At 43.7% G+C, this 270003-nt stretch overlaps 2 protein-coding genes, 2 long non-coding RNA genes and 1 other non-coding gene across 19 annotated transcripts; 1 reads left to right on the top strand and 4 right to left on the bottom strand.

The window, feature by feature from the left end:
• Positions 1 to 15015: 15015 nt before the first annotated feature.
• Positions 15016 to 85678, bottom strand: Shld1 (shieldin complex subunit 1). 6 transcript variants are annotated; one of them, XM_039106576.2, is made up of 4 exons: positions 85539 to 85678; positions 82138 to 82322; positions 59856 to 59927; positions 15016 to 16123 (listed from the first exon to the last, which is right to left on the bottom strand). In XM_039106576.2, exons 2-4 carry the CDS (start codon positions 82316 to 82318, stop codon positions 15681 to 15683), a joined length of 696 nt encoding a protein of 231 aa, XP_038962504.1. In that variant the 5' UTR covers positions 82319 to 82322; positions 85539 to 85678; the 3' UTR covers positions 15016 to 15680. The 6 variants fall into 6 exon arrangements, with proteins under 6 accessions (XP_038962504.1, XP_063140620.1, NP_001386481.1 ...); XM_063284550.1 differs by lacking the exon at positions 85539 to 85678 and adding an exon at positions 83969 to 85528; NM_001399552.1 differs by lacking the exon at positions 59856 to 59927 and having other exon boundaries at positions 85539 to 85570.
• Positions 52504 to 52611, bottom strand: LOC120101966 (U6 spliceosomal RNA). The gene has a single exon (XR_005503017.1). It is a non-coding gene; the product is annotated as a U6 spliceosomal RNA (small nuclear RNA).
• Positions 85679 to 114284: 28606 nt separating the features above from the next.
• On the bottom strand, positions 114285 to 175529 carry LOC102552951 (uncharacterized). Of its 3 annotated transcripts, XR_005502479.2 has the most exons (5): positions 175380 to 175529; positions 131433 to 131532; positions 131155 to 131316; positions 118635 to 118963; positions 114285 to 115686 (listed from the first exon to the last, which is right to left on the bottom strand). It is a non-coding gene; the product is annotated as an uncharacterized LOC102552951 (long non-coding RNA). The 3 variants fall into 3 exon arrangements; XR_005502478.2 differs by lacking the exons at positions 114285 to 115686; positions 118635 to 118963; positions 131155 to 131316; positions 131433 to 131532 and adding exons at positions 132945 to 133691; positions 142466 to 142676; XR_005502477.2 differs by lacking the exons at positions 114285 to 115686; positions 118635 to 118963; positions 131155 to 131316; positions 131433 to 131532 and adding an exon at positions 136279 to 142676.
• Positions 175530 to 178687: 3158 nt separating this feature from the next.
• On the bottom strand, positions 178688 to 269647 carry LOC120101670 (uncharacterized). Of its 4 annotated transcripts, none has more exons than XR_010064907.1 (6): positions 267591 to 268965; positions 262290 to 262362; positions 261465 to 261578; positions 217290 to 217493; positions 180686 to 180799; positions 178688 to 179027 (listed from the first exon to the last, which is right to left on the bottom strand). It is a non-coding gene; the product is annotated as an uncharacterized LOC120101670 (long non-coding RNA). The 4 variants fall into 4 exon arrangements; XR_010064906.1 differs by having other exon boundaries at positions 217290 to 226183; positions 267591 to 268930; XR_005502476.2 differs by lacking the exons at positions 178688 to 179027; positions 180686 to 180799; positions 217290 to 217493 and adding an exon at positions 240371 to 246612 and having other exon boundaries at positions 267591 to 267908.
• On the top strand, positions 191820 to 236715 carry Gpcpd1 (glycerophosphocholine phosphodiesterase 1). Of its 5 annotated transcripts, none has more exons than XM_039105465.2 (21): positions 191833 to 192018; positions 197806 to 197877; positions 201709 to 201802; positions 204601 to 204682; positions 210475 to 210550; positions 212175 to 212216; positions 214533 to 214656; positions 217821 to 218058; positions 219195 to 219357; positions 219652 to 219784; positions 221129 to 221183; positions 223138 to 223230; positions 224412 to 224432; positions 225147 to 225224; positions 225648 to 225687; positions 227114 to 227175; positions 228103 to 228168; positions 230407 to 230543; positions 230950 to 231085; positions 231602 to 231762; positions 235117 to 236715. In XM_039105465.2, exons 2-21 carry the CDS (start codon positions 197829 to 197831, stop codon positions 235304 to 235306), a joined length of 2040 nt encoding a protein of 679 aa, XP_038961393.1. In that variant the 5' UTR covers positions 191833 to 192018; positions 197806 to 197828; the 3' UTR covers positions 235307 to 236715. The 5 variants fall into 5 exon arrangements, with proteins under 5 accessions (XP_063140236.1, XP_038961393.1, XP_063140237.1 ...); XM_039105466.2 differs by having other exon boundaries at positions 191861 to 192018; positions 197803 to 197877; XM_063284166.1 differs by lacking the exon at positions 224412 to 224432 and having other exon boundaries at positions 191820 to 192018; positions 197803 to 197877.
• Positions 269648 to 270003: the final 356 nt, after the last annotated feature.

The following is a 270003-nucleotide window of genomic DNA, read 5'->3' as shown; positions in this document are numbered from 1 at the left end:
CATGTGCATGTGTGTGTGTGTGTGTTTGTCTGTGTCTGTATGTATGCATGTGCATGTGTGTGTGTGTGTTTGTCTGTGTCTGTATGTATGCATGTGCATGTGTGTGTGTGTGTGTGTTTGTGTCTGTGTGTATGCATGTGCATGTGGGTATCTGTGTAGGCCAGAAAAGGTGGAGATTCCTGAGAGTTGGATTTACAGGTGGTTGTGAGTCACCAGAAAGGGTACTGGGAACTGAACCATGGTCCTCTGCCAATCCTCTTAACCACTGAGCCACCTTTCCAGTCCTCAGTACAATTTTGAGAAGGGAAGACTACTACAGTTTGAAAGATGCATCTTGAGTAATTCAACCACATGTACCCACGAATCTTAGTTTGGATCATTATTCCGATAGTGAGAAAACTGAGGAAAATTCAACATGGACCAATGATGTCAAGGAATTGACTATTTTCTTAGGAATATTAGTCACTGGTGCTGTGGTTGAACAAGGGAAAGAAACTGGGTGTGGTGGTACACCCATGGAATCAGAGCACTCCAGGTAGGGTGATCAGAAGCTCAAGGATGTCTTCAGCTACATACCAAGTCTGGGCTAGCCTGGGCTAGCATATCCCTATCCCCCATCCTCAAAAGCTTTATCCATAGGGTCCATCTGCTGAACTTGCTTATGCAATAGAGCAATGCTGAGATTTATCACAAGCACCCTAGTGCAGGGCTGCATTGTATCCTGGTTGCTGGAGTATCTGCTTCCAGCCCCACATGAACCAGGTACTAGGTAGGCCTGTGATCCCAGCATTTGCGAAGCAGAGGTAGGCGAATCACCTTGAAATTTTGGGGCCAGCCTGGGCTTCATAGTAAGTTCCAGATCAGCTGTGGCTACATAGGGAGAGTGTTTCAAAAAACAAAACAAACAAGCAAACCAGCTGGGGAGGTCCCCAACTTGTCAATTAAGATATCAAAACACAGGGTATACACACACACACACACACACACACACACACACACACACACACATGTATACACACATATGAATGTTTCAAGTAAAATAGCATACAGGTGCTACACAGAGCCCCCATCTCACATATTCAGTGTGTAATGATTCAAGCCAAGCCTTTTGGTTTCACAAAAGAAGTTTTAGGTAAACAAGCTGTAATTTGCTGGAGTCTGAGTTTGAGAAGTTTGTATTATGTAACAAGCTCTGGTTATATAATAAAACTTTAGGGCATGGATCCTGTGAGATGCCTGCCCCTTCTGTCTCCATAGCACTCAACCCAGGGCTGCAGAGTAAATGATGTTTAATAAACGTGGGCTGATGGACTAAACTCAGGAAATGAATTGTTATGAAGAGCAGTTTAATTCTCCAAGCACTCAATCAATTTGGAAACCAGGCTCCCGGAACCACCCTCTTTGGAGAATTGTCACAGCATTTGGGCTTGAGGGGGATTTGGAAATGTGCTAATGTCCTCACTTGGTGGAGGCAGAGATGGGGGCCCGAGGGATTCGGGACATCCTGCTTGCTATTGGTATGTTAGCTGGCACCTGCAGTTGGACAGTTCTTAGTGACTTTCAAAGGACACAAACCTATCTCCTGCTTGCTCTTAGCTTTGAATGTCTGTGGTTTCAGCTAAGGATAGGAAGTTGTTGGCATGCTATGCCATGATGCTGAACAGGAGACATGAATATCAAACTCATGCCCTGACTAACTTTTGCTATGTCTGACAGGACTGGCCATCAGCAGCTTTCTTCTGGGGAAGCAATGTGCCTGGGCGAAGAGCAGAAAGCTGCCCTGCCTTGTAGGACCACTGTAGCTAAGTAGTTCAGTAGAGCCCTAATGATGGAGGAGGAACAGAACGGCTTTGGAGGTTCAGGTCCAGAAGACATAGAAAAGCAGAGAAAGAGGCTTGGATCCAGCATGGCCTTAGGGTCATGCTTTGTCTTGTTGACATTCAGGAACTTGGGAGGCCTCTGTGGGGCATGTTTTGGAAAGATCCTGTGTGTGCATTTGGTGGCATCAGGGAAGGAGGGAGGATGAGAGAGCTATGCCAGGGAGAACTGAAGGGGTCTTAAGCAGATAAAGATTCCAAACAGGTGGTGGCCATTGGAAGGAAAAGGCAAATGCAAGAGTTTGTGGGTTTTGTTTTGTTTTGTAAAGTCCTTCCTATCCTTTATAGAAGGTTCTTTCAAAAGTGACCTCCAATGAATCATGTCTCTGTATTCATTCTCTTACATAGTCCTTTGTCACAATGCCTCTGAACTTGACCCTGTACTCTACTTAGACCCATCAGGCATTGGTAAATATGATGTGAGTCATTAAAAAATGCTTTGTGTCATGGGAGTGGAGTATGCCCTTTCCACATGATTGTCAACAGCTGGCCCCAGTAGGTAGACTTGTGTGTAAGGTCATCTCCAAGTGTCCAGCACTAATGGATCTGCCAGATGAACAAAACTACAAGAGTATCCACCAAATAGCTGCTTAGTCAATCCTGACAGAATTTGGGGCCCTCCTCCACTCCCTTTGAGACAGGGTCTATGTAGCCCAGGTTGGTCTTGAACTCTCTACCTTCCTGCTTCAGACTCCTGAGCACTGCAATTGCTGGCAAGTAGTACCTAATGCCTGGCTCTTCACTTATTTAATGTTATTATTACTTTGTGTGTACTAATGTGGGTACACACCTGGTATGCCATGCGTAGGGATCCAATGATCACTTTGAGGAGTGGGTTCTCTCCTCTCACCTTTATGTGGACTCCAGGGCTCGAACTTAGATCGTCAACTTGCATGGCAAGTGCTTTACCTACTGAGCCACCTCCCTGGCCGTCTTCAGTTTTTTAACCTGGAATTTAAGTTTTGTTCTAAGTGCATATCATCTTCAACTGAGAGAAACAATAGATATCCTGCATAGTCTTTACACCATTTCCCTCCTCAGCTTCGTCATGCCAAGCTACAGTAGAATATCACAACTGGGATATTGCTATTCGTATATGATGTTGGTCATAGTTTTCCAATTTATTTGTGCTTATTTTTGTACCTTCAGTCGTGTGCAATTTTCTCACATGTAGGTTCTACATCTTGGGTAGAAGAGACTATGGAAGTTTTCAGGGTAAAACAAAGGAGTCACCCATACTTTCATGGAACCCTATAGTTTTTTAAAGAGTTTGGGCACTATTTGCATGCATATACACTGAACATTCATTGATCTGTAGACATCTTGTGAAACCTGGGACATAGCATTGGCCCACTAATGTAAAGACTGGAAAACTTAGGCCCATGGATGCCTGTGCTCATGCCTGATCAATTCTCAAACCTGGGCTTTCTTGTCTTCACATTGCAATCCTTATTAGGTCATACCTACTTTCTGGGTTTAGACAATGGAAGTAGAAGGAAGAAGTGGTTAGAGAAAACTATGATTAAATGAAGGGTTTGGTGGAGGACATTTATCTTAGTGGGTTAGCTGTGTACACAGGTATTTACTTGTTTGCTTATTTGAAGATACAGACATGTAACTCCATGACAGAAAATGAAATATAGTATAGGGAAAGATAGTAGGTTGGAGATGTTAGATGGGAGGGAGGGGCAAGCACTTTAGCATCCTTGTAGTCAGGAATAACAGCACACTTTACACCAAAATGTTCCCACAGCTCCCTTTGAGCATTGCAGCAGGCATTGGAGGTCTCATGGGAAGGGGGGGGGGGACTAGCGGAGGCAACTGGAAGATTCTCACACTTTAATATGCAAGAATTACAGTGTCATGAGCTAACCCAGGGAGTTCCAGGCATCTGACAGTAGGCTCCAAGGCTGAAGAAAAGCAGGGAGTGGGCAGGGATGCTAAGTCTTGTGTCTTCTTCGAATGCACCACCCACGCCCCCGGAGACAGCAGGGAGAAAGATTTGCTTGGAATGCTTCTTGGTTTCTTGGTGAAGTCCTGTCTGTGATGCACAGCCCCCAGGAATTTAAGGATACAGAGAAAATGAGGCCAACAACACCCTTCATGCTAGCAGATGGGCCTGCCCTGGTCCTGGGAGAATGTCTTATGCCAATGTGACCTTACTCACAAGGTTGAGTTCTCCCAGGAATAGGGAAGGTAATTTCCCTCCAGGAGAAAGCAGAGTCTGAGAGAGCAGGATGCTGTAAGCGACTGAGGGAAATGGAAAGCAATAAATAAACAGGTTGAGCCCAGATGTGGCAGAAGAGACGGTTTGATGTTTGTTGAGGTTTACACAAACCTTCAACATGCTAATGAGGTTGGTCTGACCTGCTTCATTACACTTCTGCTGAAGTATTTTTTAAAGATGTATTTGTTTAATTTTGTAAGTGCACTGTTGCTCTCTTCAGTTGTTGTTTTGTGAACTGGACTGAATAGGTTAGGCATGGCGATCAAAACAGGCAGCTCCCAGTCTTTGTTCTTTTGGTGAAGTGTGGAAATGTTGAAAGCACACGTTGCCTTATGTGTCTCTGGTGCGATTAGGTTCATGATGCTGAGGTAGCATATAAAGTAAATGTCCCTAATGGTTCAGGGAGGGCAAGAGAGCTATAGAAGGGATGATCTGGAAAGGTCTCTCTGAGAGAAAGAGGGACCCTCCAAGGGGAAGTAGTTGCACATAAGAAGGCTATTAGGCACAAAGTGCAGCATCCCAGACCAAGGAGTTAAGTATGGGCCGTCTTACCCCTGTTAGCGCCATGCTTCACTTTCCCTGTCTTTGAAACAGATGTGTTGAGAACACAACCAGGCTATCTTAAACCATGCTGGCTAAGTGGGTGACATGTGACAGAGGCCACCACCAACTGCCTCTGTTTTTCACCCATTTGTTTAAGTACAAAGGGGATGTATACTTTCCTATTAGAGTTTCTTCCCCTCATTCTTTCCCTTTCACTGAAAATAGGTGTTTTTTTCTCACATAATATATATCTTGATTATGGTTTCCCCTCCCTTTACTTCTCCTAGCTCCTCCCCACATCCCCTCCCATCCAGACCAAATGGGTTTCTAATGGATAAAAATAAAATAAAACAAGATAAAACAAAAACTAACATATCAGAATTAGACAAACAATCAGAAGGAGAAGAGCCCAAGAGAAGGCTCGAGAAATAGAGACCACTCATTCACATGCTCAGGAATCCCATAAAAACACTAAACTCGGAGCCATCATAAACATGCAAAGGGCCTGGAGTGGGGAAAAGAGGAGAAAGTTAATATATAAATAAAATAACAATAAAAACAATAAAATTTAAAAGCCCTGACACAACATTATGAAACAAGAAGCCTCCAAAGATACTGTTGAGTTTGTTTTCTGACGGCCGGCCATCTACTTGCCGGCCATCTACTTGCTGGCCATGTAGTTTGGCCTTAAGAGTAGTTTGCTTCCCCAGTGAGGTTCCCTTGGAAGAAATTAAATTTTCAATGGTAAGTGGTTATCAGTTGGAGATTACTTCCGGGTTAGGAATGGAGCCACATGTCTCTTCAGCTCTAGGACCACTACTGGAGCAGATTCCTGTGGGCGCTCTGCCTGAGCCTCTGAATTCAAAGGTCCATCGATCATGTAGTTTTGAGGGCCTGGGTTTTTGGTGCCCCCCATGCCCTCTGGCCCTTACACTCTTTCTGCTTCCTCTTTCACTATGTCCCTCAATTTTTATGTGTGTGACTATGACCTCATTTTGGCTGTCTTCATAACAAAATCAGCTTAGAACTGGGTCACTTCCGGAAGTCCCACACCCGCGGATCCCGGCCCGCAGCAGCTCTCTGCTCCCAGACCCGGTGAGAGAGAGACCCAACCGCCTGGTCAGGTGGGCACTCCTGAGGCTGCAGAGCAGAAGAGACCACCAACACTGCTCACCCCTGCCCACATCCCTGGCCCAAGAGGAAACTGTATAAGGCCTCTGGGCTCCCGTGGGGGAGGGCCCAGGAGCAGCAGGACCCCTGCCAGAGACACCACCGGAACCTGAAGGAAACAGACCGGATAAACAGTTCTCTGCACCCAAATCCCGTGGGAGGGAGAGCTGAACCTTCAGAGAGGCGGACACGCCTGGGAAACCAGAAGAGACTGCACTCTGTGCACATCCAGACGCCAGAGGAAAACACCAAACGCCATCTGGAACCCTGGTGCACGGAGGCTCCCGGAAAGAGCCGCACAGATCTTCCCGGTTGCTGCCGCCACGGAGAGGACTTAGGCAGTACCCCACGAGCAAACTTGAGCCTTGGAACCACAGGTAGAACCAACATTTCCCCTGCAAGAAACCTGCCTGGTGAACTCAAGACACAGGCCCACAGGAACAGCTGAAGACCTGTAGAGAGGAAAAACTACACGCCCGAAAGCAGAACACTCTGTCCCCATAACTGGCTGAAAGAAAACAGGAAAACAGGTCTACAGCACTCCTGACACACAGGCTTATAGGACAGTCTAGCCACTGTCAGAAATAGCAGAACAAAGTAACACTAGAGATAATCTGATGGCGAGAGGCAAGCGCAGGAACCCAAGCAACAGAAACCAAAACTACATGGCATCATCGGAGCCCAATTCTCCCACCAAAATAAACATGGAATATCCAAACACACCAGAAAAGCAAGATCTAGTTTCAAAATCGTATTTGATCATGATGCTGGAGGACTTCAAGAAAGACGTGGAGAACTCCCTTAGAGAACAAGTAGAAGCCTACAGAGAGGAATCGCAAAAAATGCCTGAAAGAATTCCAGGAAAACATAAATAAACAAGTAGAAACCCATAGAGAGGAGACACAAAAATCCCTGAAAGAATTCCAGGAAAACACAATCAAACAGTTGAAGGAATTAAAAATGGAAATAGAAGCAATCAAGAAAGAACACATGGAAACAACCCTGGACATAGAAAATCAAAAGAAAAGACAAGGAGCTGTAGATACAAGCTTCACCAACAGAATACAAGAGATGGAAGAGAGAATCTCAGGAGCAGAAGATTCCATAGAAATCATTGACTCAACTGTCAAACATAATGTAAAGCAGAAAAAGCTACTGGTCCAAAACATACAGGAAATCCAGGACTCAATGAGAAGATCAAACCTAAGGATAATAGGTATAGAAGAGAGTGAAGACTCCCAGCTCAAAGGACCAGTAAATATCTTCAACAAAATCATAGAAGAAAACTTCCCTAACCTAAAAAAAGAGATACCCATAGGCATACAAAAAGCCTACAGAACTCCAAATAGATTGGACCCGAAAAGAAACACCTCCTGTCACATAATAGTCAAAACACCAAACGCACAAAATAAAGAAAGAATATTAAAAGCAGTAAGGGAAAAAGGTCAAATAACATATAAAGGCAGACCTATCAGAATCACACCAGACTTTTCGCCAGAAACTATGAAGGCCAGAAGATCCTGGACAGATGTCATACAGACCCTAAGAGAACACAAATGCCAGCCCAGGTTACTGTATCCTGCAAAACTCTCAATTAACATAGATGGAGAAACCAAGATATTCCATGACAAAAACAAATTTACACAATATCTTTCTACAAATCCAGCACTACAAAGGATAATAAAGGGTAAAACCCAACATAAGGAGGCAAGCTATACCCTAGAAGAAGCAAGAAACGAATCGTCTTGGCAACAAAACAAAGAGAAGAAAAGCACACAAACATAACCTCACATCCAAATATGAATATAACAGGAAGCAATAATCACTATTCCTTAAAATCTCTCAACATCAATGGCCTCAACTCCCCAATAAAAAGACATAGATTAACAAACTGGATACGCAATGAGGACCCTGCATTCTGCTGCCTACAGGAAACACACCTCAGAGACAAAGACAGACACTACCTCAGAGTGAAAGGCTGGAAAACAACTTTCCAAGCAAATGGTCAGAAGAAGCAAGCTGGAGTAGCCATTCTAATATCAAATAAAATCAATTTTCAATTAAAAGTCATCAAAAAAGATAAGGAAGGACACTTCATATTCATCAAAGGAAAAATCCACCAAGATGAACTCTCAATCCTCATCTTAGGTTGGTTTATATACAAGTGTGCAATTTCTAGGCTTGAAAGTAAAATGATGCTATCTGGTGCTGGATAGAGGAGCCTTATTTTTTATTATGGCAGCTTGCTATTTTTGTAACATGGTGATTTGGTTGAACACAATAAAGTACAGTAGTAACTGATCTCCCCTTCTTCCTGGATGAGTGAGGAGATGATTAAATGTTGATGTCAGCATCCTTGAGCATATTCAGATGAACTTCTGCTTCTGTTGAAAAGGATGCTGTGTTTGATTGTGGTCCGAAGCTTTGAAGCACTACTTGGCATCTCCTTCCTTGGAGGTCTCACTGTTTAAACATAACAGATTTGATAGCTTGTTGGTAAGGTGAGGTCCAGCTTGTCTCCACTAGGTCATCTTCATGTGAATCCGGTGGTTATACGGTTTTGTTTTAGGGATATTTCATTTTTTTAATAACGGTTTTAGCTGACATTCATGGAGAGAATGAATCCTTAGAACTGTGCCACTAGTGAAAGGAAATCCTGTCTAGAGTATGTTTCTTTACAAAGCTGTGTCACACCATCCTTTGGGCCCTCTGCTGGAAAAGTAGAATCAAGTCTCAAATAATGCCTTTTAAATTGTATCCTCTAGTATTATAGATGTAGGACAGTACTGTATCATACCTCTGTGGATGTAAAATAGCTTGTACCTGCTTTATGATACGTAGTAGTGACCGTGCTTTATCAGAGCTGTTTTTAATGATGTTGCTCAGAATGTTTTCTTTCCAGATGATGATTGAGAAGCTAATTTAAAAAAAAATGGTGCCAGGTACCACAAGAGTAACAGAACTGTGCTGTTTTCTCGGGTTTTGTTTTTTTACTTTTTTTTTTTTTTAATGGAGTGTGCTGGATGTCTCTACAGTTTTGTTCAGATGACTGCAGAACCTGGAAAAGCTGTTGCTGCTGTTGATGCATAACACACTGCTATTATGGGTCTTTTTATATAAATATAAATATATATAGATATAGATATATAATTTGAATTTTTGGAAACTTTAGCTGTGCTGTCAACTTTGGAAAAAAGTATCCCCGTTTACTGTGTTGAGTTGGCACTGTACAGAAATTAACAGCCATATTGGTCTAGAAATGTTGAACTTAAGTTTTTTCCATTTGTACAGGGGTAACGCACTGTATTAAATATGTAAGGTCTTAAAAAAAAAAAAAGAACTGGGTCACTTGACCTTTCGCCATCAGCCAATTCAGAATGCTCTCTTAGAGGGCAGCTGGAACCAACCCACTCCAGCCTCATGCTATCTACTTTGTGGCTTTAGCCTTTTTTGCAGAAACAGGGAGCCACTCTGCCTCCCGTCCTAGTGCCATTTTCCCTGGCAGACGGAAACCTTGTCTTTCTCGTACTGCGCATGTCTTGTGGTTCTGCTGCCTGCCATACTCCTTGAAGAAAGCCTTATGGGTTTTAGGAGTGTTCACTGCGTTTGTAGGAGTGCTACTGACACAGAAAGAGAAAAGAGAGGAGGCTGGAAGTGGAAAGCTGTGCCTCAGCTTTTATGATGTCAGGACTGTTGAGCTTTTCTTCTCTGGACTGCCCTCTGTTTCAGGACGAGCTTCTCATGCCAGTTACAAAACCCTAACCTATAGCACCGTCCATAATTTTCACAGTGCTGTTTTCCCATTTAGGTTAATCCATAAGGAATTTATTTTTGCATGAAATTTGAGGTGCAGATCTTACCACTTATAAGATATTTAGAGAATTCATTTTAATTTTTTTTTAGATTTTTTATTGTATTTTACATGTACGAGTATTTGTCGGCATATATCGATATAGATATATAAATATGCACCACATGTATGCCTGGTGCATGTGGAGGTCAGAAGACAGTATGAGAGTCCCTGGCAGTATCTGCAGTCACTAGCAATTGTGATCCACAGTGTGGATGCTGGGAACCAAACCCAGGTCCTCTGCAACAGTAACAAGTGTTCATAATCAATGAGCCAGCTCTCCAGATCCTAGATAATTCATTCTCAACCAGTATCAGGAAATGTTATCTTTTGTTTGTTTGTTTGTTTGAGACAGGGTTTCTCTGCATAGCCTTGGCTGTCCTGGAACTCACTCAGTAGACCAGGCTGGCCTCAAACTCAAAGATCTGCCTGCCTCTGCTTCCCTAGTGTGTATGCCATCATTGCCTGAAGAAATGCTATCTTCAAAAAATTCTCAGTCCAAAAGTATTGCAACCTATCTCTTTCCTCACTTGTTAAATCCTCAAATCATTCCCCATTGTCCTGGACTACAAAGCTACAGCTTGCTTATGAAACTCATCTATAATCTGTCATTAGGGCCACCCAGGACTTCCTCTGTCTGGATGCTTCAAGTCCATTCCAGGGTGGTTTCACACTAATTCTGCATACACTGTTCCCTATGCTGGATGTTTGGTCTCTCTGCCATGCTTTTAAAATGTCATATTACCATCTATTAGTTACACATGACAATGGGTTTCATTATGACACTTCATACAGGTACATCCTGTATTTCGGTCATGTCCAACCTTTCCCGTTACTGCCTCTTGTGCCTGTCCATCTTCCACTGATCCTGTCCCCTTCTCTATTAGCTTGCCTACGCTCTCTCTTTGCAGTCCAGGGAAGGCCATTGGGGTTATTTACAGGGCTGTGGCTAGAAACACATCAAAGAAGACACATGCATCATTTTCCTAACTTCATATTTTTGCTATTTTTCCATCTTGGTTGTATTTCTAATGACTTGCCAGGACTCTAAAAACCCCTCTATTTACATATTGTATTTTTCTTTATTTTGATCTTGTTATAACTTTAAAACTTTTCCAATCTTGTTGGAATATAGTCAAAAGAATGACCCATGGTGAACAATACTTTAGGGAACTGTAAGTGAAGCTCCAAGAAAAAAGGCAGAGGGCCTTTTATCTCAGGTGCATTTTGCTCCCTGTTCTTAGACGTGATTTCATGCCTCCTGTGACAAACATTTACATTCAGTTTATAGGACATTTATTCTTGTTGGATGTCAGAACATAGCTACAGAACCCAACCTGGTGAAAGGGCATACCAAGTGCTGTCCTCAGTGTGCTCTGATTATGGCCTCTGTCTTGCTTTCATGTTTTCCCAGATATAATCTATAACATGTGCCAAGCAATTGTGTTTTAAACTGGTCTGTCTTGAGAAGGTTCTGGGAAACGGCTACTCTGTCAATATTTAGTAGGTGCCAAATAACATTTATTTACACGTGTTTCTGCACTCAAACAACCTTCCTTGGATCGCTGCTTTCTTTGTTACATTTGTGTATAAAAGTACACTGAAACTGAAGTAAGGTGGTCTGTAGTATTAGACGATGATAGTCTGCCCCATTCTTTCAGGTCCTCAGATCACAGGTCCAGCAGACAAGATCAGCATAGTTTGGGAAAAGTTGACACCACCTGCGGTTTTATGGTTTTTTTTTTTAATTTTGTGTGTGTGTGAGAGAGAGGGGGGGGGGGAGAGAGAGAGAGAGAGAGAGAGAGAGAGAGAGAGAGAGAGAGACCATGTATATACACCAGTACAATTTCATAGGTCAGAGAACAACTTGCTGGAGTCAGTTCTCTCCTCCTGCTATGAAGCCATAGGCATCAAACCCAGGCAGATCATCACACTCGATAGCAAGAACCTGTTGAGTCATTCTTGCCAGACCAGAATAAAGATGTATGTTTTTAGACAAGTTCATGAAAACTTTTTTCAATGTTTAGGGTTTTACTTTTTTAGAGCAATTCTTAGAAAGATTTCTCCATTCTAAGACATCCTTCTCTCCCCATATGTGTGTGTGTATACTCTTTCTATATATACTATATACAGATTGCATATCTCTCTCACATTTTTATGATTTAAATTTTCACCGTAAAACCCATCTAGAATATATTTTGATATAAGAAGTGAGATGGGGAACTCAGCCTTCTACTTTGACTCTCCCTCTCCCAAAGCAGGGAGTCCATCATTCTGAAACCATTGCTGACAGTTCTGTCTTTGCCTTATGTCTTTTTTTTTTCTTCCTGTGTTGATCAAACCAGGACTGTGTGCATGCCCGGTAAGTGGCCTACACCAAGCTACATCCCCAGCCATGCCTAATTTGAAATGCTACCTTTATCACAGATTCATTTGCATAGCTGTTTATACATATTTATGAGCTCAACTTTTTCCTTTGATGCATCTATTTTTACATTGGAACTGCTTCAAATACTAGACAGAAAACGTTCTCCTATTTAATAAGGCTACTCTTATATATTGTCTGGCCATTCGTGTATGCTTTTCTTTTTAAAATAACTTTCACTGTAGCAAAGAGAGGCAAAGGTAGCTTGAAACATGGACTATTCTGTACTTTCTTGTCCACCCTATGATTGCCCACAACCACTCTCCTACTATAGTCTGCTATCGTCTATTCTATTGTATCTTGAACTTCAACAGTTGGGGGAGGGGAGGCCTCATCCCATATGTCTAACTTTTAATGCATATGGTGTCACCTACTCTATTATTAACTTCTACATTTAAGTACTTATATTAAGCTAACCCAACACAGCTATGTAAAAGCATGGATTAGGTGTAGCATTTGGTTTCCCTAGCATACTGAATCGAATAGATTAGCAGTGAAAGAAATACTGTCCATGTGTTTATCCAGTTTGTGTGCTATCAGCACTTTGAGAAAACTGGTCAGTGCCAACTACTATCCTCAGCTCGCTGGACGGAACCCTCTACTTAGAAGGAACCACCAGGCTGTTGGTGACTCTTACAGCTCAAGATTTCACATGTGGGCTCAGACTGTGAGAAGTATTAAGACATTCACATATAGGATATATGTAACTTTGCGTGCAACTATGATCCAATATAACATTCATGTAGCGTGTAATTATTAAAAAAACACATTCATTGGGTTGGGGATTTAGCTCAGTGGCCCTGGGTTCGGTCCCCAGCTCCGGGAAAAAAAAACAACATTCAAAAAACTTTTACAAGCTTGAAAAGAATAAATGTTTCTGTACTGTTTTGAAACTGCTGGTCAGTCCCATGTACCCTAAAAGAAATCATACAAGCTTGGGTGTAACTGAGTGCAGGCTGAGCAAAGGCGAGGTCTGGATCCACTCCTGAGCTTGGGTCATCTGGAGAAACAGACCTGAGTGCAGGACAGGAACCTCGGATTCTGCTCAAAGTGCTCATCTTCAGGATTTGATGTTTCTGGAACAATGTGGCCCTCACAAAGGCTCTGCAGATCTGGAAAATGTCACTGAGGATATTGTAAGTCCCCTCCCAATGTTCATGAGATGATAAGATGTTGCCGTGACGATACCCTCCGTGCTGAAACAGGCGATCCTGCCAGAGGCCTGGGCTGCACTATCCTTATCGCTTAGTCTTTATTAAAGGTTCACAGAGATAAATGGAAAATGCCACCCTATCCCCACAGAGATCAAATTAAGAAGCAGAATCACAGAGAATCAAATATCTTGTACTGCCCTGTCACAAACACTTACTCCGATTTAAGTAAACACATGCCATGTTCTGTGCAGCCCCGAGGCAAGCCTGTGTTTTACTCTCCCACATCCGAAACCGTTGGCTTTCCTCTTGGTGAGCTCCTTCAGCATCGATACTGGGAAGCTTAGACGTTCTGTGATACGAAAATCTCTCTTCAAAATCAGACCCACAACTTCCCAACATGAAGACTTGAATAGTCTTCTTGTCTGTTTGTTTGAAAATAAGCAGAGACTCACTCTTTTGATAGCCATGGAAACGAACTGTACTTCTGTGGCGGAATAATTTCCAGGGACTCCTCAAGGGTTAAAATAATAAAACCTGGAGCCTCCGCATTTAACCTGCAGGTTTGGGTTTGCCACGGCACCAGTCTTGTGATTATTGCATGCATGGTTGAACAGGAGAGAGAGGAAAAACTGGAGTCCCATTGGTGAGCATCTCTCAAGGTCCTATTCACATTTGATTTCCTGCCACGTGGGACCCGTTCCACAGGTGCTTTGACCTTTCTATGAGGGATCTCTTACCTGTGACCTTCCCTGAGTTGGAAGCCTGCACACACCCCTGCTTCTTTCTCTTTAGGCTTCTTTCCATTCAAGAATGGTCCCCAGGAGACTCCCCAGTGCACCAGCTCTTAGTGTGCACTTGCTGGCTGCCCCATTTGCATAATCCACTTTCTGAAAAGCTTTGGAGCCTTATGCCAATTAAACTTCACCCTGAGTTTCTCAAAACTTAACTGCACAGCATTGCCAGCTTTTGCTATTCCTCCAAATGAGGGGAATAAGCCTTTCTCCTGATGTAATTTACTTGAAGAACTCTAGGAGCCTTCCAATTACTGTTTCGAGCTCCTGGTGCCAATTGACGTAATTCTCAAACTGAGGTACAGGCTATAACCCGCAGAGTGGAGCATCTGCCAGTGCAAGCCTGAACTAGCTATTTAAAGAGCTCCCTGTCAGGCTAAGCACCTGCCTGGAGGGCAGGCACAGGTGACAGCAAAGCCCTGCTCCAGGCAAGCATTGGCACTGGGGCTCAGGGTACTGGGGACAAGAGCAGGGGAGGGATGAGGGGTAACCCTTCAGAGCAGGGTGGGGAGGAGGGGCAACCCTTCAGAGGTGCTGCAGTGGACAGAGGGCAAAAGTAACAAGGACAAGGAAAAGACGCCTGAACAAGGGATTCCTTATTCCCACTAAGCACAAATAAGAAAGGTCACATGGCCACCCTTACATTAGGATTGTGCTCGTGCATCCTGGGGAGCTCAGCACCGTCTCCTTCCCTTCCATGCTGCAATCTAGTAGAGATGAAGAACCCTTTGTGTGTGAATTTTAGCTTTGTAGATGGAATTCTAGCTTTGAAGAGGAGCCAAAGGTATGATTAAGATGTGACACACTGTTGGAAGTGTATTTAAATCTTTACATTGCTTTAGGCCAATCAACTGGTACTCACCTACAACTGGGTAAAATTGTTACTCTTGATTCAGCACAGAAATGTCTATCCTCAAAACACTCATCCCCCAGAATCCTGTTCTCTGAGGTTTGTTCTCCCAGGAAGACAGTCAAGGATGCAGATACAAGAAGTTTATTTAAAAAAGGCCCTAGAACTAAACCAACAACCAACAAGTACACATGAACGGACCCATGACTCTAGCCACATATGTAGCAGAGGATGGCATTATCCAGCATCAATAGGAGGGAAAGCCGTTGGTCCTGTGAAGGCTATTTCCCCAATGTAGGGGAATGCCAGGGTGTTGAGGTTGGAGTGGGTGGATGGGAGCAGTCTCATAGAAGCAGGAGGAGGGGGATGAGGTATGGGAGAGGGGAAAAGAGATAACATTTGAAATGTGAATACATAAAATATTCAAGAAAAATAAATTAAAAAAAAAACGAAGAAAAGAAAAGGCCCTAGAGATACCAGTAGGTGAGTGGGGGAAGGGATGAACTCAATCAGGGAAGTGATTTCCTGCCAAAGTCCCAGCTCTGGCCAGGTCACCAGGACAGCACTCAGGAGCACTGACTAAGGCAAGAAGCTCGGCTAGGACTCGACCCTAGTTGAATCAGTAGCAGCCTTGGCCAAGGTGAGTAGGAGGTAGCACACCAAGGTGCTTACTGGCTCCATCAAAGCTTCTCCCTGCAAAGCTTACGGCTAATGGTGGAAACAGAAAGATGTGCTACACACATCCATGGACTCTGGGGAGCAGGTGACAGCACTTTCACAACATCAGCACCAGCTATGAGTCTTTCATTATGGTCTGTTCCAAGAGAAAACGAATGACCTCTCTTGACAGTCCTGGGGTGGGCTCTTCATCATCCACAGAGCTGCCTTCTTGCTCTAGTGGGTAGAAGCGGGTTTCCCTGGAATGCCGCTGTAAGGTAGAGCAGCCATCCCGGCTGAAGATGACCCGGGCCATCTGGAAACTGCGGAGAGCATACTTTTGGCTCTCCTGGCCCTCGAGCTCAGAGATGGTCTGAGACAGGCACTGACACACAGGTGCAGAGAGCGGATCCCCAGAGCCTGGCAGTGGTTGGGCAAATGCTTCATAGAATCTATCCAGGGATTTCCGAAGTCCATCCTCCTCTTCGTTGGTCTCCACCTGGCCTTTTGAAGAAGGATCAAGCCAGAAGTTCTCAGAGTCCCAGGAGCCTTTTTGCTCAGTAGTTAGAGAATTGCTATCTGCAAGACAAAACACATTCCAATACTCAACATGGTCAGTCAAAAGTGTCAGAAAGTGGGCTGGTGAGGTGGCTCAGTGGGTAAAGGTATTTGCTACACAAACCCAATGTCCTGAGGTGAATTCCATAACCAAAGACGAGGTGGAAGGAGAGAAATGACTCCTGCAAGCTGTCCTCTTACCTCCACATGCACATGTAGCATGTATTCCCTATGATACCATGCGCACATGCAGGTAAATTTTTAAGACCAGAAATCAAACCAACAGTACAAATGCCTCTCTTCATCTCAATACACTTACTACTCCCAAGATACTGACTGTAAGCAGAATCAACTGATTTCAGAAGCATTTCCCATTGGGTTATGCCACATGCTTGCTCTTATGGAGAAGACTGTCTTAGTTAGAGTTTCACTGCTGTGAAGAAACACCACGACCATGGGAACTTTTATAAAGGAAAACATTTAATTGGGGGTAGCTCACAGCTTCAGAGGTTTAGGCCATTATCATCATGGCAGAAAACAAGGCTGCATGTAGGCAGACATGGTGCTAGAGAAGGAGCTGAGCGTTCTATATCCTGATCCACAGGCAGCAGAAGGAGACTGTTAAGTCACACTGGGTATAGCTTGTGCATATCAAACCTAAAAGCCTGCCCCCATAATGACTCACTTCCTCCAACAAGGCCACACATACTAATAGTGCCATTCCCTATTGGCCAAGCTTCGAAGACGTGAGTCTATAGGGGCCACTCCTATTCAAACCACCACAAATATCTAGCTTGCATGGATCAAGAAATCTTTTTATTTTATTTATGTGTATGGATGTTTTGCCTGCATGTATGTCTGTGCACTATGTATGTAGTATGCAGTGCCTAATGCGACCAGAGAAGGGTGTCAGATCCCCGGGACTGGAGTGTGGTGGTGTGAATGAAAATGTCCCCATAGGCTCATAGGGAGTGTACTATTAGGAGGTGTGGTCTTGTTGGAAGAAATGTGTCACTAGGGGTGGGCTTTGGGGTTTCAAGTGCCCAAGCCAGGCCCAGCCTCTCTTTGCTGCTACCAGCCAATCCAGATATAGAACTCTCAGCTACCTCACTCCATGTCTGCCTGTGGCCTATGATGTTTCCCACCATGGTGATGATGGATTGAATCTCGGAACCTATGAGCCAGCCCCAGTTAAGTGTTTTCCTTCATAAGTCATGGAATCTCTTCAAAGCAATAAGAACCCTAACTAGGACATGGAGTTACAGATGGCCATAAGCTGCCACATGGGTACTGAAAACTGGACCCGAGTCCCTTGGAAAAGCAGCTCATGCTCTTAACATGGACAAAGATGGCTGAGCTATTGTTTCTTTTCAGCTTGGATCAGGAGTTCCTAGCCTGGGGTTCCTATACATAAACTCATGGAGGCTGAAAACAAGATCCTATCATTTCTACCTTCCACTGGAAATTTAGCATTTCCTTCTATGATGAGTGTCATTCATGAAGAACAGCGTTGGCTGTAGTCTCTTTGGACAAGAGAGCTGCCGAAGATGGTGGACTCTCGGCCTCCAGTATGACTGGTTAATTCACCTACTTATGGCATTTTATATCAACCTGAACATAGCAAAGCACACTGCTTCGACACCACCAGTTACTAGCCTGATGCTAGATAATGTTCGTGCATTTATTTAAAAGCATATTTCATCACACCACTCATTTGTTCACTTAAGAGGCTTCTAGGTGGTTAGATATGGAGCATGGCAGATGCCAGTCTTTCTAGTCCAGATGTCAGAGAAACACATGGGGAGGATTTTCTAACTTGTATTTTCATAAGTAACAAGTCCATGCAGACCAAGAAAAGACTGACAACTGCAGGAGACAAGCCAACCCTGAGCAATGGGAGATTTAGAACTGGATCTCTGGGACATAAAGTACATTACTGGGACAATTGGAACACTATGAACAAGGGCCACGGGCTAGACAGTCGTAAGGCATGGCTGCCGACTTTCCAATGTGACAGGTTGATTGTAAGAGAATGTCTCAGTTTGTAGGATAATCAGGAGGGATGGGCATCAGGCTGCTAGAATTTACCCTCAAACAATTCAGAGGGCTAGGGATGTCCCATCGTTGGTAGAATGCTTGCCTAGCATGCAAAAGCCCTACATTCCGTCCTCCGCTACCCTAGTCAGGTGGTACACCCCTGTAATCCCAGCATTCAGAGGTAGAGGCAAGAATACCAGAAACTCAAGTCATCCTCAGCTTCATAGTGAGTTCAAAGTCAGCCTAGAATATGGGAAATGTTGTCTTAGAAAAATCAAAACAACAAAAAACTTAAACCAACAACCCCTCCCAACATGAATAATTCACAACAAAAAGTTCTTTGTATTGTATTTGCATGCATTGAGCTTGAGACTGTGACAAAAAAAAACTTTTAAAGCAAAACTCTAGAGAGAACTGCAAATACTTCCTACTTTAAACAGCTAACCAAATAAAAGCCCAGATATTAGCAAGCAAATGCCTTGTAAGTGGTGTTGATATTAAAAACCAGACAAGGGGGGATGGGAGCCCACAGTGGCGGAATGAGGTGTCCCTTGTTGCTGTCCCCTAGACTGGGAAGGCAGGAAGATGCAGAGGCCGGTTGTTGGGAAGGAGCAAGGAGATTCCCAGAAGACACTTCCTGTCACCCCCTGCCTGAGGTTTCTTTCCCATGGAATGTCCTGTCAATTACTGCCAATATGCCCAGACACACAGGGTCCCCGTTCCGTGTGCACTTCGTTTTATTATTAGTTACATGCATGGATTAGTTACATGGGTGTTTTGTCTGCATGTCCTGTCTGTGTATTCGGGTGTGCTTGGAGCCTGATGAGGGCAGAATGGGATCCCTGGGTCTGGAGTTACAGAGTCATGAACTAGTAGGTTCTATTACCAGACAACAGACAATTCACAATGTCCATCTCTCACCAGATTCTACTATCCACTGGGCCAGAGCCCTTATGAGCTAACTGTCTCTGGAAATGTTCTCATAGACACAGCCGGAGGCGTCTCTTATTACAGAGGTGTGCTTTATGACTGTGGTGGTTTGAATGAGAAATGTCTCCATAGGCTCATATGTTTAAACACTTGATCCCCGTGGTGGCACTGTTTGGGGGAGGTTATAGAACTTTTAGGGAAGTTGGTATGAGAAATATCATTGTTTAATCAAAGGTAGTTAGTCTGGCAAGGACTCAAGTTTACTGACCCCGAATCCCACCCCCTGACTTCCACCACCTGCCGTGTATCTACTAGCCAATCAAAACAGATTGTAAAGTCAAGCTCCTGCCAATGAGATGAGGGGCATTCTCCACCTATGTTGTGAGTGTCCCTGTGACCACCACACTCAGCACAGTAACTATCCGTGGAAGGCCAGAAGGCAGTTCTGTTAAACACTACTCCGTCTACTCAGTAGCCAGTGTTGGTCCAAATTTCAAGAGGCTGACCTCAATTAGGTTGTTTCAGGCATATTTAAGCACAGCATAATTTGGAAAAACATTTCCTGATGATAAGTAATGCAATCCCATGTGCACAACAAAGCTTAAGACATGGCTACATTGAAAGTCTTTGTAAAGTTCAAGTGACATTGTCCACAAAGATGGGTTCCGTAAAATGAGAAAAAAGGCTCAAGATAAGGTCTGGGGAAGATCCAGTGTAATCCAGTGCCACACACATGACACAATGGCCACCAGGCTGCTAACCAGACCCGCTCCAGACGCTGGCCCAGAAATCAGGTTGTATATCTTCCCTTTGAAGACGCAACCCCATGTTTTTAACATTCCTGGTTCCCTTTGTGCTTCTCTGTGAGCACAAGGACCTGCAGCTTCCTGCACTGTCGGGGATAAAGGGTGAGCCACGCTGCCCAGGGTGCTGCTCTGTTTGGATACCCGTTTTCAAGGTGAGTCACCTTGCTCAGACACTTTCCCTGGGAATGTTTCTCTGTGCGGTATGGAGATTGTTTATTCTTTGTTTCTAACAATGGGCTTTGAGTTTATAGTCTCTCCCTTCTTCCGACTCACTTTCTCAGCTTCCTGCTCAGCTACTCTTCCTGCGATCAAGTGTCCCACCATGATGGACTCATTCCTCTGGAACCATAGACCAAAATAAGTGCTCTGGTCTCTAAGTTACTTTTGGTCATGGTGTTTGATCACAGCAACCAAAGAGTACCTGACGCAGGTGCTCTCTTCCCTAAGCTTCTTCTAGGTGTCAAGATTTACTATTCTAGAACACATGATTTCTTCACATGTATGCATGCTTGGTTCCTACAGCAGTTTTTCTGTGTCTCTTTTCAGATATGAATTTCTCACCTAGTTTTCAGTATCAGCCAGAATGGGTTATGTTTTGCAACATAACAAGTGTTACTAGACTTAGGGATCATAGCCTGCACTCTAACAAGCCATGTTTAGTCACTCATCCTCAATAAGCCAGTTAAAGGAGTCGAATTAATAGTGAAAAGCAGAAAGGAGATTCAGTCAATGTGGCTACCCCACTCTCAAGTCTAGCTCTATGGCCCTGACAAGGGGGTAGAGTTTAAATAAAAGCAAGAAGTATTCATAACTGAGAAGTCCTGTCACTGCCTATGTTCTGAGCTGTGTACAAGGTCAGTCTTGTTAATTTCTTCAGGAGACAAATTCCTCTTCTGGATGATCCCCCAGATGTCAGCCATTTCTCAGCAGGAGGTTCCTAGGTAAATTTCTGGGGTTCATTATTTCAACAGTCAGGCAAAGAAGGGGTTAAAGTGTCCTCTAAAATATATTCATTCCTGCTAGACAGGCTGTCACATAAGCAAGCACCAAAGTTCAGGGGTGTAAAACAGCAAAAACGTTAGCTCTCGGGTCTGTGGGATGTGTCACATGAAGAGTATACACACATATAAGCAGATCTGCTCGTCTGACCCTTACTCCAGAACCCAGTCTGACAGACCAGTTACCTTAATGTAACTGACTATGATGCCGGTAAGAACATGATGAAGCACTGTGCCCAGGAAGCCTGTTACTTCAGTTTGTATTTCATTGACCAAGCCTGATTTCAGATGGATGTGTGGGAAACTATTGTGTAGGGTCAGGCAGAGAATCCTAGTGAACGGCGACTCAGCAGACACCATCCCACAGCATATTATTTAAAACCACATTTCCCAATTTATCAAGAGCCAAAATGAATGCAAAAGTGTCAACTGTTCCAGGAACATTGACCACTGAGGAACCAAGCAGGCACCTAGAGCATGACTTAGCTTGATTTGCAGAGGCTTGGATCCGAACTAATGCTTTGTAAAAGCCCAGTTCCAGCCAAGACCTGCTTACAGCTTTTATAGGTTGGATAAGTGTTGAAACTCTATGGGACTATCTGAAGATGGAAATTTCCATCACCATCTAGACATGACTGCAAGAACAAATATTGCAGGAAACAGTTCAAACATCCCTTCTTAGCAAACAGGATCTGTGGGTTGACCAGATAGAGGTAGTAATCATTTCTTACGGCCATTTCTTGCAAGCATTTTGCTTTAGTTACTATTAAATTATTGTGAAAAGACACCACCATGACCAAGGCAACTCTTAAAGCATTGAATTGGGAGCTTGCTAATAACATTATTAGAGTTATTCCATAATCATCAGGCAGGGAAGACAGATATGGTGCTGAAGCAATAGATGAGAGCTTTACATCCTCATCTGCAGGAAGCAGGCACAGAAAAAGATATTGGGCCTGACATGACATGGACTTTTGAAACCTCAAAGTCACTCCCCACCCCACCCCCAACCCCCGGCCATGATACACTTCCTTCCATAAGGCCATACCTTCTCCAACAAGGCCACACCTCTTAATCCTTCCCAAACAGTTCAGCCAACTGGGGACTGAGCATTTAAATATATGTGCCTGCGGGTGCCATTCTCATTTAATCCACCACACATTAACCTTCCCAAGATAAGAGGTAGGGGTTAGAGGAAGCTAGCAGAACTCAGCATATTTAACTCTTTCAGAAGTAAAACTTTAAATCCTTCTATTTCTATACAGTCCTGTAGTTTCTAGGCAAGGAATGTTAATAGGCTGTCATAATACAGTGTAGGAATGTGATTTTGTTGTACAAACATAAGGTTTACTAACATGTATGTATGTATGTATGTGTGCATGTATGGTGCCCACAGACAGCTTTCTGCAGAAATTTGTTAGGTTGGGGTCTCTCTCACTGAACTCCAGACAGGCATCCTTCTTTCCCCTTTTTACAGTGGGCAGCTCTTCTGCTCCCATGCTGTTCTTCTGGAAAATGCTGGAGGGGATGACCCCTTGTCATCCTGTGAGCATCGTGAGTCCTCTTTCTATTTGTTCCTTTCTTCCCCTGTATAACACCACCGCCTGCACTGGAATTCTAAAGCAACTTATATCCTATTAATGTTATTCAAATGAATCATAAAACGTGAATAAGTCTGAGCCTCCTTCATGCCTAGCAACCCTGCCACCCACAGTCTATGTTCCTTAAAAATCAAAATCACAAAGAGGGTGTGTGGATGCCAAGCTATGAATTCAAATGAACAAGGAGAATGGCTGCCTCTGGGTCAGGAGCTTTTGAAGCTAGGCAGTCTCTGTGGGACTGGTTTACATCGGAAAGCCAAAGCTGGATGAATCATGCAGAGGGAAGTGGCACCTGCTGCTGCCACCCTTCATCTTGATGAGCAGATACACCCGGTGACAGAGCCGCTGCTGAGGAGGAAAGTGGGAGCCAGAAAAGGCCAAAGACATGGAGACAAAGCCCCGCATGAGGGCCAAGGCAACCGAATCCCACCAGTGTTCTGAATCCTAAATTATCTTACAAAACCGTATGTTAATCTTAAGGAATTAAAATGTTCCAGGGCGGGGTTGGGGATTTAGCTCAGTGGTAGAGCCCTTGCCTAGCAAGCGCAAGGCCCTGCGTTCGGTCCTCAGCTCCAAAAAAAAAAAAAAGAGAGAAAGAAAGAAAATGTCTCAGTGTCTAGAAGTGTGTGCTGTATAAACCTGATGGCCTGATTTTGATCCCTGGATCCTATGGTGGAAGGAGATACACTGCTCCTGAAAAGTATCCATTCAACTCCACACACATGTACATATGTGTATCCATGTACACACACATGCATGTTTGTACCTGTGTAAAATGAGTTTTGTTTGTTTTTGCAAATATAGTTGGCTCAGCAAGGAGTCCCTGAAAAATGCAATCTTAGCCGAATGTGGTAGAGCACTGAAACCCCGTCTCAAAAAAAAAAAAAAAAAAAAAAAAAAAAACTCTCGCAAATAGTTCATAAACGTTCACTTCAGGGCAGAAGGGATGGCTCAGCAGTTAACAACACTGGCTCTTCTACGGGGTTCTAGTTCAGCTTCCAGCACCCACAGGGTGACTCACAAGCGTCTGTAGCTCAGTTCTAGAAAATCTGAAGCCTTCTTCTGGTCTCTGTCAGTACTGCAAGGACATGCTATAGACATTACATACACGCACGCAGAACAACCAGACACTGCAAACACATGCTATAGACATTACATACACACAGGCAGAACAACCAGACACTGCAAGCACATGCTATAGACATTACATACATGCATGCAGAACAACCAGACACATACAATAAAATCTTCAAACTTTCAATTCAGCATGTTGCTCAAATCCCACAGTAAGGAGCCCTTGTGAGAAGGAAAGAAAAGCAAGTTATTGGGATCCTAGGTTTCTTGTGTGAGACACATTCTCATGGTGCCTAGCATGTACCACTGTTCGTGGTTTATCCTGTGCTGGGGTTTAATCCAAGGCTTCTTGCATGCAAGGTAAGCTCTCTGCCAAATGAACTTCCTCCGACACTGCTACTCTGACTGTGAGTTTTCCTCAGCAGAGTGGGTTAAATGTGAGCTGCCAATTAAGTTGATGCCTGAGCTTTAACCTTAATTATAAAACGAATATAAGCAGCTCAAAAGGATTGTTTTACTTTTACTCATGTGTATATATGTGTGTCTGTGCAGGTATATGCGTATGAGCTGTGGAAGCCGGACAGACGGCTTTAGATTCCCTAGAACTGGAGTTATAGGCCGTTATGAACCACCTAGTATGGGTGCTGGGAATTGAATTTGGGTTCTCTGCAAAGGCACTATGGGCTCTTAGCTACTACTTGAGAGCCAGCAAGATTGCTCAGTGGGTGAAGGCACTGAGTTTGATCTCCAGGGTCCACATAGTGGAAAGAGAGAACAAATCCCCACGAGTCCTGACCTTCATAAATGCCATGGCATGCACGTGTGTACACAGCCACAATAAGTAGATTAAAACTTTACACCAGAAACAGCCTGCTCGTAGGCTCCTCTGAGATCTTCAGAAGAAGCATGTCCCACTTTGCTTCCCAGGTCTGACTTTTCTTAGAGCCTTCACCATGCCGATTGTAGTGCCGAGACCAAAATCCTCAGACTAAAATCCATGCTGTCTGCCCAGTCTGACTGCTCATGGCTTTAATAAGTCTTCTAATAAACTGCTTACCCCCAAAGACAATCTATCTCAGTGGAACCCCTGGAGCCTGCACCCAAGACCTTTCCCTCTCCACCTGAGATTGCTATTTTATACAGATGCAAGACAGACTAAAAGCACGGGTATGGCTTCTCAGAGAAGAGCTGTGACCGTAAGTCACATCCAAGTATGAGATGGGTTCTTCAAGGGAGAGCGTCAGATCGTCTTTGTCTAACAGTTATTTTTACAATCGTCATATATTGTGGGTTTTGTGGGGTTTAAAGCTACTATCTTTGAAGAATTGCTAAGAAACATAAATAGGCTCACAGAATGATTCCTTAGGGCCCTAGACCAGAGATCACAGTTGATGAACTGCCCAGTATTCAGGGAGGTAGGACTTCTCTAATATAAACAAAGTCAATAGTCTTGGCATTTCCAGGAAATGCCTGAGAAAGGAATAAGGCCGTGTGCATCATCATATACACTCAGGCCACCGGCCTGGGTCATCGATACTTGAACATCCAATACAAAAGGCATTATCATCTCTGTGTCAGCAGCCTTACAGCACATGGTAACTGTGCTGGAATTCTTGTTTCTCAGCTGTAAGAGGCTCACCAGACTCCCAGAGTGAGGGGCTCCTTGCCTTTCCCATGTCCCCATAATTTCTCTCTTTCCATATTGCTTCAGATCTGCAGGCACAGATTCAACTGTGAACAAATGGGCTCTAATGCATGTACAAAAGAGCCCAGGGCCCTCCTCAAAGTCAGTGCCCAGCCACCCATGCTCTTATTTCTAAGACTCTGACACTGCTCCGAATTGTCAAAAATTGTCTTCAGTCCTAGAATCTTTCGGGTGTCCTTACTAGTCACAAACCACAGACCCAGGGGATGGCACTGCCCTTTTAGAAGTGGTCATGAGGCATCAGTGTTGAGATCTGGTAAATACTATAGATGACCAGGAAGACAGCATGGCCCGTGGTGAGAAGCAAGGAGTTGACACAGAAAGGAAAGGGCAGTTTAATGCTTCAAAAGCTAATTTAAAAAGCAGTCCTCACAATATCGGTTGTGTGCAATGCCAGGCAGCAATGTGGACAGGCTTCTAAATGGTTACCTTGTAAGGTGGATTTCAGTTCTGGCCTTGTAAAAGTTAGTTCATGGTCAAAGATCTGAAACCGGAATGTCTTTGTCTTGACAGAAGAAATGCTGGTAAATCTAGGAGAGGAGCCATGTGACCTTGGGCAAATTACTCAACACCTATGAATCTCAAGTTTCCACCTATAATGGCAGCCTATAATCTAGACAGCAGGGCTGCTCTAAGCACTGAGTGAGCTATTAACACAAAGCCTAATACATATCAAGTGCTCAAGGAGTAAACAATACTTCATAATTATTGATACAGTAACAAGAGCAGAAGCCACAGTAGATTTGTTACATGTGAAAGTCAGGGAGTTTGTCACTTAACATCTAGGACTTGAAAAGATAACTTGCACATGCTCCTGAGTGTCTCCTAGGCTGACAGAGGCTATGGTAAGGAAACATTTCCTTGTAGCTGCTGGCCCATGCTGGGAAGGGATGAGTCACAGGGAACATTACCCAGCTCCAGGCAGAGGTCCCCAGAGCACCCACTGCAAAACAATCGTGATCCCAGTGTGGGTGGAAACAGCAGGTGCCTTAGTGTGTGGGAGAGTCACACACTGAAGCTTGAGATGGCAGAGCCCTCCCGTTGTCCCCAAGCCACTTCCCCCACAAGACCCCTGGAAGACAGCACCTGGGTAGGTGAGATTGAAATGGTTATGGGGAGGTTTCCTCTGTTTCAACCCCAGCAGTGAGCTCTGAACCCTGAATTTGTTCCCCCAAGAATTCGTATGGGGTATAGTCCAGGCAGAGAGGAGTTAATTAGAGCCGGTGAGGAAGCTCCTTAGAAAGGGAGTGGGCTCAGTGGATAAGAGTTCAGAGGAGCTGAGTTCTGTTCCCTGCAACTATTTGAGCAGATCACAGCAGCCTGTAACTTCAGTTCCAGAGGATCTGGTGCCCCCTCTGGCCTCAGAGGGCAGACAGGCAGACACACAGTCAGGACATACATACATACATACATACATACATACATACATACATACATACATACATACACACACTTACATACCATACATATATACATACATACCATACATAAATACATAAAAACATAAACAGGAGAAGAGTGGGTTGAGTCGAGAGACAACTGTCGTATTGGCAAGTGTAATAGTTAATACTGACCACTTGACAGGACCAAGAGGCAAACCTCGGGACATGCCGGGAGGTTAATTTTTAAGTGTATGAATGTTTGCCTGTATATATATATATATATATATGAACCATGGGTGTGCCTCCTGGTGCCTACAGAGGTCAGAAGGGAGCATCAAAATCCCTGAAACTGGATTAGAGATGGTTGTGAGCCAAGTGTGGGTGCTGGGAACTGAACCTGAGGTCTGTGGAGCCATCCTGCCAGCCCTGTGAAGGATTATGTTGATTGGGTAGCAGCATTTCCTGGGCCAGGGTCCGATACTTTGTTAAAAAGGAGGGAGCTGCCCTCTTCACACATGGGAGCAGCTGTTTAAAGCTCCTGCTTCCTTGACTCGGGTTGTGCCCCAGACACTTTCCTTCCTGCAGATGTTTTTGTAGGAGTATCTTGTCACAGCAACAGTTAAGTAACCAGGGCAGCAGGCACAGGGCTTGTTCCAGCTCCCTGTGGCCCCTTCCCCTCCCCCATGAAGGGGAAAAAAAAAACCCTCCAGCATTGACAGAAGGCCTGCTGATGAGTCAGAACAGTGGAGAGTTAAATTTAAAGTTGCTCTAAAGGCAGACTCTCCTCAGCCCCCTCCCCTCAGCCCCCCCCCCCCACTCACCTGCAAAACTGAGGAAGCTTTGAGCCCTCCTTTCTGCACCACAGAAGCTTTGGGAAAGCCCCAAACAGAATTAAAACTTACTTAATTCAACCTAGGAGGAAAGCATCGTGGGTAGCAAAAGTAGAGAAGTACTAAGCTGAGGCTGACTAAATGACAGGACACAGGCAAGCCACAAGGGGACCTATGTGGAACTGGGATGAACGTGTGTTAAAAATGTTTCTGACACTTTTTTTTAATGTTGTAGTTTGTTTTAAAGAGGTCTTCTGCATTGCAAAAGCTGGTCTCACACTCACTGGCTGGAGTTCTTGTCCTGCCTCAGCCTAAAACAACAGATAAGAGCCACTTTAACTTTACATTGATATGATGTGTGTACACACACACACACACACACGGCTGATGTAAAGTGTCTTACTCTATCACTCTACACCTTATTTTTTGAGGCAAAGTAGCTCACTGACTATGGAATTCATTGATTTTGCTAGGCTTGTGGGACAATGATCTCAAAGGAGCCACTTGTCTATTCTCCCCACACTAAGTAGGGGGTGACAGCCATCATAGTACACAGCTTTTTACACGGCTGCTGTGGATCATGCATGCCTGGAAGGAGAGAATCAACTCATTTTTAACGTTGTCCTCTACATATGCATTGTGGCACATGTGTGTGTGTATGTGCTTGTACTCACAAAATAAACAAGAAACGTTAAAAATGAGTAGGTAAGTGAGAAAAGAGCAACGAATGTGTCTAATTATAGAAAAATTACAACAAATACTTCAGTAAATAGATAAAGCAGGCGACTAGTCGGAACTCGAAGGAGAATTTGAAAATAGAAATCCAGATTGAGGGGTTGGGGATTTAGCTCAGTGGTAGAGCGCTTGCCTAGGAAGCGCAAGGCCCTGGGTTCAGTCCCCAGCTCCGGGAAAAAAAAGAACCAAAAAAAAAAAAAAAAAAAAAAAAAGAAAAAGAAAAGAAAAGAAATCCAGGTTGAAGATGTTACCTACCTCCTCTTGGCTCCACGTCTAAAGGATGTCTGCTCCCGACCCACTCTATCTCTCCCTCTCTGGTCACTGAATCAGTGTAACAGAGAGTCAAACGTCTCTTGAGTGTGGATAATATTTGAATATTGTCACATGCTATTCTACTTTATTAAAACAGCCTGCCCTCTCTAGACCCAAGCATGCTTGTTTAAAAGTTCCCTCTAAGATCTCTGTCCTGGGACAATGGGCCACTCAGCTCTGAGACAGGAAGAGAAGACAACAGCCCAGGGAAGGAGCAAAGGATCCCTGGTGGAGTTGCTGCTGCTTGTCTGTTCCTCCTCCTCCTCCTCCTCCTCCTCCTCCTCCTCCTCCTCCTCCTCCTCCTCCTCTTCCTCCTCCTCCTCCTCCTCCTCCTCCTCCTCCCACTTCCTGATTTTATTCAACTCTCTAAAACTTTCCTTCCCTTGTATCTCTAGGACTTTGCTAGGGTATGAGCTTTGTCTCAAGATCTGTGAGACTATCACGTAAATTTTCTGTGCCTCAGGATTTGTAAGTTCATTGGGTAAAGTTAAAATTTTTATAAAATCTGTAAAAAGAAAGTTAACAAAACTTTAAATGAAGGGTCGATAGTTAAATATCTACAACATGCTTATAGGTAGCTTGGATTCAACCCTTGTTTGGGGAAACAAATTTTTTTTTAATTTTATTTTTCTTGGATTACATTTCAAACTGTATCCCCTTTCCCCCTCTCCCATACCCCCTTCCCTGTCCCCCTGCTTCTATGAAGATGCTCTCACTGCCACCCTCCCACTCCCACCTCAACGCCCTGGCATTCCCCTACACTGGGGAAACGAGCCTTCACAGGACCAAGGGCTTTTCCTCCTATTGACGCTGGACAATGCCACCCTCTGCTACATATGTGGCTGGAGTCATGGGTCCCTTCATGTGTACTCATTGGTTGGTGGTTTAGTCCCTGGGAGCTCTGGTTGGGGGGCTTGGCTGGTTGATACTGAAAACAGATTTTTTTAGAAGGGGGTGTACATACCCGATAGACTCACTTCGAAGTAAATGGCAATAAAGTGGCTTGACACTGTCTTGGCTGATGACCTCATCAGGATGGAGGCAACCATGTGGCTGCTGGCCATCTTTACTATGGTTATAAAGAGGACTTGACATGTGACTCACCATCATCATAATATGACCACGTGGCATAACCAAATAAAGCGACATCCATATAGAGCCTTAGTCCTTCCGAGCTCTCTTGATTCTATATCCTTTTTAGACTAAGGAGGCAACAGCAGACATGCGGGATATTTTGGATTAGGATGGATTTTTGTATGATGATTTTTGTCCTGAGAGTAAAAATAACAGATGAGGATAAAACCACAAACAAGGTTTTTGAGAAAGAGGACATTAAAACACTATATGTGGATGAATAAGTTATTAAAGCGGCATCCACATGCAAGGATTTAAAAAACAAAAATGCAAAGCTTTGAGGTGGGGGAATGTTGGCAACTCTCTCTTTTACCTTTGTAACGGTCTTGGATATAATGCCTGAGCAACCAGGAAAATTTGGGGGCCAACCCTGAAGAGACTGTGGCAATTAAAGATGTAAATAACAATGTTTAGTGACTTTTATTGTCAATCAAGGCAACATAAATGAAGCTTTGTTTATGGTGTTCACTAACTTTTTTGCTCTTTTTGAAAAAGGCTGAGTTACTGAAAGAAGCACAGAAATAAAAAGTATATATGTCTTTTAAGGCAGCCAAGGAAATAGTTATGCAAATATTTATGTAATTACAGAAATATTTAGTCAATCTATCTAGGTCAATGAATGGTTTCCCAGCAGGAAAAATCATTATTGTTCTTATGAGATGCCAGTGTGCATAACAGGTCTTCTGGAGGTCAGCTTTATCTCAGAATAGTGTCATGAACTGAACCAGAATATTGTCCTTGAATGCCCTCAAAATGCAGAGTCTGCAAATGTCACTGGTTTGATATATGCCAAGATTCTTCAAATAATTTTGCCAATTCTAGTTTTCAATATAAGTAGAGGACTGTGGCCAGATATATCTCTGAGCTAACAGAATGCACCAGCTCAAGACCCAGAGGACTAGGCCTGAGGAATCTATTTAAAAGATCGGGGGAGGTAATCCCAGTTCTTGGGAGTCAGAAGCAGGCAGATCTCTGAGTTCCAGGACAGCCAGGTCTACTGAGTGAGTTCCAAGAATAGCCAGGGCTACACAGAGGAGCCCTGTCTCAAAAAAACAAAAAACAAACAAACAAACAAACAAACAAAAAACCCCAACCAAACAACCAACAACAAAAACAAACGGTCAAGGCAGGAAGAGCTACCAAAGCAAAACCATGAGAGAAATTCTCACAGGTCACCTCCAGGAAAGCAGGGACAGACTGGCTAATCACATAATTAGAAAGTCAAAGGGGTCAGGCTGGGCTTCTCTGTATTTCCTGGGGCATGGAAGGAGCCCACAAAGAGCCTGGGGTTGATGGTTTGGAGTTGTGTCCGGGATTCTTGTGACGGAGGTGGCCACCTCCACACTGTGTTTAAAACAGAAACGCATTTAACCACATGGATTCCTGGCCATTCACAGGTGCCTCTGTGCTGGTTAGGAGAACAGAGAAGAGCAGGAAATAGAGATCCTTTAATTTAACAGCTTCACTTTTAAAAAAAGAATCCCTCCTCCTTCCTTCCCCCATGTGTGTTTCTTCTTTCTTCTTTTGTGCATCAGACAAGAAGGCCTTTCTGGTGGGGACAGGGCGGACCTCAGATGAGCCAATTCTGCCTCCTGGCTGCTTGCCTCAGCCAGGTTTTGATGCCAAGCTGTCAGTTACTAGCAGGGACTGGCACCCTTAGTTGGGTCTTCTGATTAAAAACAAGCCTTAGGGAAGACCAGCAGAGGTTTAATTCATGAACTGGGATCTGGTCAGGGTTTCAGACAGACTGAGATGGCAGAGAGTAGTAGAATTCTCCATGAAGGATAGCAGAGGCTCAAAGAGCCGGTGAATGGTCCAGGATAAGGAGGGATAAAGAATTGTTAGGAATACAGGGAGGGAGGAGAAAGGCTAGGGAGTTAGGGCCACAGCTGTGAACATCAGAAACTTACTGTTTCAGCCCAGGAGACACTGTGACTGGAAACACTGAAGTGTTCCTAGCTTGTAGTGCAGCGAGACAGTAGCTCAAGCAGTCTGGCAGGAGGCTACAGACCAGTGGTTCTCTTCCTTTCACATAGTTCCTCATGCTGTGGCCACTCTCAACCATAAAATTTTTCATTGTTACTTCAGAACTGTAAGTGTGCTACTGCAATGAATTGTAATGGGAATATCTGATACACCACACCTGGGAAACGGTCATTCAGCCCCCAAAAGGGTCAAAATCCAGAGGCCGAGAACCACTGCTGTGGATGGTCTCTCCTTATCTAAGGTCTACTCAAGTTAGAAATTGACTTGAAGATGCATGTCTAACCACTTATGTTAAGGTTTCAAAAGCTCAGAGTCTTAACATACTAATCAACGGAATCCTGATAATGTATCAATCTAGCCTTGGAAAAGCACTGGCTACAGTTATCATGGTCACAGGCTCCAAATTTTAAAATTCCTTTGGTCATTTTCTAAATGTAGATTTTAAAGGTGCTTCTCATTGTGCTGAAAACATTTGTATCATATATATGTATAAATATGGATATAGATAGAAATATAGATGTATTTCTAGGCTTCTGAACAGAGAAAGGTGTTCATACCTTTAACCCTTTAGGGTCTTCAAGCTTTTGTGATGGCTCAAAGATATGACTCTATTCCAGCTGTTTACAGACACTTGTTAACAGCTTTTTCTACACTGAGAATTTCAGCCCAGATTACATATCATACGCTACAGATCTAAAACTTTTATCTCCTTTAAACTCCTGTAGACTTTTAAAAAAAAATTATGTGAGCCTTAGGAGTCATGACTTAGATCTACTTGTCACAGGTCAAATGGACTCCACATAAGTACACCTGTCAGTCAACAGCTTAAGTTTTCCTCCCTACTGTCCCTAAGAGGGTGGACTCTTTCCTTCCCTTAAACTCCTTAGCTTTACCTTCTGTCCCTAGTCTATATCTGTCCCAGCAGATTTCTAATCAGCTGACAGACGCCACCCAGGAATCAACTATGGCATGCAAACTGCTCACACACTGTAACACAGCAGCCCCCAAGTGGCTTTGAGGAACCAGAGGGCCCTGGACTAAAAGCAGATAGAAACCAGTCCAGCCAATGTGACGGCGCTGTCTCTTCAGGCTGTCACTAGACCACACACACCCCACCCCTATTGCCTGAATCCCTTCCTTTCCACCTCTGACAGGCAGTCTAGCCTTCCTGGGCCAGACAATGACGTCCTAATTTCAGCTGAGAAGCAGTTACAGAAGAGACTATATCACCCCTTATCATCAACAAAAAGCTGAAATATTAGGTCCAAAGGAAACTGTTCCCCTTCACTGAAAGGAGTCACTTCCCTTATCTCTGGCAGAAGGGACAAATGGATACCTGTGGTGCCTATTAGCAAACCAAAGCTCATGCTGACTTCTAGGCTCTTTCAGAATCACAAGTGCTTGTTAAAAATCAGAGTTACAAAAACTTGCAGAAAGGGCTACTCAAGATGAAAGCTGGGATGTGATTGAATAGCTTACTTCATGGTGACTGGATTTTACCTGGGAAGATCGAAATCAGCGTTTACTTTTCTGTCTTGTTATTTGATGCATCCTAATGCTCATTTCTGGATGTCAATGTTCTATTCTTTTGTAGACACCAAGGGCCCTAAAATTAACTCCCTAGAATATGAGTCAATGGTTTGACCCATTCTCCTAGATCTCCTACTGAACTATAGATATGCTATCTTGTGAAAGTATTTGTAAGAATAGTTTAAATACTAAACCTATTGTGGGTAAACTGGTCTCTAGTCACTTAAACCAACCATAAATTTCCATAAATTCCTAGAGGAAACCAGTCTCTAGACCAGCCATAAACTCCTATGTAGTGTCCCTAACCTAACAGTTATGAGGACTGCTTGGCCACTTAACTGCTATCTTTCCACTTCTGTAAACAATGCTTGCTTGCTGCAGAAGCCCAGGGCTACCTTTCTATACACGTCACAATTGCATTTTTTTTTCTTTTAAAAATTCGAACAGATTGAAGGTTGAGGCTAATTCCTGCTACCCTCCCTGGAACAGCCCCATTGGAGATAGAGTCCTTATTCAGACATCTTAGGGATTTTTCTTTTCAGATACTCCATAACAGGTCAAGAGTTGAGCTCTCAACTGTTCCTGCATATCTTTGCTCTGTCATCATGGACTCTAAGCCTCTAAAACCATAAGCTCAATTAAATACTTTCTTTTATAAGTTGCTTTGGACACAACACTTTGTCATTGCAATAGAAAAGTAGCTAATAGAAGTTGATACCAGGGACTGGGCTATAGCTGTGAAAGACCCGACCATGTGGTTTTGTGAAGGACTGTGAAGGACTTTATGACTTTAAACTAGAAAAGCATCTAAATGCTATAAGCAGAGATTAAGGGGCCATCCTAGTCAGATCTTAGAAGAGAGTAGTGCTGAGAGCCATATGGACCATAGAGGCCTAGCTCAAGAGGTTTCAGAAAGGAACAACACTAACAACTGAGCTAGAGACCATTTGACAAAATATATGGCTGCCTTCTGCCATTTTCTTAAGAATTTTGCTGAGGCTAAATTGAAAAGTAATGGATTAATTTCTTTGGCAGAGGAGATTTCAAGACCAACTATCCCAGGAAGGCAGCAGAACTTGGCCGTGTAGTCCATGTGGGACAGGCTTTAGGATTATGAAGGATACACTAGTAAAGGGGTTGTAGAATCTTCCTCTAGTTAAGGAGAACCACTGAGAGTAGGTGTGTGGCAGGGGAGTCCCTGCACAGAAGCCCAAAGAGGTCATCAAATGAAGCTGTGAAACCTGAATTGCAGTGGGGTCCTGGAGATGCTGCAGATGCCAGAGCCATGGGATATCTGCCAAGAAGAGCTGCACACAGGATGTGGAACCACCCCAAAAGAGAGGAGTGTGTTGTAGGTAGAAAAGCTGGAAGGGGAGAGCCATCTGAACCCTCTGATGTCAGGCATGGAGCTACAGGATTTAGAGTTTGCCCTGACAAATTCCCATCTTGTTTTGATCCAATATTGCCTCACTACGCCCCTCATTCTTCCCTTCTGAAATAGTCATGTATATATCTGCAGCTTGCTTCTTTATTTTACTGGGGATTACAATTAAGAGATTGTCTTGAGTCTCAGAAGATACTTAGACTTTTAAGTCAGTGTTGAGCTGGAAAGACTATGGGAACTTCTGAAGTTGGACTAAATGCATTTTGCCACATGATATGGCCACAAGCCTATTGGGGCCAGGGAGTGGAATGTAGTGGTTTGAATGAGAGTGGTCCCTAAAGCCCCTTTTGCTAGAACTCTTTGGGAAGGATTAGGAGATGTGGCCTTGTTAGAGGAAGGTGTCACTGGTGGCAGGCTTGAGATTTCAAAAGACTAATGACATTCCCAGTATATTCTCAGTGTATTTCCTCTCTGCCTCCTTCTTGTGGACCAAGATGTAAGCTATCAGCTATTCCATGCCTTTGGCCTGTCATCATGAATACTATTCCTCTGAAATTGTAAGCCCAATTAAACACACTATTTTATAAGTTGTTGGGTCATGTTTTTTGCTACATCAACAGAGATATAACAAATGCATATGTAGACAGTACAAATTTGACTAGATGGGTTATGAAAAAAATGAAATTGGGAGGAAATTAGGGGAGGAGTATATCTATGAGGAGACATGGGAAAGAGGAAGTAAGACCCAAATGCATGATATGAAAGTCTCGACTAATAAAAATATTATATTGTTAAAAATAAATACATTTATTTAGTTGCTAGAGAGTACAGTTGGTTTGAATGAAAATGGTCTTCAAGTCTCATAGGGAGTGGCACTTTTGGGAGGTGTGACCTTGTTGAAGGAAGTGTGTCACTGGGTGTGGGCTTTGAGGTTTCAAATGCTCAAGCCAGGCCCAGTGTCTCTGTCTTCTTGCTGCCTGCTGATCAGGATGGAGAACTCTCAGGTGTCTCTCTAGCACCATGGCTGCCTCTGTGTTACCATGGTTCTCATAATGATAATGGACTAAACCTCTGAACTGTAAGCCAGCCCCAATTAAATGTTTTCCTTTATAAGAGCTGCTATGGTCATGCTGTCTTTTCACAGCAATAGAAACCCTACAATAGCTACTTAGTGGATCACTTGTTTGCAAGCATAATGTCTTGGGTTCAACGCCCAATACCACAAACAAACAAACAAACAAACAAACACTTGTTTGAAGACATGAGGGTTGTAAGCCTTACAGCTAGGGTTTAAACAGAAAAGACCAAAGAGAACAATATTAGAGAGCATAGGTAAGTTCACAGGTTCCAGCACAGCACACAAAGTTCTGCTCAAAGACATCAAGTATCTTCATGGTACTCAATACTGATATCACCGCTAGGAATTCAGACTTGCACTCTCTAAACTTCAAAGTTCAAAAGTAATTATTTACTTAATGATTTGTGGTTTTGGTCTAAAAGTGGTTTCAGATGTCTTGGAGGCAGCAGATAGGGGAGTGGGAGGAAGTGCTAAAACTCCATTATATCACACCAAGGCTGTGCTCAGTACAAATTATAATTACCACAGGTTCTTCTTTTCTTTCTTTCTTTTTTTGAAGGGGGGGGTGTTACAGGGCAGGAAAGTGGGGCTAGCGATTGAACTCTGGGCCTTCAAAATGCTAAGAGGGTACTTTACCAAGCTATATCCCATCCCGTTATTGTAGGTCATTCTAATGGAGCTCCTTACTGATCCTACATTTATCAGTTAGTTTGGTAAACTATGCTGGACTCAAGAGAAAGACCATTATTTAGAATCTGCTCGGAAAGATAACCACAATGTAGATCTCAGGGATGGAGAAACCTTGAGAGACTAATGCCTGCCATGTATTCTGTTATCTGAAACACAACCCTATTGTCATTTGCTCTCCAGCATTCTCTCTGTCTCTCTCCATCTCTCTATCTATCTGCCTACCTGTATTCATCCATCAATACCATCCATGTCTTTATGACAAAACTATCAGACTAAAACAAACGGGTTTAAATAAACTCGTTGACTATAGACTAAGGTTGTGTCCTGGTTTGAATGAGAAACATCTCTCATGGTCTTAAGCATTTGAACACTTAGGGGAGGTTTAGGCAGTGTGCAGTCTTGCTACAGGAAATGTCTCACTGGCTTTGAGATTGAAAGTCTTGGACTCTGCTTCCTGCTTGCTGCAGAAGGTTGAGACCCTCAGCTTACTATTCCCACTGCCATGTCTCGCTTGCCTGCCATGGCCGACATGGCCTCCCTGTGGAACCACAAGCCAAAGTGGACCCTTCTATAGGTTGCCTTTGGTCATGGTGTTTTTATCACAGCAACAGAAAAATAGCCAAGCAATGGCGAGGAATAGTAAGGCTGAGTTTGTATGTAGAGGATGCAAATGTTGGGCGCTCCACACACGGTGGAGCACAGCAACTATTTTAAAAGACAGTTTGGGACAGAGATCCTTACAGAGGCACAGAAAAAGAAAATGTTTGATTAGACATGAAAAGTTATAAATTATAAATCTGCCAGTTGGGGAAAGTAAATGTTTGCTGAAGATTAGATATGTGGAAAAGACACGTCATCAAATCTAAAGTAATTAAAAAAACCCAATTTAATATAATACAGCTTTACTCAATTTTAATAAACCTCTCCGCGGTGCAGAAGGAAATGAGTTTGTGTCTTTGGTATGACTCCAGTGAGGTGAAGCTGAGTTAATTATCCCCACGGTAAACATAGACTTGGCTCAGTCAATGAGCCTACCTGGCCGACAAGTTCATTTCCACCTGCTGGAGAAACTGCCTAGTAACCAGACATGCATCACACTGTTACAGCGACATGTGTCCGTAAGGAGGGCGTCCAAAGGTGTACTTTAATTCATGACTGATGTTTACTTTTATTGACATAGTAATTGCTTATAACTTATAAGTTTGAAAGAAGAGACCGATGAGTCTTATTCTGAAACGCAATGGCTCCCCATCCCTTCTGCATCCCCACAGTCCACCACTTCAACTTACTGCTTTCATTTTTCAGATCTTTGGGTCTGTCTAACCCATGTTTTCAAGGCAGTGCACCAGTTTTCTACACCACATGCTCGTCCCCTACCCAGCAGGGGAGAATTTAAGCCTCTGGCAGAAGGGAGCCTTCCCTTCCCCGTCCCTCAGTATGGTTTATGGGTCACAGTGAAGCAGTATTCAGTGCTTACATTATTACAACTACACAAAACCTCATCACTTGTATATACTTGTTTCTTTTCTGTGTCTGTTTGCTGTGATTTTAGACAGGGTCTCACTCTGTAGTCCCAGCTAACCTGGAACTCACTGTGTAGACCAGGCTGGCCTAGAACACTCATAGATCTATGTCCCTCTGCCTCCAAGTGCTGGGATTAAGGGTATTTGTGCCAGGTTTATATGCTGTGTTTATAGCTAACTAAATTTTACCCCAATCCTGTAATAGTGTCTTAATACAATTTTCCTATGTTAGGCACCTGGGACAAATCCTCGCTTTCTCAGCCCTTACCACACTCCAGGATCTTCCACCCGTGGCTGGATTTTCTGCCCCATTCTGGTTTTGGTGTTTTGTTTTTCAGATTTTTCTGTCTTCTTAGTTGTCTCTGCTTCTCCCAAGTTCCTATTTCTCACTACTGTTGAAATTTCTAGAACCTATTTCTCTCTCTGTTCTCTAAGAATCCTTACAGAGGATTTCCTTGAATGGTCGAGTCAGTATTTTGGGGGAAGGGTTATCAAAATGCTAATTGGAAAGTCCCATATGAACAGAACTCACAGATAGACCCCCCCCCTCACCTGGGCAGCCAGATGGGAAGGTTCAGGGTCCTCTTTCTGGAGAGAGCACTTAGCCAGAGACACTACGGAGAGGCTGGGCAAAGGCGTTGTGTTCTCAAGAAGCATCAGAGGCCTCAGGTAGGAGAGATAAGGGAGGGAGCAATGCAAAGGACAGGGTACAGACAGGGGGACAGCAAAGGACAGGGTACAGACAGGGGGACAGCAAAGGACAGGGTACAGACAGGGGGACAGCAAAGGACAGGGTACAGACAGGGGGACAGCAAAGGACAGGGTACAGACAGGGGGACAGCAAAGGACAGGGTACAGACAGGGGGACAGCAAAGAACTGTTCCTGAGGTGGGAACCAGTGGGCGAAGAGGGAAAGCAGGCTCTATAACCAGAGCCATGGGGACAAGGTGGGGACAAGGATGAGCAGGAGGGGGGGGAGACACATCTAGATTATGCAAAGAAGTTTTTACAGACCTTGTCAGAGACATTTACAGAGTCAAACATTAAAATCTTTTGTAACATTTTATCAAATGGATCCAAATTATCTTTACAATATCTTCATCACACATAGAAAAATCACCTCTGATTTCCTTCTGGTGAATCACAGGGTAACATTTTCTACAGTGTTCATTTAACCTTATGAAGAGCCTGGGGGAAAATGGAGCTTTATAAACACACTGGAAACTCCCTGAATGAGCTGTAAGTCTCCACAAGCAGGCTTCAGCTACACACCAGGGAAGCAGTCCACACCGCTGAGAGAAACACAAACAAACAGACAGGAAGAGGCAGGCCCAGCAATACGAGTTTGAGGCCAGCCTGGTCTACACAACAAGCTCTAGACTAGCCAAGGCTACATAAGACTGTCTCAAAACCAAACCAAACCAAACCAAACCACAAACCCCCTAAACCAGCTCGTTGCTGGAATGAGGAGGGGGCTTGAGAATGAGTCAAGTTTTCAGCCCTATCAGGCCCCAAAGGTGGTCCATTTAACCCTCACCTTCACTTTAGCATATGGGATAAATGCAGAACCACACTATAGGGCTGGGCCTCTGCTTGTCCTAAAAGGCCACAGAAGAGAAGAAAAGTGAATCCTTTGGTTTACAAGCTATGGTGTGGGAACTACTTTATTCAGATAAGATTCACAGCTTTCCCTGCTCAACACTGAATGGTTATAAGGGACAAGAGGGGCTCCAGAGCCACCTCCCTGGATGTCTGTAATTTCAAGTGACTCGGAATTGGCTCTAAGAGACATCTGTGCCCCTCCTCCACTGGCCACCCTGATGAAAGTCCAGTACGTGTACACTGCCAGCCATGTTCCCTACTTAGCCTTTCCTTCTCGGTGCTACTTGGGAACACAGGCCTGTGCACAGCCTCTGGGCAGCCATCCTCAGTTCAGCAGGGCTAGCTTGTCTCCTCCAGCCCCCTGTAGTCAGTGCTTCAATTCAGATTCATCGAGGTTATTTTGTTTGTATTTCTCTGGTTGACATTTCCTGGAAGCAGAGACCCTGTCCTGCTTTTAGGGAGTATTTTAGGGAGTGAGGAAGAATGGATGAGGGCCCTGGTTTTCAATGCTAAAGGGTAACCCCAAATAACCATCACACAAGCTGGTAGTGGGGTGAGAAGCGAAGGCCTGGTTCCACCTCAGTCCCTAGTTAGTGCTCTGGCTTCGGATCCTGCCTCCCTTCACAAAGGAACACGCCTGCGTTCTCTTGCACACACAGGAAGGGGGATTTGGGTTTCTAAGTTTGACAATAAAAATCAGGATGCTTGGGTCTCAGATGTGTGTCTCCTCAAGCCCATATGTTGAAATCCTACCCCAAGGGGAGGATGCTACAAGTGGGGCCTTTGGGAAGGGATTAAGTCATAGGGGAGGAGTCTTTATGAGTGACATATTAGTGACTTTATAAAGGAGAGCTTAGACAGCCCTCTCCACTGCTTAAGGACACAGCTAGTAGGTACCATCTATGAGCCAGGTACCAAGTCCTCATCACACACCAAATCTGCTGGCCCCTGACCTTGGACTTGCCAGCCCACAGAACTGTAAGCAACAGACTTCTTTTATTTACAAGCTATTTAGTCTATAGTGTTTTGTTATAACCTTCCAAAAAGACTACAGCATGCTGGGGAGCACATTCAACTGATTTAGAGCAGATTTCTGCCCACAGGGTTAGAAGAGGATGGGCTGGAGTGAGGAAAAGAAAGCTACTGAGGACTGGCTAACTGTGAACTCTAGGGACTTTGTTTTTTGGTTGTGTTTCAACAGTTTCATGTAGTTCAGATTGGTCTTGAGCAGGCTATGTAGCCAAGACTAGCCTTGAAGTCTTGACCTTTCTTCTGGGATTACAGGCATGTGTCACTCTAGCTCTGATCTGTGGTTTTGCTTTGTTTTGTTTTCATCATCATCATCACCCTCATCCTCATCATCATCATCACCACCATCATCCTCCTCCCTACCATATTCCATAGATTTTTTTTTCATAAATTTTTTAAAGAGAGAAAGCTAGTTCATTCAAAAATCCTAAGCAAATTAGAAGGCAATCCGTCCCGGTGAGCTTGGGATACCTTGTGCCTGTATCAGTAGACACTAGGTCTCTTTCCTAGTTCTCTGATCAAAGTTCCAAATTGTTAATTAAAAAAATACTAATGGCTGGGAGGGCGAAGGCTCTTCCTATGCAAGCATAAGGACCTGAGTTTGAGTCCCAGCATCATGTAAGAAACTATATAAAAAAAATCAGTTGGTGTGGCTTTCACGACTGTGACCTGAGTGTTGGTAGGCAGTTAGGGAGTCAGCGAGCCTCAGGTAGAGAGCCAGTCTCAAGATAATATGGTGGAGAGTGGTAGAGGCTCTGCATTTTCTGAGAAACTCCTTCTCCCTCATGCAGGTCAGGCACACACCATCATACCACCTGACGTTTAGAGGACTCTGTTCAGGACGCACAGTAGCATATACAGTTAAGCAGGGGCTCTGAAACAGTGACAATATCACACTGCCCTAAACCAGAACAGAACAGACAACACAATGCACCCATTAAGGTTCAAGAGGGACACTCCATCAATGCTGAGGGCTCCTTAGGGAGCCTAAAGAGTAAGGTAAATCTCAGAGGGGTCTGGTAAGAAAAACCTGAAGTAGTCAAGGAAAGAACCCTAAGAGCCTGAATTAGAACTGGTTTAGGAGCCCATTTTTAGGAGGCAAAACCAAGAGTTCAAATATAGTAGGTTGTGTGTGTCCGAGAACACACAGGTTGGAAACACCACGACAGCAGGGTGAGGCCACATTAGTCAAACTATGGCAGCAGCTACTGTGATTCCAAAAACATGACGGTCACCACAACTACCCAGAAATTCAGGCAGAATCTGAAAGGGCAAATCTTAAGATCCAAGGTCAAGAAAACAAGAAGCATGAGGTTTTAAAAGGTGAAAGTTGTTGAGATGTACACACAGACACAAAGACACACAAACACACAGACACACATACACAGACACAGACACACACAGACACACACACACAGACACATAAGACACACAGACACAGAAACACACACTCACACAGACACACACACAATCACACACAGACAAACACACACAGAGAGACACACAGACACATAGACACAGAGATACACAGACACACACACATACACACACACTCACTCACACAGACACACACAAACACATACACACACACTCACACTCACTCACACAGACACACACAAACACAGACACACAGACAGACAGACACACACACACACACAGACACATAAGACACACAGACACACAAACACACACTCACACAGACACACACAAACACACACTCACACAGACACACACACAATCACACACAGACACACACAGAGAGACACACAGACACATAGACACAGAGATACACAGACACACATACACACACACTCACACAGACACACACAAACACACATACACACAGACAGACAGACACACACACACAGAGACAGACAGACAGACAGACAGACAGACACACACACACACACACACACACGAGTATACAGTATATATGCTTCCACTAAGGTGAAGTAAAGGAAGCAGCTACTGAGGGTAGAAGAAAGGTCTAAATCATGATGGCAGAAGGAATATTTGGGGGAGGTAGTAGTCTAACAAGAAGAAGAAAGGAGGACAGATGGGGGAAGGGACATACAAGCAAGCTATGATGACATACATGTATGAAAATGTCACAGTGAAACTCCTATTCTGTACACTAAAAATATTTAAAAAACAAGACACCAATATGGGACCAGGGATGGATGTAGAGCTCGGTGGTTTGCCTGGCACGCACAAGGTATGTGATGATATCTAGCACTGACTGAGGGAAAAGCTACTGGCTCCATGGCTGCTTCCGAGAAGACAAGAGATGAGATTTAGGATGGAAACAGTAGCAGGCAGTTCTGTTCAGAGGAATTAGTCCTTTTGTTTTCCACACTTATTTACTTATTTATTTAGACATGTGTGCATATTTCATGACCCTCATGTGGATGCATAGTACAGCTTGTGGGTGTCAGTTCTCTCCTTCTCCCACACGGGTTCCTGAGTCTGAACCCAGGTGCTCAGGATTGACAACAAGGACCACTGAGATATCCTGCCAGTCCCCTGTCTTTTTCTTTTTTTAATTTGGAGAATGTAGTAGACACTAGCCAAGATAATCTCAAGAATGTAAGCAGCCAGGCAGTGGTGGCTCACACCTTTAGTCCCAGCACTTGGAAGGCAGAGGCAGGCAGATCTCTGAGTTCGAGGCTAGACTGGCCTATGGAGTGAGTTCCAGGATAGCCAGGGCTATACAGAGAAACCCTGTCTCAACATCCCCCACCAAAGAAAACCTCAAACAAACAAGCAAATAAAAGAAGAGGAGGAAGAGGAAAAGAAAGAAGAAAAAAAGTCGGGCATATGTAGCATAGGCCTGTAATTCCAGAAGCCAGGAGGCAACAGTGAGAAGATTCTGAGTTTAAAGCTAGCCTGAGCTACTTTGGAAACACACACACACACACACACACACACACACACACACACACAAGTGGACAGAGGAACTATAGCAATGGTATAATAGGAGCTGAAAAAGAAGAAAACACAACACAACACAGCAAAAATTCCCCACTGTGTAGAAAGATTGTTTTTTTTTAAAAAAGATTCATTCATTATATATAAGTACACTGCAGCTGTCTTCAGACACACCAGAAGAGGGCATTGAAACCCATTACAGATGGTTGTGAGCCACCATGTGGTTGCTGGGAACTGAACTCAGGACCTCTGGAAGAGCAGTCAGAGCTCTTAACCGCTGAGCCATCTCTCCAGCCCAAGGGTGTTTTTTTTCCTCTTTGAGCTTTTGTATATTTCCTGATCTTTTACAATGAGCATGCAAACCAGAAAACTTGGAAGGAGAGCGTGTGATTGACTGACTCACACAGAGAAGTTTCGAGGGGATTATTCAAATGCAGACTGAGCAAGGGCAGCAACAGAACCTCAAAGTCCACAGTCAATCACTTGTCAGAAGCTCAGACACCCACAATACCCGACCTTAGGTGGAGAATGACACAGAGTTGGATGCATTCGCAGGGCTCTCAAAGAGTCACATGGTCTCTTACTTTAAGCAAAAAGTTCCATTTGGAGACACTGTAAGCTTTAAATGGCCACTGAGACACTGCGACTGGCTTTACCTGGTGAAGCAGCACAAAGGACCTGGAGTCAAGCAACCACTCTCCTTTAAATGACCGCAATGTCACATTTTCACATTGATTTTTAAAATTTTCCATTAAATTACAAAATACAAATATACAAAGTCATCACACTCTTTATTGGTTCCCATGAACAGAACACATCTAGAACAATTAGCTTGGAGGCCAGGAACTCCAGAACCCCAGGCCTTCGTCCTGTACCCTCCATTTATGATGTGTTAGCAGTTACAGCCATTCTGATACCCATCACCTACATCGCTGTGTCTTTTTCAAAAGTATTTCTATTTTCCTTTACTTGTGTATTTGTATGCCTCATGGAATGGGCGGTTGGGAGGCAGGCATGGGGAGGTGCCCACAGAGACCAGAAGAGGTCATCACAGTCCCTGGAGCTGGAGTTACAGGTGGCTGTGAGCCTCTGGATGTGGGTGCTTGGGCGGGAACTTGGTCCTCTGTCAGAGTAGCAGGCTGCTGTCTTTGTGACTTATAAACAGAAAGTCGCACAGGATGTGCTCTTTGGGGTCTGGGTTCTTTCACCTGTCACTGGGTTGTGACAGTCATTCATGTGTACTGTGACAACCTGTATATTTTCAGGGATGAACCTACACTGTGAAGAACCACTATTGACCGTCCATTCCAGTAGTGGCAGCTTACGGGTGGTTTCTCGTTATCGTTAGCATTGGTGCTGCCGATAGTCAATGGATGTGGGCGTGTTCCTTTTGGGATGTACCTGGAAGTACACGTGCTATGCTCCAGGGCACACACATGCTCAGCTTTGAGACATTGCACACAGGAGGCAGCTTCTCTGTGAACCGAGGCCTGGCTGTTCTGCTTGCATCCTAGTGATGGCATCTTATGCCAGGGCTTGAGCAAAGCTGACCTTTTCATTGCAGAGGACTGAAAGCACCCAGAACATTTACCTTAAGAGTGTGACCTGGAAGGCCTGAGAGACCTGGCTTCATTCTTTGGAGCCCATGTGAAAGCAGGACTCTGACCTCCACAAGCATGTCACGTGTCACGTGTGTGTTCCCCCATGCTCCACGCCCCCACACACACCTCAGCCCTACACACTAAAGTTAAGCTGAGGTACAGAGACCACCAAGAGTCCAGGACCAGCTTGGGCTACTGAGTTGCAAGTCAACCTGGGCTACAGCAAGATGTTGCCTCAGAACAATCCACAAAAATTACCTTCACAGATATTCCTTAAGCTTTTTTTTTTTTAAACTCCTGAAAAAGAAGCTATTTATCAAGAAGGGCAGAAGAAATGCTACAGTTAAAAGCAAATTATATCGCTGAGGATACGCTGCTGAGTAAAGCAGAGCACAATTAAACACGATTAAAACAAAACACAATTAAATCAAAATCAATCAAACAGTCCACATAAACCCAAGCACTAACTGGTGAGCTAATGAAGGAAATTGGACAGGATCGTGCTTTTAATAGCGTCTGCTCCAAACACCACAGCTCAGGCTTAGGTGACCAGGCAGACAAGAGGCAATTAGTTCTCACAGACGGGCAGAGTTACTCTTCCCGGTTCATTAGGACCATCTGCTCGCTTACTCTCCCAGACTTTCCCTTTACATAATCTCCCTTCCTCCCTTCAAGCTAACTGCCTGCCGCTTTTATATTTGATCAGTATCTTTTCCTAATATGCTTGGTTTATGAGCCTCATCGGGCTCTGTTATCTTAAAGTGCATGTTCAATTTCCTTCCCAGAAGCTTTTTTCAGAATATTAGGCCTGGGGAGGAAATGACAGATGAAAAGATTATTGGGCCATGCAGGTCTTACATAAATTGAGGTTTCAAGGCTATGTTGTAGCTTCCTGTTTCCAAAGGCGATTTTTTTTTCAGGTTATTAAACATTATTTGTGACCTTTAAAAAGAATTGCCAGTCATTAGTAATAAAATCTGTCACAATGGTAAGTAACATAAAATGTCAATTCTCAATAAGACTTAAAGCCTATTTGCATATATTCAAAATTCTACACAGGCTCTCTCTCCATATATATATATATATATATATATATGTGTGTGTGTGTGTGTGTGTGTGTGTGTGTGTGTGTGTGTGTGTGTGATTATAACGGAATATATTTTACTTAGCACCACATATTAAGAAACTATAAATAAAGCTAGGCATGGTGGCACAAAACTTTAATCCCAGCACTTGGGAGGCAGAGACAGTTGAATCTCTGAGTTCAAGGCCAGCCCCATCTACAGAGGTAGACGGACAGCCAGAGCTACCCAGAGAAACTGTCTCAAAAAAGAAATTAATTACAATAGACAATGATCACTGTTGAGATGGCTCAGTGAGTACAGGTGCTTCTTGGGAAAGCCTAGTGACCTGAGTTCAAACCCTGGAACCCACAGAAAGGTAAAAACAGAAAGGTGAAAAGAGAGGACCAACTCCAAACGTTGTCCTTTGATCTTTACACGTGTCACAGAACACACACACACACACACACACACACACACACACTAAAGAAAATACTTTTGTAAAAGAGAAGAAATATCAATGAAAATACCTATGAATGAATAACATGGTTATGTTCCATATGCTGTTCTAAGACCTGGAGATTCCATGACAAGAAATGAGAAAATGGCCTCTGCTCCATGCCGTCTGGAAAGATCTAGAGGGGACATTTAGAAATTAAGTGTGGGTGTTAGGGAGGGAAACAAAGAATAGCCTGTCTACACAGGACACATGATAAAAAGTGACAGAATGATAAGAAGTGATAAGAAAAAGGCCGGGACTCTACTGTTCATAGTGAGCGTTCTTAGCAGTAAAGAGTGCCTGCTATGTGTGAACCTTCTTGAAGTTTGGAAAGACACAGGTAACTTTAGGGGATTGTCAGAGAATGTAGAGAAGCATGGTTGTCTGTCCATAAGTGGATGATCTAAGGTAGCAATTCCCAGAAGGAGCAGCAAGGTCGACACACGAACCACACCTAGTAAGGTAATAAAAAGCCATTCAGCTCTCTTGGTGCCTGACTAGAGGCAGGGGAGAACGCAGACTAGGTGAGTTCGTTATTTCCAGCATTTCTCCAGGTAAGGAATTCTGGGAAAGGAAACAGCAGGAAAGGTGAAGGGATACCAAGGTCATGGTGTGGTGGGTGAGCAGCCATAGAACAGCAGAGTTGTAGGAGAGGTGCAGGTTCCCTAAAACAATCTGGCTGCTTGCTACCTGTGTGGACTGTTAAAGTGAAGTCACCTGGGAGGATCTTGCTCTCCTATACAAACCCCACCTCAGAGACAAGAAATAACTGTACAGAGACAGCTGAATAGCAGTCATGCTCAACTAATGACCATATCCAAGTAAGCTGCTGGAGGCAGGAGGATGGAGGGTTCTAAGTCATCCTTGGCTACAAAGAGAGTTCAAGGCCAGCCTCAGCTTCGTAAAACCTCTGTCCAAACAGACGGATAAGCAAATGATGATTAGTTCTGGTGTAAACCCATGGTTATGTTCCTAAGGAACCCACGACACTAAGAAACATTAAAAAATAGCTAGTCAACATAGAAAAGGAGAGCTGAGGCTACAGATCATGCTGGGTGATTCTTCCTGTAGTAGTCCAACAATGAAGAGTTGAATTTTGTCACTAGCCACAAATGATAAAGGGCTGGACCACAGACCAACAAGAGACTCGGAAGAAATAACCTAGACAGCAGGAAAAAGTAACCTGTAGCCAGTTCACAGCCACAAACAGCACAGAAAATCCTCCTTGCTGCCAGGGGGGTCTCTGGCCTCCTCCTTCACCCTCCCAGGTGTGCCCAGGCCATGAGTAGCCTTCTTTCTTCTAGTCCTGGGCTCGCTCCCCATGCCCCTTCAAGTCCTGAGGGTGCAGAAAGCCTCCGCTCAGTCAGTTCATAACAGCCAGTACTTTCCATGCAAATTTCTGAAAGGCTAATTAGCAATTTGTTTAAGGTCTCCTGCAGCAGATAAGATCATGAAAACAGCACTCTGTTAAATGAGGACTGCTTCTGATGTAATGGCCCCGTGGCACATCCTGCTACTTGTTTTAAATGGCACTGTGCCATCTTAATCCAGGCAGTCTTTGAGCCCAGCCAGAATGCCTATTAATATCAGAAATAACTTCCCCAGCAAGCACTTCCTCCCCTGAAGGAGAAAGACAGGAAGGGAAAATGCTCCCTGGTCAGACCTATCTCTTTCCCATTTGCACCATGGGCTGCCAAATGTGCCAGCTCAGCCAAGACTGTAATGAGGAATCCAGTGATGAGCTTATAGAAGCATCGTCAGGGGCCTTTGCTTCCGAGAGGGTGTGAGAGCAGTGCTGGATGTACTGACAGGCTGACCTAATGGCACTCTCTCCTAGAATGCCCTGTGTCCCAGCACAGCAGACAGGAGTGGAGAGAATGGTCCACTTCTGCCTTGTTCACTCACTATGGAAGGCAGGTTACCATGACTACAGGACTGCTCGGCTTTTCTGGGTAAGAGGGCAGCTGGCAGGTTACACTCACTTGTCAGTCAGTGGTAACCCACACGTGCACTTTAACAGGAGCCAAGGAAAACGGGTGCACACTTTTCGTTTGTTTCAAAGGAATATGCCTTCTTTAGGTGCAAGGCAAGGAGGGAACCAATGTGGTATTGTTGAAGGCAGTGATTTAGGCAACCATTTTGTGATCTGCAAGGCTAAGGTCTCTGGTGATTACAGAGTAATCTACACAATCTACAAGAAAAAAATCATTGCAGATATGAAAAAAAGAATATCAATGCAAGGGCCCAGAAAGGCCAGCAAAATTTTAGCATCCCAAAATAGGCCAGAGAAAGCAAACGTTAATGGCTATGGTTGAAAGCTGGGCGTTTGCAGGTCGGAAAAGGGGCTCAGCAGTTAAGAGTCGTTCCTGCTCAACTCCGAAGGCTGGAGCTCAGGTCCAGCACCATGGGCAGCTCACAGAAAACTAGATGACCTGGGCTAGGGTGGTGGCTCATGCTTTAATCCTGGCATTCGGCATTCCAGCAGCAGAGACAGGCTGGTCTCCGTGGGTTCTGAGCCAGCCTGATCTACATAGTGAGTACAGGATAGCCAAGCTACATAGTGACCCTGCCTAAAAAAATAAATAAATAAATGAACAAACAAACAAATAAATAAAACAAACAAGAGCTTTGTCTTCTGATGGCAAGATGGACACCCAGGAAGTCTGCTTGGCGGTCTGCTGCTCCTTACTGACTATACCAGGCAGCTCAGTCTGGTGGGCCTTCTGAAGTCTCCCATTATGGTTGGTGGAGAAGACAGGAGACATTTGTATCTTGCTCTATCTACCACAACAAGCGCTAGTTCTGAGATAGTTTCCCTAGACACATTCCACTATGTGTCCTTTTTTTTTTTTTAAGATTTATTTTATTTATATGAGTACACTGTAGCTGTCTTCAGACACACCAGAAGAGGGCATCAGATCCCATTACAGATGGTTGTGAGCCACCATGTGGTTGCTGGGAATTGAACTCAGGACCTGTGGAAGAGCAGTCAGCGCTCCTAACCACTGAGCCATCTCTCCAGCCCCACTATGTGTCCTTTAACAAACAGCTAGACAGTATTTCCAGTCAAGGGTGCCCCTCCCCACCATGTCTTCTCCTCTGACATGTGCTCCTGAAAGCCCTGGTCCATGGAAAATAGCTTGCCCACTTCTCCATGTTCTTTGTTGTTTTGATTTCTTGGATAATGACAAGGCCCAGGAGTTATGGAAGGAACCTGGGTCCCCCAAGGGGCTGCTTGGAGGAAAGCCCCACTTGTTGACCTGACCACCTGCCTAGAAAGGTTTACACAGACAAGGAAAATATTTCTATTCTCTGCTTTTAAAAACAAAGCAAAACAAACAAACAAACAAACAAACAAAAAACTTGGATAGTGTGTGCTGGAGAGATGGTTCAGTGGTTAAGAACATTTGTTGCTCTTCAGAGGGCCAGAGACCAGAGATTCGTTCCAAGCACCCATATTGGGCAACTCAAAATTGCTTGTAACTCTAGTTCCAGGGGAGCTGACACCCTCTTCTGGTCTCTGTGAATACTTTCATATACATCACATTGATTCAAGGGCAAGCGTGTGTGCGTGTGTACGCACTGAAGTATGATATTTAAATTCTATTCCTAGAAAATGTATTGTCTTAGTTACTGTTCTATTGCTGTGAAAAGGCACCATGACCAAGGTAGTGTATAGAGGAAAGTATTCCACTGGGAGCTTGGGCACACAGTTTCAGAGGGTTTGCCCATGATCAAAATGGCAGGAGCGTGGGCAATCATGACACTGAAGCAGTAGCCGAGAGCTCACATCTGACCTACAAGTTGCAGACAGTGTGAGACCAGACCTACTTGGCATGCCTCAAAATCCACCCCTCCTCTTCCAATAAAGACAAACCTCCCAATCCTTTCCAACAGTTGCACTAACTGGAGACCAAGCATTCAAACGGATGAGCCTATGGGGGCCGTTCTCATTCAAACCACAGATTTACCAAGGAGCAATAAAACATGTCATCTAAAACAGCTGGCAAATGACAGCTCAGAATCTACTAACAGGGCTGGGGAGACAGTTCAGTCAGCACTGGTTGCCTTGCGGTCACGAGGACCTGATTAGAATCCCCTGAACTCATTCAAAAATGCTGGGCACAAGCACACACTTGTACTCCCGTGCTTTGGAAACGGAGACAGGAGTGCTGGGCCTCACTGGCCGGCCAATCTAAATAGTGAGCTCCAGGCCCATGAGAGACCCTGCCTCAAAGGGCTTCGACAACATTTCTAAGAAGCTTATCCAAGGCTGTCTAGTGTGGCCACATGCATGTGCACACTCATGTATATATACTCATCCACATACATGAACATACACATTCAAGTTTTTAATCTACTATTTCTCTGAACGTACATTCTAGAAAAAGACAAACTGTAGGAACAGTAAAAAAAAAAAAAACCATGTTAAAAAAAAAAACCTTCAGCTTGAGACTGAACTTGAGGGAAAGGACAGAAGGGTGAGTAGGCAAAGGAGAGGTTTTGAGGTGATAAAGCTATTCTGTGTGGCCTGGCTGTGCTCTGATGTGAGGTTCCTCCTACAGGCCCTCTTATCAAATGCCTGGTCCTCCACTGGTAGGTAGCAAGGGCTGTCCTAGATGCTTGTGGGTACTTAGGGTGTGACTCAGTTGGGAGAAACAGTTCCTGGGGGAGTCACTGGCCTTGGAAGGTTGTCCTTGGCCCCTGGCTCTCCTCTCTCTGCCCCACCCTATTCTCTGGAGGAACAGCCTTCCCCACAGTGTCCTGCTTTCTGAGAATCTAATCAAGCCCACGGGTCCAAGAAACCACGACAGAAACCTTGTAAATCATGAGCCACAATAAATTCTTTAAGTTTTTTTAAAAAATGAATATTTGGTCACGGTAATAAGAAAGCTAACCAACATAATAACACAGTGGTCAATAGAAACAACTTTACATGTGTCCAAGTCCAGAGGTCGTACCACACCTAGTGAACACACCTGTGACCTATGTACTTTGCTGACAGCAATAAGCATATCACTGTGGTGGGGAGAACTGTGCATATGTGAGAGAGGATGTATATGGGAAATCCCTGTGCTTCCAATTGTGTTATGAACTTAGAAATGCTCTGAAAAGGAACTGCTTTTATTTTTACATTTTATATTCATTAAATAGAAGGAGAAGAGCTGAATAAGTCTTATAAAAGCTGTTAGGCTGTTAGAAAAGTTCGTTTCTGATTCCTTTATTAAAACAGGCCTTTCCATGATGGGAATGTTCTTCACGAGTCACCTAACATGGACGTCACTCTTAGAGCACTTGAAATAGGACCACCATGACTTAGGGCCATGGGTTTTAGAGGTACATGGCCTTATATAACTGCTGGTACCATATTGGAAAGACTGCTCCAGAACCTCATGGTTCTCCAGCTCAGAATGGAAACTGGTTGACCCAAATTCTATTTCTGAGAGCTGGCACACAGCATATCATCTGCATTTCCAATCTCTAAAATTCAGGAAAGAGGCACCATTTGGTACTTCAGCATCTTCTGTCCCAAATAACCCAGCCTCCGGTGAACCCCAGTGGAAGAGTTCCTACTTGCACATGACTAGAAATCTCCCGGTGTAGACTGATGTGGAGTAAAATAAAATAACTATGCATATGGCTATTTAGGTGTGCATGCATTTCAGAGAAAATTTCTTAAATGCCACCCAAATAGCTTTACCATTTAGTGGCACCACGGTGTGTGAGGATGCCAAAGTCACTTTAACTCCCAGTGGGTCGTGGCAGGCAGTGGCAATACTGTGCTTGACAAAGGTCCCCTGTGCTGACATCTGTACTGCACAATGCTTATATCTTACCAGATGAGATATTTTTGAAACAAAAACTGTCAAGGGGTAAAAAAAAAAAAAATTAATGCAGCCGTAAAGCGAAGCACTAACTTTCATATTTAAAATGTGGACTGTTTCATTACTTTCCATGTCATTCATGACATTTGCGCATCATCCTGGTGCAGGGGCCATCCTAATCCTCTCAGGATCACTCCAATTTTAGTATATGTGCTGCCGACGCGAACACTAACTTAGCTAGTGAGCTGGCTAAGCAGGTTGAGGAACCTGCAGACACCCTGATGACCTGGGATCGATACCCGAAACCCACACGGTGGGAGGCAAGAAGTGACTTTCCTAAGCTGTCTTTGGAACACACACACACACACACACACACACACACACACACACACACACATCATGATAATTTCTAAAATGATAATTTCAAAAAATTAGATTGCAGGGTTTTGGTAAGAAGTCAAACTATGGTAATGCATATAAATGAGAAAACTCGGTGCTGGAGGGATGGCTCAGCAGTCAGGAGCACAGGCTGCTCTTCCAGAGAACCTGTGTTCACAAAACCTGTACTGGGTGGCTTACAACCGTCTATAACTCCAGTCATGGGGGATCCAATGCCTCTTCTGGTCTCTGTGGGCACAGAGATACAAGCAGGAAAACATCCATATACATCTAAGTAAATATTAAAAGGAAGGAGAACTCAAGGCCAGCCAGGGATATTTGAGACTCAAAAACCTAACAACAACAACAACAAAACAAAAACAAAAACAAAACAAAACAAAAAAACAAAACAATCACAAGCCTTGAGTCAACCAGTAGGGGCTGAGGAGGGAACTGAGGTGCGATGTTGGTGACAAGGAGGCTGGGAAGAGGACTGTGTGACAGGAACAAAGACCCACTCACTGTGAGGGCTGGAGGCAGACAGGCCAGGTGGCAGGGGAGGAGAAAGCTGCTTCTTTTTTCTCAGTAGACTGAGGAGGAAGCAGAATCCTAGGAAGCAGATAACATCACTTCCTAAACTGACAACAGCCAGCCTCAGATTTGGACAGGAGGGGGCGCCAAAGCCCAGCGGGCAGCCCAGCCCACAGCCTGAGACCTGGTCAGGTCACAGCCTGAGGGAGACAGAGAGGCCTCATCTACAGAGACTGGTAGCAGTGGGTCAGTCACCTCCACTTGCATGCTTGCCAGGCTGCAGGACTCTGAGGATGGGAACTGCAGCTTCCCCATAACAACTAATGATCCCCATGTCTGCTGTTGCTGTGCGTGTCCTGGGAACTTCTCTTCCATGGTGCACTACCAGTGTTGGTCTCCAGCTCGCACAATATGGCAGAAGTGATGCCCAGGTCCTCACATTCATTCATATTCTCTCTCTCTCTCTCTCTCTCTCTCTCTCTCTCTCTCTCTCTCTCTCTCTCTGCCCCTCCTCCCCTCCCCTGTCATATTTTAAGGACATTCTGATGCCCAAAAAGGGGGTTTCTGGAGAAGAACAGAGATTTGAGCTTCTCAGAAGCAGGCTCTCCACCACTGCCTAGGCTTCAACTTCACCACCGAGGCAGGAGCACCTGGCTAAGCTAAGCCCTCCTGGGTTTCTGGCCTCCAAAACTGGGAAACTTTCATCCGTTCAGTTTGGGGTACTCCCCGCAGGTGGCCAAACCCCCTAGCCCTCCGTACACACTTTACTTCTTACACTGCAATAACCTTTACCAAACTGTACCTTACAGGCTGAATAACAATGTCAGTCATAGGTCTCCATACAGTTTTTAAGCCCTTGTAATTAGTATACAATGGGCATTATACACCTGTGATCAATTTTCTCAGGGGATGTAACTCAGACGGTGAAAGATTTTTCAAAAGACCATAAAGAGCTATGACATCATCGTGTATCTCAGCAGTACTCCAGGCTGGCTTTTCCCTCGCTAGGCTCTTTGCCCAAGTTACCCCTGGAGATGAAAGGAAGGGGAGTAAAAGCTTCTGCTGTGAGAAGGTGGAGCCTGTAGGCTAAGCCATCAGAGTGAAGGTGACAGAAGTAAAAGCTTGTGCTAAGGCACAGCCAGCAGGTTATCATCATGTAAAGTTCTCCACGCTTTATAAACAGGCTCACATTTTTCATTTTGCTTTTAAAATTCTTTTCAAGTAAACACAGCTTCTATTATGAATATTTTATACTCTGTTTTCCTGGTTATTCATCTCCCAAATGGGGAAGGCTGCCTTTAACTCATACTTCATCCCCAGGAGACAGCATGGTGCCAGCATAAGTGCTCTCTGACATCTACTAAATGAGGAACAGAGCCTGTCCAGTGGGCCGGTCAAAGAACGCCTGTTGAGTGCCCATGCATAGCAAAAGCTGCCAAGTCTGTAAAACTTAACACGATCTACGCTTACATGGACTCACCCCAACACCTCTGGTTTGTGGCTTTCCTGTGTTTTATTAAATTTGAGTTTAAAAAAATATTTTAAGATAGGGTTTCTCTATGTAGACGGGGCTGGCCTTGAATTTATAGAGACCCACCTGCCTCTGCCTCTGCCTCCTGAGTACTGGGACTAAAGGCATATACCACCAAATCCAGCCTAGATTCTGAATTTTAAAAGTCACAGTACCTTTGCAAACACTTTACAAAGAGCGCAGCTACACAAACACTCACAAGCCCTCATCTCCTATTCTCTCCTTTGTCATTTTTCGGGCATAACCACAAAGGTTTAAACAGAGCTTGTAGTTTCTAATTCATCTGAAGTCAAGAAGGCTTCACTGGATGCTTACCATACTCCACAAGGTCAAAGCGATGACCAAGATGGACACTGTGGTTAAGCAAAAATGAGTTTGGAAAGAATTATCTTCAATATTGTCAAATTCTTCTATCATCAGAATAGGTTTGCTTTCAAATGGTGTGTACAGATTTTAAAATTGGAAGAAAATAATAGAGTTCCTATCGGGGAGGAGTGCCGCTCTTATAAGGAAGGAAAGCCTGGGCTGATCCAGTCGGGAACAATGAGTGCAGAGGCGCGCAGGCCACAGTGCGCAGGCGCACAGCTATGCTCTGCAGCCGGATTCAGAAGGATGCTCTGCTGCGCTCTGTCTGGGTCTCTGCACAAAAAGCTTTGCCTCTGAACCCTGTTTCCTGATCTGAAAAATATTGACACGGTCTGGAGGCGGGGGGGGTGTCCTCTTTTGGAAGAGGAGGAAGATTATATGAGATACATTGTCCTTGGCTATAGAGCAAGTTCAAGGTCAAGCTTTGCTACATGAAAGCTTGTCTTAAAAAAGATTCCCAGAGCTGGAGGGTGGCTCCGTGGTTTTGAGCACTTGCTGCACCAGCTGCGGACCTGGGTTCAGTTTCCAGTGCCCACAGCACAACCTGGAACTGCTTAACTCCAGTTCCAAGAGATCAGTGTCCGCGTGCACTTTCTCCTTATGCACAGAAAACTGGCATTTTAGTCACAGAGCTCACTTGATAAGCAAAAGAAAATATACTAGTTTACTTTTTTTTTCTTTTTTTCGGAGCTGGGACCGAACCCAGGGCCTTGCGCTTGCTAGGCAAGCGCTCTACCACTGAGCTAAATCCCCAACCCCACTTTCTTGTTTTCTTAACATTTATTTATTTTGTGTGTGAGGTCAGAGGACAATGCTGTGCCAATTTTGGGCACTGAACTCCAATTGTCAGGCTTAGTGACAAGCACCTTTCCCTGCTTGGGCCATCTCCCTGATCCTGTAATACCAGACAGCCTGTCCAGATTGTACAAGCATATCACATTATCAGAGGCCTTTGCTGGTCATCTTATATGAATTGACTGCCCCCCCTTCTCAAATGCTGCTTATGAATTGGCCCCAGCCCATCTCTAATGCTGTTTATGAATTGGCCCCCTCCCCATCTCTAATACTGTTCATGGATTGGTCCCCCATCTCTAATACTGTTCATGGATTGGTCCCTCCCCATCTCTAATGCTGTTTATGAATTGGCCCCCTCCCCATCTCTAATGCTGTTCATGGATTGGTCCCCCATCTCTAATACTGTTCATGGATTGGTCCCTCCCCATCTCTAATGCTGTTTATGAATTGGCCCCCTCCCCATCTCTAATTCTGCTTTTCTTTTCCTCATAACACATCTGATATACATGTCTTTGTTTAATTGTCGACCTCCCTCTTCCATGTAGAATCTGAAAGCCTCCTGGAATGGTTTGAATTCCTATTTTATCCACTGTCTCCCCAGTGCCATGTACAGGGCCTGGAGTCTCACTGATGCCCTATAGCCATTTCTTAACAACCAGATGAACACCGTCTACTACACTGTAAGAAATCCAGTCAGCAGGGGTCAGGTAATGCCCCAATATAACATGAAAATAACTCTGTACGTTTGTAGTTGATGTCTATATGCAGGCGAGGGCAGGCACAAGATAAGGCAAGGCCTGTGATTGGGCAGTGAAAAGGGAAGATGGGCACAGAGTTTTAGAGAGAGGAGAAAGGGACAGAAGAACCAAGATGGAGGCAGGGAAGGATGACCCAGATCCGTGTGGCCTTAAAGGGCCACCGGTAGTAATGAATATTTCTTAAAGGGATGGATTGTCATAGGACAATTTGACTTATCTAGGTGGGCAGATTATATCATTATCAATTCGCTGTGAGCTTATTGTGCGGACGTTCTGTGGAATGAGAATTTAACATATAAATCTGGATGCTAAATTACAAGCTTATTGAGCTTTGATCTTAACAGGTTACTGAGATTGTGACTATAACCACAGGGGGCGGATGCTGAGAATGTGAACAGAGTCTGCAGTAAGAGAGCCACAAGATAGGCGGTTTCCGTATGGAACTGGCGTGGCAGTGGCCCACCTTGGGGACTAGATAGACGGTGAGATCACTGCAGGGCCCAGAGAGTAGCCGGCAGCAGCGTGAGATGGAGATTGGGAGCTCAGCGGTTGAGACACTTTGCTGATTAAGATGAAAATACCCCGGGGCTGGGGATTTAGCTCAGTGGTAGAGCGCTTACCTAGGAAGCGCAAGGCCCTGGGTTCGGTCCCCAGCTCCGAAAAAAAAAAAAAAAAAAAGAACCAAAAAAAAAAAAAAAAAAAAGATGAAAATACCCCGTAGATGCCATGTGGCCCTATTGGTAGATTCCTTTTTTTATTATTTACTGCTGCATACACTAGCAATAAATAATATCCAGTGATAATAATTCACACAGCAAAACCAAAGCTCACTATCCCGCTGGCCAGTTTTATAAAAAGCAGGGAGACCATGTTACTGAGTATTTCAGATCCAACAAACATGACCCATAAAACTTTATAGAAACCCCCTCAGGGGTGGGAGGGAGGGACAGTCTTGGTTGTTCTCCAGAGTCCACTCAACACTGACAGTTCAAAGACTTCTAGACTCTAAGCAACAGTTATCCATTTTCCTTATATCCTCCATCTTTGTTGATAAGCGCCCAGCACAAGAAGCAGCTCACTATGCTAGCTTCCTCAGAATCCCTCCAGACGCTGGCCTGGAGACAGGTGCTCACCAGCTAGCACCAAGTGAGAAAAGCAGGGACTACAGAAGGCTGATTTTTATTTTGGGATTTTTCATTTTAGATATGCAAATATCAATTCTTCCAGAAATAGTGATAGGCTTGCAAAGAGAGTGATATTTTAAAGCTCTTTCCTTTAGAAAATAAAAATAGTACAGCAATCTATTCAGATCTTTAAATTAAAAAAAAAAAAGGTTAGATGTGCATTGTCTCAACCCTCATAGCAACTAAGTATCAGTATCATTCTACTGATGAGAAAAGTATGGGTGTGAACTATCTACCATGGGTCACAGGCAAAGAGAGGCAAGAGAATTTAATGCAAGCTCCCAGACATAATCCATTTATCAGTTATTCTATTGCTAGTGAGGTCTCAGCTCAGCATCAATACAGTCATGTCAGAGATACCAGCTCAGCATCAGTACCCCCAAAATCAGAGGTAACAACTCAGCATCAGTACCCCCAATATCAGAGATAACAACTCAGCATCAGTACCCCAATATCAGAGATACCAGCTCAGCATCAGTACCCCAATATCAGAGATAACAACTCAGCATCAGTACCCTAATATCAGAGATACCAGCTCAGCATCAGTACCCCAATATCAGAGATACTAGCTCAGCATCAGTACCCTGTGTCAGAGATACCAGCTCAGCATCAGTACCCTGTGTGTCAGAGATAACAACTCAGCATCAGTAGTACCCTCAGCATCATTACCCCAAATTCAGAGATATCAGTACCCGGTGTGTCAGAGATACCAGCTCAGCATCAGTACCCTGTGTCAGAGATACCAGCTCAGCATCAGTACCCTGTGTCAGAGATATCAGCTCAGCATCAGTATCCTGTGTCAGAGATATCAGCTCAGCATCAGTATCCTGTGTCAGAGATATCAGCTCAGCATCAGTACCCCAATATCAGAGATTACAACTCAGCATCATTACCCCAAATTCAGAGATATCAGTACCCGGTGTGTCAGAGATACCAGCTCAGCATCAGTACCCTGTGTCAGAGATACCAGCTCAGCATCAGTACCCTGTGTCAGAGATACCAGCTCAGCATCAGTATCCTCTGTGTCAGAGATACCAGCTCAGCATCAGTACCCTGTGTCAGAGATACCAGCTCAGCATCAGTATCCTGTGTCAGAGATATCAGCTCAGCATCAGTATCCTGTGTCAGAGATATCAGCTCAGCATCAGTACCCCAATATCAGAGATTACAACTCAGCATCATTACCCCAAATTCAGAGATATCAGTACCCGGTGTGTCAGAGATACCAGCTCAGCATCAGTACCCTGTGTCAGAGATACCAGCTCAGCATCAGTAGTACCCTCAGTGTCAGAGATCCAGCTCAGCATCAGTATCCTGTGTCAGAGATATCAGCTCAGCATCAGTATCCTGTGTCAGAGATATCAGCTCAGCATCAGTACCCCAATATCAGAGATTACAACTCAGCATCATTACCCCAAATTCAGAGATATCAGTACCCGGTGTGTCAGAGATACCAGCTCAGCATCAGTACCCTGTGTCAGAGATACCAGCTCAGCATCAGTACCCTGTGTCAGAGATACCAGCTCAGCATCAGTACCCTCTGTGTCAGAGATACCAGCTCAGCATCAGTACCTGTGTCAGATACCAGCTCAGCATCAGTACCCTGTGTGTCAGAGATAACAACTCAGCATCAGTACCCTCAGTGTCAGAGATCCAGCTCAGCATCAGTATCCTGTGTCAGAGATATCAGCTCAGCATCAGTATCCTGTGTCAGAGATATCAGCTCAGCATCAGTACCCCAATATCAGAGATTACAACTCAGCATCATTACCCCAAATTCAGAGATATCAGTACCCGGTGTGTCAGAGATACCAGCTCAGCATCAGTACCCCGATGTCAGAGATACCAGCTCAGCATCAGTACCCTGTGTCAGAGATACCAGCTCAGCATCAGTACCCCGATGTCAGAGATACCAGCTCAGCATCAGTACCTGTGTCAGAGAAGATTGCTTGCAGGAGGAGTTTACAATGGCTGGGTTTTCGTCCAGTTTGAGGCAAGAAGCCTTTAAAGAAAAAGCATTCTAGTTAGTTCATGTCAGCTGGACACATGCCAAGGTCATCTGGGAAGAGATAAGTTCAGTGAGAAAATGCCTCCATCAGACTGGCCTATAGGCAAACCCGTGAGACATTTTCTTGACTTATGAGTATGTGGTATTTCTTGTTTAATGACTGATGTGGGATGGTCTCGAACACTGTGCAGTGACACACACCCCTTGGCAAGTAATCCTGGAGGATATAAGAAAGCAGGCTGAGTAAGCCATGAGGAGCAAGCCACTAAGCAGCACTCCTTCATGGCCTCTGCTTCTGTTGTTGCCTTTAGTTCCTGCCCTGACTCCCCTCAGAGGTGCAGTGTGACCTAGAAGTTGTAATAAACCCAGATGAAACAATCCCTTTCCCCTACAGGCTATTTTTAGCCATGGTGTTTATCACAGCAACATGATTTCTATGTGGTTAGCTCAGACCTCCACTCCCTTATCCAGTGACCTGCTGATACCACAGGAGGAACGTACTCTGAGAGTAAGGGGAACTATGAAGACCTCATAGAGGTCATAGAGACCATGGTCTGGAGCATTTCTCTAAGCTGTGATCTCCATATCTTTAATTAGAGAAGAAGAGGCCCTGTATCTCTTCCTGCTGTGAGTGGACCAGAGCTCAGTAAGTGATTATCTGAGCTATATGTGCAAATGAAGGGATGCTGACTGGCTACTGCTGAAGTGACAGTGGTGGCTGGGGCAATCTTATCATTAAGTTGGAGCTTGGAGCTGGATGTCCAGATTCAAAGTATAAGATGGTCCTAAATGCCAGGGCATCTGCAGAGCTGGCCAAGTATTTGACGATTGATAGATAGATGAAGGATATGTGTCTGGTGCTCCAAAAACACGAGTTGAACAGAACATCTGTATGTGCCTACTGCCAACCTCTCCTGACCCCCAGAGCACATCTGCAGTGGCAGTGATGCAATAGCTTAAGACTTACAGTCACCACAGAATGCGGGCAAATGCCCTCATTCACATGCTCACACAAAATAACGCAAAATTACACATGCATATGTATGTAACAATAACTAGTGAAAAAAGAGACCATGAATTTGAAAGGGAGCAAGGATGGGTATATGGGAGCATTTGGAGAGAGGAAAAGGAAGGAAGAAATGACATAATTATATTATCATCACAAGAAATAAAATACTTCAAAAACTGTAGTACAGATAAAGTTTATGGAGTTACCCTGCTGTAAAAATATACTAGTCTTCATAAACAGATAATTTTAAGGATTGAACCACAAGGCTAGAAGGCAGATTTTTGATGACAGAGGGCAGTGTTGCAAGCCTCAGAAAATTATGCCCGGTCTTTGGATATTTAATAAAATTTGACTTGCTGGATTTATATAAAAAAAAGCAAAATAATTATGTAACTCCCCAGAAGTCCTGCAGCTACTCAGAACAGCTATCTGCTAATTGCCATCCAGCTCAGTGTCAGCCTCCTCCACCATAGCATCTGTTCCCTTGGTTACTCTGCATCTAGGGCAGCCTCTTACTGAATAATACATCTTTGACAAAAGCACAATACAGACAAAAATAGGCAATAAACAAACAACAAAACAAAGAAACAAAACCAAAACCAGAGTGTCAGTGAGGCCTCAGTGTGAACAGCCAGTGGGAAAGCCACCCCGAACACTGAAGAACCTCCACCCACCAGATGCCAGTCGGACACTCAGGTTCTAACAGTCCTAAGAATTGAATCCTGCTGTGCCTTCTGGGAGGCGAGACTGCCCCTAGGTGAGTTACTTTCATAGCCCACAAGCTTGTTGTAAAATGTAGGGTCACAGGGAAACCCTCCCCCTGCAGCTGCTGAGGGTCGGGTGAACTGGACCATTCCCAGTGGTAGAAGAGAAGTGCAGTAAGGAGCAAGTTGGACTACCATGACCTTGTGACCTTGTGACCACGATACTTTACCTGATGCTGTTACTTGGCTATCTAACAGTAAAACGGTGATATAAAGGAATGTGGGGAACCTAGCTGTGAGCTCAGGGTAAGTCGATGCTAAAGATTTCCTTAATGACACCATGTAGACGGGATGCTCTCAGGAAGGACTCTAAATTGTGGTTCTCAGGTTTCCTAATGCCGTGACCTTTAATACAATTCCTCATGGTTTAGCAACCCTCAAGTACAACACTATTTAGCCGCTAATTCCTAACTAATTTTGTTACTTTATAAATTATAATGTAGATATGATAGGCAGGACATCTGATATGTGACCCCCCCCAGGGCTGAAGAACCACAGGTTGAGAGCCACTGCTCTAAACTGTGGTCCTATTCATCTCATGGAACTGCGTGCGTTTCCGGCTTGGTACAAAAACAATACATGTACAACCGACCTGTCTACTTAGCTGCATCGTTCAGTAACTTTTAAAAGCTGTCATCACTTATAAATACGATTTTGGAAAGAGACGACCGCCCAGCACTTCTCACCTCCTCCTAGGAGTGGCTCTTGCACCTCCACCTCTGCAAGTGTCACCGAGTGTGTCACAGCTCTGTCCCCATATCACAGCAACTCAAAAACAAAAAAACCAAAAAGCCACCCCTAAGTTCCTGGCTGGGGTGTTAATTGGATGTTTTAAAACAAAATTTCCACCAAGATGAGCTCCTAGCAAAACTGAATTCTAAATACACACACATGTGGGATATGCACGTGTTCATGCGGGTGTACACGAATGTGCATGTGGGTACATGTACACATGTGCATGCGTGTAAAAGCCAGAGGCCAGCACTGGATGTTTTCTTCCATTGTTCCCCAGCCTACTTCAACTTTATTATTTTCAGTTATGTGTATGTGTTTAGGTGTGTAGAGGCGCCCATGGCCAGAACGGGCATCCTGTTTGGAGCTGCAGGTCCAGGTTCTGACTGACCAACATGGGGGTCTTGGGAACTGACTCCAGTTCTCTGCAAGAGCAGCGAGTGTTACACTTAAATGCTAAGCCATCCCTCCTGCTGCATACCTCATGCTTTCCTACCACATTTCTAGCCAAATGTGGAGCTCAACAATTCTGCTACACTTGCTGGCTAATGAGCTCCTGGGATTCACCTGTGACCCCCACCTCAGCACTGGGAGGATGACCGTGTTCTACCGAAGCCGGCTTTTATCTGGGTATTAGGGATCAGAACTTGGGCTCTCCCATCTTTCTTAGCAAGAACTTTATAGAGTGAGCCATCTCCCTAGTGCTACCCCTTCCTTGTTTCAAGATAACTCATTCTAAAGTTCAGGCAGACCTAGAACTCATGGCAATCCTCCTGCTTCAGCCTTTCTTTTCTTTTTTTTTTAAGAATTATTTGTTTGTTTCATGTATGTGAGTACACTGTAGCTGTCTTCAGACACACCAGAAGAGGGCATCAGATCCCATTACAGATGGTTGTGAGCCACCATGTGGTTGCTGGGAATTGAACTCAGGACCTCTGGAAGAGCCGTCGGTGCTCTTAACCGCTGAGCCATCTCTCCAGGCCCTGCTTCAGCCTTTCAAGTGCTTTTACCCCCCCCCTCAAAGTATGTTTATGGCACAGTTTTGAGAAGATCTTTTGTTAGTTATTGGACTTCATATTTTTGGATAAAATCTGCTAAACTGGTAATATTTGGCATATTTGACATAGAGCTTCCAGATTTGAGTCTATCAATGAAAACATTCATTCACCGAATGCACTGAGATACATGTATAAAGAGATCCGAGACTGTCAGTGACAGTGAAGAGCTGGGCAACTAAACATTCATCCTGTATCATTCACCACATCAGATAAATTGTGATCAAACATACACTGAAATGCTGTGCAGCCATGAAAACAGGAGCACTGTACACGCACTAGTGTGACGAGATGCCCTGTCTCGGTAAATGAGAAGGACGCGGTACAGTGGTATCATGGGAACCCGTTCTTCCTGGCAGTACTCAAACTCAGGACCTCCTACATGCTGGACAAGTGCTCTCCCACTGAGCCTCATCCCAGAGCTACGCCCTATGCTTTTAAAACCTGATGTGCTCTTCGTGCATCTGAGCCCTCAGGTACCTGCGTATCCGTTTGTATGAAGACACTTACAGATGCAGGGAAGCAGCTGAGAGGACTTACAAAGTTGTTTACGGAGACGCTTCGTAGGTGACTGTGTAAATCATAATTATTTCATACATTTCACACAGAACTTGCTCTGTATATATAGACCAGCTGGCTTTGAACTTATGCAATCCCTGTGGCTACTAGTGCTGCAATTATATCCTGCCTTATGTTTGATTTTATATTTTGATGTAGTATTTACTTTTTTATTTCTGTTTTTTTTTTTTTTTTTGGTTCTTTTTTTTTTGGAGCTGGGGATCGAACCCAGGGCCTTGCCCTTCCTAGGCAAGCGCTCTACCACTGAGCTAAATCCCCAGCCCTCTGTTTTTTTTAAAAGATTGAAGTAAAACTTTATTACTAGAAGCTGCTGTGGGACTAGAGCTGGCTCAGTGGCTAAGAGCGCTGGCTGCTCTTGCAGAAGCCTGGTTTGGTTTCCAAGACTCACAGAGTGGCTGATAATTATCTCTAACTCCAGTTATAGGGAATCCAATGCCCTCTCTGTCCTCTGAGGATACTAGGTGTACACACAGTGAATATGCATACATGCAGAAAAACATTCATATATATGCAGATATACATATACATACATACTTACATTCAATATTTATATAACCAAACCTAAAACACATGCACACACAAAGCTGCCAGGCTGGGCAGGGCTGAGGCAGGGAGATTGCTGTGAATTTAAGGCCAGCTTGACTATCTAGTGAGATCCCATCTAAACACAAACAGGGCTGTTGAGATAGCCCGGTAGGTAAATAAAGCCTAATGACCTGTTTTTGATCACTGGGATCTACATGTTGGAAAGAGAGAAACGACTCCTATAACTTGCCTCTGATGCCCACCTCACCCCACACATTAAACAAACAATTAATCAAATGTACTTTAAAAGCAAACAAAATAAACTAACTTGGGCTGGCAATATAGTTCAGTGGCACAGTGCTTGCCTAGCGTACATAACACAGACAGACAGACAGACAGACAGACAGACAGACAGACAGACACACACACACACACACACACACACACACACACCAAATGAAACCAGACTAACTTTATCCTAAGTAAAGGCCTCTCTCCCAAATCTAGCAGAAGTAGTTCTACAAGAAGACTTTGGATATGCTCTTACACAGCTTACTGTCTGAACTCATTTCTACCTTTTAAGAAGCACAAGTCTTTCTTCTCTCTCTCCTTCCAAGCACGAGTTGTTGTTGTTGTTCTTCTTCTTCCTCCTCTTCCTCCTCCTCTTCTTCCTCCTCCTCCTCCTCTTCTTCTTCCTGTCTGTTGTTTTTGTGGTGCTGGGGAAATCAAAGCCAGCGACCCAACACACATGATAGGCAAGCACTGTACTGCTGAGTTGCACCCTGCAGCTGTGGAAGCACGTGGTCTAAGGCTTGAGCTATATTCCCCTAGAGGAACTTGAAGGGGCGTCCTTCCAACACTGTTAAAATAATCCTCGGAACCACAACTTGGGACAATCAGGAGCATCCCACAGAAATAGCACAGAAGAACTGGAGTACAGAGTATTTTCAGAACTCAGGAATGTGTATTACACTTCCAAATTTAATTTCATTGTTTTTCCAGATAGTGTCTCACTATGTAGGTTTCGTTGTCCTGAACCAAATTTAATTAAAAAACAAAACAAAGCAACATCACTGTGCCCACTTTAAATCATAATTAGATATAACAATGTGGCCAGGAGTTGTCCGCAGCCTTTGCACAAGGCAAAGGCCAGGAAGAGGCTTGGCCCTGCAGAGCTGCAGCTGAACGTGGCGAGTGCTGTGCTGGCACAAGACCACCAGCCAATGCTGGCACAAGACCACCAGTCAACGCTGGCACAAGACCACCAGCCAATGCTGGCACAAGACCACCAACCAACTAACCCTCTGGATGATGTAATCGTGACTGAAACAATTCAGGGAAGAAAAAGGTAAAGGTCTGCAGATCAGTCATTTACTATTAAATACAAAACTCAAGTCTTTAACGACACCATGTTGTTTTACTGGAGACAGAAGGTTGGCAGCCACTGCGACCACCACCCTGTACTTTCCCTCGGCCTGGATTTCCCAGTTCATACCCACTGGACACACAGAAACAAAAACTCATACATAAGAAGGAAATATTGGTGTCGTAGCTGACAATAATCAGCTATAATCAGGCACGATGGCTGAAGTCCATTTCCCCGTCACTCTGCAATGACACAGTAATGCTGTGCCCATGACTAGAAGCAGGGGAGAGTACTGGGAGCCAGCATGGTGAATCGTGCCTATAATCCTAGTCCTCAGCAGGCATAGGCAGGAGGATTACAGCAAATTCAAGGCCAGCCTCCACTACAAAGTGAGTTACGGCTCAGCTGGTGCTACAGAAATGAGATCTTGGGGGTTGGGGATTTAGCTCAGTGGTAGAGCCCTGAGCAAGGCCCTGGGTTCGGTCCCCAGCTCCAAAAAAAAAAAAAGAAAAAGAAAAAAAGAAAGAAAAAAAAGAGATCTTGTCTCCAAAACCAGGAGAAAATGAAAGTCTCTGGGCCCACACTGTTATTCTATCACAATTCCACTGTTGCGGCTGGAGAGGGGGCTCATGGTTAAAAGCACTGGCTCCTCTCCAAGGACCCAATCAATCCCCAATAACCAGACACTCACAAACAAGTCTCAGGGTATACAACACCCTCTTCTGGCCTTCCCAGACATTGCATTCATACATCACAATGACATTCGTTCTAGAAACACACACACATATCATTCACTCGCTCTCTTTCCATATATATACTTTATACAATTATATATAGAATAAAATATACCTTTATATATGGAATAATTTAGCTTCAAAGACAAAACAGTAGAAATATATATTCTTTCTCTACATAATTACATGTATGTAGAGAGAGAATGTACATCTATATGTATTGGTTTCTTTGAAGCTAAATTTAATTCCTTCATACACTGGAAGGTAGTTTGTCAAAACTGATAGCTGACTCAAGGTTGGAATGGACTCCGAGTCATCCTCTTCGATGCCTTCAGACATCTCTTCTCTCAGAAACCCCTCTCCATGCTGAGGGTGGTCCTTAGCACCCGTCCTAGACAGTACAGACCATCTTGGTGGGTAAGACTTGGTGAGGTAGGTCAGTCAGTGGTTGAGCCTGCAGAGGCAGCTCCTGACACTGCAATCAGGAAGCAGGGCGGGCTCCGGCTGAGGTGGGGTTAGGCTGTAAGTCTTTCAGTCTTCTAAGGTAGGCCTTATATCCCAAAGATTCCAAACCTCCCCAAAGTGGCCCCCGATAGGAAGGACCGAGTGTTAAAACATACGAACCTGTGGGTGACCTTTCACACGGAAACAGTAACAAGTGATTGTTACACGAGAGGCTAGCGGTGTGGGAGGTGAGTGTTCTCTTTCACCCACTGTGCCCAACTTTATCAGGTAGTGTTATTGGAGAATGCACACACAGAGAGGAGACGCACACACAGAGACGCACACACAGAGATGAGACACACACACAGAGATGAGACACGCACACAGAGACACACACACAGAGATGAGACGCACACAGAGATGAGACACACACACAGAGACGCACACACAGAGATGAGACACACACACAGAGATGAGACATGCACACAGAGACACACACACACAGAGGAGACGCACACACAGAGATGCACACACAGAGACGCACACACAGAGACGCACACAGAGATGAGACGCACACACAGAGATGAGACGCACACAGAGATGAGACGCACACAGAGATGAGACACACACACAGAGATGAGACGCACACAGAGATGAGACACGCACACAGAGACACACACACAGAGATGAGACGCACACACAGAGAGGAGACGCACACACAGAGACGCACACACAGAGATGAGACACACACACAGAGACGCACACACAGAGACGCACACACAGAGACACACACACAGAGATGAGACGCACACACAGAGACGCACACACAGAGACGCACAAACAGAGATGAGACGCACACACAGAGACGCACACACAGAGACGCACACACAGAGACGAACACAGAGATGAGACGCACACACAGAGATGAGACGCACACACAGAGATGAGACGCACACACAGAGATGAGACGCACACACAGAGACGCACACAGAGATGAGACGCACACACAGAGATGAGACGCACACAGAGATGAGACGCACACAGAGATGAGACGCACACAGAGATGAGGCTTAAAGGTGTTAAGGACTTGCCTAAGAACACCAGGTTAAAAAGTAAGAAAGCCCTTAGAACAGTGGTTCTCAACTTTTCTAAGGCTGCGACCCTTTAAAACAGCTAATCATGTTGTGGTGACCCTCGACCATATTTATTTTCGTTGCTTCTTCATAACTAATTTTGCTACCATTATGAATCACAATGCAAATATCCGATGCAGTATATGATGAGACCCCTATGAAAGGTTGTTTGACCTTGCAAAGGGATCTTAATTCACAACTAAAGAACTACTCTTAAAACCTCCAAGGCCATACTTCCTTCCACTCAGAGAGAAATGAAGGTCACCAGGCCCAGATTACAAATTTTACAGAAAGTTCAAACGTTTACATTCCTATTTTGTCTGCCCCAGTTTTCTTTTACTCTTCCAAAACAATCAACAGCTATACATGGTGATGGATGCGATCTATACACAGGAGAAGGCTGAGGCAAGGGAATCGAGTCTGAAGTCAGCCACATAGAGTGAGTTCCAGGCCAGCCCGGGTGAGACCTACCTTAAGAAAAAGATCCCCACACTAGGAAGTGGTGGAACTGTTCAAGACCAGCTGGGCGTGTGGCAAAAGCAGATGGATCTCTATAAATTTGAGGCTACCTGATCACCCTAACAAATTTTAGGATAGCAGAGCTACAAAATGGAGAAATCCTGTCTAAAAGAAGGTGCAAGTTCAAAGCCATCCTTATCTACTTAGTGAATTCAAGGCTAGCCTGGGCTTCCTGAGATGTAGTGTAGGATGATAGAAACAAACATAAGAGTTCTAGAGACCTAATTTCTTTCTTTTCTTTCTTTGTGCGTGTGTGCGTGGTGTGTGCCTGTGTGTGTGCGGTGTGTGTGTGTGTGTGTGTGTGTGGTGTGTGGTGTGTGTGTGGTGTGGGGGGGGTGTGTGTATGTGTGTGTGTGTGTGTGTGTGGTGTGGTGTGTATGTGTGTATGTGTGTGTGTGGTGTGTGGTGTGTGTGGTGTGGTGTGTGTGTGTGTGGTGTGTGGTGTGTGTGTGGGGGTGTGTGTGTGTGTGCGGTGTGTGTGTGTGGTGTGTGTGTGGGGTGTGTGTGTATGTCTGTGTGTGTGTGTGGTGTGGTATGTATGTGTGTATGTGTGTGTGTGTGGGGGGTGTGTGCCTGTGTGTGGTGTGTGTGTGTGTGTGTGTGTGTGGTGTGTGTGTGTGGTATGTGTGTGTGTGTGTGTGCGGTGTGTGTGTGTGGTGTGTGGTGTGTGTGTGGGGTGTGTGTGGGGTGTGTGTGTATGTGTGTGTGTGGTGTGTGTGTGTGGTGTGTGTGGGGTGTGTGCATGTGTGTGTGTGTGGTGTGTGTGTGTGGTGTATGTGTGTGGTGTGTGGTGTGTGGTGTGTGTGTGTGATGTGTGTGTGTGGTGTGTGTGTGTGGTGTGTGTGTGTGTGGTGTGTGTGGGGTGTGTGTGTGTGTGGTGTGTGGTGTGTGTGTATGTGTGTGTGTGTGGTGTGTGTGGGGTGTGTGTGTGTGTGGTGTGGTGTATGTGTGTGGTGTGTGTGTGTGGGGGTGTGGGGTGTGTGTGGTGTGTGGTGTGTGGTGTGTGTGTGGTGTGTGTGTGTGGTGTGAGTGGGGTGTGTGTGTGTGGTGTGGTGTATGGTGTGTGTGTGTGTGGTGTGTGTGTGTGGTGTGTGTGTATGTGTGTGGTGTGTGTGTGTGTGGTGTGTGTGGGGTGTGTGGTGTGTGGTGTGTGTGTGTGGTGTGTGTGGGGTGTGTGGTGTGTGGTGTGTGGTGTGTGTGTGTGGTGTGTGTGTGTGGTGTGTGTGTGTGTGGTGTGAGTGGTGTGTGTGTGTGTGGTGTGGTGTGTGTGGTGTGTGTGGTGTGTGTGTATGTGTGTGGTGTGTGTGTGGTGTGTGTGGGGTTGTGGTGTGTGGTGTGTGGTTTGTGTGTGTGGTGTGTGTGGGGTGTGTGGTGTGTGGTGTGTGGTGTGTGTGTGGGGTGTGTGTGTATGTCTGTGTGTGTGTGTGGTGTGGTATGTATGTGTGTATGTGTGTGTGTGTGGGGGGTGTGTGCCTGTGTGTGGTGTGTGTGTGTGTGTGTGTGTGTGGGGTGTGTGTGTATGTCTGTGTGTGTGTGTGGTGTGGTATGTATGTGTGTATGTGTGTGTGTGTGGGGGGTGTGTGCCTGTGTGTGGTGTGTGTGTGTGTGTGTGTGTGTGGTGTGTGTGTGTGGTATGTGTGTGTGTGTGTGCGGTGTGTGTGTGTGGTGTGTGGTGTGTGTGTGGGGTGTGTGTGGGGTGTGTGTGTATGTGTGTGTGTGGTGTGTGTGTGTGGTGTGTGTGGGGTGTGTGCATGTGTGTGTGTGTGGTGTGTGTGTGTGGTGTATGTGTGTGGTGTGTGGTGTGTGGTGTGTGTGTGTGATGTGTGTGTGTGGTGTGTGTGTGTGGTGTGTGTGTGTGTGGTGTGTGTGGGGTGTGTGTGTGTGTGGTGTGTGGTGTGTGTGTATGTGTGTGTGTGTGGTGTGTGTGGGGTGTGTGTGTGTGTGGTGTGGTGTATGTGTGTGGTGTGTGTGTGTGGGGGTGTGGGGTGTGTGTGGTGTGTGGTGTGTGGTGTGTGTGTGGTGTGTGTGTGTGGTGTGAGTGGGGTGTGTGTGTGTGGTGTGGTGTATGGTGTGTGTGTGTGTGGTGTGTGTGTGTGGTGTGTGTGTATGTGTGTGGTGTGTGTGTGTGTGGTGTGTGTGGGGTGTGTGGTGTGTGGTGTGTGTGTGTGGTGTGTGTGGGGTGTGTGGTGTGTGGTGTGTGGTGTGTGTGTGTGGTGTGTGTGTGTGGTGTGTGTGTGTGTGGTGTGAGTGGTGTGTGTGTGTGTGGTGTGGTGTGTGTGGTGTGTGTGGTGTGTGTGTATGTGTGTGGTGTGTGTGTGGTGTGTGTGGGGTTGTGGTGTGTGGTGTGTGGTTTGTGTGTGTGGTGTGTGTGTGGTGTGTGGTGTGTGGTGTGTGGTGTGTGTGTGGTGTGGTGTGTGTGGTGTGTGTGTATGTGTGTGGTGTGTGTGTGGTGTGTGTGGGGTGTGTGGTGTGTGGTGTGTGGTGTGTGTGTGGGGTGTGTGGGGTGTGTGGTGTGTGGTGTGTGTGGTGTGTGTGTGTGTGGTGTGTGTGTGTGTGGTGTGAGTGGGGTGTGTGTGTGTGTGGTGTGGTGTGTGTGGTGTGAGTGGGGTGTGTGTGTGTGTGGTGTGGTGTGTGTGTGTGGTGTGGTGTGTGGTGTGTGTGTGGTGTGTGTGTGTGATATGTGTGTGTGTGTGAGTATGTGTGTGCGCGTGTGTGTGTCTGTGCGGTGCGGACATGCAACTGAAGAGGCTGGAGGATACTGGATGTCCTGTTCTGTCACTCTGACGAATGCCCTTGACACAGAACCAGGAGCTTGATGTTCTCTTCAGTGACAGGGCTAGCAAGCCCCAGCCTCCTCCCACAACTCAGGCCACGCCTAAATATGGCCGCTCTGCCTTTTGCGTGGTTCCTGGGGTCAAACTCTGCTCTCCACAGAGCTTTTCCTCAGCCCGTCCTTTGTTCTTTGCTTTAGTGTGATAGGATGGTCTTGCTGTGCAGCCCAGGCTGGCCTTGAATTAAAAAAGAAATGACGTCGTGGCTTTAAGACATGTTAGACTGGGGCTGGAGAGATGGCTGAGTGGTTAAGAATGTGTGCTACTCGTGCAGAGGACCTGAGTTTGTTTCCCAGCACCCACATCAGGCAGTTTACATCAGCCTGTAATTCCAGCTCCAGGGATCCGATGCCCTCTTTTTTTTTTTTTTTTAAGATTTATTTAATGTTTATGAGTACACTGTAGCAGTCCTCAGACACACCAGAAGAGGGCACCAGATCCCATTACAGATGGTTGTGAGCCACCATGTGGTCACTGGGAATTGAACTCAGGACTTCTGGAAGAGCAGTCAGTGCTCTTAACCATTGAGCCATCTCTCCAGCTCTGATGCCCCCTTCTGAACTGCATATGTATACATAATTTGAAAATAAAAATGTCTCCAAAAAAAAAAGAACCCTTAGATTTAGAAGGGCCTGGTGCATATACTTGTAATCTCAGTACTTCAAACATGGAGGCAGGAGGATCAGGACCATAAAGTTACACGCAGATGCTTAATGAGTTTGGAGTTAGCAAAGGCTACTTAGCGAGTCCCTCCCTGTCAGGAAGGAGAGGAAGAAATACAGGCTGGAAGTGCTTAATGAGAGAAACCTGCTATGTGTAAGACCTTACGTTCAACCACCAGCACTGAGGGAGGGCATCTGGATATCAGGCCTGTCATCCCAGGTATCTGAAAGAACGAATCAGGAAGAACCCCAGATCAAGGCCTGCCTGGGCGCTAGAACAGGTCCGTGCCAGTCTGGGCAAGCTAATGAGGCTTTGTCTTGAAATTAAACTGAAGGGTGAAGGTGGGCAGAGGATAATACCCTGAGAGGTGCTCACCCAACATGCACTAGGCCTTCGAGTCAACCCCATTATTGGAAAGGGAGAGGAGGGCAGGGAAGTTTTAATGCCATATTGCTCTTTAATATGACCATAATTTTATCAACAGAGGAAAGTGTACATCCTTTGGTCTTTCTCAAAGAAAAAGCCTAATCCTTACTGATAAATGCATGGACAACACCATTGCATATAAACAAACATACTCTTAGACCGCATCACACATGCGTAGTGAACACACCTGACATCGGGGACAGTGACAAATTAACTTCTCAGGTTTCAGTCTAAGACCCCCACTTCAAAAAAGGAGTCTCTAAAAATGTTTAATACTACCCCTAGTAGACAGCTTCTACAAAGAAAACATGAGAGGGGCTGGGTGTGGAGCTTAATAGAGCTGTTGCTTCACATATACCCGAGTCTTGAGTTCAATCTCAACTGTGCTTGTGTGCGTGCATGCGTCTGTCTGTTTGTCTGTCTGTCTGTGTGATGGGGGGAGGGGGTCAGCTTAATCAGAGCAGAGAATGAACAACAAAAGGTTTAACCCACTTAAATTTCAGCACCCCATCCACCCTCAGAAATATGTGGACAGTAGCCACAAGAGGGCAGTAGAGGCAAATGTGGCACTTGATATCACTGCATAAAAACCGGGGAGCAATTGTAGCCAATTCCACCCCCACCCCCAAACTAGCTTTCTAAAACAGCAATGGCGTTGCTCATACACGACTTCATATTCTACATCATGCTTAACTTAAATTCTCCATCCTCACTTTCCGAATAATCTCCGTGAAAGCCAGACTTGGTGGCTCACATTTGTAATCCCCAGAGACAGGGGGGATCGTGAGTTTGAAGCTTGCTTGAGCTATGCAGAAAGATTATATCTCAAAAAAACATAAAATTTTAGAAAAAGATGAGAAAGTAAGTTCTTGGAAACACCAACTTATATAACGTGATGGAAAGAAAATTCCTGCCAGTCAATTTTATCATTTTATTAGTAGGAAAAGACCCAAAGTGCTGGTATGTGATAGAAATATTAGGGAAAATATCTGCAGGCAAATGAGATTGACCAGCAGGGCAAATGCTGGTCATGAAAAGCCGGCCAATTGCCACTGATCCTTGGATCTCACACAGAGGCGAGGACTTAGTTATTTATGAGGCAGAGCCTAGCGATTTATACCAGGCTGGCCTTGAAATCAGAGCTCTATCTGCCTTTGATTCCCAGGTGCTCACATATGGCTACCCCAAGGCTTTTCAGCAGACCAAAGGCTGGAGAGCACAGCTGTGGGGGCAGGAGTTGGGAAGGAAGGCAGGTAGGTGTCCACTCTGTAGTGGGACAGCAAGTGAATCAAGAGCTTGTCCATATTTGCACACCTGACTGACAAAATGGTAGGGTGATCAAACTCCCTAGGAAGAACGAGATGCCTGATGCTGAAAGAGACACTATATCCAGGCCTTGAAGGAGAAGGCATGTTTGCACATGTGTTTGTGTGCCTGTCTGGTGTGTGTGCACTTACGCATGCCAGGGGATAACCTTGGCTGTTGCTCTTGAGAACCATTTGTCTCAGAGTTTCTACTGCTGTGAGGAGGCACCACACCCACAGACACCCCACCCCACCTCTTTCTTTTTTTGTCTTTTTTCAAGACAGGGTTGCTCTGTTTAACAGCCCTGTCTGTCCTGGAACTTGCTTTTGTTGACCAGGCTGGCCTAAAACTTACAAGAGATCTATCTAGCTGCCTCTACCTCCTGAGTGCTGAGACCAAAAGTGTGCACCACCACAACTGGCACGCACAGCAATTCTTTTTTTTTTTTTTTTTTTTTTTTTTCCGGAGCTGAGGACCGAACCCAGGGCCTTGCACTTGCTAGGCATGCGCTCTACCACTGAGCTAAATCCCCAACCCCTCGCACAACAATTCTTAATTAGGAAAACACTTAATTAGGGCTGGCTTACAGTTTCAGAAGTTTAGGCAGACGTAGCACTTAGAGCCAGAGGCAGGCAGATCTTCCTGAGTTCAAGGTCAGCCTGGTCTATACTGTGAGTTTCAGGACAGCCAAAGCTACATAGTAAGATCTTGTCTTTAAAAAAAAAAAAAAACAACTTTAAAGACAATCTTTAGGGATATCCTAAGTCTATAATTTTATGTACTCTTATTTTTTTTTTATGTACTCTTATTAAGAAATATTTGTTGAACTAAGAAATAATTCCTGGGGTGGAAAGATGGTTCAGTGGTTAGAGTTCCTTGCAGAGGCCCCACACCAGGGAGCTCACAATCACCTGTAACTTCAGATCCAAGGAGTCGGATACCCCTGGCCTCTGCGGGTACCCACACTCACATATACACACGCTTAGACATAATGACTGAAACAATTCCCCCAGGGCATGGTGGCACAAACCTATAATCACAGCACAGATTCTGAACTCAGGCCCAAGAGAAGAAACAAAGCGAGATGCTGCTATCTCAAAGAAGCAGCCCAGGAGGGTAAGAGTCTTTAACCAAAGCACTAAGAAGAGGACAGATCTCTGTATGTTCAAGGCCAGCCCTGTTTACATAGTGAGTTCCCAGCCAGCCAGGGATATACAATGAGACCGTAGCTCTCAAAGTAAATAAAATAAGTAAATTCTCTTTTAGGATCTGTATATTCTACTCGGTAACATGATACATCTTTAAAGCTGCACCATTTCCTGCCCTCTCTTTCTGTTTTGATATTTCCTTCTGTTTATATATTAACTACATTTATTTTTGAAGTTGGTTCTCTTTCCACTGTGTGGGCTCCTGGGATCGGACCAAACTGCAGGAACCTTGACCTTGAAGGCTTCTCACGATGTAGCCCACACTGGCCTTGAACTCACTATGCAGTTCAGGCTAGCCTCAGACCCTCCTCCTCCTCCTCCCCCTCCTCCTTCCCTTCCTCTTCTCCCTTCTCTTCCTCTTCTTCCCCCTCCTGCCTCAGCTTCCTGGGGTACACTCAGTAGTACACCGTCACCCCAACCTCAAGTGTTCCCATTTCAAGGATGCATAGACAGAAGTGTGGACTAATCACTTTCTAAATAAGATTTAAATAAATCTGAAGGGCCTGTGTAAACGTGCACACTTTTACCTGTGGATTTTGTCATCCACCCTTACAGGTAAGATCAAATATACCTTGAATGTGCCAAAAAATTCACAAATTTATGAGCAAGACATTTATGACCAATACTTTGTATCCTGAAATCTTTTTAAATTTTTTTGAATTTATTTATTTTATTATATGAGTACAATGTAGCTGTGTTCAGACACACCAGAAGAGGACATCAAATCCCATTACAGATGGTTGTGAGACACCAGGGATTTACTGGAAATTAAACTTAGGACCTCTGGAAAAGCAGTAGGTGATCTTAACTGCTGAGCCATCTCTCCAGCTCCCTTAAATCTTAAAAAATACAAGAAAATAAACTCTCATTTTATATGTATGTGTGTTTTGCCCACACACATCGAAGAGCCAAGTACATGCAGAACCCACAGAGGACAGAAGAGGATATTGGATCCCCTGGGCCTGGAGTTATATACAGCTGCAAGCTGCCATGTGGATGCGGGGAATCAAACCTAACTCCTCAGAAAAGCAGCCAGTGTTCCTAACCACTGACCATCTCTCCAGCCCCTCTGCCTTTTAAATTTTAACACGTTTCATTTATTCAGTTTATCAGCCTTAACTGACCACCTACTATATACCAGGTGCTGCCCTGATCTGCTCACTGTTCAAGGCCTACGTTAGCAGACAGCAGCTGTGGGGCACTGGCCGGTCAAGCATAGGGAAGCCAGAAGTGAATACTGAAGCATTTACCCTTAAAGGTTACGCTCCAGGAAGCTGGACTGTGTACCATGTCAGCAGCAGCTTTCAAAGACTCCAGGGAGGGCATTGTCTGCACAGTTCAGTGGTGACATGTGTCTAAAACACAAAGGCCTGGGCTGGAACCCAAGCTCCACTTCAAAGGGCAAAGCCAACACACCATCCTAGAGGCAGGTGAGAAAATGTCTTCTGGGTAAAATAAGGGTTTCATTCTTTCCAGCAAACAGCTAGAATCCAAGTTTCTGTTTCTCTCCTGGTCTCTACCTAAGGTGGAGTCTCTGATATCTTCTCTGCAGCTGTTCTGCAGGTAGCTGACGGGTGCTTCTTCCACAGCGCAGGGTTAGGAAGGGTAGTGAAGAGAGAGCGAGAGCGCGAGAGCGCGTCGTGTCTCAAGTGAGCCAAAGGCATGGTTGGCCCCTGGGAAGTATTGATACTGGAGGGCAGTTAGCAGGAAGGAGCTGGAAGGGGTAAGTGCGAGTGCTTAGGTTAGCACTTTATAGTCCTTACAGACCTCATGTTTATGTGTCTTTAAAGTCCTGCCTTTGAGGTCAACCTGACCCAGAGTTGAGTCTCAGCTTTCTAGCACTCTTTAGACCAAATCTGAACACTACATTTACTTCTTTGGGGGTGGCTCTAAGAATCAAAAGATACAACATGCTGGGCTGCACAGTCCTAGAGCACTTGCCTAGCACACTGGAAGCCCTGGGCTTGCTGTCTGGTAGCAACATCAACACAGAGACACACACACACACACACACACACTCACACATAAACACACACACACAGAGACACACACATACATAGACACACAAGACACACCTAGACACACACAGACACACACAGAGAGACACACACAGTCACACATATACATAGACACACAAGACACACACACAGAGACACACATAGTCACACACATACATAGACACACAAGACACACACAGACGCACACAGAGAGACACACACATACATAGACACACAAGACACACACAGACGCACACAGAGAGACACACACATACATAGACACACAAGACACACATAGACACACACAGACACACACAGACACACACAGACACACACAGTCACACACAGACACACACAGTCACACACATTCATAGACACACAAGACACACACAGACGCACACACACAAGACACACACAGACACACACACACATAGACAGACACACACACATAGACACAGACACACACACACACAGACACACACACACACACACACACACACGAACGAATGTGTTTAAATGCCTATGGCACAGCACCTACAGAGCAGGTGGATGACAACTCCTCCTCCCTTACTGCCTCTTGTGAGTTAGGGACGGGCGTCTGCTACACCACACCAGTCAAGGCTTTCCCATGCACTGTAGGGAGACACAGCTGAACGAGTCCCGAATGTCAGCTCACTCACAGGAAACTGTGAGGACAGCTGTTACAGACACTGGCCACCATGCCCAGTTTTCACATGGGTGCCATAGACCTGAGATCCCAGGTCTCCCCATGCTTGCTCTCAAGTACTTTACCCACTGAGCCACCTCTCCGGCCTCAAACCTGGATTTCCACAATTACTATGTAACTTCCAGTCTGAAGTACTGACTGTACGAGTTTATAATTGTTTCATTATGAGAACACAGTTTTATAGAATTACAAAGAAATGTCATGTGAATTATAAACAGGATAAAGCATATTTACCTATTCTTAAATATTACATTATCTGGTTACCTTTGAAGACTGGGATGTTGACAGACTCCAAAAAGAAAAAAAAAAAAAAACCAAAACAAAAAAACCCACAAGGGACATTAAAGCACTGTTAAAGTTTACAGCCACCTGCCAGCAGGAGCCTTTAATCATCAAAGAGTTATTGTATACTTAATTCTCATGTCTGCTGTCTACATTCCAGTTCCCAGCACTGTTCTCAGACAAAAATTCTAGTCTGAGGAAAGCGCCAAGATTTTCTCCACCCATATTGCCATGTCTGAACAACTGCAGAGAAACCGTGTGTTCTGGGTTAGAATGCTCTGTGAGTGTGTGCAGGACAAAGGTTCTGTGAGCCCGGGACACTAGGCTACAGGGCCTACCTTATCAAACTACAACAGACCACAGAAGAACATGCCCTATGGAACCTGTGACCTGGCCTTTGCGATAGTGAATGGAGACCATTGCTATATATGGCTCTTTGCCTCTGCCTATCTGTGCTTCTCTGTGGTCCTGCATCTAGGCCAGTGAGTATCTAATGGGCAAGAAGTTCAAGTCCATTGCCAAGTCTGAAGCTGGCTGGGAAGGATGGATAGACAGCCCATGCAGTGAACTGGAGTTGATCAGGGAGGGAGAGCGTCCAAAGAGGGAATCAAGCGTCTCAAACACTAAGAGTTGGCTCAGCCTAAATCAGGAGTCCAGGTTTATATAATGGGTGGTCTCAGGGTCTGTGTCAGCGGCCATGCCCCTGTGGAGCCTTGCACTGCTGATACATTGGTTGTTTTGAACAAATAACATGGCTACCAGATTACTGAGTCCTGAAAGTGAGGAAGCACAGTCTCAGAGAGGCTCACACACTGGGATGGAAATGTTGCCCCAGGAAGACCTCTTGGCAGCAGTGAGTCTTCACCCTTATCTACCAGGACAGGCGCGGGGAGGAGGCTCATGAGTCTGCCTGTGAGGCAATGGTTGTTTGTTTCAACTTCCTGAGAAGGGCCTGTCTGGTAACCTCAGGGCACACACAGCTATCAAGGCAGTCGAGAGCCCAGCCTCTCCTGCCTTTGTCATACCAGACTGAAATGAAAGAAACTTTCAAGGTCTTCCTAACGTATTCCTGGGATCCTTATGACTCTTTGATTTCTTAGAAAGTAATCTAAAAACGCATCCCTCTTGCCTCCAATAGCCTCCTCCTGGGCATGGCGAGTGGTAATGGGTCAGACACATCCAGTGAGGGTAGGAAGTGTCCATCAGTTTGCTTCCTGAACATGAGCATAGGCGTCTGTGCCAGAGCAGGCTTCGTCCTGTGGGGAGGTGGGGTGGTGCTATGTGCCTGGGGAAAAACAATCAAGGGATGCAGAAGTAAAAGGGCCACCATCTTGGCTCTGTGGGTCCCTGTGTCAGGTGGGTTTGGAGAGGCCGCAGCTTGGGATCTCAGACTCAGTGTATACAAGAACTGTGGTCCAGGATCAAGGATGTGTACCTGGCCTTACTTTATTTATGGACCATGGCAACCCCCATCATCCACCATTTTTGCAAACTGTGGTGCAAACAGAGAAAGGGTGGAAGGAAACTGGGACTTCAACTGCAGCAGAAATGCTGTTTCCAGTCTCTGAAATCCACGACACTTCAGTCCTCCACTTGAGCTGATTGTACGTTTTCATGAAATTAATTCATGTTAGCGGAAGGTACAGACTTCCCGGGACTGCACACAAACCCACCCAAACAGTGGTTTTACACATAGATGGTTCTGGTGATAAGTCTCAGAGACCTTTATATAAGGAGGCTTTGCTTAAAGCTTAAAATGTTACTAGCTTTACTCTTCCAGTGGCTGTTCAAAGATGCAGTATCAACCATCTAGTTTTGAAAGCAGCAAACGTCACCATCAACCAAGGTCATGATGGCTCGTCCGGTTGTGAAATGTGAAGTTGAGGAGAGGTCCCCATTCTAAGTCGATCCTGTAGACTTCCAGGTTAGCTTGTGCTATGCCTGAGACCGCGTCTCAAGTGAACAAGCAAACAAAAGAGAACAGAACCCTGAAGCCAGCCTTCTCCCCCTGCCATTCTCTCAGGGGTCAGTACAGTGACCCTGCCTCAGAGAAGCCACCTGCGCGCTGCACATCCTGTCCGGGCGTTGGTGGCTGCCGCTGGCTTACCTGCTGCAGTCGTACACCACTGTCTGGAGGCTGCCCCACTCCGTTACTATACACTTCACTCTTTGCCACCTCATGCCTGGATTTCATGGACATTGTGACAAAGGGATAATTTGATTGAATTCTAATATATCTTTCTTATTTTTCTGGTGTTGGGATTGAACTCACGGCCTTGAGCATGCCAGGTAAGCTGTACAATTGAGCCCTCAGCCCATGACTGGATTCTCACAGTCAGTACCTGGCTTTTGTCTAACTTAATAGCTAGGGAGGCTATTATCAGGCCTCCATCCCAAGGCCCCCAGCATGCTCTGCTGGCTCACCATAGCTGACTATATTTGGAACCAAGCACAAGCCACATGAACACTGCCAAGGGCTCCTGAGTGCATACTGAAGTTACAGAACACTGCAGAGCTACCCCAAGTGACCTCCAGTTGGAAGACTCCTCAGAAGTTCCTTACAATACAGAACAGAAGCCACAAAAACTAACATCCAGTTGGCTTAGGAACTGGAGGTGCTAAGAGTCTGGGCCTGAACAGCAGTTGTGGGGACCCCTGGGGATCAAAGTAAAGGCAAGCCTGGGTCTGAACACACGGCTGGTCCAGAACTGTCAGAACAAGGGCACGCTGTTGACAGGAATCTGCAGACAGGCTACAGCTCCAACTACTTACAAACATGCAGTGATAGGGGGTAAATGGACTCAACATGGAAATAAAAAAACAAAAACAAAACAATGACAACAAACGGGCTCTTACACGGACACGACAGGTGGTTAGGTGTGGGAGCACGTGCCTGTATTGCCAGCACTGGGAAGGCAGAGTGAGGGGGACCAGGAGTTCAAGCCTAGCCTCATCCCCATAGCAAGACGCCAAGCGAGTCTCTGTGGAGCCAGGGGTGGTGGCTCAACACTTAATCCCAATACTCTGACGGATAAGGCCGGTAGATGTGTCAGTGTGAGTTCAAGGTTAGTCTAGGCCAGCCTGGGCTACACAGAGAGGTACAGGCCAGCAAGCGGCACCTTTAAATTTGAATCCAGGTTTGTGGATTATGGATTGAATAATTAATGGGAAAGAGACAGGCTTCCCAGCTTGCTAGTGATCATTAGCCTTAAATTAGCAACTTCTGCAATGCAGTTAGGACATTTTACAGAAAGGTTCTTATTTAAATCCAGAACGCAGGGACTAGGATGGTGGCTCAAACCTGATGAGCCCTGGGACCCACACAGTGGAGGACGAGAGCTACTGATTCCTGCAAGCTATTCTTACACACACACACACACACACACACACACACACATACACACACACACAAACACACACAACACAGCATGCACACACTCATACCCTGTATCTGCCCAGAGTATCCTTCCCAAGAGAAGCACTGACGCCTCTATCCTCCTCACTCCTCTGCACACAGTAGGACACACTGCTATTTTCTGCAGTCTTAAAAGAACAAAAAGTACAGTTCCACTTCCTTTATCAAACTGAGTGTCCTCCTAAACTGAGCGCATCTGGACAGACATCAGACCTGCCACCCTTCCTTCTCCCCTTTGTCTAGACACAGTGTTTGGATCACCCCAAGCTCTGAGCTCCATGAGGAAAGGACCTGGGCGTTCACCTCCACATCACCAGTTCCTGAGCACCATCCTGTTGCTCGGGGAGGCTTTGAAGTCCTTCCCCACAGCTTTGCTGGGTAAAGTGCTTTCCTATGTAAGGTAACTTACACAGTAAGAACGACCATGTGCCTGTGTCTCTGCTGTGTCACTGTTTTCTTAAAGCTGGTTGATGCAAACCGTGAATGTTACCTGAATCGGCAGTTGAAGAAGAAGGGAAAGGATGGGGTTCCAGAGAACTCAGAGAGGTGCTGTCGCTTCCCTGGCTGGCTCCCTGGGATGCTTCATAACCCATGGAGTCACACACCATAGGTAGATCCAAGGTACAGCTCTCTTCGGACAGGCTGCTGGGCGTGGCTGCCTGGGAGTCCATAGGCCTGTGAGGGAGGTAAAACAGCTCCATGTCGCAGGCTCCATGCAGTAGGAGTTTCACAAAGCACAGCCCGAGGAGGCCAGAAGAGCAGCTACTCTCTTCCCCTAAGTCATAGTTTTTCTTCCCCTCTCCTTTGATCCAGTGTTTGGGTACCAAGTTCCCTTAATGTGAGACTCCCACTTGAGAAAAAAAAATCAATCCTAATTTCAGCTGGGGGCCAGGCATAATGGCAAATATCTATAATCCCAACACTCAAGAGGCTGACCCAGGAGGCTCTAGGGACACAGAGGTGAACAGTCACCACACGTCCTTCAGAGTCTGGGGAGACCCAAACAGAAACCAGCTGTGTTGACTCTGAATTTAGACAAGGAAGACTAGAAATGGAGGTGGGCTCTAGGAAGACATTACCCCCACCCCAGGGCTGCTGGGAAGGCATGACCATGGCTAAAGGAAAGCCAGTTTAATGGGAGAGGAGGGAGCAACGAGAACACAGTGCATGTATGAAGAGGCAAGGATGAAACATGTTACTCCCTGTGCTAATGCAAAAAAATAAGGAAAGGAATAATAACCAGCTTAAGCCAGGCCTGGTGTTACAGGCACAGAATTGAAAGTACTTAGGAGACGGAAGCAGGAGAGCCAGCCTGGACCCTTAGAGGAGTCCCTGCCTCAGAATTAAAAAATAAAATAAAACCAAAGGCTGAGGGGCAAGAGCCATGTGAGACCCACATCATCACGGGGCACTGGGAGTTTAAAATGAGCATCAAAGACCTCTTATGTTAGGTGTGGTTGCTCATGTCTGTAACCCCAGCACTCAGGCATCACCTATGCTAGGTGCAGATGGGGATCTACAGGACTGAGGGCACTACATGAACATGGTACGCAGACACACATGAAACACACATAAAGACAAATTCAAACACCCATGTACATAAAAAGAAATCAAATTGAAAAAACAAAGACAAATCAACCAACCAATAAACAAACCAACAATGAACCCCAAGAAAATCCCAGTGTTTCCCTTCCAGGGTCTTGAATCTGGATTCTACAGGAGAAGTCCCTTGCAGTACACCCGCTCCTGCCCACATCTCTCATGAGTTGCAGACAGCAATCAGCTTTTTTATGATAGTACCCAATGCTAGGGTTGCCGCCTTGCACCATCCAGACGTGTAGATGCACAGTTGTGCTTACACACTTCATAGCTGGAAAGCAGATGGGCTGACAGGACTGGAGCTGGCTCAATACTGGCAGCAGGCAATCCCATGAGCGACAGACACCCATACCCTACAGTAGTCTAGGTAACAGAGCTTCTATGAACTATGCCAAAGTCCTATGAGTTAAGACTAAAGGGAAGATTAAGAACACAGATAAGAACTAAAAGGAGGCCAGAACTTAACAATGGAATAAACAGGGAAATTGGTTAAGGAGGAAGCGAACTAGAAGAGACAGTTTGGATGCCACTGCTGTCAATGGACTTAGAGAAGATGAGGAATGGGTTTGGAATTTCTTCAAGTCAAGGAATACTATACAGCTGTTAAAATGGTAGAACACAACAGAGAATAAATTAAAAGAACTTGAAAGATCTCAAAGACATATGTTTAATGAAGGAGGCAATTTCAGAATAATACGAGCGGTGTAATAAGGCGAACTCACATTTGTCAACAGTATAGTAGATTCGACCCCTACACCAAGTGCTTCACCGGCAACAGCCCCATTCCTGCTGCAGATAATCCTATCTTTACACTTTAAAAAGCTGCTCCCAAATGAAAGAGCCCAGCTCGAAGGCCTTCAGTCGCTCATGTCTGAGCAGCCTCAGTGCTATAACCTTGATCAGGCAAAGCCAGCAAGTATAGAAAACAAATCAACACTGACGCCTGGCCAGGTCCTTGTTTGAGGACATCCAGTCACATGCTGCAGACACTTGCTCAGGCAGAGGATCAGCCAAGGTATCAGCTGAGCACTTCTAAAAGGAGTGGAAAGATAAGGTTTCCAAAAAACAGAACATCCCGTCTCTCTGCGGGCGCTCTAACAGCTAAGCAAGTTTGGAGCTTCAGCAGGACCTCTGCAAGGCACCTCTGGCTTCCGCTTCCGTTATGTAACCCTGCACTGGAGGCCTGTGGAAGGGAGCGAAGAGGTCATGGATGAGCCCAGTATATTCTGCTTGCCTTCAAAGGAGGCTTGAAAGAACATCAAACTGAAGGTCACTGATGAAAAGAATCCCTGAGGTGATAATCTTGCTTTGCATTTTGGATCACTTAAATGCCCAAAACCCCAGACTGGGCACTGGACCAAAAGGAAACAAAAAAAATTGTGCTGAAAAGCAGAATCCTTTGCACCATAAAATAAGCAGCTGCACATGTTCTTCTAAACATACTGTCTGAGAGTCGGCGAATGGGTCAGGAGAAAACGATGAGACAGGGGGAACTGGGGGATCGAACCCAGGTCCTCAAGCACACAAACCAAGGGCTTGCCTTACCACTAAACTATTCACATAGTTTCTATTCTGAAAGAAAAAGAAAGAAGGACAAGGGGAAAGGCAGCACAACAATATCCACTGTCACATCACAAGAAACACACAGTCCTGAGTCACAGACACAAACGGAACATCTAGCAGTGTACACGATGGAGCCAGCTCCAGAGACAGACTGGGGTAGGGGCAGGTGGTGGGCGGAGCGATGCTCGGGACTGTGTTCCTCAGAACAGTTAGTTTTCTTTGGGGTGGGGAGAACAGTCCAAGTTGCACAGCTCCGCTAATGTACAAAACAGACTGTAGTTTACACTTTAGATTTTAAGGAAACATCAAGGTTACTAAGACTGCTGTTTAAAATTATAATAGACCCCTGGTAGCCCACGCCTTTAATCCCAGCAGAGGCAGGAGAATCTATCTGTAAATTCGAGGCCAGCCTGATCTACGTAGTGAGTGAATTCCAGGAAAACCAGGGATATGTCGAGAGACCTTGTCTCAAACAAAACAAAAACTTAAAACACCGAAATAGATAATTAAATAGAAGTTATCCTGATCTCGACTACTAATTCCAGAGCCAGGTAGAAGAACGCAGTGGGCGGAGCTTGGAGCGGAGGGGCGGGGCGGGGCGCGTGCCGGGGAAACCCGTGGAATAAACTCTGCGCTCCTCCCTTCCCTCCTCGCTTCCTTGCTCCCTTCTCACGCCCTCCAGGACTGAACTAAAACCCGCAACCATTCCTCAGAACCCGGGTCACTCACCGGCCTGACCGCAAGAGCCCGGAACCGGAAGCGTCGGCTCCATCTTTGTTATGGAAAAAGCGAGGTTTCAAAGGAAGTCGTTGAACCGGTATTTGCTAGGGCCAGAAAAGAGCAAAGCAAGGCAGCTGCGGCCATATTAACTGAGGGCATTTGCCTGCCCCACCCTACCCCTCCCTACAACACACAAGTCATCTGGGATATCTAGTTGCTCTAAGTGCTGTTGTTAGACACCAAAGAAACTGGGAAACTGTTAACATGCAAAGTCTCTTAAAAAGGACTAAGACGAAAGGACTAAGAGTGTACTTGCTTTGGAAGTACACTCTAAACCCGAGGCCTGGTGGGCAGGACGATCAGGAGCTTCAGGCTAGCAAAATTCTCTCAAAGCATTAAAAAATATTTTAATCATTTCATGGGTTCTATTCGGGCTAAAATTTCAGGACCACACAAAAGGAGGACTGACTGTTGAGAGATAAAATTTGAAGGGCTGGGGATACAGCGTAGCATGGTGTCTGGATAGGTGAAGTCCAAAATTCCACTCCTCGCAAGAAAGGACACAATCAGAACAAACTCAGCCTAGAGCTAGAGGAGAGTTCTAGAGCAGCATGGGTCTGCTTATGGGGAGATGTGACTGAGAGAAATGGAAACAGAATGAAAAGCCCAAGTTCTAGAGTATTGTCTTTATAGGTTTAAAAGGAGGAGATTGTCTTAACCAGAACTATGGAAGAAGCAAACTTGTTTCTAAGTTCATTTAAGTGACAGTTAGCACAAATGATTCCACTCCAGTTTGATGCTGTCCACTGTGCCTACTACTGTAAAAAGCTAGTCTAAACCAATTCTGTTTAACTAGGCTGAGGACTGTTTTCTCCCCACCATATTCTTGAAGGGGTCCTATATATTCAGTCTCCTCTAGATACCTTTGGATGAGACCCCACACATCAGGAGTCCTGCAAGATAGAGGAATGTCTTTAAAAATAGTACTTGAGGGGCTAGAGAGATGGCTTAGCAGTGAAGAGCATGGGCTGCTCGTCCCAAGGACCTAGGTTTAGTTCCCAGCATTTACATGACATTTAACAACCTTTTCTAAACCCAGTTCCGGAGAAGGCAGTGAATGTCCTTTTGTAGCCTCCGAAGGCACCAGGCACACACATGGTGCAAAACACCCATAAAGCTTAAAAAGTAATTAAAAAAAATTTAAACATAGTGTTTGAGCCAGTGATAGTGATAAATGTCTTTATAATTTATTGCTCAAGTGGCTGAAACAGGCTGTTCTCTGTGAGTTCAAGACCATTTTAGTCTAATTATCTATTCCAGGTCAGCCAGAGATAGATAGATAGATAGATATTGAAAAAGGCAAATAGGGCTTAAGGTTTGGCCGTTTCAAATACTGTGGAAATGTGTGCACACGTGTCTTAGTTTGGGTTTCCACTGCTGTGAAGAGTGAAGAGACACCATGACCAAGGCAACTCTTATACGGGACAACATTTGGGGCTGGCTTACTCTGTCAGAGGTTCAGTCATGGTAGTGTGTAGGCAGTCATGGTGCTGGAGAAGGAGCTGAGAGTTCTACATCTTGATCTTGAGGCTGCCTGAAGAGACTAGTTTCCAGGCAGCAAAGAGGAGGGTCTAAAAGCCCACTCCAACAATGACACACATCCTCCAACAAGGCCACACCCACTCCAACAAGGCCACACCCACTCCAACAAGGCCACATCTAAGGCCACTCCCTGGGCTAAGCATATTCAAACCACCACATATAAATCTCTCATCATTCCGCAGGGCTCCACCTACACACTGATTATATGTTTCTTTTAAATTCCCCATGCTTGTTCCTTCTCACCCTGAGTTTTTCTTCATCACAGCTTCACTCCTTTGGAACATTCTTTTCTACTTTCTGGTTCTTGTAATATATTCAGATCTCAGCTTTGCAGAGTTCTCCCTTCAGGAACCTCCCCCGACTTGTCAAATAGGAGTTGCCTGTTCCTCCCAGGAGACCTCACTTTCTACTTATCTCTTTAAATCCTTTTGCTCTTCCTTCTCTTCCCACAAAAAAAAAAAAAATGGTAGCTGTCTCAAGGGCAAGGACCAGGTCTGTGTTTTGCATATTTCCATCCGGATCCCAGTTCAATGACCCAGGTTAAAGTGCTGCTCTGGTCACATTCCCCACCCACACCTAACTCAACAATCACACCCAAACATGGCTTTACTCCCTGTAATCAGTGAAGCAAAACTCAGAGTCCTTGCCTTTTGCCGTTATCTCATTCGTTTGGTAAACAGTTCATGAGTCTACTTACGAGTTTTGGTGTCGTTTTTTTCCATGATGAAGGTTGTTTTTCCAATGGAGCTTCCTGGAGCAAAGTTCTGAGATCTCAATAACTTTGTTTAGCCTGTAGCCTGCTCCTGACCATCCTCTTTTATCACTTTCTGGGCACAAGAAGTTAAAAACTGACTGAAGCAGCCACCAAAGCAGCATCTTAAGTTGGATACAGTTCATGTCCCAGCACTCAAAAGGCTAAAGTGGGAGAAGGACTTGAGTCTGCCCTAGAGCATCCCATCTCCAAACAGAAAAGGGAAAACAACAAATCTTTTTTTTTTCTCTTTTTTCTTTTTTTCGGAGCTGGGGACTGAACCCAGGGCCTTGTGCTTGCTAGGCAAGCGCTCTACCACTGAGCTAAATCCCCAACCCCGAAAACAACAAATCTTAATCAGCAAAATACAGCACGTTAGTAAGTGTGGTGGTGTGCGCCTATAATCCACATTTAGAAGGCTGAAGCAAGAGGATTGTGAGCTCCAGGCCAGCCTGGGCCACACCGTGAGAGTGGTGTAGTTGTGAGACACCATGTGGGTGCTGGGAATCAAATTTAGGTCCTCAGCAAGAGCAGCCAGTGCTCTTAACAACTGAACCACTTCTCCAGGCCTGACTCTCTGTTCTCTTACCATTGATGATGTACAGGCTTCATAGCTGACTCGCATCACAATTTTGTATTCGTGTGGTTTATAATTTTATTTTTAACTATTTTAATTTATTATGTGTATGTGAGGATGGCTCTGTACACTTGAGTACAGCGCCTGAGAAGGTCAGCAGACAGCATCAGGTGCTCCGGAACTGGAGTGAGCTGCCCGATGCAGGCTCTGGGAAGTGGACTTAGATCCTCCCACAGAGCAGTACATGGTCTTGACAACTGAGTCATCTCTCCAGCTCCTATATTTATGTTTTATGATTAAATCTATGCTGTCAGGTAAGCCACCTACCTCACCCAAATGTCCTTCAGCAGGAGGGAAAGAATCATTTAGTGAAAGAACAAAATAGCGATTTTCAAAACAGGTTGAGGCCCTTTGAAATTACTTTATCTCTGTGTCATGTTGAACTTTGACCTACCGATCACTGTCATTTGGGAAATTATCCTTCTGAAAGGGGAAAGAAAACATCACTAAAGTTCAAGGGTTAAGTAATAATGAATCTGAAAACATACCATTGCTGTTGCAACGGTACTCTAAAGATACAATTAGATAATTAGTTGGCGCTTAAACGTCTATCAAAGAGACTACAAAGTTCCCAAGTAAACGCATTTATATGCAAGTGTAATTCAAGTTTCATTTCCCAGTAACTTCTCAGTACCTAGTGTCAGAGCCACTCTGTCAGCTGCACTTAAGTATTTACAAATAACAGACGGTTGGGCTGTAAGAATGAGGAGCATTACTGACAACCTGCTCTGAAAACATTCTGCAATGGCTGAAGCTACAGTTCATTTCCTGGCACCCGGGTTGTGAGAACACAGTAAATAGAAAGATAGTTGCAGATTCTGACAGTCAAGAACTGATTATCAACTTGACAGGATGTGGAATCATCAAGGAGACAAGCCCCTCGGTGTGTCTGGGAGGGAGTTTCTATTCTGATTAGTGGGGGTGGGAAGACCCACCTTAGCTGTGTGGCGTTCCGTGGGCTGAAGTCATAAGCTGAACATAAACAAGAAGTTGAGCGAGCATCCCTCACTCTCTGCTTCCTGCATCCTGTACCCACTACCGTGCTTTCCCAACTGTGCTGAACTGGAAACTGGGGACTGTCAGTCAAAATAAATCTGTCCTCCCTTAATTTGTGTCTTATCAAATTTTGTCACAGAAACAAAAAATAATGAATACAATGATGCTAGAGGCAGACATATCTAATCCATGGACCGGAGCCACCTTCAGCTGTTGACATTGAAGAGAAAAGCAAGAAGTGCCTTGGACATGGAGTTGAGGCATCCAGCAAGAACTCTGGCTCTCTTACTGACAACTGTGTGACTGTAGTGACTGAACCTCTCCGAGCCTTACGTTTACCATCTGAAAGAAAAGTACGATTAAATTCTGGGACTACAGGTTGGGGATTTAGCTCAGTGGTAGAGCGCTTGCCTAGCAAGCGCAAGGCCCTGGGTTCGGTCCTCAGCTCCGAAAAAAAGAAAAAAAAATCTGGGACTATATCTTCTACACACATAACCCTTGCTGGTACCGAATTCAGACCTACATAGATTTAGTATTGTGGAATTACCAGAGGTCGTAAGCCTCTCTAAATTGCACGAGTTCATTGCTGACCTGGAATATTTTCATTGTGTCTTGTATTTGTTGTAGAATTGCTACTCGGGCTGCCATTTGATCAAGCTAGAGTTCTAAAAATTCCAAGGACTGGGGACACAGTTCAGTGGCAGAACACTTGGCTAAAATGTATGAGGCCCTGGTAAGACCCAAGGCACCAAAACAAGCAAACCAGAAGCTAGCAGGCACCACTATGAAGCTCTTTCCTCTGGACTGAAACATTTCCTCATGAAGTGAGAATGGAGGCTCAGAAAGTTCATGAACCCCCAAGAAACTTACAAGACTCTCAATGGACTCTCCCCACTGGTGGGGTCAGGACACTCTTCTGTAATGCAGCCAGCTGCCTGCTGGTGGGGAGTGTGGGGGGTGTGGCTTATCAGTGTCATATTCAAGTCATGCATGCTCCTATGAGTAACACAGCCCCTATGAAATCATTGGTCTTCCAATCTGGCCTTCAATATAATCGTTCCCTTGGTCCTCTCTAGCTGGAGTAAAAAAAAAAAAAAAAAAAAAATATATATATATATATATATATATATATATATATATATATATATATATATATATCAGGCTAGAGATATGGTTCAGTGGTTAAGAGTACTGACTGCTCTTCCAGAGGTCCTGAGTTCAATTCCCAGCAACCACATGGTGGCTCGCAACCATCTGTAATGGGATCTGGTGCCCTCCTCTAGTGTGTCTGAAGATGGTTACAATGTACTCATATAAACAAAAATTAATAAAGAACATTTGAAAAGACCATGTTAGACAATAGATATTAACAAGGAAAAACTGGAAGCCTTGCACGGCACAGCACAGCATTGGTGGGCATATACATTAGTCCAACCCCTACAGAAAACTATGCTGAGGGTCCATAAATTCCACAGCAAACATATGATCCAGTAGTTGTACCAGATATTTATGCAAAGGAAATGAAATCAATACCTATCTCAAAAAGAAATCTCTACTCCCGTGTTTAACCTAGCACTCTTCACAACAGCCAAGAAATGGGAAGAACCTAATGTCCATCGGTGGATTAACGGGTTTTTTTTAAAGGTACATATATACAGTGTAATAGTATTAGCCATTAAAAAATGAAGTTCTATCATTTGCAACCACATAGATGTAGCTGGAAGACATTACCTTAAGACAAACACGTCAAGTATACAAAGATAAATACCATATGATCTCATATGAGCAACCCAGGCAGTTATCACAGAGAAGACGACAGTACGGTGGTTAGCAGGGGTTGCAAGAGGTGGTGGCAATAAAAGTCGGAGTGAAAATTTCCAGTTAGATAGGAAGAATTGGACAAGGGAGGGGTTTGCCATTCAGCACACTGACTGCAGTTAGCAATGGGCGGTATCCTCAGGAGATGCTGAGGTAGGTATAAAATGTCCTCACCACACATGGCATCTGTGTGAGGGAGTACACACATAACCTAGCAGAGTGAGTCAGCCTACTGTGTGTGTATACTTAGAAACATCGTGGTATGCATATCATTTTGTCGATTGAAATGATACATATAGTACATATAGTATGGAAATACTTCTTAGTCAAAACATAATGTGATCTGTAGAAACAGGGTCTCTCTAGTGCAGAGTGGTCACAGGTTGGAACTCACTGTGTGTCCCAGGCTGACCTCAAACTCACAGCCGACCTTTGGTCTCAGGCTCCCAAGTGCTATGCTTTCAGGTATGGCTCACGACCTCTGATTCTTGTTTTCCGATAATCGCTTGCCTTATAAGCAAAGACTTTCTTTTTCTTCTGGTGGTGCTGGGGCTCTTGGACATGCTATGTGGACTCTCTGCTACTGAGCCATATCTCCAGCCCTTAAAAAGTATTGGGGGCAGAGTGTAGATGTCTATGCACACATATATATGATTTTTACATTGAGAAGGGGTCAGGACTTGTCCTGGAATCCACTGTAAAGTCCAAGCTGCCATGTAACTTACAGAGATCCACCTGCCTCTGTGTCCTGAGAGTTTGGATTAAAGAATTGTACCACCAAGCCTGGATCACATGTACAAGTTTAATCTTGGTTCTGAATAGAAGAGAAAATATGTGAGGCTGGGCACAGTGGCATATGTCTTTAATCCCAGTCAGGGATATTTGCCTTTCTGAATCTTATTATTTGGTTTAATATGACTTCCAGTTCTATTTCTTTATAGTATCAGGATTTCATATTTCTACCCCCACCTCCTAAAAGCTCTTGCTCCCCCTTCATACACACACACACACACACACACACACACACACACACACACACACACACACCTGGCTGTCTTGGAACTCACTAAGATGTCTAGACTAAGCTGCCCTCAAACTCATAGAGATCTGCCTGCCACTGTAACCTGAGTGCTGGGATTAAAGCTATGTACCACCACACTCAGCACACTTCTTATGTCTGTACATAATCTCGTTCTGTGCATATGCAGCATTTGCCTTATCTGTTCTGCTGGTGGAGATCTAGTCTGCCTCTTTAAAGCAGGGTCTTTCAGTGTAGCTACTGTGTTCGGGAAATTCCTGTGCAACCTGGGACCCTTTGAAGCTTGGATCCTGCTCCCTTGTCCTCCAGAGTCCTGGGATCAAAGGCTCTTGGCACCTGTAACAGATGTACTCGAGGTAGACCTCACTGTATAGACTAAGCGAGTACACAAGGAACCTGAGGGACCTTGCCAAGAATGACTGGCTTCGCCTGCTTTTATCAGTAGTGTTTGAGCCCTAACTGATTTTACTGTCATTGCCTTTAACCATGATCTCAGAGACAAGAAAAGACAGCACTCCATGATGGTCAATGCCCAGGCTCATCTACTCCAAAATGACCGGCAGCAAATGATTAACTCTCCTCCCTACTCCTCCTGCACCTCCTCCTCCTCCTCCTCTTCCTCCTCCTCCTCCTCCTCTTCCTCCTCCTTTCTCCTCTCCTCCTTCCCTCCTCCTCTGTCCTTTTATTCTCCTCCCCTCCTACAGCTTCCCCGCCGGTGCTGTGACGGTATCTGTGCAGGGTGCACAATGGCCTTACTGTGCCCTGCTTGTCCTTAGCTAAGGGAACCCTTCTAACCCTACTCCCTCTTCCTCAGGATGGAGTAATGAGTTACAAAATGTATTTTGTTTTCTAGTCCTGGTACCCAGGGTCTCCTTGAAATTACTGCATAAACCCAGCGGGTAGAGAGGGGGATGAAAAGTTGCTGACGTAAGCCTTGAACTTGCAGTCCTTCCACTTCAGCCTCCTAAGCAGCTGGGATTCTAGGCCAATGCCACCAGGCTCCGCTCTCAATTGTTTTCTTTAATTAAAAGTTCCTTGTAATTTATTTTTGAGTCAGACATGGTGATTTGTACCTATAATTTCAGTACTTAGGAGGTGGGGCCAGGACAAAGAGTTCAGTGCAGTCTCCAGCTACATAATGAGTGGGATTGAGGCCTGCCTGGACTACATAAGACACTGACTCAAAAAACTAAATCTAAAAGCTTGGGATAGACAGTAACTGAATCACCTTTCTGTGCGTGAGACAAAACAGATCGTCAGCTTAAAGGAAGAAAGGTTCATTTTAGCTGTTGATTTCAGAGTCTCCAGTTTACAGCTACTTGGCTCTGTGGCTTCTGGGCCACCTAGTCATGACACAGCTAAAGAGGTTTGCTCACTTGGTGGGAGAAGGGGCAGGGCTAGCTTCCTCTCAGTGCAAACCGACCATGACTGAACTTCCTTCTTCTAGGCACCACCTTCTGAAGGCTCCACCATCTTCTAACAGTGCCCAAGTCGTTAGCACTCAGGTTGTTAGTGACAGTCAAGAGCTAAACTACAAATGAGATGTAGTAATGCACCATGCCTGCAACCAACGCTCATGAGAATGAGACAGGGAGATCTCGACTTCAAGGCCAGCCTGGGCTACATAGCAAGATTCTGTCCCAGGAATAAAATAAGCAGTCAAGCAAAGCAAGAGATCTAAACTGTAGCACTTTGGCTCTTCAAAGGATAACAACATTCTTTGAAGTTTATGTATTTTATCTGTTTAAGTTGAGCCTGCTGTATATATCAGGATGGCCTTCAGTTTTCTCTGTGGCCAAGATCAATCCTGAGTTTCTGATTCTCCTATTTCTACTTCCCAAGTACTGGGATTAAAGGCTTGTATTCCTGTACCTAGGCAACTTTTTTTTTTTGCAAGCAATATACATTATTTCATTACAAGTTAAAAAAATTTTTTACTAGTAATACAAATTCCTATAAAGATTGTTTTGCTACCATTAGAATTAAAGAGAGCATTAAGTATTTAGAAACATTTGACACCAAAAGCTTTAAATCTAACTGTACATTGTATCCCCTGAGAAAGCCACAAAGTCTTTTTAAAAAGTATTTTCTCTACAAAGAATGTCATCAGCTATACAAAAAAATCTATAGTTTTTATACAAGAGCTAATGTTGAGCTGCACTTGAATTTCACATTCTTAGCAAAGTAGTTGCCTAAGCACATACACTCCACACATTTTAGGACAGCAATTTATTCTCCATCCTCCTCTTCCTCCTCTTCCTCCCCTTTCTCCTCTTCCTTTTCCTCCTCTTCATCTTCCTCCCCCCTCCTCTTCCTCCTTCTCTTCCTCCTCTTCCTCCTCTTCATCTTCCTCCCCTCCTCTTCCTCCTTCTCTTCCTCCTCTTCCTCCTCTTCATCTTCCTCCCCTCCTCCTCCTCTTCTTCCTCTTCTTCTTCCTCCTCCTCCTCTTCCTCCTCTTCCTCCTCTTCATCTTCCTCCCCTCCTCCTCTTCCTCCTCTTCCTCCTTCTCTTCCTCCTCTTCTTCCTCTTCATCTTCCTCCCCTCCTCCTCTTCTTTGAACCTATTGACCTATCAGGACACTTCTTTCCTGCTTCACCTTTGCCCTTGGCACGGTACACAGCAATATCCTTCCACACTCCTCCTTTCGTTTAGCTGCTTTCTGCTCATATGGTTGTTTATCTTTGACAGATTGTTCAGACCACATCTCGCCCACTTTCTTTGCAGTTCTCTCCAATAGACAGGCCTGGGTGTTTACTTTTGATCTTCGGGCAATGCTAAGAGCAAATGAGTAAGAAAGCAGATGGTGGTGGTTTTGGAGCTGTGGGATTTTTTTTTCTTTCCTTAACACCTTTGGGAGGAGCATAGTTCTTCACTCCCTTGTCATAATGAGCTTTGTCGTTCTTGGCCAAATCTTTTTTTTTTAAGATTTATTTATTATGTATATAGCATACTGCCTACATGTACACCTGTGTGCCAGAAGAGGGTACCACATCTCATTACAGATGGTTGTGAGCCATCATGTGGTTGCTGGGAATTGAACTCAGACCTCTGGAAGAGCAGTCTGTGCTCTTAACCTCTGAGCCAACTCTCCAGCCCATTGGCCAGATCTTCAAACTTCAACTTTTCCATTGCACACGTGGTCTTCCATCTCTCGGAGCATTTCTTCAAGAATTCAGCCAAGTTGACTGAGGGGTCAGTGTGCCTCTTCTTGTGCTCCTCCCAGCAGGTCTGCACAAAGAAGAAGACATACGAGACCATTTTGCCTGGCATCTTGTTGGGATCTCCCTTGCCCATGTAGACCAAAATGCATCGACCTGGCCTGAGCTCTTCCCTCAGGGCTCAACAGAAATACCTCTTTCCCCAAGCTCCACTGAGAACTGTGTTATCACTAAATCAACCCCTAGCCTCTTGTTTTGCTGTATCTAGGCAAATTAATGAAGAATTCTCATAAAATAAAGTGCTGGAGAGATGACTCAGAGGGTATAGGCACAGAAAGGCCCAATGACTTGCATTCAATCTCTGGGACCCACACAGTAGAGTGTATCAGTCAGTATTTCATTGCTGTGAAAAGCCACCAAGGCAACTCTTAGAATAAAGGAAGCATTTAATTGAGGCTGGCTTACAGTTGCAGTGGTTTAGTCCATTGTCATCTTGGCAGGGAGCGTGGTGGCAGGTAGGCAGACATGACCCTGGAGAAGTAGCTGAGAATTCAACGTTCAGATCAGCAGGCAGTAAGAACAGAGAGCCTCTGGGTTTGGAATGGGGTTTCTGAAACCTCACGGCCTACCCCAAAGGCCACGCCTCCTCCAATAAAAGGTCACACCTCTTAATCCTTTTTAAACAGTGCCATTCTCTGATGCTAAGCTTTCAAATAAATGAGCATATGATAGTACTTCTTATCCAAACCACCACACAGAGAGAGGAAATCAACCTCCCCAAGTTGTTTTCTGACTTCTATATGCACACTGTAGTATATATGTGTTTATATACACAAAGGAGACTGGGGACATGGCTGGATGGTGATGTGCTTTCATGTGCACCCCCAACATTGCCAAGCCGGGGCATATTAATTTAATGGATTATTTTGTATATATATTTATAGTTGCTAAAGTAGATAAAGTAGGCAGCCCTCACTTGGAGGCCTATGACACAAGTCCTTCATGCATTTTATTATTTTGTTTTATTTTTCCTACTTGCCTGTCTGCATTTTAGAAGCACAATCTGTGTGTGCCGTGCTAACCTCAGTGTCAGAGTGTCACACTGTGCTACGGCACTACAGTGGTTTGCTTAAAGGGCAACGAAGGGAAAAATCACCAATAAAATCATAAACGAAGAGAAATAGGTAATTAAGACACTCATTCGCATGCCCCTTAGCCCATTGATGTAGAAAATAAACAAGCCCTGGAATCATTATCTAGAATTGGCTCTCTCTGTTGTGGACGACCGCACAGACTCAGGAGAGAGCCAGGGGCTAAGGTTGCCAGGTAACTGTTGGGCAGAGCGTAGAAGGAATGCTAACACAGCCTGTGCACGCTTACTGTTCTTCAGGTCTTGTTATCATTCACAGGGAGGGAATTAGTTTTCACTTGGTGCTGAGGATGGAAAGGTCTCAAGCGTGCTAAGCACAAGCTCTACTAAACCATCTCCCAGTCCTAAATATGCACTAACAGTGTTTGTCTGTAAATCAGGGCGGCGAGCACATTCCTGTAATCCTAGCACTCAGCAGGCCAAGGCAGGAGGATCATGACTTTGAGGCCAGCCTGGGATATATACCCTATTCTCAAATAACAAAAACAGTTTTCTTTTATGAAAATCCCTTTGAGTTCAAGGTTGGCAGGGAGGGGTGAACCTTAGAGAGTGGTATATTACATGGTGGGAAAGAATGAGGACATTCTTAGCTCTCTCAGAGGAAAAAAAAGTCATCACATCAGGGCTGTTTGGTTTCAGATCCCAGGACGAGGCTCTTTGTTATATAACCCAGACATTTTGATCTCTCCTCTCTCTCTCTCTCTCTCTCTCTCTCTCTCTCTCTCTCTCTCTCTTCCTACCCATCTTTCCTTCTCTCTGCACTTGAGATTTCTCTATTTCTCTTCCTCCTCCTCATCTCCCTTCCCATGGTGACTTCCTTAGCTTCCTTCCTTGGGGCCAGTGAACTGGTCTGCATAAACCTGTGTTTGTAGATATTTTAATCTGACTTGAGTTGGGCTCGTTTTACAGACAGAGAAATAACTTATCAAAGACTTCTTGTCTTTTGTCAGAGCCAAATACTCTCTTGTTCTCTATGAAAAAGATATAATTCAAAGGAAAACAACAAGCAGGGCTATGGATGTACCTCGGTGCAGAGTGTCGGCCTAGAATGCATAAGGCCTTGGGTTTGAACCGTAGCCACCCCACAGTACACACCTACAATCTTAGCTTTGGGGAGATAACTGAGACAGGTTTAGGAATTGCAGAGGAGTCTGGGCTTCTGGTTTGCGTGTGGTGTGTGTGTGTGTGTGTGTGTGTGTGTGTGTGTGTGTGTGTGTGTGTGTTTGTCTTTACACAATACCCATCTATGGCTGGTACTTCAGGGGGAAGAGATTCTTCAGCATGGGTCCGCCAAGGCACACCCTCCCACCAAGCATACCACACACTATCAAACATATCCTGCCCACTGTGCAGATGCAGAGGGTAATAGAATAGGGCTCTGCTCTGAGCAAGAGTTTGGTCACTCCAGGATGTTATCACATGAAGAGAACACATCTACTAGGGTTGGAGATGTAACACTGGAGAGAGCGCTTGCCTGACACGCATGAAATCCTGCATTTGATTCCCCTAGTACCTCATAAGCCAGGTGTGATGGTATTCACTTGTAATCTTAGCACTTGGGAGGCTGAGGCAGGAGGATTAGAAGTTCAAGGTCATTCTCAGCCACTTGGCCATGTTTCAGAAAAGAAGTGGGGGGGGGAAGGAGGGAGGAGGGGGAAGAAAGAAGGGAGAAGGGGGAAGAAAGAAGGGAGAGGGAGAGAAGGAAGGAAGGACGGAAGGATATTTGCTAATTCCATGTGGCAAGACAAGTTTATTCTTCTGTCAGTCCCTCCCTGGCTTTCCTCAGAATCACTGGGCTTCTCCACCTCTGTGTCTGGCCATTGCTGACCTCTTTTACTCGATAACTTTGATAAATTAAATAAATACTTTCCTTACTGGCCACCCCTTTAGTTCCTCACACCTCCCAGGTCTATAGGAAAAAAAGGTCAAGAGATGGCTGAACAGAATATCCTTTTCTAAGAAGATGGTAAAATGTCAAAGCCAAACAATGCAGGGCTTGAAAACTGCCAAGAAAAAGCCACTCGTGGAGTAAATGTCTTCTTTATGAATGTGTCCTCTCCAGTTGCTCACACTCAACAGAGTTCCGTCATGTCCCAGGTCGTGTTCATACCCCTCATATCAAATGTACAGAAAAAATAATCATAAACATACAGTAAACGCGAATGAGCTGTGGGCTCCCAGGCCGCTTTCCCTGGCCGTGCAGAATCCACGCTGCAAAGGAGTGGCTGTGTCCACAACCAAGGCTGCTTTGAACCCACTGGGGCTTTTTAGTGAGCTCTATGGCTAACCTTTGCCATGTCATCTTTGACCACTTCCTGGTCTCCTTGGGATTGCTTCAGGGCAACCTTACCTTTTTTTCCCCCCAGAGTATCCAATTTCCCTTATTTGCTAATAACTCACTGATCTCCACCAGTAGATCAAAGACTTGAGTGGATCTCACAGGCATGACTACTGTGGCGGCAGTCACCTGCTGGGTCACCTGGGGTTCAATGTCTATATTTGCTTTCCTGTTTATCTTTGTTTTTCTCTTTTTAAGACAGGGTTTCACTATGTAGGCCTGGCTGGCCTTGAGCTCACAGATCCACCCTAAGTTGGTAAAATTCCTTTCTATGGGGAGAGACATAAACAATGTCTCCTCCTCCTCCCCCCTCCTCCTCCTCTTCCTCCTCCTCCTCCTCTTCCTCCTCCTCTTCCTCCTCTTCCTCCTCTTCTTCCTCCTCTTCCTCCTCCTCTTCCTCCTCCTCCTCCTCCTCGTCCTCCTCCTCCTCCTCGTCCTCCGCCTCTTCCTTGTCCTCCTAAGGTCCCAGTGGCAAACTAAGATACGATTCCACCAAAGTTCACCCAGGGATCACTGAATTATTAGGTTTCTCACAGAGCAATGGTGAGTGGTTATGCTCAGGAGCACAGGTAATCTTACAGTAGGAATGATGCCTTCCCCGTGGGTTCACAGTTAGCATATCTTCTCCTTCTTCCCCACCCATATACTCTAACCTCTCCCAGAGCCCCTGGGGCCACATGCAAGTAGGGCAGAATTGTATCGAACTGCTTAGGAGGAAGACATGATATTCGATGAGCAGGCCTAGATGAGTTCCTGTCGATGATAGCAGTTTGGGTGAGAAAACATTCCTCCTGGGTGCTGAGGTTAAAGCTATGCCTGGCTATCATTGTTTTAGAGACAGGGTCTTGGGTAGCCCCAAGGTCTTGAACTCACTCTGTAGCTGAAGCTACACTGAGCTACTCCTTAGCCTTCCCAGAATGCAAGAGTCCTGAAGGCACTGACTGCTTCCCATCTTCTCTCTGTAGCAGCACAATTGTGCTCTGGTCACTATGCTTTGTTTTCTATAAATAATACACTATCATCCCAAGCTCTCGGGTTACAAGTTTAAGAACATGGAGGGAGAGGTAAGCTATATGCATGTGAGAATGGGTGCCTGGAGGTCAGAGGCAATGGATCTCCTGGAGCTGAAGTTACAAAGAATTATGAGATGCCTGATGTGGATGCTAGGAACTGAATTTAGGTACACTGGAAGACCACTACATACTATAAGCCATTTCTCCAAACCCCTAGAAACTTCTGGAGGCTACTGATTATTGGCAAATTACTTTTAAGAACCATTTTTAAGAACTTTTTAAAACCAATTTAGTTTATGTGCATCTGTGTTTCGTGTGCCTCTGTCAGGGTTTCATATTCCCCTGGAGCTGGAGTTACAGACAGCCATGAGCTGCCATGTGGGTGCTGGGAATTGAACCTGGGGCACCTGGTAGAGCAAGTGGTACTCTAAACCACTGAGCCATCTCCCCAGCCCCCCATTTTAAGAACTTTTAAGTACGGGGTTTTCTAAGTATTATTCTTAGCTTATTTTAATTTACTTTTATTTATTTATTTATTTATTTCTGTTTTCTGAGACAGGGTTTCTCTGCAGGCCTGGCTGTCCCGGAACTGTCCATGTAGACACTATCTTTCTTAGTTTATGATGACAGGTGCCTTTCCTTCCTTAATTAAGTGGCTTTTAAACACTAGCATATGAGCCCCTGGAGAGCCTGTTAGGTCATCGATCTGTAGCCAAGGATAGAGTCCAAAACCTGTGTCTCCACTGTTGGGAGACGGAAACAGGGCAGTCAGTAGTTCAAGTTCAAGGCCAGCCTGCTGCTCTGTTTGGTGTTTTGTCAACTTAACCCAAACTCAGGTCCTCTGGGAGGAGAAAAGCTCAGAGTGAAAAAATGCCTCCATCATCGCTGGTCTTTAGACAAATCTGCTGAGCATTTCCTTGATTGATGACTGATGTGAGAGGGCCCAGCCCACTAAGGGTACCACTCCTGGGATGGTGGTCCTGGGTTATTGTTCTTTTTAAAAGGCCAACTAAGAGGCCCGAGGAGCCAGCAAGCAGCACTCCTCCATGGCCTCACTTCAGACCTTGGCCAGGTTCCTGCCTTGAGTTCCTTCAGTGATGGAGTATGACCTGAGAGCTGGAAGCTAAAACGAACCCTTTCCTCCCCAACTTGCCTTCAGTCATGGTGCTTATCACAGCAGCAGAGAGCAAACTAGAACACTGAGGAGCACTGAGCTGTGTGAGAGCCTATCTCTAATCAAGACACCACCAACAAAACCGCACCCAGACATGAAGTAACTTCCACCTCCTTATCTCTGTCTCTCATCCCCAGAGGCTCCGATTCCACGGTTTAATGCAGGGTTTGAGGATTTGTAACAGACTCCCAGGAGCACTGATGTCACCTGATCGCCCCCACTTTGTGAGTCACCTCCTTAGCCCAGGCTCATGTGGCCTTAACACTGCTGATATTAAGCCACTGTTCATCATGGAGCAAGTCTGGGAGCTATAGGAGGGGCAATGGCATCTCTTCCTCTCCTAGATGACAGCAAGGACAAAAACCTTTCAGATCCTCCCACGTGTCTTCCGGGAAGTGAAACTCCCTATTTTAGGGCCATTTCTGTGAGACAAGATATAATGCTAATCATCTTTAACCTCCCCATTCCATCAAAGCAAGACCCTGTTTCCATATCCCAAGTGTATAGGCCTACCAGATACCTGCTTGGGGAATGAGAGGTGTAACTGAGTTGAAGTCCTTTGATGGTTTTCCCCGACCCCTTTCTTATGGTTTTTGTCTCACCATAATAAAACATGAGAGGGACTCTTCCTGCTGTAACCTACCACAACCAGGAAAGACAGTTTCCCAGCCTTCTCTGGCCAGGAACACTTAACATTATCAGCCTCCCTCTGTGTTCAACAGGGCTGGTTTCCGGTTCCCGTGGGGAATTACATCAATGATACCACACGGCACACAGGGAAAAGAAATACGTCTTACTTTTCCAGGAGTGCGGAGTGATATTGGATTCCCCACCTAAACCACACCCATACCACCCTACCCAGGAGAAAAAGAGCAGATGTGTCTAGCATCTGTTTCTGCTGGTGCCCTTGGCATGACCACTCCTGGGACAGTCTGTAGAGACCAAGTGGCAGTGAGGGTCTCAGTGAACTAGTGTGAGTCACTGAGCTTATGGCCCACACAGACTACAGAACCATGTGGACCGGGTACCTCTACCTCCAGGCTTCTCTGAGCCTCTGTGATGGCACAGCTATGCCTTTGTCCACAATATTCCATAGACGACACCAGCAAAGCACTGCAAGGTGTCAATGTCAGCACCTGGGAATCTGTGGAAAGATGATGTTTTTGGCCAAGGTGCTGATGCTTCCCCTTCACTGGCATCATGCTGACAGTTGGCTCCCTCCAGCCATGCATACCAGAGGCCCGATGGCAAAGGGCAGGAGCTAAGGATTTGAGGACTGCTGCAAATAGAAAGTCAGAGAGTTCGCAGAATCCATTATCCCTGCTCTCATTCATTTGATAGCCACATATCTCTAAATCTAGGGCAGCTTGGTGAGGCTTCACTGTCCCATTTAAGATAATTGAAGAATAAACTGCTCCCTTTTAGATTGTCCTGAACCAATCATAAGCACCTTACAATTTGTACCAAGCAGGTCCTCAGGCCAGGTTTTATGAATGCTGGCGGGTAGGTGACGTCTTGCTCACTGACCTGTGGTGGAGATTACTAGTCATTATACTCTCAAGGCTGTGAGAAGGAAAGTCTTAGGACTTTCCATCTCACTGACAGTGTGGGTGTGTTTTTTATGATGTTTTCCTGGATTCTTTGAAAGGACGAGATAAAATCTGACAGACCTAGCCAAGCAGGTATAACCTTCTGAGCATTTTGCGGCAAGAGTACAAGTTTGTGTTCAGTGGAGCTGGGTCGGGAGACCTCGATGGGACCACATCAGTCAGCTGTTAGAACCCCATCCCTGACAGAGCTCAGAGAAGTGCAGAAAGTCCAACTAAACAGTCTATCTTCATACCATACATTAGGCGTACAAGGAGGAGAGGATACTGAATTTTGGACCCACCTGGTGGCAATAAGGTCTTCCCTAAAGAGGAGGTTCTTACCGACCTGCCAGTCACCATCTAGGCCTGAGGGGAATCCCTATGCCAGAGGTCTGTTCAGCATGAAGCTCCTACTAGGCAAGGATTTCTCTCCCTCCTCACCCAAGGCCTATTCCCTGGCTAAGATCTTCCACCCAGATGTGGGTGCCAATGGTGAGATCTGTGCCAACCTGTTCAAGAGGGACTGGACAGTTGAGCTGGACATCTGACATATACTGCTGACCAAGCACCCACTGATGCGCCCTAACCCAGAGCCTGCACTCAAGGGTGAGGGCCCCTGCTTTTGGAGCACTATGAAGAGAATACTGCCAGCGACCTATCTCTTACAGATCCATTCAGTGCCCAAGTAGCACCAGCAATTGGAGGGCTGAGGCTACCTGGGACCATGGTGCTAGAGCTCCCTACACTGAGCCTACAGCTCCTAGGAGGAGCTGAAAATGCCAAGATGACAAAGCATTCAGGATAGCAAGGTAAGTCAGCAACCAAGAAAATGTTGGACAGGACGCCAGCACTGAGGTGATTGTAGTGGGCTCTTCTTTTTTCTTCTTCCTTTCTCCCTTCTTTCCTTCCTTCCTCCCTTCCTTCCTTCCTTCTGTCCCCCATTCCGCACCGACACACACTGTGTCTAAGTTTTTTAATTTATGGCTGGGCTGGGAGCAGAGATGCACTTAAACCTGGATTTGTTTTTCTAAGTAAAGCTGAAAAGGTAAATAAACCAAAGGCTGGCAGAGCTAGCTTGTAAGACAGACAGACGAAAGCAGTGATGGGAAAGCTTCGGGCCAGGAGGCAGCTGAGAACAGGTCTCTGATTGGTTTGTCTCTCCTGCTGGATAGCTCTTGCTCACGTGGTACTTATGACCCCGCCCCTCCTGCAGATACTACCCAGCGTCTCATCTCTCTGATACAAGACTTCAGGCTGAAAGAAACTGAAAAGCTCAGCTTGGGTCAGCCAGCTCTGAGGACAGGCCTGTGCATCCTGAAGAGGAGGAAAGAAGGAAACACTACAATGTCTACTTTAGTTCCCCCCAGAGGCAGATTAAAATCAGGGATTTGAGTGTTTGATAGAATTTAGAATCAATATGGAAACAAGTCTCTGAGCATGTCTGGGGAGACCATCTAAATCAGGGTGCCTGAGGCGAGAAGACTGCTTCTGTGGGCTGGCGTCTCAGACTGAATAAAATGGAGAAGGTGCGCTAAGCACAAGCCTGGATCCTTTTCTGCCTGGATACAATGTGACCTGTATCTCTTTCTGCCTGGACACAATGTGACCGGCTCCCTGCCCTGCTTTTGTCAGGTGCTTTACAAAAAGCTAAGACAGCACAGGATCCAGACTTACCTTCTTCATTCACTTTGATTACTGGTCCAGACTCTGTATGCCAAGTCTCACACAAAAGGCAAAGAAGCCCAAATGGATCTGTCTGTCCGTGCTGGCCAGCCTCCAAATCGAAAATCCATCGAAGAGCAAATGGAAGGCATTTCTTGAATCTTGAATGGAAGGAAGCAGCAAAGTGACTAAGGAACCAGTCACTAGTGGATGCAAATGCAAGGAAATGGGCTCTCGGGACCTCCAGAGGAAGGTAGCTTCGCTGACACATTGGCTTCAGCCCAGCAGGAATGATGTTGAACGTCATGTCTCTGAGTGTATTAAAATAAAAGGCAAGCAGTCCCTGGCCTGAAACACTCCAGCGAAAGTGTCTGACTGGCAGCATGTTATAGTTGCTACTGGCGGGAGGGAAACTTCCCAACTGTGAAACATCCAGAGTGGGATGCTCTAAGAGATACGGATATATTTTACCTTCCTCTTACATCTGTGTTTTGGCTCACTCGATGTTTCTTTTTGGGTCTGGAGTATAAAATGTGCATGTATCTGTCAGAACCAGAAATTCACATTCTTGCAACCTAGGTGTTAGGACAGGCAAGCATAACATCAAAGAGCTGAGGAAAAACAGCCGGTATCCAGAAGCACCAGCGAACTTACTCAGCATCTATCATCTTGCATGCACACAGGCGCAGTAAATAAGGAACCTTGGAAAGCTATTTTGTACTTGTCTCTTCCTAGTCCACATGAAAGGAAAATGCCCATATCCATACAGATAAACACTTGTCCCAGGAAGAAGCTACTTAGCGCAAGTTAGACCTTTATTGGGTTTTCGAGCATAAGTCGTTATCTCACGATAACTTCCTAGCTGAATTTCTAATTCTGCTTGGCTGCCTTTGGTGGAAAGATGATATTCAACCACAGTCACGAGATTCTTCAAAAACATACCATGTGAAACATTACACATTATATGGCTTATAATAGCAACTACAGGGGCTGGAGAGATGACTCGGGCTACTCTTCCAAAGGACCTGGGTTCTAGTCCCAGTACCACCGTGATGGTTCACGATTGTCTGTAATTCTAGTCCAGGGAATCCATTGGCCTCTCTGTACTTCCTGGACAATGCAGGCATATGGTACACAGACATACATGCAAGTAAACAACCATACAGGTAGAAATAATAGTAACTATGTAACTAGTGATTTGGCTTAATTTTCTAGATGATGTTGATGGCCAGTTGCACTTTTATGTACAACGTGTTATTGGAAATTATTTCTCAACAATCTAGAAGTAAATCTTATTTTAAATATTCCACAAGAATGGTGTTATTAGGGCTGAAGATATAGCTTAGCAGTTAAAAGTATGAACTGCTCTTCCAGAGGACTCAGGTTCAGTTCCCAGCACACACGTGGCAGCTTGCAACTGTCTGTAACTGCAGAATCTAACATCCTCACACAGTGTAGGCAAAACACAATGCACATAAGATGAAAATAAGATAAAAAATGTCATTTTTAGAAATCTTGTAATAAGCTGGGCATGGTGGTGTGCACCTTTAGCCCTCACATTCAGAAGGCAGGAGCAGGGGGATATTTGTGAGTAGAAGGCCAGCCTGGTCTACACAGTGAGTTCCAGAACAGCTAGAGCTATGTAGAGACCATGTCTCAAAACCAAACCAAACCAAACAAAAAAAGAGTTGTAATAAATATATTTTACGTGAAATAAAAGGGGATCTTATTTACATTCTTCACAGCAGTTTGAAAAATTAATTCATTCCATTAAATATTTTATTAATTATTTGAGAAATTTATACAATGTACTTTGAAATATATAGACATAAGAAGGAGTTTTTAAAAACCTCTAAACATTAAGAAAACAAATATCCCAATTTAAATAGGTCAGCAACTTAAACAGAAGCTTCTTAAAATGTGAATTGCGAATGGCTGAGAAACGTGTTTTGATATGTCTGACACATTTAGCAATTAGGGAAATGTAAAGTAAAACTACCGTGGGATTTCCCCAGTCGGAGTGGATAAGATAACAACAGAACAGAACAAAACAAAAGATGACGAGCGCAGGTGAGAACGTGGGGAAAGAAGGACTGGGGGTGGAAACTGGTGCAGCCACTACGGGGTTCCTCGGAAAGCTGCAAATGGATTCGCGCATGACCCAGCCAAACCCCTCTTGGGTTCACACCCAAAGGGCTCTGTTTTCTACTACAGAGAAACTTGCTCATTCGTGTTTAAGGCTGCTCTGTTCACAACAGCCAGGAAATGGAAACGACCTAGATACCCCTCAACCGATGAATGGAAACTGAAAATGTGCAGCATTTACACAATGCAATATTATTTCGCTGTTAAGAAAATAGAGAGATGGCTCAGAGGCTAAGAGCACTGACTGCTCTTCCAGAGATCCTGAGTACAATTCCCAGCGACCACATGGTGGCTCACAACCATCTATAATGTGGTCTGATGCCCTCATCTGGTGTGTCAGAAGAGAGCAACAGTATACTCACATAAATAAAATATAAATAAATAAAATCTTTAAAAAAGAAAGAAAATAGAGATTATGAAATTTGTAAGTATACAGAGGGAGCTGGAAACAATCCTGCTGTCTGTAGTTCCGGTTCCTAGAGATCCATCCAATACCCTCTTCTGACCTCTGTGGACACACATACAGAGAGACAAAGAGAAAGAGAGAGAGAGAGAGAGAGAGAGAGAGAGAGAGAGAGAGACTCACAATCAATCAACCAATCAATTAAAACAAAAGCACATCCCCCTCTTTCAGTCAGATTTCCAGAAAACTTCAAAGCACCATCAAGCTTCTCCCAGGCAAGGGGCCAGGGGCTTCTTTAAACATTGGACAGGGCCTTTAAAAAATAAACACCAGGCACCTTGTAACATATATATGTCTAACCTATAAATAAATAGGTAGCAGCAGGTATCAAATTATTAGAAGTAAAAAATGTCAGGTCTCCCCTCTAATCCAAAGGTAGAGTCCAGAGGCCCAAGTGTATGGCCTCACCTGTCTATCAGGAAGTTGGTTTGTTTGGAGTCAAGTCAGCCCATCCTTGTCTGGGCTTTCTCACCTTCTCACGCTTGGAGGGTTCAAGGGTAACCGACTGCACAAAGCTGCCATCTTTGCATTTGCAACTTTTGGTTTTGTTATTCTCTTTTGAGACAGAATCTCACACTGTAGCCTAGGAGGGCCTTGAATTCACTATATAACAGCTCAGGCTAGCTTTGAACTTGTAGCAACTCTCCTTCCCTCGCTCCCAATGAGTGAGATTGTATGCAGGAGCCATGAAGATAGGCTCTACTTCCCTCTCACGCTGTCCTGTGTGACACTGCTTTGATTGCACTAAGAGAATCTAGATTCGTCTGTGCGTCTTTCACTCACTCATCACCGCTGCAAGTCTCTTCTGTCACACAGAGGATTCCAGAGGTGTGGCTGTGGTATGTTTGTGAGGGCAGACTTCTGCCTGACATATCATTGTTAGGATCATTTTTCTTGACTCATTCTCAGGTGGAGTAAAGGAACACCTCACATCATCCGAGGGAGGTTCGGAGTTCTCTGATTGTTTTGCAAGAGGTCCAGTGCAGGGAAAGGGTGTTTGAGCAATTTACCAGCAGTGCTTGGTCTTCTGAAGTCTGAACTTGGATATAGACAGAGTTGGGTGCTGCCAAAGGCAGAAGAAAGAGGAGAACGATAGAGTGATGGAAAATGTCTTTAGGCTAGGTGCGAAACTCGTTAAAGTAACCCCTTCAAACAGAAAGGTGCTGTGCATAGTACAGTAACAGCCCGGCTGAGGCAGCCCAGAGACACTACCACCAGGATGCTTAGATGAGGCTTGTTAATAGATGCTGTTTGAGGCTTCTCAGATGAAAGCCAGGCACCATGCAGAAGGGGTAAATGGTCCTTCTGTGTTCTTTCCAACCCTCTGGCCCAGGGAATGCAGAATCGCAATAAAAATGCTGATTGTTTTAGCAGTTGTTTTTGGTGTAACAATAGTAGCTAGCATTCTAGTATACATAAGTACTAAAAGATAGAAAGCTTTTACGTTTCATTTATTTATAATTTTGGACAGAGCCTCATGCAATAGCCCAGGGTAGCCCTAAACTTGCAATCCCGCTTCCAACTCCTGAGTGCTGGGATTATAGGCCTATGCCGCCATGTCCTGCTTGGCAGACATGTTTACCAGAAACCACAACAACCATAACAAGATGCCTGAATCATACCAGTTTTTCTAATCTTTTTCTTTTTTATTATTGTTGTCGTTATTGTTATTATTAATTACATTTGTTCTTTGACAATTTCATACATGTATAAAATTCATTGTCTGCATCAGTCTACTTTCTTCCCACCTCTGCCACCCTTCTCCCTTCCAAATCCCATTTCTAAGTTCATGTCACTTTGTGTTGTCTTGTGACTTGTTGTCTGTGTGACTGTGGATGGGGAACTGCCCATTGGAGTTCAGCAGTCTCTCCAGTGTGTACAGAGCTGAGTACAGTGACTCCTCCTCTCCCAGAATTTACAGTGGCTAAGAGTTCACTGATAACTGGTGAGGGACCAGAGCGCTACTCCTGGGACTGACAGCCGTCAGGGTCAGCCCTGCGCAGGCCCAGTGTAGAGTCCATGTTTTCAATGGCTTTGTCATGCCCAGGGAACTATACTTTGCTGGCACTGACATTCTTCCCCCTCCCTCTTTCTTTATGCTCACTGAACCTTATGAGGAGTGGTAGATGTGCATTACTTAGAGCTGAGCCCTCAGTCATCACTTGCCATGCTGGGGAGCCACAATTTTTTCATTTACCTCTGTTTACTGGAAAGAGAGAGTTTTTTTTTCCCCGATTAAGGCCAAGAGTAGTATTTGTCAGGCTTATATTTATATTTCTTTAATTTCAGTATGATATCTGTGAGCATGGGTGAGCTGTCGTATGCATGGGAGGTCAGAAGACAACTTGTTGGACTCAGTTTTTCTTCTACCATGAGTCCGGGTCCTCAGGCTTGGTGGCAAGTGCCTTTTCCCACAGAGCCATCTCGTCTCTCCTCAACCAATTTTCTTTAGGGACCAGAAGAGAGCATCAGACCCCCAGAACTAGAGTTACATATAGTTGTAAGCTTCCAAGTGGGTGCTGGGAACTGAGCTATGATTCTATTCTTTTGAGTTTCATTCTGATCTGAAGTGAATTAGGACATATTGTTTGGGGAAAGCCATCCTTGGAATATATCTATGACTAGGATCCAGGTCCCATTAGACCTGGTATGCACAACTGTCTTGTGAAGGATCTGGCTTTCAAAAGTTGTCACAACTTCTAAAATGAACTCTGATACAATACTCACACCAAGAATGAGTGATAAGTAGATGATTTTTATGAATGTCTGGAGTGAAGAGAGAGGTTTCAGTCATGACCATCCACCACTCCATCGCTCCATATCATTATTTCTCACACTGCAGGTTGTCATCTTTAGTGGCTATGTGTTTACTGCTAAATCTAAGTGAGAGCTCTCAGACAATTACACGATAAATTCTGTCCACTCGTATTTATTGTCAACCCTAGTTGGCGTGTCGATCGCATTTGCCTGAGCATCTCCACCGTTCCTTCACATCATCCTCCCTCCTAGAAGTGGAGTTCAGCTTTCAATTTGGGCAGAGTAATGCAAAAGGCTTTGTCTAATGGAACAAATAGGATGTAAACAAAGGCTTGAAAAAATACTTATGTATTTGATTCACCTGTTGGAATATTTCTGCCATCATGGGAGCAAGTCCATATTCTATTATCCTCTATCTCCTTCGGGGGTTCTCCCTGTCCTAGAATCAAACTAATTATCCTGAATTGATACAGGTGATGAATTGGATTTTCTTTTCTTTCTTTTTCTCTCTCTCTCTTCTTTCTTCCTGTTCCTCCTCCTCTTTTTCTTCCCCCTCTCTTGTGTTTGCTTGTTTGTTTGTTTGTCTTTGAGCCATAGTCTTACTCTATAGTCCAGGTAAGCCTTGAACCAACTTCTAGACTTACAGATGTGAGCCAACACATTTGGGATTCTTCCAGTTATCTTAAATTTATCCTTCCAAATCCAACCTTTTCCTTTCTCCATTCTATTTTGGGTCCTAGATACTGAGCTCTGTGGTCTGCCTTCATGGGCCTTATTTTCTGGCTTCCATATTAGATTCAGTCAAAAATGGTTCTGGCTGAGAGCTTAGTCTCCTGAGGTTCTCCCTCTGATTCCTATAGCTTGGCTGTGTCCTGCTGGAAGTGGTACAACACAGAGGTCACTACTTTCTTTACCTGTAACTGTGGTTACCCATCATGCCTTCAGGCTTAAGGATAGATATATTTATCCCTGAACTTGTTAACCACTTCATTTTTGTGTGACACTTGCATTATTTAAAGGGATCCCTACCATTTCTAAAAGATATGCAGCTTTGTGACAACCATGGGTTTAGATCATCCAGAATTTCAACAACTTTAGTCATCAGAGCATACCACGCGCCTTTTGATAAGGGGTCATCTACGTGCTATTCAATTTGAATGGACCATATAATCCCAATTCCCTCCCAAACTAGCAACTTCCACCTCTCAAGAGGTCAAATGTCAAAAACACTTGATTCTCTCTTCTTCCAAGCACATCATGTTATCAAGGCCGACCAACTCCAGGAGCCCTGCTGAATTGCCACATGATGGACTTAGATGACCCATCCGTTCCTGACCTTTCTCCCAGATCTGCACTCTGGGTACTTGCCTCTTGGGCATGAAATCTGCTGTGGCTTGGCCAGGGGAGACTATCTGGTCTCTGCCCCTTGACTCTTTTCTGTGGCATTTAGATAACATAATACTTAACTCCTTTAGATTTCTCCCTCTGGACCCCTAGTGTTACCACATACTTCCCTGGCATCTGGAGGCACTTGGGACTCTTGAAGAAAGAAAAAAGACAAGAGAACTAACTTTAACATCTATGTGTTGGACCTTTCATGTGAATTATTTCAGTTACTACTGTTGCATTAAAAGCTTCCATCAAAGTATAATAACTTTAGTTATCACTTAATTCTACTGGAATATATTGTGCATCAAGGTTTCAGACAGGAAGGAGATTGACTTGTCTCTGCTACATGGTGTCTGGCCCTCAGCTAGGAAGACTTTGAAACTTGAAGGAACTTGACAGGTGGTGGCTGGAATCATCTGCAGTTTGTTTACTTTGGTTGCAAGACATAGTAAACTCAAGCTGGAAGTGACCTGAAAACTTCCTCCCTGCTGATTAGCTTTTATAGTGCCAGGAAGTGCTATGGAAGCCATCTGTCGTAGAAAAGACATCGATGTTACAGCGACAGCCAACTCTGAGGGCTAAATTGCTGACCTACCAGGCAAAATGTGTTCACAGATGCAATAATGGCATGAAGGTTACAGGTATAACCAAATAGTTTGCGAATGGATTCGAGGCCTGCTCCACAGGAAGGAATTCAGGCCTGATACTATAACTGGGTCAAAAGCCCATGAGTTAAGAGTTTATAAGCCTGTCCCAAGGAGGAACCTTCCATTATTGATTTGCTAAGTGACACATTGTCAAACTTTTTCCTAAATATGTCTGCTTATACCTGTAGATTAGTGCTGCTTTCAACCTTGACCTGAAAAACTTCTCTCTGCAATTGTCAACAACTAATTAGGACTCATAACTGGTCAAAGTGCAGAGAAATAAATAGTTGTTGAGTTTTCAACCCCAAGTGGAGCATCTGTATTAATACTTTCCGCCCAAAGCTCAGGGAACATCTCAGAAGAGGAATAGAATGAACATAATAACTGGAGTCCAAGAAGGGCTGTGAAGTGCTGTTTGGGGGGACATGACATGGCCTGTGCACACATGAGCTCCTAAGGCTTTGACATCCTTCTCAAGATCAAGTCAACAAGAGCAGTCAACCTTTCAGTGGACAGCACTGAGCTCAGTGGATCACTAACAACAGAAAGGGATGTAAACAGAGAAGGAGATTTATTCTAGGTGCCTGAGAGAGTGGGATGGAGAGTCTAGATGGCTAGCAAGAGTGGTATGGGGGGGGGGGGGTTGGGGATTTAGCTCAGTGGTAGAGCGCTTGTCTAGCAAGTGCAAGGCCTGGGTTCAGTCCCCAGCTCTGAAAAAAAGAAAAGAAAAAAAAAAGAGTGGAATGGGGAGTTAGGGTCCATATGACCAAGATGCACTATTTACATGAAGAAAATTGTCAAGGAATAAGTAAAAACGTATTCTATTAAAAAGAGGGGGAGGAGCGGAGAGGTTGTGGTGCACCTCTTTAATCTCTGCACATGGGAGGTAGAGGCAGGCAGATCTCTGAGTTAGAGGCCAATCTACTCTACAGAGTGAGTTCGTGCACAACCAGAGTTATACAGAGAAACAAAAACAAAAAAAGACATGGGTCAGTGGCTAAAAGTATTTACTGCTCTTGTAGAGGACCCAAGTTCAGTTCCCAGAACCCACTTGCTGACTCAAAACCATTTGAACTTCAGTTCCAGGAGATTCTGATCTTCTTCTGACCTCTGCGGGCACTAGGCATGCATACAAACCACTCATATACATATAAAAAATAATCTGAAAAATGGGCGTGGCGGCATCTAACCTATAATCCAGCACACAGGAGGTAGAGTCAGGGGGATCAGAGGTTCAAGGTCATTTTCAGTTACATAGTGAGTTCAAAGTCAGTCTGAGATTCACAAGTCACTGACTCTATCCATAAGAAAGAAAAGGGGAGGGCTGGAGAGATGGCTCAGCAGTTAGGGGCACTGACTGCTCTTCCAGAGGTCCTGAGTTCAAATCCCAGCAACCACATGGTGGCTCACAACCATCTGTAATGGGATCTGATTCCCTCTTCTGGTGTGGTTGAAGACAGTGACAATGTACTCACATACATAAACTAGGAAGGAAGGAAGGAAGGAAGGAAGGAAGGAAGGAAGGAAGGAAGGAAGGAAGAAAAAAGGGTATTTTCATTTAACAGATGAAGAAACAAGAAAAAAAGTGGACAAATACGTTTTTGCGGCTGGAGAGGTGTTCAGCAGTTGAGAGTGTGTTCAGCTCTTTGAAAGGACCTGAGTTCAGTTCCTAGCACCCACATCAGATACTCATAGCCACCCATAACTCCAGCTTTTTTTTTTTTTTTTGGAGCTGGGGACCGAACCCAGGGCCTTGCGCTTCCTAGGTAAGAGCTCTACCACTGAGCTAAATCCCCAGCCCCCATAACTCCAGCTAATAGCCTCTGATGCCTCTGGTCTCTGCAGACGTCTGTCTACACACACGCACGCACACACGCACGCACGCACGCACGCACGCACGCACGCACGCACGCAAATAATCTTTTTTTTTTTCTTTTTTCTTTTTTTCAGGGCTGGGGACCGAACCCAGGACCTTGCGCTTCCTAGGCAAACGCTCTACCACTGAGCCAAATCCCCAACCCCGCAAATAATCTTTTTAAAAAAAGATAAGGTCTGTGTCCCCTCTCCATGAAGTATTGGGCTTCTAGTCACAGCTACGAAAAGAGTACAGAGAAAGGATGCTCCGGGGTTTCCAAAGTTAGCTCCTGAAAACCCACCATCAGCTTTTAGTCAGCTAGCTGGAGTGCTCTTGCCCTGCCCAGATGAGAATGATGGGAAGGTGAAGGGCAACATTGCCAGTGCTGGCCGTCCTGGGCCCTTGAGAGCCCAGGGCCTAGGAGAAGTTCAGGCAGACCCTATATAGCATATAGCTCTAATCTAAAAGTTAGGGACTATTGCTCCAGGCTTTAGAAACTTGGCCTCCCAGCACTCAGGTTAGAGGTTTATTGCTCTTGGTTTTAACCAGCGATAGATCTGGCACCTGGCAACTCTTACAATCCTCAGCTTTCAGGAGCAGTGAGATACAGCATCAGACAAAAGTAGAAACAGATACTAATATCTGTGTGTGTCTGTCTGCCTGTCGGTGTAGTTCTCTCCTTCTTCTATTCCTCCTCCTCCTTTGTTTTTAAATTCAGAGTCTCACTGTGTAAGCTTGGCTGGCCTGGAACTTTCTCTACAGACCAGGCTGGCCCCAAACTCACAGACATCTACATCCCTCTGTTTCCCGAGTGCTTGGATCAAAGGTGTGTGTGCCCCCACATTCAGAAAGGCAGTGTCCTCAGTGTCGCTTTCGGTATTTGCTTCAGGTCTTTGAACTCCCAGCTTTCCCGTGACACATGTTTTAGGTTTAAAATGGGATCCTCATCCCTTCACAACCAAGCCTTAGAATTCCTGGGCCTGGCATATTTGAAAATTTGAACTTTAAGGCCTGGAAGTTCCCTGGAAGTCCCAAGGCAAAGAGTTCCTTGTCTTTAAAGCACTTTACCCTGCTCCTCCTCATTTCTGGGATGGCCTATCAATCTCTCGTCACTATGGCTGCCGTTGCCACTGCGTTTGCTAATGTGTTGCTGTTCTCTGTGTCGACTACCCTCCCTCTAGTCACTATTGCTACTATTGTCATTGCTGTACTCTGGGCTAGGTACTCTCTCATCACATTAAAAGGGTTATCTACAATAAAGGTTTATTGTTTACATTAACAGTTTTAATAATGCTCTAACAGCAGTAAATTCCTGCCCACCCTGGCAAAACCTGAGTCTCTCTAATCAATTTTACATAGTTTGGGGAACTGTACTGTGAAGAGGCCCAACTAACCTATGCAGAGAGAACAAACCAAGAAGCACACGTGGGAGAAACCTAGTTCTGGAAGCTATGACGCCCAAACTCAAGGCACTGGACGATTTGGAGTCTAATGAGGGCTTGCCCTCTGGCTTATTGACAACACCCACTATCAGGATCTTCTCTTGCGAGAAGACTCATACTAGCTCTCTGAGGCCTCTTTGATAAGAAAACTAATTCCACCCACGAGGGTGAAGTCCTCCATCACCTCCCCAAAGCCTCCTTTAACAATGTCATCACATCAGTCAGGTTTCTACACAGGAACTGGAGGCAGCCGGGCACGAATATATGCATAAGCCTAATTTTAAATTCAAATTATTTAAAACATTGTTTCAGTTTAAGTTCTCTCAAAAGCAGATCCTGAAAGTTTTGGGTGTAGGTGTTTGCATAGGTGGTGATTCCTGAGTGCTTGGTCAGGGATAAAGCAAGTTTGTCGGCAACTGGCTCTCTCCATTCCTGGGAGACAGATGAAAAGAGGAAAGATTTATGTTGGTTTCTATCAGTACCTGGATGTTCCGTTGTGGGCAGGTAGTGAGGCACATCTGGGAGGGGGAACCTGTAGCAGAGGAGACAAAATGGCCTATGTCAAACAAGAGATAGGGAGACCTGGGGGAGGACAGAAGACAAAGCGTCCCTTTCCAGAGCGAGCCTCCAGTGGCCTACTTCTTCCAATAGATCCTGCTCCCTCCACTTCCTCCAGTAGGTCCCGCCCCCCACTTTCCCGCTGAATAATCACACTTCATCATGAGTCCTTCAAGGATCCAATCACTCCCCAAAGCTCATCAGCTGTCAACAAAGCCTTTAGGACTGGGCATTCAGGGGACACTGCAGATTCAAACCATAAGATAAGTCACAGCTAAAGGTGGCCTGGGTTCATTTCCTCTAGGGACCCCCTGAACAACTGGGTGGAGCGTGACACAAAACCACCGTACTGAGGAGAAGGAAAGATGGGGTGTTCATACACTGTATGGATTGGATTCAATGCCTACGAACTCCTAATCCCCGATGTGACTATGTTTGGAGTGACCCTTAGAGGCAGTAACTAGGTCAAGTTAGATCATAGGGTGGAGGGTAGGATTAGTGTTCTTGTGGAGAGCTCTTGGTGCTGCCTTCTAGGAATTTGGCAGGAATTTGACTTTGGGCTAGGACGAGGAAGTAGGCTCCAGATGAGTCCAGCTGAGGACTGTGCTCTTTGTATCTTAGTGGGTCTGGTTAAGACTCTGAGTACAGGGTTGGGGATTTAGCTCAGTGGTAGAGCGCTTGCCTAGCAAGCACAAGGCCCTGGGTTCGGTCCCCAGCTCCAAAAAAAGAAAAAAGAAAAAAAAAAAAAAAAGACTCTGAGTACAGTGATCACGGGACCTTTGTTTAAGCCTTGTTTGTTCCTTAACTACTCTGTTTATGCCTTGGGAATGACCATATTCTTTGTATGTATCTAGAGTGATAAAAAAGCAGACTGGAAAAAAAGAACAAACCCTGATCAGCTTCAGAACTGGCTGGGGTCAGGCTGTCTAATTGTCTTTTTCTTTTCGATCCTCACTCCCTCTCTTGACACCCTTTTGACTGACCTAACTGGCTTGGTCATGTTTTTATAAGACACAATAGAGCTTATTCTCTTTCCCTATTGGTCTCCCTCCACCTCCTTCCTTCCCCCCCCCTCCTCTCTATCCATATCCATGCACTGAAGAAAGGCCATGTGTGGACACAGCCAGAAAGCAGTCATCAGTGCAAGCCAAGAGAGAAAGCTCCATCACCAGACACCACGGCAATCAGGATGTTGACCTTGGACCTCTACATTTCAGAAATTTGAGAAAGTAAGCTTTTTACCTAACAGTCTATGGCGCTTTGCCAGAGCAGCCCAGGGAGCCTAACACAGGCATCCCTCTGGAACTGAGGGAAAACTTTTAAATCCAGTGAAATACTAACATATCTCTAAGTCATTAGTGAGTTACCAGCAGACTAAGGAAGTAACTCCCAAAATTCTAGACCGAGGCAGCCCCTCAAGGTGAGCACGTGCTTAGGTCTGTTTCCTCTTTGGAGCTGTCATTAGTTGGGAAGTAACAACTGTAGAACTGAGCTGTTGGGTTTTGTTAGTCTCAAAGAGTGAGGAAAACAATATCAGCTATAAAAAAAGGAAAAGAGAAAGAAAGGGAGAAAGGAAAAAAAGAAAGAAAGAGAGAGAGAGGGGGAGGGGGGAAGAAAGAAAGAAAGAAAGAAAGAAAGGAAGGAAGGAAGGAAGGAAGGAAGGAAGGAAGGAAGGAAGAGTCAGTTATCAAAGCCTGCCTCAGGTGATGATTCTGAACGTCCTCCATTTGGCTGGGACCAAGCTACCTTTTCAGAGTGAACAGAGAGTGAAACCAAGTTCCTGAAGGATTAAAGCTAATCAAAGGAAATGCATAATTTTTTTTTTTTTTGGTTCTTTTTTTCGGAGCTGGGGACCGAACCCAGGGCCTTGCGCTTCCTAGGCAAGCTCTCTACCACTGAGCTAAATCCCCAACCCGGAAATGCATAATTTTTAAAATGTAAAGTTTATATAAGGTCTCATTATGTTCCCCTAGTTGTTTCTAACAATCCTGTTTTGGCCCCACACGTGCTGGCATGTGTAGCCACACAGTCTAAGGAAGCTAGGTTTAATTTGGACAAGAATTAAAGTGCTTTGTGTGGCCTTCAGATGACAAGTGGAAGGAAACAGAAACCTCCTGTGGGGAAAGATGGCTTCATCCGGGTCTCAAATGATTCCCACATAGGAATTCCATGTCAGCACACACAGGTAATGCCACACAGAGGAACAAGAATGTATGAACAAGAAGCCCCTTGGACAGAACCAAACCTACAAATATTTGAGATATAAATTACCAATCATAAGAAGTAAGATAATTTGTTTTCTATGTTTAAAGATACACACGCGCACCATGAAAATATCACTACAAAAACCTAGCATGGTGCCATGTACTTTTAATCCCAGCTCTTAGGAAGCAGAGTCAGGGGGCTTTGTAGGAGGTTGAAGCCAGCCTGATCCATACACAGAGTTCTGCACCGGCCAGGGATACACAGTGAGATCCTAGCTTAGGGGTATATACCATGATGCAAACTTTAAAACCCTGATAGCACATGTGGGAAAGAAGTAAATGAAGTCTTAAATGGAGAATATATTTTTCTGCTTGATCCACCATAACAAAACACCACACATCATATGCCCTAAAGAATGTAGATTTAGGGCTGAGAATGTAGCTCGGTTTGTAGAGAACTAGCTATGGTGCACAAAGCCCTGGCTTGGTGTCTAGTACCACGTAAAACTGGCCCATGCTTGTGATCTGAACACTTTGGAGTTGAAAGTGGGAAAGCCTGACGTTCAAGTCACCTTCAGCTAGGTAAGTAGCTTGAGGCCAGCCTGGCGCTCTGGTCAAGGGTTCTCTAGTGGAGCAGAATGAATAGATGTCACAAAGAGATTTACTACATTGGCTTATACAATATAACCAGAGTACTCCAGCAATGGTTGTCTCTTACCAGAGAGTTCAGTGGTTGCCAGCCTAATCTATAGGCTGGATCTTCCAGCAGCTGTCGTGATGTGGAAGGCCCTGCCCCTCTATAGCCACAGGAACAGGATAGACTTGACAAGCAGCTTCTCTCTTAGTTGACTCTAATCCAATCAGGTTGACAGCCAAGATAAACTGTGCAGAGGAAGTAAGTTGCTGGGGGTGGGCTTTGAGGGTCTATAGCTTTGTCCCAAGTCCTGGTTCTTCTGTCTGCTTCTTGTATGTAGATAAAAATGTGATCTGTCAGCTCCCCAATTCTCCCACCATGCTTTACCTTCCTGGACATTTTGGACTTTCCCTCTAGAATGGTAAGCCAAAAATCAATCTTCCATAAGTTGCTCTTAGTCAAGGTATTTTATCACAGCAATAGAGAAGTGACTAATACCACATACACACACAACCACACCACACACACACAACCATACACATTCATACAACCACACACACTCACACATACCACATACATACACAACCACACCACACACATACAACCATTCACACTCATACAACCACACACTCACACAACCACACCACACACACATACAACCCCCCCACACACAACCACACACACACACACATACAACCCCCCCACACACAACCACATACACTCACACACACCATCCACTTCCATACAAATTAGGTTCCATGATGAGGTAAAATGTGATATTTGCCTTTCTGGTTCTAGCTCACTTACAATCATCTCCTGTCCACCTATTTTCCTGGAAATGATGTAACTCATTTTTCTTTGTGGTCAAATAAAACTCCATTGTGCTCCCAGGAGTAGTATAGGGAATTTTAGCTTTTGTTGTTTTGTTTTTTAATGTGTGGGAGTGTGACTTTTTTGCCTGTATGTATGTGTGTGTGTGTGTGTGTGTGTGTGTGTGTGTGTGTGCTGCTGGTGCCTGAGGAGGTCAGAAGAAGGTGTCAGATCTTCTGGAACTGGAGTTACAGACAGCTGCAAGCTACCATGTGGGCGCTGGGAATTGAATGCAGGTCTTGAGTGCTTAGCTATTCACCAGCCCTAGGAATTTTTTTAGTGTTTTGAGGAACTTTCATACTAGTTTTCATGGTGGCTGTAGCACTTTACTTGCCTTTCAGGACTGTAAGATCTATCCCCCCCCCCCCCCCCATCATATCTTTGTCAGAATTTGCTATTGTTTGTTTGGTTGGTTGGTTTGGTTTTTGTGAGATCAGGTCTCACGCTGTGGCCTAGGCTGGCCTCAAACTCTCAGCCATGTTTCGGCCTCAGAGTAATAAACATTATATTGATAAATTTTCATGTGTTGTTTGCTGAGAGCAGACTCTGGCAACAAGAGATGGACCACCTTCCAGATTTGAACATGTTCTTGAATGTCCTCCAAATTTCTTTGTCCCTGGGGCAGGCTGGCCTCTTACCCCTGGGGCAGGAAGAGGACAACACCCAGAGGCTAGGGATATTTATTGCAACCTTGCAAATGGCTGGAAGGTAAACTATTTCCTATGGAAGTTGTGTTCTTTCCCACATGCTTAAGATGCCAGCAGTGGGAACAGGAGTAGAAGTTCACCTATGGAGAAACTGCTCTGCGTAGCCAGGACTCTTCTAGTCATTTCTGCCAGACGTTGCGAGGGCCAGATTTGATGATCTTCCTTCTGCCTGTTCTCCTAGCCAGCTTACTGCAGTTGTTCCTGCTGGATGTTGGACGTTCCCAACTTTATGGTGCTATTACCTCTGTCTGCCGCTACCACCTATCTACTGTGTATTCTTCTGCTTGCTCCACGTTTACTACGCTGACTCATCTAAGACTCCAAGCATAACTACTGGCGATCGGTCTCCATATGGAATTCAGGTGTGAGTCACCACACCCAGCTTGTTCTCGTGCATGTGTGTAAAATGTATGAGTTGCGGTGTGAGCACTCACCTGCCGCAGCACACACGTGAAGGGCAGCACTCAACCTTTGGGGTCAGTTCTCTAAGTACTGGATTATAAGGGACTCCTTTCACAAACAAGCAAACAAAAACTGACAATAATAACAACCAAGATTTACTTTTTTTTTTAATCGAAACAACATTTTATTTTTAAATTCAATCAGAATTTTTACTAATTTTAGTAGTTATTAAAATTCTATATTTGTATAAATTATCTTCTGAACTTTAATGACATACTATTTAACAGATCATTTATTAACTCTTTTTTTTTTGTTTTTGCCTCATATTGGTTTTTTTTTATTTATTTATTTATTTTTTTTTATTATCTTGAGTATTTCTTATATACATTTCAAGTGTTATTCCCTTTCCCGGTTTCCGGACAGACATCACCCTCCCCCCTCCCCTTCCTTGTGGGTGTTCCCCTCCCAAACCTCCCCCCATTGCCACCCTCCCCGCATAGTCTAGTTCACTGGGGGTTCAGTCTTAGCAGGACCCAGGGCTTCCCCTTCCACTGGTGCTCTTACTAGGATATTCATTGCTACCTATGGGGACAGAGGCCAGGGTCAGTCCATGTATAGTCTTTAGGTAGTGGCTTAGTCCCTGGAAGCTCTGGTTGCTTGACATTGTTGTACTTTTGGGGTCTCGAGCACCTTCAAGCTCTTCCAGTTCTTTCTCTGATTCCTTCAACGGGGGACCTATTCTCAGTTCAGTGGTTTGCTGCTGGCATTCGCCTCTGTATTTGCTGTATTCTGGCTGTGTCTCTCAGGAGCGATCTACATCCGGCTCCTGTCGGTCTGCACTTCTTTGCTTCATCCATCTTGTCTAATTGGGTGGCTGTATATGTATGGGCCACCTGTGGGGCAGGCTCTGAATGGGTGTTCCTTCAGTCTCTGTTTTAATCTTTGCCTCTCCCTTCCCTGCCAAGGGTATTCTTTTTCCTCATTTAAAGAAGGAGTGAAGCATTCACATTTTGATCATCCGTCTTGAGTTTCCTTTGTTCTAGGGATCTAGGGTAATTCAAGCATTTGGGCTAATAGCCACTTATCAATGAGTGCATACCATGTATGTCTTTCTGTGAGTGGGTTAGCTCACTCAGGATGATATTTTCCAGTTCCAACCATTTGCCTACGAATTTCATAAACTCGTTGTTTTTGATAGCTGAGTAATATTCCATTGTGTAGATGTACCACATTTTCTGTATCCATTCCTCTGTTGAAGGGCATCTGGGTTCTTTCCAGTTTCTGGCTATTATAAATAAGGCTGCGATGAACATAGTGGAGCACGTGTCTCTTTTATATGTTGAGGCATCTTTTGGGTATATGCCCAAGAGAGGTATGGCTGGATCCTCAGGCAGTTTAATGTCCAATTTTCTGAGGAACCTCCAGACTGATTTCCAGAATGGTTTTACCAGTCTGCAATCCCACCAACAATGGAGGAGTGTTCCTCTTTCTCCACATCCTCGCCAGCATCTGCTGTCACCTGAGTTTTTGATCTTAGCCAATCGCACTGGTGTGAGGTGAAATCTCAGGGTTGTTTTGATTTGCATTTCCCTTATGACTAAAGATGTTGAACATTTCTTTAGGTGTTTCTCAGCCATTCAGCATTCCTCAGCTGTGAATTCTTTGTTCAGCTCTGAACCCCATTTTTTAATAGGGTTATTTGTTTCCCTGTGGTCTAACTTCTTGAGTTCTTTGTATATTTTGGATATAAGGCCTCTATCTGTTATAGGATTGGTAAAGATCTTTTCCCAATCTGTTGGTTGTCGTTTTGTCCTAACCACAGTGTCCTTTGCCTTACAGAAGCTTTGCAGTTTTATGAGATCCCATTTGTCGATTCTTGATCTTAGAGCATAAGCCATTGGTGTTTTGTTCAGGAAATTTTTTCCAGTGCCCATGTGTTCCAGATGCTTCCCTAGTTTTTCTTCTATTAGTTTGAGTGTGTCTGGTTTGATGTGGAGGTCCTTGATCCACTTGGACTTAAGCTTTGTACAGGGTGATAGGCATGGATCGATCTGCATTCTTCTACATGTTGCCCTCCAGTTGAACCAGCACCATTTGCTGAAAATGCTATCTTTTTTCCATTGGATGGTTTTGGCTCCTTTGTCAAAAATCAAGTGACCATAGGTGTGTGGGTTCATTTCTGGGTCTTCAATTCTATTCCATTGGTCTATCTGTCTGTCTCTGTACCAATACCATGCAGTTTTTATCACTATTGCTCTGTAATACTGCTTGAGTTCAGGGATAGTGATTCCCCCTGAAGTCCTCTTATTGTTGAGGATAGCTTTAGCTATCCTGGGTTTTTTGTTATTCCAGATGAATTTGCAAATTGTTCTGTCTAACTCTTTGAAGAATTGGATTGGTATTTTGATGGGGATTGCATTGAATCTGTAGATTGCTTTTGGTAAAATGGCCATTTTTACTATATTAATCCTGCCAATCCATGAGCATGGGAGATCTTTCCATCTTCTGAGGTCTTCTTCAATTTCTTTCCTCAGTGTCTTGAAGTTCTTATTGTACAGATCTTTTACTTGCTTGGTTAAAGTCACACCGAGGTACTTTATATTATTTGGGTCTATCAAGATTTACTTTTTAACAAGGTAGAAGTATTCCTGTAGCTGTGAGGTTTGCTATGTCTGAAAATCAAGATGCAGATTCAATGTTTGATTACACACGGAGACCAGGTCTCACTATGCAGCCCTGGCTGGCCTTGAAGTCACAGAGATTCTCTGGCTTCTGCCCCCTGAGTTCTGGGATTAAAGGTTGGGTACCACCATGTCTTTACCTTCTTTTGGTGTGTGTGGAATTGTAAACTCGAGTGTGGCACTCATGGAGGCCAGAAGAGGGCATCATATCCCCTGTTGCTGGAGTTACAGATGGTTGTGCACTCTCTGACATGGGTGCTGGGACCCTAACCTGGATCCTCTGGAAGAGCAAACAAACGCCCTTTACCAACAGCCACCTCTCTAGCCTCAGGTTTCTTCTTTTCCAGAAATGAGGACAGTGTCCTTATGACAGAGATTTATTGACTGGACATGGTGGTGCACACCTTTAATCCCAGAACTCAGGAGGCAAAGGCAGGTGAGTATCTGTGAATTTGAGGTCCTCTGCGTGACCCTTTCTCAAAACAAAAAGAAAAAGAAAAGAAATACACACACACACACACACACACACACACACACACACACACACACACACACACACTTTTCAATTTTAACATCTGGTGCTAATAAAATAGATAAAACATATGTAATATGTTTGAGAAAAATCCGGATCAGACTAAATTACATCTCTGTGCATACCAATGACAAACAAAACAGCAAAACAACAATTTTAAGGGCTGGAGAGATGGCTTAGCAGTTAAGAGTGGTGCCACTTGCTAACCCTCCAGAGGACCTGGGTTTAGTTCCTGGAATCCATGCAGTTGCTCACAACCATCTGTAACTCCAGGTCCACAGGATCTTATGCCTTCTTCTGACCTTCATGGGCACAAGGACATGTATGATGTACGTACATACATGTAGGTCAAACACTCATACAGTACAATAAAATAGACAAATGTCGTTAAGAAGGCAAACAGGTAAGGAAGCAGCCCTCCCTAACAGGATGCTATCACCCAAGACAGGATTATTGCATTTGCTTGTCTTGATTTCAATTTTTAAAATATAAATTATTTTTATTTTTATGGGTATGAGACTTGTTTGTGGGCCTGTATGTATACCATGAGTGTGCCTAGCATCTAAGGAAGCCAGAAGAGGGCATGGGATCCTCTGGAACTGGTTAGAGATGATTTTGACTCATCATGTGGGTTCTGGGAACTAAACCTAGGTCCTTTGAAGGAACTGAACCTGGGTCCTCTGAGGGAACTGAACCTGGGTCCTCTGAAGATCAGCCAAAACTCCTAACTGCTCAGCCATTTCTCCAGCTCCTAGATTCCACTTCTTCATTAAGTTCATATTCTATAGATTAAAATCCATGTCTTCTAGCCAATTAGATTATATACTAAATTTTCAGTCAGAAACGTGTACTATATAAGGGTTAGGTTTTGGTGACACAAGAAAGTCGTTCAGAAGCAGGCAACTGAGGAGAGCTGATACAGCACTACCTGCTCATTCCTGGAAGGTTCCACAGGGTAGAGGGCCAACAGTATCACTTTCTGTCCGTTCCCTCTCTGAGAAGGAGTTCTTATTCTGTACTGATCAAATTACTGAAGTGTTCTATTTTAGACTAACCTTAAACAACTTGGTAGATTGAAAAGAAAATAACTTTAAAAGCAGGGTCACGTGCAGCACAGGCACTATGTGGCCTGAGCTGGCCCTGTACCTATGAATTTCCTGTGTTCTGGGATAACATGGGCATCACGACATCTAGCTCCTTGTGTTTTCCTTGTTTTTACAGTTTCCGTGTGTAAATCCAAGGCCTCAAGCTAGGCAAATGCCTTTCTGTGAACCGTGCCCTTAGCCCAACTTGGATCCTAAGTAAGTAGCTGGTTTGCTTTTTGCAAGCCTGCACACTTATCTGTCCCACCAAGTGGCTGGACTATCAACAGGACTCTGTGTATAAGATGGGACAGCCATAAACCTATCTGTCCCTGGGTAAGGGGAAATGTCAGAGCCAGTACACAGTGAATCTCTGTACCCTTCACAAGCACAGTCAAGAACACTCGGCAGTTTGTTTTTCCTCATTTGGCAGTGGGTAGCTGCATGAAGGAGCAGAAGGCTCCCAGCTCAATCCCTTCTTAAACTTTTCCCACAAGCCTCTTTTTGCCTGAGAAGTTTTTACAGGACCCCAGGCATATAAGCATATAATAAAATAAATATATAAATCAAACATTTACAGATACAAATCTTAAAAAATATTTCAAAGCAATTCTTTGGGAATTGAATGGTCTTTTATCCCAGCACCTGGAAGTCTGAGACAAATGATTGTTACCATTTATTAAAGAATAGAGGGGCTGGGGATTTAGCTCAGTGGTAGAGCGCTTATCTAGGAAGCGCAAGGCCCTGGGTTCGGTCCCCAGCTCCGAAAAAAAGAACCAAAAAAAAAAAAAAAAAAAAGAATAGAGCAAATGTGCACAGAAAGGAGCTAGATGTTACATAAAGAGTGAAATTGTGGCAAATATTTGCTGCTACAAGACACAGGGTCTTCAATGTTTTTCAAAGTTGATCAATTCTTTGTTTTTATAATTCTGAACAGAGAGTACTTCAAATAAACACATAGAGAAAAATGGCAGAGGTATGTTTAGAACCCTTTCAGAGATTGTTGGAAATTCCTTTTAAAATTTTAGTTATTTTTAGTTTTTAGGACTCCTGGGAGATGGCTCAGGAGTTGAGAGCACTTGCTGCCATTCAGAGGACTTGAGTTCCAAACACCCATGTCAGGCAGTGACAACTGCCTATAACTACAGCTCTAGGAAGGCTCACATAGAGTTCTGGACTCCTGTGGTACCCACATACAGTGGCACATGTTCTCTCTCTCTCTCTCTCTCTCTCTCTCTCTCTCTCTCTCTCTCACACACACACACACACACACACACACACACATACACGAGAGAGAGAATCTTTAAAACAAAGCTTTTAAAAAATTATTTTAAATTTTATCATTAGTGTGTACATGTGTATGTGACACACATGTATATAGCATGTGCATAGCATGTTTGTGGAGGTCAGAGGGTTTATCCTCTCCTGTCAAATGGTCTCTGAGGATTGAGCTTAGGCCCTAAGGCTTACACAGCAAATGCTTTCATTGAGAACCATCTCACCAGCCTAGAAATTCTGTCCTAAAACCAAACTAAAATTCTTTTAGTGATCCTGTTTTTCCAGTTTTTTGAAGACAGGGTCTCACTAGTTAGCCCTCAACTGGACTTGAACTCATAAAGATCATACTGCCTCTGCCTACCACGTGCTGAAATTAAAGTCATGCGCCACCACGCCAGGTGTTGCTTTGTGAGTATTTTTTAATGACACTTGAGTCAGTAACTCAAACAGCAATTTTTAAAATCAAGCACTTGACCCAATATAATCCAAACGTATACTAGTTTAATGCTAAAGAATATCAGTAGGATATTAGGAATATTAGGTGTCTTTGCTTTCTGTAATTAAACCGCCGTGTTTCTATTAACAGTAAAAACCAAAACCACACAGTGGCCTGGAGTCTGAGCGGGCGTGTTTTGGGCGGTTCCGGTTGGCTATGCGTTGCAGGGTAGCGGAGCTCACACATTGTGTTCAGACCCAAGGTTAGGATAAAAACTGCATGGTGCGGTGTGGCATAAGCGAGCGCTGGCAGAAACGTCTTAGATTTATGATGCATTTGATTTTGAGTTAATTTTTAATTCTAGGGGCTCAGTTACCTTTTACTGCTTCCAGATTTTCTGTGACCCCATTCAGTGGCATAACCCGACATGGGGCGGTGAGCGACAGTTTAAGAAGCTGAGTTCTAGACAGCGCAAGGGCAGTTGCCCCCGCCCCGCCATCCATCCCTTTGGGGCTGATCTGATACCGTGCACTGCCTACAGTCTCCGAACATCACCTGCCACCCGTTTCTCTTTTACTAAGTTTTAGGAGCCCCAGAGAAACTACAGCCTGCAAGGAGGCCAGAAGGCCTTTTGTTCAGCAAAAGTCCCACGTCAGCCCCTTTTCTCTCTACCTCCCTTCCTTCCTCTTTCTCTTAACACTCAAGCATTCGACCACTGATCGAGAGTTTGGTTCCCTTTCCTATATAAATTCTTTAAATATTTTTATTTTTTATACTGAAAAAAAAAAACCTAATCTAAACTCTTGGTCAAGGTTAAGTCAATTCTTTTTCAGTTAACTTACAGTTAACCTACCAGCCTCTGCCTCCTGAGTGCTGGAATTAAAGTCCTGTAGCACCACACAAAATGCAAAACGATTTTTTAAGTTTGAAAGAAAATTTAGTTGCAATAAATTTATTTTTACTCATTTTTTTAAACATCAAGGAGGTTAGAAGTTAGAAGGTTGTCAAATATTTCTAAGTCATTAGTTGTAGCAGTAGTTGGGCTATGTTCTTAGATTTTTAAAATTTTTTATTTATTCTCTCATATATTACATCCCGACAGTAGTTTTTCCTGCTTCCTCTCCTGTCAGTCCCCCTCATCCCATCCTCCTCTGTTTCCCTTCAGAAAAAGGGCTGGAGTCCAGACCTCCCGTGGATATCAATCAAACTGGTGTGTCAATTCCAGTAAGACTAGGCACCTCCCCTCGCCTTAATGCTGGATGAGGCAACCCAGTAGGAGGAAAGGGGTCCCAAAAGCAGGTGAAATGGTCAGACACAGCCCCTACTCCCACTGTTAGGAGTCTCTCAAGAAGACCAAGCTACACAACCATAACAAATATGCAAAGGGCCTAGATTACACCCACACAGGCTCCCTGATTGTTTTCAGTCTTTGTGAGCCCCTGTGAACCCAGGTTAGTTGATTCTGTCAGTTTCCCTGTGGTGGCCTTGACACTCCTGTCTTCTACAATTTTTACTCCTGCAGGACTTACCTAGCTCCCCCTAATGTTTGGCTGTGAGTCCCTGCATCTGTTTCCATCAGTTGCTCTCTGAAGACAATTGTGTTAGGTTCCTATCTATGAATATGACAGAATATTATTAGGAGTCCTTCCTTCCTTCACTCCTTCCTTCCTTCCTTCCTTCCTTCCTTCCTTCCTTCCTTCCTTCCTCCCTTCCTTCCTTCCATTCTTGCCAGAGGTGTTTGGTTTCACCCTCGGTCTCTGGGCCTTCCAGCCTCTGCTTCCTGGCCCTCCAGACTCCAGGTGGTGTCAGGGTAGGGCTCCGTCTCCTGGCTCTCATGCAGGACCAGTCTTTGGTTGGCCGCTCCCATAATTTCTGTGCTACCTTTATCCCAGCACATCTTGCAGGCAGGACCAATTGTAGGGCAAAGGTTTTGTGGCTGCGTTATGTCATAATCCCTTCTTTGGAAGTCTGGCCTGGCTACAGATGGCTGGTTCAGACTTGTATTCCTCCCCTTCCTAAGAGTCACCACACCAAGCTCAGAACTTTTTTTTTAAGTTAAAAAACAAATTTTTTTAAATTTAACTTAGGGGAAAATTGGATTTGTTCTCTCTCTCTCTTTTTTTTCTTTTGGAAAACAATTTTTTTTTTTTGGATGTAATAAGCAAAGGCGAGGTTTATTACGGAGACCTATTACAGAGATCTCCGGGCTGACACGTATCCCACGCAGGAGACAGAGGAGTCGACCTCTTTTGGAAAACAAATGTATTGATTTAATTACAGCACGCAAAGCACCTTGCGATTAAAACTTAAGGCGTTGGTTTGTCTGCACCATTGATTTCTTTGTTTGAAAGACTTATTTTTCTTACTTGTAATTATGTGTAGGTGTGTCTGTCTGCATTGGAGTGTGTGCATGTGAGTGCAGGGACCTTCAGAGGCCTCAGGTCCCCAGAGCTGGAATTGCAGATGGTTGCGTGCCCACCTGACATGTGTGTTGAGTCATCTCCCCAGCTCTGCTTGGTTTTGAGACAGGACCTCCTATAGCCTTGGCCGGCCTAAACTCACTATGTATTGAAGGTTGGCCTGGACTCCTGATCCTTCTGCCTCCACCTCCCCTTATTGCTTTTTTTTTTTTTTTTCTTTAAATCTCTGTTGCTACTGATTAGGTCTGGAATAACCAACTCATCCAAGACTATTCAATCCTAGTCTGAACAAAACTTTCTAAAGTCAAAATTCTGTAAAGACACCTGAACAAGCATATGTGGTTTTGGTTCTTCGAAAAGCTATTGAAATAGCTAGTACATAATTTAATTTCAGACACTGTGGCAGATTGCAAGCCCACAAACTGTAAAAGCCCGATTTAGGGATGACAAGAAGCCAGGGGATGAAGGGCCCACAGTTCAGCAGGCAAGCTGGGCCTCAAAGCTTCGGGTATCTAGGCAAACGCAGCCTTTACAAGCTCAACTTCCTGGGATGCTTCACTGTTGTAAGTAGACTGGCCCACCCAGAAGTCCCCAGCATGGAGCAGCTTTCCAGCAGAGCTGCAGCCAGCACCTGTAATTTCATCTGATTTAAGATAAGGTAACAGATAGAGAAGGGTAATGAGATCACCCAAGTCTTCATCCCACGAACACCCAAGGCTTCACACCATGACCGAGTCAGTATCGGAACCAGGATTTGTAGCAAGTGGCACCCAAGGCTCAGAGGGAAGTGGCAGGTGTGCCTTCTGTGATTGGCAGCCCTGCTACTGCCTGGACAGGACCTTTCTCTTCTCTGAATGCTAATGCTAATGGGACACTTTGTTTTTCTGTACATAGGTGTGTGCCTGTCTGAGGCACTGAAGCAAGCTGACATGGGGCTGCTGAAAACTGAACCCAGGCCCTCCGGAAGAGAAGCCAGTGCTCTAAACCACTGAACCATCTCTCCACTCCCAAAACTGAAGGGTTTTAATTCAGAATTAAATACATAAATTCCACAAGGCAAGGGCTTGCTGAAGACCTCTTAAAGGTAGAAAGGCCAGAGAAACCTTTTCCATGAGATTTTGTCCTGGGGAAACTGATATAAACTTATGTTCCTGTCATTCCTGAAGAGTAAAAAGGTTTATAAACAAAAACAAACTGAAAAAAAAACTATTTTGGGATAGTTCAACTATTTTTTTTCCAATGGTGTAGACAATTCATGGTTGAAAACTCACCTTGTAGAAGAACTGCATACTGATAAAAATATATTCTTCAGACACTGCTTTCTGTAACCTAGATTTTGGGCCTTTGTCTTACTTGTAGTACCCTATACATACAAGCACATATATGTATTGAGAAAGGCAGTATATATATATATATATATATCTTTGTCACTGTTCTACTGTTGTGAAGAGACATCGTGACCAAGGCAACCCTTATAAAAGAAAGCATTTACTTAGGGGCTGGCTTACAGTTTCAGAGGTTTGGTCCATTGTCATTGCTGGGAGCATGTTGGCACTTAAGATGCTGGTAAAGTGGGCTGGAGAGATGGCTCAGCGGTTAAGAGCACCCGACTGCTCTTCCAGAGGTCATGAGTTCAATTCCCAGCAACCACATGGTGGCTCACAGCCATCTGTAAGGAGATCCGATGCCCTCTTCTGGTGTATCTGAAGACAGCTACAGTGTACTTATATATAATAAATAAATAAATCTTAAAAAAAAAAAAAAAAAAAGATGCTGGTAAAGTAGCTGACACTACATCCTGATGTGCAACCAAAAGGAGTGAGACTGGGCCTGGTGTGGGCTTTTGAAACCTCAAAGGTGAACTCCAGTGACACACATCCTCCAATAAGGCCACACCTCCCAGTCCTTCTAATCCTTTCACATAGTGCCACTCCCTGGTGACTAAACATTCAAATATGTGAGCCTATGGGGGCCATTTTTATTCAAACCACCATAATAGACATACTGTGAGCCAGTTTTTTTGTTACCTTGCCCTGATGCTGAATTTGAAGTCAGTAAGGTAATGACCCAGATCCTCTGGTCATGGTATCACGTGTCTGCAATGCCTTCACTCATTCCACAGGACACACACACACACACACACACACACACACACACACACACCACCCCACTGACAGATAAATCTGTGTGTTGTACCTCAAGGTGCTTAAGGAGCTCCCACAGGCTGCTGTAACCTGAGCATCATAGCATCCGCGTCCTGTCACATCAGGTTCTCAGATGGCTGAACTGCAGACTCCTTCACCCTCTGGGACTCCTCTCATCTTTCAAGTCAGATACTCAGACAGAAGCACCTACCGGCTTAATTACATCCCGAGTCAATGGTATCCTTCAGGGACAATAAGTAATATGCCAGCCAAGAGAAGCGACTGGGGATGGTTAGAGACACATAATTTGCCAGCAGACCTGTCACTCACCAGCCATGTAGTCGTGGGCAACTGAGTTGACTGCTCCAGTATCCTGCATTGAACTCGTCTGGAAGCAGGTTCTTGGAAGACATAAGTACAAGCAATTTACCTGGTGAATGATCCAAAAAAGATATTACTAGGGGAGTTAAGAGAAACAAGGCCAGAAGGAGAAGACAGATAAAAGAGAAGACGTTTTCCAAGCAGGACACACTTTAGACAAATGGAGCTTAATTCCATTAGGAATTCTGGAAAACTGTGTATTATGGGCAATTAAAGAATGTTCCCAGCCACAGGCCAAGGGAGTTAGGCCTATTGGTCATTGACAAGGGAGGCTGGGGAACACAAGGCTTCTGTCTTCACAGCAGGCTCTGGCAGCCAGAGAGAACCCTTAGACAAATAACTGTACAAGTAGGAGCTGGCAACGTAGTCGTGATTCCCAGAAAGTTAAAGTGTGACGCCACACAGAATGCACCTGGTACAGCCTGCTGCTTCTGGGTCAGAACTTAGACTCCTGTGCCTGCACAGGAGTCACTCAGTCCGCTGAGGCTGCCATTCTTACAGTCAGAGCAGAGCGGGAGCATCAGGAGAAGGTAATGTGAATGAAGAGGCCGCCACAGATGACCGTGCCCCACTCCATACAAGGACCAAGCCGATTTGCTGACGTGATTAACATAAGGCTTTGAGGTGGAAAAGCATTTTCTAGGTTATCCAAGTGACTTCGGAGACATACAATGGTCCTCTGACAGGGAAACAAGAGGGTCACATTCAGCACAAAAGATTGGACGGCCGGTAGAGACAGTGATGGGATGGGAGTGTGGGTGAGGTGGGAGAGTGGGGATGCGTGAGCTGAGGGATACAGATTGCTTCAGGCACTAGAGTCTCCAGGCAGAATGCAATCCTGATGACCCACTTTAAACTTCTGAACCCCAGAATCGTCGGGCAATCATTCAGTTGTTTGGGGCCACCAAGCCTATGGCCGATTGTCTGCTGAGTCGCAGGAAACTAATTGGAGGGCACACTGAAGGAGGGACAGTTAGCACAACAGTCCTCCCGGCAAGTGTCAGCACTACGTCCTGCCAGGAGCCTTGCTCCATCAGCCCGCAGCCCAGCTGCTGCTGTATTGGCCCTTTACTTCATTTGCCAGAGGTCCACAAGGATGACCTTTTATTGGCTTATTAATTTTATCATTACAGCCCGTCTATGCAGACAGCCAGTTGCCTTTTGGAAAATAATGTTTGATGGTCAAAGCTTCCACTCCCTGCCAATGAAAGACTGAAGGCTGGTGCAATTCACTTCAAGCAGGTTGCATGAAATTTAGCTTTGTCCCCTTTAAGTCTCTCTGCATACAAATAGATTTTTTTTTTAAAAAATCATGCCTGTTCTAGATTATGAAAGTCATTTAATGGGGCTGGGGATTTAGCTCAGTGGTAGAGCGCTGATCTAGGAAGCGCAAGGCCCTGGGTTCGGTCCCCAGCTCCGAAAAAAAGAACCAAAAAAAAAAAAAAAAAAAAAAAAGAAAGTCATTTAATTATTCCAAGAAAGGGAAGGGTCCGTAAGATTTCCACTGTAGAAAATGTAGCTGAAATCTTAATCCATGTATTCCAGAGATGACATTTGCAGAGACGATGTTAGAATGCCCGTGCCATGACATTCTGGAATCTTCTCCAGCTCTTGGGGAGGGGGTAGAACTGGGGTTGGGTTGTTAAAGCATGGAGTTCTCTCAGCAGCCACACCAGCAGAAAAGCAAGACTCTAGGCCAGGAGCAATATTAGAATGAATATAAACACCACGAATACATAAAGAGGTCTTTGTGTACTGGGAAAATTCTTGAAATTTTGACTAAGAATCTCAACTTGTAGGTCAGTGTGGTATTATACTAGCTCTCTGTCTCTGTCTGTCTGTCCTTCCGTCTCTCTGTCTCTCTGTCTCTCTGTCTCTCTGTCTCTCTCTCTCTGTGTGTGTGTGTGTGTGTGTGTGTGTGTGTTAGTTTGGATTTTATTACTATGAAGAAGCACCACGACCAAGGAAAGTCTTATAAAGACAAACATTTTAATTGAGGTTGGCTTACAGTTTCAGTCAATTATCATGATGGTGGGAAGCATGGCAGTGTCCAGGTTGACATGGTACTAGAAAAGAAGCAGAGGGTTCTCCATCTTGATCCAAAGGCAGCAGAAGGAGACTGCGAGTCATTCTGGGCGTAGCTTGAGCATATGTAAGACTTCAAAGCCTGCTTCCACAGTAACACACTTCCTCCAATAAGGCTACTCCCTATAGGCCAAACATTCAAACACATGAGTCTATCAGGGCTGTACCTATTCAAACCACCACAGTGAGTGTGTGTGTGTGTGTGTGTGTGTGTGTGTGTGTGTGTGTACACCAGCACTAATTCTAATAATAAATAAATAAAGTTCTTAAAAGATCAAGACACCCAAGCATAATGGCTCATGCCTGTAATGTGACCTGTTGGGAAGCTGAAGCAGGAGAATTTCAGGGAGTTCAAGGGTAGTCTGAGCTACATGGTGGAAGTCTTTCTAAGAAAACAAATAGATTAAATAAATAAAGTTTTGTTGTTAAGGCCAAGGCAGATGACTAGGCACAGTGGTGGATGTCTTTAATCCCAGCATTCGGGAGACAATGGCAGGCAGATCTCTGTGAGTTCAAGGCCACCCTGGTCTACTTAGTGAGTACTCAGCCACTTAACTAGAGTCACAACCTAGAGTGTTTTACCTGTCCTGAGATCATTGACCCATGAACACAGGAGTTCCAGGAGGTACTCTAGCAGATGTTGTAAGGCCAGTTGGTTTCTGAGTGGAGCCATCCTGCAGGTGAGCCTCTGTGTGCCACCTCTGTGCTAGCTAGTTTTATGTCAACTTGACATGAGCTAAAGGTATCTGAGAGGCGGGAACCTCCACTGAGAAAATGTCCCCATAAGATCCATCTGTAAGGCATTTTCTTAATTTGTGATTGATGGGGGATAGCCCAGCCCCCTGAGGGCTGGTGGTTCTGGGTTCTATAAGAAAGCAGCCCAAGGAAGCCATGAGGAGCAAGCCACTGTCTCCTCTATGGCCTCTGCATCAGCTCCTGCCCTGGCTTCCTCCACTGATAGGCTGCAGTGTGGAAGTGTCAGCCCAACGAACCCTTTCCTCCCAAGCTTGCTCTTTGGTCACAGCGTTTTGTCACTGCAGTAGAAACCCTCACTAAGATAATCTCTATCTAGCGTGTTTAAGGATACGTGACTGTCACAGAAGTAATTGAACACGTGACATTGAAGCTAGCTATGCAAGAGCACTGTCTGTACTTTCGAAAAATCGAAAGCAAATAAGGGCGGGGTTTGCCTTAGACTCTGACAGTCCACAAAGAAAGAAAAAGAGGCAGGAAGTGGGTGCAGTAATTCAGGAGCATCAACAGGCTGAGTGAGGGGGCTGGAGAGATGGGTCAGCCTGCTCTTCCGGAGGTGCAACACCCAGCATCCACAGGGCGGCTTACAAATGTTTATAACAAATTATAAGTATATATCCCTGGTTGACCTGAAGCTCACTACGAGAACCAGGCAGGCCTCAAACCCATGTTTATTTGCATTTATGTATGTGTGTATATACTTGTCTGACTGAGTTTTTTTGATGGCCCGTCAGAGCAGGTATGGTAACCCAACACTCAAGTGATGCGTCCTCAGTTCATAGAATTATACCGATTGGTAGCACACTCATGGCAGGAGGAAGCGGCAATTTTGAAATGAGCTTTCAGCCACAGTTTCAAGCTAATTTATTGAGATCTTCCATAAACTCCACGTGACCGTCAATGAAGATCTCTGGCTTGAGGCAGCTAGCCGGCTGTTTTGGTTTTGGTTTGCTTTGGCTTTGGCTTTCTTTTCTTAAAGTTTAACATGATTGCTTTTCTCCACTCTGAGATGTTTAAATAGGTCTAGAGAAACTTAGCACAGGTCTGTGTATTGTTGAGCATTTTTTTCTTGCCACATTGAGACCCATTTGGAAGGATTGGAATCGAGGCCATTTTGTTTAGTGCTGTGGGGGACATGAGGACAGTTTGCAGCCAGAAAGTAATGGTTCCATTTGCAACATAGCTCTGATTTTACTAAGTGTTTGCTTGCTGCCTCCATTTTTTTCTGAGATTTTAATTTAATTAATACCCTTTCTCCCTTCCCTTTCCACCCTTCAAACCCTACTATTTATCCCTCCCCACTCCCCTTCAGATTCATGACATCATTTTTTACTAATTGGTATATGTATATGTGTATGTGTATGTGTATTGTATGTATATGTGTATTGTATGTGTATGTGTATGTGTATTGTGTGTATATGTGTATTGTATGCGTATGTGTATGTGTATTGTATGTTTATTGTATGTGTATGTGTATGTGTATTGTATGTGTATGTGTATTGTATGTATATGTGTATTACATGTGTATGTGTATATGTATATGTATAAGTATACACACACACACACTCACACACACACACACACACACACACACACACATACACACCTAAATGTAACCTGTTGAGTCTGTATAACGCTACAATGCTACCCATTTGGCACTGGACAACCAGTTGGTGTGCTCTTCCCCGAGAAAGGGCCCCTCTCCTGCTCTCAGCTTTCCTCAGTTGCCACAGTTCTTTGTGAAGGGTTGAGACCTTGTGGGCTTTTCTCTGTCCGGTTGGCACATTCCTTGGTGTTACCTCTTGCTCAGCTCATATCTGGGTGGTCATGTTGGTGAGACTCTATGATCTGGGTGGTCATGTTGGTGAGACTCTATGAGTGTTTGCTGCCTCCGTTTTGAAGGCTGAGCATCAGACACCCACTGTTGAATTTTTAGAGACTAATGTTATTCCTTGCATTTCTGTGAATTCTGGTTTTTTTTTTAATGTAATCTTTTAAAAAAAAATAAACCTTCATATCCTGAAAGGAAAAAAAAAACAGTCCAGAGAGCAGAAGACTGAAACGTGTAGGGATACCCAACAAGTAGATACTTGGCCTTCAGTGGGTGGTGCTGCAGGCTGGGTGGACGGCCATCCCTGCCCTTCCTTGCTGTCAGAGGGAGAAGAATGTATGTTAAAGAGGTGGCTGGCCTTTCTTTTCCTTCCTAAAGGGTTTGGTGTTTTCTCTTGCTGTTGTTTGTGGGACTAGGGGTTAAACTAACTGAGACTTTTAAATGTTAACACCCAGCTCTTTATCGTTTCCTTCTTTCTCTCTCCCCACTTCTGTCTCCGTCGTCCTCAATAAACCTCTTCCACGTGGGACTGTAAAAAAAAGTTAACACTCAGGTTGTGAGTGGGCTGGACAGATAATTCAGAGCTAAAAGCTGCTCTCCCTGAAAGCCTAGATTTGGTTCCCAGAACCCTCATGGTAGCTCACCACTGCTGTAACTGTAGTTCCAGGGGATCTGAGGCCCTCGTCTGACCTCCTCAGGAACTGGGCACATACATGGTATACAGACACATGCAGACAAAACACGCATACACAAAGAACTAAACTGAAAACCTCTCAGGTTCTGAGGATGAAGAAGGACCATGTGACTGAATGTGTCTTGAAGACTAAAATACTCTACTTTTGAAACAAAATTATTCGTTGAAATACAAATTTGGTTTTATTTTTCATGTGTTAGTTTGCTTTCTGCTGTAGCTGATCTCCAGCAGTGGTAAGATGGAAACCGCTTTCCTATTGCCAGGGGAGTCTGAAGATCACTGAAGGTGAGCATAGGGCAGAGCCTTCCTGGGAGATCAGCACAGACCTCCCTGCAGGAAGAGAGAAGGGTTACAGTGGAGGCAGGGAACCTTCCTCTGGGTCTTAGAAACGAGACACTCAACTCCAGCTTCTAGGAGGTTCAAACCTAAGGCTTTCTTAACATGGGAGCTGTGTGCCTTTCCTGGAGCAGCCATATCTAAGGACTTCGTACCTCAGCTTAGGACAGCTCTGATCTCCTGATAGTACTGGAGGCTGTATTATGAAGGCACCATAGCCCCGCTTCCTCGAATGGCCTGTTCTCCAAGATACTGTTCTCAGGAACACTCCTCAGCTCCCTGTGGGCATTTCTTCATCTCAGGGCAGCTTCATCAACACCTGGAAAGGGGCCGCCCAGGATGCTCCGAGGTCTGGGTCTCATTCCAGCTCTCTCCAGCCCCAGTAGAGGAGACTTCATAAGAAAATGGGCACGTGTTACCCTGCAAGAGGATCTCTGTGCTGGCTAACCTCGTGTCAACCTGACACATGAACCAGAGTTATCTGAAAGGAGGGAACCTCAATTGAGAAGATGACTCTGGAAGATCCAGCAGTAAGAAACTTTTTTTACTGGAGAGATGGCTCAGAGGTTAAGAGCACTGACTGCTCTTCCAGAGGTCCTGAGTTCAATTCCCAGCAACCACATGGTGGCTCACAACCATCCGTAATAGAATCCAATGCCCTCTTCTGATGTGTCTTAAGACAATGACTGTGTATTTACACAAAACAAACAAATAAATATTTTTTTACATTTTTTTTTTTGGTTCTTTTTTTTTTCCCGGAGGTGGGGACCGAACCCAGGGCCTTGCACTTCCTAGGTAAGCGCTCTACCACTGAGCTAAATCCCCAGCCAAATATTTTTTTTAAAAAGAAATTTTCTTTATTAGTGTTTGGTAGGGAGGGCCCATCCCATTGTGGGTGGTGCCATCCCTGGGCTGCTGGTTCTGGGTTCTATCAAAAAATAGGCTGAGCAAGCCAGGGAAAAGCAGGCCAGTAGGCCGCACTGCTCTGTGTCCTCTGTATCAGCTCCTGCCTTCAGGTTTCTTCCCTGTTTGAGTCCCTGCCCTGACTTCTGTGGATGATGAGCAGTGATATAGAAGTGTAAGCAGAATAAATCCTTTCCTCCCCAACACTGTGTTTTTGGTCATGGTAATAGAAACTCTAACTAGAAGAAGCTCTGTACCATCCTAGAGAGATATTAAAATTCTTCCCAAACGCTACACCATTGCTTTTGCCTCTCTTTAGAACACAGGTAAAATAATATTCCCATTAGCCAATAGAGAATATGTAACCTCTCCCCCAGAATCATCAGGCATTGGTTGGGTGTACAGGAGGGTCCCAGGGTCTTCCTCTGGGTGTGCGCATGATGTCTGCTGGGGCTTATAGCAAAGTGTTTTCAGAGTATACTGACCTCATGTTTCCCTTGGCACCTAAATAAAGTCCCAGGGTTATTTCCAGAACTCGAATAAACAACCAGGACCTCAGCCTGAACCAGAAGAAAGATAACCTCAGACAACCTTTCCTGCCCTTAGGTAAATAGATAGACCTTTCAGCACGTGCCTCAGAACGGTGGTTCCGAAGGTGTTTATACTCGTTAAACAGATCCTGATGTATTGCCTCACAGCCACTCAAGAGTACTGTGCAGAAGCAGCCTTCATGTCATTGTCTCAGAAGACACGATTAATCGGAGGCAGTTTTTGCTGCAGGTCACCAACCAACCCAAAGGACCCTCGCAGGTCAGAAGAGACGCGTACAGATGAACTGTTCTGGTTTGCTGTTGAGGTTCCGCCTTGCATGCTGGGATTGCTAGCTCCACAGGATGTGAGCAGTAAGCACGATAGGATTTCATTTCCCTCTAAGGCAACCCCAAGGGAAGGCTGTGGATGCAGGTAGATTATTGGATAGGTAATCCCAGGAAGTTGAAATAATAGGCAGGGAGAACAAAGCAGAGAAAGGAGAAAAGCTAAGACAATGCATGGTGGTTTGAATAGGAATGGCCCCTTAGACTCATGCTCGAATGCTTGGCCCATAGAGAGTGGCACTCTTAAGAGGCGTGGCCTTGTTGGAAGAAGTGTATCACTGGGGCATAGGCTTTAAGGTCTCCTATGTTCACGCTGTGCCCAGTGTGTCACAGCCTCCTTCTGCTGCCTTCAGATCAAGATGTAGAACTCGCAGCCTCCTCCCCAGCACCATGTCTGCCTGCACGCTGCCATGCTCCCCACCATTATGATAATGGACTAAACCTTTGAAACTGCAAGCCAGTCCCAGTTGAATGTTTTCCTGTGTAAGAATTGCTAGGGTCATGGTGTCTCTTCACAGCAATGAGACACAAGGTATAGTCCTAAACCTGTTACCACTGAGGGCAACTGAGACTTAGTGCTGCTAGGATCTCATATGAAACCCTGGAGAACCATTACTACAGGCTAGGGGCTGCCATGCCTAACCCTGGGTCTCACTCTCTGTTAGGTGAGCATTGCTCCTGGGCATGTTAACATCCATGTTTTTTCATGTTGTACCTGAATCTGGCACAGTGGCCTTTTCCTGTCTTAGAGAAAGCAGAGGTGTTCCCATGTTAGCTTGAAAACAGAGGTTGGGGGGCTGGGGATTTAGCTCAGTGGTAGAGCGCTTACCTAGGAAGCGCAAGGCCCTGGGTTCGGTCCCCACCTCCGGAAAAAAAAAAAAAAAAGAACCAAAAAAAGAAAGAAAACAGAGGTTGGCTAAATTCGTGGAGCTGTCTATCTGAAGTGCCCTGAAGCAGGTGGATGACACTATATGCCAAAATGCCCCACAGACATCTGCTACTGGTGCATAATAAAAATACAAGTGAACGCTGGGTATGTTGCACATATGTAATCCTCGAACTCAGGAAGCAGGGTGGGAGGATAACTGAGAGCAGAGGCCCGTGTGATCTATGTAAGGAGCTCCAGGCCAACCAAGCTATAGGGAGATACTCTGTGCAAAACCCTCACAAAACAAAAGTATAAACAAAATGCATCAAGATGGAGACGTGTGGGTTACAGAGCAGGGCACTCGCATCTCCTGTGCCAGCTGGAGAACTGGCAAACTCTGCTTTTCTCTCTGTCTTTCACAGCCTCTAAGAACAGCCCCTCAGAGATATCCTTGTCACAATCCCTGGGCCCCGGTAGGTCATAAGATTACATGGCAGAGGGGAATCACACTGCTAGTCAGCTGGCTTGGAGACTGGGGATTATCCTAGATGATCCAGCATGCCTAAAGAAATCACGAGGGGAGAGGGAGACTTGAGTAACGCACCAGAAAACAGTCCCAACGCTCCGCTAACTGTAGGAGGCAGGGAAATGTAGCCTGCCAACTTCCCTCTGCCACCTTCAGGAAAAGAAAGAGGTTCTACGAACAAGGAAACAGACCAGGTCTCATGTATTTGGCCACAAAGCCCTTCCCTTTGTTTACAACCATGCCAGCAGATTTTCTGTAGACCCCATCACTTCTTTAAAACAAATCTGCTCAAATTCTGCTTTCCAAAAAGAGCCCACCATGACCACATTCCTGAGAACTCTTAGACCTAGACCATTTTTAGAGGGTGACAACAGCACATACAGAGAGCCCCAGGAACAACTTGGGTGTGGCATCGAGCTTGTAATCCCCAAATTAGAGAGCTGAATGTGAGATCAGGAGTTCAAGGCCAGCCTTAGTTATGTAGAGAGTGTGTGTTAAATGAGACCCCATCACAAAAAAAAAAAGCAAGAATTTAAAAATAAACAAACCAGGGACCAGTGAGATCACTTGGGGGTAAATTCTGGCATTCGTTGCCAAGGCTGACCACCTGAGTTCAATCCTCAGAACCCCCACAGTGGAAGGAGAGATGAGTGTCACAAATTGTCCTCTGACCTCCATGTGTGCGCTTCATTCCCCCCCCTGCACACACACACACACACACACACACACCACACACACACACACACACACACACACCACACACACACACACACACACACACACACACACACAAATAAATTTTTAAAAAAGGGGAGAAAGAGAGGAACTGATGGCCCACCCAGGGAAAATTTTCCATTCATAAATATTCCTTCACAGACAACAAAAACACTGTCCTGAGGGAAGCCCTGACTTGTGCATATTAGACCAGGACCAGTTTGAACTATAGCTGTTAACGGGGTGGACAGTGTGGAGGAAGGACTAAGGACCATTGGTGTACTTCACCCCAGCACGCAAGTCTGGTCATGTGACTGCTCTTCTCAGAGCCCATGTGCTTGGGACTTATTATTAGATAAATGGGTGGATACTGCTGGTGGGGTCGTGAGCTCTAGAATTAGCCACATCAGCAAAGCCAGGGGACATGAGGTTGTGCTGAGTATCTTTTTGCTTCCTCAGGGAGGCTTCTGGACACTTTATTTTATTTTTACTTTTAAGATTTTAATATATATATTAAATATACATATTTAATATATATATATATTAATATTGAGTACACTGTAGCTGTCTTCAGACACACCAGAAGAGGGCATCAGATCCCATTACAGATGGTTGTGAGCCACCAATGTGGCTGCTGGGAATTGAACTCAGGACCTCTGGAAGAGCAGTCAGTGCTCTTAACCACTGAGCCATCTCTCCAGCCCCTCTGCACACTTTCTTAAAAAAAAATGTGTTTTTAATGCATAAGCCAAAACACCTAGAAATTCAAAGAGAGTCATTTACATTGAAGTACATTTAAATGTTTAAAAACAAATGTCCAATATAGCTGTAAATATGCTTTTTTATTAAGGCACTAAATATAAAATCTGGGGGACTTGGGGAGATGGCTCGGATGTTAAGAATCTGGCTGTTCTTGAAGGGGACCAGGGTTTAGTTCTCAGCTCTTACACCTCTGGTTCCAGGGAATCAGATCCCCCCTTCTGACCTCTGAGGACACCAAGCATAGACATGCTACACAGGCATACATGCACAGGACACCCACACGTAAAGTAGAATGAATAAGTATAATTTAAAGTTTTAAATCTAAATGTAAATGCCATGATTTTGAATTAGTAATGAATATAAATTATAATATGTCTGGGGCTGGCTAGTTGGCTCAGTGGCTAAAGAAAGGTTCTTGCTGGATGACATGAGTTTCAATGCCTGGGACTCATGTGGTGGAAGGAGAGAGGTGACATGTACAGGTTTTCCTCTGGCCTTTCATTTGTGTGCTCTGCCATGTCTGCCATGTACACGTACACACACAAACACACAGAGACAGACAGACAGATAGACAAACAGACAGACAGGTGGAAGGCACAATGCCAAAGTATCTCGGGCATTGTTGACTTGTTTACTTTTTCACCAGTGACAAAACCACAGGTTTTGCCACTGTCACTGCGGCTTCCTCCATTCATCGCTGAAGGAAAAGGCCACTTCATCAGGAGGTGGAGAGAGGAATGGTTCTTTTCCTAGCCAAGCTTCTAGACCACCTGACCTCTACTTGCAGAACTCTTGACATCTACCGATGTTCCGGGTCAGAAGTCCTGGATTACAGCGCCTCGCTTCCTAAAACAAAGCTTGAATTAATTTTAAAAACTCAAATTACACTTCGAAAAAATCCTGTGCTGCTGCTTGGACATGTTAAGAATGTTAATTTTACATGCCAAGCATGTGTTCTGCTACTGAAGATATACCCCTGTCCCAAGTCCACATTATAAAATACATTATGTATATAATTGTATGTATATCTAAAGTACATATGTATATATATATATATATTATATTATAAATAAAACAGCTAAGACCTGCTGCTGCCCACTGTTCTAGCCCCAACGCCCCTCCCCAGACCACTTCTCCTGATTCTGCCTGTATGTGTAGTTAGATAATAATCACAAACCCATAGAGGATATAACCTTGCCAGTTAGATATCTTTGTTTACTGAGGGCTGACATTGCCAATTTCAGATTCTTTAAAACCATTATCTAGGGGCTGGGGATTTAGCTCAGTGGTAGAGCGCTTACCTAGGAAGCTCAAGGCCCTGGGTTCGGTCCCCAGCACAAAAAAAAAAAAAAAAAAAAGAAAAGAAAAAAAACCATTATCTAATCTAATCCAAGGAGGCTGCAATTATCTGTCACTTGAATCATAGATAATACAGTAAGAGATAGTATTGAGAGCCAATAAAATAATTTGCCCCAAGGCATCCAGTGAGGGGTGTTGGAGTAAGTCACTCTGACCCCAGGTGGATCCCTGAGCTTTTCTCAACACTCCTCTGGACGTTTTAGTGCCTCTGTGAGATAATAAGCACCTTTATTATCCCAAATGCTACAATGTCTTGCCTATTTTCTGGCCTCGTCAGTTCAGCCACACAATGCCACACTTCCAACAGACAGCACCTCCTACTCCCTCCCACCCTATGCCCCTGCCTCCAGAGCTGTCCTAAATTGTTGGTGTCTACTCTTTAAACATGCAGGGTGTCATGAGGTTAATACCCCCAAGAGAGCCTTTAACCCATAATGATGGCAGTGATGTATAAATCCCCCATGCCCATATCCCCTGAGTAAGGTGACACCAAGGCACAGCCTGCACTGTTTCCTAGCATCCTGAGGAGGACTGCGCTCCGGGTGCCTGTGGTGATGAGTATCACTGAGAAGAGCTGCATTCTGGGTGCCTGAGATGTCTTGCTTTGTAGTTCATGTTTCTGGGGTTTCATCATTTCCCTGTCTCACTCTTCCTGGGATCATCAGGACAACTGCCTTCACTGGCACTTACCTCAGGGGTTGCTTCTGTGCTGGGTGTGGGGGTGAGAGTGGGGATTGGGGGTGGATCTGGAATGCCTCCTACAGGACACCAGAGCAGGGCTGTCTTTTCCTTGGTGGCCTCAGATCTGCCCTTCTTGGCTTGGGGCACACCCCTTGAAGGAAGGCTGCTCAAATTGCCTTCAGTGATTAGCTTTCAGTTGTTGCTGTAATAACTTAACATATACTGGCTTAAAACAGCAACATCTTCTGCCCCCCAGTTCCACGGGTTGAAATTCAACAAGGTGGCGAGGCTGTGTTGTCTGTCTTGGATCCAGAAAGGGCCATCAGAGTGTTGGCAGGGCTTAGTCCCTTCAGGGAGCTCTGGAGATGCATTCTCTTCTAAGTTCCTGAGACTGGTGGACAAATTCGAATCTTCCTTTCCAGTCAGTCTCCTTGCTCATTCTGAAGCAAGGCCAATCTTGGCTGTCAGAGGCTTTCCTTGGGCCTCTTAACACTTTCCACGCGGCCTCTGCAAAGCGCGTCACACCTTTTCAAATCTCTGCCTTTGGCTTCTGCCAGCTGGAGAAATGTTTCTGCTTATAAGGGATCATATGATGTAACTGGAACAGCCCAGGTAACAGGGCGTGAGCTCTCATTAAACGGCTCTGATGCCTGGTGCTGTGGATCATGTCTATTTTCCTAGCGCTCGAGAGGTGGAACCAGGTGGCTGAAAACCTTGAGTCCTGGCTACATAGCAGCCAGGGTGACACTGACAAAGCCCCAGAGCTGGAAGTGTAGCCCAATGGTAGAGCACCTGCCCAGCATCCCTGAGGCTCTGGGCTTGTTCTCTAGCTCTGCAAAAAACAGCCTACTTTCTTCCCTTTTGTCATGAAACATATTTATAAACCAGGAGTGGTCTGGGGTGGGTGGGGTGGGTGGGGTGGGGTGAGTGGGGTGAGTGGGGTGGGGTAGGTGGGATGGGGTGAGTGGGGTGGGTGGGGTGGGGTAGGTGGGATGGGGTGGGTGGGGTGGGGTGGGTGGGATGGGGTGGGTGGGATGGGGTGAGTGGGGTGGGTGGGGTGGGGTGGGTGGGGTGGGGTAGGTGGGGTGGGGTAGGTGGGATGGGGTGAGTGGGGTGAGTGGGGTGGGTGGGGTAGGTGGGATGGGGTGGGTGGGGTAGGGTGGGTGGGGTAGGGTAGGTGGGGTGGGGTGGGTAGGATGGGGTGAGTGGGGTGGGTGGGGTGGGTGGGGTGGGATGGGGTGGGTGGGATGGGGTGGGTGGGGTAGGGTGGGTGGGGTAGGGTAGGTGGGGTGGGGTGGGTAGGATGGGGTGAGTGGGGTGGGTGGAGTGGGTGGGGTGGGATGGGGTGGATGGGGTGAGTGGGGTGGGTGGGTGGGGTAGGTGGGGTGGGGTGGGGTGGGGTGGGTGGGATGGGGTGGGGTGGGGTAGGTGGGGTGGGTAGGGTGGGGTGAGTGGGGTGGATAGACAGTTTGTAGGTTGTTCTGTTTTTTTTTTTTAACAGTCATCATCTTCATGTATCAATTATCTACTTCTTATAAAGAAACTATAGAAAACTCCATGAACTAACTAGCGATCATTTTGTGTCCTTGTGACTCTGTGGTGAAGGACTGGCTCAGTCGAGTGGTTTTTGCACGCTCCTTGCTGGGCTTGCTCATGAGGCTGCAGCCTCGGAGAGCCCGACCCTTTCATCCTGGGCCTGGACTCTCCCTGTTCACTCTCTCTTTTCTCTTTTCTTTTAAAAAGTGGCTTTATTTTTAATTGTAATTAAGTATACACAAGCGTGGGCATGCACACATCAATGCAGGTGCGTATGGAGACCAGAGTGTCAGATCTTCTGGGAGCTGCCTAATGTGGGTGTGTAGGTGCTGGGAATTGAACTCAGGTCCACTAGAAGTGCAGATGGTACTCTGAACTGCCGAGCCATCTCTCCATTCTTGATAGTCTAAGCCAGTGTTTTGGTTTTTGTTGTTGCTGAGTTTGCTTGTTTTTTCTAAAGATTTACTTATTTTTTTATATATTTTAGTACACTGCCACTGTCTTCAGACACAGCAGAAGAGGGCATCAGATCTCATTACAGATGGTTGTGAGCCATCGTGTGGTTGCTGGGAATTGAACTCAGGACCTCTGGAAGAGCAGTCAGTGCTCTTAACCATTGAGCCATCTCTCCAGCCCTGTTTTTTTGGTTTTTGGTTTTTGGTTTTGTTTTTTTAAGACAGGATTTCTTTGAGTAAAAGCCTGGCTGTCCTGTAACTCACTTTGTAAACCAGGCTGGCCTCAAACTCACAAAGATCCACCTGCTTCTGCCTCCCAAAGGCTAAGATTAAAGGTATGTACCACCAGCACTAGTCAATGGTTCTTAACCTTCCCAATGGTACCAACCTTTAATACGGTTCCTCATGTTCTGGTGACCCCAAACCATAAAATTATTACATTGCTACTTCGTAACTATAATTTTGCTACCATTATGAATTGTAACAGCTGCTATAGTCTGCTACTGTTACAAATTGTAAATATATGATATGCCACCCACAGGTTGAGGACCTTGGTCTAAGCCCAGTGTCTTTGTGTGGTAGCAAGAGAGAGGTGGCGGAAACAGCAGGCTTCAGGTCCTCACATTATTACTTACTTCTGCCCATTGTCGGTCAGAGCATGTGCCAGAGTTTGCCAGAATGCTCTGTCAACGGAACCATCTCAAGAGCAGAGCTTGAATTTCTGGCCCTTCTATTATCTTCTCCTCCTTGACCTTTCATGTGGCAAATACTCAACATTTGGGGAATGAATACATTTAGGAATAGCCTATAAACTGTTTTATTATTTGTTGTATTATATTATATTACATTAGATTATTTTGTACCGTATTATTGTCTGTTTGGGCCTCCAGAAACCTCTCTGAATACCCGTGTGAAGAATAGAAATATTGATGTCCAGAAAACATTAGCTCAAGGGCTGTGACGGTTTGTATATGCTTGGGCCAGGGAGTGGCACCATTAGGAGGTGTGATCTTCTTGGAGTAGGCTTGTCACTTTGGATGTGGGTTTAATACCCTAATCCTAGCTGCCTGGAAGACAGAATTCTGCTAGCAGCCTTCAGATGAAGATGTAGACCTCTCAGCTCCTCCTGCACCATGTCTGCCTGGATGCTGCCATGTTCCTGCCTTGATGATAATGGACTGAACCTCTGAATCTATAAACCAGTCCCAGTTAAATGTTGTCCTATATAAGACTTGTCTTGGTCATAGTGTCTGTTCACAGCAGTAAAACCCTTACTAAGACAAGGGCCCAGATGTTATATGTAAATGCTTCAGGCCAACGAAATCTAATGGGATTGTGAGATGTGTTCCATTTGGCTTCTGAAAAGGCCAATGTGAATCCTAAGTGAAAGTTTCTCTCTCTCCCCTGTCTCCCATTCCCATAGCCCCACTTCTTCATCCTTGCACCAACTCATAAATTAAAGGCTTATCTTACAAAGCAAAGTCTTTATCTTACAGACTTGTCTCTCTCCCTGTGATCTTCATGACCCCCTAGAACTGCTTTAACAGATTTCTACCAAGTCTCAAACTACCTGTGTGGATTCTGTCTTTGCATGGCACTTTATGAAGTGCTAGGATCCAGTCTGCTTCACTTGACAGAACACACCCCAAGTGGCTCTTGTGGTCTGAAACCAATATTTCTAACTAAGTGGGTCTCGTGCCAGCCTTTAGCCTCCTCACAGTCTGAGAAAAACAGTTCAACCATTCAGATAAACTTCGTGCTGAGGCCAGGGATTGTCATTTTCTAGTTCTAAGACATCATTTCCCCATCTTCCCGCCCAAATAGTTGGTCTATACTTGAAAGCAAATGGAAAAAGGTTTTCAACTTGTGCTAAGGTCTGGTGCTCTGTTATATTTCCCACTGGTCTTAGTGAATAAACAAAATTGTGGACTTACACTGTTTTAAAGAGATGGAGTTGGTTCTAAGTACCATTAATTTTACGGAACTGATACATAATTGGTCATATAGTTTAAGATGCAGGGACCCACTAGTAATTCAATCAGAATAGAATTAAAGGGCCAACCAGTGCTGATAGCAGAGTTGTTAGCCAGAAGGTCCAAGAGAACAGAGATCGGTACTAATTACCTATTTGATTAATATCTCTCTCTCTCTCTCTCTCTCTCTCTCTCTCTCTCTCTCTCTCTCTCTCTCTCTCATTTTGTTTACATTTCAAATTTGTCCCCTTCCCAGTTTCCCTTCTGCAAGCCCTCTATCCCCTCCCCCATTCCCCTGCCTCTATGAGGGTGCTCCTCCCACCCACCTACCCTCCCACTCTCATCTCACCACCCTAGCATCCCCCTATGCTGGAGCATCAAGCCCTCACAGGACCAAGGGCCTCCCCTCCCATTGATGCCAGATAAGGCCATTCTCTGTTACATATGTGCACGGAGCCATATTGGATTTGGGCCTAGCTGCTTTTTGACTGCATGGTTCAAAGTGACTCTGGGCTGTTTGGCCACAGAGACTCACCCCGAAGATGACTGCCATAAATCTTAAGATTGTTGGATAAAGCCTCTCCCATGAATTTACGGCACAGGAGTATAACATTCAAGGGATGCCTCAGCTCGAGCATATACCAGTTATCTCCTCAGTCAACACCCAGTGTCTCTACCACCTGACCTCATCGCCTGACTTCTTTGCCTCCAGCTATCACTGCCTATACCCTCATCTCCCCCTCCTTCATATTTCACAAAGGTCACTCCCCCTACCTGAAAGCCTTAAAAGCTGTAACGTTCATCCCAATAAACGAGACCTTGACAACAGAATCTTGCTTGGTCTCCTTCTTCTCTTCACCCCCATTTTGGCCCACAGGTAGAAAGCCTCTTCGGGACCCTGAATAACTGGGTCCCCGCTGGCGGGGACACATATGCAGCTGGAGCCATGGGTTCCTCCATGTGTACTCTTTGGTTGGTGGTTTATTCCCTGGGAGCTCTGCAGGGTCCGGTTCATTGACACTGTTGTTCTTCCTATAGGGTTGCAATACTCTTTGGCTCCTTCAGTCCTTCCCCTAACTCTTCCCTTGGGGTCCCCATGCTCAGTGTGATGGTTTGATCAAGCTCTGGCAGAGCCTCTCGGGGGACCACTATACCAGCCTCCTGTCAGCAAGTGCTCCTTAACATCAACAATAGTGTCTGGGTTTGGTGTCTGCAGATGGGATGAATTCCTAGGTGGGGCAGTCTCTGGATGGTCTTTTCTTCAGTCTCTGCTCCACTCTTAGTCCCTATATTTTCTTTAGACAGGATATAACCAAAAGATGCTCCAACATATAACAAGGACACATGCTCCACTATGTTCATAGCAGCCTTATTTATAATAGCCAGAAGCTGGAAAGAACCCAGAAGCCCTCCAACAGAGGAATGGATACAGAAAATGTGGTACATCTACACAATGGAGTACTACTCAGCTATTAAAAACAATGACTTCATGAAATTCACAGGCAGGCAAATGGAATGAACTAGAAGATATCATCCTGAGTGAGGTAACCCAGTCACAAAAGAATACATATAGTAGATACTCCCTGATAAGTGGATATTCGCCCAAATGCTCAGAATACTCACAATACAACTCATAGATCATATGAAGCTTGAGAAGAAGGAAGACAAAAGTGTGGACACTTCAGTCCTACTTAGAAGGGGGAACTAAATAATTACAGGAGGTAGAGGAAGGAAGGGAACGGGGAGAGTGAGAGAGGGGGAGGAACAAAGCAGGGCAGGATCAGGTGTGGGAGAAGACAGGGATGATATACAGAGGGTCAGGAATTTAAACAGAGGTGTGTAGCAATGGGGGATGGGGAACTGGGGTTAGCCACCAGCAAGTCCCAGATGCCAGGGAAGCAAGAGGCTCCCAGGACCCAACAGGATGACATTAGCCAAAATGTCTCTTTCTTTATGAGTAGCTCCCCCCCGCCCCCGCCAACCATCTTTTTAATTAATGAACCTCCTTGTGGTAGTTTGAATATGCTTAGCTCAGGGAGTAGCAACATTAGGAGATGTGGCCTTGTTGAAGTGGGTGTGGCCTTGGAGGAAGTGTGTCACTGTGGGGGTGGGCTTTGAGACCCTTCTAGCTACTTGGGAGTCAGTCTTCTCCTGTGTGCCTTCAGAACAAGATACAGTACCTCTCAGCTCCTCTAGTGCCATGCCTGCCTGGATGCTGCCAGGCTTCCCACCATGATAGTAACGGACTGAACTTCTGAACCTGTAAGCCAGCCCCAATTAAATGCTGTCTTTTATAAGAGTTGTCTTGGTCATGGCGTCTCCTCACAGCAGTGGAAACCCTAACTAAGACACTCCTGATGGATTAGCATAGAAATAATAAGGGGCTCGAGAGATGGCTCAGTGGTTAAGAGCACTGACTGCTCTCCCAGAGGTCCTGAGTTCAAATCCCAAGAACCACATGGTGGCTCACAGCCATCTGTAATGAGATCTGATGCCCTCTTCTGGTGTGTCTAAAGACAGCTACAGTGTAAATCTTTTTTAAAAAACCAAATAACAAGGTTCTCATAAAGCTATACATTGTTTCTTTTTTCTTATGAGAAGTAAATATAAACTGCTCCAATTTTGTAAGACCATTTCTACAAGGGGTTCTAACTATTATTTTAATTCAGAAATGTATTACCTCTAGGTCCTGACCAACCTGTCTACTTAGTTTGGAAAGCATCAGAAGAGGTGCATTTAATATATGCCCACCAAGTAGTCTAGGGCCCAGTAATATTACTGTTGTCCAGATGAATTAACCCATAAGGCAGAATGGAAAACATCACAGTAAGGAGAACTGCGTGGTTAACGGTTTTGAATATTGGACAAATTTCAGCCCCTCATCAGCCATCCATTGTTGATTTGGGCTGCCCCCAGTCACGATGAGTTTTGTTAGGTAATTGGCTGACAGTCTGGCTAGTTCTTACCCTGTAGTACAGGGGCTCAATGTCTAAGCATAACCAGCAACCCTGGCCACTTTCTGGCTGAGAGTGATTAATTCTATCCCCAGAGTCCTTTCCTGTGGCACAGAATCCAATTCCCCAGGTTTTTCCTGTTTCCCAAAAGCCAGAATATTTTTAAAGGAATTTCCAGATTTTTAATTTTATGGCCCATGGATAATGTTCTCCTATAGTACATTCTTGGGAGGGCCTTTCTTTCTATTCATATACTCATCCGTGTATTTTCAGGAAGCCTCTGCTTTACAACTTTGATTTTTGCAATGGAAACTCCCTTGTTCCTGGCAACTAGGGGGCCAAACCACGGGGAATGCATCGAATTATAAACTGTGTATTCATATCTCAAAAGATAAATGTCAATGTCTTTCCTTTCTCCAATACCACCAGACAGGCATTAGTAAGCAATGGTCAAGATGGGATACGGGTTGCTGGTCGGCAGCCATATTAGCTATCACCGCCCCTGTGTCAGATCCAGGCCTGAGGGGGGTGGGACCAGATCACGACTCTTATGTTCATATTCATAAGACAAAACATTGGGGCTGGAGCGATGGATCAGCGGTTAAGAGCACTGACTGCTCTTCCAAAGGTCATAAGTTCAATTCCCAGCAACCACATGGTGGCTCACACCATCTGTAATTGGACCTGATGCCCTCTTTTGGTGTGTCAAGGACATTGTGGTCATATATAATTTTTTTTAAGAAAGAAGGCTGAGACAGGAGGATAGCTGAGAGTTCTAGACCATTGGAGGGACAGAGTGAAATCCTGTTTTAAAGTAAGTGAATAAATACATAGAAATGGTCTGATGGAAAAAAGAGAGGTCAGTGCTTTAATAATTTAAAAATGTTAATTATTAATTTTATGTGTTGTGCGTCTGGAGTCACTCATTAGTCTGAATAAATTTTGACATACTTCCTGTCTATGTACTTCCCACCTTATAGGTGATCAGGTACGCTTTCTGTTACAGTTGGGGCAACGAAACTTGTTTACAGAAGTGAAATACGGTTTGTTATCTTACATTAACAACAGCACCCAGCATTTTAGGAAAGTATCCATCTTTGGGCAAGTAGGACTTAAAGGTTAGAGGCATTTTTGTTTTATAGATTTCTTAAGCACAGTAATTTAAACTTAAAAGGTATCGTTAGGAATCACATACGAATGTGGGTGTTTTGTCTGCATACATGTTTGTGCACCATGTATGTCTGGTGTCTACCCAGACCCTGGGACTGGAGTTACAGGTGGTCGTGAGTTGACACGTGGGTGCTGGGAATGGAACCTGGGTCCTCTCAAAGAGCAGCCAGGGCTAACTGCTGATCTATCTAATCTATCTCTCCAGCCCCGCTGTCCTGGCATTTTTAATTTTGTTAAGTTTAGGTGATTTTCCTGTTGTGTGGCTCAATATTTGTTAAAAATTCAAAATATCAACTGTGGGGGTGTCAGGGCTGGAGACAGCCCTTTATCCCAGCAGGCAGAGGTAGGCAGATCCCTGAGTTTAAAGTCAGCAGGTCCACATAGTTCCAGGACAACCAGAGCTACACAGAGAAGCACTGTCTATAAAAAAAAAGAAGCTGTTCTTCACGAGACAGCAAATGTTTCACACTTTGAACTTGGACTCCTGAGCTTCGCGAACTGTGAGAAACGTACTCCTACTGTTTCCAAATCCTCCTGTTTATCTCTTCCATTACAGCAGCCTAAACTCACCGAGGGAATAGTCAACAATCCTCCAATGGCAAGTTGAAACAGAATGTTCTAGGATGACAAAAGCACGCAAGTTGCATTTTAATCAGACCCTGTTCTCTGTTTGATGATGGCAGAATGAAGAGTAACGTCAATTATATAGGACAATAAGTCTGTATCCCACCATGACACCTCAGACCTAGAATTCTCACCGGCTTCCCTAGAGATGGCCACTCTTTATTGCCACCAATGTTTCCCTAATTGTTCACCCCCAACACCGAGGCATGTTATACCTTTTAATACTTCAAACACAAACTTCCTTACACCCACTGTTCTGATTGCTATTTTTCTCACGTGGAAAAAAAAAAAAAAAAAAGACAGAGCTCATTCTAAAAGTGCCCATGCTTCCTCAGGATTCCTGCCTCAAATGTGACAAGAGAACATGAGAGGTTGAGACTGCTCTGAGTTTCTTCTTGTGAAATGGATTGGCGTGAAACACCCAGTGTGGGTTCTGACATCAGAGATTTGAGTCGGAGGTCAGAGGAACCAAGTAAAGACAACAGCAGCTTTCCCAAGTGCTTCCTGGTCAGCCTTTGGCAGGGTTACACAGCCAGTTGTTGGAGCTTGTGAGGCAGGGGGATGTTAAAAGCACCCTTGAGAAGGGAGACCAAAGGGGTTGGGAATTTAGTTCTGCGGTAGAGCGCTTGCCTAGCGAGCGCAAGGCCCTGGGTTCGGTCTCCAGCTCCGAGGGGGGGGGAGGGACCAAATAAAAGGGATACACAGTTTCAAAACCTTTGGATTGGCAAGGTTTGCGAGTCATCAGATAATAGGAACAGTGATGCAAGAGGAGAATCAGAAGTGAGGATGTTTACACCCAACGAGGGAAGTGAAGGTTGGAAGTGTTACAATACAAAGCAATTTTACAGAGAGCAAGGGGAATGAAAACATACACGTATATGTAAATATGCTCATGCAGGTTTGTATGTGTGTTCCTGTATATGCATAAGTGCATGTATGCACATATGCACTCAAGTAAGATTCTTGCACACATGAATTGGGCTGTTTGTACATAAGCCTATTTAGAAGAGTGAGCTGATAGCATCTGAGGGCGGAGCCAAGATGAATATGTGAATTAGTACTGAGGTTTTCAGCACGGATAAATGTCAAAATCGAAGTGGTACTGGGGATGGTGGTCCAGGCTGCAATCCCAGAGACTTGGCAGGCATACACAGATTGTTTAAAATACCAAAGCTAGCCTGGGGTACAGTAAGTTCAAGGCTATCCTGGGCAATTTTGTGGGATCTGGTCTCAAAATAAAGAGTAGAAAGGAAGTAGTTCGGTAGCGGAGCCCTTGCCTCAGTCCTGCAAACACACACACACACACACACACACACACACACACAGACACAGACACACACTCCCTGAAATTGGAAAAGCCAAGAACAAAAGTGATGCACACCAATTTGTAAAACACAAAAACAATGCCTTGTGTTGTGAACACATATCTCCCCATGATCTCCACCTATGTCTGTGTTGAGGTCTGGCCCCTAGCATAACTGTAGCCATTTTGTTCCATGCCTACCAGTCATTGATGCAGAGTCATGCTGACCATATACCTTGTTATGTTCTGTCTGTTAATCTTAAGAAATTCCACAGACTGGAGAGATGGCTCAGCAGTTAAGAGCACTGGCTGCTCTTCTGAAGGTCCTGAGTTCAATTCCCAGCAACCACATGTGGCTCACAACCATCTGTAATGAGATCTGATGCCCTCTTCTGGTGTGTCTGAAGACAGCTACAGTGTACTTATATATAATAAATAAATAAATCTTTTTAAAGAAATTCCACAACCATAAGCTCCACATAGGACCAATAAAGAATAAAGGTCAGTTAGGACTGTTCTGTCTAGCTAGCCAAAATAGCTTGAGTCAGGAACAACTACCCTGCCATGCTATGCATGAGTTCATGGTGGTTTTTTTTTCTTTATAAACTGGCCCTGAGAATTGGTCGAGGTCTAGCCTTAGCTCCTGAGTCTAGGCTGTGACCCTGATGGATCAGCCTTGGGGTATATACTCAATAAACTATCCCTATCTGACTGAGATCAATGTTTGTGTGGTTTGTGAGGTGATTCCTGAACCCCAACACTCTGGCCCTGGAAGCTTTATGGAGGTCATCAACACCTCCCTTCCTTCCACCTTTACTTTGATTTCCTTTGACTGTGATTTTTGAGATGAGATTTATAGCCCAAGCTGAGCTCAAACTTGTGAAGCTCCAGCCTCCACCTCTTCTTGAGCGCTAAGATTATGAGCTTTCCTGCCTGGCTCTATTTACTTGTTTATTTTGTGTGTTTGTTTGCTTGTTTGTTTGACTTTTGAAATGAGATCACTGCATATTGTTCAGGATAGTCTGTGTTCCTGGTTTCTTTCAATCCCCCTGCCTCCGCTTCCTGGGAAGCTGGGGTTACAGGTGTGTGTCACCCACCTTGCCTGGATTCTCCTCTAGTCTGTTTGATCTGACAGAACACCCAGTAGGAAGGAGTCTAGAGGGAAGGGAGGAGGGAGACGGGTGGGCTCTGGCCTCTTCCTCCTGTAACAGTGCCTGGCTCTGTGGGCAGAAGCAGTGCTAATTCCGGGAAGAGCACAGCTACTGTAAGGTGACCCTGTGTACAGTAGCAAGACTTTCTGGGTTCCGTGTTTTTGTTTTGTTTTTGTGTTTTGTTGCTATCATAAAGACTTCATACTTATCACATGCCCCCCCTTTGCAGCCTCCATGTTTGCAGGAAGATTATATTAAACAATCTTCTCTTTCTATTGTCCGTGTCCTGCCAGGACCTGAGTGAGGCACATGAACATGTGCAGACCTAGGACCATACCGTGCTCAGGAGGCTAAAATGTCCATAAAAAGAAGTCAGAGAAAATCTGGCAGGGGAGAGGCAGCATTGTTAGCTGTATTTGCAGTTTTATTTCTTTTTTTTCCCCATTTTGTGTGTTTTATTATGTTTTCTCTTGATAAGAGGGCTGAGCAGCTGGATACAAAGCCAGGCCTCCAGTAGCAGAGAGCAGGAGGGAAGACTTTGTTGGCACTTGGGGCCACTCTTCAAAGACTCCTGAAGTGCTTTCGTAAGGAGACCTGCCAAGTGCTGTCTGCTGCTGCTGCCTCCATCCCAGGGCTGCACCGTCTGGCACAGTATTCTTATCCAAATGCAGGGTTCACTTGGCCCCAGGCTTCTCCTCCCGGATCAGTTCTTGAAATATCTGCTCCCAAGTACTGAAGTCATCAGAGAACAACATTCTCAGAGGTGAGAGCTGAGGCCCCGGGTTAGCAAGCAGCTCGATATCTTCCTCAATTCTGGGAGAGAGCTATTTATTTCTTAAATAAACACACACACACACACACACACACACACACACACACACACACACACACACACACACACACACCACATCGCATCAGAAGCTATTGTGTTAAGGCTGTTTAAATCGGTTAAATCTAAGACATGAGGAGCATCTGACACTCGAGGTCAGTTGCACAGGACGGACAGTTCTTGCTCTCCACCAGATCATCTCCAAAGACACAAATTCCACGTGTCTGTCCTCTGCGCCTGGAGACAGCAGGGAGTACGCAGTACAATGAGGACCATGATGAGAGCAGGAGAAACCTGGATCTGGCTCAGGCTGGAAGGTGAGTGCTAAGCGGGGCACTACCTTTGCCACTGTCATTTCAGGTGCTGCAGAGCACACTCTGTCACATGCTCTATCTCTAAGTTGTTCTCCAGCTCCGAGCTTTGGAGATAGGGTCTAGGTACACAGCCCAGGCTGCCCTGGAACTCAAGACCTACCGGCCTACCTCCCCACCCTCTCAGGACTGAGATTATGGTTTACACACCATCTTGGGACTAAGCCCTAAATACATTGTTTGTTTCCATAGTCCTGTGGACATTGCCTATGTAGGCAAAAAAATAAGCACAAAACATGTGCATGTTTGCCGTTCTCTATCTTAGAGCCTAGAACCAACCTTGTATTGCCTTGCCTAAGGCCCAGCTGTGAAGGCATGCAGATGTGAGCACATGCAGGTGTTCACAGACGCACATATTTATAACGTGGAGATTTTGAAATATTTTCGTTACAGCCAGGTATGGTTGTATTATGTGTAATCCTATCCCTTGGCATGTTAAAGCAGGAGGATTTCCGTATGTTCTCAACTGCACAGTGAGTTCAAGGCCAACTACAGAGGAAGAACTTGTCTCGAAGGAGGGGATGTATATTTCTCTTTTATTGTGTTTACGGAAGTTACATTTGTTGCTCTACGAAAGTAAATAACAGCTGTAGAATCTACTGTCCTTCCAACATAACCCCTTTTCCTCTGAAATAAACACTGTGGGAACAACATAATATAATCTTACCATTTGGGTGACCGAGGCAGAAGGATTGTCATTTGAGGTCACTGGGCTGGTGGGGTACATAGTAAAGCCCTATCTTTAAAAATATCAAACAAATTAAACATAACTCTGTCATTAACAAGGTCCATTTTATGCCTGTACAGACATGTACATAGATACGTTTTTTGTATATGTGTCTATGAATATGAACATATGATGTATGTGTACATATTGCGATGTGTGAGTCCAGGCATGGACAGTGCAATCTGTGCAGCTCAGAGAACAATCTTAGGCGGTGGTCCTCACCTTCCAAGGATTCTTGTGCCTCCACTTCCCATCTCTGTACAGGGCACTCATGACAGGCAAAATCCAACTTAATGTAGGCTTCGAGGATCCCAACTGTCACGTGCATGACAAGTGCTTTACCAACAATGTCACCTCCCCGATCCCACATGCATTATTTTCAATGTTAAAGCCTTCACTCTGTGCTTGGTATGTGAAAGTTTGTTTTTCTTTTTCTTTGAAACAGGATATCCTATGAGACAAGTTGGTCTAGAATTCCCAATATAGTCAAGGATGGCTTTGAGCATCCTGGCCCTCCTATTTCCCACCGACAACTTGTTTCTTTAATGAACTGTATTTATTTATAACTGAGGCAGGGTCTCACTATGTAGTCCAAGGCACAGACGCCTGCCCACCTCTGTGTCTTAAGTGCTGGGACTAATGGTGTATACCGCTATAGATTCTTACCATTAAAGGAACCTGATATACTGTCTCCTGAGAGGCTCTGCCAGAACCTGACAAATACAGAGGCAGATGCTCTCAGTCAACCATTGAATTGAGAGCAGGGTCCCCAATGGAGGAGTTAGAGAAAGAACTGAAGGAGCTGAATGTGTTTGCAACTCCATAAGAAGAACAACAATATCAACCACCAGACTCCGAGAGCTCCCAGGGACTAAACCACCATCCCAAGAGTACACAGGGATGGACCTATGGCTCCAGCCGCATATGTAGCACAGGATGGTCTTGTCAGGCATCAATGGGAGGAGAAGCCCTTGGTCCTGTGAAGGCTCGATGCCCCAGTGTAGGGGAATGTCAGGGTGGGGAGGTAGGAGGGAGGGTGGGTGAGAACCCTCATAGAAGCAGGGGGGGGATGGGATAGCAGGTTTCCGGAGAGGAAACCGGGAAAGGGGATAATATCTAAAATGTAAATAAAAAATATCCAATAAAGAAAAATATGTTTAAAAAAAAGATGTGCACCACCACAGACACCCCCCGATTCTTACCATTAAAGGTGTTTACCACCATATACCCCACACATTCTTACCATTTTCACCAGGCCTAATAACCAGGACAATCTGAACGTGATTTCAGCATCAGCAGTCCCCATTGGTTACCTTTGTGCCAAGTTTCATCTTGTTGCTGCCCTTGGGTCTGCTCAAGTCTTTGTAGGTGTTAAATGTCAATAAAATAGATGAGTCATCGTCATGAAGGCGCTCTCCCAGGCAAGGCACTGTGCTGCCTGTAGCCTGTGACTCACACCACATCTTGTACTCGGCCCTTTGTTTATACGAGCAACTATATCTTTGGACTAGATCAAGACACTTGAGAGTGCTGTGTCATGTCCTTACAGTATTGACATACGCTACCAATCTCTCTTGGCAAAGGCTCTGCCAGTTTTCAGTTCTCCCAACAGTGTATATATCCTTGTAGGTGTCGGGCACTCTCAGCCCTAAAATAATGATATTAATAACAATAGATCTCTATCTTTAAGTCTACTTTTAAAAAACTCCTCCATTTTTCTCTTTTTCTTTTTTGAGAGGGAGTCTCGCTCCGTAGCTTGGGTGGCCTGTAACTATGAGGACAAGCTGGTTGTCAAGATTAGCCGAATGAGAGGAAGCTCTGGGTTTGATTGAAAGATTATGCTTCAGAAGAACCAGGTAAAAGCACCATTGAGGAAGATTCTTATCGTTAGCTTCAGGGTTCTGTGTGCACCTGCACACAGCTGGTGTGTCCATGCACATGTAAGCACATACACAAATCACATACACATATCACACATACATGAGAAGAAGAAAAGGAAAAGAACAGCCAAATTATTTATGATTTTTTGATCTCTATCAATATGTAAGTATTGTACATAGGAATAGCTATGATTCACATATAAAGAGGTATAATTTGTAATGCATATATGTAATGTATGGTATATAATATCTGTACTGTGTCCTACTACAGCCTCTCATATATAACTATCTCTGTTTTATCAAAAAAAATTTTTTTTTAGATATGGTCTCATTTAGTCCCAGTTGGCTCCTGTCTCAACCTTCTGAGAGCTGAGAATATATAACTCTTAGAGACAGACACTCCTGTGACAACTTTCTCCTTTTGGTTTCAGAGATTGAACCCAGGCCCTTTTGCATGGTAAACAAATGTTCTACTACTGAGACTGTAGCCACATTCCCTGATCAGATTATCCCCGAAGACCTGTTGAACTGTTCAAGACACCCAGGAGCACGAGGTCACTGTCGTGTACCAAGGATGCACAGATTCTGTGGAACACTGTCTGGAGGAATGCAGAGGTTGGTAGAATCACTCTCTTTGACATCCAGGTGACAACTGGAAGAGTCTCTGAGGAGCACAAGGTGTCCCCTTTGCAGTGAAAAGGCTCTGCTCCCACTAGGATCCTCCACCCTAGATGGCTCTGGCTACCCCTTGTGATGGAAACAGATGATTATACCCCTGGGATTCACGACTCCTGGCTGCACAGGCCTCACCTTGGCATGTGGAGGTTTGCCTGAGGCCCTAATTCCCAAGGGCCTCATTTGCCATCTTGCCACAGGCACTTAAGAGCTGAGTATGAGCCTTCCTACGTTTTCAAAGAGGATGTCACAATGACAGAGCTCCTGAGTTTGTTAGAGAACTATGTGGTTTGTCCCACTAAGGTTAAGGTGGAGGCATTTGCAGTGGGAAAAGGATACACTACTGAAGTATAGTTTTATTCTCGTCAGATGACTGTATAGTCATTATCATAAGAGCACAGAGGTGACACACCCCCACCACCTGCTTCCACATTAGTGTGTATGTATGCGACACAGGGTCTTAGCTACGGCCAAGGCAGCAGTGGACCTCGCTGTGTTGCCTGACTGCCTCCTGATAGCTGGAATTACAGATGTTCCCCACCACACAAGGCACTCTTCCTTCCTTCTGGAAGGCTGCACTGTGACAGGCAACGGGACGAGGGAAGGGGGGAGAGAGAATCAGGACCTTTGCTGGGTAGTTTAGGACTGATTGAGCACCCAGGAGGCAGAGGTAGGAGGATCTCTGCAAGTTTGGGGATAACCTAGTCTACAAAGCAATTGCAACCCAGCAAGGGCTATGTAGTGAGACGACGCTTAATATAATCAAATTCTTGTACCCTTGTCCCCTGAAATTTTCACTGATATATCAATACACTGCTTAAAATTCTCCTGTTAAACCCTTTCCAAAAGGGTAACCCAGACCCAGGAAGACAAACGTCATGTGTTCTCACTCATAGTTAGATCATTAGATTTGTACACTTAGACGGAGTGTCTGCAGAATCCAGGAAACCAGAAAAGGACCATTGGTGGAGGGGAGAGAACAATCTTAAGGGATAGGGGATATCAGAAAACAGGTTTTATGAAGGGGAAAGGAGAATAACGGCAAGGGAGGTTTAGTCAAGGGGAGGGATGGGAGGATAGGGTAGAGGGTAGGTGTGGAGGAGAAATGACTAACTCTGAGGATGTTTGCAAAGGCCATATGGAATCTGCTATTTTCCCCCCTTCGGAGCTGAGGACCGAACCGAGGACCTTGCACTTGCTAGGCAAGCACTCTACCACTGAGCTAAATCCCCAACCCCTATTTTATTTTTTTTTAAGATTTATTTTATTTATATGAGTACAGTGTAGCTGTCTTAGGCACACCAGAAGAGGGCATCGGATCTTATTACAGATGGTTGTGAACCACCATGTGGTTGCTGGGATTTGAACTCAAGACCTCTGGAAGAGCAGCCAGTGCTCTTAACCACTGACCCATCCAGCCTGAATCTGCTATTTTAGAAACTTCATGGGGCTGGAGAGATGGCTCAGAGGTTAAGAGCACTGACTGCTCTTCCAAAGGTCCTGAGTTCAATTCCCAGCAACCACATGGTGGCTTACAACCATCCATAATGAGATCTGATGCCCTCTTCTGGTGTGTCTGAAGACAGTTACAGTGTACTCATATATAATAAATAAATAAATCTTTAAAAATTAAAAAAAGAGAGAGAGAAACTTCATATATATGAATTGGAGTTACTCTACACAGGGGACTTATCCCAGAAGTCATAGGCTGCCAAATAAAAGCCCAGTATCAACTATGGGATAGGATACTTCCTTTCGCAACTGAGGTCGAGGGTACTCCAGAGACCCCACCCACCCTAAACAATACAGACTATTGCCATTGCTCTTGGTGTGAGCTGGATTGTGAGACCATACTGTTGAAGACACCACACACATTGGTCACAGGACATAGAGAAGTCAAGTTGGTATCAACCAAGAAGCTTGCTCCCTGCTAGCTAACTCTCATAGACTTGAAGGTACTATGCAGGCCCTTGCCTGGGGGCAGGGGGGTAGTCATCAAAAGTCATCAACAGTCTTACCCAACTGTCAATCGTATGAACCACAGTAACGACCCACATGGCAAAATATGCCTATAGACACAATAGCGGCATGAATGTTTTGGGGGAAGCCAAGCACTTTTTGGTTAATTTTTTTTTCTTTTTTCTTTTTTTCTCGGAGCTGGGGACCGAACCCAGGGCCTTTCGCTTGCTAGGCAAGCGCTCTACCACTGAGCTAAATCCCCAACCATTGGTTAATTTTAAGTCCTACTACACAGGAGAAAACACATGCCTAGTACTGCAAGTTTAACTGTGGTTGGTAAGTTAACTGGCCTCGGGGGAGAACCTGCTACTATTATTTGCTAAACAGACATTGCATCCAACTGCCCTTTAAATTCACATCTCTCTATCCATAAATAGTGCAGTCCTCAGACCTCATTAGAGAAGTTTCTTTGTGGAGCGTGTTGTGGCTAAGACAGAAATTCACAACTAGTCAACATGCAAAAGTAATTGAATGTTGAGTGCTGAGCCACAAATGTGGCATCTATACCACACTCCTCCAAGGCTCAGCCCCACCCCAGGCTGAGGACCTACTAAAAGATGGTGGATAGCTGGGTATGGTGTTGCTTGTGCTTAATCCCATGATTTGAGAGACAAAGGCAGGTGAATCTCTGTGAGTTTAAGGCCATCCTGAACTATACAGAGCTCCAGGACAGCCAGGACTTCATAGAGAGACCTGTCTTAAAAGAAGAGGAGAAAGAGGAGGAAGAGGAGAAAAAGGAAAAAGATGAGTAGAAGGGAGGATGAAGAGGAGGAAGATCTGAAAGATGCTGGATAAAGGGAGAGACAGTAGTCATGGGCTGAGAGCAGGATGCTTTTAATGTGATACATACACACACATACACACACACACACATACATACACACACATACACACACATACACACACATATACATACACACATACACACACATACACACACATACACACACAAACACACATACACACATACACACACATACGTACACACACATACACACATACACACATACATACATGCACACACATATACATACACATACACACATACAAATACACACATACATACACATACATATACACACAAACACATATACACATATACACACATACATACATACACACATATACACACATACACACATACATACACACATACACGTACACACACATACACAAACACATATACACACATACACACATACATACATACACACATATACACACATACACACATACATACACACATACACGTACACACACATACACAAACACATATACACACATACACACATACATACACACATACACGTACACACACATACACAAACACATATACACACATACACACATACACACACACAAACACACATATACACATACACACACATACATACACACACATACACACACATACACACATACACACATACATACATGCACACACATATACATACACATACACACATTCAAATACACACATACATACACATATATATACACACATACACACATATACACATATACACACATACATACATACACACATACACACATACACACACATACATACACACATACACGTACACACACAGACACAAACACATATACACACATACACACACACATACACAAATACACACACATATACATACACACAGCACTCACTGGAATATTATACGGGTTTATAAAGGAAAGAAATTCTATAGAAATATTTATTTATTGTCTGGAAGGACAGTGACTTAAAATTTGAATGTTCCATTCTGAATACTTGACCCCAGCTCTTGGGACACCATTTTGAAGGCTGTGAAGTTGTAGCAGGGGGCCTGGCTGATGGAAGCATGTCACTAATGGTGGGCATGCAAGTGTCATCTCCATTTCTGATCTCTGCCTGCTTTCTCAGCTTACTGACTGGTCATGTGATGTGGGAGCTGTTGCCCCAAGGTCCCACATACTATGCTTTCCCTACTGTGATTGGCTTGGGTCCCTTGAACCCAGATGAGTCTTTTATGCCTTGGTTGTTTGGTCAGATATTTTAGTCACAGAGACTAATAGGAAACTAATACAGGTCAGGAGAGATGGCTCATGGGGCAAAGACACACAAGACACATGCTGTCAAGCCTGACAACCTGCGTTCAGTCCATGGGAACCATGTGACACAGGCAAAGCACCAACTCTTCTGAGCTACTCTGTGATCTCAGACCTGAGTTCAAATCCCAGGACCCATGTGATGGTTGAGATCGAACTCCTTCATGCTGTTCTCTGAGGTGCACTATGCACACTGTGGTACATGGATGGGCACACACACACACACACACACACACACACACACACACATTCAGAGAGAGAAAGTAAATAAATAATAAACATAATAAAACATTTAATACAGCTTGCTAGGATAATCATAACAAAATATGATGAGGTAATGAACAAAGGATGCTAGAAGCTAGAGTTCTGATATCAGGCTGCTGGATGACTTCTAGAAGGCTGCATTCCTGCTGCGTGCTTTTCCTCAAGGTCTTCATACTAGAGAGAGCCCTAGTTCAGTCCTTAAGGTCAACAACAGTGCTACCAGAGGAAGAATCATCTTTTGGGAATCTAAGTTTACTGCCTCAAATTCCTATCTCCAAATAGATCACTGGTGATAGGACTTCAGCCTTGGAGTTTGAAGTCTCTTCAGTCCACAGCACAGAGTGAGCAGTCCCTCTCTGCCATGTTACCCATGAAGAAGCCCTCTCTGGCCTCAGCATAGAGCTCCCAAGTTACCCATGTAGAAGCTGTCACTCCTGAGGGAATGGGAGCTGGGAAGAAGATGGGATATGTGGCAGAGGAAGAGAAGGCCAAAAGGCAGAGCTCTCACTGAGGGCTGTCTCGGAATCTTGAGGGTTGAATGTCATCTTTCTACACTGCAAGTCCAGTTGTGTGACTTCCTTGATCACCAACTTCCTGTTGCTCTTGGGGAAAAGTCCAGACCGTTGCTGCCTATCCACCACTCAACCTTTCACCTTGTCTGCTGCTGATGTAATCGTGCTGAGTGTTTTCTTTCAGGCCAGGGAGTCTCCTTCACCTGTAGACCTGTGCCCCATAACTTCCAGAACACTTATCCAGCCAACGGCTCCTCCTCACTCCCTCCCACCCCCCAGCTTGTGCTAGATAGTGCCTTTTCTCATCTTTGAGGTCTCAGCCTAAAGGAAGCGAAGTCTGGAGTCTGCAGTGTGGCCTGTTTGTGCACGTGCAAACTGTATCCCTAAGAGACACTCTGAACTGAGAACTGAAGCTAAGTTTAGGTGAATTTTGAGCTCTTCCTTCTCCCAAGCCCCTCTAAAAATAGCCTGGTACTTAGGAAATCTGTCTGAGATCTGAATACAACAGAAAAAGGCATTACTGCCAGAGAGAAAAACCCACGGGTGGATAGGAAACTGTCTGAAATGACTTTCTTACCATTTAGAGTGCTTGCAATGTGTCTCCTCCCACACTCCTGAGCTCAGCACCAAAAACCTAGGAGCTGAGGAGCCGAGGAGGAGACCCCTGTGAAGTCTGGCGATCACCAGGAGGAAAATGCAGAGTGCTGCACCCTGTGTACCTAATGTTCAAGGAGGAGATGCTGCTGAACCAAGAAGGGAGCACGATTTGTATTTCACACTGGCAGCTGGATCTTATTCAGTCTTGTTTAACAAAGCTGTGTATGTGGCTGTTACTATGGAAACTATATGTGATTAAATAGTTTATTGGATTCAACTTCCATAAACTGACCTTCTAAAGTTGAGTTAGAGTGGTTCTTTGACTTCGGGTGTTCCAAAGCTGGGAGCAGGATTGCTCCTTTTAAAGTTTTTATTCATTTACTTTGTCTGTCTCTCTCTGTGTATCACTGTCTCTATCTCTGTCTCTCTGTCTCACAGTCTATGTTTCTCTGTCTCTGTGTCTCTGTGTCTCTGCGTGTCTCTCTCTCTCTGCTTCTCTCCCTCACCCCGTGTGTGTGTGTGTGTGTGTGTGTGTGTGTGTGTGTGTGTGAGTCCAAAGTCAATTTGCGGGAGCCATTTCTCATTCTACCGTCCCTATAAGTCCCAGGGATCAAATTCCAGGTGCCTGGCTTGGTAGACACATTCCTTTACCATCTCCCAGCATTAGGGTATTTCCTTCTGCTTCCTTGTGTTTATTTTTGTTTAATTCTTTTGTTCGTTTCTTTGGGACAGTCTCACAATACCCAGGTTGGCCTTGAACTCACTACATAAATAAGGATTGAACTTTGGATCCTGAGTGCTGATAGTGTATGTGGGCTTAGTTTATTCAATGCTGGGATTAAATCTCAGTTCTCGTGCATAACTTAAGCAAGCATTTCATCATGTCTCAACCCTGATGCTTCTGTTTTCGTAAGAAAAAAAATGAGTTGGATGTTTGTAGTATTTTATTTATTTTGTCACTAGTATTGGCATCCTGGCTGGAAGGAGGCAATGACCACTAATGGCTCACCTGTGCCCTCTCAATTCTACATCATATTAGGAAAGGAGATCTTGAGAACTGCAGCCAACACTGTGCCAGAATTTCCTCCTCTTCCTCCTCCTCCTTCTCCTCCTCCTCCTCCTCCTCTTCTTCCTCCTCCTCCTCCTCCTCCTTCTCCTCCTACTCCTCCTCCTCCTCTTCCTCCTACTCCTTCCTGTTTCATCCACAGGGTCTCACTTCAACTGGCCAGGAACTTGCTGTATAAACCAAGGTGGTTTCAAACTAACAGAGTTCCTCCTCTGGAATGCTGGAATTAAAGATGAACACCACCACACCCAGCCTCACAACCTTCTTGTTCACAGCCTGTTCTCCTTGCTGTTTGTTCTGTTTAGAAAAACATTCACCATGGAAGTGAGTTCTCTGTAATCTTTCCAAGTTTTTCATAGTCTCATTTGTTCAAAGAGGACAGTTCCCTGGTGAGACTCTAAGGACACATGTTGTCTCCTTAGTTACCCAATGAGGTGTACCATTGCTTCCTCTCTGTGTTCAGCCCTCTGAGTCACTCATAGGACACACTTGGACGGGCAGATGCTACTTAGAGATTGTTTTTCTTTCCAGAAATGCCCTCCAGCAGCAAGTGTATGGTAATAGTTGGTAACAAAGTAGAAGACAGAGTAATGGCCTCTAAGAGATCAGAGCTCAGATTCAGGCTTCGTTTGGTTTAGTTGCTATTGCTAGAGTCTTGGTAAATTACGAAGACAGGAGAGTCGATTTTGCCCATGGATCTATGATGACTTTCTTACTAGAGGAGATCATAAGTGACACAGGGTATCATGTGGCAAGGGAGAGTGTGCTGTGACATAGAGGAGAGATAATCCCTAGAAACCTAGTGAGCCCAGCACTGACAGGCTGGGCAAAGGACTGGGAATTCAAGTCTAGCCTGGACTAGTGTGAGTGGGGGAAACAAGGAAGAAAATGGAAGGAAGGAGGGAGGGAGAAAGGGAGAGAGAGGACCACGATCTATTGCTCATATGAGCTAATATAACTCATGAGAGACAGATTTTATTCTCTCTCTCACTCTCTTCTTTCCTTTTTTTAAAAAGATTTATTATATATCTATATCTATAGATGCTGCCTTCAGACACAGCAGAAGAGGGCATCAGGTCTCATTACAGGCGGTTGTGAGCCACCATGTGGTTGCTGGGAATTGAACTCAGGACCTCTGGAGGAGCAGTCAGTGCTCTTAACCCCTGAGCCACCTCTCCAGCCCTCTTCCTTCTTTTCCTCTTCCTTTCTTTCTTTCCCCGTTGTTTGAGAAAAGGTCCTATGTAGCCAGTACTGTCCTCCAGCTCAGTATTTAACCTGATCTCTGCTTCCCTCTGCCTCCCAGGTGCTGGGATCTCAGGTGTGTGCCACCGCCACCATACTCAGCTTGAGGGCAGATAATTAGTCACTTCTTAAGGTCCCACCTGGTCCCACTTCTCAGCATCATGCAGATGGAGTTTCGGAGTTTCAAGATGAGTATTGGAGGGACTAAACCTGGGTGACTTCTCTTTTTCCATAGCCACTTCCTGGTCCTTGACACACTGCTAAGATTCCTCTTCAGGCTGGGAGGACTGTTGCTCCTGGTTACTGGAGATGCTATCAGTGGACAGTGGAATGTCTTATGGAAAAGCAGTCAACCCTTGGGGTTATCCATCCTTCCTTCCTTCCTTCCTTCCTTCCTTCCTTCCTTCCTTCCTTCCTCCCTTCCTTCCTTCCTTCCTTCCTTCCTTCCCGAGCATCACACAGACCACACCTGGGCCATCAGGGATGGGATTAGAGATCCAGCCCCTGATCTCTCTCTCTCACTCCCTAATACTCTACTCACATCAAGACCCCTCTGAAAGGCCACCAAGGTGGCTGGAGCCCTTGCTGAGACTGTCACATAGTTCAGCTTCTGCTCAGCCTCTGTACTTCCCTTTCTTCTCTCAGGCATTGGTCGCTCTCCCTAATGAGTCTATATTTCAAAGACTGCCTCAAAACCAGCTTCCCGGGGTGCACATGTACATTCCCAGAGGGATTCATTTTCAGGGCAAATTATTTCACATTTAATCTTCTGCTTTAGATACTAGGAAAAGCCTATTTCCTCCTCCTCCTCTTCCTCTTCCTCTTCTTTCCTCCTCCTCTTCCTCCTCCTCTTCTTCTTCCTCCTCCTCCTCTTCCTCTTCTTTCTTCCTCCTCTTCCTCCTCCTCCTCTTCCTCCTCCTCCTCTTCCTCCTCCTCCTCTTCCTCCTCCTCCTCTTCTTCCTCCTCCTCTTCCTCCTCCTCCTCTTCTTCCTCCTCCTCCTCCTCTTCCTCCTCCTCCTCTTCCTCCTCCTCCTCCTCCTCCTCCTCCCCCCCACTTCTTCTAGTCCTGATCATACCAGAACCTAACTCTAGTCTGAGTTAGGGCCAGGAAACAATGAGAGAATCTTTCCTAACACTCCCGAGAGGCTGAGCAGAAGTCACTTTCTGCCTCTGGATGTAAACTAAGAACATACTGTGGCTTCTGAGTTACTCACGCATTGTGAGAAAACCATGGGAAAAGTGTATGGGAAAGCAGAGGCAAGAAACAGTCCTGAGGCTTGACCTACTGGCTCAAATTATACTTGCTCAGCTGGCTCTGAAGCCAGCCTGTCTCTGCTTTTCTCGATTAGTAAACCAATGACATCACTTCAGTTTCTCAGGCAAATTCAAAGGTCCTAATTAAATGCCCTGTGCTTTGAAGAGATGGAAAATGCCTCCTGAAGCTGGCTGTGATACCACATAGCTGCAATCTTAGTGCTCCAGAGCTGATGTCAAGGGGATTCTGAATTCAAGACCAGCCTGAGCTGCATGACAAGAACTGTTCTCAATAGCCAGGCCTGATAGCACATGCCTGTTATTCCAGCACTGAGGAAGTAGAGACAGGAGGATCATGAATTTAAGGCCAGCTTGGGCTTCATGGAGAATTTGAGAACAGCCTGGGCTACATGAGACCCCAATTCAAGTAAAGAAGACATGTGTTTGTGAACGTTGTTTATTACAATGGTTCTCATGTTTTTGTGGCTAATTTATACATATGAAGACTCTATTTTCTTGAACCATTGCCTCCTTAAAGGAACAAGAGTTCTTCATGAACCATAACTAGTCCTTTGAGGTTTGGTCTAGAGCTGAAAACATCAAATAATTCCTAAGCTGCAGTGTTTGTAGGTTTATTTACGTTTATTTATTTTAGGGTGAGTGTGCAGATGAGTTGGTTCTATGGCCAACATGTAAAGAGATCTGAGGGCAGCTTGTAGGAGTCAGTGCTCTCCTGCCATGTGTGTCTTAGGACTGAGTTCAGGTTTTAGGTGTGGCAAGCACCTTTACCCACTGAGCTATATCACTGACCCTATAGTATTTTTTTAAAAACCGAAATGTATAATCCATTGCATTAGTTAACTTTAAGTATCAACTTGACACAGCCTAGACTCACTGGGGATGTCTCAGCTGAAGGGTTGCCCTGATCAGATTGGGCTATGAGCACACCTATGGGGTTTTGTCTTGTTACCACTCTCCGTGGGTCAGCCTACCGAGAGTAGTATCATTCAATGGGCAAGAGTTCCTGGCCTGTATTAGAAAGATAGTTAGGTACAATCCTGTGAGTAAGTCAGCAATATTCCTTTGTGGTTTCTGCTTCAAATTCCTCCTTGAGTTCCTGCCCTAGTTTCCCTCATTAGTGAACTATGACCTGGAAGTAAAAGCAAAACAAACCCTTTTCCTCCAGCCCTCCATGCCCTAAATTGCTTTTAATGGAAACTCACGCAGAGAGACATATACATATGAATAATCGAAACGTCCCACGTGCTACTTACCCTAGTAATGTTTTACTGTAGGTTATATGTGTACTTTGTGTCGTGTGAATTCACTGGGGACTCCTAACAAGCCCGTGCAGTAGACACCATTATTATTGATATCGTATTACTGAATCGAGGACCTGTTGTCGAATTTCAAGAGTGCTGAGTAGCTCATGCGAATTTGATAGCTAGTCATTTACTCTGAACTTAGACACTTTGAATCCAGCTTTAAGTCACAGGATTTTTGTTTCCAGAAAGCAGGAAACAGAACGTATACAGGATATGTGGCCTTCACACACACACACACACACACACACACACACACACGCACACACACACACACACCAGGCACACACACATACATATGCTGCACGTGTTTTTGGTTTTATTTTGGTCATTTTGAGCAGTCTGTATCGTGCCATTTGGAGAGCAGCTTCGGCTGGCTCTCTTCTGTGCTGCTGAGAGCAGTTGTGGAGAAACAGGGCAGTTTGATTACAAACCTCTTTCATGTTCCTGAGGTCCAAGAAACATAAGCTGATCCAGGGAGAGGTGGGTCAAGGAAAAGAGAGATTACTCCGTATGTAAAAGGTGAAATTCTATATTCTTTGGAAAGAGGCAATTTTGCAAATGACAGGGTGTGTTTGGAAACCATTTTACTTCCTCCTTTTATATTTAGATTCAGACTGTGCTAAAAGTTGCCTGGTGTTTTTGTGTAAGTGGGGGAAGGGGATTTAAGACACGGTGTCAAGTCGCCAAGACTGGACCAGACTCTTCTGTCATGTCCCCAGTGCCAATCATAGGCATGTACAACCAGACCCAGCATCTATATGCATGTATTTACAGTTTTAAGGGTTTTGACTAGCGTACAGAGTAACAGGGGCTGCTCTGACTTTTCATAGTTTGTTTTGGTTGATGTTTCTCTAGGTCCTCTGTATCCACTCCCCACTATGCCCTTCCTCACCTAGTTCTCTCCTTTCCAAATGTGTTGTTACCCTCCTCATCGCCTTTCCTCAAGCCTCATCTTCCCCACCTCATGGCTCCCCTTCTCACTCCCACATAAATGCACACATACAAAAACTGGACATGAGGATCCACATGGATAGAATTCACAGTATCTGTCTTTCTAAGCCAAAATTATTGCGCTTAAGATATCTAGATTCACATATTTTCTTGGAAAATTCATTTTTCTTGGTGACTGACTGAAGTTCCCCTGTATATATGTGTCTGCTTATCTGTGTACTTCTAGGCTGATTTCATATTTTTACCTCATTATATTAGAGAGCTATGACGGAGCTAACATGCAACTGGCACCAAACCAGACTCGGCGACAGACAGAACATAATTGAGGGCTGAGAAACACATTCGGCTACAGACACCTAGATTTTGAGGAAGATGTTAGAAACATGTACTAAAAATGAACCCACTATCTCCAACAAACTAGCCAAACTGGAGCCCTACCCGCAGAAAACGCTAGCATCCTGTCAGAAACACAAGAGATTGTCTTCCCACTCTGTTTGCTGGTTTCATTCCCTCGATTGGTGCTTTCCTTAGTTGTATAGAATCTCTTTAACTTCCTGTATCCTATCTGGCAATCCCTAGGGTTATTTCCCTAAGCCATATCTTTTACCTTACCCAAAAGTAAGTTCAACTGACTGAAGAGATGTCCAGTGGTCAAAAGCACTCACTGCTCTTACATAGGCAAGACCCACTTCTGTCTCAACAACCACACACACACACACACACACACACACACACACACACACACACACACACACATACACACACTTAATCTTACTTTAAGGAGAAATTAAAAATGTGGAGCAAAGACTTTAAACTCTGAGCTGCCGAAAGTACTACAGGAGAATGGGTAAAATGCTACAAGATGTAGACATAGGCAAGAACTTTCTGGAAAGTGGGGTCCCGGGTCAGACAGCATCTTCACAGGATGTGCTGCCCAGGGAGAAATGGATCAGAGCTCTGCAAGAACACGTCGGATCTTAACTGCTGAGCCATCTCTCCAGCCCCAGGCAGGGGTTTGGATGCCCTCAAGAACAAGCTCTGATGGAGAGGATTGAACTGACAGGGTCTGAGTACAGGACCACCAAGGTGGAAAACAAACCAACAAGGCCAGGAAAACATTGTAAATTAAAAAAATAAAAAGTAAACAAAAATAAAAAAAGAGTCTGTCTATGCAGCCTAGGCCTTAAACCTGCTATTTAGTTCAGGCTCAAACTCATGATCTTATGCCTTCGTTTCCATGTGCTGGGACTATACAGATGTATACCAACCACTCCCACGGTGTGGAGGAAGGAAGAGAGTTACAGGGTTTCATGTAGCCCAGGCTAGCTTGCTGTAGCTAAAGATAACCTTGAGCTTCTGGTCCTCTTGTATCTACTCCTTAACTGCTGGTATCACAGACATTCACCTCCATGCCCCTCCCCCATGTCCATCCCCCCCCATGCCCATCCCCCTTGCTCATCCCTCCACGCCCCTCCCCCACGCCTCCTGCCCGCCCCCATGCCCATCCCCTCCTTTGGTTTTGTTGCTATTAGAGCTAATGAGCCAAGTGATGCAAGAAGGAAGAGTTTTGACAATGTGACCTTTCACGAGAATAGGGAAGTAGAGAACCTTTACAAGTGTCACCACAGTAAAAATTGAGGTGGACTAAACTGTCCTACTAATAAACAGTTGCTATGGACAACGTCCCCATGTCTTCTTCCTGGTTTGGGATGGCATAATTGTCAAGGATTGCTGTAGAGGGAGAGTTCTTTTCTTTCAGAGTTCCTGCCTAAAACACACATGTGGAAGTCTAGGGATGTGGCTCAATTGGTAGGGTGCTTGCCTAGGAAAAAAATATATATTTATATATGTATATATGTAAATATATGTGTGTATATATATGGGATAATTGTTTTATAATTAGCTCATTTTAAAATGAAGGAAAACTCTTTTAAGGTAAAATACTTTTTAAAAGATTCTCTTATTTTATGTGCATGAGTATTTTACCGGTATGTATGTCTGTGCACCGCATATGTGCCTAGTGCCCCTGGAAACCAGAAGAGGTTCCCCTAGAACTAGAGTTACTTAAAGACTAGTCAGTGATGTGATTATTTTGGGGGGAGGAGGTCTATTAGAGAGGCCTCTTGAGGAGCCCACACCCACACTCTCGGGTGTGTTTTGCTTTCTCTTGGAATATCTTTCTCTTAACTCTCAGGCTTAAAATTTCTATTAATATATTTTTTTCTTTCTTTTTTTCAGAGCTGAGGACCGAACCCAGGGCCTTGCGCTTTCTAGGCAAGCGCTCTACCACTGAGCTAAATCCCCAACCCCCTGTTAATATATTTTTAAATAACTCTAATTCTGTCAAAAAGAAAGGTGGGAAAAGGATGGGGAGGAAGATGGAGGGAAGCACTCTGGGAGCAGTAGCAGAGCCGTCTAAGGTCTCCCCAACTCTGGAGCATTTATTGGCTTTGCGTGTCTTGCTTTACTTTCCCAACAGTGGAAGTGCTTGGAGCAGGCCCATTCCTACAGGACACCATTAAAGAAGACAGGAGCTCAGGATTGGCCAATGTGGCTGACTCACAGAGTGTGGCAAGCTTCCACTGTTGCATAACAGAAGGAGAGCTGTGTTTGTGTCTCATGGCATTTTGTAATTTCTTTCAGCAGCTTACCAGATGCTCTGAGTTAGAGATGGGTCATCATGTCCCACAGAATAGTTAAGTGGGACAAAAGCCAGTGGAGTATCTAATGTCTGTGGCCACTTAGGAAGCCAAGACAAGAGAACGTCATGGGTTTATGGGCAGCATGGTCTGTAGATCTTGTCCCATAAAACCACAAAAATAAAGAGAAGGAATCAGGAAAGTTCAGGGGAGGGTGGAGGTGATCAGAAGCTCCTATCTCCTCTAAAAATAATTCCTCTCACAAAGTAGGGAGGGAAAAAAATTATCTTGTGCTTAGCTAGGAAAATCTCTTACCCAACAACCTGGTCTTTATGGTGAATTTTTTTTTTTTTTTTTGGTTCTTTTTTTCGGAGCTGGGGACCGAACCCAGGGCCTTGCGCTTCCTAGGCAAGCGCTCTACCACTGAGCTAAATCCCCAGCCCCTATGGTGAATTTTTAAATTAAAGTCTCTGACTAGGTATAGTGACGCACATCTTTAATCCAGCACTAGACAGGCAGAAGCAGGCAGATGTCTGTGAGTTTGATGTTAACCTGATCTACACTTTGAGTTCTAGACCTGCCAGGACTATATAGTGAGACCCTGTCCAACAACAACAACGAAAGAAAGAAAGAGAGAGAGAGAGAGAGAGAGAGAGAGAGAGAGAGAGAGAGAGAGAGAAAGAAAGAGAGAAAGAAAGAGAGAGGGGGGTGGAGGAAGGGGAGGAGGAGGGGAGGGGAGGGGAGGGGAGGGGAGGGGAGGGAAGGGAAGGGAAGGGAAGGGAAGGGAAGGGAAGGGAAGGGAAGGGAAGGGAAGGGAAGGGAAGGGAAGGGAAGGGAAGGGAAGTTAATTAGTTAAAGCTTCTGGGCTGAGGGTGTAGCTCACTGGGAGAGCATTTACTGAGGCCTGGGTTTAAACATCAGCAACACAATCTCAACATTGGAGCCAATGTTCCTTTCAATGTTCCTTTGAATTTCCCACTGAGTCAGTCCCTAAGCAGGATGTCATGAAGATGGCAGGAGAAAGCATACACAAAGGACCTTAGCTCTCCAATAAGCTTTCTTCCTTAGAGAAATAACTATAAACAGTTTCCTTCCAGAATTCCTCAAGGACGTGGGAGTCTGGGAACTTTGACCTTGTGATATCTGTTGATTCATGTTCTCCATGCAAAAGTTAGTTTATTTGCATGAAAACATTCTGCTGACACAGCTCTGTTCCTCAAAACATTCAGTTCTGCCTAAGGACCTCTATCTGCCCAGTCACCACTTCATGACTTAATTTCCTGATTTCAGCTCTGAGGCTCAAACCCGAGTCCTTACATTTCATAGGCAAGCACTCTATCACCGAGCTACAACCCCAGCTTCTCAGATTATACGTGAAATCCGCCCCCCCCCCCCCTTGGAGGATGGTCCTCTCGGGGCTTCCAAGTGAACTAGAAGTTCGGGGTTAACAAAGGTGCTGTGTGCTTTTCTGAATGCTGGGAACAGGTGAGGCGTGCCAGGGCATTCAATTCTGCTGAATCCTTGACTGTTGATCAACATTTAGGCTCACTGATTTCAGAAGCATAATTATGCCAGGTGTGGTGGTACCTGCCCATGATCCCAGCCCCAGGGAGGCAAAGGATTTGGACTTTCAAGCCAGTCTGGGCTGCAAGCAAGACACACATAGCATAAAAGCAAATTGCAAACCTAAAAAGCATAATTATTAGATGTGCTGTGAGCTCAGTATATATGACAAAGGGTCTTGCCGTGAGAAGCTGTCCTCTACATGGACCCTAAATGTCTTCCCGAGCCCTAAAGGAGCTGCACTGGTGTGCCTCTCAAATATCTGCTTTCCCAGAAAAGAAACAATTTCAAAGCACCAGAACGTAATCTGGAGACTCATTCATGACATTTAAGTTGACACTCACGTGGCATTTAAGTTGAGTTCAGATCTTCCTCTGTTCTTCTAATGTCCATCTCCTGGGACCTGGTCTTAGAGAAGGAGAAAACAAGAATAATAATCAACTCTAGTGAGAAACACAGGAAATGAGGCTTACCGTGAGAAAATTCTACCACGGTCTGCATGCTCTGCTGAGGACAGCTGAGCCGTTGAGGACCCAGCCTACAGCAAAACAGGAACTGGGTAACCAACCACTTTCACTGAAGGGGTCTCAAGAACAACCTGGTTTTTTAGTGTCACGCGCCGACATGCGTTTTCCATATCTGAATGCAGTTGTGCATCGTTGGTCACTTGCGGCAGATTTCCACGCAGGAAAGAGGCATGAGGCTTTCTGATTTTTGTCAGCCCAAACACAATCCTTAGGACACCCAGTTGACTCAGCTGTAGGAAAAAGAAATGGGCTAGCCTTTGGACTGTGGGATTTACTGTGGTGATGGAAAGAGCCAAGTCGTAAAGGAACAAAGGGGACTGATTTCAGACAGGATGGGCAGGGGAAGCTACTTACTTAGCTTTCCTAGTAAGCTAAGACCTAAAGGAAGAAAAAAAAATATATGGGAAGAGTTTCTAGGAAACTCGAACAGCATACGCAAAGACCCTTTAGTTGGCCAAGATTAGTGTTGAAAACCAAAGACAGTGACTCGGAATGAGTTTGAGAAGGTAGTTAGAATTTTTCGAGCTGGAGTGATATAGCTCAGTAGTTAACAGCTCTTGCAGTAGACTCAAGATTGGCTCTCAGTACCTACCTCAGTGGCTGACAGATGACTGTAGCTCGGCTCCAGGGATTCCAATGCCTCTGTTGTCTATGGGCACCAGTATTCGTGAACACAGACATGCGTGCGTGTACATAACCTTTAGAAAGTAAAATCTAAAAAATTCTCACTATGTAACCCTTGGCAGTCTGGAACTTGCTAAATTGTTGAGGCTGGCCTTGAACTCTGTCTCAAGAAAACTTGTCTCAAAACAAAACAAAACAGGTTGGCCAGCAAAAAAGATGGGCAGTAACAGAGGTGGACATGTTTGTGGTGGGCTTGGGAGACAGAATAGACAGTACCTTGGATGGGTTGGACTCAGAGAGAGAGGGGAAAGACAAACCCAAGTAGGGCATCTAAATGATAGATGGTGCTGTTTCAAGACAGGCAAGGCTTAGGGTGGAGCAACAGGTCTGGACCGTAAGGACACACATCTGGGTGGCTATGGAATCCCTAATGAGAATGTCAACAAGGCAGTTTGGATATAGTCATCTCCAGCTGCAGGGAGAGATCAGGGCTAGGGACATAAATCTTAGTGTGTGGCATCTGATGATACGAAAGCTATTGAACTGGATAAATCACACAGAGGACCACAGACATGATCAAAGTGCTCCAGATCCTCAACATTTGGAGGATAGAAGGGTAGTGGCCAGAACAGATAGCCAAGGATATGGCAAACCGTGAGAAAGAGCACGCTTGGCACTAGGAGAGCAACCTTTCCAAAAACAGTGGGTGACCAACCGATTGGCATTGGTTAGATAAGAAAACCCAAAAGCAGAAACGTGCCTGGGATTGGGCAACATAGGTGACCTTGCTGCCTCTGATGAAAACAGAGCCACTGAGGCGACAGGGAAGAGGCCGCCAGAGGGAAGTGGAGACAGAATAGAGAGGGCACTCTTCCAAAAGCCCAGGCTCAGACGAAATCCCTTTTAAGGCTTTTTGCTTCCCTGCTTGTTGTGAAAGAACAAAGCTCTAAGGTTATTGTCAGCTGGCAACCTGGTGTTCCCTTCCTGTTTTGGTCACAAAGTCTACTTTGCTTCAGTTTTCAATTAGGGCTTACTAGAAAAATCATCTCCTTTGAACCCAGCATGAAGCCCGGGCATGATTGTTCTGCAAAGTTAACACTTAATGATATTGGCACACGTGAGCTTCCTGGCTATGTCCTTGCCGAGTGAGGATATCATTCTGGTGACCCTGATTTCTTGTTAGGAGTTGAAAACATCTTCCAGTCATCATAAGAACCAATTAATATTTCAAGAGAAATATTCTTCTTGTTACAACTCAGCCAAGAATCTGAGAAGCGGCTTTGAAGAGCATGCCAGCTTCTTCTGTTGCTCGTGCAGGAATAATCGAGGAAGGAGGAATTATTGTTCCCTCTGTTTTCGCTTATCTTCTACAGCCAAGCCAGGGCCCGAAGACTGTGGAATTGTTCTGCTCTATTTCCAGATCTAGGAACAGAATCTGCACTTGCCCTTGACTGACTACCCTTGGGTCTAATTCTACAACCATACCTCATACTCTCCTCCAAATGTTTTAACTCCTTTGAACTAGCTCGGTCACTCAACTATCTTTTCCTGTGTTACCTGACTACAGATGGCTTATGTGACTAATGGGAAATGATATGGGATGCCTTATGTCCAGTGACATTCCCCTTGCTTTCTCTGGATTTTGTACTCTTGGGGAAGGCAGCCAAAAGTGAGACAATCTGTTGAGGTATGGTCTGTGGCTGTGTATTGTAATGCTAAATCCTATACCCAAAGGTGAGGCCTATGAGTGACTTCTGTTTGCAAGCTTTGGTTGTGCAAACCTTGGTCTTTGATTTAAAACTATTGGTTAAATAAAATTGGCCACAACCAAGTCCTGGAGGGGTTAGAGGTAGGAATCCCAATCTAGGGTTTCTACGCTGCCTCGATCATTTGGTTACTGAATATGTAACCAGAAAGGAGATCTGAAGCTTCCCTCCAAGGACCAGATTCCATCTTGGGGATGAATCCTCTAATCCCAACAGAGTTACATGCCCAGCAGCCATCTTGAAACTAGTCTCCTTCGAGATCTTAAGCCAGAGCAGTTGTTAAACTCAGTAGATACAGAGTGTTTCACTGAACCTAAATTGATGGGAGTGATGTTATAATCTCCCAGACAAGTTTGTATATTTTAGGGAGGATTGTTTCAAACTCATGTATGTAACAGGTCCAGTTTAGAAAACAGAAAAATAGATGTGAAGGATCCAAGGTTGTTTGCTTGCTTGCTTGTTTTTGAGGCAGATTCTTATGGAGCCCGAGCTTGCCTTGAACTCCAGATCCTTCTACCTCCACCTCCCAAATGCTGGGATTACCGGCATGTGCTGGGTTTCAGGGGAAATCATTATTGTGAACACAAATGTGTTTTGAGATGCAGAACAGGACAGAAGATGCTGACACGGACTTGAGTAGGTCTCAAAACTGCTTTAGAATCAAAAATCCCTTAGTTTGCATTTGCCAAAACTTCTTTCCTCCCCAGATTTCAAACAAACAAACAAACAAACAAACAAACAAATCCAATATTTTATTGAACTAGATTTCTGTGGTAAATTTAGAATAGATTTTCCAGAGGAAGACATCTTTCTTTAGTGCACCATGCTGTGAGGAAGCCTATGAAAAAAGGAAGGTGAAAATAGAGGTGCCGATGAGTGTTGCCTGCTCCAGCCATTCCCGATGAGAGTCCACACAAGTGCAAAGAAGCCATCTTGGACTTGTGGTCCAGTCAGCTCCGTGAGAAATCCCGAATTCCCAGCTGAGCCTGGTCAGTCTGAAGCACTGAGGGGGATAATGGAATGGTTGTTTGAAGGCACTACATTTCAGAGTGGTTTGTTCTGCAGCAAAATTAATCTGAGAAATGAAAGAGGGAATTGATCAGAGAAACACTAGGAATCCTTGTGAAGGCTACTGGGCTGCTGTGTGTGATGGGGCTGTTTGTCTGGCTCTGTAACTTTCTTTAACTTTGTTTCTCAAGGTCAGGGGCAGAGTAAGAGAACAGTAGGGTTTATGCACGATTTACCATAGGACATGAAAAGACAGCCAGCACCCAGGGAGTGTGATGAATAGGCATTTAATAAAGTTCAGTTTATTTGTTTGCTTCCTAACTAATTTATTTGTAGTATAGGAATTGAACTCATCCTCCCCTCCCTTCCCCCCATGTAAGGCAAACATTCCACCACCATTAAACTACACTCTTAGACTGGAGTTGATCTTAAAGGAGAATAAGAGTCCAGAATAAAGGTGTGGTTCCTCATGACTTGGCCAAAACAATGTTACCCAAGTACTTTTACTTAACAAAGGACTGTAACCACAACAGTGACCAGCAGGGATACTCCTAACAAAAGCTAATGACTGACCGAAAGCATTCCCTCCTCTCACCTCCCAATCACCTTGCTTTATGCCTAGTTATGTCTTTTCAACGTTGTACTTGCACTTGAGTGATTTCTGAGTTTTGAGACAGTGGCGCCCAATAGCACAGGGGCTTTTGAGCACAGGGGCTTGTAGCCTTTGTTCTGTGCTCCAGAGAGGCTTTTGGTGAGAGTGTATAGATGGTTTAAGAAGAAACATCAACTGGTTTTATCATTAACTTTTTCTTTGAACACGAAACAATCCTGGGCACTTTCAAAACTACCATTGGTCACTCATAGTCTTTGTTTTGTTATATGGTTTGAGGGATGGAACCTAGAGCCTAACCACTGAGCTACACCTCTCGCCCGGTGTTGCTTCACTTCGCTCTGCTTTCTTGGTCAGATCAAACCCTTGTCCTTGCTAGTTTTTTTTTTTTTTTTTTCCTTTTTTTTTTTTTCCGGGGCTGAGTACCGAACCCAGGGCCTTGCGCTTACTAGGCAAGTGCTCTACTACTGAGCTAAACCCCCAACCCCCCTTGCTAGTTCTTAGTAAAAACTTTCAATGTTATGTAGTTTAGTCTAGGATCTTAGGTCACGATGAGAAAGTTCACTCTTCATGTCGTGAAGGAAAGGATGCTTTTCTTTAATACGAGTGAGGTTTCAGGAAGGACCTGAGGCTGGCAAAGAGATGTGCCTGCGAATGGAGCTGAATGACCCTAGCCTGGCCAGGTGGGTGGTCCTACTATCAGCTACGCAATAGACATTTATTTTCAGAAAACAAGGAAATGGTGCTAGGGGTGTCAGTACAGTCCCGTTGTGTTCCATTTTCCTTCCACTCACTATTTTGAAGTTGTTCTAATTGGAAAATAAACATGTGGACCCCGAGGCTCAACATTAAGTAAAAGTAGTCTCGATGTTTGCTGAATATTTCAAACTGCATAGTCACCACTCCCAAGCCACAGCAACAGCCTGGAGCCATCCAGTGTGGTAAGCAGCGTTGACTTCCCAGAACCATCCGAGTCATTTTAACAGAATCTAAGGTTTGCTATGAGAATGTGTTGCCTGGAAGGAGCAGATGGGCACGGAAGGGTTCTAGAAACCTCACCAAGTATGGACAGAACCCTGTTGACAGATGTGTGACAGAGATGAAAAGGTAAATACCTAGCTCCATCTGCAGAAGGTCTGGGGCCAAGGGTCCATTTTCACATTCCTTTAAAAGCATCAAATTAGAGGACAGCAGAATGGTGTGTTCCGGTAACCCCCTCATCCAGAAAGCTGAAACAAGAGATCACAGAGAGTTTGAGTGCTATGGATCCTAAAACCTGCCTGGGGGAAGAAGTCTGATTTCTGTGGCTCAACATCCCCTGGGTGGAAAGGAGAAGAAACAGAAGGCTGCTGGAGAGTAGCTAACACCTTAAACTTCGGAGACCTTCAACCTGAGGTATTGTTTTCTGAGCCCCAGCTGGCCATGGCTGATTCACCCAAGGTCTCCACAGCTGTGACTTGGGAAAAGCCCAGGGAAACTGAAACCAAAGACTTCCGGTGCCCATGCCTTCAGTCTCAGCATGAAGCCCAAGACTCTGGACAAACCGACTTGCCTAGAGCAAGGGAGCTAGAACTAAAGCTGTTGAATACAGTCCTGATGTTCGAGGTCACCTTTTGGGTAAATATTATCCCAGAAAGTAAACGTGGTTTGAAAACTTTACAGAATGGTTAGCAAGACAAAAAGCTGTAAAGAATGGATTTTTTATTTCCTTTTCTATTTTCCGGAGCTGGGGACCGAACCCAGGGCCTTGCGCTTGCTAGGCAAGCACTCTACCACTGAGCTAAATCCCCACCCCCTAAAGAATGGATTTTAAATCTGGAATTACAGTCCAACAAATCTGTGCAAGAGACAAACCCGAGAGTCTCTCTGTTGCCTTGGCTAACCTCTAACTTGCTGTATAGACCAGGGTGGCCCAGAACTCACTGAGATCTCCCTGCCTCTGCCTCCCCAATGCTGGATTAGAGGCGTTCACCACCGTACCTGGTTCCATGGAGAACTTTGGAAAACAGATTGTCCGGCCAAAGAAACCCAGCAACTAGATGGGACATTACTTGGAGCTCATCAAAGCTACAGAATCATAAGCTGCACCTTTGGACGATCAAGTCACAATCACATCTAACCGAAAGTGCCACTGATGTTCCTACAAACTGAAGTCTGAGAAGCATTTCCCAGGGATGGTTGTGTGGTTTGAATATTTGAGTGTCTCAAGGCTCACAGGTTGAAATGCCGACTGGGAAGGTGACGGTAATAGGGGGTGCGGCTTTTGGAAAAGTACTAGATTATGAGGGGGGAGCCCTCACACTGGGATTAGTGTCTTCATAATGAGAGGCTCTTGAGAGCTATCTAGGAACCAGGAAGCAGACGTCATCGGTCAGTCAGTGCCTGGTCTTGTACTTCTCACCTCCAGAACAGTGGGGAATGACAGGAGTCACAGTTGTTCCTGAGCCAACTGGTCCACTGTCACCCAAATAGACAGGCATCAGAGTCTTCAAGGAGCTAGAACTAGCTACGGATAAGTAGCTACACTCAGAGCTCTGATAAAGGCTCACAACCTGGGAGCTTCGGGAACACAGCGCAGTCAAAGCTCCCCATTAGCAGGCCTTAGTTCAGACATTCCTTGACTCTGTTCCCCTGATTTCGGAACTGAGAGCATTGTCTGCCTAACCCATGCAAGGCCCTGGGTTTCTGTTCCCAGCACCATTTACTGGAATAACCGTGTTTTTCAAGAAGTTAATTATGTCACCCTGCCCTGGAAGTCACCTGAACACAACCCTCTTTAAATGTTTATGGCTTCCTGTTTTGTTTGTCTGTCCAGAAGCATCTTCTGGTCACGGCCTTGACTGGGGCGAGGCAGCAGGTGGAATTAGCCCTCTAACAGTAAGGGTTGGTGTTGGAAGATAAATGCCCTTAATTTTTTCTCCTCAGCTCTCTCCTCATGGCTCCAGCTTCCTGTTGCAGGAACTCTATCTTATCTAGTGGGCCAGAGACAGCTTGTAGTACTCGAGAGAGCCAATAGCTTTTTCAAAAACTTAGATAAATTGTTGTGCAGTTTGTCCTAGCACAGTGTTCAGCTATGTTGGTGGCTGGAGATGGCCGTAGGGAATATTTATACCAGGAAGATTGGCACATGCTACACGTCAGATGCTCTAATTTTCTGGAACCCATTCTTTTTTTTGAGAGTGGAAGGTAGTTCAAGACAGGGTTTTATTGTGTAGCTCTGGTTTCCTGGCTTTCTCTGTAGACCAGGCTGGCCTTAAACTCAGAAATACACTTAGTCTCTGCCTTCTAAGTGCTTGGATCAAAGGCATGTGTCACCACCACTACCACCACCACCACCACCACCACCACCACCACCACCACCACCACCACCTCCTGGCGGTAGAACACATTCTTAAATATGCACCACCACACCTTTGATTTACACACCTCCTTTTAGTTGTTATTATTGTTAGTTGAAACAGGGTCATACTATGTAGCCCTGGCTGGCCTGGAACTCACTTTGCAGATCAGGCTACCCTCCAATTCACAGAGATCTGGCTGCCTCAGCTTCCTTAGTGCTGGGATTAAAGGTGTGCATCGCCGCACCCAGCTATTTTCTTCCACTCAGTCTCTAGCCTACACTGGCCTGGAATCCCTATGTCCAAGCATGAGATAGATCTTCCTGCCTCTATTCCCAAATGCAGAGAGACCACAGGTGTGTATCACCACGCTGGGTTTAAAACCAACCTCACCCCCTTTCTCCCCACCCCCGCCCACTTCGTCTCTTAAGACATGTTTTGGTATGTAGCCAGACTGGCCTGGTTTCAATGATCCTCTCTCCTCAACATGTAAAATACTGAGATAACAGGTGTGTGATAACACGTCTAGTTTCAAGTTCTCTCTCTCTCTCTCTCTCTCTCTCTCTCTCTCTCTCTCTCTCTCCCCCACCCCGTCTCTCATCCCGTGTGTGTGTGTGTGTGTGTGTGTGTGTGTGTGTGTGTGTGTGTGTGTTTGAATCTGAAATGTCACCTATAGCCCTGTGTTGTGAAGGTTTCTGACAGAAGTTTTGAATGTTGTCTCTTCTTAGGAATAGAGACTGGATGGTGCCTGGGAGTGGGCCTTTGTAGGTTATGGCTACTTGTGGTTCTTCTCCAGCTTCCTTTGCTTTCCAGACAGAGGACCAGTCCTCTGCCTCAGGCCTGCTTCAGATCCTCTGCTTCCACTATGCTTTCCCCATCATAACAGATTGTGACAGCTAATCCCAGTTGTCAATTTGACTATATCTGGAATGAACTCCAGAAACGGAGGGCCCACCTGTGATCCAGATCTTAAGGCTAGAAGGCAGCCCCCTTTGATGTGAATCTTGAGGCATACTGCCCAGGAAAAGCTTAGTCCCAGGTAAGGTGGTACAGGTCTTTAATTCTAGGACACAAGGGCAAGCAGCTCTCTGAGTTCAAGGCTAGCCTGGGGCAGAGGAAGTTCCAGATCCAGATGGTGGCACACACGTTTAATCTGGGCCACACCTTCTGCTAGAGGCCTATATGAGGACATTGGAAGAAGGAAGGCTCACTCTTCTCCTGTGTGTGCTTACTTGCCAGCACTTCTGTTGGAGCCTACTTCTTCAAGTTTCCAGCTTGTGTAGAAGACCAGCTGAAACACCTCGATTCTTGGATTTACCATCTATAGCTGCCCATCTTTGGGTTTGTTGGACTGCAGACTGTAAGTCATTCCAATAATCTCCCTTAACATATAGACACTCTATAAGTCCTGTGACTCTAAAGAACTCTACATAGACTAATACATAAGACTCTCTGAAATAGGAATCAAGACAAACTTCTCCCTCCAGTTGTTTTTAGTAGATGTTTCTATCTTAGCAACACACAAAGAAACTGGCAAGGCCCAGTGTGGTTTTATAATATGGAAAAAGGATGTCACTTGCGTGAACAGTAAAAGGGGAATGTGTGAGCTACCAGCAGCACTGAAGTGCAAACCATATTCTCCAGCTTTCAGGGCTTGTTCACGGTCTGTTTTCCACATCATGGGTCTTCTGTCTCCTTTTGACTCATGGTGGACTTGACTCGATTGTTTACAATGTCCTCTCCAAAAATACAGCTATAACTGAGGACCTCTTAGTATCTGCTATGGTCCTATAGAAGAACTATTATTTGGTTATTAAACAGCCACTACAAGGGATAGCATGATAAACAAAGTCATGATTAAAAACTGTTAATCTGGGACAGCAATAAGCAGCACATGGATTTTTGCCTCCATGATGTGGATGTTTTGAAGCTGGAATCGACATCCAGATATATTGTGTATAGTAAATTGTGTCTTCGTAATCAGACTAAAACAGCTCTAAAGTGAGAACCCCTTTTAGAGGCTGTTTTATTTATCCTCGGAATTATTTTGGATTAAAGCTGGGGAAAAACAGGCCTCATAATATGCAGAGTCGAGTTCTGAATCAATGCATAACTCAAAAAAATCTGAATTTAATGCAGCCCAGTAAGTCCACTGCCCCTCATCTAGGAAGTGTGGTGACTGAGTATTGAGCAACAGGCTCTTCAGGAAGGAAGGCCTAATCTATGTAGTATTTCCTGGGTCCCCACCCTCATCCAGGCCAAGGCTAAGGATCTCAAGCTGAGAGGGTGGATTTGAGGTTGTGGAAGTGGATCCAGTCAGTGCCTAAACTACCCTCAGAAAACCATTGCTCAGGAGTTTTGTAATTGTATTTAACATTTGTAAATAAACATTTCCTCTCCCCCCCTCTAAACCCAGAGCTTTCTTGGAGAACTCATACCTAGCATTCTTTTTTGAGTTTACATTTGATAAGAGATACTATCTTGGTTCTGTAGATCAAAAAGAAATCTGAAGGGACTGAGCAATTTATCTAAAGCCAGGCAACCAAGCAGAGTCAGCTAAGTGTTTACCTCCTTGGTATTCCTTTCTCTCTCAGTGGAGGGTTGACACCTGCCCAAGGATACTGGGGGGTGGGGGATGGGGGAGGGAGGTCACGGCCACAAGATGCCTAGTATGCAGCTGTTCTCTATCTGAAAGACAGAAGAACCACAGAGGAAATCCTAACACATGGGAGCTGAGGCAGGAGGATTACCAGGAGTCTGAAGCCAGGCTAGGTTACACAGCAAGTTCAGGCCAAAAGAGAGATTCAATTTCAACAAAACCAAAAATTGAAAATAAAAAAAAAAACATAAAGCAATATAAATTTCCTTTGTAGAAAATAAGTAATCTATCGGGAAAAACTACAAGCGGTTCTTAACCGCTAACGATCTTAGTACAGAATTCTTTTATTGCATACTATGACTTATGAAGGACTGTTAATAAATGAAACACTTTCGCTTTCCGACTTTGAGAAGTTTTGTTTATGGGGCTGGAGAGAGGGCCCCACAGTTAGGTGCTCATCAGGAGGACGCAGGTCAATTCCCAGCACCCAGGTGATCGCTTACAGCAGCCCACACATCCAGTTTTGGTAGAACTGATTCTTTTTTCCGGCTTCTGTAGGCACCAGGTACACATGTGGGCAAAACACTCATACACATAAAGTAAAAAATAATTCTTTGTGAAAAGTTCTTTTGCATATGTGTAGGTATAAATGGGGGCACATGGAAGTTAGGACAGCTTCTAGGAGTCCGTTCTCTCCTTCCTCTGCGTGGGTCTGATGGTTTAGTCCTGGTTCTCAGGTTTAGTGACAAGCCAGGCTTTACCAGCTTGACAGAGGAAAAGTAACACAGTCAAGGCTCTGGGCCTTTAACCGCACAGGGACATAACGGTATCTAACTTTCTGTGAGGACAGGGGAGAGAAATGAGTTAAACAAATTCATAAATAAATAGGAAGTGCAGATGTCCTTCTAAGTCCAGTCGGTTGTAGGATGCTCCCTTGAGCACTGCAGAAAGCTTTCTGTCCATGGGGCAGGGTATGCTTCCTTCTCCCTCCTCAGCATCAAATTACATCAGGGATGTAAAAAAGAAATACTGGAAGCAAGCAATGGGCACAGAGCCACAGTGTAGAGTAGACACATCCTTCATAAAGGAGATAGGCTCCAGTCAGATTTTAAGCGAGAGGTGGAAGGCACAGCCCTGGAGGAGGCTGGTCTTGGCTGAGCCTTAGTGTGTGGAGAGTCAGAGTTGCTTGGCTTTTTAAAAAAATCTTTTCACTGTGTGACCTTGACTGGCAGGAACTAGAAAAGTAGTGCAGCTGGTCTTGAACCCTTGAACTCAGAGATCAACCTGACTGCTTTCAGAGTACTAGGATCAAAGGTGTGCACCATCATGCCTACTTTTGTTTGTTTGTTGTTTTTGAATTTCGTAGCCTTGGCTGGCCTTGAATGTATGGTAATTCTGCCTCTACCTCCTTAGTACTCAGATTACAGGCGTGCGTCATCATGCCTCACTTAGTTTCCATTTCTGATTTTGGCTTCACTGAATATATATGTGCACTATAATTTAATCTTTTAAACAAATCATAAGTGTACTCTTTGTATTAAAGAAATGAGTACTATGTATTCTGATTTTTAAGACACAAAGGGGTCTTCTAAGTGGCCCTGGCTCTCCTGGAACTGCCAGACCGGGCTCAATCTCACAAGCGATCTACCTGCTTCTGCCTCCCAAGTGAAGAGACTAAAGGTGGGAGCCACCACACCCATCCTTTTTCTGGGTTTCAAAAAGCCTAGTAGCTACATCTGGGGCAGCAAGTAAGACCTTAGAATTACATCATTACTGTCATCTGGCTCTGGGGCTCCCCGATACCCACTGGCCATTGTACATTGGGCCTTTGCACTCTACACTGAGCCCTCCCACCAGCCTTCCTACTTTGTATTTTGACAGTTTTGTCTAGGTTGGCTTAAAATTCACTGTAAGCACAGTCAGGCCTTCTTGAACTTCCAGTCTTTCTACCTCAGCCTCCAATAGCTCCACTACAACCGGGCCTGGCCCTTTTCTTGAGGACAGGGTTTAAATTCATTTTTATGCCATATGTAGTCACATAAATTGATTGACATTGATAATCCCTACTCTCTATGGTCCTTGAACAGGGAGCTAATTTGGTCTGTAGAAGGAAAATGCAGTATAGAACATAGAAACGCTCACACAGTCTAAAGCTGTGGCTCCCCTTTAACTCATCTGTACAAGGATAATCAGGGATTTGTTTCCTTAGCTTAGCATCCAAACTCAGACTGGCTGGCTCAAGCAGGAAGTATGAAATACATGATTATGGCAAGTTCACACAGCATAGTGGAGGTTCGTGTTAAGTGGTGCCATGCATTTACAGACATATTACATACATACACACACACACACACACACACCACACACACACACACACACACACACCACACACAGACACAGACACAGACACACACACACACACACACACACACACACACACATTTTTATTTTCCTGAGACAAGATCTCCTACAACCTGCGTCGGCCTTGAATACCTTCTTAACCAAGAATGGCCTTGAATTTCTGATTCTTGGCCACCACCTCTCAAAGTGCTAGGATTACAGGTGCCACTATTTCTGTCCAGATCCGGGAAGGAACCAGAGCAAGTCTTTAATCTCAGCACTGATGGGGTAGAAGTGAGTAACTTAACGTGAATTCTGGTCTGTGCTACATAGCAAGTTCCAAGTTAGCCAAGGTTCATAGTGAGACCCTATCTCAAGACGATTAAACAGATAAATGAGAAAGAGGAGGGAGAGGAAGAAAGACAGTAGATTAAGTAAGTCACCATTATTTTAACACTAATAGTAAAATAACGACAGCTAGAACTGACACACACTTCTGAAGTTTTTACTGTTCTCTATAGATGTTTTCATAGCTGCTCTGTACTGGGCATGATGCTGGGGTGTGATGATCTAATGTCCTAGTTCCTGCTCTGGCAGACTGATTCTAGGAGAGGTCCAGCTACAGATACGGCAGATAAACACCATGCCCTGTCATCTCTCACTTGCATTTAAGTTTTATAGATAAAATAATAAAGGAGGGGTGTGAATCTGTAAGTCAGGAGTAGACGGAGCTCAAAAACTTGGCCTCTAATCTTCTCATCAAAAACATGCACATAATTAATGCTTCACGTTTGCCAAGTTTGCCTGCTTCCCTGAGTCCAGTCCCAGCTCGCTTTGGTGTGCTGCCAGGCTGCAGTTGGCAACTGGGTATTTAAATGCAGTGCATGGTAACAGCACTCTTAAGAGTTCTTTTGTTCAAAGGCAGCGTATATCCTGAAAAAACAGTAGCTCATTTTGTGGGAAGTTGTCAGTATTTTCCATAAAGTAAAGTGGTAGCTGTTGAATCATTTAGGAACTGTTTCCCCAGAAGAGCTGGGGATTGAAGCCAGGGCCTTATGCATGTGAAGCAAACACTACTACTGAACTGTAACAGGTTTTTTTTGTTTTTTTTTTCCTGAGACAAGATCTCCTATATAACCTGTATTCGCCTTGTATATACCGTTGTAGTCAGGAATGACCTTGAATTTCTGGTCCTTGGTCACGACCTCAGGTGCTGGGTATACAGGAGAGTACCACCAGATCTAACCATATTTGGTGGTGGTCTGGGGAGTAGATCCATGTTCTTGTACAAGCCTGGTAACCCTGACTTGGTCTCCAGCACTCATGTTTTCGTTTTTGTTTTGTTAAAGCCAGTTGGGTGGTTGGCATCTGTAATCCTAGTACTCCTGAGGAGAGACAGGAGGCAAAAGAAAAATGGCAGAGAGAGGTATTATGGTCAGCTAGCCTGGAGTACACGATTTAGTAGCAGAATGAAACTTGTGCTATGATACGCACCCCCCCCACACACACACATCTCACACACATCTCACACACATCTCACACACATCACACACACACACACACACACACACACACACACACACACACACAGATAAGCTAAGAAAGTGTTTTCAGATTGGCAATTATAAAATTAAAATATCAAACTCTGAGAAATGTTAAGGTACTCTATATCCTGCAGTTTCCAAAATTTATTTGTGGTACTGGGAGTTGAATCTAAGGCTTTGCATGTGCCAGGAAAGCACTCCACCACTGAGCTGTATCTCCTGAAGTCTTTAGAGACAAGCTGGGCCTGAACTTACTTTACAGCCCGGGTAAGTCTTGAACTTGTTATCTTCCTGCCTCAACCTTCCAAGTAGCTAGGATTGTGCTCTCAGGTCTGGCCAACATTGAATTCCTTGGGTTTGTTTTTTTCTTGTTTTGTTTTGAGATAGTTTTTGTTTGTTTGTTTGTTTTTTTAAATATAGTATTGGCTATCTTGGAATTTTCTATGTAGACCAGGCTGGCCTCAAGCTCACAAAGATCCTCCTGCCTCTGGAGTGCTGGAATTAAAGTGTGCTCAGCTCAGGGTTAAATGTTGAAAATGAAATTTTGTCTTTAATAGTATAACTGTGTGAATACCAAAGTGTTACTTTGATCTGTACACTTTATTTTACTTAGGAAGGAGGGACTTGTGGCTCACAGTTTGAGGGGACATAGACCTTTCTAGACAAAAGTCCCGGGCAGGTGACTCCATGGTGGCTGGGATCTGTGACGGGACTCCACCTCCCTATACATTGGCAGAACCTGCTCACCTATATCTATATACTCAAAGCCTTGTAAAGCTCTCAAGTAGACAGAGGTCATAAATGGAAGTTCTTGAGGCCATGACCTACATGATGTGTTACAGAGTACAGGCTATGATTTAGGACTCCTGGCCACCACGAGGTACACAAACCACATAACTGATATCACGGAGACAGATAAAGATGCTGATAATAAAGCTATAGTAGAAAGTGGGACAAGAGATACTTATCAGTCTTATCTTAGCCATAATAATTTTCTAGGGAAAAAATGTGCACGAAACAAGCTAATAACAGCTATACTCACCAAGGGAGAAAAACAAACTAAAACATGCACTCAAATGCAGAGATGCACAAAAAAACCAGTATTTATGACAAAAGTACAGACTCGTAATATTAAATCCAGTAAAATAGTGCCCACAGAAGGCCACTAACTCCAGTAGGAGAAATAATTGGTGGTTTGTTTCCATAAAAAGTATATTAAGTAATTCTCATGTTAAAATGCATATCAGAAGTTGAATCAAATAAAACTAATTTCAGTAATCAAAACTGGAACAGTTTTGGCATCAAACAGCCTAACCTTACCTCTAGGAAATTTGAAATTAAGAAAGTTAAGTGGGTTCCCTGGAATTCTCTGTCAAAATCCATTAGTAGCAATGAATCTTTTACTGAAGACTTATATTCACAGATGGTAACGGGCAGAACACAAATCCAGGTTGAGCTCTTAAATTGAGAACCTTTCCCATGAACACATTTTAAAAACTTACAAAATGAGCTACTGTTCTTATCCTAGACAACGGAGATTCTGGGATTACAGATCTGTATCAAGCAAGAGGATTTAGAGAGGGGCATGGGTTAGGTCTACCATCTGAACCATAAATATTCCACAAATAGTAGTTTGACTACATGGTGATTATAGGAGAATAGAGAGCTACCATAAATATTCAAAGGAAGCAGACTCTTGAAAAACTTCATCACTGAAGTATGGCTAACGGCAATTAGCAGATGAACAGCAGTGAACCTTCAATAGGAAAAGATGACTCTGTTCACTATCTAAATCTAAGTGAAACCCAATTAGAAGTTACCTAGTGGTTGATTTGATCTCGGGCTGATTTAGGGTTGAAGGAAAACAGAGAGAGAGAGAGAGAGGAAGGGAGGGAGGGAGGGAAGAGGGGGGTAGCTTTAGAAAGCAAAGAACAATTCTAGAGAGGAGGGTCTATTTGGTCTTTATTGATTTATTTGGAGTTTGTGACAGCAGGCTTCTAGAAGTCAACGGGAGTCTGGTCTCTATCCTACGGGGGTCCCAGGGGTTGAACTCAGATCTTCAAACTTTGTGGTCAATGCCGTTATCCACTGAGCTATGCCGGGGCCCGTGTTTTAGCTTTAAGGATTCAGTCTGCAATTGTTTTGTAAGGAAAGCAAGTTTCTAGAAAACACAGGGCTCCCTCATCTTTTTGAGACAGGCTCTCACTTTACAGCCGTGGCTGTCCTCGAACTCTCAGTTCACTTGCGCAACCTCCCCAACACTGGGATTACAGGCGCACCACCTTGACCAGCAGTGCCTCAGCTGACCCAGAGCCGCCTGGCTAAGCTCTTCGGCCACCTCAGGTTTCTGGGCCGGCCTTCCAGGAACCTGCAGCCTGCCCCCTGGCGCGCGGGCACCGATTGGCCAGGACAGAACCGGGCGTGACGTCAGGCCCCGCCCCGCCGTCCTTCGACCCGCCCCGCGGGGAGGGCTGGCAGTTTAGGGCAGCTGAAACCGGTTTGAGAGGTGACTGTGAGCTGGGCTCAGTGCTGCCACCGGTCACCTAAGGGAGCGCTGGCGAGGCGCAGACTCTCGGCTTAGTCGGCCGCGGCCCAGGCTCCCGGCGCGGCGCGGAACGGAGTGGCAGGTGAGGGGGGCCGGCGGTGCGGGCGGCGCTCACGCGGAGTGGCGGGCGGGCGAGCGGGCGGGCGGGCGGGCGGCCTGGTGTTCCGGAGTCGCAGTGCGGCTGGAGCCCGGGCTGCCACGCGGCCCCTCGGTCCTACTGAGCAGCGTGACCAGGACAGCCACGGAAATACCGGGTAGAGAATAGGGGAACAAAGAAAACGGAGGAGCTGGAGCCGAAACCCTCCTTGCCTCCCACCTCAGCCACCTCGCGCTGGCACTGGTGACTCGCGCCGTTTTGACAGCTGCTTATTTCCCCAAATTGCCTAAAAATTAGTGCCCATGAAAAGAAACTCCGGATGACAGTACAGTCGGATGGGGAGAACCCAGGGCTGCTGTGTAGCTCCTCGTTGGTGCCCTCGGTGACGTTTTAGGGCTGCGGTCCTCTTGGCATCGCCGGCTTAGAGACAGTAGCTGCCCCGTGCTACTTCATCTGTTGGGTCTTGCCAAAAGCGCGAGGTGGTGGGAGGAAACCGGGAGTTTGCCGGTTTCTAGGAATTCTCTGACTATGCAGGCAGCATGGTTGGGGCTAGTGTCCCCCACTCCCCCAACTCCTGTCCCCTGCGGCCCTGGGGCTCCTGCCCACTTTGCACTTTAAGCCGCTGCCTGTTACAGGTTTTTAACACAATAAGGAAAACTAAAACAAGCTGTCAACCCACCTCCACCCCCCAAATTGCTCAATGTTCTAGAAACAAACAGCACAAAATAAAACTGCTAAACTTCATGCAATGGCTTGTATACTGGGGATTGGGGGGATGGGAGGGTGGAAAATCAGTGTTGTAAACAGAATTTAAATCTGCAAAGAAAGATGCAGGAAATTTGGACCCAGAGAATTGGTAAACACAAAAGAAAACTGTATATTACTATTTGGTGTGTACAAAAAGTTGGTGGGTGAGTCAACTATTTGTATTTAATAAAAACGTACGATAAATACATATGAAAATAATGTCAACATGAAATGAACTGCATTTGGAAAAAAGCCCATTGCATGTCTAAAGCTGATGAAAATGTTAATTTGGTTTAAACAACACTCCTTTAGCCCTTGCTTAATGAAAAACCCATTCTTGTTTTCATGCTCGAGTAAAATATTGCCTAAAAGTATATAGAGATCTGAGAAATGGGGTCATAATGACCCCCCACCAAGATAAGCAGACATCAATGTGGCCACGTAACTATTTATTTATTTATTTATTTATTTTTGATTATAGGATAGTCTGAGGATCAAAGCTGCTAGAATCTAGGAGTGAGGAGAATTGGAAACGACTTTTTTTCCTTTGAAAAGTTTTAAAGGAAAACACAGATGTTCTTTTTAGCCAGAAATACATGCTTTAGCTAAAAATACCCTCCTTCAGTTCAGCTGTAAACTGAGTGTTCCTGTACCCTCGGTTACCTTAAATCTCCAGTATACTTCCTAAGCCGATAAACTAGTTAGGTCTGAAACTAGCTGCTAATGTTCAGCAAAAAAGGTATAAACTTTATTTTGCCAGGAGGAACTGTGAAAAGTTTTGATGTCAGTAAGTTACAGTGGCATTTAAAAACTCATGGGCCAGATAGAGGCAACAGTGCAGACTGCCTTTTTTTTTCTTTCCCCGGGTACTTAAGAGGCTGAGGCAGACTGATCTGTGAATTCAAAGTCAGCCAGGGTGTGAGACCCAGCCTCCAATAAGTAAGCAGATTAAGTTAAAATAACTGTTCAAATTCGGCTGGAAGTGCTGTGTAGTGTATGCCTTTCGACAGTACAAATTGGAGGTTGCATTGGGGGAAAAAATTACCAAAGTGGAAACAACAAACTAATAGTGTGTATGTAGTGAGGTGCTGGGTGAGCTGGCTATCTGTGTCAGCTGGGTAGGCAGTGACTAGCATATTTTACTCTTATCTTTTGTGTATCTGAAAAACCTCCTTCATCCATGGTGGGATATTTTTGTTTGTTTAGCAGAAGAAATAAAGATTGCCGAGTAGACTTTGAGAGTCGGTAGAACAGGTACTTAAACACTGCTACGGCGGTTTTGGAGGCGGTTGGGTGCCAAAGCTGTACTTCAGTCCTGCACCAAAATTTTGGCCTCTGTCCATGGTCAAGTAAGCTGCCAGCACAGTGGCTGCCCAGGCTTTCGCTTGTTACGGCATTACATTTTTGAGGGGTGGGAATTGAAGTAGATTGCTGACATATGACAATTCAAGCTTGTCTCCTGGCTGTTGTGTTTCCATGTGTGTGCCTCTATATAGTGCACTCGATGCAGCTGTTCACTGCCGACTTGTCACAGCTATCACAACTGCAGGGACGGAGAACTTGACTGTTTTCCCTTTTATTAAATAGCCAGACTGTTCATGGTTGTCTAATGCAGTAGATGTCTAGAGCTAAATTTGTACTCACTGTTGGTTCGAGTACATGGGAATGATTACATGTGACTTCGCTTACATTGACTGAATTGAATTGGTTATATAGCCAATTGATGAGTAGTTAGCTGAACAAGCAACTCTGAAGTCTTGTAGATGAAATTGCCCTTAGTTTAGACTTGTAAACACTGGGTGAAAGTTCAGATTACAGTGTAAGATTGACAGGCTGGTTAGGCTCAGCAGAAATCGAAGCTTGCTGAAAAGCCTGAGGGCCTCACTACTAAGGGCTAAATTTGATCCCCAGGACCATTCATGGTAGGAGAGAACCAACTCCTGCAAGTTGCTCTCTGACCTTCACATGTATAACTTGGTCCTCCCTCTCTTTCTCTCTCTCCTCCTCCTTTCCTCTTTTCTCACACAAAGAGAAAATTGAAGTTTGTTTTTCAGTCATGTTGTGCTGAGTTATGGGTTTAGTCTGTCTCTTAAAATTCAGTTTACTGGATAGTGGTGGTGGGCACCTCTAATCGCAGAGGTCCAGGTGGACAGATCTGAGTTTGAGACTAGCCTGACCTAATAGATTGAGCAAGGGCTACAAAGACTGTTCAGAAAACAACAAAAATTAAATTCATCAGCAATTTTAAAGCTTTTTTTGTTAGATTTAAGATTTTCTTGTTATAGTTTGGATCTGTTAAATGGAAGGTTGCAGTATCTGAATCATTTTACCTACTCAAAAGCTCTTGTATGCTCAGGGTTATACTCACAGTTTTGTGTCGCTATTTATTCTAAAGGAAGCTATTGAAGTATTCAGGTATTAGGCTAAACCACACCTGTTTCTGTAGCACAAGCTTAGGACGAATAGATCTTGTTTATTCTTAGACACAAAAAATCAAATAGGTATCTTATAAATTATTTTGCTCATGAAATTTTTTTCCTGTACAGTCTTGGGAATTTTTACCAAACACAGAATCGCCAAATATGATAAATATGATACTGTACATTTATAAAATAACTTTCAACATTTAACACATTTATAAAGTAACATTTCAGCATTATATCTTCTAATTGATATAAATGTGACAATGGATCCATAGTTTGTAGATACTGAGCATACTCTTGATTACTTACCAGCCCTCTTTAGGTGTTATAGATCAGGTTTTTGGACCTCAGACCTATTAATTATGGAGGACTGCCCAATCAGTATGTGATGTTAGCAATACTATTGGCCTCTGTCTACTAGAGTCTATGTAAACATCCCTATTCATAAAGTGAAATGTAGCTGGTAAATTAAGGGCATGATGCTGAATAAAAGTGTGATTGGTATTCTTTTAGAGACTTGGACATCCCTGCACAAGGGTATTCTTTTTTTTTTTTTTTTTTTTTTTTAAGATTTATTTATTGCATATGAGTACACTGTAGCTATCTTCAGACACACCAGAAGAGGGCATCAGATCTCATTACAGATGGTTGTGAGCCACCATGTGGTTGCTGGGATTTGAACTCAGGACCTCTGGAAGAGCAGTCGGTGCTCTTAACCACTGAGCCATCTCTCCAGCCCCACAAGGGTATTCTTGGGGTAATCGTTTGAGTAGTTATGTAAAATGTATCAGCACATAAAGACTGTGTTCTTAGTTTAAACTTAGTAACAATCTTGAGCTGTATGTGTCTGTGCATATGTGTGTATTTTTTTTTTTTCTTTTTTTCGGATCTGGGGGCCGAACCCAGAGCCTTGCGCTTGCTAGGCAAGCGCTCTACCACTGAGCTAAATCCCCAACCCATATGTGTGTATTTTAAAGTAGTTTCCTGCCTTCACTCTCCTTTTTTAAGGTGGGCTGAGGTACACAGGCTTGGCTAAGTCTGGAGGTTGGGGAGAAAAATTAGAAGATACAAATAAAAAGGCAGAGGACCTCAGTGTTAGAAGTGTGAATTTCTGAAAATAAAATCTGGAGTGAGGAAGAATGTTTGCCTTCATTATCTCATAGTACAGAGAAGAGATTAGAAGCCAGGACAGCTGTGTGATTTTGAATGATGTTGATAACTGAAAAGAATGCTGTGGCCATAAGAACATCAGATTAAGTTTTTTTTGTAACAGTTGGTAGTTGAGACTAAGTTTAAAGAATTTTAATATGCTGATCCTATAAAAAAATCTGAAAAGACTTAATTTTGAGGGAGGATTTGTATGGGTAACCAGTTACATTGTATATTAGAAATAGTTTCAGATCCTCATTGCCCCACAAAGCAAGTTTGTTGCTTTTATGTTACTCAAGCAGAAGTCTCTACTTGAGCTTTTTCTATCTGTGGGGTCCTTTCACCCTTACCTGGCTCTGGCTAAGAAAGATATGTTGACTTAGCACAGCTGCTTATCAGAACAGAAAGTATGTGCCAAGCACAAGAGAATCTTGACTCCCTAAAAGTAAAAAGTTTGGATACATTTGCTTTGCAATATTTTTGGTATATACTTTCTTGTATTTTTGGGAAGTATGTAACAAAACCATGAGTTTTACTGCATACTTAATGCAACCAAGTGTATATAAGGAGTTTGGAATGACTACTTGAATGTTTTATTTGTGTCTTTTTTTTTTAACCTTTTTTCTTATCAGAGTTCTTTTTTTTTTTTTAAAGATGAAGGCATAAAGTTGGGAGAAAAGGCACTAGGAGGAGTTGGAATGAGTGGTATAGATATGATCAAATTGTATAAACATTTAAGATTTTTAAAGAATTATTATTTTAAAAGTTAGTCATCAAATATCTTTTGAGACAAGGTCTCTATTTACTTTTGGCTGTCCTGGAACTCAGAGATCCTCCTACCTTTGCTTTCTGAGAGCTGGAATTATAAGTGTGCACCAATTAAATTGGGGTTTTTTGTTTGTTTGTTTTTTGTTTTGAGACAAAATTTCTCTTTGTAGCCCTGGCTGTCTCGGAACTTGCTCTGTAGACCAGGCTGTCTCAGCCTCCTGCCCTTAAAGGCATGAGCCACTACCACCCAACCAGTAAAATATTTTAAAAAAAATTATTTAAGTGTATGTGGAGAGCACAGGTCAGGGGACAACTTTCAGAAATTGGCTTTCTTCCACTTTTACTGTAGACCTGGGGATTGAGAGCTTGGGTCAACAGGCTTGGTAGCAAGTGCATTTGCTCTCTGAGTTACCCTCTGTGTCATTGCATTCATTGCTTTTTCTGTTAAGACAGTGACTCATGCATTGTAAGCTGGTTTCCAACTCACTGTATAGTATGGGTAACTTTGAACTTCTGTCAGTGCCCCCATGCTAGGTTTATGTGGTGCTAGGGGCTGAACCCAGGGCATTGTGTGTGTTAGATAAACGCTATCAGTGAATTATACTCCTAACTCCATTGTGTACTGATGCTAAAATAACTTTGTTTTTATTCAGTTAGTAAACAGTTTTCTTTTCTTTCCTAGCAGAAATCTTAAATAATTCCATCAGAATGACACCTTCTCAGGTCACCTTTGAAATAAGAGGAACTCTTTTACCAGGTAAAGTAGACATTTTTTTCTTTGCCAGATGTTTTTAAAATTAATCATTTGAAAAGCCCCCCTTCCCAACATGTATGGGTGTTTTGTCTGCATATATGTGTGTGTATGTATCTCCTGTAGAATTCAGAAGAGGGTGTCAGATGATCTGTATGTCCTTAGGATTGTTGTGAGCTAATGCTCCAGAACCTTCTCCCTTCTTTGTCATATCTGCCCCAGGAATGTCCGTTTTGGGATTCTAACTAAGCATTGTCCATCAGTGTTCTTTCTTTTCAAGTGATACCTGTGCTCGCTCTTATTGGCACCCACATAAAAGAATCCAGCAGCCTGAATGGTTTTCTGCCTCACAGATCATGCCAATGTGGTGCAGTTCTGTGTTTGCCTTTTCTTTCCAAAGACCTTGCCTTTTAAAATGTTAATTGTCTGTCTCTTTTTAAGACAGGGTCTTACTTTATTCCTGGCTAGCCTGAGACTCTTGTCAACCACAGAAATCTGATGTCAGGGCTACCAGTTCTCTACCACCTGAAGCCTGATACCTTATTTTCTACCACACCCGTGTACATCTGTTGGTTCAACCACACCCCCTCTTGGGCCCAATTTTCAAATGAAAATTTTAGATGAAATTACCTGGTCTTGTCTGTCATACACATACTTAGAATACAGCAAATTCAAGCGTGCACCCACCCCTCATGGTATCATATTTTATTGCTAAAGAAAACTGAACTTTTTGCACAGAGATGGTATTTTGTTTGCATGACAAAGGGGATTTGTGCTACTGTAAGAAATTGAAATATTTGGCTAAAATTGACTTATTTGCTACTTGAATTTTCTTTTAGCTTCATTTTTCTGTTGTCAAAGTACTGTGAAATAATTGGTGTAAGGTATATACCAAACACTACCACCTGGGTGTTAGTTAGTCTTGCTGTTTGCTATGCTCTGCTTATATTGGCTGCCTTTCAGTTCCTCAGATCTGCTGGTTCTCTCCCTGATTCCTATTTTGAGAATTTTTTTCCCCAAATCCTGTTTTCCTTTGCCTGGATCTGTGTTCTTTCACTCACCATTATCACCGTTATCAAGGTGAGGAAGGTGAGAGGGCCTCTGAGAAATTTCCTTAGGTTCTGGCACTGTTTTTGTAGATCTTCTAAAGATTTTCAAATTGCTTAAGTAATTTGCCCTGTGACAAGTGCTAAGCTTTATGAGAACATGATCATGTCTTGGTGCTGAATTCTTGCACCTAGCACAGAGCATGGGACAGGTTAGAGTAAATGTGTTCATTCTGTTTAGCTAATGCTTGTAGCAGCCACTACAGTTGTGTGTGCTTGTGCACATACTTTATGTGCAGCCAGAAAACCTAGTACAGCTTTACTCCAGTAGAATTCTTCAGGTGATAATTGCCCGTTATTAGCTGATGTGCAGCTTCTCACTGCTCACTTTGGTCTTATAGATTGCCTTCTGGAGGGACTACAGAGTCTTGTACTCTTTGGGGGGTGGGCAGGGTCAGATATTCCCAAAGTGCTGTAGTAAAAATTAATTGGTTTCTACATCACCTTTGAATATTCTTTTCCTAAATAAAAGACACAAAACCTTTATAATCAGCCTTTTTAGCACTATTCTATTTTTGTCTTTTGTTGTCAATAACCCTGAGATATAACTTGCCATGTTCCATCTGGGCCACTCTTCCTACTCCAACTGGTCAGCCCTCATGACCATATTCTCATGTTCTGCGTACCCCATGCTGTCTTCCTTCTTCTCTCCTACCTACAGACCCCAAGCCTGGGAACTGAAGCTCTAAAGCTCTGCCTCTCTTCTATAGGCTATAGATATTAATAGTTTTAAATTAAGGAGCACAACAAAAGCTAGTAAACATGAGTGAGAATTCACTCATAGGCAGTTAGACCTTTGGGTACAGAATTTAACATTACAATATGACGTAACAGACCAAAGTTCAACACAATCCCCCTCTCCTCCCCACCATCTTTTATTGTCTAAATAAAAAGGCTCTTTTTCTTAAAATAAGAGTTACATTCAAAAAGTTCAGTTTGCTTGTGTTTGGCAACTCAGGAGAAAGTATTCTATTATCTATCCTATCCTGGTGAGTTCAGAGTTTTATAGCGAAATTTTCTATCCTAATTTCTATTACTATCCTAAAGACATCTTCTTGGACTTAAAACATCTTCTTAAATCCTAAACAACTTAAATTTTCTAGTAAGACTGACTATCTAGTCTTCAACCCCATCGGATACCTGAGACTGAATAAATATTACCTCAGTGTGCAGGAAATGCAGATGCACAATGTCCAAAATGACAGATAATTGACTGCCAGGACAGTCCCCAAAATATGAAAATATATCATCTTCAGCCTCTGGCCCAGAATATCTGATGGACCTTTTGTGAAGCAGGAATTATGAAGAACTTGTTCACCCTGTCGTGGGAGAGCTTCTTCCCTGCATCTGTTTTTACAGATTTTTGTCTGTAGATGGAGGCAGGGTGTTTTCTTTGTGTAGTGGCTAGCTTACCACAAATGACACCATCTCCAGTTGCAGGTCACTTGATGCTGATCATCATCTTCCAGGTTGAATGGGGTGCTGCCAGGGGCTGACATGTCTCGATGCTCCCCCCCAAAAAAGCCTTAAATTAATACATACATCTTTAAATGCCATATTTTGTGAATCTCAGGTTTTTAAAGGCCGTCTATTCTATATCTGAACAAGCAGATGTTTTCCTCCAACTACGTATCATCTGTTAGCCCAGGATGTATATTTTTGTGATAATCCAGACTAGTATCTAACATGAACATGAATTTGCATTTCTTAACCATCCCTAATAGTTTGTAATACTATCTATTAAAAGGACTGGGACTAAACCTTGTAATTTTAAATGAATTGCACATAGATAATACCTTAGATAATGAGTTTAAACACACACACATTATGTTGTAACAGTTAATCTTAAATTTTTATATCCATATACAAACGTTTATACCAGTAAAAATCTTAAACCTGTGTTAATATACAGTAATCCATATCAATATAATCAAAAACTGTTACTTGAGAATAGCAATAACTCTAAGTTCAATAATCTACCCCCTTATTCTATTATTTCTATATGATAATTCTATGTGTGCTGGGATTAGGTATAGGTAGTAGAGAATCAAGGCTTTGTACATGCTACAGACAGTTCTCATGCTTCCACTGCTCCTATGCTCTACTCTTTGAGAGAATTGTGAGCAGGCAGTTTAAGTTAGCAGCTGAGGACATCAGGCAGATGAACTGACCAGAGTTAGCTAAGAGTAGCTACCTTTGCAGACAGGAAGGCACTCAGTTTAAGGGAGGGGAATGATGCCCATGGCTAGATGAGAAGGGAGATGGAGAAGTAGAGGAAGGTGTTGTAGGAGACTCCTCAACAAGTTAATTGTCTAATTCTTAGATGTCTTTAGTAGTCCAGTGTTAGCACTGGGAGGTAGAAACAGATGGATCTCTGTGATTCAGGGTCAGCCTGGTTTGCAGTGCCAGATTAGCCAGAGCTGCGTAGTGAGATCCTGCCTACAAAAACACCACTCTCCTATGAAGAGATCGTATCCAATCACTTTCTTTTTTGAATGCTTTTTACTTAAATTCTTGAACAGATAAGGAAAAGCTTATTTCTGTACCTATTTTTGCTGCTTCTGGTATGGAGAGGTAAGTCCAATTAACTTACAAGTTCATAGAATGGCAGTGAGTCAAAATTCTTGCTTGAGGCTCTTTCTTGACTTGAGACAACTTCAACTTCCCTTCTTACTTCCTAAAATTGAAGAGTTTCTTGTTTGGAAAAGCCTAACAGCTCTGATTTCTTTAGGAGAGGTCTTTGCAATGTGTGGAAACTGTGATGCCTTGGGAAACTGGAGTCCTCAAAATGCTGTGCCTCTTACTGAGAGTGAGACAGGCGAAAGGTGAGTGCAGAAACACCAGGATACAGCCATTGTGACATACATTTACATTAGAAACCTAGGGACTGTTCTGTATAGTTTCTCTTTCAGCTTAATATTTATGAAAATTGTGAAGTATATACAGTTTTAAAAATAAAATCACCATAAAATTGGGATTGGGGTGGGGAAGGAGGTTCCTTATAACTTCCATTCAAAACTCTTGACATCTTGTGACTTTCCATCCCCATCTTTCTTTTATTGCATTTTTATTGTGTGTGTGTTACATGTATATATGATATATATGTATGTATGTATTTGTATGCCACTGTGTTGTATGTATAAAAGAAGTTGCAGGAGTCAGTTCTCTCCTACTATCTGGGTCCTGGAAATAAAATTCAGATAAGCGATTTGGCAGCAAACTCCTTCACTGAGCCAGGCCAAAGAACTCCCCTCTCCTGAAGGGCCCCCACCCTGTTGGATGAACTGAAAATTGAACCTATGATGTTGCACACGCTAAGGAAGAATTAAACCACAGAGCTACATACACAATCATTTCTTTTTTTGACTTTTATTTTGAAATTATATCTTGCTGAGTTAGTTACTCAGGGCTGTTCATGAGCCCTGAACTTGAGACCTGTGTCAGCTTCCTCAGTTATTAGGACAGGCCGGGGCTACCACATTGGCTTTACCACCGCGTTCCAAAGTAGCAGACTTGTCTCATTTAAAACAAAGTCTAGGTATTATCTCAGGACTTCTCGGTCCATTGTTGTATGTGTATGTGTTTTTAAATCCAGGCCCTCATGTACACTTTAAACATGCATACTGCCGTTTAACTATTACTAAATATTTTGAGGATGGTCTTGAACTTCTGAGTACTAGGATTGTAGGCGTATGTATGTACAAGTGCATAAAAAGTTTCTTTTTTGGGGGGTGCAGCTATTGGGGGTTATACTTAGAGCTTTTGTTCCTGCTAGAGGAATGTTTTACTACTGAGCTCTTCTGTACCTTCTTTTCACTATCGCTTTCAGTTGTATTAATGTACTTACTGTCTTGCGTGTATATGTGTATGAGTTTCTCCCTGTTGTGGCATGTTTAGAGTAGTTCTCTACCACGTGGATCTTGGGAGATTGAACTTACGTTATCTGGCTTGGTGGCAAGTGTATTTCCAAGGTGTTTGTCTGTGTAGCCCTAGCTGTCCTGGCATTCGCCATATAGACCAGGTTGGCTTCAAACTCAGAGGTAGGCACCACCACCTGGCTAAGTGTTTTTAGCCATTTTCCTAGCTTCTTACATAAAAATTGTATTTGTCTGTTTATTTTCTAGACAGAATCTCACCATGTAACTCTGGCTGGCTTGGAACTTGCTATATAGGCCAGGGTGGCCTGCCCCTACCTCTTGGTGCTAGGATTAAAGATATGCCACCATTCACCAGTTTAGCACATCTGCTCTCACAGAACTGTGTTCAAATCCCAGCACCCAGTGGACAGTATTTTGAGACTAGATCTTAACTAACTCAAAATGTACTTGAACTCACACTGTAGTCGTTCAGACCCACTTTGTTCTTTTTTTTTTTAAACTTTTTTTTTAAAGATTTATTTATTTTACATATGTGAGTACACTGTTGCTGTCTTCAAACACACCAGAAGACGGCATCGGATCCCATTACAGACGGCTGTGAGCCACCATGTGGTTGCTGAGATTTGAACTCAGGACCTCTGGAAGAGCAGTCGGTGCTCTTAACCACTGAGCCATCTCTCCAGCCCGCCCACTTTGTTCTTAAGCTTACAAATTTCTGATGTGGAGCAGTATCACAAGGGTATGCTGCCATGCTTGACTGAAACCACTTTCTAGGAAGTATGTGATATTAATGAGTAGAACATGAACTTTGATTCTGAGCTACAGAGAAATGTAATCACCAGCAGTGTAAGTCTACTGCTAGTGCAGTTGCTAGTGCTGGAGAAGGAAAGACAGATCTAGTGTATGCAGTTAGCTGTTGTCTTGGGCAAAGCTCATGGGTCCAGGCTTTAATTTTCTAATCTTCACAACAAAGTGGTTAGGATAGAATGAAAAGATGTCAGTAAAGGTGGCACTTATTCAGATTGAGGTTATTTGTGTTACTGGCTGTGCTAAGTACTGGATGCATATATACATCCATTGTCCCTGTGACAGACACATAACAGCTGAGAGGATTATTTTAAGTTAATAGAACAGCTAGGCTTGAGACTAACAGTGTACATGGCTCACTTATGACCTGAAGGGTGTACTCCAAAACCTTATAGTAACATGAAGCTTCTCTGGGTAAGTTAGAAGATGAGAGGATGGACAGTTTTCAGTCTTGTATTGCCTTGAGTTCATGTGGCAATATGTGTATCTGGTTCCTTCTTATCCTTTAAGTCTTAGCTCAGTTCTTTCACTGGGGATTCTACTTAAAAGCTTCCTCAAATTTGAATTTGTAGTGGTTTTTTTCTGATTTTTTTTTTTTAAACACAGGATCTTACCATGTAGCCCATGCATGCCTTGAACTTGCTCTGCAGTCCTTGAGCTCAGAATTTTTCTGCCTCTGCCTCTTAAAGTGCTAGGATTACAGACCTGTTCCACTCTACCTAGCCTTGTTAGTTTAGTGTATATGGCTTGTCCACCCACACAGGAAAGCAAACTCTTTGAGGATGGGCTAATTGCTGCATCCCTACTTCCCAGGGGCAAGCCTGGAGTTAAGTCATGGGTAGAGTCCTTACTTGGGAAGTTGTGAATTATGAGGTCTTCATACATTTTACTTTGATACTGATGCATTCCTTTCTTTTCTTTTTGTCCCCACACGTCAGTGTATGGAAAGCAGTGATTGTTCTTAGTAGAGGAATGTCCGTGAAGTACCGCTACTTCAGAGGCTGCTTTTTAGAACCAAAGGTATGTTTTCTTTATATACTTTATTTCTGTAGGACTTTCCAGAATAACAAATTTAAGTTTCAAAACATTGGAAGTAAAATGAGTTTGTTTTGGTCAAATAAGGAATAGAATTATTAATAACATTTTAGTGCAGAAGAAGAAAAAGAGAAGCAGGTAAGTACCTAGTTCACAGACATTGTCATGGGATTTTGAATGACTAATAAATAGTAAGTATATGCTGCAATGTCTTAACCAGTATTCTCTCATCTGTACATTTTTGTAACCTTGTAAACTAGCTTCTAATTATAGGGTTTTAAAATTTGTTTTTATTCTGTGATACAAATACATTTAGAGAAGTATATTTTAATTTTTTTTCATGGCAGTCATCTATCCCTTACTGGCTGCAGTATTTATTTAATGCTTACCAAAAAAAGGGTGATTTCTCTAGGAGCTTCCCATAGATGCCGCTGATCAGGCAGGGTCTTTGAAAACTTTGATCACCTATTAGCACTCAGTCTGCCTGCCTGTCCACAGCTTAATATTCTAGGATTGTTTTCATTTTCAGAGAAGGAAAATGTTAACTTGTTTCCTTAGTTTACCGACGTCAATTTATTTAATGAAAAGATCTCTCCCTTTGTATTTTTATCTTTGCCTCACTTGTGCATGTGTGGGAAACAATATGGACTAGGCCTATGGGAATTTTATTTTCTTTCGAGAATTATAGGATACTTTTGTTATATACAAAAAAATAGTAGCAATCAATGTTACCTTACTCTTTTAACTCATAAAAACTGACAAATCCACTCCAGCTGTCTTTTGCACCTATTACATTATTTTAATTATAAGAATATTATGTAAATATTCAGTAATTGAACTTAAATTACATTATGGGTGATCATTATGTTGGCTTATCTTGACAATAGTCTAGCAACAAAGAACATGTTTATTTGGTCTAGGGGTTGAACCTCATGGTCAGGTCTTCCAGTTCAAATTGAACAATATGTAGATAAACAAATCACTCATGTTGTTAGAATTCTGAGTCTTGGCGTATAAAAACTTTGTGTAATAGAAAGAGAAAAGGGAATCTGGACAGTAAAAGTCATTAAGTCCTTTGGGCATAGTTATGTGAAACTATTGTCAACACAAGCCACAGTAAGACAACCTGTAGTGTTGATATTTTCATAGAATATGTAACCAAAAGCAACAATCAGTCCATTGATTCCTCTTGGAAACTTGGCAGGACATCTACCAAACAGTAACAGAATTTCCCTTGTAATACTTGCAAAAGTTTACAGTATATGTTGGTGAGTGTGTTTCTTCAAGTAGGTGCTTGCTCTGTATCGTGTACTCATGTACCGTGTGATGCAGGGGCTGCCCTGGTAAGTATGTTTTTCATGGACTAGAGTAAATAGCTACATGAAACCCCATGCATATGGTTACACTTTTCCCCCTCCTGCTAGCCTAAATGATACTTCTAGAAGTTAGTGGTGCTTTTAAAATGAAACATTTTCTATTTATGATGAAACTTTGTCTTGAGAGTAGTGTATTGCCAAAGACACATACACAAGGAATCTGAATCGTGAAAGTATTCCAATGAGTGGAATCCATATATTACGAATATTAGGGTTGATGGAAGCTGATGGAAAGTTGATGAGTGGGTCACTGGGCAGGAGTTGTGGGAGTCCAGCTAGGGTTCCACAGGATTTAGCAGCTGAGCTTGTGTGGTTCTTCATCCTTAGATGGAGGTCAGCTCTATCCATAAAGTGAAGGGCTTGGAATACAGAGTCCCATTCATCACTAAATTTATCATTAGCAAATACAGGGTCATCATTTATATTTTATTTTCTTTCGAGAATTATAGGATACTTTAATTATTTTTTTTTTATACTTTGCTTCTCCTTGACATGTTCTTTTTTTTTTAGTTCGGTAGAGTTGTAAAGTCCTTTTTCTCAGTTTGTGTCTCTCTCTCTCTCTCTCTCTCTCTCTCTCTCTCTCTCTCTCTCTCTCTCTCTGTGTGTGTGTGTGTGTGTGCCTGTGTGCATTTAATTGGAGATTTAACAGGAGAATGAGCAACTTGGCAATATCTATAACACTATAAAGAAAATGTCTAACCCTATAACGTTGCCAATCTGGAACACAGGGAAGGGAACATTGTGAGCCCCTCCTCCCCTTTTCTTGGTTTCTTAAAGCTACATGTTTGTTTTAGAAGTTGTAAAGTTAGAATAAAATGTTAGTATGCTACATTTTAATAATTTTACAGGTAACAATTGTTCCCTTTATTTAATTATATAGTAAACACATTCCTAGAACAGTGTGTCCACACAGAGTTCATGGATTCCACAACTTCACTAAAATATGATTTAAAGTTTATTTAGTTCATTCATGAGTACTTTGCATGTCTGTATGTTTGTGCACCTTATGTGTGTGCCTGGTACCATCACAGTTGGGACTAGAGTTATGAAGTCTGTGAGCTAATAATATGCAGATGCTAGAAACTGAACCCCAAGTCCTCTTGGAAAGCAGCCAGTGTCTTAACTGTTGAGCTGTCTGTCCAGCCTAAACTACTTTGTTGAGGAATTAAAATTTAAATTTAAGGAGTTAACTTTTTTATAATGCTAATGACTAATTTAAGTCATTATTAAATCTTACTTTAATTGTTCATTTTTATAAAAGTGTAGGTTGTCACTTTGTAGTGTAGCTTCTTTATGTAATAATATTCTAGATGCTAAATGCTTTCAATCTTCCTTTATTTGAATCATGTCAGGATGACCATTTTCTTATTGCACTTACTAGAAATGTCAAATAATACTGAGTTGGGTATTGTAATAACAACAACAACAAAAAAAACCTGTTCTCATATATGCAGGTTGTTTTTTTAAATTGTGGGAAGAGAGAAATCAGTAAAAATTTGAAAATTGGAAGTTTGTCTGCAAGCAGTGCCTTTACCTGACTCAAAATGTATTGTGTGTTGATGTATTAATGACGTAAGCTAAGTACAGCTCCACGCTCTTTTGTTTCTTTTGGTACTTGATATAATTGAGTGGTATCCAAGTATTTAAGAAGGCACCAAAAGGGGTTGGAGAGGTGGCTCAGTGGTTAAGCGCACTGAATTTGATTCCCAAAACCCACATTGGGTGGCTCACAACTGTGGGTACAACTTCAAGGCATCTGATACCTAGCCTTCAAGGGCATCTACAGGACATGCCCACATGCAGACATAACCTGCACATAGTTAAAAAAAAAGAAGGTAATAAGTAAATCTTTTCAGAAAATATTGTACATATTTTCTAATATTACTAACAGAATACATGTCTAGAGACATTTCCACAGTCATATACTTTTATATATTATGAAGTAACTAGATATTTATTGCTAATAAAGTGCTTGTTACCTTTTCTCCAAAGATAACCTTTCACTTTTTTCCATAAGCTTAAACTTAACATATCATTTGCAGAATTGAACTGTTCTTTCTCAAAATTTTAAAGAATGATGATTATATTTAGCACATTAGATTAGCATATTAGCATAAAGTTTACTATTTTCCAGCCTTATTTTTTAAAGCACATCAGTGAAATTTAAATTGAAAATTATTTTTCTAACATAAAAGTCATAGTCAACAGTGTAGAAAAATCAATGTATTTATAAATTAGGGTTTTTGTTTTGTTTTTGAGACAGGGGTCTTACTTTGTAGCCTTGACTGGTGTGGAACTTGCTGTGTACACCAGGCTGGTCCCGACTCAGAGATCCACCTGCCTCTGTCTGCTGAGTACTGGGATTGCAGGTGTGCTGTTTGCTTCTTACACTTAACACTGTGTACCAGCCACCATGTGTCTAGCTATAGTGAGGATGTTTGTAGACAGAAATCATCTTAAACTGGTCCTTTGGACTGTTCAAGTCGGGGCAGTTTTATTGTGTAAGTAATGGGTTTGCTGCTAAAATTGAAAGTCATGGTATTCAAATTATTACTAAAGTAGTTTTCCTATGAAATATATAATTCACAAGGCTGTTCTTAGGTGATTTAGATACTGTAGTTACTATCATAGAGTTATTCTCTAAAGCAAATAAACCCTCCTTTTCTCCCTCTAGTTTTTATCCCTGTTCATGGCATGCTTTAGTTTACATTTAGTTACTGACTTTTGTTAAGAATCTTTGAAGGAAACAATCTTTGAAGGAAAGACAGCTTTTGGCAGCTTAGAGGTAGAAGAAGAGTGAGGGAAAGGTGGACTGAGTGCAAAAAGGCTTAGCTCATTCAGTCGGTGCTTTCATTCCTAAGAAACATGCCTATTTTTAATATATATACACTTACTTCTTTGGAGCTTAAATGATAGATAGAAGTGTGTCTGTTTGCATGAGCATTCACAGACCCACAATCACAGAATGTTTTAAAAAACCAGTTTTAAGTATATAGCAGATAATGCAGAATTAAATGTAATTTTTTAGTGTATTAGAAATTATAATATTCAGCATGACTAATATAATGGGAGGAGGTATTGAGAAGAAAATTTCTTTTACTGTCCAATGTTAATGATTTGAATAAACTTCCAGTACTATTGTAGTTTTTAAAACTGTTTATAAATTTGAAAAAAAATTTAGTCTGTTCTGGAATTATGTGTTTAATAATATGCCCATTTCCTTGAATGCTTACCATTTAGTACATTTATCAAATTAAATCAACAATGGAAGAGCCATCTAAAGGAGTATAATATACACAGAGAAGTTTATATTCACAGGTTCAGAGATTTATGTTGGTAGTAATAATCCTGAAATAGTACAAAAGTGGATAATTTTTATATTTTTGCTTTTCTGTATTTTGTTTATTATCAGAATATATAAAAATTCATTTGGCACATACTTTTAAATGTAAGCTTCTTTACTCTGCCTTGAGTTTGCTCAGAGGGCCTTTGCTGTTAATTCATTCTTGTAAAATTGTGTCAGCAGCTGCACATCATTTTCTTCATTAGTAAGGAAACATAAGAACAGTATCAGGAATTGTTATACTATGATTTTTTTTTTCAACTTGAAAGCATACAACTGAAATTTGAAGTTAATTTATTTTCCATTTTATCACAATCGATTATTTTCAAACTTAACCATTTATATATGTATTCTTCTAGGATTTCTTTTGTTCTCTTTGCAAATGTGGGTTATTGTAATATGAGAAATATAATAGGGGTTGGGGATTTAGCTCAGTGGTAGAGCGCTTGCCTAGCAAGCGCAAGGCCCTGGGTTCGGTCCCCAGCTCCGAAAAACAGAAAAAAAAAAAAAAAAAGAAATGTAATAAATTAGTATATACCTCTGGCTTCCTGCAGTAACATGTGCTAAGTGATCCCGAGGTACTTGCTCTTGCCATCCCTACTCTCATAGGCCTATTAAGACTGTCTTCTAAACGTGCAGTCCTTCCTAGTAGAGCAGGGAAATACTTAGAAACACCCCTTTGACATACCAAAGAAAGTATAATTGGTGTTAATTTTAATTTACAGTAGAATTAGTATTGACATGAAGTTAAATTTTCTTAAAAAAACAAAAAACTTAAACCAAAAGTAAATGCAAATGGCTTTAAGAGTTTTGTGTGCCAGTTTATCTAGTACTTTTTATTATTGCTTTTTACTTTTTTTTTTGGTAGTATTTCATCATGTTTTGTGACCTGGGTACATGCCTGATTTGGGACATAGAGTATTGAATAACTAGCAAGATGAATTTCTTGTTTCTTGGTCTCATTTAGTGTAAGACATAGGCCACAAACATCTAGTGGAATCATGGGTAGAAAATAAGATATAAGAAATTATTGCAGACGTTTAACTTTTAAATTGCAGACTATCGGTGGTCCATGTCAAGTCATAGTTCACAAGTGGGAGACTCATCTACAACCACGATCAATAACCCCTTTAGGTATGGGCATTAACTGCATCTGTTTGAGGCATCTGCATAGAGTTGCTAATGTGCTGCACAGGGACATGATGCACTGTCAGTGCTCTTGATCTCACTTAACGTTTCAGTGTGTACAGCCTTTCTCTATAAACCATTAGAATTGCTTGTCTATTTTTGTTTGGGGGTTTAAGATTATTAGACTTATTTCAATCTAGAGTTGGAAGGTAATAACATTCGAGGAGTCATGGCTTCATTAGATTTCTTGTTCAAGTTTAGAGAACATTTTAAGAAATAATTGACCCAAAACAATCTCTTAAGTTATGCTAATAAAGTTATCCTATTTGTTTTTTAAATACTAGTAAAATGAATTTACATTTCTTATAGTTGACATATTCCTCTAATTCATTTAAATTCCCTTTTGCTGTTCTGTTGTTTATATCAGAAGTCTTTTTGTTTTGTCTTGTTTTTACTTTTTTTGATACTTTAATTTTATTTATTTATTTTTAATTTTTTTAGATATATTTCTTTACTTACATTTCAAATGTTATTCCCCTTCTGTGACAAGAATGGCGTTTCTCTTCTTTTTTGGCTAACTTTTCTATGCTGAAAATAGATCTTGAAACCCATTTTACATACATGAAACTACTCACTTGTATTTGTGAATTGGATTAATCTGAGACGTGCATATTTTAGTTATTACTACAGAAAATCAAAATTGTGGGTTTTGTAGTTTAGGAATTGGTGGGAGTTTCTGCTTTGCCCTCCTTAAAGAACACATTTTGCTTATAGATGTCTCATTCCATCTTCCTTAGGGTTTTCTTTTTATATGTTTTAATATATTTTTGATAGTTTTTATATCAGCATCTTTAGAATTAAAATAGTCTTATTGAAGGTCAGAGCAAATTAGGTATTTTAAACAGTATGCATTTGGATGCATCTTGAAATTAAATATATTTTGGCGTTGAGAAGTGGAATGATTTTCTGTTCTTGGAGAAATTATGTCCTGCTTTGGGGGAAGGTGATGTAAACAAAGACAGTGTGCAGTCTGCTGGACAATCTTTAGGAGACACCCCGTTTGTTTTGACAGATAGTTCAGGCTTCTTAAAGCTGGGATGAACACTAAGGAAACACGTCATGATTTACTAGGCATAGCTTTGCATCCTTTTTTCATGATCTTGAAATGGTGAGGGGCTGTGCTAGTGCTCACTCTTGGTGGGTTTCCACAGCTCTCTGTGCACAGTTTATGCTGTTTATAATGCTTTTGGCTGGCTGTGAGATTGTTGGGGTTTGAGGAAATCCACACTTTAGCCAAGTTCCAGAAGTGCACCACCTAATAAGCATTTGAATTGTGCATCTCTTGTCCAGCAGCTGGTTAGGCTCATGTATGGTGTGCTGAGCTTCCTCTCAGTCCTCTATGGCACCTTCAGGACCTTCCATGTAAGCAGTCACTCAGGTCTGTAGGACCAACACTGCCCGCTAGTCTCCTGAGAGGAAATATCTTATGTAGAGCTACAATGAACATGCTTATTCACTTTAGGTTGCCTTATGTAATAGACGTATCATTTTAAGCAGTATTTAAATTCTCAATTCATTCTGTACACATCGTAAATTTTTAACTAGGCTTTTTATTTTCCTTGAATTCTAGAAAACGAAATCATTATTGACGATGGACAATTTGGAATCCACAGTAAGTGAGACTGAATTTTTGGAAAATTTAATATGCTTAACATTTTAACATCTCTTTGAAAAAATGTAACACAATGAGATAACACAGTTTGTTGAAAATCAGAGACAAGTATATTTTGTTAAATCATAAATAGTTTCAAACTTATTTATAGTTTGGTCATTTCAGATTTTTGAGTTTACATAATTATAAAGACATATACCTGATAAAGGTGGATATGCTAGTCATTCTGATTTGATCACACATGGTGTACATGTTTTGAATTAATGGTATTTTACCAGTAACTAGCTACAAATATTTTTTAAAAATTAAAATTATATATAATTAGTATGAAAATGTTGGCATACTCTTTCTTTAACAATATTATGTTGAAATATAGTGGCTCTAAACATATAAAGAGCTAAATATTTGTAAGCTAAATTTGTATATTTTGTATGTTTAAATAATGTGTTTACAATAAATCTAGATAGCCAGAATATTCTAGTAATTCTGGCTGTCTCTTCAATGAAAACTAATTTTTAGTTAAGTTCAAAATTCTTTATCTTCAATTATATTTAAAATGTATACCTTTCTGCTCTGGTAAGTACTTTATTCTCAGATTTCAGACATCCTCCAGTGGTCAGATGTCTCCCAGTTCATTAGACTGCTATGCTCCCTTGTCTGCTCCTGGGTGCTGTACATGGGAGTCAGAAGTGGGACAGGGGTAGAAGTGCCCTAGGTCTGACTCTGAACCAGAGTTGCTGCTGATGAGTGTGCTTTCTTGGCAAGAATGTCTTGGCGAGCATTTATGATATGCATTAAACACAGAGGCAGTGTATATGCAATGGCAGTAAACCTTGTATTTACAAATATAACATGTTTTTTTTTTTTTTAGACTTTAGTTTTAATTTTTTGAAACCTTTCACTGTGTAGCCTTGGCTGCGTTAACACCACTTCCAGTTAAGATTATTTCATTTTTTTTTTCTTTTTTTCGGAGCTGGGGACTGAACCCAGGGCCTTGCACTTGCTAGGCAAGCTCTCTACCACTGAGCTAAATCCCCAACCCCAGATTATTTCATTTTTAATTGTATGTATGTTTGCATCTGAGAGCAGGTGTTCTCAGAGGCCAGAAAGGGGTAGCCTTCTCAGCTATAATGCACAACATGTTATCTGTCATGTTAACTACTTTTTATGTTTAAAAATTATAGCATTTCTGGCTACAGAAAGATAGAAATGATCTTCACTTCCCTTGTCATATTAAATTAGCTTTAGTTAGTAAGCATTTCCTTGATCTTACCTACTTTCTAAATATTTGAAAATTGATCATTTGTAAGACAACTTAAGATATACCTCAGGAGCAAAGCTTTTTTTTTTTTAAAGCACTTGTGTTATTTATGAAAATGTATTAGCTAAGCAGTGTTAACAGCATATTACTATACCAGTTTGGTTCTTCTCATTTCTCAAATCTTCAATACTGGTCTTACACTTAATTTTAGTTGGATATCTTATGAAGTTTTGCAAGTTCCCTTCCTCCCTCTTTCCCTCTCTCCCCCTCTCCCTCTCCTTTTCTTTTCCCTCCCTTCCCCCCCCCCCCGTGTGTGTGTGTGTGTGTGTGTGTGTGTGTGTGTGTGTGTGTGTGTGTGTGTATGTTTATGTTTAGGCCAAGTTGGTCTCACTCTAATTCAGAGATCTCCCTACCTCTGCTTCCTGAGTGCTGGAATGGAAGGTTTTCTATGCCCAGGGAAAATTTATTTTTATTATCTGTTTGACACAATGTCTCCTAGTTTGTTGCTTTGGCTGACTTGGAACTAATAGAGACCCCAATGCTTCTGTATCCTGAGTCCTGGGATCTAAGTTGTATACTACCATGCCTGGCCTGTTTAAAATTTATTGTGAATTAATTGGTTTCGCTTACATGTATGTCTGTGTGAGGGTGTCAAACATCTGGAACTGAGGGTTACAGACAGTTGTGAGCTGTCATGTGGGTGCTGGAAATTTAACCCGGATCCTCTAGAAGGGCAGCCAGTTCTCTTAACCAGAGAGGCATCTCTCCAACCCCAGTGGCAATTCTTATAGACTTTCTTAATTTACCTGAGTCCCTATAGCAGTCATTTAGCCATTTAGTCATTTCTCTAACTTCAAATGAAAGTTCTTTTTTAGTGATACATTTAAGATTACCTTTAATTAGAGCAACACAGTTATTTTTAATGTCTAATGTTACATAGTAACAGTACTGAAATGAATGTGAACTAAAGTTCTTAATATGCATATCTTAATATGTATAACCAGACTGCTTAAAAATATGTAATTATATGTAATCCCTCCTATTTATCCTGCCAGATGGTGTTGAAACACTGGATTCTGGATGGCTTACCTGTCAGACTGAAATAAGACTGCGTCTGCATTTTTCTGAGAAACCTCCTGTTTCAATTACCAAGAAAAAGTTCAAAAAATCTAGATTTAGGTATGACCATGTGATTGTTTTACTTAAACCATTGCCTTTTGCTATTACTGTAGGTTTCTGACTTACGTGGTTTAAGTTATAGGGATCTAGGATAATGAACTGTTGCCTTCCTCAGATTGCTACTGTTACACATTTGTATTTGCCTTTCAAAACAAGTGCTTTCTAGGCCCATGTATTTTTGTAATTTAAATAAAATTAAACTTTCATAACTGTAGGGATTGCTTTCAAATTGATTTCAGAACTGATTTGTTGTAAGAGAAAAATGGCATAAACAGAAACGATTGCTGGAATTGGCCTTTAGAGTCAAAACTGTTAGGACAATGAAAATAGAAATCATCCTGGGAGCTTCAGACTATTGTGCTTTCCACCCTTTCTTTCCTCCTTCTTCCTCTTCTACTTCCAGTTCCTTTCAACTCTTTTGTTTCCTTCTCTTCCACTGTTTGAGGGATAGATGAAAAAGTTTTACAACAGTAGCCAAATTAGTTTTTCTGTAATATCATTGAACATAAATCTGATTAAGGGATCCTTAAGATGTAGCCTGACTTTACTCAACATTTAATCATGTGGTTTTTGTGAATCAAGTTTTGCTGTGTAACTTTTGATACTGTAACTGGTACAATGTCAAAGCTGAGTAGAAAGGTTCATTTATCAGTAATGAGAGATCTTGAGGTTACCTTTTTTAATATAAATTTATAATGGTATTCTATAAATCTTTGTATTTACCTAAATATATTATAATGTACATCCCAATCACAGGTAAGGAAAGTGGGTAGCCCTTTAAGCCCTTTGTATTAGCTATTGTGATAGAATGTAGTATGAGCGCCTTGACTATTTGTATTTTGACCTTACTGTGTGTCAGTAGTAGTGAGTACTGAGATTATAGGCATACACTACTCTGCACAGGTTAGTGACTTGTCTCATTGCTCATTGCAGACTTTAGTTGGCTCACTAGTAAGTACTTTTTTCCTTGCTTTTTTTTTAAATGCAAAATCAGTACTGATTCTTGCCAATGGATGGTGGCACACAGCTTTAATCCCAGTACTCTGGAGGCAGAGGCAGGTGAATTTCTGTGAGTTCAAGGCCAGCCTGCAGAGTGAATTCCCAGGACATGCAGGACTACACCGAGAAACCTTGTCTCAAAAAACAGCAAAACTGAATCTTATGCTATTCTTGTTTATATAGAAATCTCTTTGAGGGTTTTGAATATTTTAAATGCCATCAGACTCACTGTGAAATATTTTCTTATAACTCTGTAGTTAAACTCTACAAGAGTGCATATCTAGACAGTCTGGGCCATCATTTTTACCCAAATTTGTATTAGTCAGTAAACTTACCCCCATGAATTAGAAAACAGATGTGTCTGTAAGGGCCTCAGAACTTGCCATTAGAAAACAGATGTGTCTGTAAGGGCCTCAGAACTTGCAAAGCTTGGTGTAGCTTTTGCATTTCAATGTAGCAGTGAGCATGCATCTCAGTAGTACCAGTTTGTAAAGATACTTTTCTTGTTTCTTTCTGATTGACTCATTCATAGGTGAAAAACAACTTTGTTATCTTTGTAGTGGACTACAGCATTATAAAACTGTCTGAAGAGTTCCTTTTATCTTTTCCATCACAGACCCCTTTCTTTGCCCCCTCTTTAACTCTTTTAAGCATTTCTCTTGTCTGCTTGTTTCTGTACATTTCCGGTATCCCCTGGTTTATACCTCTAGCTAGTTAATACTTGTCTAGAACAATTCCTAAGAATTTGCTCTCTGGGGGTTGGGGATTTAGCTCAGTGGTAGAGCGCTTGCCTAGGAAGCGCAAGGCCCTGACTTTGGTCCCCAGCTCCGAAAAAAAGAACCCAAAAAAAAAAAAAAATTTGCTCTCTGAGAGGAGATGCTGGTTTTTATTGGAGTTATCGATGGATTCTGTAATGCAGTATCAGAACAATATTATTAATAGAGTAGTAATCTGCATATTTAGCCTGTCAAGGAGACCTCAATTATATGGCTTGCAGAAGTGGTTGGTATGGGGACTTATACAGTGAGAGCAGTCTACACTAATAAAATCTTGTTATTTGTAAGTCAGTTTCCATTTAAATCTAGAATGCTACTAGCATGGCCGAGGCCCCAGGTTCAATTCTCAAAAAGTAAAAGCAAATATAGGATAACTTTTTTTAAATGTTACTTTCTACAAAACTTGTTCTCTACATTGGCAGTACTTCATTTCATTAATCTCTATTAATTGATGGAAGAAATATTTCAAACAGACCTTAGTGCTCTTTTTGGCAATAAAAGTATCTACAATTATTGCCTCTCTTGAGTAGACTAGTCTTTGTGTTCCTGTAGATTGGGAAATTGGTCTTTGTTTTTATTGCTATGAGGCTTATTAATAGATTCTTGGTTGGTCTATTTGATTAGAAAAGTAGTTACATATACATATATAAGGCAGATAGTACTATCCATGTGTAGAACCCCAAGTCCTGTCTCCTGCCTAGCACTAGGGAGGCTGAGACAATGGCATTACTGTGCATTTGAGTAGAGCCTGGGTTCCATACCTAGTACGAGGCCACCATGGTATGGAACCCTATCTCACACAAATGAGCAAAACAAAAAGTTCATATTATGCTAGTAATATTTTTCTTTAGCACTTACCAAAAAAAGATTCATTATAAGTACACTGTAGCTGCATTCCAACACACCAGAAGAGGACATTAGATCCCATTACAGATGGTTGTGAGACATCATGTGGTTTCTGGGATTTGAACTCAGGACCTCTGGAAGAGCAGTCAGTGTTCTTAACTGCTGTGCCATCTCTCCAGCCCTAGCAGTTACTTTTTAAAGGTATCTGGATTACCACTGTGGAAAAGAGGAAAGTGGAAAGTGTTTAGTTTAAACCTCCAGTTCTAATGTACATTTAAAAATGCATTGCTAGGCTTGGTTTGTGCCTGTGAGATGAATTCATCTACCAGATTATCTGTCTAAAATGAGATCTCACAGAAGAGTTCCTGTTGTTTGAAGGCTAAGAAATTTAGAACTAGCTATAGTTGGCAGTGTAGTAAGTAAACTTGCAATGTGGATATTCTTTGTCTCATTTTTGTTACTTAAGAATACTTTCAACTTACATTTATGTACATTCTGTGAGTTATTCTTACTAGACTTCATTATTTTCTCTTGTCAATACAGGGTAAAGCTTACACTAGAGGGTCTGGAGGAAGATGATGACGACGATGATAAGGCATCTCCCACTGTTCTTCACAAGATGTCCAATAGCCTGGAGATATCCTTAATAAGTGACAATGAGTTCAAGTGCAGGCACTCACAGCCAGAATGTGGGTATGGCTTACAGCCTGACCGCTGGACAGAGTACAGCATACAGACAATGGAGCCGGACAACCTTGAACTCATCTTTGACTTTTTTGAGGTGAGTAGTGATCACAGCAAGGGATCAGACAAAGAATTCAGGCTCTATTCATACTTACTTTTTTGTATATGGTTAGATTTTAGGACAGTTTGAGTAGAATTATATTATCAGGACAGGATGTGTATGCATCTTCCAAAGACTTTGTCAGAAATTGATTAAAGAGGGTCAGGTAGCTGTGTACCCATTGATGGAAAACGTGACTTTCTTTCATGGGGGAAGTCTGTTTTTTCTCTTAATGAGGACTTTATAGCCCTTCCATGTTGGCCTTGAACTCAATATGTTGTTAAGGATGGCCTTGATTAAAGATAGGCATGGCCTCGGTGCCCAGTTTCCATGGTGTTGCAAATGGGAGCAGGACTTCATGCATGCTTGACAAGCATCTCCCTTGAGCTGCACCCTCAGCTTGAACTGTATCTTTATTATTCAATTCACTGTTTTGGTAACTTTATTTTACAATTTAATATAAATGTTTAACAGCACATTAATATATTTTATTTTATGTTTATGTTCACATGGTGTGAGTGTGCATTGGTGAGGCTTGCATGCCACGTGCTCCTATTGAGGCTAGAGGACACTTAGAGATTTGGTCCCTTCTGTATGTAGGTTGCTGTTTAACCCAGCTTTCCAGATGTGCTGATTGGTTTTTTTTTGTCATTCCTTGACATTCCTGCGAAGAGGGCATCCATTAGATTAGTCTTTTTCTGATGGAGGTGAGAAGTCTTGTTTGTTTTGCCACTGGGCTTCGAGTGTTGTTCTTCAAGTGGCTCAGTTTCTAGTGGAAATGTGGGGCAGCCCATTGCTGCCTCCTGGAACCAGCTCCTGGGAGTCTGAACTCCTCATCTGGCCTCCACAGACACTGTACTCCTATGTGTGCGCATGTACACACACACACACACACACACACACACACTCATTTAATAACTAAATCTATCTTTTTCATAGTTCGAGTGCTGCTAAGCCTGATGGACATAGTACACTCCCTGGCACTCACATGATAGAGACTCAACTTTGACCTTTGTCCTCTGACCTCTACATGTGGCATTTGCATGCCAAACATCCTCATTCTCCCCAACACAAAAAGTTTTTAAAATGTAAATAAAAATTCAGGGTATTTTGAACCTTTTTTTTTTTTTTAGGAAGATCTCAGTGAGCATGTAGTCCAGGGTGATGTTCTTCCTGGACATGTGGGCACAGCATGCCTCCTGTCATCTACCATTGCTGAGAGTGAGAGAAGCGCTGGAATCCTTACTCTTCCCATCATGAGCAGAAGTTCCAGAAAAACTATAGGCAAAGTCAGAGGTAAGTTGGGGAGAAGCAGATAGGCTCTTGCAACTAAACTAAGATTATTCCAAAATTTTTATTAGTTTAAATAGTATTTGTGAATGATAATTTATCTTTATTTCGTGATTTAATAGTATAACACTTGGAGAAGGAGCATAGTTATTGAATTTTCTGCACTTACTCAGAATCAATTTTATTTTGATCCTTTTCTGTCTGATAGTTTAACAAGACTGGTTAAGTACTTTTCAGATTCCCTTTGAGCTTATAGTGGTCTTTTTAATCATGCCCCCTCCTGCTCTTTTCCTATGGAAGTTGATTTTATCATCATCAAGCCATTACCAGGATATAGTTGTTCTATGCAGTCTTCATTCTCCAAGTATTGGAAACCAAGAATACCACTGGATGTTGGACATCGTGGTGCAGGGAACTCAACAACAACTGCCAAGTAAGTTGCACATTAGGATACCACTACTAGTCAGTAGCCCAAGCGTGGGGAAGCTTTACCTGCTAAATGTCAGTGCCATAAAATTAAATGTGGTGATGAGAGAAAGGAATTACTATTTCAATAGAAACAAGTCATTCCTGAGATGATAATGTTCAGTCTTTCTGATACACTGACTGCATAAGGAAAAAGACATTACAAATGGAAAGCCAGGAGGGAGATTTCCTAAAAGATTATTTATTTTATGTATGTGAGCACACTGTCACTGTCTTCAGATACACCAGAAGAGGGCATCGGATCCCATTACAGATGGTTGGGAGCCACCATGTGGTTGCTGGGCAGGAGGGAGATTTCAACACAGAAAGCTTTTTGGCCTTTGTTATCACTCTTGTTGCTCTTGCAAGCTGCCCTGTCTGGATCTGTTTCCTCACCTATGGAAGGCTTGATCAAGATTATTAGTGATTCTTCTCCTCATAGCCATAGTTTCATGGAAGTGTAAGTCCAAAGAGAAGAGTTAAGTGTAGACTTTATCAGACAGAAATGCCAGCCTAATAAAGTTGTGTTTTCCTCCCAGTTTTGTAAACCTGTCAGCGTTGAATTGCTCTAGGCTTTCTATTATAAAATTTAATCCGATTTAAAAAATAGTGTGTGTGTGTGTGTGTGTGTGTGTGTGTGTGTGTGTGTGTGTGTATGCATGCATTCATGTGTGCGCAATGCTCATGAAATATTAAGGATGCCAGATCACCTAGAACCGGGGCTACAGGTTGTGAGCCATCCAGTGTGTATACTAGGTGGTGACTCCTGTCCTCTAGAATAGCAAGTGCTCTTAACCAATAAGTCACATCTCCAGCCCCCATAGCATTCTGGCATCACAGTGGTTACACATACCTTTAATCCCAGCACTTGGGATGAAGAGGCAAGTGGAACTTGGTGAGTTCAAGCCAGCCTGGTCTACAGAGCGAGTTCCAGGATAGCCAAGGCTGTCCCTTACTCCTTATACTAACTATACTTACTACTTAACTTCATATTTATTTATACCAGATGTGAAACGAGAAACTAAACAAAATAAAGTGATTCTGAAGTTGCTTTGGGACTTGTGGTTGTCATTATGACCTCTTAGGTCTCCAAACCAAGTCAGCTTACATTTAAGTAAGAAGCACTTTCAAGTTCCTTGTTAATAACTTATCTCCTTATTGTGTGCATGCGTGGGTGTTTGGTATGTATATATGCCCATGTGCTAGTATGCAGGTATGGGGCTATAGGATAATATATGATAATGGGACGCCACTCTCCACACTGGGTCCCTCACTTTCTTTAGTCCTTGATGACTGTATTTCTTTATTTCAGGCTGGCTAAAGTACAGGAAAATACTATTGCTTCTTTAAGAAATGCTGCCAGCCATGTAAGTATCCTTTTTTAAACACCTGCATTGCTGAGATCGAGACAGGGGTCTCTTCCAGTTTCTGCTGACAGATAAAACTATCCTGAAGATGTTCCTAAGTGAACTATCTTAGGGTGTTTGTGTTTAGATTTGTGATGAAGATTTATACGTAAATAACAGAATAACATGGAACCTTTAAGAATATGTGTATGAGTGTTTTGCTGTGTGTGTGCACCGTTTGGTGTCTGGTTTCCTTAGGCCAGAAGGTATCAGACCCTATACAGCTGGAGTCCATTGAGTGCCATCATGTGGGTTCTGGGAACTAAACCCAGATATTTTGAAAGAGCAAAAATGAATAAGAGCTGTAAACACCCCTGACCCCTGGCACCAAAACACACACACACAACCACAACCTTTTTTTTTTTTTTTTTTTTTGAGATTAGGTCTACCTGTCTTAAATAGAAGAAGGTGGCTGGCCTTGAATTTTGGCTCCCTGCTTCTGTTTTTCAAGTGCTATGATTATTACAAGCATGAGCCACCATGTCCCTTCCTTTATTTTTGAGATAAAATGCTTGGTTTTTACTTTAACAATAATGCTAATAGGATATAGTGATTTTACGTAACACTTCATTGCATGTTTTTATTGCCGGGTTTGAGGTGACTTTCAAGCACTGTGTGGAGGTCAGGGGACCTCTTGTGGAAATTGGTACCCTCCTCCCATCATGTCAGTCTTGGAGATTGAATTCAGCTTGTGCCAAGTAAACCCACTGAACTGTTACATGGTTGCCTCTATATATCTCAAGAATGTATCAATACATGTATGAAGTACCATGATGAAATGCATTATTCTGTACTCTTTAAAAAAGTAAACTTTATGTTAAATTTTCTCTTTATCCAGTCATTAACTGTTACAGTTCATTTTTTGTTGTCCACCAGAGAGACTCAGGCTCTACCCTTAAACTGGGAGGCAGGATGAGAGGCCATCTTATTTTTTTTTCTTCCCATGGTTTTTCACAGTGCTTTTCACTTCCCAAAGTAATATAAACTTAATCCCAGCAGGGGCAGGTTGGATCTCTGAATTCATGGCCAGATATGGCTGCACAGTGAGATCCTGTATCAAAAAAATTAGTATATAATTTTTTATTTGAAAGGATATACTAATCCAGGGGTATATTGGACCATACTTCATAATTTGGAACTGGTTTTAGTTTATTGTTAACTAAGCAGCATTTTATCTTTTGGTAAAGTTTTCTTTCAGAGAAAATAAGCCATCCAGTGTGTATGCTAGGTGGTGACTCCTGTCCTCTAGAATAGCAGTTATAGTAAAATAGCAGCCAACAGTAAAATAAGACATTTTAACTAGGAAAATGACTTCATGTACAGGTGGAGCTATGAGGAAATGATGTAGTTCCCTTTTTTGAAAGAATTTTAATATGTATGTGGGTCTGAGTGTGTGTGTGCCGTTGGTACAAGCACCATATGCATGCCTCATCTGCTGAGACCAGAGGAGAGCATCTGATCCCCTGGGGACTGGAATTGTAGATGGTTCTAAATGACCTGACTTGTGAGCTGGGAACTGAACCTGGACCCTCCACAAGAGCAGCAAGTACTCCTAACTCACTAACAGTGAGGAGGTTCTGTAGCACATTAATTTCCTCATTTATTTCTCTTAGAATATATAGAGGGTATCTTGTGCTCCTGCTCAGTGCACTGACTGCTGTCTGACTGCTTCTTACTGCTGTGAGTGATTGTAAATAGATCAGGGTACCCCAATACACAGGGTTTTTTTGACCTAGAAAATGTTGTGCTTTTACATAACAAAATTGTAGTAGGAGACCAATTAGCCATGTTGGTGAAGTTTGAAGTGAGATATTTATGAAGAGGTTTTATTGTACAAAATTATGGTTTACCCTAAACAAAATAGTTGATCTGAAGTGTGAAATGTTTGAGACACTTGCTTCCTTTTTTCTGCCAGGGTGCAGCATTTGTGGAATTTGATGTCCACCTTTCAAAGGACTTAGTGCCTGTAGTGTATCATGATCTCACCTGCTGTTTAACTATGAAAAGGGTATGTTGACATTCTTGTATTTTACACTAATGCTTAAGAAGAAAGTTTGTTACATTTTTAGTTAGTTATTTGTTAGAGTTGATAAATTAATTCATTCTTTACTAACAGTTCTTAAGCCTTTATGGTATTAGGGGACAGGTTTGATGGGAATAGTGATTTCCTAGAGTCAGGCATTAGTCTTGCTGAATTTGCTTTTTACTGATGAGAGAACATGTCAAGTATTTTTTCTGCATTGGTCCCTTGAGTACAATATTGAGACAAAAGAAATTATTTCCTCATGTTCTATCTATTTCTACTTCATATCTTAAATCAATCAGCTGGCACAGTTAGCCATATCTACAAGAGACCACAGTGGGTTGGGGTGGCATCAGTATGCAGAAGGCCTCTCAGTCAAGGCAGGTTAAATGGGAGATACAGGAATTTGAGGACTACAGAACAGTGAGACACAGGTGCCCTAGAAGCAGTAAGAAAAGAGGAACATGTGATAAAGGGAAGAGATTTGAAAATGCACGTAGAATTTTTAAGATTTCTTGTTACTGTTTTGAAAAACGTGCTTGCAGTATTATTCTCTGACATGGAATGTATACATGAACCAAGTATTTGCTAAGGAACTTAAATTAGGAAGGTTCTTCCTGGGCTTGTTCTTAAATGGAGATCATTTTCAGTGATCTCGTTAGCCAGTTTGCTGCTATTGGACAATAGCGTCTGACAGGATAGCTGGCTCTACCTGCTTAGCTGCTTAGTTCCTAAGTTCAGACCTAGACAAGGACCTTTCTATCTTTCAGGAATAGTATCAGGAGGGCAAAAGGAGAGGATTCATCTATTCAAATGAATAACGAAATGGGACAAAATGCAAGAGAAATTTCTTTCTAGCATTTTTACTGCAAGAGAAAGTTCTTTCTAGCATAGTTTACTGAAGAGTTTCATTGATCCCTTGTTTTCAGCAGACTGTCTTGCTGTGAAGTTGAATCCCAATGAGCTATGGGGAAATGAAAGTAATGAATTGTACATATTTTTATCTTGTTTTATTTTTTTAAGTTACCATTTTCATGTAAAAATAATTCACCTGTGTCCAGTAAAAAATGCAAGTAGTTCAGAAGATGAGATGAATGACAAATCTTCCCTCCCCTTCCCCTGATCTCATTCCCTTATTCTTAATAGTTTCTTGTGTGTCCTTCCAGAAAAAATTTGTGCATACACAGGTTTGTACCAATGTTCATGAGTGAATATATTTGCACAATGACATTTAATGATTTATTGGTGGTACCTTAACTCACTTCCTTAAAGAGTGGTACTTTCTACACTATAACATTTGATATGGCTTCAAAATGTAGTTTTGCCTGTGGAGTATATATGCTAGATCATCGTCCTTAAATACTGCTTATAGATAACCAGACACATTTTTATAGATTTTTTTTGTGTGTGCACCTGCAACTTTTAGTGGTTTAAATATCAAAAAGCTTAGAAAAAATAGAAAATTAGAAATTGATTATAGTACTTGCATGTTGAGTTCCTAGGCATGTAGCATGATTAAGTGGCAAATGAGGTGCATAACACATGAAGGAGGCAGTAAAATGATGCCTGACACCATGCTCTGTCATGGGTGCTTCCTTCCTTCCAGATGCCTTTCTTCCAGGCTCTGGCTAGGGGCATAGGGTTTGGCTCTGGCTGCCTGCAGTGCACACAGAGATGACAGCCTTTGCTCAGCATGTGGAAGGCTGTGGGCTCTTCTGGGACTACAAGGAAAAAATAAAATGACAAGATCTCCTGTAGTGTTACTTAGAAGGACTTTTTTTGCTGCATGGGGTCATGATACCTAAGAGCTACCTCATCTTCAGTAAATTAAGATTGTAAGTCTATGTAGTGCAAACATTCAAAAATAGTAAAACAGATTGATCTCTCCCTTTTTCTAATAGAAATATGAAGCTGATCCAGTTGAATTGTTTGAAATCCCAGTAAAGGAATTAACATTCGACCAACTCCAGTTATTGAAGGTATTGACAGTGACATTAATGAAAGTTTTTAGTACTGTTTACATTTGTCTGATTTAGTCATACTCTGCACATAAGAATGTCTGTGCACTCAACATGCATGTGATACAGTTTTATACACATATTAGGATCTTGGATCTGTTTTATTTTGCATGATTCCTTATCTCTCCCCTATTAGATATTAAACAGCAAAGTACAATAGTTTTCTAACTGTAGTTTTTGTATCTTCTCTTAGGCATTTGGTCATGTTTTTATATGAATGCATACAAATAGAAAGTACATACAATGCTTAGTTTCTATTATTAAACTGGTAATTCCACATTTTGTGTGTTCTAGCTTGCTAGCTCTTCAAATTTCTTCCGTGTAATTGCCTGCATAAACGATGGGTTTTTTTCTAATTATGTTTTGTGTGTTTTTGTTTTCTAGCTTTCTCATGTGACTGCACTAAAAACCAAAGACCAGAAACGTAGGTGCTAGTTTGTTTGGAAGTATTATTTTTGTTTTATGATTGGCATAGAGACATTTGTATTGGTCATTTTAATGACTGTGGTATTGGTCCATCTGAATGTAATTTCATAGATGTGAACTGACATTCAACCCGGGTGTTCCATGCAGATAAGCACCTCACTACTTAGATTCATGTCCGCTCTTTCCAAAGCTCTTAACCATCACAAAGTAGGCGCCTCTCAAGTCCTGAGTCCAGCACCAGGAGTTGAGTCAGCTCCTAGCTCCCTAGCTGTGATGAGTGGCAGTCACGGTCAACTTGGTGCCTTAGTGTCCTCCTAGAATGTCCTGCTTCCCACATCACTGTTTAGTGCCACTTTATATTCCTCTCTCATCACAGCTCAATGATTTATGTACCTCCTGGAAGCCATTGCTTTTGCACCTCCTTTCTTTAGCTGGAATGTCATCTCTCCAAGGCAGGCTAGTGGTTTCATAGTTCCAGAGACTTCCACACTGTTCTAGAAGAAAGGGACAGGCACTCAATGTGTTTTGTGAAAGCCACATGGCAACTGCCTTTGTGAAGGCTTATGAGGTGCTTTAGACACCAAGGTTATCTCAGTATGTTACTTCATAGGCTTGTAGATATTTATAACTATAAACAAAGTAAATTTTACCTAAATTATTCAATTCAAGATTTTACCTAATTTTAGTTTTAAAATGCATTTGAACTGTACATGGGCTGATTTTTTTTTCTTCTGGACAAAACTTCTGTGCTTCTTAAAATGTCTACTTAAAATTTAGTTTGGATTAAGAGATAACGATAACAAAAGCAACTATAGATTTTCATGTAGCTTACGCTAGCCTTGAGTTCACACATATATATCCAGGATAACTTTGAACTCTTATCCTCTTGCCCAGTTCTCTTTTCTCCTGAAGCTGGAGCCCAGGGTTACACTCATGCCAGATCTGCTCTTTACCAACTGAGCAACAGCCCCAAGTCTTAGATTTTCTTTAATCTGTAATTTCTGAGCTGGTTTTGATACAACTTGAAATTCCACCAATAGATGAGTTAGCACTAGCTGCTATTAGAGATTCATCTTCACAGTTTTTATATGAAAACAATCACTTTTGGGGCCACAGAAGCGAAATATTACAAGCCAGTCTTTTTGCTAGATGCTTATTTAGAAAATGGGGTTCTTTTTTTTTTTTTTTTTTTTTTTTTTTTTTTCGGAGCTGGGGACCGAACCCAGGGCCTTGCGCTTCCTAGGTAAGCGCTCTACCACTGAGCTAAATCCCCAGCCCCTGAAAATGGGGTTCTTGATGGTTTAAGATTTAAGCCTAAAAGATCTAGTAATAACTTCAGTGCATAGGCAGGATATCCTAAGGTTTGGGAGAAGATCTGCTGTAGGGTCATTTTACTTATGAGGCTTCTATAATTTGAATTTCAGAATGTATGGCTGAGGAGGAAAATTCCTTTTCTGAAAACCAACCATTTCCTTCTCTTAAGATGGTAAGTTCTTGAAGGACACAGGTCATTACCTGTTGGCACAGATGATTTCTTTACAGCTCGGCTGCCTAGGTTCTTGAACTCCTTGTTGTCCTGCCTCCTCCCAGATACTAGGATTGTGGGTACTGCCTGTTAAAGAATAGCTGAACTGTTCACTTGAGTAAGACTTGGACTAAAGTTGAAGACAGTAGTATAAGTTTGTTCTTTGTGGTCTGGCTTCTGTCCATGCTATATTTCTGCTTTGCAGTTGGCTCTGTTGGTAGGAATTTACTTAGGACCTCATGCATGCATTCTAAGCAAGCATTCTGCACCACGTCTTTAATTTGATTTTCTAGTTACAGCTGCCAAAATTAGCTGAATGCCAAGTGTCCAGATAATTTTCTTCAGGAAATATGAGCAACTCATATAATCCCAGTGTGCACACCTGCCTGCGTGCGTTAGCCCTTTTGAGTTATGGACCTCAGAACAATATGATGTATTTTCTTGGGGAGGGGGTTAATCAATCAGCATGGATTTGTTGAACAATAATACCTTAAAAGCGTTAAGTGATTTTCATTTGATCTTAATTTATATAATAAATTATATAATTATATAATAAATAAATATAATTGAGAAAGCATGACTTAGGTTAGGGATGGGGGTTAGGATTAGAATTAGACAGTAGGAATGGGATAGTCTTGCTGCCTACAGCTCACTTTAGATTTTTTTATAAGAATGGTGGAAAAGGTTTTAGGTTAAAGGTCTTTTGTGGTGATAATTGAGTCATCAAAGATATTACTTGAACCTGTTGCTTAAAAAATTTTTTTACTTTAACAAAATAAATCTACCATGTTTGCTCATAATGACAAGACATTGGTAATAATTGTATTAATTCTGTTTTTTTTTCTTTTTGCCATTTATCTTACAATTCATCAACAAACAACACTGTAGGTTTTAGAGTCATTGCCAGAAAATGTAGGATTTAATATAGAAATAAAATGGATTTGCCAACACAGGGTAAGTGCTTTTTTTGTTAACTCTTTTTTTAAATGAAATTAAGTAAAACTGAAATCTTCTTTCATTGAAGCACATTGCTTGCTGGACCTTTAGAATTGAGAAAGGAAGAGAAACTGTGCCATGTGTTTGTAAAGATGGTATGGATTTTCTGAATGCATGGGAAGGACAGAGGGCAACTTTTAGGACTCTATCCATGGACTTGGAATCAAACCCAGGTGGTCAGACTTGGGTATCAAGTACTTTTACCTGCCCAACCACCTCACCAGCCCTCCACACCTATTACAAAAATAGGTTTAGAGTCCATTGTGATAATTGAATTGCCAGAGACATTACTTGAATTTGCTGCTGTTTTAAAAATGATTTTTTTTACTTTGTTATTTAACAAAATAAATCTACCACGAATACCTCTTAATTGCTGAATTAAAGATTTTGGTATATGTGGCCTGGGTATATATTGATAAAAACAGTTTCTGTGTATATTTAAAAAGTAATCAAACTCTCACTCATTTTTTTGTTTTTATTTTCTACGTCCAAGCATAAGTTAAGGATTTTCTGTGTTTTAAATCATTTCCAGGTTTAGATATTCATTATCCAGAAATAGTTACTGAGAAGATAGATAGTAAAGTCCAGGTATTTTCTGAATGCCCAGAAATATGCAGAATAAGGACAAAATAAGGTTCTATTTTTCTGGAGTTTATGCTAGTTGAGGAGAACAATGGTTAACTATTGGGACTGGAGCACTTACTGCTCTTGCAGAGGATACAAACACAGTTCTAAGCACCAGGTCCTCACAACTGCTCATAATTTCACAGTTCAGGAGAACCCAGTGTCTCTGGCCTCCAGGCACCTGTATTGATATGCACATACCCACACATAAACATGAATTTAAAAGGAGATCTTTTAAAGATAGAATCTATTGAATATATTTATGGGTAGAGGAAGGTCGCCTCCACATGAGTTCTAAAGGGTCCTGAGGCATAATTGCCCATTTGGACCAACAGCCTAGAAAATAACTGCCTTCAAACCATGCTGTTTGGAACAGGCTAAGGTGGTCCTGGTGCAGATAGCAGATTCTTAACCAAGATTTCCTAATACATAGTTTATCTGTCTGCTGAGGCTTCATTTTGACTGAGACATTTAATATTTTATAATAGAAATTAATACTTAATAAGGACTGATCTTATGGTTTGTGAAGATGATGTCATTGTCATAGCAAATTTCCAGAGATACAGCTTTTACTTATTTTATTAAGTCTATATCCAAAGCCTATTGGTAGTTTAATTGATCCTCATTATCTCAGCATCTGAGTTATTATTGCTGTGCTATCACTAGATAACCATGTGTCTTTGGCAGTCATTTGTTCCTGGCCTTTGGCTTGCTCTTGTGAAATAGAGTTAGCCAGCTCCATTAGTGAGTATCATGCCACACACCTTTAGTGTGGTTGTTATCAAAAAAGAAACCAATTATTAGCCCTAATGTGATTAAAATATTTCTCCTGAGCCTGATTGGACAGGAATATAGATAGGTACAACTATTATGAAAAACAGGTTTCTAAAGAAATTAAGAATATAATTCTATTATATGACCCAGCTATCCTTGATATCTACCAAAAAGAAATGAAATCAGATCTTGTAAAGGTAATTATTGCCCCATTGTTCACAATAGGCAAAATTAAGAGACAGCCTAAAATAAAGTGGCCATTACTGGACAAGCAGACAAAGAAATAGTCATACATAAATTCTCTATAAAAGAATGAGATCTTGCCATTTGCCACATTAAATGGGCCTTGGGAAATTATTTGCTAAGTAGAAGCCAGCCAGCCACAGGAAAATGCTGCTTGATTTTATTTATATGGGCCATTTTTTATTTCAAAGATAGAAAACAAATCTAGTTACTGGGTGGCAGGATGGAAATAAAGGAGTCCAAGGCAGAGAATACAAAGCACCATATGTGAGATAGACAGAGTGATAGGCGGGTGTGGCTTAGTCATGTGCTGTAGACAAGAAGAATGTTATAATAAGCTGAGTATCTGCTCCGGGACCAAAAGGGGCAACTGTGTAAAGACGGATATGCTTCTTTGGTTTAATAATATCTGCACTGTCTGTGTCTGTAATATTCTGCATGCTTTGGGGGAAATACATAATTACATTTTTAAATGTTGGGCCGATTGCTGTTGAGGCTTCTCTAACATGCAGCTCCAGCGTGTTTCGGTCTCTCAATTTCCTTTCTTTCATACAGGATGGAGTATGGGACGGCAACTTATCGACATATTTTGATATGAATGCATTTTTGGATATAATTTTAAAAACTGTTTTAGAAAATTCCGGGAAGAGGAGAATAGTATTTTCTTCATTTGATGCAGACATCTGTACAATGTGAGTAGTACTCAGGGTTTTTTAATTCTGTATCCTGTGATGGTAGGTTTTTGGGAACCAGTTTTGGGAGGTTACCCAGATGGCGTCCTCTCAGTCAGTTGCTTTCTCTTCCTGAACAGGGAGGGCGCTTGTTAAGTGCACTTCACCTCTCCTTAGGTCTGCACTGGACTGGGGCCGGGCACTGTCCTCCACATCAGACGTGAGCCCCGAGGGTTTCTTATTTGTTCTGCTTTTGAGAGTTTCTCTATCTGTAGATCATGAACTCAGTGTGTAGTTTAGGCAGCCTTGAGCTTACAGTGATCCTCCAGCCTCAACCTTCTGGAGCCTCTCTGTTTTCTTGTAAGTAGTTTTTAAAGGTTCAAAGTAATCTTCCTAATCTTTCCCCCTTTATCTCTTGTCTATTTAGGGTTCGGCAGAAACAAAACAAATATCCCATATTATTTTTGACCCAAGGAAAGTCTGACATTTACCCTGAACTCATGGACCTCAGATCTCGGACAACACCCATTGCAATGAGCTTTGCACAGTTTGAAAATATTTTGGTAAGTTGTGTTTCAATTTTCTTTCTTACGAATGCCCCATATTTCCTTCAAGTACTCTCATACTCCCCACTCCTTGCAAATGCGCAACCTTTGTTTCGTTATTGTTACATGCACATACATGATAAACATGTATACATGTGAGTAGATAAACACAGCTGGCCGAATACATTAAGTACTGCTTGTATATAAGTTCTCATTTTGTTTTAGACAGTATTAAATAAGGTTTCCCGTTGTTCTAACAACTGGCTAAAGGTTTAACTAATGTCAAGTAGAGAAATGACAGTGATTGTACATTCAATGTGAGCTTAAAAGTCACATTTATATATTATATATATTATATATACTATATATACACATACATATCGAATCCCTTAAATAAGGGGAATTATAAGGAAAAAAATGTCCATTTTTCCCTCTTGCATCGCAAGTTATCGCTCATAAGAGTGATAACTTGGAGTCATTTAGTATTTGTAATGACTACATTTCTTCTTTGTAAACAATGAATTTTTCTTCTAGGGGATAAATGCCCATACTGAAGATCTCCTTAGAAACCCATCCTATGTCCAAGAGGCAAAAGATAAGGGATTGGTCATATTCTGCTGGGGTGATGATACCAATGATCCTGAAAACAGAAGGAAACTGAAGGAATTTGGAGTAAATGGTCTAATATATGATAGGTATTTGTTTTTTGTAAAAAATCTCCATGGAATTGTTCAAACAGTGTAGTTTTATCTATTTTAACTATTTTAAAATTAGATAGTTTAGCCTAAAGTTTTATCTTGACACTGTGACCTTTCCCAGGTGTTGAGATATGTCAAAAGCCACTTAAGAAGCCCTAACCCAAATGTATTTGCCTTGAAGTGAGGGTACTTGCCTGTCTCACTCCTGTCTGTCAAAACTTTTTCTGCAGTTGTCTTAGTTACATTCTATTGCTGTGAAGAAGTACTGTGATCAAGGTGAATTGTTTGCAGTTTTGGAGGGTGAGCCCATGGCTGTCATGGTGGGGAGTGTGGCAGAAGGCAGGCATGGCACTGGAGTAGTTAGTAGCTGTCAGCTTACTTCTGATCCACAAGCAGGAGTCAGAGACACAGGCAGAAACAGATTGTCCCTGGTGTGGACTTTTGTAACCTCAAAGTTTACTGCCTCATAACAAACACACGAGGCCATACATACCTCCTAATCTTTCCCAAATAGTCCAACTGGGGACCATACTTCCTCATTCAAGGGTCTACAGTGATCTCTTCCTGTGTGGGGGTCCTTATCTTCACTCATATCCAACTCAGGACACTTCCCTGACTTTAAAACTTTTACGTCCCTTCTCTTGATTTCAGCCTAAATGGCCACTCTGCTTATTTTGCTTTCTCAGGCCGAATCCTTGAAGTCTTCCATGGCAGTGTTCTTGAACCTCTTCTTCATTCCTATTTTCCCCTGGGATCTTAACTCACACAACATTCCTCAATGGGCTCTTTCTTTCTGCTTCAGAGAGTGACTCCCGTACACTGAAATGTCACTTGCACAAGGACTACACTATTTAAAATGGTAGCTTCTGTTCATAGGGTGCTTCTTAACTTTGCTTGAGATAATTTATCACGGACAAACACAGATATATGTAACATTGTATTGTGTGTCTTTTCCTTCCTGGCCTCCCCGTTTCCTAATGCATACACAGAGTGTGGGCTGCACAAGAACCAGGACACTTTCCTTTTTTTGTTTACTATCGTCAAAGGCTAAGACAATAATATGTAGACTGTGGGATCAGATATTTGTTGACTGGATACAGCTTCCTAGGAATTGGTATGTAAGATGTAAGTTTAATAGCTGCTGATGTTCAGAAAGTTGCTTTAGTGTAAAGAAGCTTTAGGTTGTAAAAAAACGACTCGATGGAGGAAGTACAAAGTTTTGACCAGACCTTGAGAAAAAAAACCAAAATAAGCTTTCCTTAGATTTAATTCCTACTACTCTTTATCCTACTGAGTTGTACCATTCTTTTTAATAAAGACTTTACTCCCACTCTTGTCTGGACTGGTGTTCACTTACTTCCTTTGGTTTTGAAGATAGGGAGGGTTTTACTCAGTGTCGCAATCTTCATGTTTCAGCTTCCCAAAGACATTGCAGTTGAAAGCTGCCATGCCTAGCTGGTCTGCTGTCTTATTTACCTGTCTGCCTGCCTTTTAAACCAATTGGTTAGTTTTGTCTAAAATAGAGTGACTAGCCAGATTTAAAAAAAAATAAGTGCTTACAATTAACAAGATAAAAACTTAAATTTTGTATTAACAATCTGATAAAAATAGTGAGTATCCAGAAAATGACTGCAGAAAAGGATGTTGTAAGGTTATTCCATGGATGACTCTCAAGAGCTTTCATGCTTGAAGCCCAGTGTTGACATGTAATAACAGTGGGATGATACAAGTGATAAGGAAGATGGCTTCACCCTGGCTCAGCTTGTTTGAAGAATGTTACAGAGGTGGGAGTTTGAGATGGTCATATTTGGTTTGATGGGGTTTGCTCAGGCATGGGTTCAGCATGAAGCACAAGAGGGAGGACTTTAAAATCACTTGCTTTTATTTACACTCACTGCAAGTTGGTGATGATGTTTAGGCCTAAATTAAGGAAGGCCATTTACAATGCCACTCAAGTTCTCTGTCACTGGTTTCTGTTCTTGAGCCCCTAGAATCAAGCTGGGCTTTGAGGACATGTGCTTCCATAGAAGCAAGAGGAGTAAGACTTCAAGGCCTGCTTGGCTGTAATAAAAGCCTTCCTAGATGAACCACTCCCAATGAAATGTTAGAAAACAAAATGCAGTAGCTTTGTACAGGTAGGGGCTATATCTGTACAATGTACTTTAGTCATTTTGTAGAGAAGTAGTTTTTCATCATTGAAGATGCATACTGAAGGGACAGATTAATTGCTCTAGTAGTCTACTTAGCATATACAAGGGACTAGCCACATCCCCAGCACCACACTTAAAAGACGTGGCCCAGGACTTTAATCCCAGTACTCAGGTGGAGATAGCAGGATCAGAGGTTCAAGGCTCAGGTTCTCTGTCAGAAGTCAAATGAAAACCTAGGGTTTTCTAACATTTTCCCCCTCGGCTCCATTGTTAGCATTGAGAACTGTGAAGTCACATTGGTTCCCGTTAACGCTAATATTTGTTTCCCCCGTGAAACTTGGGAGAATCTACTCTTTGTTACCAGTGCTCTGAAATCACGGAGATGGACCTTCTAAGTCTGTTTCACCCTTTTCTGAGCACTTCTCCCGCCCCAACACACACACACCTCTATCCTGTTGGTATATGCTACTAAAGACTGGGCTGGGATTTAGCATAGTGCACAGTGCTTGCCTAGTATGCACAAAACCCAGAGTTAGTGTTTCTTTTCACTAGCTTGCTTGGATGGATGGATGGTTGGTTGGTTGGTTGGTTTTCAGTGCTGGGAACCAAACCTCTCATTCATGCTAAGAAGCACTACACTTACTACACCTCAGAGTTAACCCATCAGCCCTGCATTTCTTTAACAGAAATTCTTTGTGTTACTGTGCTCATAGGTTTAATGTATATATTCTGTCTTCCATCCTGTGACGTCATAAAAATTCTTTCATGGCTCTGTGCTGTTGCTTGGCAGCTGGTGAAGCTGGTCTTTGCCTGTGGGAGCCTCAGCCTACAGAGGCTCCTTCTTGCCTCTGTCATCTGTGACTTAAGTCACTGGGGACAAGTTCCAGCTCTTGGGAGGTTTTCCTCCAAAATATAAGGCACCACCAGTTAATTTAACTGGAGGGCATATATTTCAAGAATCTACAAGCTCCATTTTCTGATTCAAGGAATTACTTTATAGCCAGGGTTAGAGAAGAGCAGTTCTATAATGAATTATTTGGAAAAGGAGAAGAAAATTAATTCAATTAATGCTTTGATCCTTATTGTATAAAGTAGAATAAAATATCCATAGTGAGGATATTCCAGGCATTTCAAAAGTGAATTTTCGTGAAAAGTCTTTAATAAACATGAAATTACATTTGTTGTGTCTGTTTCACCATAGGATATACGATTGGATGCCTGAACAACCAAATATATTCCAAGTGGAGCAACTGGAGCGCCTGAAGCGAGAATTGCCAGAGCTTAAGAACTGTTTGTGTCCCACTGTTAGCCACTTCATTCCTCCTTCTTTCTGTATGGAGTCTAAAATCCATGTGGATGCTAACGGCATTGATAATGTGGAGAACGCTTAGTTCCTAGTGCACAGAGGACATTCAGAGGCTCTCCCCTGCGCTGAGGTTCCGTCTCCACCACTGAACACCGGTCGCCTCTTAGGTTTCTCAGTCCAATGAAGCAATAATGAAGTATTTTACTATCATTACAGTTCCCGCAAGAATATCAAGTACACTATTTATCACTTGTCCAGGTATAATTACCAATCAGTCTCTGTACAAATGTTAAACACTTTAAATGAGAGATCTAAGCCTATAATGGTGAATCTTCATTAAAAGCATAATACTTGGAAATTAGCTATATAAATATCTCATAGTTCAGGCTTTTCATTTGATTAGGTCTTAAATCTTCAGTGCTTGAGAAAAATGACTGCATAATTATACCTGACCATGGAAATAATAAGTACCTCAAGTGCATGCATTTGCACTGGTGGCTCCAGCTGCACAAGTCTGTGTCATCCATGTACATAGGTGTCTTTACATGGGTTGATAGAAACATGCACTAGGCTCCTTTAGTATAAACCTCAGACTGCTGCCATTTCCCACCTGACCCAAACCAGCCTGCAGATGAACCTCAAAACTTGTTTCATAGACTGTTCAAAGATTTTAAAAGTTCCAGAATGCTGCAGGGTAACTTAATGTATAAAGTATTTGTAAGAGGTATATATTGCATATATAGTCGTGTAGATCAGAATGTGTAAATTTGACTCCGTGCATGCTTTAGGTTTGTTTTAAGCATGAGGTTGTACATGTTTACTGTCCTTGCATCTGGTGCTAGGTGAGTGAGATGTTAAGGACTGAAAATATTTTGTCGCCTAAAAAGAGTATGCCTATTTAGTGTCTCACTACCTAGTAAGCAATTGCCGTGTGTGCTCCACAGTAGTTAACCCCCATGCAGAAAAATAAATGTCCTGAATTCTCAAATTGCTATTCTTTATTGTTTAATATATATCATGTATGTAATTTATTTAGGAATGTAGAAATTACTGTATATAAATGCATGCTTTTAGGATTATACTAAGATTTCATTAGAAGCAGATTGTATTGATAAAACTGTAACTTCAGAATGAATGTTAAATAAAATGACAGATTTATTTTTTCCTCATCTTAAAATGAAATTTGAAGAAGGTATTTTGTAGAATTGTTTTATAATCGTATCTGTCTGACAATAGTCATTTATTCATTTTGTATGGCTGGCTCACCGCACGCTCTGTGTTCCTGCTGGGGTAGTTTGTTCATGTATTGACATTTTGACAGAAGCTAAAATCCTAAGACTTGAGATGACAAGTTGTACCTTTTATTTTTTTAATTTTTTGGGACAACCTGTGTAGCCTTGGCTGTCCAGGAACTCACTGTGTAAACCAGCTGGCTTTGAACTCCCAGATCATCTGCCTCTGCTTCCTAAGTGGTATTAAAGTCATGCGCCACCACCTTTGGCTTCCTGATTTGTTCTTAACCGTGCAACAGTGGGGTTCAGCTCTTCACTGTGGGAGGATGGCGTCTGAAAACCTATGGGACTGTATTTGTAACATGTGTTTAGTGGGACATAGTTTAGAAAGTGGACTTTCTAGGAGGATATTTTTATATCCTTTCCCATGTCGAATGAGTCTTTAACATTTTCACATAATCAGGCACCTTCAGAAAATGTGATTCTTTTTCTTCTGTAGACTGCACCTGTGCTCTAGTTTTGTTCTGTGGTCATTCCCATGTATTTTCCCTCTTAGCTCCATGATTGTGAACAGGACAGAAGGGAAGCAAAAGGGTAGAGCAGAGCTTAAGAGTTGAGTGTGGGCCACATAGAGCCTGGCCACTGTTCTCCATGACTAGGTGATTAGGCTACTTGGCTAGCTCAAGCCTCCGTATCACTAGCAGTTACTCTCCCACTCCACTCAGCCGTGCTGTGAGTAGCCTTGCACCACTCGTCTGTGCCCAAGTGCCCTTTGTAACCTTTCCCAGTCACCCTGCCACACTCTGGCTTTGCCATCTAGCTTTATCCTACCAACACTCTTGAAAGGAGGGACCCATATTTTATTACTCACTATATTGCATTTGCCAGTGATCTTATAGAACCTTCATCTATTAATTTCCACAGTAAATGAATTTATTATGAATGCACATTTTGAAGTGGCTTAACTACAACCACTGGGATAGATGTTAGTTCTTACATGTAGACGATTAATGTTAAATTAACTTACACTTCCTGGAATGTTCTAGGATTCGCTGGCCTTTGCTCCTTGTACTAACACTTCTGAGTGTAGAGGCAGGGCACAAAGCTCCCTCACAAAGGAGGTGTTGAGGGTTGTTCTGACCTCTTGTCTGAAGATAGAGCTGACTGGATTTGTGTATGGTGCAGGGCAACTTGCCAGTCATGCATGATCATCATTTCCTCTTCTGCCTTCTCTGTAGCTGCCATTGTGTCGTCTACAATATTAGGGGTTTGGTTACACTGGCTTCATGAAAGCATACCCTTCACTGAGAGAACGATGTCATTTTCAGATTGAAAGTAAGGTATTTGTATAAGAAGTATGTTTGGGCTCCTCATTCATGCAAGATTCATTTAACCTCGCTAGAGAGTGAGAAGTAGGTTGGGACATTTACATTGTAAGAGCATATGATTGGGACTGCTAGGCAGGCACGAAGCTCTGGACTCTGTCCCAAGCACAGTTTAGGTCATCCTGGGATACACAATACCTCAACACAAAAAGCAAAATGAAATAGTTATGACTTCGCAAGTCCTTAATGGAGCGACAGCCAAAAGGTTGTCACAGTTTGAATTACAACCTGTTTAAACTCAGGCCAAAGTAGTCATGTTTCTGTTTTGGTGGAGTGGGGTGGTGAGAGCTGTCTCGAAGGAAGAAAATGTAAGAGTCTTGATTTCAAAGCAAAGGGATGAAGAATGGCCCAGCAGTAATACTGGCTACTCTCCCAAAGGACTCAGGTTCAATTTCACGACTCAACAACCTCTATAACTACAGTTTTAGGGGAACCTGGCATCTTTTGGCCATTGTGACCACAAAATGCATATGGTGCAGTCACATAGGCAAAGCACCTTACAGGATTGAAAAAAAGGATTAGGTATGGTGGCAAATGCATTTAACCGCAGCACTAAGGAGTCAGGCCAGGGTAATCTCTTGAGTTCAAGGCCACTCTTGTCCATATAGTTCTAGGCCAGCTAGGACTACACAGTGAGGCCCATACTCAATCCCCACCCCCAACGACAAACAGCTGAGGTAATACTGATTCAGGAATAGAAAACTGGGTTAATCTGTACAGTGTTTGAGTTTAAACATCCTCTACCTCTGATGGAAGGTGGGGTAAGCTAATTGCAGAAAGTGAGAGCTTAGCAAAAGCCCAGGAGCATCCCATCCACAGCTTAGTTCTGCAGCCCAGACTTTCCCGGAATTCAGTCCTGTATACCTAGCCCATCCTGGCTCTGCTTAGCATGACAAGGGCACTTCCTACTTAATGACAGGTTTCCCTTCGTCTGCAAGCTAGCTTCTAAACCCTAGGTCGGCTGTGGCTTTTCTTACTGAATCCATGTGATCAGGCAGCTGCCACGTTTTCAGACAAATTTCTCCCACATATTCTATAACTTGAGAGTCACCTTATGCAGATGAGCCAATTCAGTATTTGAAATACTGTGTTAATTTGCTGTATTACAAATATTGAGGCAGAGTCATTTAACTACAATTTTATTCTAAATGTACATTTGTATACTTGAAAGTTCATTCTTGGATCTTAACAGCTACTCTGAAGTTTTTTTGTAATCTAGGTTTCTTTTTTGTGAATTTCACATTATGTACCCCAATCTCACTTATGCCCCGACCCTTTTTATCTGCCCTTCACCCTTGCAACACCCCCAAAAGAAAATAAGCCTCGTGGCAGCTGCAGTGTGTCACATAGTATATCCTTTTGTCCATACATCTTTCTTTGCGTTCACTGCACTGAGCCATTGATCTGGCTCGAGGCCTCTGACTTCTGCTACGCTATCATTCCTGATCCTCAGTGGGACTCTTCTCAGATATCCTGTTGCTGCCCTGTGTCATGGAGATCCCGCAGCTTTGGATCTGCAGAACCAGCCCCGTTGTGTGCTCCAGCAGTTCACAGATTGGGTAGATGTTGGGGTGGGCCAACTCAAAGCCCTGAATCCTGGCCTTGGTGGTAGTTGAGTTGGTGAGCTCTCCCACACCCACACCACCAGGGCAAGCTCTCCAGTGCTCCCCCAGCTAACGCACCCAGTGCTGTAGCTGGTAAGAGGGCAGAGCGAGCTCTCACATTCTCATGCCTTCTGGGCCAGCTCACCACCACCACCTCCAGGGCCGCCTCTGCTGTGCTGCCCAAGCGAAGTGCAGGGCCCACTACCAAATGCTGCAGCTGGTGAGGGTGGGGCCAGCTTTGTGCGGCCCTTAAAACTCACAAGCTCCCCAGTGGCAGGGATGCGTGGCCTTTGGTAGTAATATAGGCCACAGATACTGACACAGACCCCTACTGCTGCATGGCCAATGACCTAAATATGGCCCTCGGCAGTAACATAAAGCAGAACCTCACCCATGGCCTCAGGTGGCAGCAAGGCCCCTCATATCAGGCTGTTCCTCAGGACTTGCCTCTCTTCACAGTGCTCAAACCATTCTGTGGCCTCTAAAAATTTTATTGTTTTACTTTGTGTTTGCTTGTGGCTGTGCATTTGGGCATGGTTTACATGCCGCAATGCTCATGTGGGTTCCACGGACTAAACTCTGGTCATCAGAGTAACAGGCACTCCTCTGAGCCATCTTACTGCCCATAAACAGGCTTTTAGACAAATCCCATTGCCCATCATCTGTTGACTGATCACAATCCTAGCAGCCTTGTGAATTCATTAGTCAAAATAGTCCAAATCTTATTTAGCCTCAGGGGTTTTCTAAGTAACTGGTCATAACTGAAGTGGGTTTTCCTTCTAGTTTAGGAACTGTCCTGTACATTTTATTACCTACTGCAGTCACGGGAGCCTGGAGTTTTGTTCTGATTGTCAGTGGAGATGTTACTTTGATGCTCACTGAACTCTCAACAGATGGCTACCAACATTAAAAAAAAATCATTTTTGCCTTTTCTGGGAGAACCAGTCCTCAATAAGAGGTATTGGATTTATTTGATGAGCATTTGAAAGTTTAGAAAATAGTCATTTTTTCCCTCCATCTTAATTTTAATGCGATAAAGGACCGAGTGGTGTTCATTTGTGTTGCGAGATTGACCACAGTTAAATGGAGCCTACACACGAATGTCACCTTGATCTGTAGGCTTTGCTTAGATCTGGCATCCACACTTACAGGTGAAACTGACTTACGGTTCTCAAAGAAGGATATTTTACAGGGCCAGGTTTAACCCTAGCACTTGGGAAGGATCACCCACCTCCTGATGTAGTTCTCCAGCCTATGGCTTCTGAGAGTTCACCTACACAGGTTACCACTGCTCAAGGGTTCACTTTATTATTTTGTTGGTTTTTGGTTTTGCTTTTGAGGCATTCTTTATGTAGCCTTGGCTGTCCTGGAACTCCTTTTGTAGACCAGGCTATCCTCCAACTCAGAGATCCACCCACCTCTGTCTCCTGAGTGCTGGGGTTAAGATCCTAGCCGCCACCACACTTGTGTGTGTGTGTGTGTGTGTGTGTGTGTGTGTGTGTGTGTTTATAGCTTACAAAGTAAGGCTTTTCAGATAGCCTTTGTTTCTTACATACATCCCTCTACTTTTCTCCTCATCTCCTTGACCCACCCCCTCCCCTGCTTAAATCTGGTAAAGGCTTTTTGCCACCTGAGTTCAGGATATGTTGAAATCAGTGAGGAAAGCACATCTGCACTGCATTCTGGGTAATCTGTTCAATGCCTTGGTTTCCTTATTGATTTTTACCACATGCAGGTCAATGTTTATAATATTAACCCTTAAACTAATATAAAATATTATATAAAATATTGACCATATTTTCCTTCCCAATTTTTCCAGCTGATTCTCACTCTTTTTTTTTTTTTCTTTTTTTCGGAGCTGGGGACCGAACCCAGGGCCTTGCGCTTGCTCGGCAAATACTCTACCACTGAGCTAAATCCCCAACCCCTGATTCTCACTCTTAGACACCTGATTTTTACTTTTCCATTTTTAGATGCAAACTTTGTTTTTAAATAGAAGTGTAACTTCCATTTACCTACAGATACTCTCAAATCATTTTGTTTTTAGTCATTTTGAGACAGAGTTTTGCTTTTGGTTCAGGGCAACCTAAAACTAAGTCGTCCACAATGGCCTCAAATTCATGATTTTTTTTTTTTTTCTGCCTCAGTCCACTAAGCACTTAAGGATCTTCAGCTTGGCCTGTCTTGACCATAATGGTCTCAGCCTGTTTGATTTTTAAGGTACTTTCCAAGGTGTTCTAGGGCTTTGTCTTAACATTTTGTGTGTGTGTGTGTGTGTGTGTGTGTGTGTGTGTGTGTGTGTGTGATATGTTAGATAAAATACCCCTAGCCCCATCTTCAAGTTACTTTTGGTTTAAGTGTTTACAACAGCAACAGAAAATACGCTAGTACACACATTCCTTCTTCAAACAATACATCTGGTTCTTCCCAGCACAGAGCTATACAGACTCTCATCTTTGAATAGTGGTGCAAGTTTCCCCACCCCTAGTAACAAGCAGATGCTATGAAGAACAGGAAAACCGATCTGACCAGAGCAAGCTTTTGGTATATGAGCAACGAGGCAAAACTAACTTCTGGAAACCTCTGGGGAAGACGCTCCTATTTACCATCTTATGCCTATGCATAAGTGGAGGTGCATATGATTAAAATCAGGTGCATTATGGGAAGAGACATACAATCCAATTAGAGAACTTCCATAGCTATGCCCCTCAGTCACCAGCCACTCCTCCTCTTGAACCTAATAAAAGCAACTTCAAACAATAATTGTGGCCCTTGAGTGTCCTCACTCATGTGGCCGCTGTCGAGCTTGCTAGGGAACCTTTCTGTATCTGTATGATTACTGCTCCAAATAAGTCTTCTTGCTTCTGTGCAGATCTGTGGGTTTGCAGTTCTTTGGGTAAGAGGTCAAGAACCTGGAGACACCCAATAACACTGAGGATAAGTGACTCCTGGCATGCTGTGGCTTAAATGCAGGCAAACATATCACCTGCCTCCAAGGCTCGGGGACACTGTGAAGGGAAGGTGGACATGACATCAGAGCTGGAGGATGGGAGGGAAGGGCTGCTGCAAAATGGTGTCTCCTGGACAAGACACGACTGCATACGCCTATGAGATCATCAAAGCTGCTATCATTTGCCCAAGGTGGGGCCCATCAACATTTCACAAGGCCTCAGTCCCTCCCAAGGAGTCATTAGAAGAAATGGTTGCAGGGGAGTGGTGTGTCTGCTCAGTGCTGTAATCACTGCTGAGAATGTCATCTCTGCTCCAGTAAATAATTCCCCACCCATGCTTGTGCCAGAAACCAGAGTTAAACTCAGTGGGTCACAGAGCCGGGAGAGGAAGCAAGCATGGGGCGGGGAGTGGGGCTTTTTGAAATAAGATCAGTTTCAGATCTGGGAGGAGAGTGATGGGGAAGATGAAGGCGGTGAAAACGACCACAATCACTCTATACCTTCTTGAATGGTTTTGAAAAGCCTGTTCTGTTGTCTGCAATCCCTTCTGTGTTGCCGAGTGGAAGACGACGAGCTGCCTTTAACGTGCTGTGCCCGCGATTGTGAGGAAGAACGGTGTTCAGAACTATCTTTAACGTATGAGTAAGTTGGACTGGGTGCTTTGGCACAAACCATCTAATTCCGGCCCTGTGGAGGCCGAGGCAGGTGGCTCTCTGGGAATTCAAGGCCAGTCTGACCTACATAGTGTACTCCAGTCCAGCCCGGACTACATGGAGTGTCCCTGTCCCCACAAAACAATATGAACAAATCCATTTCCAAGTAAAGAAACAACTCCACTCTTCTGTTTTTAGGGGAGGGCATGTGAAAGGGAAACAGGGCTTAGGTAGCTTAGGGGGGAAATTCGCTTGGAGAGCAAGGGACTCTGCATCCATCAGCAGTACCGGAGAAAAGCAAACAAGAACTACTCTCCCAAAAGCCACCCTCCTCAGTGCCACTTGCCTGCTCCTCATTGGACATTTGTCCTGACTGTTACCACTTGCTCACGGGCAATTGGAAGAAAAGTGTCTTGTGAACACCTCAGGTCTGTGGCCTGCTGTGGCCATGGCAGGGAACGCCACACTGTGCCTCCTGTCCCTGTGAGTTCAGAGGTTTCGAGCCCATGAGCTTCCTAGAAAGAGTCCATAAAGCACGGACTCTCAGCCAGGGCAGACTCTGGAAGGACAGGAGGGAGGGAAGGCGCAGCCCCTGCTCTCCTTTCTGGCTCAGCGCAGGGTCCTGATTCATCCCCTTTCTCTGTAGCATTGAAAGCAGCTCCCATTCTACCACCTTCTAACCAAACCCTAGGTGAACCAGAAAGAGCAAACACCGCAGGCCTGAGGAGCATGGGGTAGATGGCAGGGTTGCTGCAGAGTGGGGGTGCTAGAGCAGTAGTGATCAACCTGTGGGTTGTAGCCCCTATGGTGGTTATGGGGAACACCCTTTCACAGATATCCTGCATATCAGATATTTACATTATGATTCATCATAGCAAAATTACAGTTATGAAGCAGCAACAAAAGTAATTTTATGGTTGGGGGTCACCACAGCGTGAACTGTGTCAATGGGTCGCAGCATGAGGAAGGTTGAGAACCGTTGCTATAGAGATCTGGCTGAGGATCCTGGCCAGTTGGGAGCTGCATGACAGACCACAGCAGACAGGATGTCCAGGGCCTGCTAATGCAGAAGGGCTCTGGGTGGAGGTGTGTAGGGGTGGGTGGGGGTGTTGGTACCGTGAGGGTGGGGAGTGAGGTTGGTAGATCTGGATCTGCCTCCACCCATCTGAAGACAAAAGCCAATTCTTAGTGAGGAGTACTGACAAGAACTGAGACCACAGGCCCAAGCGTCTGAGGAGACCTCCCTGGGGACACGCAAGGCTCCCAGCGCTGCCTGTCACAGGAGCTGTGTGCCAGCCCATGGCATTTTAGATTTCCATGTAGTTGGGTCTACAGTTGAAATGAAAACCCAATTCTCATCTGAAGAACTTAGGAGCCCCCTCCCTGCCTACCCCAGCACGTCTTTTGTTCTGTTTTATTCTGTGTGGATGTTCATTCTCCTGAGGGCCTGCAGGGATGTGTATGCCTGGTGCCCTCAGAGGCCAGAAGGGGACATTGGAACTGGAGTTACCGGTGGTTGTTAGTCTGTGGGTGATGGGATTTGAACCTGGGTCTGGAAGAGCAGCCTTATGGATCCTCTCCAACCTCCTGTTGTTTTGGAATTGCTTATTGCTAGGTTGCTCTGGCTAGCCTGGAACTCATGGAGAGCCCTCTCTCTCTCTGCCTCCCAAGTAATGGGAGTACAGGCATGGCCACCATGGCCAGATATTGACAAGTGTTGTTGTTGTTGTTGCTGCTGCTGTTGCTGCTGCTGTTGTTGTTTTCCAGGCTGCCTCCTTACAGAGTTGAGGCTGGACTGGACCTTGCTGCAGTCCTCTGCTCATATCCTCTAAATGTCGAGATTACAGATGCCTGGCTTTGATTTTTTTCCTTGATGAAATGCTGGTTACAATTGTTATCGATTCCATTTTAGAGGATATTCTCAATAGGTAGCTAAATAATTGTACTATTCCAGTGAAGAGGTGTGTTACTTCATTTTAGAAAGGTGGGAGGGGGGGTTGGGATTTAGCTCAGTGGTAGAGCGCTTGCCTAGGAAGCGCAAGGCCCTGGGTTCGGTCCGCAGCTCCGGGAGGGGGGGAAAAAAGGTGGGAGGGGGGCGAGCAATAAAATTTTAGTCGTGAGCGCCACCTTGTGGATGCCTTGTGCACCAGGCCACTGCAGCACTGGGCCACTGCAGCAGCTCAGCTTTTGCTCAGCTTTCCAACAACGCTTCTGTCTTAGATATGGTTCTATTGCTGTGGGCAGACACCATGACCAAGGCAACTCTTTTAAGGACAGCATTTAATTGGGGCTGGCTTACAGGTTTGGAGGTTCAGTCCACTATCATCATGGTGGGAACATGCCGCATCCAGGCAGGTATGGTGCGGGAGGAGCCACAAGTTCTATGTCTTCATCTGAAGGTCGCTAAAAGAAGACTGGCTCCCACATGGGTCTCATTGCTCACCCCAACAGTGACACTCGTCCTCTAACAAGGCCATACTTCCTAATAGTGCCACTCCTTGGGTCAAGCATATTCAAACCACTACAGATTCTAACGATTCTAATCCTTACTCTCCCCATCACAGAATGAAGGTAAGTACTACTATGCAGGTAGCCGCAGCAATGTGGTGAGGTTTGTCAGCCATTAAACCCCGTTTTTTCCCCACCCTCTCGACGGAAAAAGCAAAGAATTTAAACCCCACATTCCCTCGTCTTTTAAATCCTCACATCCAGCTCGGAAGTTTTGTGTGCGCCTGTAAATAGTTACTGCAAAAGCGTGCGTCAAATTTAAGTTAGGATTTCCCCAGCCTCAGCTCATCCCATCTCTCCCCCACAGGAAGGGGCTTTGCTGAACCTGTGACGCGTTTGCACTCCAAGTGCTCTGAATCGTTGCCAGAGGGACGTCTGGGTGCTTTCCACGTTGACTTGGTGAGAAGAAGCTACTGTACACACTCGTGTGTGCTGGGCACGTGAGAGTTTTCATCTGCTTAGCATAAATCCTCCAGACTGTAGTTACGGGGTCCTACCATTTACTGCATGTTAATTTATTTATCTTTATACTCACATCCTAATAAAACTTTTAACCCTCCGTCTATTGACCTAGTTCACCCCCCCTTCCCATTTGAATCCACTCCCTTTCTGTCTCTCATTAGAAAACAAATGGTTTTCTAAGGGATATTAGGGTAAAAACATAACCACATTAATTGGACAAAACAGACAGAAGAGCCCAAGAGGAGGTACAAGAACCAAAGACACACTTGTTCTCCCGCTCAGGTAAGGCATACAAGCGCTAAACTGAAGCCATCGTGTACGCGCAGAGGGCCTGGCACAAACCCGGGCAGCCCTGTGCATGCCTCCTTGGTCTCTGTGAGTTCTTGTGAGCTTTGCTCATGTTGGTTTCGAGGGCTTCGTTTTCTTTGTGCCCTCCAGTCCTCTAACACTCTTCCTGCCTCCTCTTCCACAGGGTTCCCTGAGCCATGCAGGGATTTGATGGAGGTAGCATGTAGTGTCTGGCTGTGGGTCTCTGCATCTGCTGCGGGAGGCGGCTTCTCTGATGATGGCGGACCAGAAGGCATCGATCTGCTTCCCTGGATGGAACCGCATGGTTACGTTTTTTAAAAGAGGCCGCCAAAAATGTCCACATCGCTACCATTTTACTCTTCCACCAACATCGCAATTTGTTGCCACTCAGGCTCGCTAGCACTTTCTAACTCCATGTTTTTTCCTTCATACAGCTATGTTATAGATGAGAGATGTCAGCCTGAGCCTTCCTCTGGCCTCCACAGGCACCAGACTCAGATACATGCAGGCATTCGCACATACATGTAAAGTAAAAGAGGAGAGGGGATGGGAGAGAGGAGGGGGGAATAAAAGGGGCGGGGAGAGGAGGGGAAGGGAGGAGGGAGGGGAGGGGATTCCAAGGGCAGCAGACAGACGTAGATGTGCTGATCAGAGACAGATAAGAACAGAGCCACTGGCTTGGGTGATGTTGACAAAGGAAGGTGAGTCACTTGAAGCTCGGATCCAAACAGCTTCAGTTAGTGACAAAAGGCAGAGTTGTGGCTGAGGGGGTCTGTATATTCCTATGTCCAAGTCACCTAGCTCGAAGACCCAGCTGTACTCAGGCCCCACGCGCTGGGAGGCTGTGCTGGAACAGAGGCCCATGATGCTCACACAGACCCGAGCTTCCTGCAGATGGCGGGCAGGCAGCAGCTACTGGCTATTTTCATTTTTTGTCACACTTGCACATCTGCATGGGCTGAATAGGCAAATAATTTTGGATAGAAGTCGCCGTGTCAGGGGTGGGGTGGGGTGTGTGGGTGTGTGTGTGTGATTCAACTACCTTCTCTGGGCTATATGTCCCAGTGATATTGCTACCTAAAGGCAGAGGCCAGACAAGGGCAGGGTCAGTGGAGGTGCTGGTCTCAGGAGCCCCGGGCTGAGTTGCAGCCTCGGTTACAGGTAGGTAGCCGGCCATGACGCAGGCCGAGTGGTGACCAAGTTTTGAGACCAGTGACTATAGAGTCAGATACTGTTTGCCACCTAACCAACCCTTTAAGTCAGTCTGGTGGCAACATGCATCAATCCTCACAACAACTTATCTCTCCTGCTCCCGGGGTGTGGGGGTAAAAATAAAACCAGCCGTCTCCTCATCCATCTGCACCAGAGCTTCTCGGAAAACCAAGTTGTCTTTCTGAGCTGAGCAGAGATCTCCCCTACACCCCCTCACACCTGCTGTGTCTCCAGCTCTACCATCTTCTTGCCAAAGCACCCTGCTGTCTCCCTTCTGTCCTGTGAGGACATAGATCTCAGGATGGTCGGATTGTAGGGTTTTTGCTTTTTTTCTGCAGCAATCTGGGTCATGTTGTCCTTCTCTCAGGAGGCTTTTCCGGTGGCTTCCCAGCAGGCCTTGCTTGGTTCATTTTCTCCTCTGAGCTTCTCTCTGTAAGTCTCCGGGGCTCATTCTTGCTGTCTTAGCTCTTGGCAGGGGGTGGGGTGGGGTGGTAGTGGGGAGTTTGCTTAAATCAGTTTTTAAGATGAAGCTGCCTCATCTGAAGGGAGAGGGGGAGCTGTGGCCCAGGCCCTTGTGAATTATCACCTAAAATTAAGGAGTAAAACATTTTTTTTGTACTTGAAAGAACATATAAGGGCTGGAGAGATGGCTCAGCGGTAAGAGCACCCGACTGCTCTTCCAGAGGTCATGAGTTCAATTCCCAGCAACCACATGGTGGCTCACAACCATCTGTAAAGAGATCTGATGCCCGCTTCTGGTGTATCTGAAGACAGCTACAGTGTATTTATATATATAATAAATAAATAAATCTTAAAAAAAAAGAAAGAACATATAAACTGTGCAAACGATGCAAGAAACAGCAGGTTACAGAGCCCAGCCGGGCCCAGCCCAGCCTCACTGTCCAAACCTCCTCAGACCCCATGACTATTTCTCCAGGCTCCTTTTCTGCCACTGCCATCCCAGCATTCCTATCTGAAATGTCATTCTCCACCCATTCCCTTCTTTATATTCTGCCTATAGTCTTTTTTTTCTTGCCTTGGTACAGGCAATTGTGTGTATCATTTTCGGATTTTTTTAAATTTACATTTCAAATGTTATCCCTTTTCCCTCCCGACCCTCACATTCCCCTACACTGGGGTATCCAGCCTTGGCAGGACCAAGGGCTTCTCCTCCCATCGGGGTCCAACAAAGGCCATCCTCTGCTACATATGCAGCTAAGGCCATGGGTCTGTCCATGTGTTCTCTTTGGGTAGTGGTTTAGTCCCTGGGAGCTATGGTTGGTTGGTATTCTTTTTCTTATGGGGTTGGAAGCCCCTTCAGCTCCTTCAATCCTTTCTCTAATTCATCCATTGGAGACCCCATTCTCAGTTCAATGGTTGGCTGTGAGCATTCGCCTCTGTATCTGTCATGCTCTGGCAGAGCCTCTCTGGAGACAGCCATATCAGGCTCCTGTCAGCATGTGCTTCTTGGCATCGGCAATGCTGTCTGGTTTTGGTGGCTGTGTGTGTATGGGCTGGATCCCCAGGCGGGGAGGTCTCTGGATGGCCTTTCCTTCAGTCTCTGAGGGGTGTGGTCCTTCTGGCCCTCCAGCCCTTATCAGGGGCTTTGTTACACTGAAACATGAGCCACGTTTGCACATCTTTACTGCTACAAAGTGATCAGGCTCTCACACTCTTTCATATTCCTCTAATGCACAGTTTACTGTTTATCTCCTGTTAACATATAGTTGGGCTGTACTCAGCTTTGCTGCATTAAGGAAGATTCGCCCTCAGGTTCACGTCAAGTTGTCTGGCTATGAGATTGAAGGCTCCACTTCACTGGTAAAGGCCAAAGTGACCCCGCCAATCTGTGTCCTCCACTCCCTACTCCCATCCCTGACCTGACTGAAAATCGTCTAATTCCAGGTAGTGGTTTAGAATGGTTTGCCCACGGGTAATGTAAGCCTCTCCCTTCAGGACTATGGAGTCAGTTTTCACTGGCTTGGCACTATTTAATGATCTTCCTGACCTTTTCAAATGTGAGTCCCAGGAGGAAGGGCTCTCATGGAGAAGGTCCCATCGAAGGCCCCTGAGATGCTCCAGATTATGAGAGTTTGGAAGGGACTTACTACATAGAGCATCTCCCCAACACTCATGGTCTCAAGCAACAGACCGCAGGAGCTCGGTCTCTGGAACTTGACTATATGAGAAGGGCTTCCTGAGGGAGCACTGACTCTGAAGACTGGAGCCTTGCACAGAGAGGAGAATGAGCCTGCAAGCCCAGGAAGCAGTTCAGTATGGTGTCAAAAGGTAAAGACATAAACAGGAAACCACAGGCTGACAGATCTTACTAGTACAGATGTAAAACTCTTCAACAAAGTCATAGCAGAGGGATCTGGCAACAGCACACGAGATTTAGATCCCCTTAACACTTGATTGTGGTTTATCCTAGGAATCTAACGCATCAAGATATGAAGAGCTTGACTTGGGAGAAGCTGCCCCAAAAACAAATAAGATGCAGAAATTAATAAGACACATCTTAGTGGGATAAATGTGTAAAAACACACGGTCATCCCAGTAGACACAGAAAACGTATGGGATACATAAATCCAGTCCCTCTTTATAAGGAAAACAGTTGTCGAGGGAGGACCAAGAAGGGAACACACCTCCTGCCAATAAAGGGCATGCACCAAAGCCCACAGCTAGCATCACCTGGATGAACAGGGAGAAGAGGATAATTCCTTCCATAGATGCGTCTATTCAACACGGAGTTGGATGTTCTAGGAAGGGATTTGGCAAGAAAAAGAAACAAAAGAATCCAGGCTGAAGAAAAAATAAGACTGCCTTTATTGACGGGGCACTTGATCTTATACCTAGAAAGCTATGAAAATGTCACTAAAAACGATGGCTTATCAAGACTGTAGAATGTAAATTCAACATATAAAATCAACTATTTCTCTATACTACCAACAAAGGCAATTTGAGAAAATGGTTCTACTCTTTTTAGCAGCAATCAGAGAATAGAATGTGTAGGAATACATTTGAAAAAGAAGTATAAAATTTATATTCTGCATTACAAAGCAGCATTCAAATAAAGAAGTTTCGAGTAAGTGAAAAGGCCGCCTTTGTTCAGGGTCAGAAGACTGAGCAGGGCTGACTTTCCCACAGTCTGTAATGGTTAGGTGGGTTTGTTGTTATTCTGCGTTTTCTTTGTTTGCATTTCCTAAGATTACATTTTTTTCTTTTTTTTTTTTTTTTTTTTTTTTTTTTTACATTCTAAGTTTCCCTCTCCCAACTCCTCCAGGATCCTCCCCGCTGTTCCACCTCTCTACCTCCACACCCTGTCTTTCTCTTTAAAAAAACAAAAAAGCCCAAGAAACAAACAACAACAACAACAAAAAAAAAAAAACAAAAATGAAGGTTAAAAAAAATTACCAATAAAACACACAAACAAAACAACCCAAAAGCCCAAACAGAGCAAAACAAGACAAAAGAAAAAGTGTCTATAGAAACTGCCACCGAGTTTGTTTTGCGTTGGCCAAACTACTCTTGGCACGTCGCCCACCTGGGCGATGCTTCGTTTTTCCTTGGCGAGTAGACCTCAACTGCAGGTGGTTTCTTGGTTACTGGGGGGACCCTGTGTCCCCTTCCACCCCTCAGGCCCGGCACCCTGTCTGACTTGAACCTGTGCAGGCTGTCACTGCACTGCCACGGTCTCTGTGAGTTCCTATGCGTGCATCCTGCTGTGTCTGAAAGACGTTGTTTCTTGTGTGTCCTCCATCCTTTCTGCCTCTTTTCTATCTTCTCTTCCACAAAGACCCCTGAGTCTTGAAGGAAGAAGTTTGATGAAGACATCCCGTTTAGGCTTGGGTACTCCAAAACTTCTCGCTCCCTGCAAGTTGTCCACACCATACCTTTGCTCCGCCATCATGGACTCTAGCCCTCTGGAACTATGAGCCCTACTAAATACTTTCTTCTGTAAGTATCATGTGTGTGTGTGTGTGTGTGTGCGTGTGTGTGTGTGTGTGTGTGCGCGTGTGTGTGTGTGTGCACGCGTGTGTGTGTGTGCATGTGTGCGAGCGTGTGTGCGAGTGCATGTGTGCGAGCGTGTGTGCGAGTGCATGTACATGTGTGCACGGGTTTTCTGTGGAGATTCAAGGTCAAGGTCAGGTTTTGTTCCTCTTTAAAAAAGTTTTTAGATAAGGTCTCTTGTTGGATGTGGGGCTCATCAGTTTGGTTCAATGGCCAATGCTATCTAAAGGTGTCCCCAGTCTTTACCGGCATCCAACAGCTGCTAAGGCTGGGGTTACAGGCATGCACCGCTCTGGTGGTTGAATAAAATGGCCCCCATAGGCCCATGGGGAGTGGCGCTATTAGAAGGTGGCCTTGTTGGAGTAGATGTGGCCTTGTTGGAGTAGATGTGGCCTTGTTGGAGTAGATGTGGCCTTGTTGGAGTAGATGTGGCCTTGTTGAAGGAAGTGTATCACAGTGTGTGGTAGGGGGGAGGCAGGAGGGGGGCCGAGGTCTCCTATACTCAAGCTACACCCAGTCTGGTTCATAGTCTCCTGCTGCCTGTGGATCAAGATGTAGACCTCTCAGCTCCCTCTCCAGCACTGTGGCTGCCTGAGGGCCACCATGCTTCCCACCATGATCATGGACTAAACCTCTGACACTGTAGGGAAGCCCAGTTAAACCTTTTCCTTTGTAAGAGTTGCTCTAGTCACGGTGCCTCACCACAGCACTGGAGACCCTAAGACAACTGCCATCTGGGTTTTGTGCTTGGCATGCTTCACCGTGTCTGGCATTTCATCTGAAGGCAGGTCTTATGCTTGTGAAGTGGGCACGTTACTGAGCCAACTGACAACCCTGAGATTTTATGTATCAGTCAAGGGGGCAAATTATATAAATGAGGACATAAGAACTTGGGTTTATATAATCTGTAGAAAAGGACTGAGTAATTTTAATTGCTAAATTTAATACAAAATTGGGTAGCAATACTAAATATCATCTCCTTTATTTTGGCATCTTCACTCTACTAGGTTTTAATCAAGCAGCTTTAAAAAAATAAACACACCCAACTAATTTCCTATAAGCTAGCCAATGGTGTTAGAGAGCTATTGCAATGTTGGCTCAATCAACTGAAAATACTAGTTTAATGTCTCATTATCTAACAGTGAAATGGCCTTGAAGTGTACTTAATTAAAAGTACTCTTGGAATATGTGATGTCACACAAATCACCATTCTATTTCTAAAGTTTGGGTAATGTACTAGGCAGTTATTCAGTCTATGGCAATTCTTGCATACATGCTAAAGGGCATAGTCACATGACTATGTCAAAACAATATTCTCTAGATTAACAAAACCTAAAACCATGTGTTTCTTGAAAGGGAAATTATGTTGCAGTATAGTGATATCCGTATAATACCATATGTTGGGCCTGGAGAAATGTCTCAGTGGTTAAGAGCACTGGCTGCTCTCCCAGAGGACCAGAATTTGATTCCCAGCAACCACACAGTGACTCAAAACCATTTGTAACTCCAGTTCCAGGGGATCTAACTTCTGGCCTCCATAGACACTGCAGGCATGGGGTGCACAGACACATTTAAGACAAAATAACCATACACATAAACAATTAAAATCCTTATGTTGATGAAAATGAATAAACTTGCATATAATTTGTCTGTAGCTAGGTTATATGACTTTCTTTCCATGTGATTTGTAGACATGACGAGGAGGAGGAGGAAGAGGAAGAGGAGATTGCACGCTGGGTCTGATACTTCTTTACATCTCCCTTTGCCATTCAAAAACCACATTTGGCATCCATGGATACAGAGATATCAGAGGCCCAGAACAGATTCCAGTGGAGTCTGGGTCCTGGGCTCAAGGGCATTCGATCCCCACCAGCCTTCACTCACACTGTGAAATGACCAAATGCTTACTTCATGGCCCAGTGAGTCTTCAGATATTTCAGTGTGTCACACTGAGCAAAGACATGCTAAATCATCCACAGGGAATGTTTAAGGATGGGCAGAAGTGGTCAATGAATTCTCTCGGCATATCTCAGTGTGTACTAAAACTATAAAGAAAAGCAAATGACTGGCCTGCAGTAACATCAGGGTAATAGTTGTCTCAGTGTGAAAAAGGGACACAAAGACCCTGGAGACTAATGACAGCACTTCATTTCCTAAGCCAGTATGTGAGCACAATGCTCATTATTTTGCTGGCACTCGCTCTAATTTTTGTGCTGTCCTAGTTTGGATCTGTGGTTTCCCGTGAAAGCCTACATGTTAAAGGCTAGGAAATAGTATATGAGGTGGAATATATAAACATACATACACACACATACATACACACATATATAATGTACATGTATTTGTGTGTGTGTGTATATATATATATATATTCTCTTTTTAGTAATGCTTTGAGAATTTTGTAGAATGTTTTGATTATATTCACTCCAACTCTTCCTAGCTCCACCCTTTTCCTTAATCACCCAGATTTATATTCTTTCCCCACCCAAACCCTTCAAGACCAATGTGTGCTGCTCCAAATATCCCTGGACCTGTGGTCTTCCACTGGACAGTGGTTGACTCACTAAGGGCTATACTCTAGAAAAACCTGACTTTTCCTTTTTTAAAAAAATAGTATAGAATAGAGTTTATTTGGGGAGGCATGGGAAAGGGAATTGAGAAGGAAGTAGACACAAAGAAAGAGAGGTAACCAAACCCTGACTTTCTTTACCAGCTAATCGTCACTCAGTCCACATCTAGGGGTGGGGCTGTGAGCCTTGGGAGGGACAATGTTCCCTTTAGGGCTGAGCATTCTGCCGTCCATTGTCTTCTGCACCTTGGCCACTCAACAGCCTCTATATTAATAAAACCATCCACTGCAAAGACAAGCCTCCCAAATCAGGGTTGAGAGATGAGTTGATCCTGTCAGATATACAGCTGGCAAAATAAATTGCCCCATTTTGAGGCTGCCTCTTGTCCTCTGCTGTATAGAAGCTTCGTAGTTTCATAAGGTTCATTCATTGATTGGTGGTCTTAATGCCTGGGTGACCGGGGTCCTCTCCAGGAAGTCCATTCTTTTGCTGATAAGTTCAAACATAGTCTCTCCTCTCTCAGAGCCAGGGCATCAGGTTGAATCTTGTGCAGGGTCAGAGATGAGTACTGAGTTTCATTCCTCTATGTGTAGCTGCTCAGGTTGACCAGCATTGTTTATTCAGGGTGCACTGTTAGCTCACTGACAACATTCAGGTGGCTGTAGGAGTGTGGCTTTGTCTGTGGATCCTCCATTTTAGCACATTGATCAATGCGTCTGCTTTTATGTCACCACCATGGTAGTAGTCTCATAGTGTTTTCATTATGATAGCCTTAGGGTTTTCCTGCTGTGAACAGACACCATGACCAAGGCAAGTCTTACAAAGAATTTAATTGGGGCTGGCTTACAGGTTCAGAGTTTTAGTCCATTATCATCAAGGCGGGAACATGGCAGCATCCAGGCAGACATGGTGCTGGAGGAGCTGAGAGTTCTACACCTTCATCCGAAGGCTGCTAGCAGAATATGGGTTTCCAGGCAGCCAGGATGAGGGTCTTATTTCTCACATGCACAGTAATACACCTACACCAACAGGGCCATACCTTCTAAAAGTGCCACTCCCTGGGCCGAGCATACACAAACCAACCCAGCAGTATAACTTGAAATCTAGGATGAGGATATTTTTCTCAGTTCTGTTATTTGGTATTGCTTTGTCTATTCTAGGTCTTTTGAATTTCCGTATTGTGGTAGTTTGAAAGAAAATGGTCCCCATAGGCCAATAGAGAGTGGCACTATTAGGAGGTGTGGCTTTGTTGGAGGAGGCGTGGCCTTTTTGGAGAGAGATAATGCCACTGGGAATGGGCTTTGAGGTTTCAGATGCTCAAGCCAGTCTCTCTCTCTCTCTCTCTCTCTCTCTCTCTCTCTCTCTCTCTCTCTCTCTCTCTCTCCCCCTGCTGCGTGCAAATCCAAATGTAGAATTCTCAGCTAATTTCTCCAGCACTATGTCTGCCTACGTGCCACCATGCTTCCCATTATGATAATGGGCCAGCCCTCTGAACTGTGAGCCAGCCCCAATTAAATGTTTCCTTATAAGAGTTGCTATGGTCATGGTGTCTCTTCACAGCAAGAGAGACCCTAACTAAGGCACATGAAGTTTAGGTGTTTTTTTTTTTTTTCCTTTCAACTTCTATGAAAGAATTGAGTTGGGATGTTGGTAGAGATTGCATTGAATCTGTGATTGCTTTTGGTAGAATGGTCATTTTCATTATATTAATCCTGCCAATCTATGAGTGTGGTAGATCTTTCTATCTATGGTATCTTTTAAGTTTTTTTCAGTATCTTAAAGTTTTTATTGTATAAGTCTATCATCTCTGGTTAGATCTATTCAAAAACTATATATTTTAATATGTAATAAATATATAATTTATATTATATTAAGATTTACTTTATGACTGGGTGGTGGTGGTGGCACTCATGCCTTTAATCTCAGCCCTTAGGAGGTAGAAGCAGGCAGATCTCTGTGAGTTCAAGGCCAACCTGGTCTACAAAGATAGTTCTAGGACAGCGAATGCTAGGCAAAGAAACCTTGTCTCAAAAAAAACCCCACACAAACAAAAAGATTTATTTTATGTATATGAGTGTTTTGCCTGCGTGTATGTATGTCTATTATATGTGTACCTGGTGACTATGGAGGTTAAAAGAAGACATCGGAATTCCTGGAACCTGGGTTCTCTGCAAGAGAAACAAGTGTTCTTAGCTGCTGAGCCATCTCTCTAGCCCTCATCCCCATAAATATTTTTGAGGTGACTATCGATGTTACTATTTCTTTCTTGGTGTGTTTGTTGTGTCTTTGTGAGTTTGTGTAGGAAGGCTCCTGATTTTTGTGTGATGATTTTGTATTCTGTTGCTTTGCTGAATTTATCAGCTGTAGTTTCCTGGCAGAGACTTTACGGTCTTTTATGAATAGAATTATAACAACTTCAAACATGAACACTGAACTCTCTTCCCTGTTTGACTCCTTCTTGTCTGATTGTTCTAAGACTTCAAGCACTATATTGAACAAGAGGAGGAGGAGTGACATCTTTGTCTTGTTTCTGATTTAGTGGAAATGCTTTGGGTTTTTCTCCATTTAGGATGATGTTAGCTATGGGAGGTATTGCCTTTATTATGCCTGCCTGCCTCTGACTCCCAAGTACTTGGGTTAAAGGTGTGTGCAACCATGCTCGACCCGAGACTTCTCACATTTTTTGATGTAGGTACTTAGTGCTGTAAACTTTCCTCTTACGACTGCCTTCATTGTGCCCCATAGGTTTGAAAATGTCATATTTTTATTTTTATTCAGATCAGGGAAATTCTAATCTCCTTCTTGATTTCTTCCTTTATCCAGTTTTGGTTCAGTTGTTGAGCTTTTATGAATGTGTGTACTTTCTATCTTTCCTATTGTTGCTGATATTCTGTTTTAATCCGTGGTGGTCGGCTAAGAAGGCTGGATGTGGTTTCAGTTTCCCTGTGTCTGTTGAGAGGTGCTCTGTGTCCTAATATGTGGTCTGTTTTGGAGACAGCCCCACAGGCTGCTGAGAAGGGCATGTTTTCTTTAGTATTTGGGTAGAATATTTTGTACCTATGTTAGGTCCACTTGATTTATAATGTCATTTAACTCCAGAGTTTCTCTGTTTAGTTTCTTTCCAGATGTCATTGTCTGTGAGGAGAGACGGGTATTAAGGAGTCACCCACTGTTACAGTTTCAGTGTTGATTTGTCATATGAAGTCTAATAGTGTTTCTTCTATGAAATTGGGGTGCTCCTATATTTGATGCATGTGGTTTTAGGATTCTAATACTTCATTGGTAGCTTTTCCTTTCATGAGGATAATGTGGTCCTCATTTGTTTTGCTTGCAGTCTATCTCTGTCAGATATTAGCTACGCCTGCTTCTCTCCTGGCTCATTTGCTTGGCACACCTTTCCCCACTCTCTTAACCACTTTTCCGTCCTTTTCCCTAAGGAAGTGTTTATTGTTGGTCCTGAGATGCATTTCTTGGAGGCAGCAAAAAGGTAAATTCTATTTTCTGATATAGTCTGTGTAGGCTTAGATTTTTCAAAACCTACTTTTAATAAGGGTTCACAAATGCTTCAACCCCCTTCATAGCCAACCGTCCAAAAGTAGGGGGGAAGGATAGTAAATAGGACAAAGGATGTGGATGGCTCAGTGGTTAAGAGCACTGACTGCTCTTCCAGAGGTCCTGAGTTCAATTCCCAGTAACCACATGGTGGCTCACAACCATCTGTAATGAGATCTGGTGCCCTCTTCTGGTGTGTCTGAAGACAGCTACAGTTCACTCACATATATAAACTAAATAATTGTTAAAAAAAAAAAAAACAAACAAACAGAAGTAGTTCCTTGGGGGCAATTCCAATCTCTGTCACCAGCAGTCCAGTTCAGTAGTGTCAGGATACCAAACACCAATCAGCAGTGGTAGCATGATCCAGCAGAAACTGCCAGGCCTCCACCTTAATTGGCATGAGTCAGCAGGAGTGACCAGGACCAGCAGGAATGCTAGGAGTTTTCTGCTGTGCTTCTCTCCACGAAGTGACGATAGGAAACCAATGAAGAGTTGCACAGCTGGCTATGCAAGTTCCCCATCACTGTCCGTTAAGTTCTGCTTATACTCTTTCTGAATATCAGGTGTCCTCTCATGGATCTCAGCAATACATCACATGAGCTGCTTCAGTAAAACATCACATGAGTCTGCATCACATGACACAACCTTAAATTTCCACTTCAAATCTGCTAGTCTGTGTCTTTATTGGTAGTTGAGACCATCGATATTAAGAGTTATTGAGCCTGGTTCAGTGGTTAATAACACTAGCTGTTCTTCCAGAGGATGAATGTTTGAGTCCCAACATCCAAACTATGGTTCATAATTGTCTTCATAACCAGTTCTAGGACACCTGGTGTCTTCTAGCATTTATGGGCACTGCATGTATGTGATACATAAGTACAGGCAAAATACCCATATGCAGAAAAATTATCATTAAGCAGTATGTATTAATTTCTATCATTTTGTTGTTTTTGTGGTACCCTGTTAGACATTTTATTCAGTATTCTGGAATTGTTACTTGTGCATGTTGGGGTGTGTTTAACTTTTTTTTTCCAGGCCTGAGTATTCTTTTCAGTATATTTTGTAGAGCTGGCTTACTTGTCAAGAATTTCTTTAAAGTTTTTTAACAGAGGAAAAAATTTCCTTTTCCTTTAATTATGACTGGAAGTTTTACTGGGTATAGCACTTTGACTGCCATTTGTAGTTTTGTATAATTTATGGAATTTATTTTAGTCCCTTCTGGCTCCATTAAAATGTGTGTTGTGATTCTGATGGACCTGCATTTATATGTGATTTGATCTTTTTCTCTTGCTGCTTTCAATATCTTTCATTCTGTACATTTAGTGTTTTGGTTTTTTTTTATTATGATGTGCTTTTTTTGTCTGATTCTATTTGATGTTGGTATACCTCTCAGACCTTGATGCGCATCACTTTCCTTAGAGAAGTTTTCTTCTATAATTTTTATTGAAAAATGTTCTCTCTTCTGACCTGGGTCCTTCCACCTTTGACACCTGTTATTCATAGTTGTTCTGTCTTTTATAGTTAGTGTCCCAGAATTCCCACATACTGTATTCTTGGTGTTTTTGGATTTGCCATTTTGATCAGGGGATCCAATTCTTCCACCTGTCTTCAAGACTTGATGTTCTCTCTTCTCTTCCATTCAGTCTACTGGTGAGAATTTCCTGAACATTGTGTCTGAATTTGTGGAATTTTCAAGTTTTCATTTTGTCTTATTCCATCTATAGAACACTTCATGAATTTGTGTGTCATCTGTCTTGGTTATGGTTTCTATTGCTGTGAGAAAACACCATGACCAAAAAGCAAATTGAGGGGGAAGGATGGATTGGGCTTACACTTCTACATTATAGTCTGCCACTGAGAGAATACAGAACAGGAACTCACACAGGGCAGGAACCTGGAGGCAGGAGCTGATTCAGAGGCCATGGAGGGTGCTGCTTACAGGCTTGCTCCTCATGGCTTGCTCAGCCTGTTTCCTTATAGAACCCAAGGCCACCAATGCAGGTATGGCAACATGTACAGTGGGCTGGGCCCTCCCACACTGATCACTAATTAAGAAAAGGCCTTATAGCCAGATCTTATCGAGGCATTTTCTAAATCAGGGCTCCTTCCTCTCTGATGACTCTAGCTTGTGTTAAGTTGACATAACACCAGCCAGTACACCATCTTCATGCAGTCCTCTCTCTGTGGTTCCAATTTTAGTATATGTACTGCTGAGGCAAGCACACATTTTGGACTTTTTGAGAGATTCTATTAAAATTTTATTTTATAGCTTGTATTTTTCCATTCTTTCATCCAACTGGGCTTTCACATCTTCAGTCTAGCATCCTCTCTAAGTTCTTTTATTGTTGCTCTTTTGAAATCACTGTCTTGTACATCATCGAAGGGAGCATCATCACAGCAGGAAGCCATTGCTATGAAAGTACTAATTTCTGATTAAAACTGATTTGTTTATGTTTGTAAGTTTGTGATTGGACCTAAGCAACTGGAGCTAGGTCACTGGCAGTTTTTGATAGGGAATATTGTCTCCCATTTGTTGAGTGAAACTGTTTCCAGCTATCTTGATTTGTCAGGTGGTTGACGTGGGACTTATGGTTCAGCCTTTGGGCAATTCAGTGTTGATGTTCAAATGGAGTTCTAGGAGCAGTCCCAGCTCAGTTCAAGCGGATTGTTTTCTAATCTCAGTAGCAGACCTTCCATAGAGTTTTAGGATTCTTACACTCGGTTTTCAAGAGTCTGGGGAGGTGCTCAGAACTTTTCCTCATGTTAATGAGTGCTGGTGGAATTTTCTGTAAGAACTTGGGATGTCCTATGTAAAGAGGAGGGTGGGGTAGGATGTAAGGCAGGTATGGAACACAAGCTCCCCAAAGCCAGTAGCAGAGGTAGATGGAGTTACCAGTGTGTGCACAAGCTAGACATGAGAAGAAGTGTGCTCTGATAGGTATGTATGGGGATGGGGTGAGAGTTGGACCTCCCTGCCTCTATGTAGAAAGAGCTCCAGAAAGGCAGGCAGGGCTCATGGTCTTTGAAAGGTTAGTTTTAGCTTTCATGCATGTATAAGTTTCATGTTTAGTGTTTTTTTACCCTCATAACCCATTATCATCTTTTCCTTACCCCTTCCCTTCCCATTAATCCCCTTGGCCCCTAAACAGGTTTTGCTTTTTAAATATTTATTGTATTTCTATTTATGTGTATGTCTGTGTGCACGTGTGCCTGAATAAATTAATGTGCACTCAAGTGTATGGGTGCATGTCTGTGGAGGCTGGAGAGCACCGGGTCCCCTGGAAGTAGTTACAGATGCTTGTGAGCCACCTGATGTGGGGTCTGAGGACCGAACCCAGGTCCTCTGCAGCACCAGTATGTTCTCCAAATGACTGAGCACCGACCATACTCTTTCCTAGATAGTTTTCTGACTTCTTTCATGTTATGGTACACACATGACTCTGTATCATGTGTTCTAGATCTAGGAACCATGGGGAGAAAGAATACTGACTTTCTGAATGGGTGTAATTTGCTTGTTCTTGTCACCTCCAGTTACATCCATTTTCCAGCAGATGGCACGACTTCATTCTTTATGGCTGAAAAGAATTCTACTGTGCAGTCATACCACACTTGCCTATCTGTATCAGTCAAGCTTCTCTAGAGAAACCAAACTTATAGACTGAATCTCTCTCTCTCTCTCTCTCTCTCTCTCTCTCTCTCTCTCTCTCCCCTCTCTCCATAACATACATACATACATACATACATACATACATACATACATACATGCACATGGAATTATTAGAATGACTTACATGTTGTGGTCCAGCTAGTCCAACAATGGCCGGCAGGTTAAGAACAGAAAGTCCAAGAACCCAGAAGTTGTTCAGTCCACAAAGGTGGATGTCTCAGCTGGTCTCCAGTATAAGCTGGAATCCCAAGGAAGTAGGCTTTAATGCCAGTGAAGAAATGGACTTTTGGGCAAGATGAGAGAGCAAAGAGGTAAAGAGCAAAGCTTCCGTCTTCCATGTTTTATATACTCTTCCATAAGAAGCTGTGGCCTAGATTACAGATGTGTCTACCTCCATCAAGATCCGGATTAAAGATGAGTCTTCTCACCGGGAAGGACTGAACTAGAAGTGAATTCACCCACTTCAAAACAAGCAAAACAAACAAACAAACAAAAACCCAATTTCACAAGCGTGCCCTCCATTTCTGGATTGTAGTTCATGCCCAAGGCAGTCAAGTTGACAACTAAGACTAGCCATTGCACTATCTCTCTGTTGATGGTCACCTATGTTGGTTTTATAGTTAAGCTATTATGAATAGTGTTGCAGTAAACATTGATTTACAAGTATCTTTGTGATATGTTGACTAGGAGTCCTTTGGCAGAAAACCAGGAGTGGTGCTGATGGTTACATGGTATATTAATCAGGGTTCTCTAGAAGAACAGAACTTATAGAATAAATCAACCTGTCTGTCTGTCTGTCTGTCTGCCTGCCTGCCTGCCCATCCATCCATCCATCCATCCATCCATCCATCCATCCATCCATCCATCCATCCCTCCACCCATCCATCAAGGGGATTTATTAGAATGGCTTATAGGCTGTGGTCTAGCTAGTCCAATAGTGGCTACCTACCAACAGAAGGTCCAAGAGTCCAGTAATTGTTCAGTCCATGAAGCTAGATGTCTCAACTGGTCTTCAGTATACACTGGAATCCCAAAAGAAGTAGGCTGTAATGCCAGTGAAAGAATGGACTTGCTAGTGAGAGTGAGAGCTAGCAGGCAAAGAGAAAGCAAGCTTTCTTCTTCTATGTCCTTTATTTAGGCTACCACCAGGAGGTGTGGCCCAGATTAAAGGTAGGTCTTGCCACCTCAAAAGAATTGGATTAAATATTTATTGTCCCACCTCAAAGATTTAGATTAGATAGAAGTGGGTCTTCCCATGTCAAATGGTTTAATTAAGAACAAATTTCCTCAGGTATAGCCAGCTGCTTGGGTTTTAGGATAATCCAGATGTAGTAAAGTTAACAACCAAGAGCAGCCATACAAGTCCACTCAGGGCCAACTTAACCCACAATCATATCCTTCTATGCCAGGCTTTTTTCCAAATGAAAACAATAACCAGGTCATAATTATGTCTGACGTGATATAACTATCCCTCATACAACCACAACCAGATTATAAATTTAAAAGAGATGAAAATTTTCCTTGAAGGACATCCTTTTAGTATCTCAATCTTAAATATGATAACCATCGATATTCTCTTAATTGATGTAACGTTACATGATAGAAAAATTAAGGGATGAAAATATAAATATCTGTTCAAACACATTCTTAACAAAATATGGCAAACACTCATGCCAATTATGATCCTCATTTCTGCAACTGGTCACATGACCTTAGCTTCCTGTACTACCCATCTGTATTTCCTCCATCCTCAGCAAGCACCCCTCAGCAGGTCTTGGCTCTTTTCCTGGAGAAGTTACTCACACCTTCTCCATGGTCTAAATGGTTTGTGCCCTTTGTTATCCTGCCTGGATTAGGCTGATGTAGTTTCCCATTGACTTTAATCACAGGACATGGTAGCACCATCAAGAGATGCCCTAAAGCAGTGGTTGTCAACCTTCCTAATGCTTCAACCCTTGAATACAGTTTCTTGTGTTATGGTGACCCCAACCATAAAATTATTTTCATTGCTACATCATAGCTGTAATTTTGCTATCATTATGAACCATAATGTAAATATGTGTGTCTTCTGATGGTCTTATCTAACTTTTGTGAGAGTGTCATTTGGTTTCCCAGAAGAGGTTGTGACCCACACTGTTTGAGAACTGCTGCCCTAAAGGATCTCCTGCCCTCCAGAAAGAATCTTTCTTACTTAGATTCTGAAGAAGTAATACCATGTCCCCTTGGTAGTGTGGTTCAATCACTCCTCCTGACATTTATTCCTTTCTTAGCCTGTTTGCTTAAAGGTATCAGAAGCCCAAAGTGACCAGGGGGAAGTCTGAGCTTCCAATTCAATAGAACTGTAATGTATTTCCCGGAAGGAGCACAGACCTCTCTGGAATCAAAACTTCTGGGCCATCAGAACTTAAGGTCGTGGGAAAGGGAAGCAAAAACATTTCTATTGGATTGTTAGAGGTCATGGTAAGTGGAACTATTTCCTTTTCCACTCCTTGATTCCTGGACCCATGGATCCTGGCTATGAGAGAAACTGTCCCACCCACCCATATATTGGATGCTGGAAAATTGGTGAGCTATCTGCTAAAGAAGTATGTGGATAGATCTCTCCAAATGGGCAAAGGGTGTGAAGGTACTTGTGTCTCTTGTAAATGTTTATCAAAAGGTGACCTCAACTGAGGAGGAGTTCAATAATCAATTAGATTGGATAAGCCATTCTATTGGCAGTAAGCCTCTTTCCCACCCATTCTTGTCCTCCATTCAGCCATCCCCAAAGGCCCATCAACAAAGTGGCCAGGGTGGCAGAGATGGGGATTATGCATGGGAGCAATAACATGGATTGCCACTCACCAAGGTGACCTGGCTACAGTTGCTGCTGAGTTCTAGACCTGCCAACAGCAGAGACCAACACTGAGACCCAGATATAGATAGCACCATTCCATCAGAGTGACCAGCCAGTGACCTGGAGGCAGGTTAATTACATTGGAGAACTTCCTTTGTAGAAAGGACTACACATTGTTCTTACTAGAGTAGATACTTGTTCTGATTATGGGTTTGCCTTTCCTACATGTAATGCTTCTGTCAAAACCACCACGCATGGACTTATAGATTATGTATATTAGCTCATGTATATAGCTCATGGTATTCCATACAGCATTGCTTTGACCAAGAGACTCATGTCACAGCTAGAGAAGTGTGATAGTGGGCCCATGATCACGGAATTCACAGGTCTTATACTATCTTGCAGTATCCGTCTTGTGGGAATGGGAAGGAAAAACATTCCTCGTGGGAATTTTCCAGTCCTGTTCTTCCCAAGTCTCTGACAATCCAGCCAATCCATGGGCTACAGCTCATGAATCAGTCAGCAATCACACATCTGGCTGTTTCTCCTTCCAAACAAAATGTATGACCATGTGTACTGCCCGAAGTTCTGCCCACTGTGAAGATTTCCCTTCCCTTCCCAGCCTTCAGGGTTGTAATGCTGCAGCTGTCTACTTCTGCATGATACCCAAAACCATCAGTAACCCAGACCCCATCATCTTCTCTTCCTCAGTCAATCCATCCTAGGAAACACCCCACGAAGCTATAGGTACATGCCTGGCAGCAGAAAGTATTGTAGAAACCACAGACATTTAGGTAAGTTCTTCATGTGACCTGCGTGTGCCTTCAGGGCCCAAGCTCGGGCCAGTCATGGATTTACCACCTCTATTTGATAACGGATTTCTGCTGTGGACATCCTACTTCATAACTTAGTGGGTCTGATAAAACATAGTTCATGATGGACAGCTCAGGTCACACGATAACTTGGTGCTCCATTGTTAAACATTTAGTTTTCACTAAGGCCCCAGAGCAGGTCACGAGGTGTCTCTCAAAGGGAGAATACTCATCTGCAGATGATGAGTATTCATCATCCAAAATCTCCAAAGGTCTTTTCTGTGATTCACCTAGACGTCTTACCTCAAATGGTTTAATTAAGGGGAACAAAATCCCTCACAGATGTGCCCAGCCATTTGGGTTTTAGTTAATTACAGATGTCAAGTCGATAGCCCGGAGTGGTCATCACACATGGCAAGTCAGTTTTGAGTCACTTGAGAAAGATACACACTGACTTCTGTGGTGGGTGATCTTCTTTATGTTGCCATCTGCAGTGCAATTATCTTCTCCTTTGGCCACATATTTGTAATTTATTCTTTTCCTTTTTTTTTTTTTTGAGACAGGGTCTTTCTACATAGTCCTGGCTGTTTTGGAACTCACTGTGTAGACCAAGCTGGCCTCAAACTCAGAGACCCATCTGCCTCTGCCTTCTGAGTATAAGGATTAAAGGCGTGCCCCACCGCTCCTGCATGTTATTACTTTCTTAATGATAGCCATTCTGAGGGAGTAAGATGGAATCTCGCTCGTTGTGGCTTTGGTTGACGTTTTGCTGATGGCCGCTACAGAGGTGGACAGCTTTCATATTTACTGACCATTTGAGTCTCATTCTTTAGGAGCCATTTATTCCAGTAGTCCATTTACTGAGTTGAAGTCTTCAGCATTTTGAATTCTTTGCTTCATCTGGATATTTTCTGTCAGATGTGTAACTAACAGTTTATCTCGTTCTGCGGACTGTCTCTTCACTTACTCATTTCCTGTGCCATACACAAGCTTTTGAATCTCATATGGTCCCATTTGTAAGCTGTTGGTCTAATTTCCTGAGTGACAGGCAGCGGTGACGAAGTCCTCACCTGTGCCTCTGTCTTGAAGGGTTTTTCCTCTATTTTCTCTTCTAATGGTGTCAGAGGTTCAGGTCTTTGATTCAGTTGGATTTGATTTTTGTTCAGGGAAAGCTTTTGTGATCTAGTTCCATTATTCTACACACAGACGTCCTGTTTCCTCAGCATGCTTTCTTAAAGAGGCTGTCTTCCCCAAGATGCATTTTCTGCATCTTTGTTAAAACTCAGGTTACTATAGCTACATAGGTTTCCATCTGGCTCCTTTATTCTATTCGACTGCTCTCCATGCCTGTGTCTGTGCTGGCGCCATGCTGTTTGCTGCTATGGCTTTGGAGTACAGAGAGAAAGCAGAAATGGTGGTGCCCTAAACGTTATCTTTGCTCAGGTTGCTTTATCTGGAGTCTTTGGAGATTCCCTGTAGCCCTTTTTTTTTCTTGAGGAATTTTGGCCTGGCAAAGAGGGTATTAGAGGATAGCAGGATCACATAAGGCTTAGGAGTTAGCATTAAGGCCCTTCTTGCTAAAGATTGGAACAGTATTAATACCTCAGGGCTGTTCTGCTTCTGTTGCTCAGCACAGCCTATCTTCAGGATGACCATCTTCTGGCTGGTCACCTCAAGGGTGTGTAGCCCCTGGACACAGGCAGAGAGATGTGTGTTAGCCACGGACACATAGACATTTCTGGCAGATACCAGGAGGGGCATTCATGTCCTTTGTTTGCCTCTGCTGGCCATGACACTCTCCATATGACTTTTAGGATTATTTCTTTCCTAGTTCTGTTGGGATTTGATTTATCCAAATCTAATTGTGTCTGTAAATTGCTTTTGGCAAGACAGCCATCTTCACAGTGTCCATTCTTTTAATCCATGGTGTGAGATGCCTGTCCCCAAGGAACATGTCAGTCCCTCCTGAGGACTGCTGAGGGCAACTGTCTCAGAGGAAGGAAGAATCTGGCTGTCTGCAAGAGCTGACAATACAGAGACATCACGGATGGGACAGTGACACTGTGAGATGTGCAGCAGAGTAAAGTCCTGGGCACATCTCTGTCCTGGGCAGCATTTCTGGCTTATATGCAAATGCCCACATGCAGTTTCCTGTTGCACAGGGAAGAATACAGTGGGCCTGTAGTCTTGTGTCTCTGTAGCTGCCTGTGCCTATCTGACTGTGTCTTTATGGTTGTGTGTGGCTTTAAGATTGAACTTGAGCTCAGCACCAGTTGTCTCTCCTTTGAGGCCATGATGTAAAGGCCTCAAAACCTGAGGGAAACTCTGTAAGTTGGTGACTAGATGCTAAGCTGCAGCATAAGCCCCTGATGGTTCGTGTCTTCATTCTCTGAGGGACCAGGGTCCTCTGCTCTCAGACTGATCAGATCTTGGTATCTCCCCATCCATGTGCTTTGAGCTCCTCTTCCCACTTCCTCCCCATCACAGCTGGCCTCCAACTGCTCTAAAAAAGCAAACTGCTCAGAAACATCCATGCCTGCGACATGGCGGGAACCAGGAGATGCTGGCACACTGCAGTCTTAGTGTTATGTGTCACCCTTACCATGCCCGGTGGCTTTCCATCCAAAGAAGTCTCTCTACTAGAAGCCATTTCATTCCCCAGGGTGCTGGGCACACTCACATGGTATGTCTGGAAAGCTTGAGGCTGTCGATCACTGGTCACTTTCCTAACCTCCAACTTTCCATGAACTTCTCCCTGACTCACTAGTACACCTCAATCTGGGGTCCAGACTGGCTCGGGAGGGACATCTTGTCCAATTCATTAGTCAGTCTGATGGGGGCTCTGACAGTTGAACTGATTCTGTTTCCAAGGAACCAACTGGCAGATGATTCTGATTGGCTCAGCAGCTGGTCACCAGCTGCCTGTCTGAAAGGCCTATAAAGGCTGCCTGAGGAAGAGAAGGGATGGGAAGCTGTCTGGGGCATGTCTGATTGACTTGTCTCTGGACTTACGTGCAGCTCTTCTCTGCAAGGTCCTTCAGGATTCAGAGTCAGAGCCATCTCTAGAAGCTTCTTCATGTGGAGCACCACATAAACCACCATGCTCCACCTCGGTGTAAGCCACATACCAGGAATTACCCAGTCCTCACAAAGGACCAACTGAAGAGTTTTTAAATATTGGGTATTACTCCTTGAGTATTAGACATTCAGGAAGGTGCTGGAATCTCAGCGAACCTCATCGCACTCCTGCTCTAAGAAAAAAAGGTGGCTTAAAGGCACCTTACGCAGAGAAGGCATGGATGGACTGGGAATGGACTGTCAGGGAGGAAGGGTGGGATCCAGGTGGTGCTGTGCTTCCGGTGCCTGGTAACCTTCCCTAAGCTCCTCCCCCGCCACAGCGGCTGCTGTTAGGAACAGGACTCCCTTCAAGTGTGTCTGAGACCTCCCAGAAGGGAATGGCTGCATCTTAACTCAGGCCAAGACCAAGGCTGGCATGGTATGAATGGCAGGAGAGGGTGGTGTACCCATGGGCATGTAGGGAAGAGGAACCTTTGCTTGCTTCCCTGCAGGACATGGTTTATACCACAGAGCTCACACTATGTCCCTTGTGCTGGATCCTCCTCCTGCAAGGTTGTGTCACTGAGTCTGCCTCATTAGCTTTGATTTGCATTTTCCCAAAGCTTACTGAGCTCCAGTGCTTGTGTTGTTTGGCCATTTTTATACTCTTTAGTAAAATATCCAGGTTCTTGCCTGGTTTTTAATAGAGCTGTTGGGTTTTCTGTTGTAGAGTTTGGGAAAGTGGCTTCTTGTACATTTTTTAAAAATCTAGTTCTGGTTATATGGATTGGCTTAACTTTCTGAGAGTCCATTAAGATCATCATTATAACTGATAAGGACAATGTTATTATATGTGAATCACATATATAATATCTCAATAAAAGTTAAAAATACCTTGTCAACAAGAACTAGGATGAGGAGAAACAGACAAATACACATAATTTCAAAAGGACAGAGCGATGAGGTCGGTTGTCATTGGGAAAATCACAGTGACATAGGCTTCCTTTTCTTGTGTGTAACTGTGGAGTCTGCATGCATGTGTATGTGTTAGCTTGTGTGTAGATACATGTACGTGTGGTTACCCAGGTATATGGAAGGCTGAGATTGATGTTGGGGCTCTTTGCTGATTTTCCGTCTTATTTATTGAGGCAGGGTTTCTTTTTTTTTTTTTTTTCCGGAGCTGGGGACCGAACCCAGGGCCTTGCGCTTCCTAGGCAAGCGCTCTACCACTGAGCTAAATCCCCAACCCCTGAGGCAGGGTTTCTTAAGTGAACCCAATTATGGCTAATGTGGTTAGTCAGCTTGCTTTAGGATCTCTTGTTTCTACCCTCAGAGAGCCAGAATGCCAGGTGGCTCCCATGCCCAACTGGAGTTTACCTAGGTTCTGGAGATCCGAATTCCAGTCTTCATACTTGTACATCAAGTGCTTCAACCACTGAACCATTTCCCCAGCCTACTCTTTCTTTCTCTTTCTAACCTTTCTCCTCCTCTTCCTCTTCCTCCTCCTCTTCCTCTTCTTCCTCTTCCTCCTCTTCTTCTTCCTCCTCCTTCCTCCTCTTCCTTCCTCCTCCTCCTCCTTCTTCCTCTTCCTCCTCTTCCTCCTCTTCTTCCTCTTCTTCCTCTTCCTCCTCCTCCCCCTCCTCCTCCTCTTCTTTCCTTCTTCTCCTCCTTCTCCTCCTCCTCCTCCTCCTCCTCCTCCTCCTCCTCCTCCTCCTCTTCTTCTTCTTCTTCTTCTTCTTCTTCTTCTTCTTCTTCTTCTTCTTCTTCTTCTTCTCCTCCTTCTTCTCCTTCTCCTCCTTCTTCTTCCTCTTCTTCCTCTTCTTTCTCTTCTTCCTCTTCCTCCTCCTCCCCCTCCTCCTCTTCTTCTTTCCTTCTCCTCCTTCTCCTTCTCCTCCTTCTCCTTCTCTTTTTCTCCTTCTCCTTCTCTCCTTCTACTCCTCCTCTTCCTCCTCCTCCTT

Source organism: Rattus norvegicus, chromosome 3, assembly GCF_036323735.1.
Source record: "Rattus norvegicus strain BN/NHsdMcwi chromosome 3, GRCr8, whole genome shotgun sequence".
Classification (NCBI taxonomy): Eukaryota; Metazoa; Chordata; class Mammalia; order Rodentia; family Muridae; genus Rattus; species Rattus norvegicus.
The sequence above is the reverse complement of the archived record's forward strand: the minus strand, read 5'-3'. Positions and strand labels throughout refer to the sequence as shown.

What these genes read in the sequence shown, in the direction of transcription:
- Shld1 (XM_063284549.1), bottom strand. Translation starts at nt 65,503, where the DNA reads ATGCTCCTGATTGTCCCAAGTTGTGGTTCCGAGGATTATTTTAACAGT. An exon ending in AGACTTGTGCTTCTTAAAAG is followed by an intron (nt 16,124 to 65,172) that starts GTAGAAATGAGT and finishes TTTGTCTTGCAG; the next exon opens with ATAGCAATTCTCTAACTACT.
- Gpcpd1 (XM_039105465.2), top strand. Translation starts at nt 197,829, where the DNA reads ATGACACCTTCTCAGGTCACCTTTGAAATAAGAGGAACTCTTTTACCA. An exon ending in GCTGCTTTTTAGAACCAAAG is followed by an intron (nt 204,683 to 210,474) that starts GTATGTTTTCTT and finishes TTTAAATTGCAG; the next exon opens with ACTATCGGTGGTCCATGTCA. An exon ending in AACTATAGGCAAAGTCAGAG is followed by an intron (nt 219,358 to 219,651) that starts GTAAGTTGGGGA and finishes TTCCTATGGAAG; the next exon opens with TTGATTTTATCATCATCAAG.